The sequence below is a fragment of the Sceloporus occidentalis genome, unplaced genomic scaffold (genome assembly GCF_023333645.1).
Source record: "Sceloporus occidentalis isolate IW3139 unplaced genomic scaffold, rSceOcc1.0.p SCAF_26, whole genome shotgun sequence".
Taxonomy (NCBI): domain Eukaryota; kingdom Metazoa; phylum Chordata; class Lepidosauria; order Squamata; family Phrynosomatidae; genus Sceloporus; species Sceloporus occidentalis.
Window position 1 is genome coordinate 7,025,970 of NW_028317006.1, and position 288,358 is coordinate 7,314,327.

Below are 288,358 nucleotides of genomic sequence, written 5' to 3' on the forward strand. Positions count from 1 at the left end.
TGGTCATGCCACTCCTCCCCCCAGTGCCACCTATTCCTGCCTCTAGCAATACCCCCATACCCCTAATTTGAACACCTGGGGTATGTAACTTAATACAATCATTATTTTCATATTCAATATGACTGTTTTACTTTTAAAGGTGGATTTTAGGCCAGGAGCAGAATGTCCAAGAGGTGGCAGTCCTTCTGTTGCATAAAACTCAACCAATCAACACCCAAAGGGGCAGTTAACATCTTCAGGACAGGACTTTTTTTCAAATATGGTACCCTTTATGACAATGGATGTTTTAACGTCAGATTCTAGTATTTGTCCTGAGTTTAGAAATACCCAATGTTTTTATGTTTTTTGCAAAAATTCTTTTTCTCAGATCTGGTCATCCTGAGCCCATGTCATATTTGGGACATCTTTGAAGCCAGCCAATTCAAACCATATATTCTGAAAAATAGACACCCCAGGTTATTTCAAACGGTGGTATTTTAACACGTTCCATGCACTAATTCTACCACCAGCCTTTGTCAAACATTGTGGTAGTATTTTTTTGTTTCCACACACATTGTACTTCAGGTATGAATTTACAGCTCCTGGTATATGTCACTTCCAAACAACACCCCAATATGTGGTCAGTGATACTACCCATGCATAGGTTTGTTGGGTTGTTTGGGGGCTAAAAGGCCACATTTGGGAGGTGCCTATTTTTCAATTTGGAATTTTAACATCTTCATACAAGTAGTACCCTTTGTACCTAAGGGAGAACATTAGGTCCCAAACAATCTTGCCATTGGTTCCCAGGACTGCAGGGGGTAGAGGTTAGATTGAGAGACAGTGTCCCCCCAGACATCATCTCCCACATAAAGCTGCACAAACTAAAAGGGAGTAAATCCCGTAACATGGATATTGATGACAGGAATTGCAGTAAAGCAAGCCTACTTTTGGCAGGACCAGAGGTATCTGTGAACTGACCAATGTCAGAATCTGACACTAAGTCGCTGGTGTCAAAATGTAACCACATCTTATGTGTTCCTACCCTGCATTATGGTGTGTACTGTGACCTACATAGGCCATGTGTGCAGTCTACATGTATGGGGAACTATTTGGGGAGAAAGTGTAAGTTATTTATTCCCACCTTACTACAAATATAGCAAAACTACAAAAATTGTCCTGGCTTCCCACAGGGAAAAATGTGTCCTAGCACTAGGGCAGGTGGGAATTGGCAAACATTTACCTGCAAGACACTAAACTTTATTGTAAACGTAGAGTGACATCTAGTGGATACATTTAAAATTACACTCATTTCCTCCCACTCCAGGAGCTGCTGGCCTTGTTCCCAAAACATAAGCTACATCTCATTAATTTAAATTTTTGAGGTATAATGTATTAAAAAGGTGGCATCATAGGGGATAGGGATTTATAGTTTCGATTGGTTGTTTTCTGTGGTCAACGTATTTCACCTTATTTTCTTATTTTGTCTCCTTTCTACTGTGTTTCCACCGTGGATTACATTGCAAATAATTATTTCAACTATTCAATTCAATTATTCTTTCTGTATTTAATTTAATATGTTAAGCCTTGTCATAAGCCCATATGTATATATTCATTTTTGCTGTTATTTTGTGTCCATACTTTTATACTTTTAACCAGTTTCATTCTTGTGTATCAGGTTCTCCATTATTTTTAGATTATAATGTCTAATGACCAAGGCCCTGTCTCTGTTTGCTAATATTTTCTACTGTCTGTTTGTCTCAGCAAAATATGTGTGTGCTATATAAATAAAACATGATAATAGGTAAGAATTGGAACTTTGTTCTTTTGCTGTTTTTTCAGTTGGGCCCTAATTTATGGTAGCTATAAAAAAAAACAGAAAATGAATATTTCACAGATAGTATTAGCTCCCATAAAGGTGCTTTCACTTATGACATACCCGATGTATCTATTTATTCTTCCCACTTAAGGGCTTCAGTAATATAGGGGATTGCTTTAGGAAACTTTAAACTAGAATTTTGATATAAAAAGAATGGATCATGAAACCACTAATACCATAGACCAATATTATCATACCAATGCCCCATCACAAAGATCCACTTGGATCCTCTTGGATCCTTTATTACTTGGATTATTTTTAATTTATGACTCTCCTTCCATCCTTCTTATTTGGCTTGTATTATAAGAAATGTCTGCATACCTTTGCACCATCTTAAAGCATACCTTACCATTAAGACCTTTTGTATGGTGCCCCATACTAGTAACAAGACCTTTCTCTGAATGTACACCATTAACAGCCTTCTGTCTTCTGTCATTCAGCCATCCCCTTATCCATTTTACTCTTTTAGCATTCCAACCAAAACACAACAATTTATTGATCTACAAGAGACTTCGTCAAATGCCTTTTCTGAAATATAGCTATACCTACTGCTTCTCCCTGCTCTATTTTTTTAGTCCCCAGCCAAAGAAATAATTTACTTTGACAAGATCTCCCTGCAGTAAATTTGTGTTGTTTTTGATTTTACAAACAAATTACATCCAGATATTTAATAATTTTCTAGTTTTTCTATTCCCAACCTCCTGACAGACTTACTGGTCTGTAGTTGGCTGATTCGTCCTATCTAGCTCTTGTGAAGAAGTACTACAATTGCCAGCTTCCAATCTCCTGGAACTACTCCTGTCAATAATGACTGGCTAAATAATTATGTTAATGGGTGTGCCTGAAAACGCTGAAGCTCTTCTAATAACTTTGATTGTACAAAAATACGCTCCCACCCATTCGCTCGGGTACCCCCACCCTACACAGTAGAGACCGAAGCACAGAAGGTGAAGTCTGACACTCTTCGTACGTGGAAGACCTGAGCTCGCCCGCTGAATACATTTTGTGGGTGGTGAGGGCATTGCTGCGGTAACAGCAGCTGCCATTACACAGGTGTATCTGTGATCTTTCTAGTATAGTTAACATGTGTGACTGATGTTGGTAAAAATGGGTGAATTTACACTTCTCGTTTTTTAATTAAAGATTAAAATAATAGATAAAACATTTGCACAAAACAAAAAAGTAGGCTGTTGGTAGCCACGCTTAATATACAGAAAGAGGTGGAGCCATAACCAAATGGGTGGAACCAAAAGAGGAAGGGGTGGGGTTTACAGTGGAACAGGTATTTCCTGGGCAGGAAAAGGTGGGGCAAATTAAGATTAGGGGCGTGTGAGATTGGTCAGATTTAGGGCTTCTTCATTTGTTAACTTCCTATTTCACATCAACTGTACAGTTTGCACATCACATCGCTACTGATGACAGATCAAAAGCCTCGACTTCACTGCCTATGGATGAATTTGTGCAAATGTATTTGAGACACTTCAGCTTTAACTTTGTAACATGCCTGAATGAGGCAAAATTTGCTATAATGATAGAATACTTCCTAGGAAAGAATTGGGCATTCAGCTATACTAGCACTTATGTTTTAAACCCCTTCATGACAAAGCCTGTACATGTACGGGCTCACAATGGATTGTTGTTAATGGGTTTAAGGACAACCCATTGTCCTTAAGGGGTTAACGTTGCCTTCAGTTGCAAAACAGTTGAATTTAGTTTTGCATTCATTCCCTTGTAGTGTCTGTGAAATAGGTTATATCATGTTAAAAAATATCTGCCTGAAAGGAAAATGCTTTCAGTGTTCGTAAAAGCTTACATTCCTGGTATGCATCATTTATGACCGCTCCCTTTTGCTCATGTAATTGCTCAGGTAAAGAGAAGGGGGCATTGATGTCATCTGACCTTTAGGAAAATTAAAAATAATTAAGTGGAAAGCCTATTTTCTTTTTCTTACCTTTTGGAGGACATGTTATTTTTATGTTGCGTGACAATAATTCTTGCTTTGCCTAGAGATACGGTATTTCGACTTCAGGTGTGGAAAGAAAGTATATATATATTTTTTTTTTGTATGTCGAATGTATTTTGGGCCTGAGTAAATGGAAAATTCTACCTTTAATGTCTGTCCCAAGAACAGGGCCCTCTTAAACATCACCTATATGATATCATATCTGCAAACCTCTGTTGTTAGGCTTCACATATATATTGTATGCATTAGGGCAAATAATGCTATAATAGATTAGTGTGGCATTGCACGGGCAAATGCTAGCAAGTCACAATTATGAAGACTGCAGCAGAGGATAATGCATTTGGGCGCAATGAAAAAAAAGGGCTACTGCGTCTAACTCACACAGTGTTGAGGTAGAAGTTTCCTATGGAGGACTGTGCCAGCTTAATGTCATTAATGAGTGACTGACTCCCTGATATGCAACACAAAAACCCTCAATATATGCAACAATATCTATCTATCTATCTATCAATCTTGGTCAATGAACCTGAGGTTGTAGTAGTAGACAAGGACCAGAACACTGCAGTGACAGCAACATCAGGAAAAAGGAGTATGAGAAGTTGGGGAATTGCCAGGGCCTGAAAGACGAACTAGAGAGGATGTGGAAAGTGAAAACCAAAGTAGTACCAAAAGACAGTTGTTGTGATAGATGTAGCAGTGCCAAGTGACAGCAACATCAGGAAGAAGGGGTATGACAAGTTGGGGAATAACCAGGGCCTGAAAGAAGAACTAGAGGGGATGTGAAGAGTGAAGGCTGAAGTGGTCCCAGTGGTCATTGAAGCACTCGGGGCTGTGACTCATAAACTGTGAGAGTGGCCTCAACAGATTCCAGGAAGACATCAGAACACGCTGCCCAGAACAGTCCAGTATATATATAATCTTGGGATAGGTGTGTTAATCCAGTAGTGTAAATTGGAATGCTGCAGTATAAATATACCTTTTTATTGAACTAACATTCTCTTTTATCAACCAAGTATAAACCTCCCTCCAAGTCAAAAGCAATACTAACCACTAGGTTAATATTAGGTTGGGTGGACTTACAACCACTAATAACAGAAGATACAATGTTAAAATAAATATTCCCTACACCACCTATCCTGACAACCACCCAACCAAAAACAAAAAAAAATGTGGGGTATGTTGCAGAACATTAATTTGATCATTGTTAAACATGGGCGCCTAAATTGTAGAAGAAATTCCAAGAAATTTGCAAAATTGATTTTTTTACATAATATGATTCACAATTATTATTTTTCCATGTTTCTATGGTTTCAATATAAAAATAATAACTGCACCCCTTTACCCAGAGGGACATCTTTATTGAAGACCTCAATATAAAACTACTGAAGGGAAACTTCAAAAAACAAGCCAGAAAAACACTAAGCACACCGGATTAAATATGGACATAGGATTCCTGTCACCCCCAAACTTCATGACATTTCAATGATTGTATTATACTTATTTTATATATTTTTTACTTTTTATTATTATATTTATGCGTTCTCTTCATTTAACAACCCTCACTTTGTTTATCTAAAGATGTATGTGTGGGTTTCTTAACAATGCCATTATTACCCTCACTCCCTCTACCCCTCCAAATTCTTCTCACACTGGCTAAACTAATTCATGACCACCTTAAACTGCTATGACCTATACCCATACCTGGGAGCTCTCAGGGTTTGGCCTGGAGACTCCTGGTGAAGCGCTGCTTCTCCAGGTCACTGTAGGGAAACTCCAGGTTGCGGCAAGCCACACTCACCGCCTACTTCCCCTTCCAATTCCTCTTATTGTTATCATCTTTTTATATATTAAGCATCAATTAGTAAACACATATATAACAAATATACATTAATACATTGAGCCTCATCAGCCCATGAACTTGCCATCTAATCATATGGTACTTTTATTCAACGTTCCAGTTAGGAATGGTCTGCTTTTGAGGGCCATGCTCGAGAACGTACAATGTAAAGGATAGGGTATTAGTCTATATTATTGTTTTAATTTAATTTTATATATATATATATATATATTCTGCACTTTATAAACGTTGTGATAGTATTAGTTATTATTAGACAGTTGCTTTGGTAACTGATAATGTACAGAATATTGTATATTGAACATGTTTAAATGTATAATATAATTTGTAAACAATTAAGGACAGTTAAGCATTCCTCATGTGACAATATTAAAAATAGAAATGCTGAACGATATTTACAAATTAGTAAAGCGATTTTCAGTAAATATAAAAATCCATAGGTTCCACCGAGATTTGAACTCGGATCGCTGGATTCAGAGTCCAGAGTGCTAACCATTACACCATGGAACCTCATACATGCAGATTCTCCCCACACCGATGTACCTCCACACATCTTGTATTCCTTATTTAGATTCCTATGTATAGATTAAGAAATTCCCTTAAATCATAGAACACCAACCACGTACGAAACAAACCGCCATTTTGCTACTCAACTTTATAAAAAAAATTATATTGTGCAACTGACATGTGTATATTGACAAATATCTATGTACCGTTCCGTACATGTACAAAACTAAACAGCAAGTATTTTCCCTGTCGTCTCGCTTTTATACTTTATTTTCGAGTACTATTATGTGCACATACATGTCTCCCCGTTGTCAAGGATACCAGGAAGTGACGTGTATGACATTTCCGGGTCGGGTTGGGCGGAAGAGCTGTTCATGTTCCAGGGAGGGGTTCTGGCAGAGCCGGGCTTCCTAGAGATTTGACGGTTGCCGCCGATACCTGGAGATCTTTAACACTCACAGAAGCTGCCAACATGGGCACCAGGGACGACGAGTATGACTATTTGTTCAAAGGTAACAGCGAATGGCGCGTGTAGGTCGGCGCCATAAAGCGGGGACGGCGAATGAGGTTTACGTTTGAGGGCCGTACATCTTGTAGGGCAGTTTTTCCGCTTCTGCGACGCCTGGGCACTTATATACTCCTATAGGACGCGATTTTATATGCCGGAGCGAGGATTTTTAGAGAAGGAGAAAGCGGGTGCTCCCTGGGGCTTTATATTCTGTGTGAAGAGTCTTTGTGTATTTATAATATAAGGGGCAAATGTTCCAAAATGGAGGAATTTGTGTGTTATAGAATCCCCACTAGATGGTCGCCACTCTCGCCCAAGAAGGGGAGCACAGACTTCCATTAGCGAGGAGTAGAGAGGGGTGTTGGATGATGGGGTAACCGGTTAGTTGGGAGGATCAAAGGGGTTATTGGTTTGGGGTAACCTGCCAGTTGGGGGGATCAAAGAGGTTATTGGTTTGAGGTAACCCGCTAGTTGGGAGGATCAAAGGGGTTATTGGTTGGGGTCGTTTAGGAAGAGTAAGGGCAGCTCTTGGGGGGGGGGGGATTATCTGATGAGCTGGAAAAAGGGGGAGTTGGTGTTAGGGGTAACTTTTGGCATAATAGATGGGTCACAGCTGGGGAGCTTCTATTGATAAGATGTTAGAGACCGACATAGATGTTAAAGCTTGCACCCACTTAAGTTCAGTTAAAAAATGTATGATCTTTACTCAATTCCCCATGGCTACCAAATGTTTCTGTATAAATATGATTTATTTCAGACGCTTGCCGGTGTTGTCTACCCCCTTTCAGAGTACTTTTGTTCACATGCGTGGCTTTACAGGTCTTGTTTCTGAGTCACCTGATTACACAGGTTTCTTTTTGCAACTTAATGGTAACGCGTCGGTGATTGCGATATCCAGTATCTATGTGGCAACTCCGCATGAGGACGACGTGTTCATTTTGTTGGAGGCCTTAGGGGAAACAGTAACTCTTCCTGTGCTGGTATGACCAGGAAGAGTTAAACATTGTTCATAGCATGCGGAATAGGAGTGAGACTTTCACCCTGCAAGCTGTGCTTTGTTCAGGTTCAGTGGCTGGATCGCTGCTTGACCTCTCTGGAGTTAGGAATGCGGAATGGGGTGTGTTTAGGAAAACTTCAGCCTCCCACTCCAGCTTTTGTGTTTATCTTCAGGAAAAGCCTCCAGTCTTTCCAGATGCCCACCAATCTCTCAGAGATAACTTTGGGGGCTGGTTGAAATATCTCCATTATCCTCATCTTTGTACAGCTCATCTGGGTGGGATTTCGACAGCAGTTGTACCTTTTGATCTATTATCAGCACATTAGAGTTCCAAGTGATTAACGTGTCTGTGTTCCAGAGTTAATGCTGTTGTGTTAACGATGGCACACACAAACACATTTTTCCCTACATCTAAAGATTTTTGTTTATCCTTCAACAAATGATAATCTTTTGTGTGACAGCGGTGAGACTGTTAACAATAGTAGATATGGTCATAACCCTGCCTTCCCAACTACCTTAAAAGCAATTACCTGACACTCCAAAAAACAATGTGTTTCGGGCACCTGAAGCGCTCTGCTTGAAGGTGCCATGTGGCAAACCGAGGAGGTGGCAGATTTAGCTGCCTATGCTAAAGTTATTGGTTTTTTAATAAAGCTGATTACGTGCTTCTGGAAGTGGCTTTATGTGGCACTGTAGACCCTCTCAGCGAATCTTGGTCAGGAAGCTCTGCAATTTTGTGCCATGTGCACCATGAAGTCTTGTGTTTCTTAAAGCATGGCATGGACTGGGAGAAAGGGCAGAGCCTCCAGACGGAGGTTTGTTGAGAGGCCTGGAGCTCCATGTGGTGCCACCGCCAAGGCTTCCATCTGGTAAAATATTCCTTGTCCATTCATAAGACAGGCATAATAAACCATGAGGTTTGCTCTGCATTGTTAGTTTTTTTTGTGCTTATATTAAACAGTCACAGATCTGGTTTAAGGAGCCGGCTATATTGTTTTCTTTTAAACAAAGTGCTTTGCAGCCATGACTGCTTGCTCCTTGGTTTTGTCAAAACCTGCATAACTTTACATGTATTCTTCTCTCGTGTTTTTTTTATTTTAATGCCGGCACTGCTGCAGGATGCTCCTGCAAGTATTTACTTATATCCCTTGGTAGAGGTGATCAATACGATGTCTGGTTTAGTAAATTGTTTAGATGATGTAGTGCATACAGGCCATTTGTGACCCCTTGTAGCTACTGGTTATGTCGCTTTTACCGTAACTGGCCAAGCATACTGAAGTTAGTGTGGTTTTCTTGGGATGGTCTGGCGTGTTTTTCCTTTTGTAAAGAGTGCATAATTGTATTTGTCCTTAGTCAGCTGTGACCCTCCCGTACATTGAAAAGGTCTGAGTCGCCACCCTACGCCTTTGTGTGTGGGTGTCATTGTATTATGACTTTGGTGATTCATATAACACACCCTCTGAAATCAGTAAGGCTGCGTCCCGAGAGGATAGTGCATTGCATCACAGTCACTGGCACTCATCTGGGGCAATAGGAAAGCTAAACGTTAGGTTTGGAGATGGGGGGTACCTTCATTATCTCCCTTAGGCCTTGGAGGTGGCCAGATAACTATCTAAGTGATGATGGATTCTTCCTACTTGTCCATTTCCTCTTGCTGCTTCCTGCTTACCTTTTGTCCATAAAATGGCTGCTTAAAACATATCTATTTTATATAGTACCTATGGCATCCTTCATTTTTAAAATGAAGGCTGACATGTTAAAGAATTTGAAATAGATATTTTAAAGGGGTTCCTGACCAATGCGAAGTATGCAGAAGCCCTCTCTTTTTAGATCATGTTGCCACGGCAGTTGTGTTGCACTATGGATTTCCATTAAATCCATATAAATCATGTGATCATCTGTGTATATGTGCCAGATCTTGTGTGTAACTCTGTGGGCGCAGCCCTTCCTGCTCTGAATAAATTGTGATTTATTTTTTTTTAAATTTAGGTGACAGTAGTGGTTGTGTTGGCAGCGGTAATGGGATGTATGTAAATGTTTGGAAACATGACAGAACGGCTTTAAACAGCCCACCTTTTTTGCCATGCAAGCTAATTATTTCCAACTCTGGAATTTTGCATAATGGGCACCAAGCATTGTAAGCCTCCCTTGTGTATTCATGCGTGTCGAGCTTTCCACACGTCACATACACTGATCATTGACTGGATCTTGGTAATGTAACCCAGAACAGTGGGCTATACTAGACGAGCCCCGGGGTCTAACGGCTCGTCTCAGATAACACGGCTCTAGGGTTTCTTCACCTGCTTGTTCCAGCCTGTCTGAGTTTCTGGTGCCTACCTTCAACATTGTCGTCTTGTGTTTTCTCTTTTCTTTGTTTCTGTCCTACAGAGCTCGCCTTAAAGCTTTGTATACAGTCTGATCCCACGGCTTTGGTCTATGACCTTTTAATCATTTTGGTGGGGAAGCCTGCTGTAGGCCAAATTGTAGTCCCCGCTATCTTGGTTGTGTGCGGCTTGTGAAGTGATTTCCCCCCCATTTACATTCTGGGATGTAACTTACATGTTCTAAGATATGGAATGTGGCAGAGCTTCTAGAATTAACTTTTCCGCGCGCTTATGGCTTTGCTAGCAATTGTCTTGATAAATGTGGAGTATAATTTCTGTTGTGAAAGAAGCCTTGCAGGATACAAATCATCTCCTGAGCAATGAAGTAATGAAACGTGAGGCTGGTTACTTGGTTATGTTGCATAGTTTAATAGGTGATTTGAGATCTTTAGTACTTCTGCTGTCACCATGGTACTCTTGTGGCCGGCTGAACAAAGGGTTAAATAGCTATGTTATGGGGATTGTATGCAATTAATCTGGTGCTAGGCCTCTCCTTCAACAAAAAAGCACTGAATCGGGACGCTGTTCTTAATGTTTAGGAATTGTCCCAAGTCAAGGAGACCAGTATAACAGGTGCACCCAGATGTACGCACGGCTACTCAACCTCGTTCTTCCTCAGATAGGATGATCAAACAAGCCAGGGGACCCGGGAAAGGGTTTGTTTTATTGTATTTGATGCCTTGTTTGGCTAAAATAATCTGTCACATGATTACTTCCTTAATGTACTTTTTAATGCAAAGTAACTGTTACTCTTGGTTGTATGGCTGTAGGATACCTATACTTACTCAGGTCTGGGTAGTTTTTGAAATTCTTTTGAGCGTTTTATGCTTATTTTGCTACAATTGATGTGCATGTAAAAAAACAAAACAAACCTATAGATATTTTGTTTCAAGCTTTAACAATATTTCCCCCCTTCCCCCACCTCAATTGAAGTATGCTTGACTTGTCTCCTATTGCCTTGTAAATGGAAGCTTGCTTTGTAGGAAGTGTTTAAAAAGTACACCTGTCATTACAGAAATGTCTTTCAAAGATACATCCCCGCTATACTGTCGCCTGCACGGTGAAATCCAAAGTACCTACTCTGGAATGCCGTGTTTAACCTGAATCTAGAATCCTGATACGGGAAACGCATGTGGCCATATATTGGCCCAAAAGAACATGGAGTTTTCAGTCAAACGATGATACCTTCTGTTGGGCCACCACAGAAAAATAAGCTTTCTTTACCTCAGATGTCTCTGCTTCAGGTGGAAAATCTACCTTTGAGGTCTTTATGGAGTCCCAAAGATATCCTCTTTGACTGAAGGCTGTCTAATCCTTGGAATCTCGGTTTTCCTTCCAACTTCTGGTCTTTCATCTATTATAGTGTCCTCCATGCTCCAGGAATATCCGGTGCCACACAACATGCTTGCATGCCTATAACTTTTCATTCCATAGGGCACTGCACATATTGCACAGAGCCATATAGGACCCTTATCATACATGCATTGGCATTGTGGCTGTACCTATTATTGATTAATAGTTGGGATTTCATTGCATTTACCTCTCAAGTCACTTCTGTGCAATGAATTTTCCAAAAAAACTGTGTTTACAAAAATTTATGAAAGCTGACAAGTTCTAAATTCTAACATTGATTAAACAAAGCAAGCAGATTCCAGTGATTTGGGGTTGTAGGCACATACTACAATATTTCTGGCAAGCTCTCATTCTGATGCACACACCTATTGTTATTTCCTGGCTTATGTTATGTTTGCTCCCTGCAGTGGTGCTGATCGGAGACTCTGGGGTGGGGAAAAGTAACCTCCTGTCTCGATTCACTCGCAATGAGTTCAACTTGGAAAGCAAAAGCACAATTGGTGTGGAATTTGCCACAAGGAGCATCCAGGTGGATGGGAAAACCATCAAAGCTCAGATCTGGGACACTGCAGGACAGGAGCGATACCGGGCTATTACCTCTGCGTAAGTAATCCAAGGCACCACATTGTGCGCTCGTGACCAGGTCATCTGTTATGCATCGTTAAGAGTCCCTTGATTTTATTTTCAGCTGAAATTTTGGCTTTAGGATAATCTTTTAAGACATTATGGCATGTAACGTTTGACACTTTTTTTACATTATTCAAGGATCTGTGTTATTTGAATTGTCTAGAGAAAAGAAAACCTATGCAAATAGGTGATATGCCGAGTCACTTTCCAGGGGGCGCCTTGTGCTTCCATCAGTTTCTCACTCCACCACCATCATACCGTTGCGTTCCTATCATCATGTCTACTTGTTTGCCTCTCCAGGTATTACAGAGGAGCTGTGGGTGCGCTGCTAGTTTATGACATTGCCAAGCATCTAACCTACGAGAATGTCGAAAGATGGTTGAAGGAGCTGAGGGACCATGCAGACAATAACATTGTCATCATGTTGGTTGGAAACAAGAGTGACTTGCGCCATCTGAGAGCCGTGCCTACCGACGAAGCCCGGGCGTTTGCAGGTTATTATTGCACTCACATTCTGCAATGGCTGCCAATTTTTATTTAATTAAAAATAATAAATTGCGGATTATACAAATAGCGATGAGAGCTGTAGTAGCATTTTTTCCAAATAGATGTCCTTTTTTGCTCCCAGTGATATTTTTTTTAAATCTATTTATTATATAAATATTATGTAAAAATGGCACTTCAATGTGCAAAGTATTTGGTCTTGGGACTGTGACAAATGTACAAATGAAATAGAAATTTGCTAAATGTGTGGTAGAAAAATTGTGTATAGCGTGGGGACAAATTTTTAGTAATTAATGTTGTGTTCAGTTGCTCTACTTTGTGTTGATGCATTGATCTTGCTCACTTGTTTCCCACTTTTGCACACAGAAAAGAATGGTTTATCCTTCATTGAGACATCAGCTTTGGACTCCACCAACGTGGAAGCAGCTTTCCAGACCATCCTAACAGGTGAGATCCGTAGCAAATACCTGTTCTTCCTCATTCATCAATTAAAAGGAAGCTGAGTAATTAACCTTTTAAATTGTGCATTCAAAATAAATGTGGTATGAAATGGCACATGTATTACACAATTACATGCTAATACCGTAGCTTTTATAAGTTTGTAGCTCCCATTTCAGAATACTTCCCTATAATGTTTTCAAATGTACAGTAAAAGTGAAGTGTGCATTTACATACTTTTTATTTGAAAATCCCTGCAAAGTGCAAATGAAATGAGTAACCTTGATTTATTTTACGTTTTTTCATGCTTTGTAGAAGCAAGAGCTGATTGATATAAAGGTGTTCAATCATAAGTTTCATTGTGCAAATAAATATCCCAGCACATTCTGTTTCGGTCTACTTAATGAGCAGCCAGGGGTGATTCAGTGGGTCTTTGAGCTTGTAAACTTTTGGCTTCTGAAGCAAAATTTTGCTGCCTCGGACTTCATTTTATCGGTCCTTTTGAGAGCTGGGCCTTTTGTAGCTGTGCGCTGTGGTGCAGGAAGGGTTACATATGAAAACCCATCAAGGTCACGAGATACGAGCAGAGGAATGTATTCAGTGAGGTGATACGATTACTTAGTGCTTGCCATGGGTGAAAGCTTGATATCGGCATTGTGTCGACCTTCAGGATTCCCAAACAAAGCGTGTTTTTAAGATCTCCTATGAGCACAGGTGGATCTGTCATAACCTTTGTTCCAGGTTAAGTGAGGTACTGTAATCCGATCAGCCAAGAAAGACCTGTCCTTCTATTATCATGTGTACTCGGCAGTCTAAATGATGGTGCAGCCTCTTTTACCAATCATTTGAGTCAGATTTGAATACTGAAATTAAGTCAGTTAGGAGCCAACCTTGTTCCCTGGAGTTTTTCTAGCCTTGGCTAGTACACTGAAGGTTCTTCAGTTTGTGGCTGTGTGATCGCTGGTGATTTTCAGACTTTGGTGCTATGATTTATGTAGTATTTTGCTGTGTCCAGGGTCCTGCAAGTGGTTCTTTGCTATGTTTTCACATGTTTTTCTTTTTTTTAACTGTTTGTTCTCCTTTTCAGAGATTTATCGCATTGTGTCTCAGAAGCAGATGTCTGACAGACGTGAGAATGACATGTCTCCCAGTAACAATGTTGTCCCGATCCATGTTCCACCCACCACTGAAAATAAACCAAAGATGCAATGCTGTCAGAACATATAATGGCTGCTACCTGCCCTGTGCCAGGCTTTGTATACCTGTGACCAGCTCTAGAGGTTATAGGCGTCATACCTAGATCCAACTCTAGAACTGCCAGGCTCTGTATATTCCCCATGTCCTGCACTGGACTCTTTGGATTTTTGTTTTGTTAATATATATATTTTTTTTTTTTTTTGAGTGTATGTGTGTAAGAACTTTAATTTTACTATTCCATCTGGATTTTTATGTCTTAAATTCCTATGATTTGCAAGTTTCTGTATTAAGGAAATGATCTAATTCTTTTTTCCTTAACCCCGAACCTCCGCAGGTTAGAGCCCCCTTTCTCCTTTCCTCCTCTCTATGGCAGAATGTTTCCAGATCTCTCTCCCCTCTGTTTAGAAACGTCTGTATAATATATGAAATAAAAGCATGTTGCCTGCTGCAGGCATCTTCTCCTGACACCTTTTGTGTCTTGTTGTTGGGAAATTAGTCAATTAAATGTAGCATATACTGAAATCACAGAAAAGCTCCACTGTTACATGTAAACGAACGCATAGCAGAACGAGCATGTGATGTCACTTGTGTACGTAGATTGTCAACAGATTTGCATTACAACATTTGTCAATTCTTGGGCGCCTTGAACTGTCTCTGCTTGCAGCGATGTCGCACAAAGCAAGAAGTTGTTAAGGAGGACAAATTAAAAACTTGTTGTGAGAGGCAAAACCATTTTATGTGTTGCTTGCTTCATTTTGTCTTTGCAAAGACAGCAAACAGTATTTGGGAGAACCGTTCATTAATGATTGAAACTATCGTGTTCTATATCCTCATCGTACCAGCCTGGGCTTTTTACCATTTGAGCTGCAAATGTAGGACGTTCCATGTCAGCCTGTGGTGGCCCAGCTGCCTATGTTGGTGATCTTTGGGTTTCTAAGATAATGTAATCTTTGCTATGTTGAGACTTGAAAATGATAGGAAATTAAGGAACACTTGAAAGCCATTTAAATGCAGTTTCCAGCATCCTGGAAGTATATTGTTGATCAGTGTTTTCCTCAATTTTATAACCAAAAACAAACTAGCCAAAGCCCTAGCAGATGTATAGCCTAAGATAAACTGTGTTTTTATTTAGTTCTAGATTGTGTATGCATGTACTTATACCCACAATTTGTCACTAGGCAAGCGTAGCATTTTCACATAAATCTTACCAAGATGAAGTTGCTGTTTAATGGACATCTAAATCATTTTGTATAATGTTTCCTAATATATGACTAAATAACAGACCAAAGTATTTTCACCCTTTGTTGCTTATGCAAGCTCTTGAGTGCATTTCATTTGTAGCTGGCTTTATGTTCAGTAGAGTGGACTTTTGAAAGCCTTAAATGTTGCTGATCCATATGGATTTTAAACAGCATGGAATATTACGATATACCATATAAGACACGTTTAGTGCTGGAATGAGCTAGGTATTTTGTCTTATGGAAGCAAATGTGTGGGAATGAATGTTCTACTGGGGGGGGGGTATTCTACATCAATATTTGTAAAAGCATTTTTTTCAGGGATTTTCTTTTGAAATTTTTGCAATAGTTTAAAAACCAACTGCACTGAAATAAATTTACAGCAGCGAGTAAAATGTTAATACCAAACTCCTCTTTAGCAGGGCTAGATTTATTTAGGGACTTAAACACAAATGCATCAACTCAAAAAGTTAGTCTAATACACTAGGAATGGCACGTGTGTTCGTGAAACGGGTTAGGCGGAACTTGGCTGATGTATAGCTTTTACAGCTTTGGTCTTTAGGTCGGTCTAAGCAACTTTGTATTGTCCAATTAGAGCTATACCTGTAGCCCGTCTTTACAGGTTAGGTGTAACTGCCACACATTCCCAGGCTAAGGTAGCGTTCAGCTTTCTGTTCATTCTTCCGGAATCATGAATGGTTTGTATATAGAGTCGCTCTCCTGGTTTATTTGCATTCAGACCTCAAAAGCAGCCAGAAGAGACAAGTTGGTGATGAAAAAGTATATGAAAAGCAATCTAGATATCCTGAGATGGATCGGTCAGCCTAGGCCCTAGGCTATGAGGAGCGTACATGACAGATATGCCATAGTCTGCCTACGGTAAACAGAACAGGTGCATATTTTATTATATGAGGGAGGTGATGTTGCAGCATATAAAGCGCAAATGGTATTTAGGACAAATTGTCATAAGTGAGCACTTGGTATTCTAAAATAAGTCCACAGCCTGTAGAGTTGGGATAATAAAGACGTCTATGAAGTGATGTTAGCTGGCAGAAGGGATTTATGAACCATTGATTTCAATTTTACCTGTCATCTAACAAACGTTACAATAATCAATATATGCGCAGCGTAAAGAAGTTTAGTGACCCATAAAGTACTTCTTGATTTGTGTATATAATACTCATTTTCGTGTTAATCATGTTACCTTGGTGTCCTTCATATGTACGAAAGACTACAGCTCAATCTCATGCCATGGCTGCTACTATTTATACAGAACGTGGGAAGGCGTATAGGAAGTGTTGCAACTTTCACATTATTATTTAGTACATTTATACACTGGGAAATATACCAATGAACAATATTTTTATGAAATATAAAAGTTGTTTATTAGAATTTAAACTGTGACCTCAGAGTCGTAATATATTCATGACTTGGGGACATCTATGGCACACCTCACCGCTAGTTTGGAAACATAACGTGTTCAAAGCACCCAAGAAAGGAAAGGTAGATGGAAATGTATTCCACTGGATTTATAAGTATCTTAAGTGCTGAATGAAATGTACTATGAAATGTACACAATGTACTATAAATACATCCAATACTGATTACTTTATCATAGTTTTCCTCTAAGCCATAGAGGAGTGGATGTTTAAGGGATCTATTTGCATTTATTACCATTGTCACTTAAAGTAGTTTGAAAACATTATGCTACAGAGCCGTATTTTTTTTTTAAACAGCAACATTTTAATGCATAGACAACTGCATAGTTAATATATGTACAAGTTTTAGCGGCTATGTTAGTCCAGTCAAGTAGACAAACACAGTGAGTGCTTATCATACTACCTCGCCATAAAAATAGCCTCGGTCATGTTAAAGGGGAACTCCAACCGAAAGCTTTTTACTTTACTAGTATTAGAAAAAAAAATTACCGAGGATATTGTTTGGTTTCCTTAAAAAAAAATAAAAAAAAAGTATATATATATATATATATATATATATATATATATAAAAAAAAAATACCCTTAGTTATTTACTAGACAAACACCCTGACTCCTTATCATGCTGCCTGGTGGTAAACAATAGAATGGCTTGGTCCTAATCACTAAGGCTATGGAGGAAAAGATCTTGTAGAAGCAGGACTTCATTAGCATTGCCATAAACAGTGAACTCAGTGAGTAAAAATCATCTAAAATATAACATGACAGACAACAATGGCTGCCTCTTGGTCTGCAGATAAAGGACATTTATTGGAGCAAATTGAAATATGTTTTTTGTCAGTGGTAACACATTATTGCATACACCACTGTGTTTTATGTTCAAGGAGAATTTTTTCCTTTATAAGTCATCCCTTTTTCATCAAGGACATCTAACCAAAGCCTACTTTTTGTCAACGCTACACTCCTTACTGAAAGAACATCATTTATCTATGGGGGATCCCACTTTGAAACCATCCTGCTCAAGGCCTGGTCCAGAAGTTTGCTCTGTGGGATGTTCCTGTCCAGTTCCCAGCTACAGATTCACATCGAAAGATTATCCCATTCATGTATTTCTAGACAAAGCTGAGACATTAAAAAAAAAAATTACTACATTCACAGAAGAAAAGGAAAAGCAGGTTGAGTGAAAGTCAATTTATTTTGTACATGGTAGCAATCTTTCGTACAATCAACAGACATTTCAACTCCCTGTGAGAAAGGAAAAAAAACGTATTGCTGTGCCGGGGTGAGAAATCCTTCACTGAGATTGCACTGTTAGATGTTTTAACTCCTGCGAGAGATAAAAGTTGTAGGTAGCTTTATTATGACCCTTTTCTATATAAAGGCTGGGGCTAATGATTAGGACTGGTGTGGATTCTTCCTCCTCCCCACGATGGTCAGCGCCGCAGACTCACTTAGAAGCTGATGCCAAGTTGTCTTTAGCCGACACACATCCGATTAAACGCTGCCAATTATACATGGAGCCAAAAGGTTTAAAATGCTTTGTTTACATCCATTTACTGACAACCTGTATAAAATGTAAGATTTTTTTCATGACGGGCCTTTGGCCTGGATTCCCTGTCAGGTAAAACTAGCCACCCAGTCTATCTGTGTTAGATAGAGCTTTTGTGTCTGGGATGGAAATACAACTGTGGCTTTTCCCATAATTGAGCATAAAATGCGAGACATTTGTAAAGAATCCTGTATCCGGCCTCCCTGTTGGGTGCTTCGTGCATCAGATCTCAGCGGTGATTTTCCAGCTGGCTCCCAGAAAGCAATAAAACAACGTCTGCGAGAGTGGCCATCATACTTTTTTCCAAGAAGCCACCGCTTAGAAGTTTATTTTGTGGTGATGCTTTATACAGAGCTATGTAATCATAGAAACATTCTTAGATTACACCCCATTTTCTTTTGGCCCAATACGGCATATTCAATATTGTAGAACCCAATGGGCTCAAGACTCCAAATCAACACCGCTCTCTATGTCCCCCGTGCCTATTTATCCCTCTATTCAATTTGCAGCATCTACCCTACTTCTGCCTCCTCTAGACATTGCTCTAACCTGTATCCTTCAACCTGGAACCTTGGACTAATAACTCCGACCGCCATGTCCATCCCTGTATTTGTCTAGTTCTTTCTCCATCACCCTTTTGCCGGTGCTGTTTGCTGTGGGGGTGCTGTGTGTCATACCAGCACATGGTTTGTGCTGACATTAGGTGGTATTGCTGGTCTCTTTCTGTTACTGGGACCAGCAGCTAGATACCAAAGATACTAAGTAGCCAGTGGGACGTTCGAGTGTATAGGTAGGGACATAGGGATAGCAAAGCCCTATAACAAATACGCATTTCAGTTAACATGTTAATATCTGAAACCCAGACATTAACACATTGGCAGACTATACTAGAAGCTTCTCCAACTAATATTTCCTGTCTTTGTGATGCTCATTTTGCACCCACTAAAGAGAACATGAATCATGCAGAAAATGCTTGTCTCATACGTGTGGATGTTTGCGAGAATTTTTATGAGATGGATGGATGTTGAATGCCAAAAGGACTATATCTGAATACTAAGATTTTCTGGCTGCTGTCAAAGTGCATCGGCACACAAAAATCTACTGCCTGTTTATAGTTGGTGAAGGGGTAAAAGTGACTATTTAAACAATGATGACATATTAAAGGACATAACATCACCGTAAGAACTATAGTTCAATGAGGAACTGCAGGTTATCTGGCCGGAACTTTCACAGGCATCAGATTCTGTCCTGCTTGTTGGCTTCCTGGTTGGGTGAGGCAACTTATTCAAATACTCATCTAAGGAAACATCTTCAGGCATGACAACGTAATTTAATAACTGCATATCCTGCCTAACCTGTCCTGCAGTGAAATGATATAGCAACATCAGTGGTAGCAACCAGGAAGCTGAGAGTTATTAAACGACATGTCCCATTCCCCCCCTGCAAGCCTAAATGCATTGTGTTTGAACAATAGCTGGAGGGTTACCTTTTGCCCCTGCTCTACACAACTCCTTCTCACAATGATGTTTGGGCCCAACAGCCCATTATCGATTTATACCCCAAACAATGATCAATTGACCATTAATGGGGTATTGGTTTATTAAGTTGAGATGTCTCATTGCACATGGCAACCAGATGGCTCTATTTTCCAGAGCTGTGTTATATCTTACATAGATTTTTCTATAAGCACCCGTGATTAAAGGCGCTATCTGGTTACCCTAGCATAAACTCCTGTTAGTTAAAGGTCCATCTCAGCGTGAAGGCAACGATAAAGGACATGTAGAACAAAATCACGGAATAAGATGAACAGTTTAATATGGTGGGAACTAGATCTGCTGACACAGCGTTTATAACCTTATAGCTCTATAAAACTGATGTGACAGTTTTCTCTTGTTTATAGGGATATATACTAGGACCTGTTGCTAATACCATACACGACCGTGACATTACATCATCAGATGGCTTTATAGGTGTGCAGGTGTGACTCCTTCCACTCCCAGTAAAATCACAGGCTGACACAGGTTGGATCGGGTGTTGGTAAGGGGGAGGGGAGGCTTCCATATAAACACACCTGCTTTTACAGGTGTTTCCTCCAGGAATGGGTGTGAGCGGCATTAAAACAAGCTACAAACTTTGTTACGGGCAACAAGTTCTTTGCATGGAGTGAGAGAATGAGGAATAAAGGCTGTGACCGAAATAAGTAAGGATTAACAGGTGCCTTTACACACCCGTGGTAACTGAAATATCCAATATCTTGCACTACAGCTCATGCGGTCTAACTCCCAGTATCCTTGGCCTACGTCTGACTAGCATCCTTGGAACTGTAGAGCACAGCAGCTGGATTACTCATGGATTGCTGGAATACATGGCCTCTGGCACTCCCATGACCCCAAGTCACCAGGAATAGGCGTCTTTTGACACTTAAGTAATTCTGGACTGCAACTCTCCACAAATTTAGCCAGCCAACAGTTTGGCACTCATGCAGGGAAATGCAGTCCTCGAGAACTAGTATGCCAGGTAGTCTAGCTTCTCTTTGTTATTAGTCTATGCCTAACTATTTTGTGTCTCAGCTGGCCGGAAACGGCCCAGGCAGCCAGATCTACGTTGTGGTTATTCGGTACAAATTATAAAGCAAGTGCAATATGTGAGTGCAGTAACCTGTCAGAAATAAACTCTTTTATTCTACAGAGCTGAGCTCTTCCGTGTTAAAACACAGTTGCATAGAAAACACACAGGAATTTGCAAGATTGTGCAAACAGAATTCCTTTGGGTATCAGTCATCCAGGACTTCCGGTAAGGTAAGGGAGCATTGATGCAGTTAGGAATTTCTGAAACAGACCCCTTAATAGCTTAAAGAAGAGTCCATATACTGCAACAAAATGATTAACTACAAATCTAGCCATTCTCCGTTAGCTGGACACCGTATAACGTTTAGCTGAAGGATCTCCCTGTGCATTCCTAAACAGGATAACAGGCATACTGTATTTCGAAACCTTTTCTAGTTCCAGGTACATTTTCTCCAGAAAGCTGTGTGTTAGCTCTGTGGTCCAGCTGGAGATGTAGTCTCACCCAGGCTAAAGGTCTGAATTTCCCAAAGTTACCACCAGGGCATGAGTGCATAACCCCAGTTGTGAGGGCCACAAAGTGCACACAATCTTTGCGTATCCCTGCCTGAGTATAGGTGTCTCAGTTGTGGCCTCCTTGTGACCCTTGAGTACTGGAGCTGTACACACCTGCTCTAGGTTTGTGTTCCTGCACAATGCATTAGGACAGGAGTACTTTCTTTGTATCATGCATCACCCCCAAACAGCTGAAATAGTTTATATACTTGGCAACGTTTATTTTGGGGATATTTAGTTGAGTGACCATCATCATGTGAACGTCTGAACTGCAAACACTTAAGAACATGGCTCTAATAGGTAGAGCTGCAATATTTAGGTTGAATAATTCCTGCCGTGAGACTATGGCGTGCTCAGAGATCATGGAATATATTGATAGGTTTTGTTTAAACTGACACCATGACTATTTCGATATACAGCTGACCATTTTTCACATCTTATTCTCATAAACAAAGTGGACTGGGGCCTTGAACTTATATACAGCTACTCATAGACAGCACTATATACAGCTATTTACATATAGTATCTGAGACCAAGTGTATGTGTATAACAACGCTTGATGTGATACACCAGGATACTACTGCCCGGAACACCATGTTGTCATGAGTGATCATTGGGAGCTGGTATACATGTATACACGTAGACAGTCACAAGTCCTATAGATACAGCCTATTGGTATAAAAAGAAGTCTCCTAATGACGTCATGCATGCATCTGGTGGTGCCAGCTCCCCTCCATGGGCATATTGCAGAATGAAAGAGTTCTTGCTCATAATTCTTTGCTTTCCTATGACTGCTTGTCCATTTGCTTTTCCCAGAAAGTCCCATGTGAGGGACTAAGTCGGACAGGCAGAAGGTCATAATGGCAGGGTATGTGGCTGTTCCGTGGCAAATCATATGGGTTCTGCATATAGTTGGGAATCTGGTGCTGGGCGTCCTGTAGCAGGCTTAGCGTTGGTTCTGTGGATCAGACAAGAGGGAAGAGTCAAGCTTAATAGTCTTCTTATAAAACCATAATAGTACATCCATTCATTCTCCCTATCTATTTCACTATATACCGTATATATATATATATATACATACAGTAGATCCAGCCCATCCCTCCTCCTGGTTTGCTTTGTGTGACTCCCCAAGGAAGTGGGATAAATCTGCTGAGGCTGTAGGTTCTCTGACCCTGGTAGCGTCTACTCAGCTGAATAATCAATAATGAGTCAGCCTTATACCTCACCAGAAACAGCACCTGTACTTTGATTCAGCTCAAGGTGCTAGCGCCCAGAATTAACATAAAGTCTTATAACTGGCTGTAGGATTAGCGGAGGCTGCGATGTGTCATGGGTGAGTGCTTTTACTTGGTAATAAAAAACCCAGTGATAATGCGGAAAATGAGCGGAAGCCTGGAAGGAAAAGGAGGGTGAAGGTACGAGGGATAGGATTACAATAAACAATGTTCTACTTCCTCCAGAAAATGCTGATTGCTTTTACAGCACGAATATGCTGTTCCATTAAAACAGAAACCCGGAAGTAACGTAACAACTCTCCTTTATTAATCAATGATAATATAGACCAACAACTGAAATAATTTCATAGGTTCAGTATGAAACATTCTTGGGGAAAAAACACCTATAACGATCAACCATAAAATTAGTGTGTGGCATTCAAACAGAACTTTGCCAAACTGGTCGGGGATGGGACATTTATTCTACTGAATATAAGCTTCCCCCTATTATAATGCATCCTGAATTAAGGAAGCTTGCATTCAGTAGAATGTGAGTGATCGAATAATGAGTCCGCAACATTCCTTCCCCAAAAGTAGACGTTTCATGTTAAATACTTGCATTTGTGAATGTTGGCTGGAAATGGTACAGTTTTGCTCCAGATTAATACAAAATCTAATTATTGTAACTAACAGCTAGAGCTATAAAGGATGAGATAACTATATTACTCAGTAGATATTAATCAAGTAACGTTACATTGAAATGTTTGAATTGAGACGAGGCAAAGTAAAAACTCTCAAAAAGAATTCAAAGAAGGGCAGACATTGTGGCGCTTCAATCACTATGGGCTGGCTGAGCGTGGTTGGAGCCTTTTAGTACTTGGAGAGCCAGAGGACGTCAGGATTGGCCTAAGAACAGAAGGCCTAGGTGCAAAGTAATTGGAGTAGTTTCTTTTAAATTAAATTTTCCAGTGAGGAAGCCAATACTGGATTGGATATACCACCAATCACTCCATTTCCAGACTAACCACTACTTTTACGGCACCAATGATTAAGCGCTCCTAAGCATGAAGTACATCTGACGTTTCACCTCCCTGTCTGGGGGTTCTCTCTCCCATTATGGTGGACATCTGCCTCTTATCTGCTGTACTGATCGAAGGATGGATCAATAAATAATTTATTTCTTCAGATCTGAATTTAGTGCTCTTGATTATTAACTACTACTTTTAAACTACAATATTAGATCTGGACACAGGAATCCAGAGGTTGGATGAGCACGGTCTGATGTCATTTTTTCTGTTTTTATTAGACTTAGCACACTTGCCATTACCTTTTTATAGCAACAACTGAGAGAAAAAAAAATCAAGAGATTCGGAAGGCACATTGTTCCCATAACTTAAAAATGGGAATTGTATATCCAATAAATAACTCTATTATATATAATATATTACATATAAACGTTATGGATCAAAAACACAACCCGACTGTGTATTATTGGAACTCAAATATATATACATTAAAGTCAGATTTTTTTTCTGTACTTGTAGATTCTATATAATACAGTAAGAAAATATTTTGTCTTACTGCATTGTATACGTATTATGAAGAACAAATCCATAGTTTCTTCTAAGGCAAAATTAACAAATAAAAATGCAAGAGGGATATGTTATATGACCTATGACACCTAATAGGAATTATTCTCAAATGGTTATTCAGTAAACTATATAACATCCGAGAAGGGCATTTAGAGACAGAAATGAAAGCCCACAAAATACCAGAAGATGACCGGCAGCAGGATTCCTTCATCAAACTATTACAAACTATTACAGATATTCAGGGAGTAGATTATATTTCAAGACTATTTCAAACTTCTGTATTAAAACTTCCTTTAATGAAAATATGGAGAACCTTAAAGATATCCAACTTTGTGAATTGTTACGCAAGGGGTGAAAAACCAGGAAGGAGATACCTTAAATTGGTGTCTAAAATATAGCTAGCAAGTCCACAGCAGGTTAATTTAAAAGATATGTCAGTAAATGAACAACTATAACTTCAAATCTCTAGATGAAAAACTTGTTTGAGCAGGGCCCTCCTCATCTGTTGTTCTGTAAGTCAAATTGTTATGTGATTAACTACTTCTTATGTCCTGTATACCCATTGTACAGTGCTATGGAAGATGAAAGTGCTATATAAAACAAATAAATAATAATAATAATCATAATAAGCTGGGAGAACAAGATAAGTTAGATGACCTAGATACTTTAGGAATTTTAGATCATGGATCTGATCAGATATGCAGAATTCCAAATCATACAACTAGGTCTACTCACACAAGACAATAGACAAATGTCCATCAGACTACTTGCTACTTTTTGAGTTCTACTTTATCATTTCTCATTTGGTCTTCATCACAACCAACCTATAACCAACAGTCCGGTGGCAGAAATAAAGATGGGAGCATTCTCTCCATCCTATGTTCTTTTCATTTACTCCCTATATGACTAGAATTACAACTCAATAGAACTCATCAGGATCCCTAAGCAGCTCAGTCCATGCCAAGTTCAGTGTTGAGTCTACAGGCAGCTGCAGAGTTCTTCAGTCAATAAACAGTTTTAGCAGAATTTGGTAGTCACTGTTTCGTCCAAGTTTGTTTTACCAAGTAATTTAAAGCCTCAATCTGCCCTACGGTAGCAGTAATATAATACTGGGAATTATTAAAGAGAAATTACTGAGATTCCCTCTTAGCCGAATTACATCTGGTCCACCTACCTCCATGTCAGGCTTGTTTCTAATTGCCAAAAGCACAATAAAATGATCAAAAAGCCAATGAATGCCACAGCAGGTGAGCAAAATGTAGTCAAACAGTGATAGAGAAAAGTAGGAGCTCCATAACTATAAATGAAGTAAAAATAAGTCACGGCCAGGTGTATATTTGTTGTAAGTGTGTCTTCATCCATATTATGGTTCAATTACACACACAACATATATAGATATATATACATAGATAGACATAGTGTGCATGTATACATATTAAATACACACACGCATTGTTACCAAACTTTAAGGGGGCAGGGGCAATTTAGAAAGGCAGATGAGAATATAAACCGGGAAGGTAAAACGCGTTTCCTCTTAAGGTGTTCTATCCGTGTGTAGAGGGTCCGCTACATGTATATGTATACATGTATATGCACGTACACGGCTGGCATGGTTTCTGGCACTTACCCACGTCATATATATTTTTGTTAGCTTTGGATGAGGGTGGTATATCTGAGTATGGGGCGTCTGTGTGGACAGGAGATGTCATTTCCACGTAGCTGTTCTCTGAGTGTTTGGTGGGCTGCACAGGGGGGTCTGTAATGGTTGCATAAGGGTTCTCAGTGCTGCTTAGTGAGCAGGTGCTGGAGCCGCACCCTGACTCTTTCACACAATCTGCAAGAAGCAACAAACACAAGTCAAAGAAATTGGGGGGCAGGCTAGGGCTCAGGAGGCAGCGGGGGGGGGGAGGCAGAAAGGGGAGGCTGAGGAAGAGGAGTAGGCTAGGAATCTATAACCCTTTCACTAGTGCGGGGATCACAGTAGAGAACTGACTTGTGTGTGAAACAGAGAAGCAGCAGGGGTTTTACAGACAAGGAATACTGTCTGGAAAATGAGACTGAATAAGAAGGGGGGAAGATCAGTGCACTCAGTGATGGAGGTCACTGTAGGTAGAATAGTAGGTGCCAAAGCAGGAACTGGTGCTAAGAAGTTGGTAAACTTCTGTGCGTCTCCTCTGAGATACCCGTCAATGAATGGCAGTTTATGACGGAGCAACTGACAGCGCATGAATTAGCAATGTGTGCAAGATGGAAGAGGAGCAGGAAAATGTAGAGAACAAGCCAGGATTTGAACAAATGAAGAAAGGTGCAGAGATTCCAGCGTTAGTAAATAGGAACAAGGTTTGTACAACCAAGCGATCTGAGTACCGCAACTGGTGGACCTGTTGCCTTACCGCCTTACCTTGTAGCATTTATCCAAATTCCTATCTAGAAAACAGAAACACTAATCCCAAAATGAGTTACAAGGTCCAGTTGCTTAGAGAAAGTCAGATATTGGCCTCTGGCAGTTGTCCACAAAATAAGAACCCACATAACGCTATGTATGAAGCAGTTCCAATGACTTCTAAATGGTATGATATCGGCCCACCGTATCCTCCCTTGATTTCACGGGGATGTAATCTACTGCAGGACTGCTTGAAAGTATATCTCTGGCTGAGGGTAATGGGAGATATTTTTTACACAGCTAGAGATCTACCTTTGGGAAGATCTACTGTAGATCACCTAAATGTAAACAACCCAGTTAATGACTTCAAAAAACAAAGATTTTCCTTTAGAGAGAATGAAAGCTTAAATGGGGAACTCCCACCATTTTTATTACTAAAATCAGATCAAGTAATACATAAATAAATAAATAAAACAGTTTTCAAAAAATATGCTGTTTTCTTTTTTAAAACATTTCTAGCTTTTGCATAATATAATTTCAAAGCAGCCACATACTAGCCATCTGTATGCATTCTAGTTGCTTTAGCCTAATCTACCAAACATCTACGATCAGCCTGCCAGACACTGTTTACGGTTTACGGAGGAGCGGACCTCATTAGTACTGCCATAAAGAACCCAAAAGTCACCCAAAATATCCCATCACTGGCAAAAATGGCAGCCTCCAGGTCTGCAGATAAAGGAAGTTTATTGGAACATTTGTTTGTCAACTTTAACCTACACTACTATATACAGCAATGGGTTTAATGCTCAAGCTGAATAATATTTTTTCCACGGGACGTTATCTTTAATTCTCTGGTAACAAACAGAAAGCACCCACTCGGAGTCAGGATGAGGAAGTTTAAAGGATAGTCAGAATAAAACGCTTCAACAATAAAATGGGGAAGCACCATTTCATTGATGAGTAGATAAAGAGCTCTTTTGTTTGCAAGTTCTGCCTTTAATGTGTGCAATGGGCAGATGTGTAAATAAGCTGAGCATGGGAGTCTAAAACATTTAAACAAACATTTTTACAAAGTATAGGAGGGAAGTTTATTTCAGAGGAGGAGAAATTGTATCTGCTGTCACATTGTATATTTCTAGTCCTCGATCATCTAACTCATTACCTGGGAACTTTTGGACTCCGACTACCCAGATCCTACCCTTGCAGGATGCGTCCAGGAATACCCGCTGATGTCAGTGAGTGGTCCCATTGACATCTTGGGCATTCCCCTGACATCATGGGACACAGGCCAGGGGGAAATGGGCGGGGAGCGGGGCGTCAGGACCCAGCTCCCACGACCTGGAGGATTCCGTTGTCAACCTGGAGAAGTGGCGCTTCTCCTGGAGTCTCTGGGAGAAACCCTGTGAGTTTCTAGGGATGCTCATTAATAAGGATCCTGGTATTGATGAACTCATTCACTAATACTGGTTGTCCTTAATGAGCGATGACCTAATCCAGTAAATTGTCCCTGCTTTTCCCTCTGGAATTATATCACATGATTGCTATGTCTTCCACGCTTTTTCTCTCTGTTATATAATATTAGCCACTACCTCTCATCCCTCTTAATGCCAATAGGTGCATTAATGCTAAATTCCAATACATAGAAATACTTTGAATATAAAACTTTATTAATGCTTTATTAAAGAAGACTAAGAGGTACGTATATTTCCTAGAAGGAGAAATCTTAGAACAAGAGGTCAAAATCTGAAAATAGAGGTCATACTTTGTTTAACCATTTGAATGCCAAAGGGATCATTTCATTATTCAACTTTCTGGCGCTCATTGGTTTGGGGAATCCTATACTGAAATCATGTGTAACGAGATTAGCCTTTTCCCGTTCTGTCCGCACAGATTCATTCACACTAGTCTACTTACACCCAGCTTTCCCTACATGAATCATGGAGTGATGCCTAGAAAGTAAGTGTCATCAACTCAGCAAACTGTGGACAATGTGAGGTTTGGTGAGATGAGCAGACGTCATTTGATGAGATTGTTTAAAACAGGGCAGCCACTAGACAGTACTCCTTCTGTTGTGGAGCTACAACTCCTATGATGCTCAACTAGTCTATGACTGAATGATAATCACTGGTGCATTATGGGAGCTGTAGTTCTATAGCCAGCTGAAACACTACCGCCTTCCCTACTGCTCACACCTCCTTGCCTCTCCTGCAGCTTTCTGTCCGTCTGCTTGCACAGTGTGCAGGCAGCCTTGGTTTCACCGCAGCGCCACGTGACATAACGTGACCCTGCTATTTTCCTGTCTCCCCATGCTAGTTCAAGATAGTTTAGAAAGGGCCCTTGTGACCTGGACTGGCGTGGTCCGGAACGGAAGGGCCTTTTCTGAACAATTATGAACCGGTATGAGGAGAGCTCTGCGGCATGCGGTTGTGACCTCTGTAGTTACGCCACTGCCAAAAGGTATTAACAGAGAGTGGGGATTAAATTGTTATGTTGAGTAGTTTGTGGAATCCCATCATCATTAGTCATTCTATTTATTCATGAATTATTTTGGCTACCATTAATTTATTCATGTGAAATTAAATTAACTGGGCTTGATATAACCCATGAAGTTAATGCAGTTTTATAATTTATTAGTAATTAGGACTAATTATTTACTGAATTGGAATAAATGTCATTATGATTGTGTATAGCTGCTATCCTTTTATACTGATATTTATTGTTTACAATGTTCAGGTAATTAAGGGTTAATCATTCATTTATAAATATGTTGATAGCACACATGAGAAAGAGCTGGATGTTTTGCCTACTTCTCAGGTGATCAGGCCGTTATAAATTAAGGTGTTTTCTTTGTCGTTGTGTATAATTAAGCCTTATAAAGTGAAACACGTGAGACTGCGTTCTTCTCATGCCGTAGTGCTTTTATTATACTAGCTTAGATTTTACCTTGGATTATGTTGGTGTCATTTTGGAAATTATCGCTCTACTACGAGGTGCGCGAGTATCAGCTCGTTCATTGAGTTTCATTGTAGCGGGTGGAGATACCGCTATCGCTGCACTCGGCAGACATGTGCTGTTCTCGTTCTCTGGACACTTTGTATCCGGAGATGCTGTGATTCTGCCTGCATAGTGTCTTTTTCCAAAGATGATACCCAAAGACAACCCAAAGCTGTTGCATTGAAATATTGTCTCTAACCAAATGTTTATGAGTTGAATACTTTGCAACAACATAATTAATTTTTTTAGTATGTTTATAAATAAAATGTTACCACAATAAAAGTGAATAAGAAGTTCCAGTGTTTTTAGATAAAGTATCATACAGGATGGATTTGCAATGTACCATGTGTAATTCAGTAACATGAGAGAATTGGTAAGGGGTCTGAATACTGCTCAACACCCCGTCATTATATAATAATACACCTACTGTATTAAAGATATACTGATAAAGTATAAAGTTATAAACAGGACAATGGGTTAGATAACATTAAGCAGCTTTTTCTGTAGAAGTAAATAATAATATTTTGTATGGTAGGGAGAGAGAATATGAAGCATATGCAGGTAATATATTAACTCTTCTAGTCTGAATTATAGGAGGACAGTAATGGGGGAGAGTCGCACAGAGCTGCACATTAGTGGGGGAGAGTTGCACAGAGTAATGTGTAGAGTAAGACATTTGGTCATCTAGCCAATTTTATAGTTCTCAGAATAGAAACTACATATCATATCGTAACTACTATTATTCTGAAATTGTGAAAGCATTTAGCCATATAACATGTTAATGGTTCCCACTAAATTAAATTCCAAACACTGCTGGCTTGGGGTAAAGCCGACGCCGTTCTACTTTGTGTTCTCATAGCTCCCCTACCTTTGAAGCCGTTTTCCATAATGTACGTGTTCTGTCGTCTGTCGTTTCCACAGGCACCTATATTTAGACAGTAAGAAGCAGCAGTCAGTACGGATGCATGAAGGTCTCAGAGCCAGAATGATACGGTGTATACATCACAGGGGTATAACTGAAAATTAATATTATTTGTATCAGGCCCTAGCCTGTACAGTTTGTTAAATAGAAAAAAATATGGAAAAGGATATAAATTTTTTTTAAATATTTCAGACATTAAGGAATTGCTGGTATGAAAAAAATCGGCAAATATGGGTCTGTGTTTTTTAATTTATTACGCTAGGCATGCGCCATTAAAAGTAGTAAGTGTTTTGAAAATATAGGGTGCTAGGTGGTCTTTAAACATAGTGATGCTTGGAGTATAACTCTAGCCCTGGGAAACACAGCGTGTTATAAACAAGATGAAATTAATGAACTATTTCATTCGTTCGGAGAGATGAACATCGCACGCAGAATCATATACCAGGGAACATACATTGTACTCTCTCCTGTATCTATGTATAAGGTCAATTACAACCTTGATGGTGGAATTAGGTTGGGAAAATAAGTCTTGACAAAGTTGAGAAAGTTAACTTTAAAGCAGTAATAGCTTTGGTAAGCCCACAAATGTGACAAACATACAAAATAGCTTACTAGAAATACTATATATATATATATACACCGTATTTGCTCGATTATAAGACGAGGTTTTTTTCAGAGCAAATGCTCTGAAAAATACCCCTCGTCTTCTAATCGGGGTCGTCTTATGAGACTAAGATCCAGATCCCCCGCACCGCTGCAGGGGACCTGGATCCTCCTGTCCCCCCCCCCCCCACACACTTACCGGTGCTTCCTGCTATATTGCCGGGGCAGCGGGTTGACGTCTACGCGATCCGCGTAGACAACGTCCGCTGCAGCCGGAAGGAGGTGTGGCTAGCAGCGGGGGTTGTCTGCGTCCGTCGCGGATACCTTCCCCGACTGTCAGAGATCAGAAACCCCCGCTGCCAACTCCACCTCCTTCCGGCTGCAGCAGAAGGAGACGTCAACCCGCTGCCCCGGCAATACAGCAGGAAATTGGAAGCACCGGTAAGTGTGTGGGGCACAGTGGCATATAGAGGGTTATAGAGGGTTTAAAGGCATATCATGGGCCACAGTGCCATATTGGTGTGGCAAGCCTGGGGGCAGATGTGCGGAACTGGGGGACAGGTTGGAAAATACAAGGAAATAAAAACAAAAAAAATATTTTTCTCAATCATAGCTTTTATTTTTAATTATGTAAAATAGTTTACATGAATTAACATTTACTGGTAAAACTTTTTTCCTTTAGGGTCGTCTTATATTTAGGCTTTTTCTTTTTTTCCTAAGTTAATATTCAGATTTTGGGGGGTTGTCTTATAATCAGGGTCGTCTTATAATCGAGCAAATACGGTATATAGAGTACTATACTATTTCATTTCATTTAGTTTACAATTTAAAAGGGTTCACCGACTATGTTGAATGTAACTCTTTAATTCAAAGTAATTACAAATATTATTAGAAATACAATATTATTTTTTGGTTTTGAATAATTAATGAGTTACATACCCCATTTATTTTAATGGGGGAGTGCTTATCACAAAGAGAGGGGACTGAGAGGTTGAAATGTTGTCTATAGCAAAAGGAAACACTTTGCTTCTGTGTTTACGTTTTTCGAGGAGATAAATAATAAATATGTTCGATTTTGTGTAATGTGCTAGGAGGTTTTGTTATGTCTAGGGCTTACACTGTAAGCTTATACTTACACTTATACTTATACACTTATACTTACACTGTAAGCTTATACTTACACTTATACTTATACACTTATACTTACACTGTAAGCTCTATGGGGCAGAGACCACCTTTTCTAATGTATTCCGATCACAATGTTGTAGACCACCGCGCCTTGCCAAATATAGCCAAATTTTGTGACATCATCATGCGGCACCATATGCAAATTTTTCACCAATAATATACCTCATATGCATAGGGTGCTTATTTTCTTCTTACAATTACTAGTTAGTTTACATCCAAACTTGATCAGTCAAGAGGAGGAGATGTTTTAAAGACATGGAACTTAATGTAGAAGTAATGCCAGGGTTGTGAATAGGTTGCGAGTTTATTTAATATGTGTAAACGTGGTTCTTAATTATGCTAAAAGCACAGATTAATTTGTGCGTGTAAATGTGCCTTTTAAAAATTATTTTAGCACATGGATATAGCGGTAATTTATTTGTAAATTAGCATTTTTTATTATTTTAACACATAGATTAATTAACACAGTGTGAGATAAAACTTCATGCTGCCATAGCACCGCCTCATACTACTTATTTTAATCCATATTATTTGGGCATCCCCTAGGTGAATTAATCAGCAAGACTAGATTTTCTTGCTTTTAATATTCAGTGACTAAAGAGGCGCTGCGGTGGCTGAGGAAACGTTTTTGTGCTCAAGAGCGCTCTCTAGTGATATGAAATTGGTTTTGTGTGTCTTAGTCATAGACATGTCCATATTGGATCTGCGATCTGTACCATCCATGAAGGGCTTTTATCACGTTCCCATAATATGTAATTGTTGGCTATACACTGTTCAATGTTCACTTGGATGAGCCAAAATCTTTCCTATCCTGATGAGATCTGAAAATACTGAAAACTGCATGTAGGTAGAACCCCATACTATGCTCCCATAGTATGCTCCCCATATAACCACGAGTAAGGAGCCAACAGTGACATACCTTGAGTCTTAGTGTGTGTGTGCAGAGACTTATCCTGGCTGGGCACAGCTATAGGGCTTACCGAGGCCAACAAACCTGCTACGCTCACCTGCTTGGCTGCCGTCCACCATGCTGCGCACTGGGACATGGCATCATATCTCTCCATATGCATTTGCACCCCCACCCCCTTGGCTATATCCCTGAACATTATATACTCCAGCGCCGGCTAGGCAAATGTGTCACGTGGGCACTTGTTTACACCCCTGTGCTCATGCAGGGCAAGCATTACAACCAGTGGCACCAAATGTTGGACCACGGATGAGGAGGGCTGTCCCTGCAGCAGGAGTGCAGCTTCTGTGTCACGTAAGAGGATTTTTCTCTTTTGTTTGGGAATGCATATGAAGGTACTTCCTGTAGAGGGGGGGCTGGGGACATTTCGCTGTCCCTTTAATATACACCAGAAGCATTTTAAAACCTCCCACCAGGGGTTCAAAAGGAAGGGTGCTTTGTTTTGCCAACATTCATTGGCTTCCTATTTTTGCTTTTTTGACCCCGATTGGATGCTTCAATAATCTCTCGCTCTGGGCATCCTATCTTGTATCAAAGCATGTTTATATATGCTTATAGATTTTATATATGCTATGTATCTCTTATGTTAGAATAAGATCAAACAGCTGTCAGTAGGTTGAAACTTCAGGCTCGTATATTCCAACTCTATGCTGTGCAGTAAAGCTGTGTCTGAGTGAGCCCATGTAACTATAGGTAAGGAGGCCAAAAGAGAATATTTGTGTGATTAAACTCACAACAAACTGAACCAATACACAATACAACAAATGGAATTTAAAAATTACATCACTGCGGATACATTTTTGTCATTCTATTGTTCTAGATCCCCAAATTATATCTGTGCATATACATTACACATACTGCGTATGAGTGAGTATCCTCAAACAAAATGTACACAGATGACAGTAAATACAATGTTGAATCCATTTCCCTATAACATTTATTTATTTTGTGAGGAATACGGTATTGGCCCGGATATAGGCCGCACCCTAAAAGTTAGGTGCTTTTTTAAAGAAAAAAAATTCTTAGTAAAAAAAACCCACTTACATATGCTGCCACTCTGCCCCCGCGAGATATGCTGCCACTCTGCCCTCCCCAGACATGCTGCCACTCTGCCCTCCCCAGATATGCTGCCACTCTGCCCCCCCGAGATATGTTGCCACTCTATCCCCCCCTGAGATATGCACTCTGCCCCCGAGATGTGCCCCCCCCGAGATATGCTGCCACTCTACCCCCCCCTGGGATATGCTGCCACTCTGCCCCCAAGAGGCCCCCCCCCTAGACTTACCAGTGCAGACTCCCCGGGGTCTTGCAGGGCCGGCGGGGGACAGCTACGCAGTACGCGTACTCAACTTCCGGTGCTGGCACTTCCGCCGTGGGAAGTGCTGGCAAGGGAGATTGTTAAAGCACATCGTGCAGATGTGCCGGCAGCGGAGGTTGTTTATGCTCGCATCGCCGCTGCCGGTGAACGTCTGCGCGATGCGCTTAGACAATCTCCCGTGCCGGAACTCCCCCCGTGGGAAGTGCTGGCAGGGGAGGCTGTCCGAGCGTATCGGAGAGTAGGATGCAGGTCCCCTGCACCGCTGCGGGGGATCTGTATCCTAACCCCGCTGCATGTCCCGGGCGTCGGGCGCTAGACCCCGAATATAGGCCGCACCCCCACTTTAAAGACTTAAAGTGGGGGGAAAAAGTGCGGCCTATATTCGAGCCAGTAATTTCCAGTGGCACGTACTGTACCTGAGAGTGAATAATCCGTGCTGGTCATGCGCATGGCTGGTGTGTAGGACACGTTGGGCATGTCATGGTCTTTGTCCTTCTGCCTCTGACGGTACCATAGGAAGAGTCCAAGCAGAGTCATGATGATCAGTAGTAATATTATGACACCAATGATTGCTCCAGCTGAGTGTCTCTCAGAGCCGTGTGCAGGGCTGATTTTAGTGTAAGGGTTTAATTCCTCCATCATGAGAGCGGCTATTAAAAGTGGAACATAAGAGGAAAAACAATTTTCACTTGGCAATCACACAAATCTTTCATCTGACAATACAGGTCAAATAATCAACACTGGTTACAGACAACTTGGAAACATGGTTAAAGTTGAAGCTGGACTGTTTCTGCAGAAGAGGTTCTTTTCAGAGCAAAGGGTCCCCCCAAAGACAATATCTTATGGTATAAATCAGACCATTTTAGTCTACTGTGAACCTTTTTAAAGGATCTCAGCAAGTGGGTAACGTTCACATCACTAGCCCTACTGAGAGATCAAAAAGACTGGATGCCCACAGATCGGCCGCCATTATCCCAGTCTCCTGGCAGATATGGTAGTTATCTAGTTTTGTTACCATTTCTGCAGGTCCTACCATATGCACTTCTGTGCCTTATTTTCATTATTGTGCATGTAGTGCTACGATTTCTGTGAGTCTATAATTGGAAGTAAGTAAAATGTAAAAATGTTATTTTATCACCAAATTGTCCATCTCTGAGGAATGTGTTTGCTGTAGATAAAAGGAAAGACCTATTATTAACGCTTCTCAGATTTATTACGTAAAGCGGTCAACTCCGGAGGGTCTGGATCTGTATTTGCCTTTAAAACCTCTTGGCTAATAAAAACTAACTTGCAGTCAATACATTACTTTAATCAACCTTAGAGGATATTTTCAAGAATGTATTTTTGAGGCAAATTCTTAGCGATGTGGAATATGTTTCAATTAGTTTAAATGCATGGCCAAACATTTAATTCCGAATCCCGCTGTTTATCTGAATGCCGATGGCATACAGATATAAGCTGTAAAAATAATATTTAGCATATGCATTTTCCAGAAGTTTGACGTAGCTTTTTGAGTTAATTTCCATCATAGGTGCGCTTAAAAATACTCAGTAAGCTCTAAAGCTCACACGTCACTCTCCTTTCTCCCAACGTTCAAACGCTGAAGAATTGCACATCCTTAGTGCTCACCCTGGTCACAGCGGATGCCCTTGAATCCAGGGTTACAATAACAGGTCCCGGTTACATGGTCACAGGTGGCATTATTCAAACACTCGCAAAGTTGACGGCAGCCGTATCCGAATGTCCCTGGAGGGCACTCTGAGGGATCGACATAAATGTTAGATCGCATTGCATGGCAGTAGGAACACACAAGATACATAGACGATATCCCGAGGCTTGCATCTCATTAGACCTCTGCTCTCTCCTGTTATAGAAACATTGGACTCTGTTTGAGAAGGGTCTGAAAGGGTTAAGCGTGGGTGGAGGACGCAGGAGAAACACGTGAACCAACAAACACTTTTAAAAATAGCCCGACCTGCTGTTATCAATGGTATTATGTTTAGAGGGGGTATATTTGAAATGACTAAAAAATAGTTTTATTTTATAGAACAATGCATTTTATTTTGAAAGTGTGCACACCTTCCTGACAATACACATTTTTATTAGGACCCGATTAGGAGAAAATAAAATAACAGACGGCAGGGGTGCACTGAACGAACAGCCAGGGATATGCAGTTAGCTGCCAAAAATTCTAAATCCGGCGATCAAAGAGGTTTTAAGCTCTGAATGCAGGTAGAAGAGAGCAGCGTAGGAGGGCTACTGGACATTATCCATTGGCACAGTCCTTTAACTCCCGGTGGATGCTGAAAAGTAGCCGTAACGCCGGTTACACATATAGAGGAAACACAGACTGGAAAGTAACGCCCAACCACACTGACTTTACAGAATTGTTCTAGGGGTTCAAATATATGATTGCAAAGGGTTTCATCTACAAACCTCCCTGCCGGCCAGAGGACTTACTTTGCTCACAGTGCTTCCCTGTGAATCCGGTTCTACATGTGCACTGCCCGGTGATATGGTCACAGTCTGCTCCATTGTGGCACTGGCAGACGTTGGCACAGTCCTTTCCATAAAAAGCTGACGGGCACCCTGAGAATCAGATCAAGATCACCACAACTCACTAACGGTACTGCCACGGTACAAACTCAAACGAATGAAAGAAAGAAACTCGGCGCAGGATCTGATAGTGGCAATGACCCTCGTCGGACTCATTCACTTGTGTTCTAACCATTATACTCTCACATGTCCCCGGGCACCTCAGAGCAGACTGGCAAAAAAAAACGTCTGAGACTGGAGATTAGGCAGACGATATTTCGTTCTTGTAACTGGCCTGGGAAAAGGTCTGGGAACTAGTTATTCACAGGCGATATTTTTTTTTCATCAGCTCCCACCAGCCCTCGAAAAACAGAATGAGAAATGAGTGGCCAGAGCAAAGAGCAAGGTGCATTTATATGACCTTTACAAGAAAAATCAATATATCTATCCGCACTGAATGGTGGCGAGAGGAGGAGATGGCTTCCATCTCAATTATATACGCCTCCAAAAGATTACAATCCAAATGGAGAAACAAATATTACTCGATAATGCATAAAACAGAATTAATAAAAGGCCAGTTTGATTTGATTTAATGATTTTATAAAACAAAGCAGTTTAGCCAATCTCACTTTGTTGCTTGTAAAATAAAAGGGCTTGCTTATCAGCTAATCCAGAAATTTAAAACTATGATATTAGCTGGGGGAAGATCGAAGTTTCCTACAGCACAAGAGGCTTCCGTTTGTTTGCAGAATAGGATTAACATAGTTAATAGTGTAAAAGCTCACAGATCTTCTTGCTTGTCATGTATTCCCCAGGGGAAAACTTCAACAGAAATTAGATTTTCTAAAATACATAAAACAAGATTAAGAAGTCTTAAGGCAGGAAAAGGCAACTTCGTGCAACCCATCTGCTGGGGTATACATCTCCCATGATCCTCAGCCATCCACTGATCACCCTAGGAGTTGTAGTAGCTCCTGGAGTGCAGGAAGGGGAATATACCGGGTTTACATTAATCCAATTACTAAAGCGGTGCTCAGTCGCAGCTCCTGTGATGCGTACGGGTACAATTTGGATCGATAAAAATTAATAATGCATGATGATACCATTTGACTATTTTAAGACATTATGACCTGGTTGTACAATCCCAGAGTCAATTCAGATCTGTAGTATAAACAATGACTGTTGTGTTAAATGAGACACTTTACTTCTGGAGAAATTCACCTACTCCACATGGAAAAATCCAAAATCTAGTGGGATAAAGATCTACCCCATAGCTTTGGGACAAACACAAAAAAAACTGCATAGATTGCAAGCTCCTAGGTACATTCCTAGTATCAGTGAGTATGCAATGCTCAGCTTCGTGAAACAGTTTACGTGACACCTGACCTCCTGGTCCTGTTATTTGTGTGATTCCTATGGAATCTGCTGTAACACAAGCAACCTTGTGATAAAAACAAGCTTCTGCGCCTCATCTCCCGACAAAATAAAATCCTGATCTTGTTTTAGATTTATTTTCTCTGAGGTTCCTTAGTGAGCTTCTGGTTTGTAGTGGGCTGTATGGAAAATCCTAAAATGTGCATGTATGCAAGAGGTTAACACAGGGGTTCTCAAACTGCGGCCCTCCAGCTGCTGCAGGACTACATCTCCCATACTCCTCAGCCAGCCCCTTAGTTGAAGGAGCATTATGGGAGATGTAGTCCTGCAGCAGCTGGAGGGCCGCAGTTTGAGAACCCCTGGGTTAACACATTACCACCGAGCTCATCGGCTCCGTGTGCCGTGTTTACCGTGAAATGTTTATACACCAGGAGAGGGCAGTAAATCACACCGAGTCTATAACGCACACGGAATAAGCTGTAACCAAGAATAGCGCATTTACAAGCCAACATCTGGATTCCAACTCCCAGCATACTCAGCCAGCCACCATACCGTGAGGCATAGACCTAAGTATGGGTAGTGCAGGAGGTTGATGAGATTGGGAGACACAAGCCCCTTTGTATTTCTATTCTGTTTGATTCTGTAGTTAAACGTCCAATTGGCCTTTTTTAATATAAATTCAGAAGTCGATGTAACATATCATGGGCACATATACAGGATCTGTAGCACCTATAAAGTTATCTAAATATATCCTTCTGTGGCAACTTTTCTATAAACACTTAAATAATCACTAATACTTTACTAATTTTGCAGCAGCTGGTTCTTTTTATTATCTGATCGTTATGAAATTGTGATACGTTTATCTCTGCTAAACCTTTGTAGAAATTCCCCATTACATCTGTAGGAAGGCATTGAAAGGAACGTTAAATTCTGTCTGATAAAGAAAATACATCTGATGGTTATCAGTAACAAAGGATCTAATGATAGGGATATGTGCCGATGGCTTGTCTGTTCCGGGAACTAGTGGCTACTCACGTCCCAGGATGCCTTCACACCTGTTTTTGGAAACATATTATTTCTCAATGAACCTTGTAATTAGTTCAGGCCGTGCAATATTGTCGCCAAAAATGTAATAGGCAGACACTTGTCCACAAGGGACAAGGTGGGGACTGCCAACTTTCTAACGGGGGTCGGGGTCGGTTTGCCCGATCCGGTCCTGTCCAACATACCAAGAGAGGCTGCAAAGAATAAGCACAGAAAGGGAAGCATCAAATGGCAAATGCTGTCTAAAGTGCGCACACCTCAGTAGCTATACATAGAATCTGTACTAAAACACACAAAATAATAAATGAAATCATCAAGTCAGAGGAGCCGGTAGGGCAACCACCTTCTTGTCCTCTCTTTCCCTGTTGATGCCATTTGTGTTCCTCCCTCTTATATCCAACATTTGATGGCTGCTGGAACAAAGAAGGACTCTGAGGATAGCATCAGTGGTCAGGCACCTGTCCGAAGAAATGACGTCCCACCAAAAAGCTATGGTTTTACAGACAGACGACTAGAACAGGTTCCCGCTCACTTACTCTGAGTGCAGTAGAGCCCTGTCCAGCCGGGCGTGCATTTACACTCGCCATCATACGCGCTGCACTCCGCTTCATTGTGACAATTACACGTGTGGATACAATCCGGGCCCCAGAGGCCTGGAGGACATTCTGCAAATAACACAAATAATAATTAACTCTGTGAAACTCCATCTCATAACTACTAACGTTGCTAATTGGTAAAAGGTCACTTGTTTTCGGTGTGCTGGGAGTCCCTTCTAGAGGCATGGCTAGACTTGGTGACCTATCCTTAGATGTTTAGGTAACTAAGTAGGTCATCTAAAAATGAATCATGTATTTGACGAATACAATATAAAGAATAAACACATTTCAGTATCAAAACATGTAATGAATTAATATTATCAGATAAAACATATATGTGATATATGTTTTACATTGCAGTCTGACAGCCAGAAATCGAACTCTCCACTGACCACATCATTTGATGAACCCACCCGTATATACCGTATTGGCTCGAATATAGGCCGCACTTTTTCCCCCCACTTTAAGTCTTTAAAGTGGGGGTGCGGCCTATATTCGGGGTCTAGCGCCCGACGCCCGGGACATGCAGTGGGGTTAGGATACAGATCCCCCGCAGCGGTGCAGGGGACCTGCATCCTACTCTCCGATACGCTCGGACAGCCTCCCCTGCCAGCACTTTCCACGGGGGGGGGGGGGGGGGCGTGCCGGCACGGGAGGTTGTCTAAGTGCATCGGTGACCGGTGACCGTCCGCACGATGCGTTTTACCTCTGCCCCCAAGACTTACCAGAGCAGACTCCCGGGTGTCTTGCGGGGCCGGCGGGGGACATCTACGCAATACGCGCATTCAACTTCCGGTGCCGGCACATCCGCTGAGTGCCGGCACCGGAAGTTGTATACGCATATTGCGTAGATGTCCCCCGCCGGCCCCGCAAGACACCCGGGAGTCTGCTCTGGTAAGTCGGGGGGGCAGAGTGGCAGCATATCTCGGGGGGGGGGGGGGGGGGGGACAGTGGCAGCATATCTCGGGGGGGGGAGGAGGAGGACAGTAGCAGCATATCTCGGGGGGGGGGGGGAGGACAGTGGCAGCATATCTCGGGGGGGGGGCAGGCAGCATGTTTTTTTGGTGCTTTTTTAAAGAAAAAAAACTTTTTCTTTAAAAAAGCACCAAACTTTTAGGGTGCGGCCTATATCCGAGCCAATACGGTATATATGTGGGTCCATCTGGACATATTTGGTGTTGTTACAATAATTAGTGTGATATAACAATTACAAATCATCGTATTGTATGTTCTATAGGTTTTAATTGGCACTTACCATCAGAGCAGTCGCTGCCAATCCAGCCTGGGTAACACTGGCATGTTCCATCTATAGGGTTGCAGGTTGCATTGTTGCTACACGTACACATCTCTGTGCAGCTCCTTCCATATCTACCACTGGGGCAAACTGAGAGGTGGGGCAGATATAAAGCACGTTAACGAGTACAGTTCTCTTTATATTAAATATATAATATATCTAGAAAATTACACTAGGTATTCTTAGAAAATTAGTATAAATGTATATATTTTTTTTTACTTATGCTGCCTTATTATAAAGAGAATGTAAAATACCTGAAGTGATACAGACATTAAGACCGAGGAATAATAGATTTGCCTACGTTAGGAAGGGACATTCCTGCCCCACAGAGATTTGGGAATGAACGTTGTTCCATTTACCTACCGTCTCTTCAGTGAAGTAAGTATAGTTCATCTACAATTATCAAAAGTGTCAGATATGCATTTGTTTTAATTTGTTAGACATGAATCTTATACTCATTTAAATTCACTAATTAAATCGACTAAAAGTTCTCCAATCCAGGAGACCTATTCTGGGTGAATTCTGATGGTAAAGACAGGGCTCCATACAAAGCCATTATTAGAAGACAAGAAACAACTATGTATCACTAACAAATAAAATCCAGAAATTGCTACAAAAACAAAAGAAATAGCCGGCGGCAGAATGAAACTCTTCACTGTCATAAAGTGGTGTCGTTTACCCATACTCTCTCTAATTCCATTTTCGAAAGGCTTTAAAACATCAGTTTTTTTAGGAAGGCTATAATAGATTGCATGGAAGGAGTTATTTCAGCAATGAGGAATGGGAGGGGGCAGAAATGTATTATCAGAAAACAGAATCCCACAAGAAAACATCAGAAAAATGCCACTGTGATAAAGCCTTATCTTTGCACAGAGCGTCCAATCACACAGACACATAATCCGCTCACTATGTGACAGCGACATCATCACCCCCCCACACTGCGCACGGCTGAATCGTAGACACCTGGACCCCCACCATATTTATCTGATAAGAACCCCTCCCCTCTGAAAAGCTGTTTTTTCTATTTTGATTTTGGCTTCCAAGGAAACAGGGTTCTGGGTAATGAAGAAGCGTCTGGTAGCGGCGATAAAGCTCCAATATAGTATCGCCCGTATCGCTCAGGGTGCCGTATCTGGATTCCGATACGCCCAGGAAAGGCACAACTACTGGGGTGACACCTTGTCCTTGAGAAGTCCAGAGTAAAGGCAATCTTTGGGTCAAAAAACACCTAAACATTTAAATGTCACATTGCACCTTTAACCATTTGTGTGCATAAAGTTAAATCAGTTTAACCTTTCTTTCATAGGATGCTGAGAAGCACATGTTAGAAAAAAAAGGAGAAAAAAAAAGTCCAAGGTCCCCTACATATTTGGTATATTATAAATTGAATGTAATAATAATAACAAATGAAAAAGGACCTCTGAATAAATTATTATCCACAATGCAAGAGATGTCTGTGAGATTCTTAACTGGTAAAAAAACAGGAACAAAAGTGCTCCTCTTAAGTTAAGTAAGAGAAGGACTGAAGAATCCTGCTGGCAATAAGCCCAGGTAAGTGAATCTACAGTAAATCTCCTACTAAATTTTGCAACATTGTAACAAGTCGAGCAATAACATTTTCATGTGACTTTTACCAATAAAAGATTGACAGAAGATTGATAGACGTAGAATAAAGAGTTTGCAATGCTGCCAAAGAATAAAAGGTAGTTATTCAATAACAATTGCAATGTTGTTACAAGATAAAAGGTGATTCATTAATAAAGCTTGCGATATTGGCATCTGTTTAATGAACTATGCCAATTAAAGGGTTAAAGTGTCTCAGAGTGAACAGATTGTAAACATGTATTTCTGACCAAATTAAGAGGTTTCCCGGAAAGGGACTATTCTGCTATAGGAGGTCAGATAATGAGTGTGACCAGTAGCTGAATTGCGTTGATCTGTCTAATTTAACTAATGCACCAATTAACTGAAAAACAAAGAAGGTAAACATTGGAAACATAATGAAATAATATGAGATAAGAAAATCATTTTGTGTAGAAGAACACAGATAGGTAATGTTTTTCATTTTGGCTTCTGGCTTTTCGTTAATGAACAGATGATGATTTACCTGCTGAATTCTAGAATACTAATATGTCCAATCCTTCGCTCATAGTATCTTAGGTTTTAGTAAGTTTGATGCTGTGATTGTGGTGCTGAAGACATTATTGTTATAGATGCTTGCTGTTAATCCAGAGTCTATATACCCTATCAGAGGTTAGGATTGTTAGAGTTCACAGAGCTCACCTTGGTTGCAGAGCGGCCCGTAAAATCCTGGCAAGCAATCGCAGTGGCCTGTGACGTGGTGACACGGCCCATTACAATGAACGCACTGGGGGCATATCTGGCTGCAGCCATGTCCATAAAATCCAGGAGAACAAACTGAAAAAGACAGACAAGGAGTCAGCCTAAAATGCGGGAAACAACGCTGCTCATGTACGATACCTTGTCACAACCGGTTCCGGATCAGCATAGGGTCACCACACTGACATGTTTTCCAGTAAACTCAACTGTAAATGTTGTGGCAAGGTTATGGAGTCTGTCTACATAAGTGGCAGATTGGAACGCTCATTATTCCCAGCATGAGGAGGTTAATTGCTGGAGGTCAGCAAGGTGGAGCCAATTAACCTGCACTCAGGTGCTTAAAGGGCGGCCGTTAGAGGCATTAGGTGTCTGGAAACAGGGAGAGAGGCAGTCAAGCCAGAGGCCCTCAGACTTTATCAAAAGGATTGGGTTTTGGATTATTTACACTATGAAGTGCAATACTGTGGACTATCCAAAGCTGCAATAAACCACATCTTGCTTTTATTCTGCTGGTGTTCGGAGTTTCTTGTTTTGATCGGGCTGTCCTGCCACAAGTGGTGTCAGAAGTGGGATATTGCTGTTTGAACCCTTTATCAACATGGAGGATGTTTTAAAGGCCCTCCTGCATGCTACTACAGTGCAACAGGAAACCAACCGGCTGATAACTGCTCAGATGGGAGCTATGATGGAAGCACAGCTTTATGCAGGCACCCTGTTTTAGTAGCCCCGGATTTTAAGGAACATTTCTTTTTGCAAACCGATGCTTCTGATGTGGGCCTGGGGGCAGTATTATCTCAGATGATAGGAGAGGAAGAACATCCTGTGTTGTTTTTAAGTCGTAAGTTGTTGCCAAGGGAGCAGAAGTATGCAAATGTAGAGAAGGAATGTTTGGCCATTAAGTGGGCAACTGAAACATTGAAATATTATTTGTTGGGCAAATCTTTCACCCTCATCACCGACCATGCTCCACTACAGTGGATGCAGAACAACAAAGACAAGAATACTAAAGTCACACGTTGGTTCCTCTCTTTGCAACAGTTTAAATTTGTTGTGAAGCATAGGGCTGGGCTATTGCATGCCAATGCAGATGCATTGTCTAGGGTGCACAGTTTCTTGTCGAAGGCCGCTTCACACACCTGTGTTAAGCTGAGGGGGAGGGTATGTGGCAAGGTTATGGAGTCTGTCTACATAAGTGGCAGATTGGAACGCTCATTATTCCCAGCATGAGGAGGTTAATTGCTGGAGGTCAGCAAGGTGGAGCAAATTAACCTGCACTCAGGTGCTTAAAGGGCGGCCGTTAGAGGCATTAGGTGTCTGGAAACAGGGAGAGAGGCAGTCAAGCCAGAGGCCCTCAGACTTTATAAAAAGGATTTCTTTTTGTTTTGGATTATTTACACTATGAAGTGCAATACTGTGAACTATCCAAAGCTGCAATAAACCACATCTTGCTTTTATTCTGCTGGTGTTCGGAGTTTCTTGTTTTGATCGGGCCGTCCTGCCACAATGTATACATGCCACATGCCCTAGAGCAGCACTTTACTGGTCAGAAACATGTGAGATGTATGTCCGGGGAAAAATGGCGGATGGGGTCATTCTATTATTTCCAGGCAGTGTATAAGCAATAGGCTAACTGTAAAGACACAAAGCCAGAGAATGTGCCAAAGGGACCCAGACAATGTCGGTGGAGCTACTGCTGCCAGTTACACCTATGGGTTCTGTGATAATATTATGTTTCAGTATGCATTAGCAGAGCTGCACATCGTATAATCGTATGGACAGGACCAGTTACAACAGCAGGACAATGTTCTTAGAAGTAAATGTGACAGGCAGCAGTCCGCAGACCCTATGTTCTGTGTGTAAGGCAGAGGTAGGCGCAGATACAGTTCATCAGATGCATCACTGATCAACACTGACATCTACAGGGACCTCTGTGCTCACAACAGCTCTGCACTCGGTCTCCACCATGAGATACGTTATAACAAGAAGTCTAATTGTACTTTCCCTGGGTATCTGCTTATCAGTCATTTTCAAGCACTGGAAATGGGTCATTCATAAAAAAGTCATGTTTGACAAAGAGGACTCCTTCAGTCTCACTATAACTTTATATTTTGTTGGTTAACGCAGATCGCCCTGGCCCACGTTTTCTACTAGGAGTCTGACTGCTTCGGAGAAACAAGAACGTAAGCATTGCTTATACTTTGACTTTCTTACTTCTTTGGCACAAGGCTCCCCGATACCCTGGAGCACACTCGCAGCTCCCATCTTCTGGTGAGCATGATCCTCCGTTCTCGCAGTGACACGTCATTGAGCAGTTAGGTCCCCAACGTCCCTGCGCGCACACATTGTCACAGTGAACACCTGCAGACAGAGCAGCAAAGACACTGTCACAGTGGACATCGGCTAAAAGACAAAAGCCCTGTCAACAGATCTGGTAATATCACGCCATGGTGGACACCCACAAAGTCCAATGCTTTGGTTTGGACAAGCCGTGTTGAACAAACGGGCATATACAAAAATGGGCAGAAAAGACAGAAAAGTCATCATGTAAAAAAACACTGTTTTACCTATACATAATTGCATATCTTCTACCTGACTAATGGAACTAGTTAAAGTCACTGAACCTCAGCATGTATATTCATATTGTGTTAATAGGACAGAGAATGGTAAAACATTTACACTGGCTTTACCTGCACCCTCCTCTCTGAACAGATCCCCTACCCCATCATCTCCCTACACCCCCCCCCCCCCCGGTTTGCAGCATTTCCTAGCGTTATCTCGCAGGTCCACACTCCTCCGCATAATGGGATAAACACAAGGGGAGAGACCTCAGGCAGAGTGGATTAACGTGTTACTCGGGAGATGCGCGTCCCCCCCCACACCCCCATCGGAGCAGAACAGGTACCGCATTGTAATTACTGAGGCTTCAATCTGTTCGGCACCTGAAAGTTTAAGGATTACTGGGAGTGAGTGGAAATCATTACACAGACTCAGAGACTTCTTCCCCTGACTTGCGTTACTTGCTGATTTTGTGTAAATTGTCAGTGTCAATGCAGAAATATTGCAGAGCCAGGAAATTTATGGCAAACTAGCGCAGACCCCTTAATTATTAATCTGCTGACTGTCCCCACAAGAAGCGTACCTTTACCCCATCTCGGAATCACATTCCCTTCCACATCAATACAGAAGATTTAGTATTGGAGCTGCGCGCAATATGTAGATAGGTGGACAGAAAAGCAATAGAGCGCCGCGTCCCCCCGCCGAGATATTTACAATTTATTGGTGTGCTAATTAAAATAATTAACTGGGGACAAAAATCTAGTTTATAACGACCACGGCGTATGGCATAGCCATGATTGCCCACTTTCGGTGTAAGGCATGGAGGCTGAAAACTTAATATTTCAAAGTTCTCTCGCCCCGGAGAGGATTCCTTAGCATGGAGTTTCCTTATCAGCTTTCAACAAATGAAGTATTGTAAAAAAAAAAAAAAATTTAAAAAATGAAAGAAAATATTCTAGAGACTTATCTTGCGTCGATAGAGCAGGAACCAAAAAACGAACGTCCAAACACATAGGGGGATAATCCGAGGGTAGCCTTAATCCTGCAGTGCCTTGCTACCTTATCTAGCCCAGAACAATTCTGCATATTCTTATACTGCTGTTTCTCAGCAACCTTGTATTAACTATATTATCTCGTAGTACCCAGGCCGTCCAAAAATGTTTAATCAGAGCCCTCCAGCTGTTGCCGGATGCTAAATTCCACCAGCCTCAGGCTGAGGATGATGTGAGCTGCAGTCAAGTGCTGACGGGGTTGGGGATGCCTGAGAGCCTTCATTAGTACGTTTTATCATTTATCAGGGTGCAATCTGATCACGGAAGTAGAGGTCACTATCGTGACCTTGCAGAAACTGGACTTCAGCTGCTTTAGACTGTAAATTCAGAATTCTTATGAGCGGGTTGCGCGGGAAGTTTTCTCGAGCATTCTGCACTTTACACATCACTAGGACTACACAGTCAAAGGAAGAAAAGACAGATGGGAGCAGAGATTATGAAGACATTTAGAACAAGAGCGGGGCAGACAGACAGGTCTATAGAAATGCGCGGCAGATGCACAGACACATACACCTGGTATAATTAGCTGCTATCTCCCATCCCCAGAGACTCCCACTGACAGCTTCATTGTAGAGAAGGTGTCGAGTCTTTGCACTGACGCCGCACTAGTTCATCAGCGCAGTAAAGGAAGAAGCGGTGTCTTTAAACTCGCACGCCGGACCCGGAGGGAGATGGGACTATCTGTGTGTTCCCGTATTAATGGTGCTGGAGGGCAGGCGGGGGGCAGCTTTGCATGTGAGTGACAGCACTGATGTGACCAAACTCTTCTATCTGTGCGGCTCGCAGGCGGCTTATCGGAGATGGGTGCAGCATTGCTTCATCTCTCTGTCACTCCGCACCAGCCACGCAAGGCTGAGAGTGACAGCGTGTTTGTGTAGAATCCACAAACCTTCTCTGCTCCATAGTGGAACCTCAGCATGTATGTATAGGATTTTCAATCCCCTACAGCTAAATTAGCACCGTCACACTTAGTGATATATTTTTACAGTGCCTGTGTAGGGCTCTTTCTATCCATACCATAATTATTTAGCAATGATAACATCTCTGTCTGTCATTTTAGCCTGCATGAAAATATTGCATATTCTAGCTAGCGTATAATATAGCTGTAAGTGTATTTTTAGATATACATCATAGTTTACGTACATTATTCATATTGAGACCTGCCAAATTCTCAGCTCATAAGCAAAATCTGGGAATTTCCTGCTGCAACTGTTTCATTTTGCATGGCTGGCTGGCTGAGTGTGATGAGACTCACTGGCTCGTGCACACTTTTCTGTAAGGCACGGCCGATGACTTGTGCAGATGCACTATAAGGTATGAGACCTGGACAAGATTCCTTCAGATGCCTCAAATACAGACACGCAACGTAATAAGGCAGCGAGATATGGCCAGCAGAATACTAGCTTGTGTCTTGTATTAGCGGTGGCAACAAGAATAATAATAGAATGGCTTATTGTTATTATGTAGTCCTGTTTGGTTCTGGGGACACAATTACTAATACAAAAATCAAGAAACCATAATTAAATGATGTATGTCATGCATTACAATACATAAAGTGCACTGCTTATAAAAATAGGTTTTAGGATCTCTGAAACGAAGAAGGAAAAAGACCCATACAATGCACTAGATGATTCAATCTCTAGAGAATACAGAAAAGAAAAGCAACATCGTGAATATATACAGTGCGCAAAACGTTTTTGAAAATATGGAATATTCTTCGACCAGGAGCGTCTACCAAAAGAATTGGAATCCCATTAAGAAAGGCGGGTAGGTTTTGTTCCCAAAGGCGTCTGGCTTTTCAGGAAGATGGTAAAGCGGGCAGATTGGGTGACCCAGTTGGTTGTAACCTGTTCTAGCTGTATCTGGAGTGACAGGTGTAGCCGTGCTACCTGCTGCCATATGCTTTATATACTTTTATAGTCCCCGTCCCTCTGGAGGTCAGTAATCTCCGCTCGCACCAGCCTTGCTGCCTCTGGCTCTCACACCAATCAGCGCGGAGCAGACGGAGAGCTGTGTGTTTGTTAAGCTGATAATATCTATTTAATTTACTGCACAATACAGCTCAGCCCCTGGCTGTGTGCTTTTCTCTGATTGTATGGAAGAAAATACACAGCCACGCGGGGGACAAAGTCAAGCAACGGCCCGCAGTGCGTATTTTGCACTAACCAAGAGACGATGCACAAATCCGGCTTCAAACTCTTAGCACCTAGCGGTCAAATTCATTTAGTTTAGCGATCCAAAGACCCAAACTTCAGACACCACTGGAATGCAAATTGCTCTGCACAATGCTCTGCAGCCGGCTTGCCACGCGCCTGCTGGCTGTGATACGCACTGTATTAAACACACCTCTGTATAACACATATCCTGTTCTGCCACCTGTTGGAAATTAAAAGAACTTTTTTCACCAGTAATTGGATATTCCACAACATTTTTTTTTTTTAAATGGTCCCCACACCTAAGAAGTCATTAAATATTAGAAAAAGTTCTCAAGTGTTTTAATGTGATATTATTCACAACTATCTGTGACGGTTTAAAAGGAGATCAAATGACCTTGGAACAAGAGGTCAAAGGTGTGTTAAAATGAAAATGTATTAAAAAATATCTTAAAAACTACTAAACCATTTTAAGTGTTGTTCACGTTGAGTAGTGTATGTTCTTGATCTATATATGTGACATATCTACTTGTGTTCTTTTCTGCTTGCTTCATATAAATATTCTATTTTTATTTTAATACATTTAAATGTCTGTAACATGTTACATGTGGTTCAGAGAGATATTAATTTGTCTGCCGGCTGGTCATTTACTTTGTGACCCCTGGGTTGTACCTGTCCACCCGGCAAGACAGCGACATTGACCGCTGACTGTGTCGCATCCGTCCGCATGGCTGCAATCGCATTGTTCTGCGCAGTCCAGACCATATGTGCCAGCCTGGGAGAGAAGAGAAAAGACCAAAGTAGAGCCATATGTTGTAGCTCAGTCGCAGGAGAAGCAGTCTATGCTAAATACAGATGGAATGGATTCTATTTCATAAACAGGTTAGGGATATATTTTCAGAAAAATACATCTAATAGAACATTCATAATTTTCATAGAAAATGAGCAATATTCTCTTTTTCTACAATAGCAATAATTGGCGGTTTGAAAAATTGGCAGAGACACAATTTCTTGTGCATACATACTGCAACACAGCATCCGCTAATACTCCAGCGGTGGTCTGCGTTTATTTAATCCATTCATGACGAGGGCACTTCACATCCTAAAGACACCTAAAACTTTGATTCAGATTATAACAGGACACACCCTGTCCCATTTGCAAATACATGGAAGGATTCTGCAGAATCCCCCCACATGTGTCTGCCCCCCCCCCCCCGCTTAATGCTGTGCAAATCTCCCCGCAGGTGATTTACTCGCCTCCAGTCAGCTCAAGCGCGGGCTTGGTGAACGCTCTGTGAGGGGGTTCTGTTCAGACCCCCATTTGTATGTGTGGAAAGCGATCCCATTGATTTCAACTCAATCACTTTCCTGCCACTGATTGGCTGCTTCAAACAACCAATCAGTGGAAAGGATACTCTGCCATGGAGAAAAAGGGCAGCAGCAGGGCTGCATCTTCTATGCAAGGTAAGTGCTTTAATATGTCTTTTTCCCTTCTTGAAGCCTTTCTTCATCATAACAAACGACCTGCTTACTACAAATTCATGCGGACCACTACAACTCTGGCCTCCGACAGTTATAAATCCCCCCACACTTTACTTTAAACCTCTATTACTCCTTTTCCTTGCGTGATAGGCATGATATTACTAATGCTGCATTCATTTGCAAAAGCTGAGCAGCCAGAACTAGAAATAGGAAACATTTTTAGGATATGGTTGTATTTTAGACGGCAGTCTTCTAATATTTTAACACTCCGCCACCCCTTTTTTTTAACCATCTGCATGTCATCTGACTCATATTTTCTAAGAACGGAAACCTCCTCCATCACCCGATGTAAACTCAGTTCTTCCCCACCCTCGCCATGTCTAACACATTATTGTTCAAAAGTAAAGTTCTTGAACTGTGAGTAGATAACCATGAGCTATGCCAAGGTTTTAGTTTTAGAGAAGTGAAAATGTTGACAGTGATCGCTCCATTCCACAGTACATACCGGGCACGGCTGGTCACAGATATCCCCCATCCAGCCTGCGGCACAGGTACATCTCCCATCCACAGGACTGCAGGAGGCATCATTCAGACAGGTACAGGTTTGATTGCAATCCAGACCCCAAATTCCACTAGGGCATGGGATGGAACAGTCTATCCCCAGCCAACCTGGAAAGAGTGATCAAATATATACGTAGAAATATTTACAAATATAAATCGTTATTAATAATAATATAGGATCGTAATAACTGCTATTTAGCTGTAAATGTGTAAATATTTCATATACGCTGCTCCCCCCCCCCTTTTTTGCTTTAATAAACTGTCTGTAAATCTGTGCATAACATACACATGAGCGCACGCTACCTTTTCTAAATTTTAAGAGCACTGGAAATAAACCAGAAAGAGATACATAGGAAAGAAGCCACGCTCGGTGATAAGTGAAGTGTCATGGTTTGGGGTTGACTACACAATTACTTGCTAATCACAGCAGTCTGCTGCAGGGTGTGCATTGTCAGTGTCAGGCAGGAACTGTATATTCCAGGGATGTTTACGTTTCTTCCCATTCACTCATGTGGGAGGACAATACAATGTAAAATACCAAGGGCTTTTTAAGTCACTACATTTAGATGACAGCTGAATGATTAATCAGTGTCCCAGATCCCAACCCCATCCACACGTCAAAGAAGATTTTCTTTGTCCAGCGTTACCTTCTCTGCACACGCAAGACCCATCGACAGGGGAGCAGAGGGCCGCGTTCTTGCAGTTACACTGTGACAAGCAATTAGCTCCAAATGTTCCCGATGGACAGGATGCTGAACAATCATTTCCCTGAAAAAGAGCAAAATAATGGATTATACAGGAATCCTTATACAAGTTGCTGGCTTTCATTCTGTTTTTCGCACACCTGTGCTCAAGGCACCGCATCTGGCTAGCTTTTAACACTACCCGTGTCTCTGGGCATTCAGTAGTTATCATAGATCCGCACGGCTTGTAAGGATAACTTGAAGATGACATTTATAAATCACAACTCTTTATTTACATGCTCCATTCGTCACTTTATTCAATTCAAAAGATTCATCTTAAAATATATGTCAACACAAATATTTCCCCTAATTAAATTCCAAGAAATTGGTCATCTTAGATTTATCACACAGTTTGGGTGTTACATAAGGTCTTTCCATTATGGGGCTTTGGTCTAATATTGTTGTATCATTTCCCATCTTGACTATTGCAACACTCTTTTGGTTCCCATTCCTTGAACAACACTATTCTTCTGCGTCCCCACTCTGTGAAGCCCACCACTGGCTCCCTCTTACCTTAAGATTTGGATTTAAATCTTGGACTAACATATAAGGCCCTCCATAACACTGCTCCTCCATTCATTTATCCCATCATAACAAAATACTCCCCTACTTTACGTTCTTCCCATGGGCTAAGGCTCTCCTCCTCACTTATCACCTCTTTCTTTTCCCATCTACAAGATTTCACTCGGGCTGCGCCAAACCTCTGGAATCTACTCCCAAGGAACCTTCAGCATTCACCCTCCCTCCCAACATTCAAGAAACATCTAAAAACCCACTTCTTCAGAGAAGCATACCAGCTAGAGCTTACCTGCCACCAATACTACCCCACACTACCTCTTATGTTTCTCCTCCCCCCACTCCCTTTAGATTCTTACCAGGCCCCTCTCTACCTAATGTATCGGTTTGTCTTAGTCTGTCCATTCTTGTCTTGTCATATACCCTGAATAAATGTACTGTAAGGAGCGCTGAGTAAATTGTTGGCGCTATATAACAAAAAAATAATCATAGTATATTTATTTCTGACACTGATATATCACCACGGGGATGATTTTCAAATCATACATAATAATAATACTGGGTTCTGAATGCACTTCTTGTAAGACAGGGGTTAACGCCATGAAAATATGGGCAGCCGAGTGAAGGTGGAATCATTCCAGGTGTGGAGCTCGCAAAATATGCTGGACTTCCCAATTATAGACACCAGAAGCGGAGGAGGGAGATCACTGTGTTCCCCTGATTACTCATGCAGACGCAGTAATTAACATTTTGAACCTGATTAGGAGGGTGACCTGAGAGATGAGGGTTCTGAAGAGATATAATGGCCTTCTGTCAGCAAAATAACAGAGACTACGAGAATCTCCGCAATAATGCAGCATCAAATGCAGATGCTGGTCCAGGAAGTGGAAGAGCTTTCAGCCGTGGAAACCTTCTTCATTTCTCCTGACCCTTCAGTGTTTAATTCTCAAAGCTGAATTATATCTTCAATAGCCACTATGCTAATATTAACAAATGATCTGTTAGATTGCTCACTTAATCCTTTGACGGTCTCACAATACGATCGTGTTTAAATGGCTAGAAGAGGGTCTTTTCCATTTGTACTTTTTATTTCCGCTCCACCGCTTTACAAATTCTGAATGGTTCTTACCTGCGTAGGGCAAGGTCATCATTAAAGTGCTTTTAAGTGTAAGCAAACAATTTACTAAAGAAATAGCTGGACTAAGAATAGCTCAAGATAAACAACTCCACCAGGTCCTACACTAGCCCAGACCAAAGAGGGTCTCAATTAACTCAATGGACATAAGCTGCTCTACAGACTTAATCCACTTGAAATTAATGGAGAATTGTGGCAGCCAATGAAATTGAGGAGCTGCTCAGCAAAGGGTGAATTTACCCCGCAAATGAACCTCGATTCCTGGTCTTATCGACAGACCCTATGGAGTAGTTAATACTATTACAGGCCATAAGGTTTTGTTAATGGGAAGGAACCCAGCACTGAACGTCCTGTCTTCTGTATTCTATCAGAGGCAACGTGACCGCACTGTATCTACTCCCTGGTAAAGAGGGCAGAGGTTAAAGGCATTAACATCACTCATTTAAAGTTTGTTTTATAAGCCTCCTCAGGCTGTGTTTTGGTTCCCAAAGGCTTCATCTCTATGCTCTGCATGACTACCCTGTTATTTTTCATTAACTGCCAAGAACATTTCTTAATTCAGCAGTGTTGCGGGTGGTTTATTAAACTGAGTGTTTAACGGCACGGCGTGAAAGACGGAGGCCAATCGACCACTGAACTGTGATGTAAACAGCCACGGCCCTGGGGAGACAGCTTTACTAACCTGAGGACTACACCTACACCTAGACCACAGTGCTGTGTACACGTCAACAGAACTGCAGTGCAATCGCATCACACGTCCAACTTTAAAACTGATAGAACTATAACGGCATGGAATCAAACTAACATAGTAATATGTTCTTTTCTCTTGCCAACACTTGTTCTTTTGCATTTCAATTTCCAGCTTTTCCTATGATAATTTGGTAAAATATCCCTTGCGTTGAGGCATTTGATGTTACTCTAGTAAAACACATGGGATGGCTAACACATTTTAGCTCACCTGACAAAGCACTTTCAGCACAGTGGGTCTAAGATATTAACTCTGAATCGGCAAAACGGCTCAATGCGCTCCAAAAACAATACATTATGTAGATTCAAAGTGGGGTTTAGATGCGCTAATTCCAAGTCTGCGTGTTCTAAAGTACTGTGTAGAACGCATTAACTGACAATTAGTAATATCGCTCTTCTAGATTTTAAGCTTGTTTCCGCAGGGGCCTCCATACCATTTGAATTGTTATATTATGCAGTAAATAATAATAATCTTCACCAATCTTGATGGTTTACTCCTACTGGAAAATAGCAAAATAGAGCATCGCTTTCTGCCTGCTCTAGTTTCATAGACCTGTTGTCAGATGTCAAGCTAGAGACAATGTAATGTTTCTGTCCTGAGCTCTGCTTAAGTACTGATGGACAAAGCTTCCAATTTTGTCTATATTACCCTTTCCCCATACTGACCCCACTCTATTAAAAACTGCTTGAAATGCCATCAGCAAACTTTCTGCCTCTTTTACTCCGTTGACAAATCAGACTTCCTGACATGACTTCACACGGCCACTCGTTCAGCGGTAAATACGTCAGAAAATGATCCAACTCAATTCTTTCACTGATTACTGCATCCTTTTCTTTTAAAAAGCTCATTAGACTTGGGAATGCTGCCAGATTCTTAATCTGGAGAGCCTCTAAGGTCTGCATCCTTGCACATGCCCCCCACTTTTCCACGTGGTTCCTGTAATTTTAAGTTTGTGTTAAAATCTGCATGAAGGCAAGGGGCAAACAAGTAACAGACAAGTTGACACAGATAAGCTGTTTGAGGCACTGACAGACTGAGGGCACATATAGCGCAAACAGACTCTTTGGGGATTAGAATGGCACAATAAGCTGCTTGGGGCAAAATAACTCACAAGCTGTTTGGGGCAAAGGTGGCACTCACAAGCTGTTTAGGGCAAAGGTGGCAAAGTAGGACATGTTGCTTGGTGAAGTTGGGGAAGCACCAGGTCCCTGTGGTTTCTAATTACAACCCTGGTTGTGACGACCCAAAGAATGGCTGCTGTGGGCCCCTAGGGTAAGCCTGGGTCCTGGCCAGCCGTCCCTTTTACCCTTGCAGGCGTAAGCTCACCAAATGCTCACAGATGTCTTCAAATGACACAGAAAGCATGTGAATCCTATATTTGAGCTCAAACTCTTACCTAATTGTCCTAAAAATGGACTACACTGTCAACCCAGCATATTAGTCTGCCAAAAATCAGCCTTCTTTCCCCAAAAACAATGCAAATCAGAAAAATGAGGGGTTAATTTTAAGCTGTGTGAAAGGATGTCCTTGCAGCCACAGATAGTCTTGTGATCTCACTGCCTCCTTCAGTCCCCCCCTTTAATGATGCAGTATATATGAGATCACAGCTTTCCCAAGGTTGGCTAATTACTCCCTACGGAGATCATTACCAAAATCCAACTCAGGGCAACATGGTAGCCAAGCTCAGCACTGGCAGCAGTATGCCTGGCTCTGTGAAATGACCACTGATTGCAAGAGAGAGAGAGCTATAAACCAATTAATTCTTAGAAGGGCCGCCACCTAATTAAACTTCAATTTTGAATATAAAATCTGTTCAAATGCTATGTTAACATTCAAACATTCTATACGGTGATTTGGTCAAGCCAGTCTCCACTTGGATTTTATGGATTAAAGCAGGAGTTTGTGAGTGACTGCAGCACGCTCACCATTTTCACGATGCAATATGAAGGGCTGGGATAACCCGTATAATGTATTGTTCAATCAGTAAGGTGACATTGACGAAATTTCACTGACATTTTTCAGTATGCAGGATCACCTCAGCTGTTTGTACAGGAGAAACTCGTTGGGGGTGGCCCTTCACAATGTATAGTGATATCAAGGAGCTGGAGCATAGAATCTTCTGCAAACAAACCTGCATCGAGTACTAACTTTACATGTCTTCCTGAAAAATACAGGGTTACATATAAAAAAAACCCAGAGAGGATCCAGAAACTATGAGGGTCAATAAGAGACCATGGACCAATGCCACATACAGCCACTTTATGACATATGGCTGTTTTTAACATGCTATATTTATTTAATGAAATATTTCAGGCTTTGGCTATTCACATAAGCCTCCAAGTATTCTGTTGAAACCATCAGCTTTATAGTATTACATAAAGGTTTAAAAAGCCATTAATTAAGAGCCCAATAAGGGAAGGAGAAGGTCAACTTCATGCCGTCATATATCATCCTGACTACAGAAAAGTCAGGAATTATTTAATAGATATATGTGGTCCTGTATTTACAATGTCGTACTAAGAATGTTATGTTTTATATACACATACATGCTACCATTCAAATGTTTAGGGTCACTTAGAAATGTCTTTGTTTTTAAAAAAGAAAAGCACATTTTGGTCATTAAAATAACATGAAATGGATCATAAATCCAGTGTAGATGTTGCTAGAGTTGTGAATGGATATAGTAGCTGGAAATTTAATGGAACATCTTCATGGGTGTACAGAGGCCCTTTATCACTCCCATCACTCCTGTGTTCCAATGGTGTTCGCTAACAGCTAGAAATTTCCTTGCTTTCCATGAAAACCGCTAATGGACTTCAAATGTTTGAACGGTAGTTACAGTAGTTACAGGTGATGGCATCTATTTATGTGCCATCTATTTTGGTTTCTTTCTACTGCCAGAAATAGCAGCTGGGTGGCAGAGGTTGCCTGAGGGCCGGCACAGCATGGTGGGAATTCTAATCCACACCATCTGGATGGCCGTACCTGCTCTATGACCTGGTTGGGTAATATAGTGTTGATCAGAATATATCAGTATTTCACATTCAGGTGTCTTGCACGGGCCACACTCTAAAGAATTCATCAGAACCGGCTTTTATAAATGATCCAGCGGAGATCAGTGTGTGATTCAGAAACGCTCAACCTGTGTAAAGCTAAATCTGCATCTTATTGATCTTTTTTCGTGTGGATAAAGCAGGTTTTGACCTGTCTGACAGATGAAAACGTTCCAATAAGTTTGTTATGTTTGCTGCACTTTTAGCTATTTATGGTATATCGGGTAAGCGTGTGTGGTGAGTAGGCTGTAGAGTAAAATGGGAGATATCCACCATAGTTCCTATGAAACCATTAAGACATTGATAGTCAACTTGCATCTCTTAAGAAATTGAACCAAAATTCCCAAAATGCTCAAGAAACAACACAAGAATTAGGAACAGCTGGGGATTTTTGGGGTAAATACTGTTGCCTGTGCATGTAGTAACGACACTATATCAGCTAATCATTGTGGGAGCTAAAGCTCGACTACATATGCTGCTGTTTGCCAATACCAGGGCTAAAGAGAAAGAAAAGTTCCCATTTTAATATTTTTGCTACAAAAAATTGGCCTAAAAACGAAGAGCTCTGAAATGTACCCCAAATTAGCCCATTTCACTTTGTGAGTCTTCTGGTCTACGTACCATAGTCTGGACGAGCAACTATACCGGGATGTATTTGTATATACATCCCCCTTCTGCGTGTCTTTGCCACCAGCTGATGTACAAACCCTGATTCCTAGATACTAACCTGGAGACGTCAGAGTTTAAACCTGGCTTGTACAGCTGCCAAAATACAAGGCTGCATTTACTCAGCACCAAAAGACGCTGGCTTAGAAACGCATACAAATGAGACGGTGAATTGAAATGCCACTTGAGGACGGCTTGAAACAAATGAAGTGATATTTCCAGCGTTATTGGTATAAAGTTACCGCAGAAACACTTTCTGTACACATTATTGCTTACAGCAACATTAGTATAACAATGGGCATATGTGCTACTGAGACACCTGAATATGTTTTGAGCATAAAAATGTAAAAAATAGTGTAAGTATTGTCCAAGACGAGAGAAGAGGTGTAAAGCTATTTTAAAAATGGCTCCCCGTGTTCTCATGGTCTAGAATTCCCATGATCCTCTGTCATTGTGAAAGTGCAATAATAGCCACGAATCAGCCAACTGCATTCCACAGAGTTAGAACATGATTATTCATTAAATTTGATATAAAACCCCTGCTGTTTGTATCCAGACACGGTAGTACTGAAAGAGTTAAAATCTGGTCATACATATGAGATACCCTATTAAAGGGGGTCTTACCATGTTTTGGAGGAGTGCACACCTGCAACAGTTTTCAGATATCTCTGGGGGACAGCATATTACTTTTATAGTATGCTCCCTATAGCAAATAAGCTTCACAATCACAAGGGCCTATGCTTTCATCCATGCTTCAAAAAAAGCCAGGCTCCAAGGCTGCTCCGGCCTCAGATGAACACGTCTAGGTCCGAAATATGTCACCGAACCCACCTCCAGCATGTACCTGCTTACTAATAGACAACAGTGTCCCCACGTAGAGTGACCTATCAATATATGTAATAATCCAACACTGTCAATTAATCGTGCCCTCATGTAAATCCACAGAAACAGTTTTAGTTCATTTTATTATATGGAGTGTGGTCAGGTACCATCTTCGCTGAATGGTGTATTTATAATGTATAATGGACACGGAACAGTTAAGGGGACTGCTCAGCAGAGCAAATCTTTTACTTCTCTCATGTGGCACCTGTAGCAGTGACCCTGCCAGCTCCAGCGGGTATACCTAATGATGATACACACACATACTCGCAGAACACGCTGCTGGGCAGGAATCTGAGCACACATCAGCGGACCACTGCCCACATGCTACTGCCGGACCCGAAGGGGGTCACACACAATAAACAGCAGCCATCCATCAGACGCTTACACATCACTAGATCCTACACTACCAGGCAGAGTCCTTACTCACAAAGGAGACACAAGTATCGACATATTATATTCTATTGGGTTATAGTATACAGCGCTATACATATGGGGGCAAAGCATCAATTATTTTTGCATAGAAGAGGCAGGATGGGGCTACAATTGAAGAAGAGAAAAAAGCTGTTACTCTTCCTTGCAGTGATGCAGCCCTTGATGAGCGCTAGTAATAATGTTACTATATTAAAATGTGCGTGTGGTTATGACCACTAAACACCAGCGCTATCACATATGATTTCCCTTTTGGGGTAAATTTGCCAGCCTGTCGCTTGGGTGCTGCTTAACAATATGACTTATTGAATTCATACATTTAGAGAGAGATCAGTAGAATCTGACATTCTCATCGTATCTGTTAATGATCAGTACTTTCTATTTCTTTGCAACCACTGATAAAATATAGTTTATGGATAACTAGGGAGCTATGAATTGCAAACTCAGCCATATAAGCATGTTCATTTCAATTGAGAAGAGGTCCTAAACTCAGAGTAACATTGAGAATGTACACTACTGCACTTGTAACAGTATTTAAAGATATATATATACGATCAAACAACATTTTGATCATTTATTCTCTTAAATTTTAGCAAACTGGAGCAAAGCCATGTTTTGCCCTCTTGTGTGCATCTTTTGGTTCTTGGAACAAGTCCTGCCAGCTTGTTATGTTAAAGCATTTCCTTAATGAGCTTGGAAGCTCTGATGTTTGCATTTCATTATATCCATAGTTTTGATCCCGACATAAGAACCAGATAAAATTAAGGAAAACAAGGAAATTGGGATATAGATACATCTACACATCACTTTTGGATTACGTTTTATATGTCGAGCTAACACTCTGTACACCCAACTGATCCACTTAGTAGAAGTTGGTTTTAATTGATTTCAGTGTAACCTTTTTAACCAATTAAGGTTCAGACATGACATTTAACCAAGCTCAATGTGTTCAATCAAGCTCCATTCCCATTGAATTCAATATGGTACCCGCTCTGCAGTCTAACTCAAGGGGACTTGCTACAAATGAGTTCCTGCCCTATTAAACTGGCTGTGGCAGCAGTAATCTCCAAAAAATCTCTCCAAGGGACTTCCTTGGGTTAGCACAATCATTAAAGGGGGTAAACTCCAACCAACTTGGTGCTTACGATTGCAAAGAGATAAATATAAGCCCGATAGGCTGTCATTTATTTTACTTTACATTTTTAGTATGTGTATGTTATTACAAAGACCGTGACCCACACAATTACGTTATTCTAACACTCTGCATATGTTACTGTATAACAGAGTAACTACAGCTCTCTGCTCTGCATGCTGACGTCTACTAGTCAGCCCTGTTATATGACATTACATGATGTGTCATCGCATTATGTATTTATGTATGTGCCCTGAAGCCCTATGAGGTCATATAAACAGGTCCCTGCGTTACATGAATGCTAGATGAACATGTTCCATGAAAATAATGATGAACTATATATCCACAATGGGAGGGGATGCAGAAGGATCCAAAACCTACAGAATACTACTTCCCCGGGCAGCTGGATGGGGATATGTGTGGCCTTTGCCCAAATCCAATTAGGAAGGGTTGCAATGCAATGAGGATGCCAAGCATCTGCTGGTTGGGTGGGGGCAGCATGAGTGACGGGTCACAGGGATTAGCGGGCACCTGTACACATGACCTATTGGAAATAAATCAAGGAGATAAAAGCCTCATTAATGAGGCGCAGGGACATTGATTAGGGCCGGTTAAAGGCCACAGACATACTGACGGGAATCAGATGAAGCAGTTCATTTGGAAGGGAGGGGATAGCAATAAGAAGAGCAAGCAACAGGGAAATGCAGAGGAAAAGAGCATAGAACTGGAACCATGAATGCAGCAGGACATATGGAACAAAGCACTGCGTGTGGGGCTCAAATCCTACATTTTAAATCAACCCATGTAATTATGGTTATAGGCTGAAATATACAGTATATATATGTGAATTATGTGATAACTAATAACAGAACTCCAGGTTGGGTAGACAATACTTCTACTTCTGGAGACTTCTTTATTCATCAGGGACGGATTACTCATTGCTGCCCTGCGCGATGCATTTTTTATACGGAGAAAGACATCAGAATGATGTATGCAAGAGACAGATGTAAGTAACGGGCAGGATAAAGATGTCTGTGATAGAACACGGGACAGCAGAACGAGACAGGAGACTAATATTACTAACACAGCGCGGGACGGCAGATATGCAAGTAACAGAGGATGGCACAAGAAACTGATGTCGGTAATAGGGAATAGCACAGGAGACAAATGCTCGTAATAAGGAGTAGGACAGCAGAGAGATGCTAGAAGAAGGTAATCACACAGTACAGAGACAGAGATTACTATCCAGAGTGATTGTCCCACTAGATCTGGTCGTACGTCAGGTTGTGCCTGATCCTGTTCTACAAAAGGAGTTTCTGTGTTTGTGGTTGTACACGTGATACACATTTCACTAACCCCCTGATTTGATTCTACCTTTAGTTTTAAACAAATACAAGCACTACAGAGTCTTTTAAAAGACGTTTCTACTGCTATGGCAACAAAATATTTCAACCTATCAGTGCCCTATCCTTAGGTCACATGGCCATGGCTAGAATTTACACAGGGATGTTTCAAATCCTTTATTTTGTCTTAGAAATGTAATCTATTCAGTTGAGTAGACAGAAGAACACCTTTAACCCATGGAGTATGAATGTTATAGTTTTCTTTTCTCTCATGTAGTAAGTAAGTAATGTATGTTGGTGGTGTTATAAGTCTCTTGATTTAAACGTACGCATAAGGCCTGCCCTCTATTCTGTGTCTGGGTTAATGAAAGCGTTTCCATTAGTACCTATATATTTCCAAATGATACGCCCGTTCTTACAAGGGTCCTTCTCACTTTTTGAAGTCAAATTGTTATGTGATATATTGCTTGTTATGTCCTGTTTACTCTTTGTACATCGCTAAGGAATATGATGGTGCTATATAAAACAATCTTGGCAGGAACCATGTGACTTTCCACTCAGGAAATACGCGGGAATTCCAAATATCTTGTAGAGAGACATAGCCTTGCCATCTAACAATAATGTAAAGCAATGTCCTAAAATAATGTGAAATATTATAACAGTATATGCACAGGAATATCATATTATACCATTATATCTCACACGAGGCTCAATATAGCCGTGGCTATAAGTATTTCCCTCCTGGCTCATATAGGTTGTCCGTCAGGCTTCAGACATACAACACGCCATGACACGATGCAGCATGTTCATACTTTCTTTCATTCTTAAATGTTACTTATGCTGACACCAGTCCATACTCAATAGCCATACGAGACGTGATTGAAAGTTGCATCGCTAGAATAAAAAAAAAATGCCCCCCCCCCCGGTATGGTGGCTAAGGCTGATAGGCATTGTAGTCCATCAACAACTAGATGCCCTCCGTGGGCCAGCTATGTATGGCAGTATTGTGTGTGACAGATGTTAGGAGAAGTATAAATGTGCGTGGGGGTGATAGCCAGCACAGCCTGTCCCCGCTCCCGAGACTCTCTCGCAGTACGGTGGCATTTGAACTCTGTGGGCAGATATAATGTATTTTCTGCAGTTACAGCATTTTCCGAGCCAGCAGCTGAGCTTAGCAAATAAACACGAGTGTCCTGCACTCTGGACTTGTTACGATTTAAAAGAGGAGGGGGGCAGAGTCCTTACAAGAACTAATGAGGCTGCATTACGTGGGGGGTGCATAGAAACACACAGCTCATTTATTTTTAAGTGACAGTGTCTGCTGCATTGTGACTCAGGAAGCCAAGAGCTTACAATCTAAACTTATGTGAAGATACCGTTCTGTATAACAAATCTCCCCTTTAACCATTTACACTTATGGGAAGTCTACACTATATCAAACTGCATTATTAAGGGGTTAAAGGGCCCTCTGATCCCCTTGCTATACAAGGACACCATGGAAATTTTGTAGAGGGTACATTTACAGATAAATGAGAATATTTCAGAGAGCTCTATAGGAGGAGAAATTATTGAATGCTTACATGTTGCCCATCTAATTAGAGAATTCAGACCTTATCGTATTCATTTAAACCCTCACCAGGACATCTGCAGATTACTAAATTATGAAGTCAAAGCAGGTTAATTATCGAATGTCTTATCTCCACTCTGAAACCAACAGGAGAAAAAAGGATTAAAAATAAACTAAAAAAAAATGGTGATAGAAATATTTAAGAAATAAAGTCCTTCTTTACTAAAGTCTGATCATGGTCACACCGGACGCTTATGGAAGAAATATCCCAGACCAGTTGTAACTGGGAGGAAAAGCTAAGGGAACCACAGGGGTCATTTAACTCGGGACACTTAAAAACGCATCGTGTAGGACAGCAATGCTCCAAGAATGCCATGTAAGGTACAACTTCTATATGTATGCCTTGATAAGGGAGACCTAGCTAAAGGACCATGATCATTAGTGTATATAACTAAACTTTCAGCCAATGTTCGCATCCTTCCTTGTTCGCAAGCTACAACTCTCATGCCCCTCATCCAACCCATTGTGACCACCCCTTGTGGTCTGCATTGGTTGTGTTCGGTGTTGAAATATTGTTAAATTGAGATGTTCTGCATTTTCCGTTTTCTGCCGTATTATGCAGTGATTTTGATTACGCTGCTGGATACATGGAGGAAACAGCGTGCAGCGTGCAGAGAAAGCAGGTTCTGGTCCACAGAACATGCAGTCTAACAAAGAGCGTTTATAATAACCGCAAGTGGAAAGTATTAATATCAAAATAAGCATATATATATATATATACCCTCGCAATGTATTACTGCAACCCATCAAAGTACTCTTCCAATATTAACAAGACAATAATTGCTCTAAATGGGACTCAAATACACGTGGAGAAAAAAATCTACAACAAACAAATTGTGTAATAAAGTGAAATGAGCAATTTTTGTGTACTTATAACACAAGGAACGGTTTATAGGGCATAACTTTAAAGAACATGTCTTAGCCTATGGTGGGAGAGACAGGAGATAAATGGCGTCCTCACCGTGTAGCCAGGAGCACACAGGCATCTCCCCGTCATACTGTCACAGTCTGCCCCATTGTGACAGGAGCACAGCTGTTGGCAGTCCTCTCCATAGAAGCCTGGCCGGCAGGGCTCCTCGCAGTACAGGCCGCTCCAGCCGGCCCTGCAGGTGCACTCCCCAGACAGAGGGTGGCAGCTAACAGAAGAGAGAAGGAGAGAGACAAGTCAGCATGGAGCTGTGGGGTGTGCGGCAGAACTAATTAAAACAATATATCGTGGTGTCAACAACCGGCCACCCCACTCCCTGCGATTCATTCACCCGCTGTAACCCTGCAATTCATTCATCTGCTCCAACAGGAGAGGATCTATTATTTATACGCTTTAACACATGAAAATACTATTTTATAGGAAATAGCACAGCCAAAAGGCATATGAAAGTTCATATTTAAAAATGGCGAGCACAGAATAAACACTCTCTACAACAGCTATAACTCACGGCGAGAAGGAAGAGAAATAAATCCGACTGGTAATGCAACGACTTACTGAAAGAGTAGTGGATTTATGAAGCAACGTCCAGCTGTTCTGGGAACAATTTGAATGGCGTATGGGCTACAGGGAAAAAGTCTGACACCCAAATTTACACAGAAATTAAGCCTCCAACCAACGTGATCCTGGCAGGTATGAAATACCCCATCAGCTTACACAACTGAAACCTAAACACCATTCAAATATTTTTAATAATAAAAAAAATGGGTCGTTTGGCATGTGTATGTTTACAGAATTACACGAACCCTTTGAGTGCCAAAGGATTGAGCGATCAGCAGCTGAAGAGGTTAATGTATTGTGTAAGCAGTACAGCGGCAGCTCATACACAGTTTTAATCTGTATTTGCAATTGGTTTACAAAGTGTTCTGATGTCAACATATTGAGCCGCACTGACTTTGCCCCTGGCATCACCAGTTTATCACACTCTGCAGCAGGCAGACATACCCACGGGTGTTGGTGAGGTTACAGGGGCAGTTCTTGTTGCACTTCAAGCCATAAAGCCCCTCGGGGCATACGCGGTCCTCGCATAGGATGCCCTTGAAGCCGGGTTCACATAGACATGCCCCATTAATGTGATAACACTTGGCCCCGTTCTGACAGTCACATCGCTCCGCACACTGGGACCCATATGTACCAACTGGACACTCTTCCTGGCATCTGTAGGGCACAGAGAGCAGACTTGGGTAAACAGCAAGCATTAACTGAACAATGCGACCTAAGCAGAGACACATTCCTACTTAAACCACACATGCAGAACTTTCTTTCGCTCCGGCAGTGCCAACTACACAATTACATTGGCATTGCAGGCAGTTTGTTAATCCTTTAGACTGTAATAGATTAAAATCTTGCAAGAGCAGGGCCCTTTTCTGCTTCTGTACTAGTAATTCTGAATGTATGTTAACATTTTTTATCAATTTTAATATTATTGGTAATTTTTGCTCTACTCTACTCTAGGAGCGCCACAGAATCCGCTGGCACATATAAATAAAATGTAATGTAATGTAATGAAATCTAGAATAATAATGTGGGGAAAGGTGCAGTGTGCCAGCCTCCCTGCCAGGGGATTATGCATAAAAAGTGATTCTGGTGCAAAGCTCCTGCCTATGCTCAATAGGCCATTCCATCGGTTTCCATGGTGATAAGACCACTTTTGAAACATTGCACCAGAATCCCTTTTTATACAGAATCTACATAGAACTTAGACTTTGGGGTTTATTCCATGTAGCAAATCCAGGGTAACCATCATAATGTTCCAGCAGATGGGACCATTTATTTAATTACTATGGTGATAAGACTACATTTGAAATTTACACCAGAGTGTAATTCAGTGGAATCAAAGCAGATGTGTCTTTTTGAGACTTCTGTCCAAAAATTGAATACATTTAAAGGGGCATTCTAGCCACCATAGGTATTTGCCCCTTGATTTTAACTGAAGTTCATTCTACTGATTTGCTGCTTTAAGTAGGGACACAGAGGAGGCGAGGGGCTGCAGCTTCTACTAACGGTAAGATTATATATATATATATATATTTTTTATTTTTCTTTTCACTGAGCCCCTTTTAGTTTTTAGAAGTCTTGGAGAGATCAATATTTTAGGCAGAGTGTCTTGTGCCTTTAGAAATAAATCCTGCATTTCATTCATTTACATCTCTGCACTTTCTTAAAATGCCAGGATAGCTTTAACCTAAGGGCAGAATACATTGATTGGTATAGATAATATGCACACAGGGTCAAGACAAAAAAACATTCATTCTTCACACTTGTGTGACCTCCAGTACCCGAGTTTAATAATAGTTGTAGTCTATGTTTTATAGCAGAATGAGACTTCATTTGCTTTGTGTTAAAGCATTCCAGGCACTTTGCTTGGCACGCATCAGTGCCAGCCTATGAAACGTTCAATTACAGACAAGAAACAAGAAAAAATATTTTCATAGCTGAAAGAATGTCTCTGGTGGCTAAGGCAGCATAGACTCTTCAGGGATTCTCATGCTCCTTTTATTATTATTTCCTTCCAATTTTTAGACAAATTGTTATCATATGAGCATTAGGATGCATTTTTTTCCCCGATCTGTAATTACCGGTTTCTCTGTGTTTGTGCAGCTGATATGTTTGTCGGCCGAGGACCACATGCTGCCTGCCCTCTCCTCCTGCGCGCATCGTGCCTGAAACACCAGCCCAGCTCATTCAGTCGGCGCAGGGAATGTAACTGGCACAACTCACACCTGCTGGGATCTGGCACACATATACACAGTTGACTGGATCAGACACTGCCAGGTAAAATGGTTCTTCAATGTTCAATTTTTCTTTGCATTAACCCAGGTGAGCGCTGGGTTAATATCTCATATGCCGGCGTCCTACCTATTAAACCTGCGCACCACCTTGAAACTGCATGCTGTGGAGGCTGTACCAGCTGGGCACAGTCCTCTATAGTTGAAACTTACTACGTTCTTCCAGAGAGAAAGAAGTCCTTTGTAACCACCCCATTAAACATCTGTGCCCGGGGAGCCTGACTACCCAACAGGGTGTTCTTCCTCCAGTTTGGCCCTAAGGCCAGAATGCAGCTCTGCTGGCAGCACTTGACCAAGACGGCAAGCGTATGCATATTCATGTGGTCTGTGGAATGAAGTGCATTCTATACGGGTAATCGTGCCTCATATTTTTGGGGTCTTTAAAACCAGCCATTGATTTCCTGCCATCCTGTTTAAGTAACCACAAAATGCTTCTTCGGGACCTTTTTTGACCATCTTCATTGTTAACAGTTACACAGCTAGGCAGAAGAGAACAATGCTTTGTTGAAATAATTGACCTGGTACCGCCAGTGATAAGCTATATTAGTGTCAGACACCAGCAAGTGTCTGTGTTAGCAGGGTAGAAGGAGCCCAGAATGCAGGACTACTGGAGGTAACCGAAATAGTCCAGAGTAGTAGAGATAGGACGCAGTAGAAAACTCAGGTAGAGGCAGTACTCAAAATAGCATAGACAGGTAACAGGCCAGGGCCAGGTCCAGGCAGCAAAGTAGCGAAAACAGGTCACAGGCAAGGGTCAGGTCCAGGCAGCAAAGTAGCGAAAACAGGTCACAGGCAAGGGTCAGGTCCAGGCGGCGAAGTAGCGTAAACAGGTCACAGGCAAGGGTCAGGTCCAGGCGGCAAGGTAGCATAAACGGGTCACAGGCAAGGGTCAGGTAACAGATCAAATCAGGAGACAAATGGGTAAAGGAGCACAGTACAGGAGACGCTGTGTAGGGCACAGAGCGTCTCAGAATATCTGAGCGCCGACATAAGGGAGCTTGAGGGTTTTATTGAGATCCCAGACGTGGCGTCTGACGTCACGTCTGGATCTCCGCCCTCGGTTCCGCCCCCAACCATCTCTCTCCTGTGAGACGGCACCAGAGGTGCCGCCCCTCCAGGGGAAGCCTCTCTCTCCACTCCTCCCCCTCCCCCCTGCATACTGTTAGCAGGAGGAGAGGAACTTAGAGCGGCGTGCTGGAGCGCCGCCCCCTCCGTGGGGACCAGAGCAGCGTCGCCGGCGTGTTCCCCAGCTCCCCGCGTGGACGCGGGGAGTGAAGAACAGACTGCCCGAGCCGGCGACAGGGACCTGGAGCCTGTCACGAGCAGACGCGGTCTGCCACAGGAGGTAAGTCCCGGACCTTGAATGGCACGTACCGTACGCCGGGCGGTACGTGCCTTACAATTAGTAATATCTGCATTTGACCTAGAACCTCACACTTAGCATCTTTGTACCAAATGGTGTCAGGTAAGATGGTCAGAGGCCACAAGGCTGTACATCTGGGAGAAAGGGCTTAGAATGTGCCTCCTGAATACTTAGTACTTATCATAACAAAGGCTCTGCGGTATCTTCTGCCAGAGATATTAATAAAGGATGAGTACATTTTGGGGAGAAACAGACAATCAATACAGTATAATATCTAGAGTGTCCCTGTCCCCACTGCTTGTAGGAATATGACCCTTTCGTGAAAGGTCCGAGATCTAAACAAACTGATAAGAGTAAGGGGTCACTGTGGTGAAGCTTGTATAGCAGAGTTCCGTGCAGACTTTATGTTATCGGCCATTAAATTCTAGATTTCAATAAGATGAGGCCCAATTGTCCCACAGGAAATGTAGGGTCTTTTGAAACCTATTAATGGTTTAGCAATAATATTGGATGAAGGAATCCCATATTGTAGTGTGAGATCAGGTCCTGAAACATGCTCCCATCGACATACACACAGAGGCATGGTAGATGAGCTATGTGCCACACAGGTTGCCCCATTACCTCATGGGTATAATAGGAATACCTGGAAACCTTCAGGGTTTGACCCTCCAGTCTCGGGTTTTTTGCCCCAATCTCAGGGTGAGTAGGCAGATTCTTTGGTCTGAACCTGACCCCTTCCAATACTACGCTGCTGTGATCATACCTAAGACTCTCAATTAGTGCTTTTGTTACAGGTACGTCATAGTTGTATCTTTAATTAATGACAAGTCAAGGTTAAGCTAATTTCCGGGTATGATAAGAGCAGACTGGTGAAACACCTCTCGGCCTCCCAAAAATGTATACGATAACAGTTTCGGATTATCAGCTTCAGTTAACTGTGATACCTGATCACATCCATCCAGTGTAATAAAACCTTGAAGGTATAGATTTTATAAAGCCATGTATATTTTTAATTATATTTGTGTGCATTTACTGTACATACATACATTCACACACATATATATCTGTTACCCTAGAATGCCCATTCGTGGCACATTGCCACAGTTCTCATTGCAGGCTTGATATACATTGTTGCGCATGTGTTCTTCAAGCCGCTATGTATTCAGCTGACACACAAGTAGTTAAAGGGTTCATCAGCTCCAAGGATACAGAAACTGGAAATTAAATATTGACGACTCATGTCCTTTACATAATTAGCTCCCCCTCCCCCTCACAAACAAGTGATTCTGCTAACTTGTTTAGTTAGAGATCAAACCGCTCAGCCTGCTAATGAATTTTATACAAACACCCTATTAATGAACACAACGGATAATCACAGGAGGATGGAACCGCGTTCCCCTCACTGCGAGACGCACACGCAGAGCGCTGGATCAATCACACAGCTCACTAAGCAAGCACACCGCACTCCGTCCTGCGCCAGATTGTGGCTAGATACTGAGCGGCCATATTGTTAATGAATGATAACCTTCATATCCACCCCCATCCACCCTAACAATAGGCATTCCTGGGAAACAAATATATAAGTCTGGAAGGCAACTGGAAATGTTGTCTTCTGCAGAAGATGTTGACAGGAATAAGAGGCAATTACTGTTCTGAATCAGTTCAGGAGCCAGGCCTGAACTAGCCATTGGGCCAATGGTCAACAGCACTCCATACCGGCTGGATATGCCTGCACTCATGCTGCGTGGAAAACAACAACGTAACATAGGGTCTGTCATATTCAGCCGTCGGCCACGCTTGTGTGATTTGCCCAGGCCGCCCATTCATCCCCAGTCTGGCCCCGATATCACCCAAATACAACACAGCAATGAGATGATGTGGAATCTATGCAGTAAAGGGAGTGTTATTAGGAGATTTGCGGTTGCAACTCCTTGACTTCATTGTATATTATGGAGGCCCAACTCCAGTAAGCGCCTCCATATCATGTTCCATATAATGTACATGATATCAGTAAGATTCATCCAAATCATCATCAACCATTTAATGGCGCATCATGCAGAGACCGCTCAGGCCCTTTTGCTGGAGAATCCTGCCACTGTTGGCCCTTCATAGAGAAAGCACAACTCCATCTATCTATTACACTCTGCCAGGGACAGAACTTGAAATAACCTATAACATTTTATTTTCATTAGCATATTATAATGCTCCATAGAAATTGCAAAATAATTATACCGCTCGGCGCACTGGGCACTGCTGCTGAAGTTAAAGGAAGCGTTTCTGGATTTCTTCATCACGTGTCTTACATCTGCCCTGACTAGTAAAGAACAACTATCTGGCCAGTTACAGCCACAACCAAATATTGATTGCATGCTAACAGAGTCTAGTAGCATATTGGCCAAGACTAAGTTGGATAAGTCATGTAAAAATCCTTACATTACACCACATAGCATAAAAATGTATGTCTCTCATGTTTTAGTACCTTTTAGATACACAGATCTGTCTCTTAAGAACACACCACCTGTTCTTGGTTCGCAGTAATCTTTTTAAATCTATGTAATTTGATCAGAGATTTCTAGTGAAATTTTACTATGAGCCTTTTTTATAGATTGTCTGTTAAATAAGTCATGACAGTAAATTAGATCACATTTCTATTTTAGTGCAATACTGATTTTGCTTTTCTAGAGCTAATCGTTTTATCCATAGGTGCAAAGAACACTAATTGTGTTGAAATTACGCTTTGGGGTTTATACACTAAAAGGTGACTTGGTAGGAGAGCTGTGGTTTCAGCTCCTTCACTTCACTATACATTGCGAAGATCCAACCCCAATAAGCTTCTGCTGCAGAAGAGCTTGGGTTCCCTGTATAATGCATAGTTAAATTAGTGAGGTTTTCGCAGTGTCTGCCCTTATTATGCATTATGCATTACCCAGGGCCAGCTCAGGCCTTCTTGCTAGAGGCCAGTGATGGCCCTTCATAATGAGTAGTGAAGCAAGGGAGTGGAAACCAAACTCTCTACCTGGACTTGCATGTGAGCATCAAGCATGGAGGCCCTGGAATCCTGCAATGGAGACCAACTTTGAAAATCAGTTCATTAAGAAGGAAGTTTAAATGCTGGCCTTAGAATCATTATCTAATAGCCAAGTTATTTTTTTTTTTTTGTTTCCCCGCATTACAATTTGAAGCACTGGCATATAAAAAATACATAACAGAACTAGAAAGGGTTCACAGATGGCAGAACTAGTTAAAATAATGGAGAATCTCAGCTATTATGACATACGTTCCAAACTTGTTCATGGTAGAAAAGATGCCTTTTTGGGATACATAATTACCATTAATAAGTATATTATAGGACAATACAAAGAGCGGGTGGGGGATCTTACAGACAACATGGGGCATCCTCTATGGTTAGAGAAAAAGAGGTTTCTTGATAAACGGAAACTCTGGTGTCCCAGGCGGCCACCTGAACATTGAATGCATATGGCTCACAGAGTATTTATAGATGCATTCTTCTTTAGTGGCTGTCCCTTTTAAGACGTCTGGATAATGGGATATTTATTGTAGCAGTTGCAGCTGTCTTTGCAATTAGTGCTATCATATCCTACTGTCTCATGGTCTTGTTTTTTTTACACTTTTTAATAGTTATAACTTGGTTTAGAACCGTGATGTGACTCCAAAGAAGAGGTATTGGAAGAAAGAAAGGGGTTTCATTTGCATTTCCCCACCTATGACACTTGAATAAGTCAATCCTTTGCAGGTTCACTATAAGTTAAATCATTCGCAAAGCTTAACGTTCCATACAGACACATTCTAAGTGTTTCTCGTTAATGTATCAGGCTTTAGGTTACGCCACTCTTTTAATAAAGCACTCATGGGTCTATACGTTAATGCGCTCCGTTACTGGGATATGATCTGCAGCCCTGACAGTAACTGCCTGCTATTTTATCTTTACGATTATATCGTTACTCCATTATTGTGATAAAATTGCAGAATTATAGCAATTTGTGTATCAATAACGCTGCTGAAATTAAGTTGTGCCTCATGCTGACACTGCCCACAATATCAGTTTATTGAACTGCAATGTAAGCAAATTGTTGTTTTACTTTGATTTCCTGCCTTTTTCCTCCGATCGCCATTAATTTCTGACAGCAAGGAATCTTGATTAATTACACCGGTAACCTAGGCGACCGGGAAGCCTATATATAGTCACCAGGGGGAAGTACACAAAAACATAAGATCGGCTTCATTAACTTAGAATAATGTGCCGTTCCTCATGCTTACCAGTGTTCTTCTTCCAAGGACCTGAAAGATTGAGCTTTTATTTCGGGAAGCGATAAAATAAACCTTGTATAAGGAGGCATCAAATTGCTTTTTTAGCATGGACCATGGGTTCGAGCTGTTATATCAACTATGCAATAAATCACTTACGGTGGTAGGTAGAGTATGTGCCGCATAGGACTGACAAATACGAGTCCGCTTGTCAAGTATGGCCACTTCCACTGTGTAATGTCTACATTTATACCGTGGATAACAGAACTTGTACAACCGCATAGCCATTAGATTGGACGCCGGGCAAACGGCTTGCTGGGAGGTAGGAAACTGAGTGCTTTGGCCAGTGGTACGCTTTCAGAAGAAATACTACTTATTTGTGCTGTTCCTCGGTGGTTAGTGTATTATTGCAAACACTTTGGAAGGCAAAGCATATATTTTTTTTGCGGATGATAAAAGAATGTGAAACAGAGATTGCATTCCTAGGGGAATAATGAGCTGAATAATGATTGAAGGAAGTTTGAAGAACCGTCTAAAATACGGGATCTAAAATGTAATGCCAATAAATGCAAAAATTATGCATTTGGGTCATAAAAATCAACTTTATTGATGCCAACCGAAGAAGAAAGATACCCGAGTTGTTATCGCCAACCACTTAAAAGTAAGTAAATTTGATGGATGGAAGCTAGCGGTATATGTTGAATGTATAGAAAGAAGACGAGGTACACTAAATCGACTTTACCATCACAGACACATCAAGGGTTGAAAGAAGGCTCTAAGAATGCAAGAGTGCAAGCTCTCTAATAGTTATTAGTAAGCACCAGAGAATCTATATTACTAATAGCGTGAAACATGTCATATGGATGGTATTATATTGGATTAATATAGTTCAATCAGTAAGACTAGGAATGTTCCCATATTAACTATGCATTATGCAGGGCCACCTTAGTCCTTCTTGCAGAAGATGCTCTCCAAGGTCAACCCTTCATAAGGCATGATGAAGTGAGAGCGTTGAAATGTTCAACTCCATACTTAAGTAAGCGTTTAGTGGCTGTGTCTCTGTTCTTTACTGTGCTTTTAAGACAAGAACCTGGGCTGACTGTATTGAGTCTCCCTGCATTTAGTCCAGTAGTATGGAGCCTCCCTCCACAGGGGTATGAATGCAATCATAAGGCCGGTACGGCTATGCTGTCAAGATTATTTGCTGACAAGAACTATAGCAAAAAATATATATGGGCCAAAATAGATGTGCTTACCTCTCTCCCGTGTATCCTGCTGCACACTGACACCTTCCAGTCACTGGGTCGCATTGGCCACCATTGTGGCACTGGCACTCTTGGCTGCAGTTCATCCCGTATCTCCCAGATGGGCATGGCAGGGCACAGACAGAGCCCTGTGAAACGTAGATGAGATATAAAGTGCTGTTCTCTGATTGGCTGGGAAGATGAAATGCATTGGGCACATGGCACAAAAAGTATTCGTACCGTCCACCCGGCTGGACACGCGCAGTCTCCAGTTACATGATGGCAGACTCCCCCATTCTGGCAAGGGCAGCGCAGTTCACACAGAGCCCCATGGCTCCCAGGTGGGCAAAGCTCTTCACAGCTATAGGTGGTACAAAAACAACTTAAATTACACTTTACACACAGCATGTGTCCCTCCTTCCCCGTATAACCAGTGTCTGCAATTTATAGCATTTCTCTCCTCTTCTCTCATTATATTACCCTACTCATCCGAGAGCTACCTAATTATAAATAGAGGCAACGTTTTCAAATACTGCACTAGAGCGATACTGTATAGATTACCTATTGTTGAAAATATAATCAAATTTATGATATGATATAGCTTAAATTTTCCAAAAAAATAAACAAAAACTATGTTTGTCAACCCCAGATACTCACAAAGCTCCTGTGTATCCCGGGGCGCAGTGACACTCGCCGGTCCTGTGATCACATGTTGCACCATTCTGGCACTGGCACCTCAGCTGGCAGGCCTTACCATAGGTCCCTGGGTCGCACCAGTCCTCGCAGCGCCATCCTCTGTACCCATCCGAGCAAACGCAGGCACCAGTGATGGGATTACACAGCGCTTCATTTTGGCACTGGCAGCGGTTACTGCAGTGCGGCCCCCAGTGCTCACTGTCACAACCTGCAAGGAAACACGCAGAGCGAGGGTATGAAAACAGCGGGACTCTTCCAAAACCGCTAGGTTTACACAGCAGAATCATGGAGAGAATACTCCGACGTCCTGAAAGCTTTATATCTTTAACTAAAGACTTCTTCTCTTTGGCTGAAGCCCTGAAGAAGCCTGTAGTGGAAGCGTTCATGGTAGGATATTATGAGAGGTGTAGGAGCCAGAGTGATGGTTTACCTGTCATATATATTATATTAGTTTCAGTGACTTTTTCACTGCTTAAATAATTGCATCCATGAACATCTGACATAAAGTGATTATCACTGTAGCAACTGCCTCAACTTATTACCATGACAATAAGTCCACTTTTGAAACTTTGTTCTGGAATCACCTTTATAGATGGCTCCCACAGAATCGGAGGATAGACATAATCCGTTCTAGCAATCAAGTTATAATCGAACTTATAAACTAGAAAGAATAACTTGAAAAAACTAAACATAAACAATTAAAAAGGTGTCACTCTAACAAGATTTCCATCCTGGAAAAGATGGAGCTTTTGATAGTTTGGACAGACCTGTTGTACATCCCCAGTTTTGGAGGATTGAAGTTACTTTAGGGATGTCTAGGTACATGTACAGATTGAAGAATGAATTGAATAAATCCGATCTGGGAGGGGGTATCTCAGCACAAGCTATTTTTACAGATTAGGACGGAAAATGTAATTGCAGTAGGTATGAAGATGTATGTGTATGAAGTCCGCCTTACATTGTTACACCGTGAATGCGCTTATCCTCAATATCTGCCGGTGTATTGTTATTCTGCATGTCTGTTAGAACTGCACTCACACAATAGTAAAGTATACATTCCTGTATAATAAACTAGATAATAAAGCCAGAAGTTCCGCAGTCACAGTGGACCGGATGATCATTTGTTCCCCCTTCCTCTCACTCTCTGTGTGGTGAAACAGAGATATGGGGACCACCCACCCACAACCGAACAACTCCTACATGCTGCCTGGCAGCCCGGGGTACCACGGACACAGTGGACGGATGATAATGTATTCCCCCTTCCTCTCGCTCCCTCTGTGGTAAAGCATAGAGATAGGGGGACCATCCACCCACAAGAAAGCAACTCACACATGCCCTCTCTGACCATAGACCGAACCATTTGAAACCAGTGCAATGTCATATTGCATTACTCACTTAGTTACCCAAGTCTGTCTTATTATAGAAATCATACACGCCGAACCATCAGCGACCTGTAAAATGTGTTGTTTTTTATTATTCCCTATAAAACCATGTCTCCTGTCCTCTCTCCCACAGCAAAACAGCTGTAGAATAATAGTGAACCTGTCACTTAATGTAACCTCTTCTTAACATACAGAGTTTACATGGTCTGTCTTAACCAAATAAATGTTTGGCTCCTTAGCATTCCAGACGCCTTAGACTCCAAATCCCATTACGCACATCCAGCATTGGTGTGTCAGGGTTTGCCTATCCCTGTACCTGGAACTGACCGTGTATTACCTGTAGTCCACAGGAACAAGGGTTGTTTCTGTATGTTTCCAGCACTTAACTGGCATTATCATTATATCTATGGGAGCGCAGATTCCTACTAAGACACAAAAACTCTGCAGTCTAGTGAATGGGAGCAAATGGCAATGACTTGGGGGATTTATTTAAGTGCTTTCTCCCAAAGAAAAGAAAAAGGGAAAACTCAGACAAGAAACAGAAATGTGCATCTAATGTATGAATTTAATCGCATCTCAAACAGCTAGGACACATTTCCCGCAGCACAGGGGATAGCAATCAGTACGTGAACTGGTCAGAGCAAAGTACATCTGTAAAGAACAGATATAAACAGATATTTGTGCCTTCCAACTTAAAGAGAACAAGGCATGTATAGCTGAAAAATCAGCCACTGAAACGAGGACGCATGTGATGGTTCCATACTACACGACTGTATAGCAAGTGCAGCCCAGCAATATGTATAGCCATACAACGGCAGAATTCAGTATTACTCCTACATTGTGCTTGGCTGCCATAGACTGCCCTGCAGCATGGGTGGACATTACCAGAGTACATCTGCCAGCTTGCCAATCCTCACTTGGCGATTTGCAGATATATTATTGTATGTATTAAAAGTTTTCCTTGTTTCACGAGAATCATGAATTATGTTCCTATTCCTCACAAACAGTATATGAGCTGTTGAGACATAATATACATGAAGGTAGATTTGCAAGTCTGCTTTGGTCAGGGCACGCCGGGGGTCATACCTGCATCCACAATTTAGTTATTCATGCTACGTGGGCTGCTCTACGTAGTATAGATCACTGGCAGGGTTCAGATGACAGGCAAGGCTTGCATGAAAATGAACTTTTCTCTGACCCTAAAATGTATAAAGCTGAAAGTATTCTATCATTATGCTTACGGTCGCTCCTAGGATGTGGTATTGAATCCACATTATTTATTCAGCGCAAGGCATGCAGCGGCCGCATTACACAGCAATCAGCTTAAGTGTGAGTTGTGCGCCTCTGTTCTCGGTGCGATGAGCCATTGTGGATGTCCCATGCACAGTAGTTCAGAGCTTATTGGAAAGTTGAAGAGTTGCCCCTTAAAATAACCCAGGCATTAAGCTATCCCTGCTAAAAAAAATAAAAAATAAAAAGTCATGGGAACATGAGCAACTTTAGTATTTTTGGGGTAAAGACATTTATTGTTATGTAACAAAAAGAATAATTGTGCAAAAACAAGAATATCAATACTAATGACCACAAAATTATTTATAACAAAAATACAGTGACGTGTATGCAATATACTCCTTTCAACCTACAAGGCTCTCCTTAGACCAACGGGGGCCCTAAGTATCCACCTAATAATCTTATACAGTAGCTCCATCCCTGACTCAGTTTAGAGAAACGAAAAATAATCAGTGCTATTACGACTCTGCTGTTGATGTTATCAGGGAATATTGTAACAAGCCGGTAATAGGCATTATGTGTGGATATTACAACAGGGCTATAACAGATGTTATGAGCGGATATTAGAACAAGTGTATAAAAGGGAAAACACATGGATATTATAACGAGACTGCAATAGATATAAAGAGTATATGTTATAACAATTCTATAACAGGTATTATGAGTGGATGAAATAATTATACAGTACACATTATTAGGACATTTCAGAACGATTCGATAATAGCTTAATAAGCGCCTATTTCACATGCCTTATTATTATGATGATAGGAAGGTGCCTTTGTAATGGTTTAGGGGTCTGGCAGACCAAAGCTCCGCTGTGTTTTTCTGGGAGCTACTTGTGACTTGTTTGACGACAGAAGTTGGTAGGCAGAGATACCCACACAGGTATTAGTTTCTACTTCAAAAGGCTCTTAAAGGTGGGAGATAAGGGTTAATGTCCCCTTTACAGCAGGAATACAGTCCTTCAAATCCCCCAGACGCAGATTGTTGGAAGCTGCGTAGGAATAAGAAGCAAGGGTCAAAACCAAGGCTTGGTAATTCAAATCTCTTGCGTATGTGCTGCATGGAGAGCTATAGAAGTAGCTCATTGTATATAAAAATAAAAATAAAAGTATCCTTGACATTCATACTTCATATATTCAAATGTATCAAGCGCCAGTTAACTGTGTATAATTAGAAACTGCAGGGGAGCTCTAACATCTATTAAGAAAGGCAGGATAGAGATATAATGGCATATAATGGCAATGTAGCAGTATTCTCTATATTGCTGATATATATATATATATATATATATATATATATATATATATATATATATATATATATATATGTGTGTGACTACTATGTGTGTCTCTATTATTGATTGAGTATTATGAATACATGTAAACCCAATATGATAACAGATTATCAGGAGTTACATAATAACTAGACAAAGCGTTAAATGACAACAAATCAAGACAACTTCCAATATGGAAAATATTTTTTCTGCTTCAGCATAAAATCCAGTGCTGTGTATGTCATAATGTAGGTTATTGAAGGAAATCTGATTTTATCTCCTTTTCTTCCAATAAACGTCCTCTATCTGTAGACCTGGAGGCTGCCATTGCTATTAGTCATGCGATATTTTGGGTGACAAACACCACACTGAGATGATTCTTTATGGCAATGCTAATGAAGTCTGCCCCTCTACAGACTGCATTAGTCAGCGTGTCCAGCTGGATGATTAACTTGTTTCATGTGTGTCTAGTAGAATAAGCTAAGCAAACTGAGCTAAACCCCATACAAATGGCTAATATGCAGCTGACTGAAAACACAACAATGTGCAAAAAATAAAGGTTATAAGGAACACAATATTTTTGAAAACATATTTTTTTTAATTTGATATGAATAATGTTTTGTACTACGCCATGTCTGGCTGCTTGGTAGCTCATCCCTATTACTTTACTGCTATCTATGTAAGTTTCTTAATCACAACCAAACTTAAAATTCTAAAAAAAAAAACAAAACCTGGGTAAACTTAATTTTATGATGTAAAAAAATAAAAAAAAGAATCAACTCTGTACACCAATTCGTGTCAAGTAACAGCATGTGACACTATCTGCGATCACAGACACACAATGTCAGGACGATGTAACAGCGTCACTCCATCCCTTTGATTGTGATGACTTTTTTGGCATACATGTGGCAATCGATTTCCTATTTCTAATTAATAATTCTAATTATGATGCGCTAAATATACCCGACAGCAGCAAGCGGATTAATCAGAGGTTATTGATCAGCTGCAGAGTTTGTGATGTTATTGATTTGCTGAAGACAGAAGGAGAGCGGGAGCTGCTGAACGCAAGCGGATCAGTCTATGCTAGCCTTGGCAGACACCGGGGACTTTCTGAGCCGTTCCCACGTCTGCCAAATTCTATGTCTGATTCACGGGGAAAACCCGCAGAGTATCCCACACAATGCACCGCTTACAATGCTATATAATAGCCGTTTACAGAAACGTGCGCCATCAGCCACTGGCATCAAAATGGTTAAAGCTGCAAGATAAAGACACAAAAGCAGCATTTTAGTTCCTATTATCTGAAATTATACAATGAACCAATGTCTAATTATCAGGAAGCAGAATGGTTGCTTGACCATGGGGAAAAGTATACAGCATTTTCTTTAGTTTTTTCCCAAGGACCCTTGAGAATACCGGTTGTAGCGGGTGTAAAATTAAGCAGGACACATTTAAATAAAGCCATCAGGTGCCAAGAGACAGACCCGCGTCAATAAATGCTCCATTTGTTAGGTCTACTCCAGGGCGGCGACAAAGGAACACTATAAATTACCAAACTGGAAATGAAATTGCAGTATGGGATTTGACGCATCATAATTAATTATCCAGGGTTCATGGGGGAAGATTACTGTCAGTCCTCCTATAATTTCATTTACTGTAAGCAACATTTCAGAGTGAGTGTCATCTGTCTGAATACATCTAACTGTTTGAGTGCCCACTGCACTGTCAAGTAGCCAGTAGTTAGTGGTTATCGCTAAGTGCCATTAAAAAATCAAAATCCACGTTCAATACGAGAGGCGCCCCACAGTGCACGCTGCGCACAAAACGCATTAGGTGGAGGTCAGCTTTGTGACTTGAATTTCGAACATAGATTTTTTTTCCCGTTGCTTTCCTTAACACCACACGCTAAGCGTTACTTATCTAAGATTAGATCCACCTATTGTCCCATCAGTGTACTTCTGTGCTTATTGTTTCTTTGGACGCACGGGATCTTTTGGTGGACCACCTGGAAATACATCTCACAAGTGAGCCCTTTCATGATTGTTCCCCTTGCGGTTTCTGGTTGTAGCGGTCTTCTAGAATCCTTCCGTTATACCAGTAAGTTGCAGAAGGTAATGAATGGGGCTGCTTTACTGAAATGCCATGCAGTGCGGGGCAGGGGAAGGGTTAAATTCCTGCAGGGTTTTTCTTGGTGATGTTCTTGGCTCGCAATCCTCCTGTTCCTGCAGCTTCTGGCTCCAAGGTTTGTGCCCAGAGATTCTGCTAATTAATTATGTATAACTCGCTGGCCAGATCTAATGAGTAAGCAGCGAGGAGGCAGCGTCCATATATTGGTGGAAATGAAAAAGGGATGCTGTGTGTTGTGAGTGAGCCTCTCGTGGGGATCTGTGCGTGCGCCGCCGCATCCCCCTCATTCCCACGTGGCTGCTATAAGTCTTTGCACAGCAACATAATAACTTGCTAATCAATGTACGTAAGAAGGATGTTTAACTGTTTCTGTGGTATTCAACAAGGCATAAAAAGGTCACGTTAGGTGTGCTTTAGGTCATTTCATCTGTGTTAGAAGGTTCTAGTTGACACCCATGAGAATACTTGTGTAATGAATTCTGTTTGTGTTATCATTCTAATGGGTTCTGTGATGACTCCTCTGTTGATCATGGAGCAATCACTACTCAAATTCTTAACTGCTGCAATACAACCTCACACACCTCCGAAGAAAGCCCCATGAGGGCATTAGGCATCTGAACTGCTGGACCTTTGGGTGTCCTGAACCTAACAAGAGATCTCAGTGAGGCTTCCGCTTCACTCCGCGTGCCCCATACAGGACTGTCAACACAGGTAGCCGACACCAAATATTAGTATACATTTTAGAATTAATGTAGACCTCAAAATGTTTTCTGTCCAAAAGGTGGAGAACCTGCATGGCTACAATCAACATCCGTCATTATACAAGAATTAGAGAGTTTCTGCTTTTCATGATTGACAGCAAGCGTATCTAACCTATGGCACTCCAATGGCTGTAGATCTCAACTTTTATCCAGAAGGCATGCCTTGAGTCGTGGAGTTGGCTGCCTTTGCTTGGTTTCCGAGCCTCCATATTTTAAGGTCAGACAGTTGATGTCTGTAGACTGTGCTGGCCATGAATTAGTCTTGTCAGTCTTTGTAACCAGCTAATTAATTTGCCAAATGGTTGCTCAGGCTCCAATCCTACCAATGAGTCAAGCAGTTCTCTCAATCAATAAAAATTAGCGACATTTCCTTTTTCAGTCATACAACCTTGTAATGAGCGGCACTTGTCGTGGAAGCTTTATCAGCATATTTTGTTACCACCGCAGAGACTGGCGCTTGATTGGGACATTTCTCAAATGGAGTTTCTGATAAAAGTTCAGCTACCATCCAAAAAAAAACACCAACCCCCAGCTGACCACCGTGTTTCTGTAAACACATAGGAAGGAAGCTTGCACATAAATCTTAATAACAGATTATAATCACATTTATCCGACATCAAGGGTTATTTATACCACCCGCTTTGAGAATAAATTCTTCTGGATCTTGGGAGCCACTAGAGAGATCGTTAGGCTGAAAAGGAAGATGAAACAGCGTTTGCGTTCTGAAGACCAGGCTTTTAACATTTAAGAGGCTTCTCATAAAAGATATGGAAAAAAATTCAAATCTATGTCACGGAAGGCACAACCATTTTTAGAAATCAAAAGATATGTTAGAAAGGAAGAATGGAAGATGACTGTCAACGCGATGGTGACAGAGTGACCATTCTGACCTCAACCTGCTAATAAGGCAGCAATTACCAAGGAGGACTGGTTACCCCAAAAAAGATGTCGCTTATGGAGGGCAGTACATGGGCCACAGAATGGTTTGTGTGTCTGGGCACCGAACCACTTGCCTGGTAGTGTCTTGGTGGTGGCCTTAATACTATACAGTGGAATGTTCAAAGAATGGTGAAGATCACAAGAAATTGGTCCCTAAAAATATTCAGTTGTAATAAATAATATACCTTTTGAAAGTATCAAAAAATCCCACTTAATTTATTTTAGTAAATTAATTTGTTATTAAACAGAATACAGAACCATTTACTGGCATTTCAATTAGAGATGCAAGGATTCTGCAGCATCTATTGCACATTTTGTTTTATGTCATTCCAAAGCTCAACAGGTTTAGTCCACGTGGACGTATAAAGAGTCTGGTCTAATTTCATGGTTCCCAATATAATGATTTTCTGTTACTTTTTCCCTTTTTTCCCCATTTTCTACAATATATTTACAGAACTGGTATACCGTTAATTTTATTTGGAGCTGGAAAATTATTGAAATGTGGGAGTTTAGGATAATTTCTAGGCTATTTGGTAATGTCGTCTAAAATGCAAATTTTAAATTTATAGTCATCATTTCTTTTCAAATCATAAAGAGGAATGTTAGGAAGAAAGCACTCTTTTGGGACAGTAACGTCAGCTTTTTATGAGCTGTTTGAAGACAGCACTTAGAGAAGATATATATATATATATACACACACACATATATACATATACACACACACGTAATAGGAGACCAAAGAGGGAGTGACAGACAGAAAGAAACAGAAAGATCCAGACATAATGGCTGGATGGTGAAAGGAATGGCATAAAGATGCAGAAAGTGTCAGCATGATCAAAGCAAAACAAAATGTAGGGGTTTATTCACTAAGGACTGAGCTACCAGCCTAAATATAAGCAAGTCACAAGAATCAACTCAATGTGAATACAACAGGTACAGAAATGCCCCATGAAGTGAATTTAGAAGGGACACAACGAAAACAACACTGCAACAACTTTCCCTGTGTAAGTCTTAGTTTAATTCATGCAGTTCGTGAATATTTGAGTTTTAGCTGCCACGTAAGGTGTCTGCAACTCAGATTTAAGGGACCAATCCTTGTTCCAACCACAAAGTGCTGCCAAACATTGTGGTAGCCACCTGAAAAGCGCTACCAAACATTGTGCAAGCCATGTGAAAAGTGCCACCAAACACTGTGCCAGCCACGTAAAAAATCTAAACCAAAGATTGTGCCAGTCACATTAAGTGCCATGCTGTCCAGGTAAATGCTACCACCAAGCCAGACACACGATAAGTGCCACCCAACATTAAATATACAGTGCCCAGCAAACAAATGAACAATATGACCACCGGCCTGTATGCTTTGTATAGCTTGTTACAGTTCTTTAGCACACATACATCGCACTGGGTTTCACACTTGCCTCTAAAAAAGTGTGTTTTTAGCTAAGGTTTTGCTAAATGTATAAGCAAGCAATACCTAATTATAGCACTAAATAATCAGTCAAGACCTTTGTATAGAACTGTGTAATTAATTCTCTCGTTGCTTGTTTAGCACACAGCACAATTGGACCACGACTCCTATCCACAGCCAAAAGCGATGGAAGCTGCCATTCCCCAGCCATTATATAACAAAATAATTGCACTCTTGTTTATCAATGATCAATGCCCCGTTGTCCTCTCACGCCTACTGCAGGTGGGATGGAGACCATTTCCATTGTTTTATTTAATTAGCGCCGGGGTTATCTTCCAACGCTTCCAAACTCAATCTATAGGAAATCGGTAGTTTTAAATGCCAACAGAGGTGCTGTAAGCCCATAGCCAGGAGATGCGATGATTTGAATTTCTTAAATATAGGCAGCTGTTCCTACCAGAGGTGCAATACAGTAAGCGTCGACTTCTTAATACATTAAAGAGGCTTTTCCCATATTATACACTGCGATTATACGATGCAATTTATCGTGAGCCCAAAGTCTGGTTCCAGGGCCTGCATCACTCACATGTACGAAGCAAGGTTAGGGGCCTTCTAAAAATACCCAGGGCTCTACTGCTTGTGTATGCAGAAAGTGTGCCGCCCCAACCAGGGTGAACCCACCGCCCCTCCTTCCTGGCAGACCCACTGCCAGAAGATGGATTAACTGTCGCTACAAATTGACTCGCTGCAGCCTCCCGACTCCTCCTGAATCATGTCACTGTCACACGGGGAATGGGACGATGGAAGGGGACATTGTGGGGGAGGGTGATCAGAACTCGAGCGGGGAGCTAAGGAGAGAGGACACAGAGTGTGAGCGGAGCGTAAGGAACAGTGAAAGGTGAGTGCAAGACAGCAGAAAAGTGTGAGCGAGAGTGCATAACAGAGCATACAAGAAGAGCAAAGAGAACGTGGGCAGGCAATGTACCCCATTGTGATGTCTAACATGATATCAGGGGTACATACCTCTCTGTGCACCCCAATACTGTCACATCATTCATATCGCAATACAAAGGCATACATGTTTAGGACCACAGTGTAGGACCACAAATATTCTGCTATTGGTTCACTCTCTGAAGAATTTTGGGAGCTCAAACTACCCCACCACCATCAATCTTCCGTGTGCTTCTCATTTGAAATCACCATAGACGACCTTAACCGAGACACCTCAATAACGGACTAAATGCTCCTCCGTGCAAAGACAAAAACTGCTAAATGAATACCTCTCAACAGCTCACAATCATTTGTATCTCCAGTAGTCTGGAGTGGACGGTCTCTTCACAGTTTGTGATACCCTCCTGTCAACCAACAAGAACATATTTCTACTTTGTCATCTTATTAAAAAGTTCCTACTTTAAAAAAAAGCCACAAGTCTCATGGACACCACCAAGTAATATTAAGTATCTTATCACAACTTGCCATGATATTTGCAGAACACAAAAAAAAAAAAAACACCTCCCAAGATGTGACATCATATCGAATAGACCCTTTCATTTGGGAAATGCGATTTGCACATGCTGAAAACACACTGATCAAGAGAATACACGGCAGAGCCTTGTGGACTGTGGTGGGAAGGAGTTAATGTACAAGTAGCAGTAAAATGAGTTGCTAGGTGTAAGGACAAATGGAAGCAGACAGTAAGTGTTTCCATTTGTTGGATCTCAGACTTTGCTCTGCTTAGAATTCAAAATGCTGAGTGACTCCCAACACAGAAAATGAACCGTCTCTAGAACAGACGGCGGATCCAGAGACTAATGATCCACAGGCAGAATAGTGATGTCCCTACCAGAAACTTTCAACGGTCAGGGTGCTCTCCAAGGTGCTGAAGAGATTTACAGGCAAAGGGCAAAGCAAGAAGCATGCCAGAGCTTCTCACATAGATATGGAGTCTAAGAGCAATCGTACATCAAAAAGTAACAGAGTAACATGTAATATAAAAGAGGAGAGTAGAAAAAGATACAGTTAAAAGGAAAAGAGGAGGAAGAATGATAGCGAGAAAAGTAACAGGTAAAAAAGTAAAAGAGCCACGCTATCAATATACAGTTATTGTACATTCAAAGTATTAAAGAAACCCCTATGCCAAATTAATATAATGGTGTTTTATAAGCCACAAATTGTATTTTTTATACTTTTGTTTTATCTGCTATCCCTTCCAGGTTCACTGCAAAATCTATCAGGCAATGGAGCGTTCAAGCAAACCAGAAAGAACTTGCTGCTGCACAGATCTACCTGATTCTTTACATCTGATGGTAGCCAATTCAGACCTAGTTAGCCACTAGAGATTGGACAAATGAATCCCCACTTTTCCATTGACCAATAGCAAGCTTAGTATGGATAGTTCATAATATGACTTGCTAATTACAACAGTGCTTTAGATTTGTGAAATAAATACAAAACTACTATTTTAGAAAGTGAATAATCTGCCAAAACCAATAACAAAAGGGCAAAAGGAAAAGAGGACCTGAGACTGATTTGCATAGACATATGGTAAGTCCACGATGAATAGAAATCTGGGCCAGAGTTCAATTCATTTGGAAGCTTTACAGGGGTAAAGAGCAGGTCAGTGGCCCTAGTGGTACTTTTATATAGTCACCGTGTAGACTTTGTAGGAGTCGATCATAACTTGACCTGCTTTTACCACATAGCCTTCTAGGTTTTAGAGAAACTCCAGACACAGAATTGTTCTTTAAGTGAAACAGGCATGGTTTGTTGGAACAAGTACATTAAACCTAAATAAAATAAATGAGATCTGTGATTGAGTCTAGTGATATATTTGGCTAGTTGCCTATCCATGGGTTGAAGGCTTGTTTGGTAACAAAGAACTTACATACAACATGTTCTTTTAGCAAAATGTTCTCTCTCTCTCTTACCTCTGTGAAGTGGAGGGGCATTAAGCTAACCTACCCTTCATTACTAGATGTAGGGAGCCCCCAAACTAAAAACCCTACTCTCCACATGTCCCACCCCAGGGACCCAAAATGTACACATTAAAGTATAATATTACAGCATCTCTCGTTGATTACTCAGGGTAGATATCCTGCAGAACATAGGAAGGAGTACATACACCCTCCATTACTATTCCATGAACTCTGCCATACTCACGTTTGATAAGAATGAGCCAAACGTCAAACGATTTATAAAGTCAAAAGCTCTTCTTCATGCGAAACTCCATTAGCGACAACACAGAAATAAACCTGGTGCTTAAACTGACCCTGACCGTAGCCCCCTAGTACCTGAACCTGCTTTTGAAAGCACAAAGGCTTTTCTGCTCCAGAATAGATTCCCTTTAATCTTCTCTTGTAAAAAAACAAAAAACAACAGTTTATGTTTGTTGAGGTCAATTGAATCAGAGGAGCTTGAAAGACATTTTATGTTTATTTTGTGAAGCAGATTTTGAGCAATCGAATGAGTTGTTAAAAATAACCCAAGAGGACGGGTGAAATTAGACACAGTACACAGAATCAGTTAAAATTAACAACACAGGGAAACGTAGACATGTCAGAGTAATCAATCACAATGATTTGATTAAGAAGCATCCTTCCTGTATCGCCCCAAAATGTAAAGAACCCTGTTTGGACCAGCGCTTTGTCAAGCAGTGCCCTGATGCAGCTGTCATCTCCCCCACTGACAGATACGGATTTCAGGTACATGTCAAAAGGCTCAGAGACCTGGAATCAAGTTCCCCATGTGACTGATGAGGCAGATAATAATAATAATTACAACTCATTAGTCCTTGATGCCTCGATGACAGTGACGAGACAAAACTCTGACAAGAAGTCAAAGAACTGATTATATCTTGATTGTGAGATGGCAACAATTGAAGCCCTCCCTGTACAGATGCTGCTTGGGCCCCTTCCAACCTTAATTATCTAACAATCATCACAAATGAATGGGATGCTCATTAATTACAAGAGTCATTTCCTGCAAAGAATCAGCAAGGATCGCTTACCCACCTGGGATCGCGAGTCTCAGGGAATGCATTAGACAATGATACCTTAGCATGTCATACACTGTGACCTCCTCGCTGCACATCAACTGGCTGTGCGGACTATCTTCCCAATGTCAAAGCCACAGCTTATCCGGGACAGGGTCGTTATAACGCGGTCGGTAAACCGGCTGGGGATTAATAAAATGGACTCAGACACTGCTGGGTTCCTACACAATGTTAGATCATCAGGACAAGTTGGGGCAGCGCCGGGTTACAATAAAACGTTTGGCAAACTGACTACAGGATAGGTACAAGCGGCAATGGGTTTCCCTCACTGACGGGTGGAACGGCCTTACAGCTGAAGTGGTAGAGGTTAATAAAGTGAGAGAATTTAAATATGCATGGGGCAGGCGTAATCCTACCCTGAATACAAAAACAAATGAATGATTACGAATTTTAGGTTTTCCAGCAGGAAGAAAATAGACAGTCTAGCTAGGCTCTTCTCTGCCGTCACATGTCAGGTAAAGCCCCGGCTGCAGATTATCAGGACAGGTTCAGCCATGTGAATCATTAATAGTCCCCCTTTCAGCCTTTGAGATATGCTAATCTATTTTACATTTGACTGCTGTTTAAACACATACTGTATTATTCTACCTAGGTTTTCTATTATGCTGTGATGTGATACCTTGCTGTGGATGTGGCTCAGCGCACACAGTTTGGACACTTAGTAGGCACACACGCATAAATGGAGCGTTTATACAAATCCGCAGAGGTTAGTAACAATAAAATGTTATCACTTTACTAAAGGGGATAACCTTTACTGTTCTGGTTATTCTGAATTAGGTAACTGGGGCCCTCTAGATATATCTCATCAATGATGATGATGATGGGAAATGCAGTCTGGAGGGCTGTGGCTGTCAAGGGCCAGTGTATTCAGACACCCACCAAATCTTTTTTATTACTAGTGGAACATTTGTTATTTTTGCTGTTAATATTGTTCATAATATAATGTTTGTAAGCAGCTGCATCTTCTACCTCTGACTGATGACAGATAACAGACTTCATTAGCATTGCCATAAAGAATCAACTCAGTGTGGCGTTCGAGCACCGAGCATCATCCATAATACCGCATGGCTAAAAATAATGGCAGCCTCCAGGTCTGCAGATAAAGGAAGTTTAATGGGACAAAATGACAAACACAGATTTTTGTCAAATCTAACCTACATTATTGCATATAGCATTGTGTTTTATGCTTAAGAAGAAAAATACTTTCCCAATGGGATTTCTCCTTGAGCCTGATGCTGGCCTTCGGCTAGCTGCCTTTCAATGTCTATCCTGTCAGACATCCGTCGTATACAATTCATGCAGGTGTGAAGCCGATAACTCAATTAGCTATTGTAAGCTGTAACTCTTTGACATGGGTCAGCCATAAATTAGATGACAGCTCTCATTCTTCCGCTGCCAGGCAGTTACACCTCCCTCCATATCCTGCCTTGCAGAGCCTTCACATAATAACCACATGGAAGATTTTTAGTGACAATTACGGCATACCATGACCTTGTGCCGCTACTGAAAGAACAAGGAAATTCCACCAATTAGTCTGAATACATTAATACCAGCTATCTCCTTCCAGGAAGGCCAGGGGTTGGTGAGTTCCGAAGCACTTAGGATCGGACTGAATGCCGCTCTGTCCTTATGTGACAATCATCATATTCAGTTGTGTCCCCATGTAACAGAGTTTCTACCCCTAGGGGGTTAAACGTAAGCAGAACCTTAACGCTTGTTCCCCTACTTAAAAAGCAATCATACTGGTACAAATAAAAGTAGGCACTTTGTCTCACCTCCAAATGTAACCAAAAATCACACAGCCCGATATCACTCAGTTCTGTATCTGGATAAATAATACATTAGAGAACCTCCGTTCAAAGACAAGGGGAGGTCAGCCATTACTACGTGGATGAGATGCCGAGCGTGTCTCTCCGAAAGAGCTGACTGGAAAGGGGAGGGTTCAACAAGGTTAAGAAATATCACCAAGTAGGGGGCAGAAAGTTCTGATCGTTAACTTCTAAAGCAATGTGTACATGCCAAAACATAGAATATATTACACAATAAATACCATCAAAAGCACAATGTGTTTAGACTGTACGGCTGTTGAGAAAGAATTTGGAGACGGTTCTTTGGGGATTGAACAAGGTTTTTCAAATGTGGGTAACCTGATGACGGACTGACCCCTCACTGTTCAGTAGCCTGGTTAGAGGGGGCAGAGGGTTCCATCCCTACATAATTTAGGAGATAATGAGAACGGGGGATCAAAGAAAGGGGAGAGATAGAAGAAAGGGAGGGACAAAAATAGAGACATAAGGAGAAAGGGTGGGGATAGGGGGAAAGGGTGAGGTAAAGAGAAAGGGGAGAAAATGGAGAGATAAAGAAAAAGGAGTAGATAAAAAGAAGGAGAGTGAAGGAAAAGGGGAAGAGAGAAAGAGAAGGTGAAAGAAAGTAAGAGGGCGGGGAGATAAAATAAGACAAAGATAATGAGAGATAATGAGAAAGAGGAGCCATAATGAGATAGTGGAGAAATTATGAGAAAGGGGAGTGTGTGTGTTTGGATGTTAGGACAAGTATGTCTAAGGGAAAACAAGTATGTGGATGCAATCAGGATGCTGAGACAAGTCCTATGTGTGCAATCTGGGTGCTGGGCCAAGCCCTGTGTGTGCAATCTGTCTGTCTTTAAAAAGGAGAAGGGTTAGAACAAGAGGTCAGAGGTTTAGAAGTAATATAATGAAGGTAGATAAGTACAACAGTCAACCAGCAGAGCTGGCATAGACTGATACGGTGACGGAATTTATTCATATGCATAGGAGAAGCATAAAGCTATCCTGAATCTAAGACAACACCAAGGGATGATTAAGGTCAGAGTCTCTACATCAGAAAAAGCGGGCAAACTAAGTTGGTTCCGCTGTCAAATTCTATGTTTCTAAACGTTCTATAGGAACAAAGCCTTGCTCTCATCGCAGTAAATACCCTAAAGGTGCCAGCTGATCCATGCAGTACATACAGACGGTTCTTCATGGTTATAGAATACATAAAGGAAAAGGGTATCTTGATGTCTACCAACTACTGATGGTGCCCACAATTTTCCGTCAGAGGAACGTGTGCTCAAACAACATTATTATAAAGCCCCAGAAGTCCTGCCATAGGCCAGTGGTTCTCGTACATTTCCAGTGAACCTTAAAACACAGCACATGCTTTGTAAAACACATTTTATGCGGTTTAGTATGAGTGTGTGACTCCGAGCTGGAGCGGCCTGCGTGTCCGTGTAACGCTACAGGTTTCTTATAAATGCACATTGTCCATGTCAGTCCGAACCCCTGGCAGTGTTTAACAGATTTATACCTCCAGTGCTGACATGTTTGTCTTCCTTTTTTATCCGGCTATAAGTGATGCCGTTCTGCTGCTATAATTCTTATTTACTGGACTGGTCGGCCGCTGGCCATCACAGAGAAATAGATTTTGAGAATTTATTTCACCCCAAGCTTCAGTGAGAGAGGGCGAGAGCAAGCGACAATTTATTAGCACTTTGTTCACATTCCTCATCTCAGCACTCAGTGCCGCTATACCTCGTGAGCTGCGTTTGGTAGTAGGAGACCCAGTCACCACAGCCAAGGGTGATACGGAGCAATAGAAGCAGTTCTACGGGGACTTATATACAGTTATGAAGAGCACTAAGAAGAATCGGCGGGAAGTGGTAGGGATATTAGGAGAAATAGGTGCAATTATAGGGATGTTTCTTTGGAGCAGGAGTAGCCAACAAGTAGCCCAGCAGCCGTTGTGGATGTTAAGCAGATCATGCATTATAGGAGTTAAAGAGACACTTGAGTGTCTCATTAGGTTCCCTCGAATGTTCTCTGAGCCAGAGCTGGAGCTGTGGTAAGTACTGTATGTTGTATGGTAGGACAAGTGCTGGCATGAACACATCTCCGGCAAGACAAATAGTGCGAGGGCAGGGGACGGGACAAATGCATAGGGGGGGGGGGTTCTGTAGAACCCCACAATGAAATTGCAAGGGGGGCACCATGAAAATGTACATATGCATTAAAGAGAATATGATGGTTCAAGTATCCCTTTAAAGGGGGTACTTAGGCAGTAGGAATTATTATAGTATAGGGTTACTATTCCTTGTTCTGTTTTCACTGAAATCGCCCAACATCCTAGGTTTTCATAAAAAAATTATATGCAGGCAACCAAACAATTGCAGGCCAATTCAGTTTAAAGGAGCGGGTCTAAGACCGCAAGGGTATAGAAAGAAAGATCAATTAAATGGCCCCAGCTACCCAAAAAAGATGTGTAAGACATAGGAGCATTCCCAATAAAGTGAAGCAGCGTGTGTAAAAATGTTCTAAGCCAACAAATGTGTTTACTGTAAGAGGTCAAGCAGATGTGTTGCCTGCGTTTTCTGCATATATTTTGTATATATTCTGAAAAGTGAATGAATGGTTTTGTTCTAAAAAACAGAGGAGGAGAAAAGGCTAGAGGAAAAATATGCAGCCAGACGCGGAAGAGGAACATGAAAGACATTTTCACAAAAGAAGAATGAAGACAGACAAGAAAGTGACACGGGCAATCTGCGGGCAAGCCTCCTGCATCCAGCAATAACAAAAGGCAACTCCAGCTAAACCCTTCTACTCCCCAACTGCCCCGCAAATGTCAAAGCCATTAGACCGTGCCACAGAGTCACTGGAAGGGGTATATCGCATATACACCAGTCGTTTAATACACACCAGCAAACTCTGTAGCCAGTACAGCAGTAGCCATGAGATACGTGCTCATGAACCACAACTCTCATAACTCTCAGCTACTTTGTGCTAAAATGGCTGATCGTGGGAGCTCAGCAGCTGTAGAACTACCTGTTGGCTACCTCGGGCTGCCATTTTTCCAGGCCATGTCTAATTGTTACATGCTGCCGACGACTACATGTAAAGCGCTTTCCTGCGTTATGGAAGGTGTTTAAATTTGATTAAGAAATTGATTGCATTCTGGGGGTTTATAGATCCCACAAATTGCAGGGTGGCATTATGGGCAGTGGCCAGCAACACAGAATATTTATGGGGTGTTAGAGATGTGCGGAGGTATCATAATTCAATATGTATATCCTGGAGGAAAGAAGAGAGAGGGGATGTGATAGAAACATTTTAACAAAGTACGAGAGGGAAGTTTATATATATATATATATATATATATATATGGATAAATGATACAAGAGACCATAATCTAAAACTAGAGGGTCAGAGGTTTAGATGTAATATAAGGATTTTTTCTTGAATTCAAGAAAAACTCTATGTTTCTATGTAGAAATTAAATGTGTTTTGGAAAAGATGACCGACATGACAACCTTATAACTACTGCTATAGTAAAAAGGCGCAGGGATTAAGATAAGCATTTAACTCACCATCAGCATGACCTTGAATGGAAACTGTAGAAATACTCGGCATCACTGTGCGATGCAGCATGAATGCTGTCGTTCTATACAGCACACTAATCCTGGAAGGATACTCAGCATCACTATAGATCATCATATATCTATGGTGGGGGGAGCCTGGAGAAGTGCAAAGGTATGCCGTGTGATAATGCACATTTATTATATGGACCATATGGAAAAACCCAGCACTAATGTAAACAGAAACAAGACGGACAACGCAGAAAGGCATAATCGCACGCACACATTTGCAGCGCGCGTCACACTTAAATGAAACGCACAGAGAGATTGCCGAAATATATTCTGATTAATGCTACTAATTAGAAGGGAAACAAACAAGGCAGGATCCGGGGCTGCGGCTTTTTGCTCGCAAGACGAGAAATGAAATTATTCCAAAATGCATAGGGACAGATAATGACACAGGAGGAGGCAGAGGGAGGGGGACGTGGCGTCGGGGAGACACACGGCTCCGTCTGCCCAAACATACCCTAAAATAAAAGGAGGACGCCAGGACCTGGTGCGCTGTATGCGGTTTAACCTTTTCACTGCCAGGACGATGCCAGGACGAAAGTGGCTCTTTCTAAATGATACAGATCCATCATCCAAGCCACAGCTTCCAGCCTGGAAGGGACGGCACTTCTCTGTGCCTGTAATAGTAAGAATCTACAGACTGCCATGACCGAAGGCTCCGATTGTCTCCTTGTTGCAGAATTTAAATATTTATGCGTATCTTGTGTTTTAAACATGCCCTCATACTCAACTACTTCTTATGTAACTTAACAGACTAAGCAAATCTCCATCTCCCACTGACTTTGCAATTGGGATCGCATAAAAATTTAAAGGGACAACTCAGCTACCATCTGCATTAAACTGAACGCTAAACTTCCATAGAATAATACAGTTTTTTTCCTCGCCAGGGAGAAGTCTTAACCTTTCCACGTCCAAGCCTTGGTTGGAAACTACATAATCTACTTGCTATAAACTTAGTCCATCTCTCTGAGTTGGTTCCCTGTAAATGATCTCTCTAACCTTACTGAAAATGGTAAAAAGTCATAATTTTGTTATTTAAAAAAAAATTGTTGCATTGCCTTTACAATGCCCCCCTCCGCCGACATGCCTCACTTGTTTTATTAACAGAGAGCCAGCCGATCGATCAAGTAATAGGTATCTTGCCTCTGGGTAAACATATTGAGGTCAGTGTGTCATTCATAGAATAAAATGCAGACGGTATACAATATTAAGGTCTGGTGAAAATTATTTACTCTCTAGATTTTCACTTCTAGGACCTGATGTTTTATACAAAAGGTGGTATTTGGCGTCCGTACATCCCATGCATTGTGTACGTCTGTGGTTTTGGCAAACATCGTTTCCATGCATAGATGGAATAGGATCAACGGACAACCTTTACCTGCTATAAGCAATATACGGTATTTTTTCTGAATTTTATATACATTGGGAAGCCTTGCTCTATTAAAGCAGTCAAATATTTTGGCTACATTAATTATAGCATTATGACGCTGGGCATACAATAGTTTTTATTTAGAAATGGAAGAGATTTGCATTACGGCAACAGGTTTCTATTAAACCATGCCTCCCAACAGTCCTGATTTCTAGGCCCGGGTAGCTGCCCTGCCGTCAGCAACATGTAGAAATTAGATGTCGCCAATACTGCCAACCCAACTAACTAGAAAATCTGTTATCTCTAGAATCAGCAATCATTAAATGATTTACAGGATATATATATATATATATTATTGATCCTCATGCCTCCTTGTGCTGATAGATGAAGATAATACGATAGGCACAGGTGCTTTTTCATCTTTTTTTAACTTTGCTTGTAACAGAATACCTATCCAAGAATGGCTGCATGTGATCTGTTATACTAAGGAATCACAGGACAAGTTCAATCTGCATGTCACAGTTCCAATAATATGCACAATATATATTTTTAAATAATTTTAATTTAAGTGTTTAACTGTAAATTTGTATTTTGTTGTCTTTGTTATTTTTTTTATGTTTGTTCTGTCGTGTATCGTTGCCTGTTTCCCTACATGTGATGTTACTGGTTTCCTTGTTAGGTCATGAGGGGAAATGTATAAATGTTAAAAAAAGAAAAACTTAAAATAAAGATATATTTAAAAAATTATATTTTTTTGCGTAAGAAAAGGCTTTGTTACTTATCAATCCCAACCGGTTTTCTCTTGTAGACAGTACAGTTGCCAGCAATGTCTAATATACACGGATCTTCACTTTGTTTTCACAAAGAGGGAAAAATAGCCTTGGGCTTGTAAATCTTAGAATGTGGCTTAAAGCGTAGGTGGTCAAAAATTAGCAACCTGATGGATTTTACTCAATCAACACTTATTCCTCTACCATTGGATATAGAACTAATTTGCTTTGGGGACTGAGGACAAAGGACGCATGTAGCTTCAAAAATAACCTCAAATATATTTCTTGATGAACAGGACAAGGTGAAATTTACAAACTGGGCTGTCTAAAGAAAGTTAGTCACTATGCTCTCCCGCGTTGGGCTGCATAGCACATGGGATGACGGAATTATGACCCTAAGCGGTGGATATGCTATGTGGAAAGTGAGGTCATAGTGTTCTAACGCTTCACGCTTTCTATGAACTTAAAAGCATCATTACTGAAGGATAAAAAGAGACACTAACTAATAAAATGTGATAAACATGTAGAAATTGTAGCTTAGTTACAGAGAGACTAAAGATATCACATCATGAAAGGGACACTGCATCCATCATATACACTTTAATGCATGTGAGGGCTAAGAAAGTCGCTTTAACTTTACAGTGTCCACCTTGTGAATGTGTATTCATAGAAAGTGTCCATTAATTTTAATGGGCACAGTTTCCTGCCACGGATTGGCTGCTTGTACCAGCCAATCAGTGTCAAGAAATGTTGGTTTGCATTGTATGGAAGTGCAAGAAGGTGATCCCATGCATCGCCACAACATTAATTAAGCACATTGACTATTTCTATGGAGATTTGCTTAGATCTTTTTTTTAGTGGCATGGTTCATCCAACATCCAGGGGAGAATGCATTAGAAGTATAAGAACGTGTGCCCCGAATGCCCGTGCATGCGCATGATATGTGCATGAACAAGAAATTCAGCAATCCTTTCTTGCCAGTCGATGGATGGCCAATAAAGTAAAAAGCCAGCTTTTGTAAGTTACGTTCCGCTAATTCCACTGAATTAAAGGCAATGTCTCAGGAAAAAATAGGGTATCACTGCCCCTTTAACTTAACATTGGCATTTGAGTCTATTAAGGGCAAAGGATGCGGCTATATAAAATAATAATGAACTATTTAAGAAAAAACAAATCTTTTTTATAGATCGCGTGTACAGTTTATAGGGAACAAGACGATGGGTTTGAGATAGCTTTTAAAATATAACAAGAGATTGTATATCAGGAATCCAGAATTCGGTAAAAAAAAAAGGCAGCAGAACCAAACAATTAACTGCTCCGATTGATACAATCTCTTCCCGAGCAGGATGATTTGTAACAGTTCATAGATCCAGGAGGAGTACAGATTGGGGGAAAAACAGTTTAATGAAACAAACAGATTCTAGGTTGTAAAAAACAAAACAAAAAAAAAAAACACGCTTAAAGAGACAGCAATGGTTAATTTAAATTCATCTTATACAGAATCCCACGACTGGAGAAATTCACAGATTTTTACATAAAAATTACAGGACAAGCTATTTGTGTTTGTTTTATTGAACCCTTTTAGCAGATATTAATCACAATTCAGCTTTGATTTCAAAGGTTATCGTGCAGGAGGGCACTTGGTCACCTGGTGGGAGAGGGCAGACATTAAACATACTGGTTTGATACATTGGGGGCTTATGTGTAAAGGGCAATTCCAGTGCAACCTGGTTAATGTTAATCAATACGCAGACATTTTCATTGGTTGCTATGGTGACTGCACTAGATTAGTTCTTTACACAACTATAGTGGGTTAAAGGCCACACAGATAAATAGAGTATACCCACTCCTTTCCCCTCTAAAGTCTACTGGGGGCTAACATGGGAGATAATCAGATATGGCATGTTCACATGACCCAAGTGCCCCTATCTTGGAGAGTCAGTCCCAAGATCCTGCTTTCCCTCGCTCCTAGAAGCTCACAGACCTTGCTGTGTATCAGAGTATCACAGGGCTCCCCAGGGATACATAATGTATAAATGATTTGCTTTACTCTATTTCTGAATGGCTTACGGTAGATCTGTCATCCTATAAAACATATACGTGTGTCACATGATAAAATTTACAGTTTAGAAGAAAGATAATCTACAACAAAGACTCGGGAAACACTTAAAAGTCCAGAGCCACACGCTCCGGGCTGCCAGCAGTTACATACTGAGGGTCCATTAAACATCAAAAAAGAAGAGAAGCATTCAAATGCAACCTCATCTGCAAGTGGCCGCTAAAGTGTATCCTTTATAAAAGATAATAAATGTGTATATTATATATTATATATATATGTAATATTTATTATACTTTAGCACCCACTTGCAGACGAGGTGGCATTTGAATGTTTCTCTTTTTTTATATGCTATTTTAGGGTTTGGAGGCCCATTAAGTGAGTGCAGCTTGTTGTATATATATATTTCGCTTCCCTTCTTGGTTATCCCAGCAGTTAGAAATCATATTTTATGACATAAGCACAGTGACATCAGTCGTCGCGTGCCACAAGGAGGGCTTTCACACAGAACTTTACTCACTCTGAGCCACTTCCTTGGACCTCCATAAGATAAACTAGTGCCTGTTTTTTGTATACATTAGTCTGCAACTTTTTAATCAGGAAATGTAACAAATTAACACGCATTAGCTTAGTGAGAGAATATAGTTTTGGCATATTTAGTCTTTTATGGGTCAGAAAAAGATGCAAAGTCACACCAGCTTGTGGGATCTCAGAGGTCTCTTCCTCACACAATTATTAATAGCTTTCTGAGTCCCAACCTTAATCATTGTGTATCCTGCTGACTGGTCCGAGAGGAAACCCCTCGTTCAACGCAAGTGACCCCGCCATCGTTATGGTTTGGTGAACTCTGGTTTACTTTGACAAACAAAATGGTGGAGCCGCTCATGGGGTCTTTGAGGAGTGCGAATAGCTGTTCCAGTGAAGTCTCCTCATACAGCCATAGCAGCTGTTCAATATTTATAACTTAAGCTAGAAAAGACAAAACAAGCAATATATAATATAAAGACGTATACATTTACTGAGGAAGTATTTTTACAGCAACTTACGCCTCATTCTTCCGCTCTCCGATGTACGCTACATAACAGGTAGTAGTTTGACGCAATTTTTCCAGAAGAGAAGGTAACAGAATTAAGCCAAGAATGTCCCGTAAATCCGAGGATTTACACACAGGATCAAGGTGTCAATATTGACAAGCCTTTTCCTTTGCATCTCAACATTTCTGTGTTTGAAAGGGTTAATGCGAGCAGTACTGCCCCTCTGGGGGCACTCCAAAATGAGAACATTTAGGGTGTCATTTATTACAGTTAAACAGAAACGTATTTCATTTAGCAATTGGCTCCGCGCCCTCCACCATCCCTCCTTTCTCTTTTTTTCTTTGCAGATGAAAACTCATAAATGAAATATGTTGGCCGCCTGCCCAGCAAGGAAATATAAAGGAATGAATAATGTTTCTATCTCAATCACAGTCATTGCTTTTAATATTCCTAATTACTTGAAAAAGCTGCGTATTCAGTCCAGGAGAAAGGTCTTTTCTTCTGCTGTCTCTTTTTCACTTTGTACTCAGGGGGATCAGGAGAAATTTAAAGCGTCGTCCCCTCCTGCCCTACGGGGGGGGGGGTGTTTTTGGAAAACAGAACAGACAGAGCTCTTTGCTCTCTGTGTTAATGGGGCAATATTAACTAAGTTTAGTGAGCATTGCCACTGCGTAAGGGAGAGTTAATATGGTTATCCTAAAGTAGGTGAGTTACAAACTCAGTCAAGGGGAGGCAGAGGATTAGATGTAATGAAAGCAAATATTACTTTACTGAGAGGGTGGTAGATAGAGGGAAATGCTCCCCAGCAAAAGTGGTCGATGTTAAGGGAATTTAGACATGCATAGGGTAAGCATAAAGCCATCCTAAATCTAAGATGAGACGGCGAGTGGATTATGGTCTGAATCTTTACGTCAGGAGAAGTTGGCAGACTAGATTGACTAAATGGTTCTTATTTGCACCCCCTTCATGACAAAGCCGTACATGTACGGACTCACAATGCATTGTTTTTAATAGGTTTAAGGACAACCCATTGTCCTTAAGGGGTTAAATTCTATGTCCAAAATGGCCATATAAAAACTTAAATGACATATGGTATTTTCTACAAGTAAATAGGTAAATGTCCTGCTCGAATCACATTTATTTACATTTATTTACCTAAATACAAGCTAAGGATAAAGAAACAGGACGGTCACATTCACAGAACATGTTTACATAGGGAACAGAGACTAGAGTGACTAGAGTGATTATAAGGAAAGGGATAAGGATGAAGGAAGCAGTAATGTGGATGCTGAGAGGGTGAGTAAGAATCACAGCTGTGACGGCTGATATATCGAAGTTGTGTCACACCAGTCAAAAGTTAAAGGCCACCTGCAGCACCTGCGGTGCATGAGATAGCACCAGCTATACCTTATTACACAGCACAGTGACCTCTGGACAAGACGAGGCGCCTAATTCTAGGCCACAGGTTGTAGTTCAGTGTAAATGCAGGTGCTACCAAAGTAGCTGCTCCTGGAGTGATCTCAACAATCTGTAACACATTAGTCCTTTCTGAGTGTCAGCTCTTGCGCGACTCTGTACTCACCACTCGAGCAGTCTGCACCACCCCAGCCGGGCTCACAGTGACAGGTATCCGGGGACACGCAGCGGCCGTGAACACACTCCTCGGTACACAGCGCTGCAAGGAGAGAGGGCAGAGCATTACACACACCGGGCTGATACATTGATGTAGACAGGGACATTTCAGTGCACAGTGGTTAATGTTACTCAATGAGCAGAACTGTTCCATTGGTTGCTATGGTGACTGCACCAGAATAGCCCTTACACAATCCCTCAAACTATAGTGGGTTAAGGGGCACGCGGATAAAAACAGATTACATGAACACTCAAAGGTCTGAGCTGTAGAGGAATAAAATGTTGTAGAGAAAAACGCCACTTTCACATTTGTCTGTCAGACGTTTAACATGGCAATGGAGGCTGAGAAAAGTCATTTTAGTTCATCAGGTTCACATTTTCTGTTAGCTGCTGTTGTTGCCTTTTTGCCATTTAAAGGGTTAAGGTCAGGCATTGCTCTCCTTCCTTGGTTTGGTACTGTGGCAGATGACATTTAGGAAACTCTAAGCAGCCCACACACCGGTCCACTGTATTATCATTAAAGCTGAAGTTCCACGGTCAAATAGTTTTTGAGCATTGAATATCTGTGCTGTATATGGTAGTTTGGCAATGAAAAAGTTTGATCTAATTTTGTTCCAATAAACCTACTTTATCTGTAGATAATGAGTGTAGGCACTTACGTGATACAGTACTGTGCAAGAGTTTTAGGAAGGTGTGAAAAATGCTGTAAAGTAAGACTGCTTTCAAAAATAGACATGTTAATAGTTTATTTCTACCATTTAACAAATCACAAAATGAGAAAATCTAAGTCAAATCAATATTTGGTGGGACCACCCTTTGCCTTCAAAACAGCATCAGTTCTTCTAGGCACACTTGTACAAAATCAGGAATTTCATAAGCATTTAAATGTATTGTTAAACAATCAATGGTCAGTTTAATATGTAGGTTAAAATGAATCACAATCATAAATAAACCAGGAGAGGAACAGCCAAACTGGCAAAAGTGATACACCATGGCAAGACTGAGCACAGGAACAACACACAGGGTAGTTACGCTGCATCAGCAGAAATGGGTTTGCAGATGTTCTGTCCAAAGTGTTTTGAAGAAGCACAACAAAATGTCATGTTGAGGACCGTAGACGCAATGGTCAGCTGCACATGAAAGCACAACATGCATCCCTTCGCAATCGGAAGATGTCAAGCCGTGCCATCAGCTTAGCATTGGCAGAAAATGGTGCAACCCTGGTACACCCATCTACTGTCTGGGGAAGTCTAGTAAGAAGTGGAAGTGATGTTTGGCCCCCACAGAGCCCTGATCTCAACATCAATATGTCTATTTTTAAAAGTATTCTTACTTTACAGCATGTTTTCACACCTGCCTAAAACTTTTGCACAGTACTATATATCTGCGTGATTTTTAAGGCAATGTCAGCTAAGCCCTATTTTAGCTCAATAGACTCCTGTGAGTCAGAGGGTCACTCTGGGTTATTAAAGGGGCCGTTCAGCCATCATTTGCACTTTAATAGCTGTGTGGTCCCTTTTAAATTGTCGTGATGTCCCCCCTCCATATGTATATGCCCCCCCCCCACATCTTTTCTGTGCAGGAGATGTGTTCGGCCAAAAACTTCTCCATGCACGTGATGTACTAACCTCCAGTCAGCTCCAGCACTGGCTCAGCGAACACTGCAGGGATATACTCAGACCCCTGTGTGCCTGCGCAGAAAGTGCTCCTACTGATTTCAATGGGAGTGCACCGACTGGCTACTACAAGGCTATGGGTCAGTGTGTTTGGCTAGTAAATTCGAATAAGACATATGTAAAAAAACCAACACAATATATTTTAAAACTCTTTAGATACCAGATAATGAATAAGGCATACAAAAGCAAGGCACGCGTGAAACGGAATGCATCACGACATTTGGTAAGAAGTTTCTTACCTCTTTTGGGACACAAGAAAAAGTTGAAGCAAATCGTTCGGTCCCTCTTCCCATTTTCAAAAATGGCAAATTGACGCTCCAGCCGTCATACACACTTGGGTGCATATACTTGTAACATGGTCCCTTTAAATGTTTGTGGTGTTGCTTTTGCAAATGCATGGGGGGGGGATCTACAGAATCCCCCCATATCCATACTGCCCCTTCTCCCCAGATATTTTGCATGCAGGAGATGTGTTTGGCCGACTACATCTCTCTCCACATGGCAAGAAATGTCAGGAAGAGGGCAGCTGCAGCAACAGGACTGCAGCTTCTAGTTTTATTTTGAAAAATTTTGAAAAATACCGTATTTGCTCTGATTATAAGACGACCCCCCAAAATCTAAATATTAATTTAGGAAAAAAACAAAAAGCCTGAATATAAGACTATCCTATAGGAAAAAAAAGTTTTACTAGTAAATATTAATTAATGTAAACAATTTTTTCATATTTAATAAAAGCTATGATTGAGAAAAATATATAATTTATTTCCTTTTATTTGCCAACCTGCCCCCCCAGTTATGCACATCTGCCCCCAGGGTTGCCACTCTGCCCCCAGAAATGCCTTATACCCCCTATTTGCCACTCTGCCCCATGATGTGCCTTTTAACCCTCTATATGCCACTCTGCCTCCAGAAATGTCTTATACCCTCCTATATGCAACTCTGCCCCATGATATGCCTTTTAACCCCGCTATATGCCAGAGTGGCATATAGGGGGTTAAAAGGCATTTCTGGAGGTATATGTATATATAACTGCTAACAGCAATCACACTCCTATCAAGCCAAGGCAGCCAGTACATGCTGGAACCTGGGGATGATAGGAGTGTGAGTACAGCCTCCCTATGCCATGCTACCACCACCACCCCCCTTACACATCCATGCTATCACACACACACACACTCATTCACAAACATTTAAATACTCATTCATTCCATTAATCACACATACTTCACACATTAATCACAAAAACCCTCCCCCACCCCCTTACCTGAACTGCAGATCTCTCACTCGCAGACTTCTGCAGGGGCCCTGCTGTGCGAGCAACTTCTCTGGCCCCGCCCCCAGAGGAAGGAGGGGGAGGCAGAGTTATGTGACACTCTGCTAGCTTCCTGTTCTCCTGCTGCTAGAAGAAGAGACGCTGCTCGCGACCAAAGCATCGTTAAGCAGCCTGGCCCCAGCGGACATTTTTTTGAGGTCTGATTAGAAGACGACCTCGACTATAAGACGAGGGGTATTTTTCAGAGCATTTGCTCTGAAAAAAACCTCGTCTTATAATCAAGCAAATACGGTATATATTAAAGTACCCATAGATTTTAAAGCATTCTTCTTCAAACAACTGTTATGCATCAATGAATCATTTCAGTAAAGCACCCTGGCTTTGTTCCAAGCGGATAGAACATTACAATCAATGCTAACGCTCATTGACGGCACATACTACGGGGTGAGAACTCATCTGTTTAACATGACACATCTATGGTGGAAAAAAACAAAACAGATCATTATGTTTTTCTGCTTGTGTCATAATATTGAATGAGAGAACAAGAACATATGTTTCAATAAAGCGCATTGGCACTTTGTCAGTTGATACGTTTCATGGGTCAGCACAGTAAATAATGTTATAAACTCGTGTAATTATGTTAAAAGGTTAAACTAAACAACGTATATGTATTTGGAACCATTTAGAATTAAGCTGTTCATGTGCATTTTTGGGGTACTTTCATTGAAAGCAGATCACCGGAAACTAAAAAAATAGATACTAGTTTTGCCACGATCTGCCAGATTCCAGTAAATTACTTTTTCAAAAACATTCTATAATACATGCTATAAATGTTAACAAATGAAATCCCTTATTCTTAGTACTGAATGAATGATCGTAATTTAAATGTCTCTCTAAGGCCGTTTGAAATGTTAGGAGGTATTTCTAACTTTCTCATCTTCTTTCATGTGTTAATCGGAATAAGGACAGTAATGACACTAACCCCAATTACTCTATTCCCTCTTTTATTAAACTCCATCATGTGTATTATTAGACAACAGGAACTTGATAAAATATTTTCTGGTGGATTTCACCACATTCGACTTGGCAAATGAGCACAAATATATCTAATTGTACTTTTATATTTAATATACCGTAATACACTGAGTCCTTGGCCCAAATGAAACCTCCTACTATCCGAATTAAAAAAACAGTGACGATCCATAGTCAGCAAAATCTACTTATCGCTGCATTCAATGGATTTCAGTGGCTAATGATCGTCACCGGCATTTCTGCTGTACTACGGCTTGACCGGCCCTGCGGTGAATGGGGAGCATCGGCTATGCAGCTGTGAACCGAATAACCCTGAGTCTGGGTGATCCGAAATACAAGAGAATACAACGTATATACAGGATGCATTATTTATAAACATGGAGTCTATGGAGCATATACTCTATTATACTGTATCAAGGGCTAAAGCTATAATTGTAACTGCTGCAAATGGAATATTAAACATCTGCCACCAATCTATTATCTGCTAAATAACACAGGGTAAAAAAGTAATATATATATATACATAAAAATATGTATATATATATATATATATATATATATATATATAGATTTATATACATAATGGCCTTCCGCTGCATGCAGACAGGTAGAAATAAGCACATTTCCATCTGCAGCTATAAAGAATCACACTGAGTACAACTATTGATTTTTCTTTTACTGTTCAAAACCACTCACGACTTCTTTTATTTAAATAATAAAAGGGGGAATTTTGACCGGCTCTTAATGTGACCAGCCAAATAGTGACTGGTTTCAAGGGGGTCATCGGGGTGTGCAGATAGGATCTCAGTGTGGGGGGGGAGGGAATGAGCTGCCTTTTGATCAGTAGGACCATTAGTGTGAATACACACAGAGGAGAGAACACAGAACTGCAGTAAAAGAGCTAGCGCTATGTGCGTTGGGAGATCCATGTCATTCTGCGTATGGTACATATGCTTACAACCCGCTAGTCGTATAATATGGAGACGTGCTGATCTCTGTACAATGCCAATAATCACGAGCTTCTATGCACAACGCGAATGTGCAGGTTACACAGCACTCAATGCGGGCACATTCAGTACTCTAAGCGAACAACAATACAGCCCCGTGTATGCCGTAAAAGCTATTTATTAAGAGATGACTCTCCTAACCATCGTCTATGTCCCGGGCAAAGGAGAACAAAGTGTCAACGGATGGGTGAAGTTTAATATATTTAAACATGACAATCCAGGCTGAAAACGAGGGCATCCGAGGTCACAAGAGGTCATCCTGACAGTGACATCATAAGTGTACGCGCTGCACATGTGTGATGTCACTGGATCATGCAATTGTGTACAGTGAAGGCTTTGACAACTCTCTAGGCATTGTAGCCCTTCTGCTTCGGCTGGTACTGCAGAACAGCCAGAGAGGCAACTAAGATGAAAGGTTCCTGCTTAGGATTCATTTTGTCCGTTGTGTAAAAGCACTTTCGTCCCACCACCACAAACCCACCCATCCTACCAAACGCTATCCATGCTATCTCACTTTGGAGAGTGCAGATGTGATAGGGTCTTGCAGGCTGTCTATGTCTTTCTCGGGGTCTCCCCACTACTAAGCCACTATATTTACATCGGTCTCTGTCCAGCCAAGGCTTACGCTTATTTTCATTCATCAAGGCAAAAACTGCTGGCCTCTGCATAGAGCCTTCCACAACGGCACAAATAAATGCGCACGGAATTAAAAGAGATAATATAAAATACTGGGAACTGCTTAATGAACAATGATCTGTGTCGCATTTCTCTAGAGGCGGTCATTCCTCTCCCAGTGACATAAATCCATTTGCAATAATTAGAAAGAAAGAAGTGGTGCATAGGAAGCGAATTAAAATATATATTGGCCAAGTCTTATTTAAATCATCTACGGGGGAAAGAAACGGGGCTGCTGTTCATCTGGGCAAAGAACGGCGGGTACTAAGATCTGTTCTTCAGCACTCGCTACTACAGACCCCTGCACCCCAGTTTTCCAGAGAGTCGCAAAATTTGATTATTCCCTGTAGCCAGAGATGCAAACGAGACCAAGATTGTCTTGTCTGGGCACAGATTCACAAAATTGGGACAGAGAGTGATGGGAGTTTTAGTCCACCAACACATGGAGGGCAGTGCTGATAACTCTCCCCTGGGGAGACCGGCATTAATCACACCAATAAAAACCACTGTCTCACCATTCCTGTATTATTATTTATTGATTTATATAGCGCCATCATATTCTGCAGCGCTGCACAGGACATCCTGACTCACGGAAATGATAACTTTGGAGTACCAATATAAATGAACAGGGAAGCAGAATAGAGATTGCAGGCAAGCAATGGAGCTGCTCTTACCAGGTTGCAGACTGCACTGGACTCAAATGATAGTTTCTTAGTGCATTATGGGGGATAAAATCAGCATGAAAACGGTTAATCAGTCCTTGGTCTAACCTTAGATTCAAGATACTCATATGGCTATACCATGCCTGTTTAACTTTCTTTACTCCATCACTTGTGCCGGGAGGCTGTTCCACTCATCTACTACCCTCTCAGTCAAATAAAACTTACATTACATCTAAGAAAAACCCAATAGTGACTACTGCAGCTTAACGTCCAGATATCCCTGTACAACGTCTAGCCAAAAGATAGAGGATAAATATTAAAGAGAAAACAGGATACAGGGCCGGATTTAAGAGAAGTGCCGCTCAATCAGCTTCTGCCCTGGCGTCCGCGACAGATTTGTAGATACAAAGCCCTGGCTCACAGAGCTTGCAATCTAATCATGCCAGCTCCTACCTCACTATACTTAGCTATCCTACCTCACAAGTGCCCAGCTGGCAGCGCCCCTGCTAATCCTAAACCGATCCCGGCCACGGAGACCTGCAAGCCAGCGCATTACCAACCACCGAGGGCTAAAGGATTAACAATACCCGCACAAAACCCAACTTTTAACCACTTCCGAGGGCGTCACATTTAGCATTAGCCTCCCAGCACCTCTTATTTGTATCTCTATGTGAATGTTTGACAGTAAGCCGCTGTGAGAATTGTGCAGGTGTGTGGGAGATGCGAGTGCTTACTTCCCCACATGCGCAAGCACCCTGAAAGGAGAGAACGGGCTGCACTTTATAACCCCCCCCCCGATCTGGATGTCTGCCACTTCAAAGACCGCAGGGAGACTCTGCCTGTGGATGCATTATATGGCTCTATTGTAGAGAAACAAGATTTAGAGGAAGGCTGTGCACAAAAGCACATACTCCCCTCCAACAAAACAGCCTTACATTTAGTAAATGAGCCACTTTCTGCCTCTGACACGCGCTTACAGGGAATTCTTCACTTAATGGAGCTCAAGGGGGAGACAAACAAAGGACCTGCTGAGTATCTTGATTGTGTTTTCAGAGCAGTGAGTGAATCTAGCGAGCTGATTCATACAAGACCTGCACAAAAGCGGGGTCTTTAATGTAGGTTTCGAAGCATGGCCCGCTGTTAGGAAGAAAGCCGGGGGGGGGGACACGACGCTCTAAACCTTCTGTGCAGAGAAGGGGCCACGAAAAAAAACAAACAACCAATAATCCACAAACGCTCCCCGCCCCAAGCAAACTTCTCATCACAGATACGGGTGACGCGATCACTCGGAGAGAAGTTAGTAAGTTGTGTCTTCGATGACGCTGTTGGACCAAAATGCTGAGGGTCCTGGAGCTGGGGCAAAAAGCTTAACACCCCAAAAACATGTGACCCTTTAAAAGCATTACAAGCAACATTTCCAAAGAGATTCTTAAAGGGGTCCCTAGATTAATAAAAGTGATAGACTTTATATATATATATATATATATATATATATATATAGAAACTAATGAGTTCCATGGTTGGGTTCTTTGTTTAAAGTCACGTTATAGTTCTGTTCATGCCTGGGAACTTTCTAAATGAGCCAACCCCGGGACTGATGAAATATTAACCCGTCACTGTCTCATCATGAATGCTCTCTGCGTTAACCAAATGGCTCTGATATCAGTCCTCATGGGAACCTTGACTTGTCATTATTTAAATATACACTTGAGTCACCTGCATTCAAGCAGGGCTACCAACCATAAAAGGACCCATTGAGAGTCTTATATATAATCACAGCGGTGTAGAATAGAAGGACTTTTTAACCTGAGAAAATATTTATACTCTGCTTCCTGATATCGCAATCGATATTTTAGTGATAGATGGGTAATGAGTTATACCTCCCTCTGGCACTAAAAGGGTTACATAACTGAGCGCTTCATAAAAACTTTACAGAACAACAGCCTTGAAAAACCCGGAAAAGTTTGAACGACGCAGCCATCATCTATCTCTTCTATGTCTTGGATCCTGAATGCTGGTTATTTCCTACAGGACTGTGATATGGAACAAAACTTACAAAAATTAGGCAGCGTGTCAATGAATATGAGTTAAACAAGTTAACTTTAGTTGCGAACATCGGTTATTTCTAGCAGTAACCCCGCGGTGGAAAAAGTAATAAAAGAGAGAACCAGCAGTGTGTTATATATAAGAGACACCGTACAAATCCTGCTCTAGTTAAAAAAAAAAATAGCCAGTCCAAGATAAAAAAATAAATAAAAAAGCTAATTAGTAATCCAGCAACCTGGAAGTGCACATATATTGTGCTTGAGACTATTTCTTCATTTACCATGAAACAGAAACACATAGAAAGATAGTAAAAAGGGGTTTTACTTTGAAGGAATACCATACACTCCTCTAGGACACCGGATTTTCCTTCACGGGTTATTATACTGAATGTGTATCTCACAGGAGGCACGACAGAAGAATTACACACAGTTGTAATATTTTTTTTTAGCTGTAGCGTAAGGAAGATATACTTTACTGAGAGCGTGCTAGATAACCGGAACAGCCTCTCAACAGAAGTGGTAATGGCTAATACAGTGAGAGAATTTAAACATGCATGGCATAAAACAATTGGGAATGAAGACGAGACCAAGAACTGATTAATGGTTGAGTCTTCACTTTAGCAAAAATGGGCAGACTAGACGGGGTCAATGGGTCTTTATTTGACGTCAAGTTCTTTATTTCTGTGATTTTTATTTGGCAGTAGTACCTTTCTTTCTCTATTAAACAAATCACATCTCTCATTTAGGGCCCAGTATATGGAGTTTAATGCCCTCCGAACAAATATTTATCCAACAGTACTGTTGAAAGAGGTAGCATAATATTCTCTCTTCTCTAAAGGGATTAGTACACATTACTGTAACTCATGATATTTCACTTTGGATACGTGGAATTTTTAGCAGCTGCTATTTTTACGCCTATCTTCATAAATTCAGCTCCAAGTACTTTAAGAGCACATTAAGTGCTCTATGCACCATGTCTCAAAGTGATCTACCAAGGAGATCCAGAAAGATACATTACCCTAGAATAAGACCCACACGACTGTATCTCTTCCAGCTGAGAGCGGAACACCTCTGCTTCCTTTCACGTTTAAGACTTTAACAACGTCACAGAAACCAAGGGTCTTTAATGGGGAGCGCTGGCCATCATGATCAGGTCCTTCAGGAGCAATCCTTTGAAGAACCCAGGCAGAAGTACTCAGGAGCATTAATAGTAACACTTTTGGGAAGTATTAGAGTAGGTTATATTGGGGACTTGACATCAGCTAGGCAGCTACTTGTATTGTGTGAAGCCAAACAAGTAATCATTTTATAGTAGGCATCAGAACAAATTAACTACCGTATTTGCTCGATTATAAGACGAGGTTTTTTTCAGAGCAAATGCTCTGAAAAATCGAGTCTTATAATCGAGGTCGTCTTCTAATCAGACCTCAAAAAAATGTCCGCTGGGACCAGGCTGCTTACCGGGCTTTAGTCGCAAGCAGCAGGAGAACAGGAAGCTAGCAGAGTGTCACATAATTCTGCCTCCCCCCTCCTTCCTCTGGGGGCGGGACCAGAGAAGTTGCTCGCACAGCCGGGCCCCTGCAGAAGTCTTCGAGTGAGGTAAGGGGTGGGGGAGGGTTTTTGAGCAAGTATGTGTGAATGCAATGAATGAGTATTTAAATGTTTGTGAATGAGTGTGTGTGTGTGTGATAGCATGGATGTGTAAGGGGGGTGGTGGTGGTAGCATGTCATAGGGAGGCTGTACTCACACTCCTATCATCCCCAGGTTCCAGCATGTACTGGCTGCCTTGGCTTGATAGGAGTGTGATTGCTGTTAGCAGTTATATATATATAGATATATATATATATATATATAGATATATATATATATATATATACCTCCAGAAATGCATTTTAACCCCCTATATGCCACTCTGCCCCATGATATGCTTTTTAACCCCCTATATTCCACTCTGGCATATAGGGGGTTAAAAGGCATATCATGGGGCAGAGTGGCATATAGGAGGGTATAAGACATTTCTGGAGGCAGAGTGGCATATAGAAGGTTAAAAGGCACATCATGGGGCAGAGTGGCAAATAGGGGTATAAGGCATTTCTGGGGGCAGAGTGGCAACCCTGGGGCAGATGTGCATAACTGGGGGGGGGGCAGGTTGGCAAATAAAAGGAAATAAAAAATATTTATTTTTTTTCTCAATCATAGCTTGTATTAAATATAAAAACATTTTTTACATGAATTAATATTTACTAGCAAAATGTTTTTTCCTATAGGGTAGTCTTATATTCAGGCTTTTTGTTTTTTTCCTAAATTAATATTTAGATTTTGGGGGGTCGTCTTATAATCAGGGTCGTCTTATAATCGAGCAAATACGGTAATTGTGACAAAGCCCTGTTATGGCTCACAATCGGAGAGATGGTTGAGGGGAGAGGAGGGCAAGGCCCACCAATGTCACTTTGCGCAATTATAAGCACAGTCCTCTGGGGCAATAAGACGCAGGAACACTAGATCGCAGCAAGCTGTGTTTTATTTAGAAGTGCACAAATTAAACACCCTAAAACAAAATCATGAAAAAAGCCTAGCTCCCAATTTGAGCCCTGTCTGCCTTATACTTTGCTGGCTCAACTACTCACTGACTTCCCCACCAGACCCAGCGAAGCCAGGTTATGGAAAACCTGCCCCAGACAAAATGCACAGGTCCACGCAGATAATGTCACACTGGGCTCAGGGGTTTGTCTCCAGGGACTCTCCTTGCCCTGGGAGCACAGAGGAACCTCCTCTCCCCTCCTCTCCGATTGTGAGCCTTCCAAGACTTTAAATGCCCACTTCCTGCACATAATGGAGGCTTCGTCGAGGTCCTGGACCGGACTTTGAAAATCTAGTATGGACTTCCAGTCTGTCACAACCCTGGAGTTGGAGCCTGCCCTACTCTTCAAATTCTCCACCTCAGGGACCCATACACACAATTTACACGTCATTTATGCATAGAATCTGGACAAAACATCTCCCTGGGGCTGCACAGTGTTACAAAATGAACAGAGATATAAGGTATAAGAATCACCTCTCCTCTCCTGGGGAAGGAGATCGAGGGGCAGCTGCTCCTCCCATATTATCCTATGGGGATCCGCAAACCAGTCAGAGAAGCTCCTACCTTTCCCGTGTTATTGGAAGGGGATTGGCACAGGCAGCCCGATGCCGATCCCGGGCCGCCTCTTCTCCTGCTGGGGACCTGTGCTCACCTCCTGTATCCTGCCTCCGCTCTGTTACACGATTTTGTCTTAAGAATCATAATTTTACACAGCTGATAATGACAAAGTGGGGTTTACATCTGCTTAATAACCCCTACTTATATTTCTTGAAACAGGTTTTGTTAGGATGCATATTCAGAATTTCAAAGCTTGGTAATGATTACAGCCCTGCTGTGTTCAGCAACATGGCTTATTGTTGCAACAGAAATATTCATGGTAGTCATGACTGCAATTTTGAGTATGGTTTATTTAAAGAATTAGTGAAGGCACACTATGGCTTGGACTGTTTTAGATTGGGATAGTCTATTTATTATTTGACGAAGCCATGGCTGGCCAAAAGGCAAGCAAACAGCTGCTGCTGAAATACCTCTCCCATGTCCACCAGCAAGAGAGAACTTGGCTGAGAATACTGGAAAATGGTTCTGCTTTAGGTAACTAACTGGGTAATTCTTGGGGCAGACAAGTATTTCGGGAATTGTTTTGTAAAGTATATTTAAGTAGGTCAGCTAGCAACCAATGAGGCTCCCATTCATCAGAATACTATTTCACGTCAACTTAGATCTCCATCCTGTGTCCATCAGGATGGGGGTTTAAACTACAATAAAATGACTTCTGGGTTTGTAGAGAAGTCATTTGTCTTTAACACTTTGGAGAAGCATGGAGCCCACCCCACATGGAGCTTTCCACATCCATCCATTCCCTATCCTGAGGGATAGAGGGAGTTAGCTTATTAAAGATAAACTTTAAACTCTACCTCCTTGGCATTCAAGAAAAAATATCTTATTCTGAACAGTCAAGGTAAGGGTCAACTTCTTAGTGAATAGATCTCATGAAAATATAACATAATAATTTATAATGCAGTGATAATGGCAATCAGTATGTGCCAATTAGAAGAAGAGAATCCTACTATAAATTCCTGGACATTTAGTAGAATATCCGAATGTAACAGTCTCCATGGGAACAAGCTCTAATTTTCTCATGATATACATATACAATAAAATATATGAATCAGAAACAAAGAGATGTATAGACTGATACATACGGACACAGAAGTCTCCACTCTCATAGTATCCGGGGCAGCACTGAGATCGACGTCGGTACATGGTCCTTAGTCCTCTCCGATATGCTGTCTTGTAGCTTATTCTGGTAGAAGGAAAGAGGATAAAATATGAATCCTTTAAAATACTACACCTCATTAGATTTGTGTTTCAGCTACTTGACTTTGTTATACATTAAGAAGGCCCATCCTCAATAAGCTTCTTCTGCAGGAAGAGTTTGGCAGGCCCCGTGAATGTATAGTCAAGTAAGCAAGATTTCTCATCAACCACTCGATTATGCAGTATACAGGGCACGCTATGCCCTTCACAAATGGTGAAGTGATGTACACTACCGTTCAAAAGTTTGGGGTTACTTAGAAATTTCCTGGTGTTTTAAAGAATGTTGTCCATTAAAAGAACATAAAATCCACCACAGACGTAAACGTTATAAATGACTACTGTAGCTGGAAACAACTGTAATGGAATATCTTCATAGGCGTACAGAAGCCGTTTATCACTCCCATCGCTCCTGTGTTCCAATGGCACGTTGTGTTCGCTAATCCGAGCTTAAATTTAAATTGATCATTATAAAGCCCTTTTTGCAATTATGTTAAACAGCTATAAGTTACCTAATTTTCCATGAAAACCGTTAAATGACCCCAAACTTTTGAACGGTAGTGTACTTAAAAGCCCAACTCTCCTGCCAACCCTCCCTTTAAGGATCTCCTAAGACACCCACCAAACTGACACAGGCTTCCAAAGCAAAATAAAACTCCTAATAAGCTAAATATCAAATGGATCAAATGCCCATAAACCCACATACAACAAAACACACACCTATGCTTAACGAAATAAAAATAATGCTTAGCATTGGTATTGATTAGCAAATACAAAACAGAGCAATAAATGTTTAGCTCATACATCTACTGCCCACAAGGACAAAATTGTGTTTTGGGTGCAGCATTGTTCAGCGAGCACATTCATTTTCTGATCACAAAATTTTGAAAAAAACGTAATTTACTGAAGAGACATCTCATGTCTATTCCTAACACAAGTGACGGATTTACTGCGGTCATCACCAAGCTGGTGTCACATCGTGATAAATCTATGTCACAGTTGGGTTGGAGTGTCACAGGCACCATGTTCTTCTACAATAAAAAGCCAAACATTATGCCCTAAAATGCTGTCATAGGCACAGTTTTTATTGCAAGCATTATGGGTACGGTAGCCTCCTGTAAAGCAACAGGTACTTCTAATGGGTCAATTCACTAAAAGGAGGGCTGGAAGAAGAGTTTGCATGAGAGATGTGGTTTCAACTCACTCACTTTACTATTCATTATGAAGGGCCAGCACTGACAGGTTTCTCCAACTAGAAGGGCTGAACTGGCCCTGTGTAAAGCATAATTTATTAGCTGATGAGAGGACCCTCACTAATTTAACCGTACATTATGGAGGGCCACCCAAGCTCTTCCTACAGCAGAAGCTTATTGGGAATGGGTCTTCATAATGAATAGTGAAGTCAAGAAGTTGAAATCAAAACTCTTTTGCTAACTTTCCTGACAGTTCTCTGTTTAGTGAATAGACCCCTAAGTGCCTGGCTGACGTAAGAGGTAATTGACAAACTGCATTTGAATCTCTTAAAATCTCATAAAAACATAAAGATTCTAGAAAATCCACTATACCTGTGCCTCGTGCATTTGAACCAGTTTAGAATGTCTGTGCATCGAGTGTAGTATATCTGATCAAAGGGGTGGGCATAGGACTCCTGCACTGTGACGGCATAACTGAAAGAGATGAGAAAGAGAACTGGTCAATAAATGTCGGTGACGGCAAACAATAATAATCATTGTAATAAAGCTACCAAACTAGCTCATGAGTGCATTCATAATGGGACAAAAACACATTATTGGACATGCATAACATGGAGCATCAAGCAACATTTGCTTAGTGAATAACAAAGATTTCACTTTGTTTTGCAATTGAATTGTTCACGTTATCGGTCACATTAAAGGTGGAAAAAGTTCTGACGTGATTTATCTTTGTCTCATTCTTTAACATCACAAGAACCTGGCGTTTTAACAGGGGTGTGTAGACTTTTTATATCCACTGTATATATAACAAAATTATTGATTTTTCTACTAATTTTCTGAATCCGTTGTTTTGTGTCTTAAATAAACAGGTGTAAGATGCAAATATCTCATTCGACGTCCAGCCTCCTGCCCACCACCCCGGATCGTGTTCGTTTTCTCCCTGCACTGCGCTTTGAGGCTGCACTTCTCCAGGATTAACTCCCTGGGCTCCCACATCTTATCTCCTACAAGACTTGCGTGGCTTTTTTCCAGCGGTTTGTTCTCTGCACAGTAAAATATCAGACATTATTTTGGCATCAAGGACAACCCGATGACATTCAGAAATCTAAGTCATTTTATATTTCTCGATACAACTAAAGTGTGCCCCTCCATCCTAACCCCTAAGCCCTCTCGGTGAGAGATATTACTAGCTAAGTGAGGAAGTCGTCCTGGTCAGTGGAACCAATCAATTCTGGTATTTCATTTTCGTTTCTCCTCGATTGGGTGCCTGCCACACTGCCTCTGCTCTCCCCAAGATCAATACCTTCCATTTGTGATTGGAATAAAAGTTACAAGACACAAAATACCCCCCAACTCATTCTAGCAGCCGAGACACCCTCCTTCCAATACAACTGGATCCTTGAGCACGGACTAACATGGAAACCTGAAGGTCATCTGTCCATCCTCTTAGAAGCTTCACATCCAAGGGTACAAATGAAATGGCAGTAAATTAAAAATGATAATAGGGTAAAGAATGTTTTTAAGTATCATTTTGCTGGACACTCTTCAGGTTAAATTGCAGACGTGTTTTGCTTGTAAGCACAATTTTGTTTTTTTGGGGGGGGGGGTAACAAAAACGTTAGGTCTACAAGAATAATATAGGAAAGAGGCAAAGTTCCAGAGAACCTGCTAACCTTATTGAGGGTTTATTTTCCCATGGTTGTATCTTGCTGAAGATTTAAAATGTGTTTTTGCTCTGCCTGGATTTACAAGCTTTCTGAGTCCTTTTCCCACCAACCTGCAGATAGCCCTCCCCTCCCTGTGTGTGGCCCCAAGGCATTGGCCCTGGGCTCTCATATGAAGGGCAAGGTCTCCAGGGCAGTACTCTTCTTCATCTAAAAGGTAACACATTTAAAGACTCCAATGTAGTTGTGCCATGGAGTTATATTATGTAACATATTAATGCTCTCATGGAAAACATAAGTCAGAATGTATAAAAGCAATGTGGTAAACAATAGTGCAATTTCCATAGAAACCAATGGAAAATGTGTGCCTCTCCCTGAACACCCTAATAATTGAACTGAACCGATTTGAAAGATGTAAAGACAACATATAGATGAGTTTTTATACTTTAATGATTAACGCAAACATCTACTCTGTTTCAGAGCACATAGAAGCTTTCAAACAGGCACCATAAAACAATGACATCAGAGGAGACTCTGACAGCTTCCTGTGCTTTATGTTTATACTATTGCAATAAATAACAAGGCGAGATGTAAACGTAAATCCCACCAAGAAAGTAAATAGCTTTTATTGTGATTGCTATTAAAACAATAGCAGATAATAATACTTAATTATTAAGATTGAGAATCCAAGCATAGCCACTGAAACCATAAGGAGAAGAATCCTATCTTACTGGGGTAAATCGCCATTAATTCACACGTAATTCTTTCAACCTCCAGGCTATTAAAAAAAAGTATGGACAATAATAACAGCTAAAGGTCTGTGTGTCACACGAGACGCAGGGAACACAGCGTGGAGAGCGATATTTTGCATTTGACCTGGGTAGGGACAACGCTTCTGGCCAAATCAAAGCTACAATGAATCACTCAATTAAACTAAAACTAAATTACTGCGAAAAGGGACAACAGATGCCAGAAAACTCTTGATTAGTGAATGTTTTAAAGGAAGTGGATTTGTGGTATTGCATCATAGTCAATAAAAAAAAGGAAGAGCTAATGAGATAAGGCTATAGCAAGAAAAGCCCAGTAAGCGGGGGTCTGGAGGCTAGAGGACATCACTAGAACGTAGTGTAGATATCGGTGATCGGTACTGTGGTTTTCCTCATAACGCACCAAAAAAAAAAAAAAAAGAATTTGTATAACTTCATACATAAGGGTTAACAAAATTTTTAATTCCAACTTGTGCTTCACAACTTTTAACTAGTATGTTTTATGGAACTATAATATGCCTGACGAAGAGCCCTAGATAGTCTTAAAAGCTTGCAATCCACTATACGTCAGTTATCCCATAAAGGTATCATCATTACTAAATGTGCTTTCTCTCTTTCTATGGCTAACACAGTAAGACTTTATTCTTGTTATACTAAATGACCCATCGAGTGCTATGTTGGCAACTGTGTTATTTACACTATAAGGTAAGGTCATTCAAGGTAATTTATTGGTTTCATTTATGTCAAGTTCCGCCTCAGTAAAAGAGAAATATAACAAACTATTAACAAAGATATTACTATTATATACTAGTTCACTACTGCAGTCCTCGGACGTTCTACAGAGCGAAAAAAATCACAATTCATGTGCCCAGCAACGCGTGAACGCTAGGCGCTAAGCAAAAAATATGATCCTCTCCATCATCCATAGTGTCACTGACCCTCTCCTATGGGAAGATAAAGGCATCGCCCAAGAGAAGAAGGCCTTTGGAGGGCAGCAATGGAGTTTAGAATTTTTTTGGAATCCAGTCTGATTTTTTTAGGAACCAGGATTCACCATGGTTCACTTACAAATATACATGTAGGCAACCAAAATAAAATGTAGGGACTATGTCTAGTTGGCTCCTGTGAATGGTCAAGTCCTGATAAATGTCATTATTATTCTAGATAAAATAATGTTATTTCTATTTTTGTTATAAGCGGCTTTGGGAAGATGTGCAATAACGGTCAGTTTCGTATTGAATGTGATGTCCCCACAGCGCCATTAATATAGCCAACATGATCTCCTAGGTTGGAAGTCCAGTGATGTCAGGCTTTCTATTTAAAGTTATCCACTCAGAGCAACAGGGAATGTTTAAGTGAGTGTTTCTATTTTCCGACGTCACTTAATAGCCGTACTCATTTACAAAACAGTTCCTTGGGATCAGTAAATAAGACGTGATTTAATATTGCAGTGACAGTCAAATTTAGTAACATTGATTGATATAGGATCTCAGGCTTGGTAAAAGATGCCCCAAGGTCTGCATAAAAATGATCTAAACATGATTAATACTCTCCGGTAAGATTAAGCCTCCACTGTCCATGGTCCTGAAAAGCTTCTAAAATGTTCTTCACAATTCCGCTGTTCCTCTGTAGGTGTCTCGAAACACCTCTTGTGAAGTGGAGAACATGACTCTGGAGAAGACCTTCGGAAACAGTGTCATCTTACTGGTTTTCTATTGTGGTCGCTGATCAGAAATATCTCTTAAAGAAAATGGAACGCAGCAGCTCTTAAAGGGAAACACTCACGGTGTTTAAATAGAACCACATCCATTCCTACAAACGACCTATTGTGCTTTTTATTTGGCAATCGGACTAATTGATTTTGGGGAGATTTCATTTCAACATTAAGCTCATGGAAGCTGACATTGGTAGCAGCTTGTGGCAAGGCCAGCATTATCTGATCAATTTCCTGGCCTGACATTCACCTCCCCTTTCCACACATACAGAGCTGCTTGAATTTATCAACAGCAATCAGAAATGAATGTCTTATATTTGTTCATTTTAATGTTATTTTTTAACTTGTATTCTCCCTGCAATAATGCTACAAAATCTGCGCGTAAATAACATAAATTGTAAAAATACTAATAAATGGATGTGAGAAAGATGTAATGACAAAAAAATATACAAAACTGATGCTCTGTTTGCAATTATGTACGATATATCACCTTCAAAAATGGTTATTTCTGTCTCATTAGAACAGCTATAGTGAAATGACAAAGACCCATATATCAGTGAGATACGTATGGATTCGACAAATCATACAATTATTCATATATATATACCTGGATTGGGAAAGAATGATCCCATAGGACTCTCAAGTCCCAAGTAACTGCTGTCTATCAAGCTAAAGAAAGCATGTGGCAATTTACGTGGCAGATGGTGGGTGTGTGGGAGGCATATCTGTACTTAAACCCCCCCGATGAGGGTCCCTGCACCTGCAACCACAGCAGGATCACTCGTAATTTTATCTTTCAGCCAACAGGTGTCTTGGAGACTAGAAGCACCATTCTCTACTTCTGGGTCAGAATCAAACGTGAAAGAAAGTCAACCACAGGACGGGCTGAGTTCTGTATAACGCATAATAAACGTGTGAGAGGATATCCAGGGAATCTCACTAATTTAACTACGTCGTATACACAGGACGAGCTTGGTCCTTCTTGCAGACTCGCTGCGCTTAAGTTTTCTTAACGAACAGTTAACATTAATTGAGCGCATCCAGACACGCGGGGTTCTTCGCTCCGGAGTCTCTGGAGCAGATGGTTCGGAACCATGGAGAGCGGCGTATTGAAAAGGCGACACGAGCTTTTTCCAAGAGACATATAAACGGCAATTTCTGCTTCGGGCCATCTCTCTAACTGTTGTTTTATCACAACTCTTAGGACTCTCAGGAGAGATACCTGGTGGTTATCTCTGTACCTAGGGCACTTTACCAAGCAACTTGTATCGCTTACTTTTCCAAATCCACAAAATGTGTTATAATGTTAAATTGCTTCAGGTTAAAATTATAATATCCTAATATTTGTCTGTCAAGGACAAAGCCAGAACTGAATGCAGACAGAAGGGGTTAATAAATTATAACATGCAAAATTTTGATTCAGCTTGATATGACATTCACTCATTCCAAAATGATGTTTTATACTCGTAGTCTAAATAATTGAACTAAAATGATTTAACAGGCTCTACAAAGGTAAATTAAATGACATATGTAAATTAACATCGCTTCTTAAATAAGTGAGTTACATGATTTCCCAAATCTCACAGGACAGGCAACTTTTTCCCCAAAAAAATCTGTTTATATTTTGATGGACATTGTTTTTAATGAAGGTCATGACATGGCTCTTTCCTCTAGTTACCTTTCCCAGTGGCTGCAGACATTGGGGTCCTCAGGATTTAACAGGACGGCGGTTCCCAGCACGAGACACAAAACAAACACCTTGACCGTCCATCGAAGAGCCGCACAGAGCTTCATCCTGAAGTCTGCAAAAGAGAAAATGATTACACATTGAGATAGACAAAAGAAATAGGATCAGGGGTTATAGCCAGAAGATGACATTGATGGTGTGTGTAGCATAAAAGCATCTGCCATAAGAATTAATGTACAACGTAGACTTATTGTATTTGTAATAATAATATTAATTATTAGTATTATTATATATATTATATATATCTATATGTATCTATCTATCTATCTATCTATATATATATATAAATAGATAAATTATATATACAGTGTATTTTATTAGTAAAGGTATCCTTTAGGTATAAGAACAGGGCTGTTAAGTGAAATTAGGAAGCTGATAAACGAAGGAGTCGGGTTTAGCATATCCGGCATTAAACATTCCTGATGCTTCGGGTTCGTAATGAAAGGCAATCCGCCTGATTAAAACCTTAGCTACCGCCTGACACACAGATTGTGGCACCAGGACCTACTCAAACATGGATTTACCATAGCACTAAAATCAATGGCTGTTAGTCTAAAAGGTTCAGCTTATTGGCAAACGGTAACAAGTCATCTTGGCATAAAGGGTGGACATCACCTATATTTATGTAAATGTCATTTGTCAGAATGTTTCTGAGCATAAGAAAGGCTTAACTCTGTAACTGCCAAACAATCCCTTGTGTCCTACCAACCACTGATTGGTGCCACTTTAACTATTCAATAATTCCTCTTTGCTGGAATCCCAAAAGGTCAAGAAATCAGGAGATTTTCCTTATTTCCACATTTACTACATAAATTAAATACAAAGGTGTAATGCTTGGTTATTTTTATTATCTTCAGCCACCAGAGCTTTCCAATTATATAATTCTGATCTTATATTAATATAAAAAATCATGTATCAATGATGTAAACATCAACATTAAATTATGTAGATCTACAGAAAAACAAAGTTCTTCTCCAAGCAACAAAGATGTAAAGATGTAAAACGTAATTGCCAACTGTAGTATTCAGGCATCTGAATGTCAATAGCATTAGAGAACCACTTAACCAGCTACTATGATGCAATAATATTTATTTTTATTCTGACCATAACATTTTTCTTGAGAAAATGTTCTGGGTCGAATCTCTTAAGACTTTGTTTATGGACCTGAGAGTCGTCAGCCTTCCTCAAACACGTAAGCCACGTATGCATCCTGACATTTGCGTCCTGACATTTATATATGCCTTACTGTTTATGATGGGCGTCTGTGGTCCCCTTTTACATTTGGGGGGATTTCCTGCAGAATCCCCCCCAAAGACGTTTGCCTCTTTCCCTATCCCCCCAGCTAAATGTCCTGCATGAGATGCGTTCAGCCAAACACATCTCCCTGCATGTGATGCTCCACTCAGCTCCAGCTCTGGCTCTGCTGAACACAGCAGGATTAATGCGGGGTTGGTCAGGGTTTAGACCCCACGTGTAAAGACTGATTTCTTGCAACTGATTGGCTGATTAAGTCAATCAGTGGGAAGAAATTTAGGATAAACGAAAAACAAGCCCAATTCTGCTGCATGGCAATAATTTCTGTGTCTGGTAAGTGTTATATTGATTTCATTTTGAAAAAAATGTATATTAATTTACTCACAGAGTATCTTAATATGCATTTTCTATAGTACAGTGTTAGGACAGCAAACTGGACAGTAAACTGTTGGACCAGACTTTGTTCCTTCACATTTTTCTTAGGAAAGAGAACCCCAAACTTAGTTTAGACCCAACTGGTCCTGACCAGTTTTCAGATAAAAAACACACAAAGCCCAACTTGGTCCCTACTGATTTCCATCTGATGGGAAAACCAGAGAATTCAACTAGTTTAAACCCAACTGGCCCTGTACACAGAAAAGGTTTATATGCATAAAGACAACTGTTTTTACGACGCTAGTCTACCCTACATCTACAGGGCATAACCTGGATGTCTGGACACCTTTAAGGCTTGCAATGGTGTATTATACTAGTCACTAAGGTATGTACAAATACAACTTCTGTTAGGTTAAAGGGTCTTAACTTTATCACACTTATGAACAATATGTGGAAAAACAGGCAAAAAAGGCTTGAGTTCACTGTTTTGAAGTGTCACACAAAATGAAAGCTCAACCAAAAATCTTCTTCATGATGTAGGTCTCTAAAATACACATATGGGAAGAGATTTTCCATTAGATGTTTTATGATTTTATGTTATCACATTTATGTAACTGACCTGATTCTACTAAGGAGGTGCAACGGTAAAATACTTTTTGTCTTGTATCCAATGTGTGCATTGGGTCTCTAAAAGGAACAGAAATTGGAGAGCTTTCTGAAGCCATGAAGCCAGAGGCTCTTCGTAGGCTGTATTGCCATCATGACCCTCCATATCTTACACAATAGACTAGGTCCTTCAGGGAACATTTCAGAAGCTTGTAAGAAGAAAATGCCCTTTGGGCCATCAACACGGTCCGCTTGATACAAATGCTTCATCCTTTAGAATTCGGAACAGTTGAAACTTCAGGCATGCTGCTATTGTCATGTAATGTCTTAAGAGTGGAACGAATTGTATCCCTTCAGGCTCCTTGAAATCTTTATTACCAAATATCTCAAACCTTTAAGCAGAGAAATCCTTATTTGTAAGAGTAAACTCTGTAGCACGTGAACACAGAAGGAGGATATTAAAGTTCTAGGTAGTTTGCATACAAGATTTTAAAGACCCTAAAATGTGTGCTGAAAATTGTATTTCTAAGGCAATAGTGTAACCATGGTGCTAGGATACACTTTTCCTAAATAAAATAAGGGTCCCCCACCTCAGGTAAATGTCCATGAGCTGTCTTTCATTGGATATTTTCACGTGCTAATCGTAGACACGGTTTCTAATATCCTATCATGAAGAAGCAATTGGTCAATAATTCTAATGTCTCAGTTATGTCAGATTAATGTTCCAATATAGCTCGTAGGAGATAACATCTACTGTCATATCTCAGTACCCTCAGTATTTGGCAGCACAAACCATACTAGGGGCCAGGAGTAAACATCTATTCCACCGGAAGCCCATATCTACCAAACAACCAAGGGCTCCACTCAGCTATGGGCTGCTGACTTTCTCACAACTTGAGGTCATTGTTCAAATGGAAGTAACTGGGGGCTCATCTCAGACCTAATGTTGGGTGATTTCTCCAATCCAAGGGGATGAATATACATCTAATGGGACCTTGTATCGATTTGATTATGGGTGTAAGATTAAATATTAATAGGTCTCCAATAGATGGCCATGATACGGTACCATGTGAGTGCAAACAATGCCTAGTCCAGAACCCATTTGCAATCTCAGCTTTCCTTACATTTAAACCACTTGCCTAAGGAGAAACAGGGTGTAGAAGAAAATACTCAACGAAAACTGGAAATTGCAGTGTCAAAAATTAATTGGATGTAGATACACAGAAAGAATGCCTTGCAGAAGAATCTAACAGGATGTTTTCTCTTAAATCACATCCACACAATACAATTCTACAGCAGAAGCTCACTGGGGTTTGAACCTTCATAATGGATGGTATCGTCAAGGAGCGAAAAAACACCACGGGAAACACACTTCTTCCAAAGCAATTTGTGAAACGTAGATATTTCATTATCAGTGATAAGATTTTCTCCAATTATCTGCCCACTAAGATGTTTCAACTTTTTTATAATATTTTTTAAGTGGGAAAAACTGAATTTCCCAAAGGGACCTAACCTCAAATTCTAGGGTTCTTTGCTCTCATTCTTCCACCCCTGGATGGGAAAAAGCCAAAAAAAACCAAAACCTGCTGTCACTTACAGGCTGATCAAAGCGTACTCGGTGATTCCGGGGCTTAATGGATTAGCCTCTGATTCAGTCATTTTTTTAACAGCTGCATTTTTTATACTAATGGGATAAACGAATGATAATTGCATTAATTACCTTTCATTGCCCCAGTTTCCTAAGCTCCACTAACACCTCTTACATGTTAAACTGATTTTAACCTCTTTGGCGTGAGAACTATTAGAGAGTCACAGTAACAAGGAAATGTTACATTCAGCTTACTCAACATGCCAGCAACTCGAGAAAAGTATATTTAATAAAAAATGAAAGCTTCTGCTGTTTCTTGGGGAAACTCAATGTCATTTTAACCTCCGGGGGTTTCTGCCAGGCACGCCTCTTGCACAGTGCTAAGTATAACTTCCAGACCATATCAGATGCAGAACATAACCATCTTATTGAAACAAATGACCCAGCAGGTGAGAGTCTTGAAGATATTTTCCAAGCCATCAAATCGATAACACAATTAACATATTATATTTCTGCTTCCAAATCTCTCCAGACTTTGCTATGCCCTTGATTAGATTAAGCTGGCTGCTTGCTAATGACATGTAATGTTAATTAAGAGAATTACATGATAGGTTTCCCCATGGATGGTAATGTAATGAGGTTGGTGCAGAGCCGAGACGTGGGAAGAGAGATACACAGGATTTGAAACAGACCAACAGACACATGGCTTGTGTGTTGCGAGCAGGAGATGCGTGCTGGTGGAATTAGGGTTGGAATTAGGGTTGGAACACAATATTGGTAATAAGAGACCAATTAGGGTCAGCGGACTACAGAAAAGGAAATGCACAGCTTTCTGTACCATACTCTATGAACATTGGCTAGATTAAGAACAGGAGAACCTAGTCCATGGTGACCACATGTTCCCATTGATGACTATAACTGGAACTCTGCAGATTCTATATACTGATTCTAGATTTTCAGATAGTTTCCCCGGACTGGATCTGAACAATCAAACTGTGCGGTCAATGTGGCTCAGGCATGAGGTTTGTCTCTGGACCACACAATTTCATTTCCATCTATGCAGATATTGATCTTGACCACACAATGGTAACTTTACCCGCGCTCTCACAGCATGCATTTCCATTAGGAAATAAAGGTGACTAGATTTCCCTTCTAGCCAAGTATGAATTTACTAAAATGTATACTGAAGGCTGCCTTAAAATCACAGCAGGTCTTGCAGACTAGTCACCTCTAGCAGTATGACGCACAGGGGATGGAAGGTACTGAGACATCAAGCCACAGATGTCAGAGGAACGGGGGGAATATCTTGGCATTTAAAAATAATAGAAATATGGGTGGATTACTCTAGAGTATACAAGCCTTTACGGCTGCACGAGCTCTTGGGATTCATCTATTCGGCTTTTAGAAGCTTAGATTGTCCACACAGTACGTCTGTCACCCAGCCCAGCCAAGAAACCAAGAACACTGATCCCACTATCCTATCCTCATTTTGTATATGAAAAGGAATTGTATCAGTTTTCATAAGACATTAAAAGGTTTTACGGTAGTTACAGTCTTGGGTCGATTTAGCATTTATTACTGACATGAAACAACCATTGATATAACTGACAAATACACTATATCGTTTGATATATAACTGCTCTTAACTTATTAGGGTTTGGTTGTCCTGTTGCTTACCATGCACAGCGTGAATGGAGTCATAGTCAATAGCAACTGATGTCACACGTTTACACTCTCAGAAGGTAAAATGTATTATTGTATGACTGTTATAGGGGTACCACTAGACGTGTATATTCTGAATTTGGCAAATTCTGCACTTCGTACAAAGTCAGGAAACGAGGCCAGACCCCAAGGAAGTGGATGAAAACAAAGCAAAAAGCTGAGAATTTTCATCTGACATTTGGGGTCCTTTCACTCACACTCTCTCAGACTCTCATTCACTCTCTCTCATGCTCTCTAAATGTTTCCCTACATTCTCTGCCAACCACTTCCAAATCTTCTTGATTTGCACACATTTTCGGTTCATTTTTGGCCCATTGGCACATGTCTAGGAACCACTCCTTTCTCTGGATCTAACAGGGGAAGGCAAAGTCTACCTACAAGGGCACTGGTATAAGTCATTCATGCACACGCAGCAACATATTGGTGCCTTTGCTCGGGCTCCCAGAGAAGCTGCATAATGGGAGTTGTAGTTGATAGCAGCTACAGTGCCTTTGAGTTTCCCTGACCCGCGTCCTTTGCTAATCCCGTTACTGTCTGGGAACCCAGAGACGAGATGCAGGCAGCAGTTTATGGGGCCATTAATGCCTGTTAATCTAGGACTGATCAGCTTCTTCTGTTTATAGGATCCTGTGGGAGATGCTCATTACCCTCTAATCAGCTTCAAACTAACGAATATATTAGAACCCGCCATACAAGCAAACACTCGTATAATTCAATAAACAGCCTGAATTCAAGCCAGTACACTGAGCTCGACAACCCAATAAACATCCTGACGTCCAAGAAGAGGTTAAACCTGTCAGAGAAACGCGTGGCACTGCAGCACCAGAAGACACTTTGTCCTTGCACGCGTGTCCTGTCACTAACACAAGGAGATCAATAGATTTATAAGATTCAGTACAGTGAGTAACAAGAATCAGCAAGAGCCCCGCTCCGGAGGGAGGTGCTGACGGCTGCCTCGGGTCACTGAAACCCGACACACAGCGCTATACAGTACAATGGGGTTTAAATGTACCTTCTTTAAAATATATGGGGTGGCGTCTCATCATTTGCTCCATAGCTGACCTGTGTGGTGTTTTACCCCTGTGATTTAACCCCTAACTGGCAACTCAAAGTCAGGACTGTCTAAAAGTCATTGATGCTCAATAACGGTGCATTTTCCTAAGTACATAGGTGCACATCTGCCCCCTATAGGAGAAGTGCGAGCATCACAAATTTGCCCCAGGATATGCAAAGCCTTAGTTAAGTGTACTAAACTATTAATGTATAGTTCGCCTAGCTCTAAAAATGAGACATACATCTTAAAGGTTGCCGTGCCGGAGTGAAATTTACCCTGGAGTGTAGCTGCTAAGCAAGCAAAACTTACTTTACTGACAAGGTGGCAGATAAGTGGAACGGTCTCCCAGCAGTGGTAGAGGAAGTTAAATATGCATGGAATAGGCACATAACTATCCTGCTGTGAAAAAACACAGGGCAGATTAACTGTGCCAAATGGTTCTTATCTGTCATCAAATTCTATGTTTCTAAAACCAAGGAAGAAGGGCAACCCTCGAGATGTTACTTGTGCACTGGTGCACTGCTATAAACCCTTTCACTGCCAGAGGGGTTAACAAAAGAAGTGCTTCTATGTGGATGGTCTGCCCCAACTTCGGTCTCCTTACTGGATGCCCTATTGCCTGTTGGCGGGGGACTCACCCACCCGCAAGACAGGGGCAGATGTTGCAATGCATGGCTTAATGAATCCTGGCACGGACACAGCTATAAACCTCCACTAACTAGTAAATGTTTTTGTCGTAGTAAAAGGACACCGACAAAGCATTCATCGGGTGAAACAGAGCATGATGACAGCTAATAGTGTGACCCACCCTGTCTGGCCTTTTGCTACCTGCTGTAAATCCTCGCACCCAATTAGATCCATGCCTGTCCTATATATCCAAGATTAAGCTTTATTACCGTCACGTGCGCCATATTCATCTGCTACATTAGCCACACAGAACCTATCATTTGCATAATAAAATTCAAGGTATTTTATTTGGATTTAAGCAGTTTAACACAAATTGCAGCCAGTGATTAATGGACCAGGGGATGTCAGCAAACACGCAGAATAAAGAGAGCCGGCGCTGTACGTGGCGACACGGGCTGGGATGATACTACGGCCTCATCTCCAGCACAGTAAAAGCGCTCAACCATATAACACCAACTCGATTATTTGAAACGTGTTTTTAACAACAATATCATTCATCGGGTATTTTCCACCATTTGATCGAAAGCACTGAACAAATTCTAGGAACCCGGTTTTTTTTTTACGATTTTCTGCTTAGTGCCTTATATGTATTATTTTAATATCTAATTTGTGTCCAGCTTTGATATTTTTTTTCATGCATGTAGAATAAACATATGGTTCCAAAGTTTATTTAGAGTCAGAGGCTATAAGCCCCTTTAGATCTGTGTGTTTTTTGTATTTTTTTTATAATTCAGGCAGATAATATTACATTACCAATCACTCTGTAAGGTTTTAATTTTTAACGTCATTAGACGATATTTTTGTTAGAAACCGGTTTTCTGATGACACAGTAAGTGTTCACATAATGACGATTTAAGCTGGAGTTTAGGTGCATTGCCTCCAATGAGTTGAATACGAAATTACTCCATTTATAAATGTATTCACCCAGGCTCTTTAAAAAACAACAGCCTTCAGTTTACAACATCATTCGATGGGGAGAGATGAAAAACGGTTTGTCTTTTAATACCCGCTCATGTTTAATACCCTTAAATAACCATAATTTATTTTACCCATACAACCACTTTATTTGGTTCATCTTCCAGAAGGTTTGGAGCCTTAGCCCATTATTCACCAGGGGTTCGCGTGGAATTTTGCATACCTCTCTATTTAATAGCTATTTTCTTTGTTACAGAATGATTGAGATGAAAGTAAAACCAAGAAAACTTCATTAGGAGAAATCAATTAGAAGAGGCCTGGGAGCAGCAGGAGCCACGTAGCTGGATCCATCATTTCAGCATGAAGCCCAGGTATATTTACCTCTAAGTACCTCTATCTAGGAGGCCATAGCAGTCCAGTCTACTTAAACCAGGTCTGCAGGGTTAGGTTAGGGGTCCCATTTGTCGGCATGTCTGCCTCTTATGGGTAATAGTAAGATGTAGCTCATGGCCAATAATAAGCCTATGGAAGCAAAGGCAAAGCTGCTATTTTATTCCATAAAGATGACAAGGCCAGCTAGTCAGGCCAACGAAAAAATACCTTAGGGCTCTGCTATAAGAGGTTGCCATCCCTGGGAACTCTCCTGGTCTGGCCTGAAGAACTCCAGAAGAAGCATACATGAACACACAAACTTACTCTAACTCCAGAAACCTATATATACATATATTCTCCTGATCCTCCGCTACAACTACCACACACACTAATGCTAAATATAAAACCCACACTTATGTTAACCACACACTAACATACACTTACACACTCTAACACCATACAATAACAAACACACATATGCTAACACCATATGCTCACAAACATTAATGTTGTACAGTAACACACACTAACATCATATGCTCATACATAGGTATGCCAACATCATACACCAATATACACACACTCTAACCATTATATACTGACGTACTCATTCACACAAATGCTATACAGTAACACACATACAATACCATATGGTCACACACGCTAACAATTGTATTCATAATTGCATTTGCTTTTGAGACATTTAATGAACACTCACCCTCCAAGTGATTTTCTAAATGTTAACCAGCAAATCGGGTGTGCATGTATCCTTGTGGACTGGAATTCAGCAGCTTTGTACATCAGGATAGGGCCAAAATGTTGTTGTTTCAAGGGGATAGTCCTCTGACTGAGATCTGTGTCTCTGAAATTGTCAACTGAAATTCTCTTAAGTCTAATCGTTAATTGTGTTTCAAAACCAAATCCCATTAAACATTATTCCTATAGTTAATGACATCATAACTATTCCCATGAGGTCATTTATTTTAATCAAAGCAAGAAATCAGCGCATACCCAGCAAATACCATTCATAAAATCTATCTAAGGCATACATATATATTGGAGATTCAGTCACCCTATATGCCCATACATACTCAGGCAGGTACTACGTCAAAGTTCCTTAAGGTTGGCGAGTCCTATGTAATTATGGCTATATTGCTTCAAAATGAGCCGAATCAGTGGGACTGCATTGCATTTGAACCCAATGAGATTCTCATGCAATTTAAAGCCGTCTCTTAATTTATTTTAATGAATATCACCCTTTTGGAATAAGAACAGTTTTCATTATTAGAGTATTGTTGATCAGACAAAACAAGAGCGTTTCCGAGGGCCCTTCCTTATTATTGGTCCATTTCTTTGTTATTTTACCAAATACACAGTATAATTTCTGTTCCTTTGCCCCAGATTTGATGAAATCATGTCATATTAACCATAGAAATTTAGGCAAAAGGTATCCAACTACCAGTATGTTAAAATTGTTGATTCATCTTATTTACTATCTACCCAGATTATAAGGAGACATCTGCCCACAATACTGATCTTAACTTGCTAACTCTTGTACCCCTTTGCGCAGAATATATACCGTCAATTTTAAATGTTTAATGACAACTTAACAAAAATGTCCTCATCGCAAACAAGTTGAAGGTGGTTCAATTACAAATTACGGTAATCTTGAGTTTTGTTATCAAACATTGACCTTGGCGTCATGGAATAAGCAGTCACCATTTGAAAGTAGAAATAATAAATGGAGGTCTCAGTCAGGTAGTTCTAATTAATAAATAGCTAAATCCATAGTAATCTATAGTCACAAGTCACCTGAGCCAAGTGCCATATCTCAGAAGTCAAATCAGAACTACATGTCACACAATGAATACTTCCCTAGTGTCCCGTTTTAAGAGAGACAGTCCCAATTTTCCTGCACTCTCCTGCCCTGCAAAAACAGGCAATGAGGACCTTGCGATTCTCAGGAATATGGCGTAAGCGCACACAGATCACAAAAGTCACAACCAAGCACTGCTTACCGCCTGGAAACAGGCATGAGCCCGAAAAAACAATATTTTCAACTTGGCAAACCTTGCATTAAAAAAAATATAAAAAATGATTTATGAGTAATTTAGATGAATGCATCCTGCGATCTGTCAAACCTTTATATATTATTTAGATACGCTGGAAGACATGATATGAACAGGTAATAACAGTTAAAACCAAACAGACCCGCACAAGAATACATGTCGAGCGATCTAACGCCAAATAAAGCAAGCGAATTACTGCTAATGATTACAATGCACAGTATGCTCAGCCACTTGCGGGCTTTCTGGATGTTGTATTGCACAGTCCTGATGTTGATGGGCTGTTTTTGAAAGACCTAGGGGATGCCTGGTTTCTTTTCCTTGCATGCTTAGCCCAAATGTCAGATATTTAGCAGGGGTAACCCACAGGATGGTCTGAAGATGTTAATGTCAACTCCTATGAGGCTCAGCCAGCCATAGGCACACATAGCCACCTTATGCATGCTTTCAGCAGGTAAGACGCATGATTCTAGCAGCGTGTAGCATGGTATAGGGGTACATCAAGGGTTAAATGATACGCTATACGAATGTTTTAAGGAATAGATAGATGTGCTGCATTCCTTATCTTTAAATTATAAGTTCCTTAAGTCCGATGACAAAACTATTACACTTTCTTTATATATTGTATTGTATAAAGTGAAAAAGCAAATAGCAAGAAAAAATATTGGGCTAAGTGAAAACTAAAGTTGGGACCGGCTTTATTACGTATAGAATGCAGTGCTTGCATTGGCTTTATAGAGAATACATATTCCGTGTTAGTATTAGCTTTACAAAATAAATAAAAATACTGTGTTTTATCAGCTTTGTAAAGAAAAGCATTTCTACATACATTTCACACACAGCAACTTTCACAAATTATACACTTCCTATATCATTTTTACTTCACCTACATCAGAACATGGGAATAATATTCTGTGAATTCTGAAGTCATGAAAAAACCTATTGATTAAAAAACACAAATTTTGATAGGAACCGGAATAAACGTGGAAAAAGTCAGTAGCTGTGCAGGCGATGGCCAAATCTATCTTGTACAAGCTTACGTGAAAGTGCCCAATTTTTTTTTTATTCCAAAAAAAGTCTGTTAAAATATATATATATATATATATATATATATTTGCCTTAATTAGTTTCCCATACATTTTCCATGCCTACAGTGGGACACGATTTTTTTATCCAAATATTCACAGTATATGAGAGATTCTTTTAATATTATAATAATAATTATAATAATATTAATATTATTTTCCTAGGAGGAAACTGCTCAGTTTGGATCTAGATGTGGTAACTGGGTTTTTACATCTAGTTCCTGTGAACCAACTCAGAAGACGCCATAATTCTGTCATCCAAACATCCTATTGACCACCAGGACCACCGTCTTGAAAGACCCCATCAAATTCTGTACAGGAAACACCCATGGCTTGCAGTCTAGACTCAAACAATTCTTATCGTTACAGGTTAGACTACAAGCACTGAGGCTCATATGCTGTGTTGCCTCCAATTGAAGCTTTAGCTTTGTCCAGCAGCTAACAATCTAACGGGAACTGGACTCTTTCCCGCAGCTTATATAACCAGCCGTGTATGATGAGCCTTCTCTCCTTACTCATAAGTCTGTATCTATTTGTGGATGTACCCGTGGATCACACCTCTGGAATCGTCTGCGTAAGTTGTCAGCTGTGTAACAATGAAAGTATCTGGAAAGCTGTCAAAGAGCTAAAGGAGATGTGCAAAGCGACGTACTAATAACCCCGGGGTGAATCCCATATTATTAAGAGATTTATATCTTCCCTCTTTCTCCTACCTTGATTTCTTCTGTCTTCTGTTTAATCTCACAGAATCTGTAATTAAACCTTAATTTTAGAATTTTATCTTTGTAATAAAAACCAATAATTAGAATGTTAAATATTTAAGTAGATCTTTAGCTTTCCCTAGATCGGCGAAAATACATAAAGGTAACAACCTAATTGGGGAGGGGGGGTTCTTTTTACGTGGTGGGACATAGTACTGACCAGCTTAATCAGTGGAATCATTTAAAATCACACACAATAATAAACTGGTACAAAAGGAGAAGAGGGCTTTGGTCTTGTGAGCTTTTTTGGGCTCTGTGGCAGTTTTTCAAAATCGCAGCGTGTTGACACTCTGGCGTTTTTTGCAAGGAAATCTTGGCGTTTTTCTCCAATAGAAGTCTACGGGAGAGAAAAAACGCCATGAAAAAGCCATGTGGGTTTATTGCCTTGGCGTTTTTTATGGCGTTTTTTTCCACAGTTATAATGCAGAAGATGGACCCAGTATCTGTGTGTCCTACGAGGGGGCAGATACTTGCCATTTATCCTAACCCCTTTTAGCTGGGTGACAATTCCAACGTGTAAAGGCTGGAAAAACTGCCTAAGGTCAAAAAAGCAATTTCCACAGAAACTGGCTAAAACGCCAGAAAAAACTCCAGAAAAAAACGCCAAAACGCAGGAGAATGCAGTGGCAGTTATCTTGGCGTTTTTCATCGAGAAAATAACGCAGGACAAAAACCCAAGTGGAAACCTAGCCTAAAGGAGACCCTAAAAACCTGCACCTATAGTGGGTCTTGGGGATCGTACCTATAGTGGGTCTTGGGGATCGTACCTATAGTGGGTCTTGGGGATCGTACCCATAGTGGGTCTTGGGGATCGTACCCATAGTGGGTCTTGGGGATCGTACCCATAGTGGGTCTTGGGGATCGTACCCATAGTGGGTCTTGGGGATCGTACCCATAGTGGGTCTTGGGGATCGTACCTATAGTGGGTCTTGGGGATCGTACCCATAGTGGGTCTTGGGGATCGTACCCATAGTGGGTCTTGGGGATCGTACCCATAGTGGGTCTTGGGGATCAATGATTCTACTAAACACAGAAGCAAAAAAAACTTTCAATGGATGTTGGATCATTGCTGGAATTCAGTTACTAGCGGGCTGCATGTTAAACAGCTCGGAATGTAATGTTGTACTTGCCACAGAAGACCCTGGAATGTAAGTTATCCTATACAGAGCATATATACCATATCGAGCAAAAATCACTTATCGTCTCTACGGGATAGAATGGAAACCGGTGCGATCGCTCTTAATAGAGTGAGATGTATCCAGCTTAACACACCTCAGTACATCTCACCCATAGCGAGTCACAGGGAGTGACACAAGTGTTTTATTTGTCTTCTGAATCAATTACAGGGGATCACAGACAGACAGAATGTGATGGATGTGTATCCTTTCCAACCATACAAACCACGCAACTATGTCGCTGGGATTCCTCACTTCATGCCCACTCCATCTTCTCAGAATAAATGACAACCATCGGGGCTTCCAAATGAATCACAGTGGTGGCAGGTTCCTGTATGTATATGGTGGGTTGAGCTGCGTGCAACTGAACGTCAAGTAGTCCCTACAGGTCCATCACTAAACAGGTCTGAAACTTTTTAAAAAAACCTTTTACAGGGCCCTGTGTGATAGTTATTGGTCTTGTTTTATAATGTGCCAGCTATAATTCTCTATATTTTATATTATAAACTTCTTCTGCTGGGAGGCTATCCGTTGCATCCACAACTTCATCAACCCAGAGCGTCCATCATAATGCTCCAGAAAGTGGTTTGCTTCTCTATTGCCCTGTTTTGAGGACAAATCTAAAAAAATATGCTGCTCGGTTTCAATTAACCCATTCATTACTAAAAAAATGTGCCTTAATGTGACACTTAAAATAAGAGTTAATGTGCATGGAACAATTTACATTTAAAATGCTAATTATCTGGACCCGGTTCCAACAGCCAAGACAGATAAAGCACTTAACCCGTAGGGCCGTATCTGTTAAAAGCAACTCTGGGGCAAACTGTCCTCTGGTGGGGCAATCACCGCAAAACCAATTGAATGTTACAACCGACTGCCCCACATTTAGCGCTTTGCACGAGAATTGATCCGTTTAAACACGCCTCATAGACTCTGACATATGGCTAGGTGTTAACCCTGTGCATTCCATCTTGCTGTCTTGACGGCCGCTGACGGTTTCATTGCCTACTCTCGGACAGTCCTTGGCTGAGTTGTGAAGCAGTTCTTCGTTTTGGAACAGAACCCATTATTACCAATTAACCTCCCATGAACCGCACGTCACCAGCTGAATCGAGAAAATAATTATTCATTCCCGCTAATGGGGAGGGTAAATTCGGTCGCCGTGTGAAGAATCGACAGGGTGGGGAGAGGAGGAGAGAGTTTGCCTTTTCAAAGGTGACCTCTCCTTAAAGTTAAAGCTTTGCGCTATTTAAGGGAGAAATATTCCAAAAAAAGATGCTTTCCGATATTTCTAGAGGCCGCACGTTCCTGGCTCCATTTGCTTTGGCTGTTTTAATTGAATCTTCATTTATTCCCCCACCAAGTTAAACACTGGCAGTTTAAAAAGGCAGCGTCTAAACAGAGGGTGGCAATAGGAATTATCGGCTAACTCTTTAGGACAGACAAAAGTAAGAACTGCTATCATCCATAAAGGCTGCGTTCCCGGACAATGAATATTCATGGGCAGACGCTACAGAAGCTTCAGCTATTGTTGGCCTATAATGGACGTCATTAGTCAGATCTACTTAATATGGAGTTACAGTCCAAGTGCAAAAGGTGCCTTACTTCTAACGGGCAAACGGCACCATCCCTATGCCAAATAGGCCCGAGGCATAAACATGGGAAGGCCTCGAGCTTGAACCCCAGAGGGCATCGTTCCTCTTCATGCCACACCTGGCGCTCTCTCTCCACCGGTGGAGCGGACACAGTGTGCTGGCCCAGGCTGCCAGCTGCTTCTAGGCTACAAGAGCAATAGGGATCCTCCATTAAGATCAGCCCGTGACGTGACAATTATTGAAAAATATTCTGTTATAGAGGTTTATAGAGATGGGAACGAGGGGAGGCCGATCGCCGCCCTGCATTTCACCCAAGGAGTTAATACCCTCTGCCTGCGCGCACATCGCCACACACACCGCCTGCTTCATTTATCGTAACGTTTGAGGTCTCGTCCTGCCTGCAAACCGCGTACTCCAGGTTTTTGCCGTGCTCGGCTTATCAATGAGGGCGTTTTAAATAGTCAAAAACGTTTCTCCTCCTCTCTCTCGTCTTATCGCTGGCAGAGGCCAAAGGGAAGAGACGCTTGTGACAGGACATTCTTCTTAGCACAGAACAAATGGGATCAGCAATGCTAAGTGACACCACTTTGCCTCGCTCTGTAACTACCGACCCAGCTGGGAGAGCCTGTCCCCTTGGGAGAGGAGGATCCATTGTGATTGATCGGTACCCCCATTCGCTGCCCGAAGGAGACGGAACACTTTGCGTCGCACAATCCATCGCGGGCACCCGGGGCACTGATATCAGAGGCAGCCCAAACAAGTTTGGCAAAGGGGAGGTTAATCATAATAGAAACCTAATTAGCATAATTTATTCTATTAATGATAATAGAAAGTATATTAGCATAATTTATTCTATTAATAATAGAGAGTATATTAGCATCATTTATTCTATTTAGCAACAAGTACTGGGATTGTAGATTCGGAATCCTCATTCCGTATAAATTAATCTAGCACGGGAAGCGAGCCTCGTCGTACGCTGCCACTCAATGCTGGGGCTCTTTAATAATTAAGGTAGTACAGAATTCGCAATACATGGTAAGACTTTCACTCCCGTTTCCTGCGTCTACATTTAATGTTTATTGCTTCTTGGCGTTCACGCTCCAGAATGAAACTTTGAGGTACACAGCAACAAACAGCAATGGCTATCATCAGTAATTTGGGCCTCTATAGGAGCGCTGCAGTCATTTCCAAGCAATGCTACGGGCTAATTATCAGAACATGCCCTATGTAAATGCATGCGCGGGACGCTTCAACAGCTAGAAACTATTTATTGATCTGATGATAATACATGTCATTACTTTACAAATAAAAAAGAACACGTGCTGAACGCACGCACATGCACACACGCACACGCACACACGCACACACGCACACACATGAACCGAAGACATCAATGCTTTGGAGCCTATGCTGAAGTTCCATTTATTCCTCATTTTCTATCATTAAGGACACGTGCAAAAGAGCTGATTCACCTTGGATAAGTGTTTGTTGTGTTTATACCTTGCACACAAATCCGTGGACCATAGCTGCCAACACTCCCTATTTGGTTGGGACTTTGCCGAGAACGTGAATTATGTCCTAATGAATGTGTCCCAGCCACCGCCATGGTTTTTGGCAACTATCATAGGCATCTTGATGGACATTTGACAGCATATAAGAACCATCTGGCTCATCTGTCCATGCCCTCTGTAAAAAAGCATGGTGATCATTCTTAATTTAGGGCTTTTGTACTTTTCTGGCTGGTATTATCACGCTTCCCAACATGTCAGCAATATGGAAATATATATATATATATGAGTTGCGCATGGACACTTTTGACCTGGCTAGTGCTTGCACACATATGACCACTTAGTATGTATTTACCGATATAGCCACATAACTAGAGACATATTAACAAAATATGAGAACAATGATAAATGACCGATAAATAATATAATTAGCAGATATATATAGAAAGCTACAAAGAGATATTAAATTGTCACTCTATGGGGGAGGGGCGATATATTTAATGATGAGCAAGAAAATATTACCAAAAAGTAATGTAACCAGAGGGTATAATTTATACAGTTTAAATCTATGCAACAATTTTACTTTTTTTTCAATAATTATCCATATAATCCCAAATAAATCCTGCTGTGGAAACAACTTTACACCTGTCTCAAAAATGCTAAAACTGTTCTTCCCGGTTCACCATCAATAAACAAAAGGATTTCCTTAGGAAGATACTTAAGATCGTTTGAAAACTTTCTGCAAAATAAATAAAAAGGGGGGAAAAAACTCTTAATCCCGTGGTGAGAACAGTGAGACTAATGACTGGTTTTCCCTTTAGGTAATTTATGTGCTGCTTTTTTTTATTATTATTTTTTTTTTGGTGTGTTTTTATTTATTTAATTTTTTCAATATTTTTGTATTGCTTTCTAGCTTGGAGCCCCAAATCAAACCCCAACGTTTGGCACAGAATGGGTTAAAGACATTCAGGAGCACGCGGCATAATGTTTTCCAGGAGACCGTCTAATGCGATGTACAGAATGCGATTTTATAAATCTTTATCTGGCATTTCCAGCACTCTGAACAATCCAGACAGAGCCTTGAGACAGAGATCCTTCACAAAATAAGAAAAAGAATCACTTCATTTAGGAAAATGCGAACGGCAAAGACAAACAAGGCAACTCTCACGATCTACATTCAAACACCTATTACCCACCAGCGTGTGTGATCATTTTTAACCTTTGTGGTGCCTTGTGGCGCGTTTTGCCCCATTGACATTCACCGTTTACAGGTTTGTGTGATCATTAATTAAAAATAAATAGAATTTGGGCACTTCTCAATTTCACGCTCTAAAGTGGACACATAAATGCAGAGAGATTTAAAGGGATATACATTTTGTATAAATACAGGCACTCTATGGGATGTGCGCCAGTATTTAAAAGCAATATAATGTAGCATAGTAGGAACAACACCCCAAGTTAACACCGTGCATCCCAAAGGCACTTTAAATATAATCATTCTGTTCCTGGCCATATAAATTATGTATATATATATATATATATATATATATATATATATATTTATAGTGCTGGAAGGGGGTTAGCAAAGGATCTGACTGCAGACCCCGCATGCTACCCACTAGCCCCTATACTGCATTGAACATTTGCCCCAGTTGTGGTGCGTTTCAGACACAATCCATTAGTGTTCATCAGAATGATCATTTCCCCCACATTAGAGAGTTAGATGGTAGGGGGTTCACGTTCCAGATAAGTGTGGACAGATACCGCATACAATCAGCAATTGCCTGCAATACCCGGTCCATTTAACACTAAGGATTACAACCCAAGTTTTTTGTGCTTTTACCTAAAATATCTCAAAGTGCTTCACAATCACAGACAAGGACATCGCACTAAAGGCAAACCTCTGGAAAGGCCAAATTTCTCCAGCAGCTTTCAGGGTTGGCTCCATGTACAATGCAGAGCTAATCACTGAGGCCATTAAAAAGAAAAATACTTCATATATCCAAACAAGAACGTAAAGGGTTTCAAATCTGTTAATAGAGTAAAGGGCATTCACACAGTTCTAGGCGACACCTGCCTTCCACAATCATGTCACTTCCCTATAGTCAGTGGCCCAAACCAGTTGCCACTTAACAGCAATATTACAATGATATTAATAATCAGGACAGCCATCCACTTCCCACTGGGGCGAAACAATCTAGATTGTGGCACATGCCAATGTGTCCTTCAAGCACTAAAGCAGGGTGCCAATGCTGAGACCATGCGAAGGGGCAGCCATACTCACCCCTGCTATATACTGCACTCCTCTGTATGAAGTCCCCAAGCGAGTGCTGGACCTTCTGCTGTAGCATATAGGGACCGGGTCTGCATAGAATGGGCCCCTACACTTTAACCCCCTGCGAGCCAGAGGATGCAGCAGGGCACTGCTGGGTATATCAGTCTATATATGCAAGCAGCACATAAAGTCACAAGAGGAGTGATCAGGTCTGATCGCCTCGCGAACCAATGCAAGCAGCAACTTAAGTAATAAGAGGGATGCTATGGGCTCCTTTCATAGCATGTTATTGCCCCATGGGGTAGCAGCAGTCCTGACTGCCCCCTTTCAGCTTGTCGCTCACAGTGGAATCCCACTTGAAGGTGCTGGTTACCCCCGACGCGCTTCCATACCCCCAACCCAATGCACAGACCCCCTGCCCCTCTCTTACCTCCTTCCAAGAACTCCCAAACAGCGGGGCTGGCGATCACAGAGGTCTCCTGTCTCCGGCTCTCCTGTCACTCATTGTGTAGAGGATGAGCACCGACACCCGTCCCCTCTTGCCCCCCTCCCCTCCCCAGCCCCGGGCTGCTCCCCACGTGTCCCCGGCTATGCCGCTGCTGGTCCGGGCGGGGGGCGGCGGGGGGCACGTCCCCTCCCCTAGGTGATGACTCAATCAGAGTCCGCGGGCTGCTCGGAGACTGCGAGGTCCTCGGCTGCTCGGCTCGCAATGCGCAGCCCGGATCATTGATCACAGGTCAGGCTGCTGAATAAGCTATTAAGTACACGGCGCGCACAGGACGCCGCCGCCGCTCCGCCGCTAGGACAAGCCAACGCTGCCAGTAACCCTTTGGCGGCCGAGGTGCCTAAGGAGGGGGGCTAAATCCGAAATAAGAATACCCTGGTAGGTAGGGAGAGGGTCTGCTATATACGAATGATCGCATATATATTATATACATATAGTTATACATATAGTTATACACTAGCTGGCCTGCTATACATCTAGCGAATTAGCAATCGTATATCACCCACGGAAAAATCCATTATAGCGCAGGGTTCGCAATATAGAGTGATTCCAACAGATCGCTCCCGATCGCTCCGCAGCCAGCACTTGGCCCCTGAATTGTCCCGTATAATCACATTTCTTTAATGGAGCGTTTACCTTATACACGGTTTCCTCTTAACCGTTTAATCCGTCCAGTCGGGCTGCTCCGTTATAAAGTGAAGCTGACATGTGGCACCGGACAGGATGCACGGACCTGGCACCTTCTCCGAGATGCAGACTATTGAGGCTTCTGTTAGTCTCCCATCTGCAGTAGCGCTGATCATTATGGACCTCTTGGAGGAGACCTGGGACAGTTAACTTTTCCTGTTCTATGAGTTATGAACTCCAACTCCCATCATTATCTTAGCATGATGCAAAAAGTAGCCTCAGGTGCAGCACTGTTTCATTTTGCCTAACTGGGGCAAGAGGTGCATTGGCCCTCGGTGCCAGGCTTCACAACTGGAATTCATCTGCATTCCATTGAAAAAAGCAATGGAGCCCACGGAAAAGAACCCACGACCAGCCCGTCCAATTCATATAGCGCAGTGGGCATGTCCGGAGCAGACCTTGGAACTCTAGGCAACAAAGGGTTAATCGGATCCATTGTTAGAATCTACCCTGCATTAACCCCTTGATATAAATTATACCCCAGTGCCTCTTAACCAGTACTGGTGTTTTCACTGACACTGCAGTATAGGCAGTGTTTGCCTCTACTCTTTATTAACCCCTAAATTATTTTTATCTTTTATTTATATGGTGCCAACAGTTTACGCAGCACTTAATACAATACATATATTCACAGGGTATGACAAGACGGGAATTGACAGACTAAGACAAACTGATAGGTGGAGAGGAAGCAAGTTTACAATCTATAAATACACTGATTTCACGCCATTGCACTCTACTGCACACACTAACACCGCCGTGTCAGATGCCTGTCCTCCGTTCGTTTTTGCTGCATCTTTCTGTATCTTTCTCTAACAAACAACTTACCATGAAATTCCAAGAACTCTGAATAGCAAATTATTGGGCAAAATGAGTGGCCCTCCTTATTTTTTTACTTTGTTTTTGGTTGTTTTCCCAGCGGCTAACGGTCTAGGACTACTTATGTATCTGCATATCTGCGCACACATAACCGTAGTCTACCCTTAAAGTGGATCTCCCACCAAATGTTTTATTACGAGTATCGGATGTTCAATATTATTGTGATGTTTTTGCATACTGTTATCATACCTGGAAACTCTCCTGTTTCTCCTGTGAAGGGGAGGGGCAATGCAAACTCCCTGCCAATTCCCCTCCTACTGCCATCCAATGGAATGCTTTCTAGGGCTAACCCCACCCTTGCCGACAAGTAACCCCATCTCTCACATGGCAAGCCACACCCCTCACATGAAGCCACTCCCTTAAAAGAGGTAGAGCTCCTGTAGCCTACAGTGAGATGTTCCCAGCATTAGCCATTTTTATGTATTCTAGCTCTTGTTTTATTACACAAACCTACTACGCAAACACCCTTATTCCTTATCATACTGCTTTGTGCTGAGTTGTAGAATGCCTCAGTCCTAATTACCAATCCGGACACTTTTACCACTGAACGTCAATAAAGGAACAGACTTTATTAGCATTGCCATAAAGAATCTGTTAAATATGATGATTGTGCAGAGAAAGTCATACAAAATATCACATGACTAGAAATACTGGCAGCCTCCAGGTCTGCAGATAAAGGAAGTTTATTGGAACAAAATGAGAGAAAATCTCTTTTTGTTGACAATCCTAACCTACATTTCTGTATATAGCGCTGGATTTTATACTATATTTTGTACTCAAAAACAATGTCCCCTGACATCCCGGGGGTGGTAAATAAATATTAATGATCCATTGAGGGGTCAAAGTAAACACACTTTATGAGAAAGAATTTTATGCAAAGTAATGTTATTTTTAAAATATTTTAGTAGATGAGCACTGACACAAAAGGGTTAATGAGTAATAAGAAAAAAATTTCGGTCATTATCCGACACATTAGCAATAAGGGGATGTAAATAAATAACGGTATGATGTTGACCAGTTATTAAACAGATTTGGACAGAAAATGGGGAGAAGTTTTTCCATAAAGAGGTTAAAGAGATATAAATAGTTAATGATGTTGACCAAGTAATTACTTGGATAAACATGCTCTGATATGAAATGGTTAATAACGCGTAGCCGGTTCTGTGATAAAGTAATTACTAATGTAAACAGGACCTGTCTGGGAGCAGATAGCGGAGCATCCAGAGTGGTTATTTGAGTACACAGACATCACAATGGGTTAAGAGGATAGTTCCGGAATAAATCTGTTAACAGAAATGTTATTGGAAAAGGTTAATAGAGGACAACGGGGTCTGAGCTGCCACATTGGACTATTTCTGTACCCCCCAAACCGGTTCGCCATCAAGGAGTGCAGACTTTAGTACTTAGTGCCTATCAACTTTTATGTGCATTCTTTACCTGCAATAACAAAACCTGTTGAAGAAAGGTCTATATATTGCTCGATGAAATTCACACCAATTTAGGCAGCCAATCACTAGCAGCAAAGGACTCCCATTGATATAATTTTTAGCAGGTTCTGCGCATGTGTGCAGGGTTCTTACTAGTGACTTTTTTGTGGATCTGCATATTCACATTTCTGATTGGTGATGATTGGTTCAGGAAGCCTAAGTGTCGGAGAAGACATTGTGAATGTTTTAACTAAATGTCTCCAAAAAAGGATAGTTTAAAGACAGTTTTACCTGTGCTAATTGTTGCAAGTCCCTGGAGTTTCCCATTAAACCAGCCAGTTTCCAGACTGTAGCACAGAGATAGGGATCCAGTACAGGAACAAATTTGTCCCCACGAGGCTGCAGTCTGTAGAAGTCTTGGGTTCCTCCTCTCCTGGTCATCATGTACTCCCATCGGTCCAGACTTTCAGCATCTCTCCAGATGAGTACAGATCGATTAGTGTACCAACACGCTAAATGGCCAAAGTAGGACAATGGTCTGTGGCTATAGGAGCAGGGTCGCTTTGCAATGTAACCACAGTTAAGGACTTATGGACCAGTAGAACTTTGTGATACGCTCATACGCAGCAGACATTCTCATCTTCAAAGAAGGGTAGCATCAGGGGAAGAAAGTTGGACAGAATATTTGCCTCCCAAGCAGGTAGTGTCACCTAAGCAGGGAGTCAGTGTCTGACTTCCTGACCCTCTCTAATTAAAGACATGCACTTAGAAGCCCTATTAGTGAGGCATAGAGGTAACGTTCTCGCCGCGAGTTTGCAGTCTACAGTAAGAAAACTCTGACGTGCTGAATCCGAGATGTAAAGGACAGAACACAGCAGAAGTCAGTTAATGTAGCTACTTGCTTGAATTATTTTCTTCGAGCTTTTTTCAGTAAATTATTTAAAAGGACTGTCTTACGTTTGTGTAACATGCTTGTTCAATTAAAAATAAATCCTTGCAACAGCCAATTTAAGATTTGTTTTGTTTTCCCAAAAGAAATTCTCCTGTTCTGGCTTATTCCAAAACATGATTTTCCATAAAATGTCATTATTTGTTTCTGTTTTTGAACTGTATCCTAAAATTTCTATAGTCCTACCTCAAGACAAGCAAAAGAGCTAGATGACCGGTCACTTGGTCTGTAGAGAAGGCCAGGGGGTTGGCTTGCAAGGGATCAACCAAAACCTTATTAAGCCTGTCTTACTGGTGATGGATGATGTGGGACTGGGATACAATGTTATATTTTCCTGCCTCCCGTTAGGCTATGTACAGAAAGATAAATAGAATCTAAAAAGGTTCTATGAATTTTAAGGTGTGCTATCCATGGGGTTACTAGGGATCAGGCCTTCACATTCCGGTGCCAAGAATAATGAAAACACAGTAGGGCTTAGTATATGTATATATATATTTAATTTTATTTATTTTTTGTCAGAGGGTTGATGAAGAAGGGTAGGTTAAAATGGAAAAAAGAAGTATAATTTTGACAAGAGAAAGATGGTACATGATGAGAAAAGTTAATTGAAAATTCTGTTGACCTATGGCAGAGCGATACTGGCCATTGGGCAAATATTCAGTGAGCCTGTGCCCGATAGCGCTTCCCAAATATCTTTAGTACCAGTGGAGTGGCAGATCCCATGGTTTAGTATGCAGGCACCTGCTGGATAAACAACCCCTGCCTTGGTCTTAAATTGCCTAGTCCCTGGGCTATGGTAAGCTACTACAAGTTTGTAGATTCATTTTTGACTACTTGTTTAAATAAAAATATGCAATTTAACTTAAACACGTCCATTAGTCAATTACATGCTTGACTGCCATTTAAAAATGATCATACTGCTAAGAATTAGTATGTGGGCATGGTGTGAATTTTTTTCTAAACCAATATGAAACTGACTATTCCACATTATCATTACATGATGCGGATGCCCAATGTCTTTCTAAATGAGTTTACCTTGAGACAGTTTAAACATTAACCCCTTAATAATCTATCATAAAGTTTCTTGCTTATGACATGCTAATGGTGGTAATCAAATGGTTTCTTTAATGGTCCTTAAAAAACACAACTCGTCAGGATGTAAAGATATTTTTACATTAAGGCAACTATATTCAATCAGGGTTATACCAGTGATAAGGGCACACGTTGAGATGCTCACTTATTATATGTGAGCATTTTAAGACTGAGTGGACTTCAGCCTGCGTGACCATTCAGTCTGAGATTGTTATAAAATCCCTGAGACTTCCTGGGTAACCCCTGGACAGAGACTACGAGACTGAATCTCTAGCCAATGTTAAAGTTTGCCTCCTTAATCCCGGGCCCGGACACACCTTGTGTGTCGGTAGCAATGGAAGGGCAATTGGCGGTGTACATGAGTGGTGAGGCTCCCTTGGCTCTTTTGGCTTCTGGCCTTTTGGCTAGTTCCCTAACCTGTATTGGATTGTAAATTGGTGTTGCATTACTGATCCCATATTGACCTCTGGTGTTCCCTCCTGTCTTCTGGTTTCTGAATTGGCCTCTAGTGCAAGTGCTTGGCCTCGTGTTTCTCCAGGCTTGACCCCTGGCACTCCCCTAGACTTCCTGGACCATCCTTTCTTGCTCTCCCATTTACCATCTGTGTGGACCATTCTGCACCTGAATCCTATTTCCCTGTAAGTCCTTCAACTCAATTACGTGCAGTTATATTACTATTATAAGGACCATATAAAATGAGGTGCAGTTTTTTCAGAGAAATAATAACACACAACTTGCACACGCCTAGTAATAAATAATTACAGAATTCATTAGCAGCAGATGTCATTAGTGCCAGTGTCAAATGAAGCATTTGGTGCCCCAAGGACCTTTCCCCACTGCAGAGACCTGCGTTTCTCCAATCTTCTGGGCTACTGGACATATCTGCACATGTAATAATCTGCATGTATCATGTTGGGGATGTACATGTGAAATTAGGTTTACATGCATGTGTAAAATCAGATGAGCACAGGTAATATAAGGACTTAGCCTATAGTAACAGGGCAACACGTGTAATATTAGGGCTAGAAATTGTATAATATCTGAATGCATATTATTACAACCCACACTACTGGTCTAGATGTGTTACTAAATCTACAAATGATTCACTAAGCAATTTATCCATGTAACATAGTATTTACACACCATGGCCCAATACTATGTAATAACGTCCGATAATATGTGGACTTTCTCCAGAACACCGTAACTATGAGTAGTTATAATGTTTGCAGCATCTCCAAAGCAATGTCCCACTATAACCTACATGCCGCCATTCGGTAACTAACGTACGAGTATGGGTCTGGGTGATCGTTTAGTTCTATAATCTTATTCTGGCTTATAGGAAGGGTGTATATAATTCTTACAATTTGAGTTACATTTAAAACTTCTCTTTTCCTCTAGAAAAAAAGTCTTGTTTTATTAGGGTCCAACCCCAATGATGGCCCTGTGGTTGTAAAACTTTCAATTTTATTGCTCATAAAAATGCTGTTTTAAGTACAGGGGTTTTTCTTTTCTCGCTGGCCAGTACCGTATCACCCCTCAGTCTTACAGAACTGTAACTCCCTTCTAATTAGCCGCAGAGGCTCATCAGAAATCATCTGAGAGTTTGTTCTTGGCTGAGAAACAGAGCATGCTGTGTAGGAAACCAGGCCAGAGTCTGGAAACCCCGGAAGACGGAGAAAAACATGGAAAGAGGGATAGAAAGGGAAATAAAACCGAGTGCAAAGAAAGAGATATGGAAGAATAGGGGGTGGGTGGATAGATGGAGACAAACTAATAAAGATGATAAGAACATACATAAGTAGATAGGCGCATTGGTTTGGATCAGTTTGTAAAGGATCAGTCCCAATACTGACGGCGGTTTTTAAAGTTGAACTGTCTGATTCAATGTTTTCTAAAAATGGTTGGGATTACAAAGGGGGTTTCTATTAACAACATAGATATGAGACAGAGAGGAATGTGAATTTTGGAAGGATATGCCGGTATATAAAATATAGAGGTTTTTAGCTTTAAGGTAGAATGAGGGAGGAGATTTTTTTTTTAGAAAAAAAAAATATATAGGTTAAATTAGTTAAAAAAAAATTAGTAAAAAAATATATATAGCTTAAATTAGTATATTTTTATATATTATGGATACTTCCCTAATGATGTGTTCAGTACATTATTGATACAAAATGTTAGATTATACATATATAAATGGTATAGATAGGAAAGGATACAAAGAATGTATCATTGGTGCAGTGACCGAACATGTAAAAGCAGAGTCACGGTGGAACAAACGTGGTAAAAATGTACGAAATACTCTTGGTCATTAGTGGGTTAAACAAATCTTTTTATTTCATTATGATGTGGTATGTATATAGGATGTATATTGGTCAGTTCCCCAGTGGGACAATGAACTGGTACAGATTATATACAGTATATAAAAGCTATAAAACGGGGAGAAAAATACATTATGCTATAACATGCCACCTCCTCACCCAATTTGCATTGTTTCGATTCTATTACCAGATTCCTGTATCTTTCCTTCTAACAAACGAACGGAAACAATTTTCGTTCTGCAGATGAACGCACAGAAAAGAATAGTGATGTAATAGAAGGTAGGTAACCGCAGCTTGGAGCTCTGAGCACCTGTTTTATACTACAGTCCCTGTGCTGTAACGCAAGGCCTTCAAATCGTTATTTTTACGATATATTTAAATTGGTTTGAAGGAAATTGCACTTCCCACCTACCGGTTAGCGTCAGGTGTGGGCTTTCAATGTAAAATGATTACCTTTATCTTACAAAGAGATTAAGTTAGAGAACAGAGAGGGCGGTAGAATTATGGAATGCCGCACAGCAGAAGTTGAATTGTAGCAAGAAGTACAAATCTATTTGCCATCGTTGATATAGGTAGGAAAAACTGATTCCTGCTGGTTTTAGACTGTAATTCCCATTAATCTAAAGCAGCCAGTTGCTGGATAAGCATGATGAGATGTTGCACAAACAAATCAATGGACTACACTTAATTCATTGCAAAGCCATGGATAGGTAATGCGACTCGGGGTTCTGCAATAAAGCAATATTCCTCTTATCTACAGTATGTAATACTTACCAACATTCAGGTGTCCCTTTCCCAGGACACCCGAGGACCCATGATGTCATCTGCATACTTGTCCTATGCCCTACAAGAGGACATCAGAGTGCATATGACATCACATGCAGCTTTGCCCATCTTGAGACTGTTTTAACAAATGTGGCCACTGTTTCTGCAGGTTCAGCTTAAGAAGCAAGTAGCTTTCTGTCCTTGTTATTTTGGCAGCAATCTGAATGTCTCCACCACTTCATTACATGTGCAAGGCACCATGAATTGGGACAGCAGGAGCATAGCCATTTATTGCTGAGGATTCTGGATTTTTTTTGCAGCTGTGGAATCTATAAAGGCCAAGTAGCCTTTTCTGTTATGGTGTAATATAACAACACGTAAATCACTTGGTTTTGATGTTGTTGTCCAACTACATCAATCCAAACCTAGGGAAGTTGTATTTTACTTACAGGATGGTACATAAAATGGAACAGCCACCCAGCAGAAATGGTAAAGATGTATACAGTAATGGAATTTAATCATGTATAGGATACCCTGAATATAAGACAAGAGCAAGAAAATGACCAGACTAGATGGGCCATATGGTTATTACATGCCCTCCGATTCTATGTGCCCCTTGGACATTTTACCATTGAGATCTCGGATAGAATTTGGGCAACAATGATGCAACCCCTGACATCAGCCGCATAAAATTGTAGCCACAGCACACAGCAGATTTCTACATCGAAATAGTCTCACCGCATCATTGGGGTCTATACTGTGAATCAGCATTCAATGTTCTGCCATGATTTATGGGCTGTTAACAGGATTAGGGTTACAGGTGCTGAGGTCAGAGAAACCCGCACAGGCTGTGTGAGGGGTCAGCATTGCGTGTGCATTGTCTGACTCAGCATCTTCCGGGGACGCGGTCACTCCGTTCTACTGTCATACATTGAAAGACGTGGAAAAAGGGCAGAAAATCCATTGTTATGGAGGGGAGATTAAATCATCACTCAGTTACTGATCTGTAAGCATTTCTCTGGTATAAAAAGGCAGCACCACATGCTACATGCATTTTATTTGCAAGCAAAGGGATAGATTGCTAGCTCTTAATCAGATTAAAGAGTGGTAATTTTTTTTTTTATTGATTTTTTATTTTTTTTACATACAAAAAGGCTGACAAATCAGACCTGGAAAATAAAAGCAAGTGTGTCCTATCTGGAGGTTTCCCTAAAACAAAAACAAAAATTCTATATGAAATGAAAATTGTGTGATTTCACATCATTGACCCAGTATCATATCTCCCAACATTTCAAATGGCTAAAGAGGGACACTTTGGGGATGTGCTTAGAAGCACAGATGGGGAGAGGACTTTACAAATACTTTTTATGTGATTATGGGACTTATAGATAGCTACTTAACGTGTTTAATATAATTGAATTTGTAAACATTTTCTGATGTGTATGTACACATATCTTAGGGCTGTAGAACACACACGATCCAGAAAACATTATGAGATCTTAGAAAAGAATGACATCAGGGGAGGAAATCCAGACTCCGTAAAAGGAACTGTCCAGATTCCAGATCATCCAGATTTGTAGGAGTAACAAACTTGTTTATTTGCACAGATGGATGTGTGTTTCAAGGATAAGACAGGGGATATGTAATAACAGACAATGTTATGAAATATTAATCGTGTTTGTAGGCTCAGGACTGAAATTAACAAATTGTAAATGGTTAGTATAACAATAAACAGGATTGCCCGTGTACCCAGTTGAGCCCTGGCAGGCCGAAAGGTCTTAACATTTTGAAAAGGGCTCCCAGTGGTGCTGGTGCTGCTTAGGCTGGTCATTAATCCATGGAATGAAAGTTTACAGGAAGTAGAAGTTTGTTAGCTGCCCTGGAAACTCTAGCATTCAGGGGTTATACTGGGATACTGCTTTATACAGTAACGTAGTTTATTTCATTTTGTCCCATTAAGCAGTCTTTATCTGCAGACCTGGAGGGCGCCATTGTTCTCAGTCATGTGACATTTTGGGTGACTTTCATGCTCAAACACCTTACTAAGATGATTCTTTGTGACAATGCCAATAAAGTCCAGCTTACTCAATACAAATTATTTCCTGCCTAGATTTTCATTGGTTAGTGTCCACCTGGTGATTATGATTAAGCAATTCTATTGTTTACAGCAAAGCAGTATCATAAGTCAAGGTATTTGTCTAATAGATTGGGCTAAGATTACAGTGTCACAACGCATGCCCAGCACAAATATGCAGCTGTATGTAACCATAATGGAAAAGCAAATAAATGAGTTGAAAAGAAGATAAATAGGATAACAGAAGAACGAAAAAAACGGCAATAGTGTAGAATGCCAAACACAGTGGTTAATATATTGTGTGTGTGTATGATAATGTACTCACAGACAAACATCCTTTACTTCCATGGTATCTTAAAAAATAAATAATGAATGTACACCTATGGCACAGTAACTTCACAATATCAATATAAAGGAAAAGTCCAGAAAAATAAAAGGAATGATTGCACATAGATCATATGTGCAAAAAATGCTGTGAAGAGATAAATAAATGAAGATGTGCAACACTGAACCCGGGCTTCCTCAGAAGGAGAAAAAAACCACAGCGATTAAACATCCCTAAGTAGTTTTTCTTCAGTGTTGGCAATACCATACCCGGGAACTTCCCGTGGTAGTGTTCCTGGAGCTTTCCTCTCCTTGAGTAGTGGCTTCATGGAGGAGCTAGTCATGCATTGGGCAAGCCATGGCCAAAAATAAAGAAGTTACTGAACCATAGACCTGGTATAATTGTACACTATGTTGTAGATAGGACCCAAAATGTGGAAGGTGAGCCGTGGACAGGTTGTTGTTACAGGGTTATAACAAAGCAGATCAAGTCAGCAAAACTACAAGAGTAGCGATAATTGTAGTCAACATACAAGCCATGGCCAGCATAAAAACAATCAAAGCCAGTGCATAGTACCATGAATTAGGCAGCCGGGAGTAACATAATCAATTATGAAGTAATGATATTACCAATCATTCCTCAACCCCATCAGTTGGACACACGAGCATGTGTGCAAAGTGCATGCTTGTGAACCCAGCAAGCACACACTGCAGCATACACGCAGACACACTAATACTCAGGAAAGCAGTACAGGCCAGCAGTAGGAGGTGAAGCAGGGCATGGCCAAGTATCTATGCCATGACCAGTGTTTTCAGGTAGGTGTTACAACCGGAAAAACATGGTTTCAACCAGAGGGGTCAAACCTAGAGAGTTCCTATGTATAAATATCTTGTCTTGTCTGAAATGGGCACAACCAACAGAAATCTTAATTGTATTAATTGATCAATAACTAAAGTATCCCTAAATATAATTGCAGTTGAAGAAGGATGCGTGCCTTTTATTGCTTAGTAAACAAAAAAAACATAAAAAAATCAAATTGTTACAATTATGATGGGGTAGTATGTAATAATTGCATACACGTGTGCACATTCTACATATGGGGCCCTACAACGGAGATTTGCCATGGGCCTCATTAGACTAAAAGACAGCCTTATTCTTAAAGAGTTAAAGATAATCTTCTTTGACCCTTACGAGTTAGATTGTCAGCACGCTCCCATATTTTACTTTATTCCAAATACCCATACTCTCTTCTAATTCTAGACTCAACAATTAATGCTGCTCCATTAATCACTACTAATTAACTTTATTGATTGTTAGTGCGTGGGGAACACACTAAGGGGTCCCAGTGCAGCAGGGGACGGATTGTACTGTGATGGGAAAATACGACAGCCCACATCAGCATTAAATACGAGTTTTAGGGTTGTGTGTCAAAGCTGCAGAGCGAATAAAAGAGAGCAGGGGATTATACCTATGGGAATTGAGCGAAACGTAATTATCTCAAACTAGCAACCTTCTTCTATTTTATTTAAATTATTTTTGTAGGCTATCTAAAGCCGTAGCAATCTGATGGAGGGCCGATAGACTTTAATCTCTGCTTGCTCTCTGATTGTCGTGTATGATTTATGTGTCCCTTATTTCTTTTTTGTTTGGAAAAGCAAAAAAATATGCGTGGCCATTCTGGTCCTCAGATTTTGCTGTTACCACAATAGTTGGGTCATATATAAGAGAGGCAGAATGGGTTCACATGTGTATGGGACAGCTTTACTTTTTGTGTAGTGTCATCCAGCTGTATGCCCCAGATGGCAGATCCACACAACACCATCTAAATTGGACTCATCAGCGAGGTTTACCAAAAAGGGGGAATTGGAAGGGTGGGGGTCTTCAGATCTGACTTTTTTCTGGCCAAGAAGAGGGGAAAAAGTAGGGTCATCCCATTTAAAACCCCTTTGCAATATGGTTGCCCCAACTATGAAATAACTGAGCGTCTTTTAGGGCAGAGGTCAGCAATCATGACCCCCACACCGTATAACTATAAAGTAAAAGACATCCCTATTTGTCTACGTTCAACATATGGATCTTCTCAGTTTACTTTTACATTGAAACCTTTACTCAATCCCAGCTAGTAAATATTACTAACTAAACCATACTTAGTTAGTTTATTTAATCCATACATCCATATTTTGCATGGGTTCCTCTTAACACTTATCCCACCCGCTCGTCTCTCCCATTGAAACGACTGCCTGCTTCTCTTATCCACCCAGCCGGCTTCCACCTCCTTTGCTTTTTCTCTTATTGGGTTTTGGGGGGGGGGGGCAGAGGATATGATTAACCAGATCTGAAGAGAAGCCAGTGAAAGTTGACAGATGAGATGCCGTTTTTAAGTCCTGCAGTTCAATTAAGCTAAAAGCCTTTCCCTTTCCGATGCTCTGCAGTCCTTGCAGAGTAAAATCTGTTTGCAGAAGGACTAATGCAGAATTTCCCCCTGATGTTTAACAGCATCTTCATAATCGCAATGATTTAGAAGGTCTCACTGGCAGTGTTACTGAGCTTTAATTAGAACAGATAATATCAGGACCCGGTCCCCGCTCAGACCCATCTGAGAAGCTCTAACACATTTTTAGAATGTTCTTTGCACATCCCGCTTGTTTCCAAACTCGTGCCAAGTCCCGCTCTGGCTGGAGAGATATTTTAGTATACAAATGTTTATTCCTCGGAGCACTTCCAATAACCTCTGGTGGCCTATTACATAGTAATCACTGGTCATGTACTGTGTAGATATACTGACTGCTAATATATACTGCCAGATACTGAATGTGAATACAAGGTATAGATAAATACATATTAAACACTGGTTATATACTGCGCATATATATATACTTACTGATAATATCCACTACTCCTAGAAATCGTTAATGCAAAATACATATTAATCATTGCTAAGGTACTATGAATATTGAACACATACAGTCATTACATTGAATGTTAATATGCAGTATAAATATATATATATATATATACATATATATATATATACATATATATATATAGCTAATGGATAATTTGTTTATGGGCAGCCACACCATTTTTCAGGAATCAGTGATGCAAATCTAGTTTTATTAAATGTTATTTATCAACACATTTCCTCTTTTTTATACGTAAATATTAGGGCTCATGAACACTGTGTTACACTCATACCCATCAGGTATACTGAAATAATGGACACTGGCTGAGAAAAAGGAGCAGATGGACTTGGGTCCCAGAGAGGAAAGGCCATCTTTAAACATAATGGGGCCCACTGCAAGACCCCTCAGACTAATCCACACATTGCAGAAACCTCCACATTGGACCCCCCAACGCGTGACGTTTCCCCCCACATTAGACCGCAAATGCGTAACGTTCTCCCCCACGTTAGACCTCCCAACGCGCAATGTTCTCCAAGCCGTTGTTAAAGCAGAATGGTAGTAAGTAAATCATGTATCAGGTGATGTGCTCCACCAAAGACATATCCGGCTGAGCAAATATCAGAGGCTAGGAGAGGGGCAAATGAACATGGTGGGATTCTGCAAAATCTCTATCCATACCCCTTAACGCATTGTTTTATAACGCCTCTTATTACAACCATGCAGTTGCCAACATTAGCAAGTCAATACGATATAATCTTTGTGATGGACAATTACATGGTTAATATTTAGAGAGTCATCTTATTTATAAAGTTCGGAGGTAAGGTGAAATCGGAGTCCACGTAAAATTAACTCCAATGTGCATTATAACTCTTTATTACAGTTCATAATGTCCCTTCAATATCACTTTTATATGCTAATACTAAAAAACCTAAATGTAATTATAATAGTATTATCATGATGGTGCGTAGGTGTCCATGAGCTCTAACCTGTTACACTTCGCTGGACATATTCTTTTTCCTCTATAGCATCAAGAAAAGGTAAGTAATATGCAGAAGTAATGGAGAAAAACACATTACTTATTTTTTTAATGCTTCTTGAGTCTTTTCCGAGCAAAATACAAAAAAAGGAAAGCTTATTGATAATCTGTAGTATTTCTATACGGACTGTTAAAATCTGTAGGCATGCTGCCTTGGACCTATGGTTTCATGGTTTTTCTAGTAATTATGGGTTTCTATAACGCAAAAAGATTTACTGAGGCCATAAATTGCTTGTACGTTGTTTTAATGTACAGCCTATGTAATACTAATTATTGCTAATGGAAAATACATGCGAGGTAAATTTTAACCTACCTTCTGCCGTCACTCATATGCCATGTTTAGCTTTGTAAATTTGTTGGGACTGGAAATAATGTGTATTCCGATTTAATTGCCCCAGGCTGTCTTCACTCCAATGACACCAGTGGAGGGCTGTTACCTTTCAGCCCGACGGGCAAGTTCGGAGTATAGGATGCACATTATAGGAGATCAGAAATGATATAACCATATAACATGAGTAAAGTCCTGTAGATATCCTAATCTGTGTGAAGAAGTACAAATATACCAAGTGATTTATGGCACAATTCTTTCAAAGAGAGCCGCCTTTTCCCTGGATGACCCCCTAACCCTATAAAGACTGAGTTGAGTCTGAGTTGAAGTATACCAAGGGTCTCAAACAGGTGGCGTGATAAGCTATGGATCACTAACTACCTAGACTGGGTAGCTCTTAGCAGTTTGCTCTCATAAGGGGTGAAGGATAGAATCTAAAAATAAAATAAAAATAAATGTAATGTATAATTATTCCTTAAAATAAATGCATTTAAAAAATAAACTATCAATGCCTGCCTTTGCACCACATAACATTGGATATATTATATTGGCCAGTGTACAGTAGGTTACCTGGAGAAGGGAACTCTGAGCTCTCTAAGATGAATCACAAAGCTCCAAAGGCTCTAAATTACTTCTTTGTGCTCTAAGTCACCCAATCTAAGTTGTGCTCCATTCCTTTTTGCCGCGCACTTGCTGGTCATAGATGAATCTTTAATCTTGAATCAGAATGGCGAGCGATTCAAAGGTTTCTGCGTGTCACCATGATCAGGTAGATCAGAAGACAGATCCGCTACACAGAGGAAAGTATACTACAGTTATACGGAGTCCCGAAACATAAAGTGCTTCTCTTGTTGATTTCGATGACCACATTTAGCAGGGTTATTCTAGAAAACAATGATATCCAGTACGGTGGGAGGAAGGTCAAGGTCTGGAGCAACAATTCATAACCAACATTTTTTTTAGTGGAAGACACATTAAGGTTCAGTGGGTAGAGAAAGGTAGGCAAACATAATAACACCACAAATCATCATCATTTCTTGCACATTTAAGGAAGCAGGGACCCTGTAAGAAGTTAGGATAAGTGGGGAACATATGCTTTAACCAGAGGGGCCAAGCAATATGGATAATACCAGAACATCATCAGACTTAGATGTCTACGCTGATAATCGGTACCTGCTCACCATTAGCAATCCCTTTTCTTCTTTCTTGCGCTTCACTTTATTATTTTTTATTTTTTTTGCTCTGCTGTTAATTGAATGAATTAAGTTTTATTTCTCGTCTAGTTTGGGTGCCAAGAACTTCAGAGCTGTGGCATCATGAAAGTTTTATCAATAAGAATAGGCTAATCCAGCCGAATGTGGACAAATGAACCTTTAAATAGTGAATGGTTTCCTCTTGTGGTCTCATTTAGCGCTCACTGCCCGTTTGCTGTATTTTCAAACTGCATGAAATAAATCAGCTTGAAAGAGGACACACGTGTAGGGAGGTTGGGAGGGGGATCTGAAAGCATCGTCTGTGTGAAGTGTTCCTAATTGCATTTATTAATCTGCTTTTTTCCCTTCTTAATTAAGTTGCTTTCAATTATTTTCTATCCTTCCCGTGCTGGTGGGAGCTGCTGCAGTTGGCGTGATTTCACACACGGATGTTATGGAAGGCAATTTAGACTTTAGATATTCCTTTCTTTCAAGGTGGAAAAACATGACCCCCAAAAAGCCAACTAACTCTTCTACCCACATTATCCTCTGTGGGTAACTCTGTTACCAACAACCCCAAAGTTCAATAAAAAACATCAGGGCATTTGGGTATTAGCTGATAACGAAACTACAGATAAACCAAGAATGATCACCTTGTTGCCCACGAAACAATGAATTTCTCTTGAGTTATCTCTTCTTAGATTCCATTCTACAAATCAACGGATAACAACAAAATTGCCCTTATGGTAACCAGGTGTCTGCTTTTAAGGGACCCCAGATTAAAGATTTCATTCCAGGTTATACATTTGTTCCCGGATATGTCAACTGAAAGATAATTTACCTAAAAGGTAATATATATTTCACAAATAAACTGGTATGTTGCTTCTAATGTCAAAAAATACATGTACCACACTCAACATAATTATATAAATGTAATCAAACCCTTGAATGATGTTTCAATGATAATGAAATGTGCATATTTAAGCAAAGTTAGGATAAGTATTATGTACATGGATTTTTTTCTGAGCTGAAAAAGGATCCCTTAAGACATGATAACAAACCATGGCCTCAGGTTCTCGCACCAAAGGCAAGGACTACTGGCAGCATGTACAACCGTATTATGCTTGCTGTGGCCCCGGGCAGCCATGTGCTTGTCCTGGGGCGCTAAGTAGCAGTCTAGACTACCTTGCGGGCAATCTGCCTAATGTTAGCTATAGAAGGACCCCCGCTCTGACATTTAGGCAATTGGTGGCATTGGTGGTTGTGATATGCATGTAACCCAATCTTCCTCGTTCACCTTGTCCTAACCTAAAGCGAACATCTGTGTGAGGGTCCCTGGAGGTTTCTATCGGCCGCGTCACATGGATTCCCATGCCCACGTTATACGGCTCGGGAAACCTCGGACCAAGACAAGAAAGTGCAGAATCAGGGGACATGCTCAGAAAAAAAAAACACGTTTGATCTCAGCTGGGTTTTCAGTTCTTTTGCTTGAAATTGCAAGCTTAGAGGAAAAAAAAATTAGTGTATGATGCATAAATTTGGTTCTTTTGCTCAATTATAGTATCACTTTTGAAGATCTAACAGATCGTTCCTACTGTGATTGCCAATGGACCCGAGCAGGACAGGGATTAATAATCAGCCAAGCTAGCATCTCTCAAAATCATATTATGGTTTGGTTGTTTGCTAAAAGCATTTACGTACGGTATGTTTTCCAGCGGTTACTTAGTTAGCTGAAATTCATTTCTCTAGCTTGTGAGCTGGATTTCCATAGAGCTGACAATGACTAATGTATAAATTCCATTTCATTTTTCAGCTGGCCATTTTTTTTTACTGTTTCTGTTAAAAACTAGAACTACTACAAAAACTCACAGTTAATACACGCTACACCCCTCTACTTAATAATACTTTGGTTGTGTTTTATACTCAAAATATACTAAAATGGAATGATGTATGTAAAATTTAAATGTATTTTGTTACATGTTATACCAAATTTTCGAAAAAGTTTCAAAAACCTCTGGCATTATGTATGTGTTGAAAAAGAAATTTATTTTTTTGGTATACCCAAAGTTTGAGTTGTTTGGCGAAGAAGGTTTTGTATAGCACATGGTAGAGAGAAAGCAAGTAGTCTTTTCTACACTTCTATGAAGTTAAATAAAAGTCCCTGTTCTAGGTGCCAGCTTCAGTGGGATGGTATAGGTATAATGTCCCCTCGAGCTCATCAGCCTAATCAATCTCCAATTACTATGCAAATGGATCAGGGACCTCTGACATTCTCTTCTTTCAGGATATTTAATTAAGGACATTAGTAATGACACAGAAGGGCGAATAGAGGAACCTTGTGAAATCATTATCTAAAATTCCCACAAGCCTCCTCTCCTTATAGGGATTTAGATTGTCAGAATCTCTATAATCCTCTATTTCCTTTTGGGTAATATAGATTCCTACATGTAGATAAAGAAAGTACATGCATACCTCCCAGCAGTCCTGGTTTTCTTCAGGCAGTTACTAGTTGCCCCACTTAGGGCCTGCACAAGACATAATGCCGCCTGGGGCGAAGTATAAATGCGAAGTATAAAAAAACGCTTGGGGCTGCAAAATGCCGCCTCTTCAAAAGTGCCGCCTGGAGCAATTGCCCCACTCTGCTCCATTGTAGGGCCGGCCCTGGCCCCACTGTCTCACTTTTGAAAGCAGTGGAGTGCAAGGACTGGTTGGGGAGGTATTCTGCTCTCCCCTGAACAACCTAGAAAGATTGATAATTCCATGGAGGTCATGTGTCTCAATTTGGACACCTGAAATGGTGGGGGTTCCATCAAATGATGTCTCCTCTTCATGGCCATCACCCTTAACATACAACTCAAAAGATACATTACCCAGGTTAAAAGATAACACAGCAAAACTAATTTATTGAAGCTATTACAGATTTTCTTTTTCTTTGTAAATCAGTGTAATTGAAACCTTACATTAAACTTGTACATTAAAAAGTAAGTACACAAGTAGAACACAAAAGTGGAAGTGTCCATTGAGCAGTCAGCCTAATAATACCATGCTTGATACCATGGTCACCTTTGCAATTTGAGAAAAAATTAAAGGGACAGCATGCTGCTTGTTGACCTATTATCACATCAGATGGCCAGCCTGGGGAGAAAAAAGTCTGATCCCTGCCAACATGCTGGGTTCAGTACATGTGACTCCACACATGTGAGACTCCACACATGTGACTTCACACGCAGTCCCCCACACTCAAAACCCCTGCTTACATGGACTACGAAATTCGGCCTGGCCCGCAGGGGAAAAACTGTGTCCCAGCCCTTGGTACTCAGAATTCGCTTTGTGGAATAAAATCTGTGTGGCAGATCTAAGATTAGGTAATCAATTTCCTGCCCTGAAATCCTCTAGTTTGTTCTCACTTCACCCTTAATAAGGCTGTCTAAACCAATCAACGGCAATCAGCAGCTTAACAATAGGAAGAGATAACTTGATGAGAAGAAATAATCATGCAGAGCAGAGCCCGTGAACATTTTAGATAGCTGGTGGGTTTCTAATGCATATATTTCCATTGCTTTAAATACTGTTACATGGTCTCATACTGGATAAGGAAAAGCATGTAAGTTTTGGTGTCTCTGTATAATGCTAGTGTAACCCGTAGTCTATATGGCTGTGCAAATGTTTTTTTTGTCTTTCACTGAAGACACATGTTCATCACTATTCTACTGGATGGGACTTTTCTGTGCAATGGTTAAATAACTCCATGGGTTAAACAGTCTACGAAAGTCAACCTCCAGGAGCTGAGAGCATTTTCCCTAGCTAAAAATGACATGGATACTGCATAGCTGCCAACTGTCCCAGTATAGATGGGATAGTTCATGCAAGAGGCCTTGCACATGCTCAGTGTGGAGGCGACCTGGGCATAACATGTGTGGAACATAACATGATCATATGGGACGTTGGAACCTTCATGTTTGGAACTAAACAATAGGTTATGATGGCTACTTGCTTCAGCCCAGGACAAAGTAGGGGGTTGCCTTGTTCCAAAGCAAAGAATACCCATTTTGAATAAATGGCGAGGTTTATTATATGTGTGCCCAGCGTTTATTATATGGGCACAGTGCCAAAGGTTTTATGGAATCTTAATCCTTCTCTATAACATAACATATACTGTTGTATTTGAGGTCTCAGCACGCTGCCAAAATCAAAGTAGCTCCAATAATGTTTTTACTTTAAAAAAGAACTTGAATTCTGTGTGATATGTTTTGCAGTATTCATGATTTGCTTGGACGTCGTGTTCTTTCCTCCCCTATTCACCACACCAACCCCGAAAAAGCACGAGAAAAAAAAAAAAATCAATGAAGAGTTGGGATGGTGCGCACAGTAACTGATAATTACTTAGGAAATCCAGAGCCATTCTGATTAATTTCACTGCAGAAGAGAGGTCAGGCTTCGCAATGCCAACAGCCCAAAATACTGCTCAAACTCTCAGGAAACCAGCTTGCTCTTTTTTTAAAGGAACAACATATGTCAAAACAATGCCTGGAGCTAGACAAATTCAGCTTTATAAAATGTGTAGCGTCTGCTGCTACCAGTAGTTTGACGCATCAGGTTGAACTCTTCTGATTTATTTTAAGACAATTACACCAGATTCGGTTGCCTGGAGAAGACATCTTATTTTTCTGGCAGACAGGAAAAAATAAGTTGGATAGGTTTTTGTAGTAACATTCCTTTTGATGAATTGTCTACAAAATCTTGTACAGCAATACCAATGGCCTTACACTTTCAATGTCACTATGCAAGCAGTGTTGGTTAAGTGGGGCATTCATGGAAGAACTTGGTACTAAATGGCATTTCTGGGAGACATTATATAATACCCAAATCCTGCCATTTTGCTGATGTCTGCACCCCAAAAAGGCTTCCATATAACTTTCTATATCATATGTGTGGTGTGGTTGCTTGTGGGTGAAACACACATTCCTATGTATTCCTAATCCTTGGGTGTTACAACCTCCTCGGAGTCGGATCATGCACCCTAAGAGTCCACATAGGGACGATCTGTAAAGTTGGAAGCTCTAGCCACGCTGAACCTTTATACTGTGTAAAGAATAATCTTTGGAGGTCTCTGCTGCATTTGTTAAGGGGTTTCTACAGACCTTGATCTTTGGGGCTCCAACCCAGGACTTTCCCCACAAGGAAAGCGGTTGCCAAGCAGAATTGTGCAACACAGGGGAATACTTGAATTCAACGGACGACAACCGGCTGGAACAAATTCTGGGCAATGAAGCAAAATCATAACTTGCGTCACTGATCCTTGGAAAGAGAAGTGTTCTGAATTATCAGCAAACTTGATCGTTGGAAGTCAGCTCAAGATTTTCTTCATTTTAATGAATTGAGATTCTGTTGATGGAGCCCAAACTGGCAACAAGTTTGGAGTGTCAGTGCAAGACTAAATGTTTTTTCACATTTAACTCAAGAGGGTGTTAAGCTCTGAGGTTCCCCACTTGACAGTGTTTAGAGAAGGGCTATTATAATTATATTATATTATTAATGTGGTCAGGAAGGAATCCAGGAATGTGTGGTCCAAAACATGAAAGTGACAAAGGAAGAAGAAGCATTGATTTTTTGACTTGTGTATGTAAAGAAAGCAAAGCTATGAAACAGAGAGGACCTATCCTTCTGCTTTGGTTGACTTGAGGTTCACTAGCCACAAATAACAATGAAACATTCTAATAGAAGGCAATGTTAAGGTGAAAGAAGTAATAAAGAGGAACCTATACGGACCACTGCAGCTCAGGTTCATTTGGGTTTGGCACATGCAAGGGAAGAAAATAAAAAAAGTAATGATGAAGATGGATTTTTTTTGTCTAAGCCAAAAACTGGAGAAATGCAAAACAATATAAGAATAAGTAAAATATTTTACTTGTGGTATTCTGATAAAATAATAGGACATATAGGGGTGATAGGTGTAACACAAGTAATGGCAGGTTATTTAATGCACTTAATCAACAAAGTTGCTGACCAGCACCAACACTGCCCAACTTGTGCAAGAGGGAGCAATAGAAGTAAGTTTGCATGTTTTAGTCATTTAGTTACATATAAATACATTTTGGCAGAGGTGTATTTACCTAAGACAGCGTCCTAGGTCTGACCCAGTGCAGCACCCCCAGCCACCCACTCTGTGGCTGCCACCTTCACCACGGAGCACCAGGACACGATCCCTCATATCCCTGCGCTCTGTGTCTATGGAGTCTATACCTACTCACCACAGTCCTCCTTAGTGTTAATAGGTTGGTTACCATGTTAATAATACAGATTATGCTTTAATACATACATAACGTTGTGGTCTGTATATTTCATTACATTTCTTTACTTAGTTTCATGCCTCCACAATTTTAGTATATTAAAGGCGTTTTAGATGGTACAGTACAACTTGAGTAATACACAATAGCATACAATAGCATATATTTTTGGATACTTACTCTTTGTAGTGGTATCTCCTTGTTATTTCTCACCATGATCTTTCTTCTGATACCTTATTATAAAGAACACCAAGTACACTAGCAGTTTGAGGAGGCCAAGTATTGCTTGATGAATGGAGCAGTATATTCAAGTACTTGCAAGTCTGCATAGATAGATTTCTCTAACCTTTACAATTAACTCACTGCGAACGAAGACTGTACATGGATATATTAAGACTTTGAATTAGACACCATGACCGAGAGTAAGTCATTCCAACAATATTGCAGAAAAAAACATCATACCGTATGAAAGCCAGCCATGTATGTGAAAATGGAAACTCCACCATTTAAAGCCTGGTTTAAGCTACTGAACAATCCAATCTTCTGCCAACTAAATATTCTTAAATATATTTGTATTGTAAAACAGCATGTAACTGTAAATAAGTAATTGCATTTACTCTCCCTTTACTGTTTGGGCATAATTTCTGCAACATTGCAATATATGATGATAAATGTTTCCAGGACGCACAAAACGAGACATTTACTGGTAAATACTAAACAAATGAATACATTAGATTCATTAATCCTTAATATCCTTAATATAACCCCACTCATTTGGCTTCCCTGTGGCACTTGTTACATAATTACAAACTTTGTGATGCTGGTCCTGTTACAGGGTCACCGTACCCAAGGCTGGGTCCCCCTGTTTGAGGGCTGAGGAATCACCAGTCAGTCCCTCATACGGATAGCACTCAGCTATCCACGGATCATCCAGACCACCATTCGTAGTAAACCAAGAAGAACTCTCTTTATTACAAACACACAGAATTTATATACAATCTCAATGCAATGTGTACCGAACCCAACCCCCAATCCCATCAGCCACATCCCATCACAAATCCCATCAGTATACAGGGGATGTATCAGGTGAGGGGATTACAGAATACAATGGGTTCCCCCACCTGTGTTATCCCCCCTGTAGTGCGGGTGCCGTCTGGGCAGACAGGGCTGTGCTGGCTGATTAAGAGCCCCAGCCAGATTACAGGATTGTTCCTTTGAAGGCTGGAGCTGAAGCCACATCAGTCTCTGGGCCGGTTACACAATAAAACGTCTTATAAAATATTACCGGGTCACAGTATATGGAACTGGACACAAAAGTGCTCCGTGACCCAGCTAAACTTCATATGACACAAGAGCCAGCTAGCCTGGCCCTGTCACAGATCTCCCCCTTGACCAACGGTCCGGCAGACCAGGCAGATCCACACGGGTCTGCTGCAGGCTGTCCGAGTGGACAAAGTTCAAAGGTGCAGGCCTTAGTTCATGGCCCCCTTTGTCAGAAGCATCCATAGAAGGTGGGCCAGGGCCCTGGTTGCCCAAAAAGATAGTCAGTAGTCCTCTGTGAATTGGAGGGCGCTCCCAGCTCAGCCGGGGGCACATGGCTATCCCCCTCACCGGGGTAACAGGGGCACGTGGAGACTCTTGCTCCCTAGTCTTAGGAACTGAGTCTGGGGCAGCTGCCAGGCCAGGGCGGTTGCATGGAAGGAAAACCCTGCTGATCGGGCCGGGGGCACTCGGGGAACCAGGGAAACACGTAGAGGTAGTAAGCGAGGCCTCTACCGGGACACTGGAGTGACCTAGGGGACACTCTGGGACAGGAACAGGTGCCCTTACAGGGTTATTGGGCGAGCTAAGCAGCTCTGCGGGGTACTCAGGGGACCCAGGGGAATACTCCGGGGCAGGGACAGGTGCCAATACTGGACCACCGGGAGGGTTAAGCAGACCCTCGATCTTCCTCTCTGGGACAGGTGCCTCTGCCTGGGCACGGAGAGAGTCAGAGGAACACTCTGGGACAGTGACCTGGGCTTCTACCAGGACACTTGGGGAACCAGGGATCACTTCGGAAAACACAGGGATAGGAACCAGGGCCTGCGCCAGGCTACTGAGAGGACCCAGGGAACTCGGCAGCCCCTCTGGCATCCTCGCTAGGTTAGGGAACGGTGCCTCTACCGGGTCACCCGGGACTTCATAGGGAACCTCTGAGGCAGTGACCCGGGCTTCTTCCAGGACACTCGGGAAATCAGGGGGACAATCTGGGGCCCTGGCTTCTACGGGCATAGATAAGGGTTTGGTGAGGGGGATTGTGCCACTTACTCGGGCGGTGGGGACAGTCATCTCTTCTGCTGGGGTAGAGCAGCCAGGGTTGTTGGTGAGGACTTGGGTCGGAGCTTTTGGCTTCCTCCTCCGCTTCTTTTTGCTGGCGAGGACCTCGGTTCTTCTCGCCAGGGCAGGGGCCGAGGAGTAGGTGAAGAGGACCTCGGTCCCACTCCCGCAAGTTGTAGTACCATGCTCCCAGTCTCCTTGGAACTCCTGGAGCTCCACTCTCCACAGCAATTCTTTATAGTCCCTCTCGAGCTGCCATTCCTCTTGGACCAGGCAATCCATAACAGCCTCCAGCTCGGGGGGAATAGCATAAACCAGGACTTCTGCACGGTTGTCCCAGATTGTATCCCTGCGGTACTGGCAGGGGCTTCCGAAGGACGAGTCAAATTGGAAGCCATCATATATCAGTCCTGGGTCGACGGGGCTATACAGCATCAGAGGGTCGCTGTGGTCTTCACCTGCTAACTGCTGGGAGAATCCCTGGTAGTGGCTCTGGAGGTGGAGCTCTGCATATATGAGACCTCTCAATTCTTCTTCCCACTCCGGCAACGGGTTCTCCCCCAGGAGTGGAACTCGTAGATCCCACATTGTCCAGTACTGTGCCCAGTATGATTCGAAGTGGGGATGGGAGAAATCATCCCTCGAGTCTGCGGGCGCAGACTCTAACTGCCATTGCTGGTGTTCCAGCTCACACACCTCGGCTGTAACCCGGTCTGTCTCACCCTCTGGTTCTCGGAAGGGTTGGATATCCTGGTATGATATTTTGGTGTTCTGTTCCCCTAGTCTGGGAGATACAGACCCACTCTGGCTCAGTTCCTGGTGACACATTTTAATCACCGCCGTCACTTGCTCCGATGTAGCCCCTCCTGGGTACAGGGATAAGTGCCATAGAATGTTCTTTTGTAGAGCACTCAGTCCGAGGCTCTCCTCTGGGGCATCCTGGTGCCGGTCCATCTCTCTGCAGTCCGCAATCAGAGTAGCCTTTCCTTTGCTACAAACCTCCAGGAGCTCTCTTGGTGTCTCTCATCTGCAATCCCAGTTGGTGGTTTGGATTTCACCCAAGTCGTGGGATTCATCCCACCGCTGCCACCAATGTTACAGGGTCACCGTACCCAAGGCTGGGTCCCCCTGTTTGAGGGCTGAGGAATCACCAGTCAGTCCCTCGTACGGATAGCACTCAGCTATCCGCGGATCATCCAGACCACCATTCGTAGTAAACCAAGAAGAACTCTCTTTATTACAAACACACAGAATTTATATACAATCTCAATGCAATGTGTACCGAACCCAACCCCCACTCCCATCAGCCACATCCCATCACAAATCCCATCAGTATACAGGGGATGTATCAGGTGAGGGGATTACAGAATACAATGAGTTCCCCCACCTGTGTTATCCCCCCTGTAGTGCGGGTGCCGTCTGGGCAGACAGGGCTGTGTTGGCTGATTAAGAGCCCCAGCCAGATTACAGGATTGTTCCTTTGAAGGCTGGAGCTGAAGCCACATCAGTCTCTGGGCCGGTTACACAATAAAACGTCTTATAAAATATTACCGGGTCACAGTATATGGAACTGGACACAAAGTGCTCCGTGACCCAGCTAAACTTCATATGACACATGAGCCAGCTAGCCTGGCCCTGTCACAGGTCCAGCCTAGAGTGACCACATTTTATTTCTGCCATTCAGGGACACACTATGAAGCGTGTGTTTGTATATATATATATATATATATATATATATACATATATATAGTATTGCTTCAGACCTGATGAAGAGAGGATAACTCTCGAAAGCTTGTCTTTTAAATATTATGTTAGTCCAATAAAAAGGTATCTCCACATACTCTGCAATACTCTGATTTTTTGACATTGTGTATATATATATATGTTAAACATGCATTTTTAACTACATAATATGTACTTATCTCTTTGAAGTAAAGACTATGATTGAAATATGATTTCAAAATAATACCTGAACTGGCAGTTTCTTTAATATAAGCCCCTGCTGCTGATATATATTACTATTAGCCCCTGCTGCCCATATATATATATATTCATATAACCAAAACCTCTCATTTATATTATGTTTATATATTTGTTGCCAACTTTATTAGGGTGAGAAGCGCAGACAGTATTTTGTTATATATATATATATATATATATATATATATATATAATATCCTGCTGCCAATATATATATATATATAAATATTACCCCCTGCTGGCAATATATATAAATATATATATATATAAATATTAGCCTCCCTTCTCACTATCTACCCCCTCTCCTTTCCTTCTCACTATCTACCCCCTCTCCTCCCCTTCTCATAATCTTCTCTCCCCCCTTTGTAGTTCACTTACCTTTCAGAAGTCCTGCGGTGGGAGAGCAAGGCCTCTGTCTCCCTGCTCTGCCGCGGCACGCGCTTCTTCACTTCTGAGCGCCGGGATATGTCATCATATTTCAGTGCTCAGTATAACATGCCGGCACCGCGACCGAGCTAGAGGCCTTGGGGAGGAGACTGAGGGGCACCGAGCGGTCAAAAAAAAAAAGACGGCGTTTCAATTCCAGGACAAAGCATTGTCCCGGATTGATGCTGCCCGGGACTTTAAGTTCCATTGCGTTGCATTGCTAGTCCAGCCGTAGGCCAAAGTTAGCTCCGCACTTAGAGGGATTGCAGTTCTCCAATGGAGGGTAAAATGTTTACATGTTTGGCCCTAAACTCCTGACACAAGCACATTTCATGATGTAGGAGGCTTCATTGAGAAAATGCCGTTAATTCCTGCTAGCGACATTGCTGCTAAAAGTCTAGAATTTGCCTGGACAGGCATGGTAGCCAGGCTTAAGTGTCATGCCTTTTGGCATAGGCAGGTATGCACAATGGTGAATTTGGTCACTGCATATAGAAATAAAGAGTATAGAGTGACACGTCACCCATTTATTTTGGGCAGACTCACTCATGACATGATGAGAGTTGGAGTGTCCCATTGTGGGGACTTGGCGCTTATGTAAGCAGGCCTACTTTTCTTTGCTTGAGGCCAAAGGAAGTTGCCAAGACTGTTCAGGTGCCTTCTGAGGAAGGTAGAAGTATGAATTCCTGAAATAGAGGGCAGCCTATAGAAGGGTACGCATATGTGAATTTACATGCTCAGTTTGGATTGCTCAATAGAGAAAGAGAAGCTCCTGGAATTTGCTTGCACCCGTGAATTGGTGAAGCTGTGCTGCAGTAAATATCCAATTATGGTTTTGTCTGAGAACATATTCACATCTATGACAACAAATCAGCTGTTGTCAGTATTGAGTTTAAATTTCATCCTTTGCTGCATTCAGACAAGCAGCAAAAACATAAACTACTCCAAGACACAACCTTCCATGAGATCAATAACCAAATGAGAAGAGTTTGAACTAGACGGGAAAGCTGTCATAGACATACAAATGGAGCTACAAGCGTCTTCTTCCTACTGTGCTCAGAATATTTTTTTAGCCCAATTATTGAACAAGAGCTACTTACATTCTGAATCTCAAAGGTTTAAACGAAGTCTCAGACACACCTCAGAAATCCCTAGACTTCAAAGACAGGAATAAGTAACTCTACCCCTATCAAAAGTTAGAATCTTACCTCGACACAAACAAGGGGTAATGCTTCTGTATCATTAAAGCAGATTAAGAAGCTTCCTAAGGTCCCCAGTGGCCTAAGGGACCCCCTTACAGGTTGATTGGTAGACATCTATAGAAAAGCGATCCAAAAGTAATATGTATGAATTTTTGTGGTCACAAATATTGTGTAATTATTCTTTTCATTACCTTGTTGAAGATTGTACCTAACTAATGTTTTGGTTTTAAGTCCCTATAAACCTAGAGTTACTATCAATCACAAATACTTTTGTTTTGTGCAAAACCTCTTAATTGAAGAGCCAGTGGACAAACAAGTCCATAGTCTCTGTCTTCTAGGGTCCCACTCCATCACAAAGAATCTTCAAGGACCTTGCTCCACCACTAACCTTTTTTTAGCCCAAGGTACCCCGTGCTTTCAGTTCCTTGATGAAAATTGTGAACAAGGTGCTCCAAAGTGTAGAACCACAGTGGGTACCAGGTCCTCAATCTTCACCTTCCTAGACCGAAGTCCAAGGAGGGCCAAATCTTCTAAGGTCCCCCAAAGAGAGGGCCACTGAAGTCTTCAAGATTCCGAAGACCTCCCCAAATGGAGACTCTGGTGCTAAAGTACAATTACAGTATATTCCAGGTATAACTAGTGTCACACGGAGAGGTTTCCCAGGCTTCTGAAACACATATTTGTTGTTCTTTTGCTGTAAGGTTGCTGCATTGGCAAGACCTACAAAATATTTATTTTCGATCAACATTGTCTCCTCCAAGAGAGTGTGCCATTTAACAACCCTGACCTTGTAGAGGGATTGTATAGTAAAGTATCAATCTTTGCAGACGATACTAAGCTAAGTAACGTGGTTAACACAATAGAGGACAGTGCACGATTACAAATGGATCTGCATAGGTTGGAGGCTTGGGCTGGGATGTGGCAGATGAGGTTCAACACAGATAAATGTAAGGTTATGCACATGGGGAAGAAAGATCCAGGCTGGGAATATGTATTAAATGGGAAAACACTGGGGACGACTGACATGGAAAAGGACTTAGGAGTTTTAGTTAACAGTAAATTTACCTGTAGCGACCAGTGTCAGGCAGCTGCTGCTAAGGCAAATAAAATCATGGGGTGCATCAAAAGGGGCATAGATGCCCACGACAAGGAAATAATTCTACCACTGTACAAGTCACTAGTCAGACCACACATGGAATACTGTGTACAGTACTGGGCACCAGTGTACAAGAAAGATATAGTGGAGCTGGAGAGGGTTCAAAGACGGGCAACCAGAGTAATAAGGGGAATAGGAGGACTACAGTACCCAGAAAGATTATCAGAATTAGGGTTATTTAGTTTGGAAAAAAGACGGCTTAGGGGGGCCTTAATAACTATGTATAAATATATAAGGGGGCAGTACAGAGATCACTCCAGGACTGTATCTATAACAAGGGGACATCCTCTACGGTTGGAGGAAAGAAGGACAGTAAGAGCGGTGAGATTATGGAACTCTCTGCCAGAGGAAGTGGTTATGGTAAACTCAATAAAAGAGTTCAAAAGGAGCCTGGACGTGTTTCTTGAAAGCAATAATATTACAAGTTATGGATATTAGATTAATAGGGACAGAACGTTGATCCAGGGATTTATTCTGATGAGGGTTTTTTGCCTTCCTCTGGATCAACACAGTAGGGACACAATATGTATATAGGTTGAACTTGATGGACTTTGGTCTTTTTTCAACCTTATGAACTATGTTACTATGTTACTATGACTGATACCATTACAAAACTGCATGGTGAAAGGGAACAGCAATCAATATTCGTCATTAACCCTGTCCCCAATTTCTGTGACCTTTTGCAAACTACATCTACCACTCAGGTGGCGCAGCACAGGTAGCGGGACAGAAAGTGACAGCTGTTTTGTTAGACAGCAGACAGGTCCAGGTAAGCAGTGTATCAACAAATCTGATTGTCAGCAACAAGATCAATACTGATAAACATGAGATGCATGTAACTAGAAGTGTTACCTCCAGCCCTCCTGTCATAATCTGGGGTTAAAATAAGTATTTTTTACAACATACATATGTAAAATATTTAGGGTAATATAATTATTATTGTTATTATTAAACATGTATGAACAAATCCCTTTGTCATTTGTATACAGTCCTTGTGTCTCTTGCATTGTCAGACCTGCAATGGTATGCAAGCATCTTCCTGGCTCCGCAGTGGTTAAGCTCCTAAGATTGTGCAGGGCTTTGCTGTTGATAACATGACTTTGCGGTAACTCAAAAGATTTCCACATTAGAAGGCTTAGTGGCATATCCTCATCAGGGTACATCATTTTGTGAATGACCATCCAGGTGACAGATCAGGGACCCCCTGTCCCACTGTTGTCCCATACTGGCCCTTCCTAAGCTTTGCTTAGTAGTAAAGTTGTGCCAGCAGAAGACCTCATGGCTGAGCACTCCTGCTATGTAGGGATGGAAAGTGAGTTGTGCTGGGTGCACGTGGCCAAAACTGGTCCTGCTTACAGATGAATACTACTCACATTAATGAATGACCTTTCCAACATGTTGTGCTAGAAACCCAAGAATGTACTTAGTAGGAGAGGAGCCCTAGAACTGGTCCATGCCCCTACCAAAAAAATATATCCCAAGTAACGCATTTCTATTTAGGTAGAAGGAACAGTAGTAGTTGTTTATGACATGTTTTCTTTTCTTCTCTGTGATGTATTCCTTCTCTCCTTACTCTATACTAAAACATGACCACACATTTGGCCATGCAACAGCTCCAGATGCCTCCTCTCAAGGACAGTTGAGGATATACCTTGGCAAAAGGTGGCACCTACAGTAGATATAATAAGTCTAGCAAAAATACATATAGCTCTGGCAATACCTGGAAAAACAACAAAAATTTTGGCATTGAGATATTTCTCATAAACCAAAATAGTTACATTTTATTAACCAGTGTTTTTCCTTCTTAAACCATTGCATGTATTGTCACTTAACAACAGTTGTAGGCCACTTTGTATGTATCTAAATGGTCACACAATTAGGGCATGATGACTTGGTATATGATAGCTGCAATTAGCTCGAATTTGCTGGCACATTACATAGTACATAGTACATAGTTATATAGGCTGAAAAAAGACATGCGTCCATCAAGTTCAGCCTTTCCTATATCTGTTAATTTGTTGCTGTTGATCCAAAAGAAGGCTTTTGGTCAGTGTCTTGACTATCCGAACTGCTGGCACCTTCAGATGCTCAATGCCAGATATGAGCATTGCACACTAATAAAGAAAACCGAAATGGGGGTTTAGGTGTGAGAAGTCCCATAACAGCATGATAGTGTCCATGTATTGTGGGCTGATCTATGCAAGAGAACGTCACAGCAAAAGGGAACCGTGGAGTATCAATAAAAAATCTTGCTTGTAGGTACACAAACTTTGATTTTTACCTCTAGTCTAAATTACAAAAGTACTTAATACATTAGTGCATGTAATAATAAAAATTTAGTGCATGTATATGCAATACGAGGTTTTCTTCAATGTCTTTCTGTTTTACAACGCCGATACTGATACCGCGTTCACCCTGCATAAAAACAGATTTGTTCAGATAGCACTTTGTCAAATAAGTTAATCACGTTCACCGCCACTGAAACGGCCATTCTAATTAGAATTTCATCAGTAAAAAAGGGAGCACACACATTACTTAGTGGGAATTAAAAGTAATAATATATAAATAATAACATGTATATCACTAAAATGTTTTTGTCCCTTGACCAATATATAATGGATTTTGAAATACATGAGATTGGAATGAGGCGTACATGATGATTCGTGTCTCATTGACAATCTTTTCATTTCTAATGAAAAAGTCACAATTACATTATACTTCTGCAAGTCAAGTGACACTCAGTGACTCTCAGGCTGCTCTGTGCGGCACTCAAACTCTGGGATTTACATTAAAGTCAATTCTTTGTCCATTGCGTCCTGGGGTCTGATGTGAACATGTTACAGTAAAGTGGCGGTTGGGGAGACAATGTCCGCTCCATCTCCGCTCCCAGAATGGAGAGAGAGAACATGCCTTCCTGTTCTTAATATAAGACTGCAGAGTTACTGCATGAAGTAGGGAGGGTCCAAATTATGTGTATAATACACACAGAGTGAGCTTTTCTTCTCTCTGTATGACAAATACATATGCGGGTTGAATAGGGACAGCCACCCCCACATCTTATGGGCAAAATTGATTTAACTCATGACGGACTGAATTGGAACACAAGATTTCCATATTTAAATATTGAGAATCATAATTTTTTTGTTGTTGATTTTTTTCTTTTATTTTTTATTAAAATATGAATTTGCGTAAAATTTACTCCACAACGTAGTCCATTCTCTTGGCGCTTGCGTCTAAAGGAGGTGTATAGAAAGATAATTTATCAATATTTTATATCCATATATATTTTACTGAAATATAGCTTAATATATTTTATTTCTCCCATCCAAATTATCCAAATTGATAAATCAGATAATAAAACATATATATTCAATAAAACATTCAGTGGGTGGGGACTTGATGGGCAAAGAAGAAGCCATGTAATTGCATATAAATCAATAAGCTAAGATACTTTTGCTATGTCATTTAATCTTCAATTGGCATTTCAGGGGTGAAGGAATATCCAGGATTGCACTTTATATTCAATCTGCAATGTATGTATATTCTTTTTACCTACTGTCTAACTATCAAGGGGTTTACGTATATAAAAATAAAATGACAAAAGGGGAGCAATAAGCAGAATCCTTTGATTGGTCGTTATGGTGACTGCACGATAATTATTATTTTATTCGTTTGCTCATTCTAGTCATTGAGTGTGCTTACCCACATTAGACTATACATTAATGGTATCCTAAGCTGACCCCCTTGCCGACATGATATAGTGCATACAGCATGTGATTTTTCATTTCATTTTCATTTGAGAATCCTATTTAGAACTCTGTTTAATTACGTACAGCGTGCCAGCATACTTGAATTACTATTGCAATATGTACAGTACTGAATACTTTGCTGGCCCCTGGATCTGAGCGGGTTACGAGACAGAATCAATATCCTTCCAGTATGGCAGCGCTCAGCACCCTGTATCTCAATGATATGCCAAGTCCCAGTCAGTATGCGCAGAGCAGGGAGGGGTGGGAATGGGGTGCAGCCGTTTCAAGGGTTTGGGTTTCATGGCTGCTATCTTACCCAGTGTAATCACATAAAAAATAGTGATTTAGTTCCCAAACTGGAAGAGGCATCATTGTAAACAAAGAAGTACCAAAACACTAATCTTAATAAGACAAATGGATATAGAAGTATTAGCCCAAGAGAAAATGTAGTCTTTAGTTGAAGTTGAAACCTCTTATTGGGCCAATTAAGAAAAAGATGAAGTTTCATTTGAAGAAGAAACCTTTGAGATTCTGGAAGATTATGCTGGCCCAATAAATAGTATCGCAAGTTTTGCAAATAGTTCTCGCAAGGTAACCAGCCCATCCCAAGAAATGGTCATGATTCTAGTTGTCCCTTTAATGGTGAAACCTAAACATATATCTATATGGTCTATTGGATGAAGCAGTATATGGGAAACATATGGTAGCATTGGTTCAATGAGGTTAAAAACCATAGATTTAACAGCATTTCACAGGAAACCTCTACTACATTGGCTGCGGAAGACAACTCCCAACATGCTTAGTAGGCTTCCAGGTGCATTAACCGTAGTGTCAGAGGTTGCCAATCTCTCAGTGGGAATTATGCCTGTTAATAAAACGGATTATTAAATTCAGAATTATCTGAAGTCTGCATATATAGTTTTTACTCTTTCAGTTGTAGATAAGAACAATCTCAGCTTTGCTTTCTGCTGTGCATTTTACATCAGTAGCGGCAGCCATGGCACAGTAACCCCCTCCTCCCAGGATGGTGACATTTGGGTCCTTTGTGGCAGCTGCTCCCACCGAGCACCATAAATGCAGAATTGATCCCTTCCATCTTATTCCATCTTATTCCCCTTTGTACACTGGGAACAAAAGACGCACTATATCTGTATGGAGGAGCTCTGTGCTGCCTGAAGCCCTGCAGAGCTCCTTCTAAGTGAGCAGGAAGAGCGTCACATGGCTGAGTGCCACCAGTAAAGAACACTCCGCAGGGCTGTACAGAGTAAACATTAGAATTCCATCAGATCGGATCTGCCTGCCTATGCTTCTGATTTCAGGTATTACTGCTGCAGCGTCAAACGGGTGTCAACTTTTTTGGATAACGACATTTTTGAAAAAGGATTGAAGGTTGTTTGTTACCATCCTGTACAGTTCTTCGGCAAGAAAGAGATTTTCATTTTGTCGCCTTTCTCCTCATCTTTATTTAGTGTGTGATGGTGATATTAAATTAACCCGTTTGAATTTTTGTTTCATGAATTTTAAGGTGTTTTCCCATAAATTTAATTTGAATGGACATGTGCCTTGGAGAATACAATGTGTGTGCGTCTGTGTGTGCAAGAGTTGTGCACCTTCACAACCAGGGCTGGACTGTGGATAAAAAGGCAGTCCTGGCACTTTAAGGCTGGTGGCTGCCTAATGGTGTAAGCGCGGCAGAAGGCTGCACATTCTTTTTTTATGATCTCATAGTGTGCGATTGGGCATATCCAGCTGGTGGCAGTACACCACATGGCCCGATCTGCCGGCGGAGCGGCGTTTGCCCCTTGTGTCAGATGGCCAGTCCAGGCCTGTTCACAACTGGTCTAACCAAGCTGAGTCTAGTTTGTAGTGGGAGGTTAAAAAAGGCAAGATTTAGGTCAAGGCTGGACACTGGCCTTGGTTTCACCGCGGTTTCACTAATTCTCCCCGAAACAAAAATCGAATGACCATAATTCTTTGTATTTGTATTTAAAACAAAACATTTTAAGTAACCACTTTCCAAACTATTGTATATATATATATATTATATTATATATATTTAGCATTTAGAAAATATTCTAAAAAATTATAAACTGTCCTCTGAATTTCTGGAAGATACAATGAAATTTAAAGGGCCCATCTGAATTTTTCAACAAACATTTTCATATGAAAATATCCATCAAAACATCCTTATTTTGCATAACTAAGAAAATGCTGCACTGGAATATTGGTGATTAGTAAATCTGATCTGGTGATTTTCAGCTTCTCATTAACTGTATTGGAATAAATGCCAGCATTATTTGATAATGCGTGAGTTTACAGATACAGCTTATTTCCACACAAAAAAATGATTTTGCTTCCAGGAAACTGCAAGTTTCCCACATACGAAAGAACAATTTTTGGCATGGGAAATTTTTTAAAGGGGTCGTACAGGTTGCTAGAAATGTTTTAAACTATGAACATTCTGACATTGGAATTTATTACCTTCCAGTCTAGAGATAATACATTTCTGATAAAATTATATGAAAACATAACAAAACATATTTTGCATTAAAGAAATATTGGACATGCTTGGTGGATACATTAATTTTCTTTGTATACAAGGTAATGTGTCTTGTTTCTCAAGTGCTAAAATACGCAAGACCATTGTGCATTTCTAATAAGACCATAAGGCAGAGCTATAACTAGGGCTTCAGGTTCCTGGGGCAGTGTCAGGTGTTCTGTCCCATGATGACATCACACGTGTGCTTCTGGAAGTAGAGGGGATCAGGAAGGTGCCATTGCTGCCAGGTGGCTCAAGTGCAACCCTCATCTTATGGCGCCTGGGTCATCTTCTACTCTTGCCCTATAGAAGTTCTGGCACTGCTTTCTGGTCTCTTCTGTTCTCTGGCTACAGATTTGGTATGTTTACCTACATGTTTGCCAATACACTTTACGGCATTTTAGTGTTTAGTAGCATACTGGTAAGGGATAGGCAAGGTTTGTGAAGGTCCATAGAACATCATTACATTTTCCACCACAATCCCTGTAAATGTTCACCATGAGCAATGTTGGTGTCTACCCCTGATTTCCATGAGAAGTAGAAGAAATGTTACAAGGTATTTATGAATAGTCCTGAGAAGAACATTTGACTTCTCGCACAACTTCGTTACAGTGTGGATGAGAATGGAATATGAAGGAGTAATTGGGGAAATTGAGATCTGTACCATACTGAAAATACAGTATATTCTTTTTATGTTAAAAAAAGGGAAAAAAATAGCGTTGGGTGTTCTGCTGATGTTAGAACTTGGTGCCTATGCATTCAGCCCAAACATAGCTAATATTATTCCATCATGCCAAAGACAAAATCAATCCCACTCTGAGGGAGAACATTGAATATAAATCCCAACTGCTTGCCGAGCTGCGTCATGAAGTGGATGAAAATGCTATCTGATTTATTAAACCCTCACTTGATTCCCAGAATAACGAGTTGTGTTTACACAACTAGACCCTTAAGCCACATGATATATTGTTTCTCAAGAGTGCTGGAGTAGACAGTGATCTTGTTACTCACCAAAATGCTTTACTTAGCAAAAAATTAATTTCTTTGGGGAAGAAAAAGTTAAAATCTCTCTAGCAACACAATATTCATAGATGAAAATTTACAGAAACTGCATCTCTCTGACGTGTGGCAGTAGAGATCAGATGAACCAGAAAACTTTATTTTTTACCAGATTCTAATGGAATATGAGGGGGTTTTTTTTAATAAAATGTAGATTCTAGTTGTGTATTTGTGTGAAGTTGACGTGCTGTGGATCTCTCCAGGTTTAACAACCTCCTTGCTGGTATATCTGATAATTTTGTAGAATTTCCCTTCATTTGGTGAATCTGTAATTTTTCTGTAGCTAACTACTACACCAGTCTATGATTGTCCATGAAATCTATGTAAAAGCTCAGGAGAGGTAAAGCCATAGTTTTCAACGGAACAAAATGCAGGCTCTGACCCCCTTGCTCTTTTTAGATCGCCTTTGGCAGTAATAGATTACATGGATTACATCTGAGCTTGTCCGGTCATCGATAGGATTTATATATATATATATATATATATATATATACAGTATATATATATATATATATAGTTCAGTCTTATACATACTATATATATATATATATATATATATATATATATTGCTACTGCGGTGTCTGGGAGTATTTAGTGTGCTTTTGATCCTTTGAGTTTCAAATGTCAATGAATGTCAATTCATCCTTGACTTACGCTCTGTGCATTTAGCCACATGCACATTATTTGTGTTTTGTAACTTTTCATATATATAGGGAGGTTACTTATTATTTTTTTTTACTTTATGAATTAAAAGTATTGTTTTATGATACTACTTATTTCAGGGTTTTGTTTCCTGTATGTTTTCCTTGAATCGGTACATGGAAGAGGTCATTTTATTTAGTCATCGTACGCTTACCACGGAGTCAGGATTAACTGTAATGCAGTCAAGCTTTTATTAAGTCAGAAAGCACATGTAGAATCAGCTCCTGCTATATTGGTGCACGGTGAGGACAAATAAACCCACAGAGCTAAATGAAACGGCCTAATTATCGGTGTGAGACGGAAGTGCCGTACCTGGCCGGGGTTCATGCACTAGCCAGAGATTCCCAGGGACACACAGTCTGGACCTGACTCCTACATTGTCTACTCTGACTTAATGAGATCTCAGCATTCCAGTAGAGGTGTACGGGTAAATCACAATAATTCCTGCATGAATACAGGTGATCTACCAAGTATTTTTACTACTTGACAAGAAATGGTTTACATAAGGGTTATTGGTAAAATAACATTTTTTGCAACCACTAGCAAGATTCTGCAACAGAACAGAGTCCCAGTATCCTTTGATTTATAAGATTCCCAGGTCTGGGACAGTAGGTCTTTTAGGGTCCTGTGATCAACAATGATCTCTATCTTATTAATTTAGACAGGCAACTTTACAGTATACATTTAATGTGTGGGTAGAATGCAGCAAATCGCCATCCCAAACTTTCACCGTGGGCACCATACGCTGTCCATATGTTACTTTGTGCCTTGGGCAGGGCTTTTATTTAGTGGGCATGGGGAAGCCCCTCTATAAAGAGCTCATATAACAGATTACAACTATATTATAGTCCCCATGTGACAGCTACAATCAGTATATAAAATCAGTAAAATCGAATCATCCCACGGCACTATTCCATACATTCAAACAGCTTTTATATTGTAAACACGCCAATAAAATAACTAAAAAGAAAGGGCAGCAAAGGCAATCTTTAAACATATTATTTAATTATATTTTTTAATACCTTCATCCAAAAATAAACGATAAGCTGTACCATTACGTCGGAAATCTTATTGTCAGTGTTACATATTATCAGTAGTAACTTATTGTTAATTCTAACTCTCCCTATTGCAATAGCACTACAGAATCTGCGGGCGCTCTATAAATACAACGTAAAATGTATGCACATAATGTCAATGCATAGGGAGTCAGGCGTGTTTCTACGTTATAGGCTCGTAAGATGCATGTAATGTATAACACTTTCACGCCATCTAGTGAGGATATTTATAATATAACGGGCGATGCACACAACTTGCCCATGCTCGTGCCTCTTACTTAAATAAGCACATTCTATTTTTTTATTGACATTATGCTTATCTGTATTAAGCCATAAATCACACAGGCAGATTATTTCTATTTCTTTTTGCTACTGCTTCTTCTTCTGCTGCTTTGATGTGACAATTTACCATCCACAAATCCGTTGATAAGGTATGACATTATGTTTATAATATTTAATTACTTTGCTGGGGCTGCTGATCAGGCGCACACAAGGCTTCCATTCATAAAGAAAGTTTCATGCAACCATGTGATTGTGTGAGACTTCCGGAGCAGGGAGGGTGAATGATGTGAGGGGAAATTAATCATGGTGTCCCATGCCATCATGGTAGGTTTTCTAATGTGTCTTCATGATGGCATGGAACATCATAAAGGTTTAAGGAGTTAATATGCATTCTTCTTTGATGGGGATATATGGGACATTAGAGTGTCCCTTTAAGTAGAGCTGGACATAGCAATGTCACCCACCTATAAAGGGTGTGAAATATGGTGACCACTTCAATGTTTTCCAGGACCCTGCACTATGGAGAATGTCTAAACCTATGAAAGATAATTACTGGTATGCCACTCAAACACTGCAGGGCAACGCTTTATGCTTATTGGCACTGTGTGAAAATGTTGTCTCCTGAAAAGCTGGGTTGGTGTGGTCACCCAAGAGTAAACTCGCCAGGCACCCATCTTGGTCATAATGGCCAACTGTCAAAATAATTGGTTAAGGAAGTGGAGTCTTCACTACACTTCCCAAGAGGGAGTTTGTAGGGTTGAACATTCTACTACCTGATATCAATATGCCTTACCAAAGAGCTTCTCATCCAAGAGGGGCTAAACTGGCCCTGTATAATGCATAGGTAATATGGGAGACTCAATGTAACCTTCCTGATTTAGTTATGCATTATGTTCGTATCCAGGAACCCTCCAGGTTTGACTGGATGTCTCCGGGTGAAGCCCTTCTTCCCCAACTCTCTGGGTCTTTTCTCTGGCCAGAGGTGCCCACTGCTGTCCCACTAAAAGGTAGCATGGGGTTAGCCTCATCCCTCACAAAGCCGCCTCCCAGAGGAGGGCGAGCTCCAGGTACCCTATTCTGGGAAGTTCCTAAGGGCGACTGATCATGCAAGTTCACCTCAGCAGTGGACGGTAACTTGGGATTGCTCTGCATAACACATAGTGACATCATGGAGGTGACATCATGGAGCGAACACGTACCAGGAAAGTCCCTTTTTGATCTGTAGAGCCTCATGGAGCGTATCAGTCTCACGGGCACTGAATCTGCTTCAAAACAAGCAACAAAACACAACAGACTGTCCTGGGGGGATATAGGCATCCATACATTGTTTAGTATAACATTTTATTTACAGGCAGTGATAGATGGCAGGGCTTAAATGGGACACTTAGTCAATATAAAATGTTAACAACAGTATTTTGAAATCAAGAATGAATAATTCCGTGTTACTTTACAGCTAATTAACGTCACTTCCTATATGGAAGATTCTAAAAGCATGATGGCAGAAAACATCTTATACAGCATTTTCTGGGTCATGTGACCACCTATTTCCTAGCTCAGTATAAACAGAGCGCGCGCTAGAACAGAAAGCCACATTGATTACGTTGTGGGCGTGTCCCAGTGGTTGCGAGCGTATCGCAGTACTCCGTAGCTGGGCGTGGCACTACCATGTTATTGGGCGTGCCGAATTATCAGTGGGCGAGTCTTCCGTTCTTTGCCGCGCTCTCTCTACAGCTTTGTGAGATACTCCTTAGCCCCGTAGGCTGATACGGGAGATACCGTGGTTCAGGCCTGGTGTAGGCCGCAGCCATGTTGAAAACCGAGAGAATCCTGCACCTGAAGGTCCAGCGGTGCCGGACTGTGCGAGCGGTGCGGGAGCATTACCTACGGGAAGACGTGAGCTGCGGGAGCCCGCTCTGTACGACTTGTGTCAGGGGTCAGTACGCAGGGAGGTGCCAGGCTGAACACACAGGCTGTGGGAGTGCTTTACTGTGCGGGGTATCCCGTGCCGCGCCATATTATTATACTTACTGTATCCGTGCCAACGGTGTGATCAGCCACACAAGTGTGCCTGGGCTGTACACTGGGTTTAGCTAATGCTCGGACTGCCGCTTGTTTACACATATACAGTGCCGTGCTGTGGGTGACCGTTATGTGGGAATTAATTTATTACCCCCTGTACCGGATTAATAAATTTGGAAAATCATGATATGTACTTTTCCTGACAAAATTCCTTCTGCATCTGTCACATTTCTAATTTTAATGGCTCACAACCTGGCACCCAGATCGGGGTCACATGACGTCTGTCTGCTCCTGCCATATAGGTGTTGTGATTAGCCTAGATGTCAGGACTGTCCTGGGTGATGCGGCCCCACTTGCAGCTACGTGACCTACAAAATAATGATATGATGTGGAAGCTTTCTTTATTGGAAACTTTGAGTTGGTCCAGCCTTTCAGGACTGTCCTGAACAAATCATGACAGTTGGCAAATCTGTATAGTTTATTCATAGCATTCTGTAAAGTTAAGGGATGATTGTGAGCTCGGTGTAGCCCCCCCCCCATCCTTACCTGTGGTTTCCACGGTGATGCCGGAAGTCTACACATTGTAACTCTTCATTTATGAGCAGAGTGACAAGCGCAGAGTATACAATGACATTTCTAGCTGTAACATAATTCCAAAGGGTTTCTAACAATCAATTAGCATTAAACTTGGATTAGGGAATACAACGTGCCATTGGAACACAGGAGTGATGGGAGTGATAAAGGTCCTCTATACACCTATGAAAATATTCCCTTAAAAATCAGCAACAATAGTAATTTATAACATTCTCAGCGTCTGCGCTGGATTTCTGATTCTTTTCATGAATTTTATTGGACAAATTTTGCTTTTCTGAAAAAATGGAAATTTCTAAGTGACCCCAAACCTTTGAATAGTAGTGTGTGTGTGTGTGTGTGTGTGTATAATAAATATACGGTATATTATAATTGCTGCCCGGTTGTCATGTGTCTCAACAATCCAGACTTCCAAATAATGCAGATGAGCAATAAAACAAAAATGCAATCAAGACTTTTCCAGTATGTGACAAACCACACACACTTTTTGTGAGCCCGAGAATCGCCGATCTGCATATATTTTCGTATGGGTCATTTTTGTGTATAAGTATTTCTGATTGTAGTTCGGTTTGCAGTAACTCCGGTATCGAGTCTGCCGTTCGGGATGAGCTTTCCCTGCGGAGTCTTGGGCTGTAACACAAGGAGCTGCTGCTGTTTGGAAAGTGCTGAAAAGGATTTAAAATAAATAAATAAAAAAGCACGCATCAACTCACTATGCGTATATTTACTAAACTGGCTCACGGACTTCGTTCAGAGTTTTTTTTGTATTTTTTTTCAAATCATCATAGGTTGCGTGGTTTCTTGAATATCTTAACTATAGCACTTTCTCTACTTTTTAGTGTAACTACAGCAAAACTCAGAAAATTGGTCCACTCCCTCTGGACTCGGCATTATAAGTATTTAAGAAACTATACACTTTATATTATTTGTGTATTTAAATTACCTTCTGCTATTCCTCTGATGTTGGTGATTGCTGAGAAATCCAGGACTTTACTTTTCAGTACTTCGTGCCGTGTGCTTTTCTGTTGTAGATGGGAAGCTGTTGTCTGAGGAGCTGACGCACTATCTGGTTCCAGACTGCCAGATCCTGCAGGATTATCAAGAGGTTCTTGAGTTTCCAGAACTGAGAGGCATCATCTTTCTGCAAACGGCGTGCCAATCTGTGCAGTTTCAGCGAGGACGCAGGTAGTGTTTCAGGTCGTCCAGAGAGAACAAAGCGTTACCGCGAAGCATTACGTGGTCCAAAAGGGAGTTGGTAGAGTGTCGGGTAATCAATCAGAAGCAATATGTAATCTTCTGTTTGCTGAGTTGTGTACCTTTTGGTACTTAGTGCTTTGTGGTGAGCCAGAAATTTAGTTCTAATCGCTTTTTGGTTACCTTCATCCTGGACCATATAGTTACTTTATGGATTGCTCCTTCCGTTCATTTAGAGTGCGATAAGTCAATACTCAAATGGATACTGTATATTGAACTATAACGGACCACTCTGATCTAACGTTACTCCACGGATTATAACAGCAGCCCTTGGCACATTTAATGTACTGTCTGTCTACAGCTGTCTCCGCTTATTTGTCGGGTTTGTCTAGGTCTCTTGGGTCTCGGTACTTTTTGTCATGTAATGTGACTGCTTTCATGTCCTGTTCATCCATTTAATGCAGTCTTTCAAATGCCTCTTTCACCCTTCCTCTAGTAATGCGTTGTAAGTCGCACACGTTTCGGAAACAGCCTGTGTACAGCCGGGGACCTACAAACTCTCTTAACTTCCGTGATGTACTCCCCTGACAGGGCTTTATCCAAAGTGGCCGTATGAATGATAAATCTGCACTTTATCTCTGCAGCAAATTTGATTTGCGGAATGATTTCTGTTCGGAGATGGCATCGCAGAGCCCCATTTCTCTCCCTTATTATGAAGTTTAATGGATAGCACGCAGTCTGAGAGCCGCGCTCCGAGAAGCCTTAAGTGTTTAATGATTATTGAGCTGCCGTTTTACTGACTTTGGTGTCGCGTTTTGAGTTGTTGAATCTGGAAATAGTTTTCAATGTCAGGTGTGATAAGAGTCCTGGCACATGTAGTGCCTGCTCCTTGTGTGCTTTTCTGGTTAATTCTTTTCGTTTCATTATATTGGAGGATGTAAGGCTAAGTGTAAGTTATGTCGCCAAAGTAGTGTGTTCATGGGGCAGCCTCCCAGTAAAGGTCAAGTAAAGTGATTTAAGGCAATTCATCAAACTATTTGGGATAGTTATCAATTTCCATGGCTTCTTACTGGTGTGTGGCGCATGTACACACCCGCCATATGCACATTAATACATATGATAGCTGAGAAGTCTCTTTTAAAGTTATGTGGTGTCATGGTTAAATATGTATTTGGGGGGGGGGGTCTGCAGAATGCGTCCATATCCATTCGCTTCCCCACAACTACTTTCTGCGGAGGAGATGTCTTCAACCCACAGGGTTTACTTACTGCCAGTCACCTCTACAAATGTTGAGCACTTTCCTGCCACTGATTGACGGCTCCAAGAATCGTTGGACCAGAGAGTACTCCCTAAGTTAAGGGCTTTTATTACCACTAGTTTTTAAAACCATTAAAAAAAATGCATATTACTATACTCCTAGTTTATGCATTCCTTGGTAAGGTAGTCAGGGATATTAAACTGTTCCTTTTAATAAAAGACATATCACTTTGTTTAAAATAGGGCTGCAACAACTTATCGATAATAATCGATAATGAAAATCGTCAACGATTTTCATTATCGATTGGTTGAATGGATTTTTATCGATTTAAAAAGTTTTTTTTCCAGAGCAAATGCTCTGAAAAACTCCTGTCCTATAATCCGACCTCAAACCGAGATCGCATTATAACGCTTGAATCCAGATCCCCCGCAGCGCTGCAGGGGACCTGGATTCCCCTCTCTGTCAGCCGGTGGGTGTCCATGCGATGCGCACAAACAACCTCCGCCTCTCCCCTCCACTTCCACTGGGGCTTCTACGATGCAGCGCCAGCATCACATGACCTTCATCGTAGGTCCATCATAGAAGCCCCAGCGGAAGTGGAGGGGAGTAACCGAGGCTGTCTGTGCACGTTGTGCAGACCCCCACCGGCTGACAGAGAGGAGAGTCCAGGTCTCCTACAGAGGATCATCCTCTCTGTCAGCTGGTGGGGGTCTGCGCGATGCGCACTGACAACCTCTGCTACTCCCCTTCACTTCACTGAAAGTGCCAGCCTCTCCCCTCCCGACCGTGGGGGGGGGGTGGCAGAGTGGTGTATGGGGGAGGAGGCAGAGTGGCGTATGGGTGTGTAATGCATTACAGGGAGGCAGAGAGGCATATCTGGGGGAGTTAGTTGTGTAAGGGGGTATAATGAATTTCAGAGTGGCATATCTTGGGGAGGCAGAGTGGTGAATCAGGGAGTATAATGAATTATATAAAAAAAAATATATATATATATTATATAAAAATGTAGGGCATTTATGGGGGGCGGAGTGGCATATAGGGAGTTATAAGGCATATCGGGGGCACAGTGGCATATCTCTGGCATATCTGGGGGCAGAGTGGCAGGCTGGGGGTCAGATGTGTATAACTGGGGGGCAGTTTGTCAAAAGAAAATATAAACAAGAGGCTTTGTTCCCATAGTTTTTATTAAATATGAAAAAATAGTTAACATATGAATTAATATTTACTAATAACTTTGTATTAAAACCTAATTTGAGAAACACTGTGTTTGGATTCTTGTAGCTTTTATTATTATGTCAGTAAAATAAGAAGGTGAATAGAGAGAGGCCATTGTGATGAAGAGATGGAAGTGTACATTTTAAGTTTTTTATTCTGCTGTTTGTTCATTAAATTATTTTAAATAAAAGAAAACATTTTTTATCCGATTAATCGAAAAAATAATCAGCCAACTAATCGATTATTAAAATAATCGTTAGTTGCAGCCCTAGTTTAAAAGTATAATTAAGAATGGGGTGACACGGTTCAAGAACTTTAAGCAAGTCACAAAGTAAGGCATTCACTGCCAGGAGAGGTGGTGCTATAAAATACAATGGATGCTTCAAAAAGAGCCCGGAATTTCTTTATTTATTTTAAGCTGAACATTCAGGTCTGTAAATGATAGAATATAACATTAATAATTTAGAGCCTCTTGATCCAAGGAGATGTTTGATTGTCTTTTGGAATCAAGAAGAAATTTGAAAAATAGTTATTTTTAAAAAAAAAAATTTATTTATTTTGACTTCTTTTGGATCAAAAGCAGGAAGGATAGGTAGAACATTTTTAAACCTAAATTACTATGTTTTTATGGCATAGGGCACAGGATGAAAAGTGGCTGTCTGTTTGCTTTTCAGACAGTATAACAGGCTGCGTTCCATGATCCGTGATCCCCGCCATGACTGCATTCTCTTCCCAAATGAATTCCAGCTTCATGCCTACCTTCCCCGGGAGGAAGGGGAATCCGCAGAGGCCTGGCAGACAAGGTATATGTCGTGTGTGTGTGTATAATATATATATCTCATACAAAAATGGCCAATGCAGTCTCACTGTGTGCTTCGGCTGCCTGTGGAAGAGTTGTTGGGACTTGCTGGGCTAATCCCAGAATGACAATATTAATATAGAATTACAGCATATACAGGGCCGGCCCAAGACTTAATGCTGCCTGGGGCGAAGTTTAAAATTCCGCCCCCCCGGCAATTTGTACTTACCGTTAAACAGTCCTGCGGTGAGTCTTCCTGCTCTGCCACGGTGCCGGCTTGTAATACTGAGCACCGGAAATTGACATCACTTCCGGCGCTCAGCATTACAAGCCGGCACCGAGACCGAGCTAGAGGGCTCGCAGAGGAGAGAGAGGGGCGCCGAGCGGGTAAGCGAAAACCACTCGGCGCCCCTCTCTCTCTCCTCCGCTTCAAAAAAAAAACAAAAACGCTTGGGGCGGCAAAGTGCCGCCCCTTCAAAAGTGCCGCCAAGGGGAAGTGCCCCACTCGGCTCCATTGTAGGGCCGGCCCTGAGCATATACCAGACTATATATGTTATTGTTACCAGTATGGTGATTTTAGATGTTCTTTATGTGTGATTTATATACTTTGTATATCTGCAGGTGTGTTTATAACTCCTGCGTGTGGTACCACCAGCACTGCCACGGCATGGTCCCTGTTGTGATGGTGACTGAGGATGAGGAGGTTGTCAAGAAGTACAGTAATGAGACTGCAGGGGTATATGTGATCTCATTTAAGGTCAGTGTGCATTACTTTTGAATGAGAGATTATGTCATAGAGGGATATATTCACTAATATTGGAGTTTACAGGGAATTTCATACAACTTTGAAATGCATTATAACCAGCCGACCCCATTAAACATCTCCTACATAAAGGGCCTAGCTGGTCCTGCCTGATGTATAGACAATGTGAAAAGACTGTGAGTCACTTATTACTATTCAGTACGCAGGTCTCGTATAGCCCTTGCAGGATGAGCTCACTGGGGTTGGTAAAGTTAGGGATTTGATGTTGGCTCCTAGTTTAGCGAAAGCACATTGTAAAGATCGCATGTTAGTTATTTGCGGCATAGGGTCAGCAGCCCCCCAGCTCCCCAGTGGTCAGGTCCCCTTTAACTTGTAAACGTAAATAAAGTTTGTGTCTCTGTTGCATCGGTTCCTTTGTATTTTACCAGATGGGACTGTTTTGGATGCTTTCCAATAAAGCCTTTCTTCAATTGTTGAACTGCTCCAAATTATGTGAATATAAATGTACGTGCACGGAGAGAGAAATAAGACACACGACACACTCTGGGTCAGGTCCAAAATCACTCTGCTTTATTTTGTTTGTATTATAGATTATATAGTGTCCGGAAAGAGGGACGTCAGGTTACGTAAAGCTTATTAATTGGTTAATCCTGAAACTATGCGGAAATAGGTAGAAAACCGTTAGAAGCAAATGTTAGATACTTTCCTGCAACTAGATATAGCCGGATGGCACTTGTGGTTAGTAAAACATAGATAATTGAATACACTGCTACTTGCGTCTCCCACGTATCTGCGTGAGGTGAGACCCTTTATATTGGTCGAGGCCAGCTTATATTCATTAAAGCAATAAGCGTTTCTTGCTGATATATTCTGGTTCCATAACAGTACTACTGCCAGAGATGGTCTATGATTCAATTGGAAATAGCCGAGAAGCCGTCTTCTCCAATGTTTCCTCAATAATCCATTTTATAGCTTGTCTTTGGTGGTAAATCTGCAATATTTCCCCTAAAAGAAGTAATGCAATCTAGGAAGAACTTACTAAAGCTGGTTGAAAGTCAAGTGATAAGACAGCATGCATTTAGCAGCGATTGGAGCCAAGCTGTAACGTGCCGTTCTATGCATGGAATACTACGCTGGGCCATATTCGCAATGAAGTATTTGTAATATAAATCAATGTTAAGCTTTCTCCTTTATAGTTAGTTTCATTTCATGATTTCAACCAAATAATGTCCATGCCAATAAACTCTGCCTACAGTCAGATGAAAGATTGACTTCTCAAAGGTATAAAATAAATATCTAAAAGACTTAACAAATACTATAGCACCAAAAATAAATGTGCTGATCCTGCATGGGCTCAGTTGCAGTGGATCTACATCTAAGGCTGGTAGAATAAAAACGTATGAAATAGTATGTTTTGAGCTTCACAACCGATGGAACGTTATAAAAGTGGCTGTTCCTCTTTAACACAAGTAGCTGTTCTGTGTCCTGTGCAGAATTACCTGGAAACGTTCTGGCCGGATTTGAAAAGTGCGCTGGAACTGTGCGAGTCTCTTCGACAGTCTCGGTGTGAACGAGAGGCGGAGGGCCGGGAAAAAAATGGCAAGGAGTATCCAGAGCATCTCCCCGTGGAAGTGCTGGAAGCTGGGATCAAATCTGGAAGATTCAAGCGGGTAGATGTGCTAATTACACGGTGTGCCTGATAAGACGGGAGAGCCGCACTAGTCTTCTTACCAGCGTGTGTTTTCCTTGCAGGGTGTCCTCAGTGTGAACAAGCACCGCTCTCAGCTGGAAGCATTTGTGCGACTTCAGGGCTTCAGCTGCAAAAGCACAGGTGAGAAAGGGATGGAAACCAGCTTTTTAGCTTCAAATCCTCCTCCTCAAAAAGTTGGAAATGGCCTCATTCCACAGGTGCCAAGAAGAAACAAAAGCTCATAAATAAGTGTCTGTCCCCTTTTGTTCTGCCTACAACTTCTTTTTAGATATTAAAAACGCCTCTGGATACACAGAATTTGATAAGTCTGTTATGATTGCTCTAAAATGCCTGTAAGGAAATTGTAGCCATTTTTAAATGTATCTTTCTTTCTTTTTTTATTGAACTCCCTCTACACCAGACCTGGGCAAAGCACGGCCCGCGGGCCACATCCGGCCCGCTGAATAGCTCGGACCGGCCCGCAAAGAGTGTCCTGGTGACTCACCAATGAGTCCGGTGTCCCCCCCCCCGCCCCGGTCACTTACCTTAAACTCCTGTGTTGGAAGCGTTTGTCTCGGGTGCCGGCGCTTTACGCTGGGCGCCGGCATATGACGTCAGACGCCGGCGATCAGCAGTGAAGCGCCGGCACCCGAGACAAACGCCTCACGCTTCCAACACAGGAGTTTAAGGTAAGTGACCGGGGCGGGGGGGGAGATCCTGAGAAGGGGGGGTTAGGGAGTTAGAGGGGAGATACTGAGAAGGGGGGTTAGGGAGGGAGGTCTTACTGTGTGTGTCTTACTGTGTTTGTGTGTGTGTGTGTATCTTACTGTGTCTGTGTGTGTCTTACTGTGTCTGTGTGTGTCTTACTGTGTCTGTGTGTGTCTCACTGTGTCTGTGTGTGTCTTACTGTGTCTGTGTGTGTCTCACTGTGTCTGTGTGTGTCTTACTGTGTCTGTGTGTGTCTTACTGTGTCTGTGTGTGTCTCACTGTGTCTGTGTGTGTCTCACTGTGTCTGTGTGTGTCTCACTGTGTCTGTGTGTGTCTTACTGTGTCTGTGTGTGTCTTACTGTGTCTGTGTGTGTCTTACTGTGTCTGTGTGTGTCTCACTGTGTCTGTGTGTGTCTTACTGTGTCTGTGTGTGTCTTACTGTGTCTGTGTGTGTCTTACTGTGTCTGTGTGTGTCTTACTGTGTCTGTGTGTGTCTCACTGTGTCTGTGTGTGTCTCACTGTGTCTGTGTGTGTCTTACTGTGTCTGTGTGTGTCTTACTGTGTCTGTGTGTGTCTTACTGCGTGTGTCTTACTGTGTTCATAGCTTATTCAGTTATTGTAATAAATATTTTAGCCCATTTTTTAGCTCAAAATATTTTTTCCTTTTTTTTCTCCTCTAAAATCTAGGTGCGTCTTATCAGCAGGTGCGTCTTATAGAGCGAAAAATACGGTATGCACTCCGAAGCCTTGTTCATTTTGTTCACTTCTGTGCTGTGCTAATAGTTATTCAGGCCTTACTTATTCAAGCACCTCTACCAATGACGTAGGCTTGAATAACTTTATTAAACAGCACATAAGTTAACAAAATGGACAAGGCTTCGGAGTTTGTAGTTTGTAGAGGTCTGGCCCTCTAAAACCATTCCAATTTCTCATGTGGCCCCATGGGAAAATTAATTGCCCACCCCTGCTCTACACCATTGCTGGTTAATGGTAACGTGTAATTTGCTCTGATTGTTAGGATAACAGCCACATATATCGCCCAACCTCTTGCTTTATGTTCTCCACAGACCTGCAGAGTGATGTCCTCATCCATGGCACCAAGTGTCGGAACCGAGCAGTCCATGGGGATGTGGTGGCAGTGGAGCTTCTTCCAAAATCTGAGTGGAAGGGAAGAATTGGTGCACTGTGTGAGAATGAAGGGGATGACAGAGCAGGAGATTCCCAGAGTGAGGTTATGCCAACAGGTGAGGGAAGAGCTTTAGAAAAACTGAGTATATGGCAACAGAGCCAGATAAAGGGTAGTGGAGCTAATTTTAAATAGCGGCTTCTGATGTCCGTATGTCTCATTCATCCAAGTGTTGTCTGTCTTCTTGTCCTAAGGTCGTGTAGTGGGAGTGCTGCAGCGTAACTGGAGGGATTATGTGGTGACTTTTCCTACCTATGAGGAGACTCAGAAGCAAAGCAAAAATGTTCAAAAAATCCTGGTAACTCCTTGGGACTACAGAATACCTAAAATCCGTATCGGCACACAGCAAGCCAGCGTCTTGCAGGTACGTGAGTCAATAATATTCTGATGGCTTAACCTCTTTAGGACATACTGTTACGTCCTAGCCCTTCGTGCCTGACAACGTAATAGTGCATCCTATGGTTTCTCTGCTGGTACGTGGGAGATCACATAATTGCATCATATTACTGGAAAATGCCCAAGCTTCCATTCAGGCATTCTCTGCCAGTCTAACCTAAGGGTCTTTCCAGACTGTGATCAGTAATGCAGGGCAATTGAGTCCTGCTTGCTAATTATGTGAATACTAGCAATAGCTATCAAAGTATAAAGAGGGAAAAAGTGTTTCTTATAAAAAAATGAAAATATGTGGTACCATTCCGTTCTAAGAAAGATCCCTTGGGTCTTTAAAGTCCTCAAAGGGATCTCCGGTCAAAAAAGTGTAAAAAGTAATGTTTGATATGAGCCCTAGCTGTCCTTAAAAAAAAAAAGTATAGCATATAAGATAAAGTGGCAATGAATAGAGGGGGGTAAACCCTTCTGTCACAAAGGGGTTAAGATGCAAAACTGCTTTGGAAGTTCGTTACAGAGGCAGTGGAGCTCGGTATACTGTATTTAAGGTTCTAAAACCAATTCTGCATTATAAAACCATAGATCACCTACAGAGTTCCCCCGATAAATCTGCAATTAAATGTTAAATGCACTAAGATTTTTTTTTTTGTAAGTAGCTGTGGGTTTTTGCTATTTTGGCATGAACTACCGGTGGCTTTCGTTTGCCATGCCTTGTCATAGTTCTCTACCATTAATGTAGTGACATCTTTAATAAGCATGCCTTCAACATGAAAGAATAGTATACAATCTATATTCAAAGGGCAATTTCAATAATCAAGTCTGTAATTTGCCAGCCTTATGTCACACGGTAAATAACACTGAGAAAAGTGTGTAGTGAACCGGAGGTTCTATGTGATTTAGCTTAACGCGCTGCTATGTCGCATATTACACCTGCGATATACACAGCATCTCACGCCTCGTATTCCTGGGATTTACTGTACAATCGGTTTCACAAGAGGGTCTTGTGCATGATATGTTTAATATGTGGTATGATGCTTGATGCTTTTGAGTTTCATCATGGGAAAGTGGCCCTTTTAAAGAGAAAGTTAAGTCAATCTTCAATTCTATCACATGGGGGAAATTCTTTATCATGTAGAAACTGCATCACATGGTGTTAGGCAAAACATTTATTCATTGATTTAAAACAAAACTCATCTGCAATATTTTCAAAAAAGAAAAGAGTTGAGCGCTGTGTAATGTATCGGACCCTGACAGACAGCAGACTTCCACACAATAATCTATTTTCCCTGCTCACACCGGCCCTAATCTCCAAACACTTTTCACCAAAAAGTGCAAATGAAGCAAGATAAAAGAAAGCAGGTAACATTTTGTATACGAAGAGCATTAGTGTGCATAGAACGTGGAGTCTTTGTCCTCATGTGATGTCTCCGCTTTTCAGGATTATAGGGTGGTGGTGAGGATCGACTCCTGGGAATCCACGTCTCTCTACCCCAACGGACACTTTGTGAGGGTCCTTGGACGCATTGGAGACATAGAGGCTGAAATTGCAGCTATACTGGTTGAGAACAGCATTAGCGTTAACCCTTTTTCTGAAGCTCAGGTCTGTTTTTCTCATTAAATGGTTTCCCTTAATGACTGAACCTGTGTGTCCTGTATCTGATTAAAATAGAACGTGTCCTTCCCACCGCTACGTGGCCAAGGGTTACTTTCCAACTCATAGCAAGATAATCGGTCTGACTGTGTCACTTTTTATTTCTTTTGTCCTCTAGCTTGCAGAGATGCCCACTAATACTCCTGACAGCCCATGGACAGTTGAAAAGGATGAAGATGGGCGCTTGGACCTGCGCAAGACTCATTTGGTGCTCAGTATTGACCCGGTGGGCTGTGAGGATGTGGATGACGCTCTGTCCATACGGGCTCTACCCTCCGGGTGCTTGGAGCTTGGCGTGCACATTGCTGATGTCACACACTTTGTACGGCCCAATTCTTACACGGACATGGAAGCCCGGGCCAGGTAACTAATGTTTGCACTGGTGCGCTTCTTCATACGTAACATCATTAAATTCGGGAATTCCACAGAATTTAATTATTAAAGATATCTTAATCTGCTGGAGCTTTTCAGGAATCATAGGTCATTTTCACGGACTGCTCATTTATTTTTCTATTTTGAATGGGCGTTTATATAGCCTGCAATTGTGACAATTGAGAATAATTAACAGCAAGTCAACACATACATAAAGAAGCAAAGTATTACCTGTTCCCAGCTGTAAGATGTCTGTTTTGAGTATTCAGTTTGATGTTTTTCTGATTCCTTACGGTAACAGTTTGTGATTTGTATTGTTGCCGACCGCTACCAGGGGATCTACAGCAGCAATACTAGACTGCTACAAAATTAATACAACTATTGATGTAACCATTTGCAGCACTTCTGTCGACTGTTTTACAATTTAAATCTTTTTATTATTATATAATTTCCTATCCGTCCCTCTGCATGTCTACTTTAATTGCGTGTTAATAACCACTGGTTTTTAATTTATGAACTGTTGGGGCTTTTTAGCAGTTCCAGTCATAGATGTAAACTCTTTGGGTATGTTTTCCTATGCTGTCTTTTTAGATTTATATATTTTTTTTAAATTGCATTCACCTAATGCAAGAAAGTAAAGTATGTTCATCCTCCAAGACTTAATCTCGGATAGCTAAGAATCACAAGTTATTCTTGTGCAGACACTAACAAGTCTCAATAGTGTTTATATATAATTTTTTTTACATGTTCACCCCAGGGTTTATTCACTAAAGGGGTAGTTGTGTCTATTCTACTAGTTGCACATAAGTTATGAACCTGCAGGGGTTTTACAGAAATAGGATCTTTTCTTCCCACACAGAGCTACCACTTACTACCTGGCCGATAGACGCTATGACATGCTGCCCCCCATCTTGAGTGCTGATCTCTGCTCTCTTCTTGGAGGTGTTGACAGGTAATCCTAAATCCAGTTTTCTTTAAGTAAGCAACTGTCCAGGTTTACTGATGGTATGTCTTTGCATCTCAATTGATTATCCATTTTCACCGAGACTACATTGAAACCAGCCAATTACGTACTCGGTTTGTTCCGTCTAGAATTGTCCAGAAGCTTTGTGAAAGGGTTGACTCTCTCTTTACCCACGCTTTTAGATACGCAGTGAGTGTAATGTGGGAGCTGGATGGGAGAACCTTGGATATCCGGAAAGTGTGGTACGGCAGAACCATCATCCGCTCATCCTATAAGCTCAGTTATGAAGTGGCTCAGCAGCTACTGGATGGAGACCTTGAGCCCCTAAATACTGACCCTGAGCTTCAGCCACTCTCGGAGGACCCCAGTAGACTGGAACAGCTGTTGTGGGCAGTTGGCAAACTGACAGAGGTGGCACGAGCTGTCAGATCGCAGAGAGACTTGAGTGGAGCGCTGGAGTTAGAAGGAGTGGAGGTACGGGTCCAGCTTGGGGAGGAGCACAGCATTGATGACCTGGTCCCTAAACAACCCCTTCAGGTGCATGAAACAATTGCAGAGTGCATGATCCTGGCCAATCACTGGGTGGCCAAAAAAATCTGTGAAAGCTACCCTCAGCAGGCTCTTCTACGTCTGCATCCACCTCCGCGCCAAGAGTTCTTTCAGGAGCTGAAGGCGTGTGCGCAAGCACAAGGGTTTTCCATTGATACAAGGTGAGATTTTGGAACATCTGTGTTACCAAAGGTATTTTGGTAGTAAGTTAACTCACGCAAAGCTGTCCACTACAAACATTTACGTGTTGGCTTTGCCCGGCCTTTAAGACCAAGTAAGTTTGTACAGGTCAGATGACACCACTGTCTGTCCTCTATACAGATCAAACAAGGCTTTGGCTGATTCTCTGGACAAAGCAAATAACCCCTCTGACCCAATTGTTAATCGTTTGCTGCGATCAATGGCAACCCAAGCCATGTCCAACGCCCAGTACTTCTCCACAGGCTCGTACGCAGAGGAAGAGTTCTATCATTATGGTGAGTTCCTCAGAAGAGCATGAATGCTGCATCACGGTAACGCTGGGTCTAGCTGTATTATTGGAAGCCCATAGGTAGGCAAATAATTGACCATTACCAGCTAAAGCAAGTTAACTCCGTTGGCCAGGAGTTAAAATTTGGTTAGAATTCCCACCCCATACTTTCCAACACCCCTCTACTGTCTGTGTCTTGGGCTTTAGCTATTTACATGTCCTCGAGTCCCATGTCACAGATGTTTTGTTTTTGGAGGTGTGGGCTTTCTGTGTTGGCTTGTTATATACTTCCGTTTATACACAGGTTTGGCTCTGGACAAGTACACACATTTCACATCCCCAATCCGTCGGTATGCTGATATCGTGGTACACAGACTGCTTCTGGCTTCCATCAACAAAGGGCCAAATGATAACTTATTTGGCAACCGAGACCTTGAGGAGCTGTGTGGTCACATCAATGCTCGCAATCGGGTGAGTAGTGGGCAAAGAAGGATTGTGTCATGTCAAATGTGACCTTGGTCTACATGGTTCATTGTAAATGTGATGACGGTGCTTCTCCTATAGTAATCTTTGTAAAAAAAAAAAGCTTAGCTACTTGAATAAAAAGCTCAAGCACTGGTGAAAGGCTACATAGATGACACAATGGCTCAATATTTTATTTTTTTCTTTTCAAACTTTTCACAACAGGCAGCCCAGAATTGCCAGAAACAATCAACTGAACTCTTCCAGTGCATGTTCTTTAAAGACAAAGACCCAGATTCTGACCCGCGATGCACCTGTGATGCCATTGTATATGCCATCCGCACCAACGGACTGCTGCTTTTCATACCCAGGTTTGATGACCTCTTTATGGACTTGCTGTTTTAACATCTGAACTGTTTTTTGGATGATCTTCCTTTTATATTAAACCTTAAAAGAGATCAGTTGGGAAATGTTCTATGCAGAGCTGCTTATAGCAAACAGGTAGGGGTCTCCCTGCGGCTCTAGATTTAACCCCTTAAATCAGTGAATGCAAATGCTAGAAAAAAACGGCAATCGTGTGCACACAACATGCAAAGACACCACAAAACGGCTGATTTATGCTTGATAATTAATGCTATTGACAAACTGTGGAGTTTAATATAGTGTATGTCATTATTATGTGTGTGTGTGTGTGTGTGTATAGATATGGCATTAAAGGTGCTGCTTACCTGAAGAATACAGAGGGACTAGTGCTGTCCTGCAGTGAAGATGGCTGCCACTGGACATCTGGCTCCATACACAGACTACCAGACAGAATAATTGTCACTGAACAAGCAGGAAAGTCAACCTCCTTCTGCCTCTTTGATCACGTGACTGTGAGTATTGGGTCATGTGACTTCTGAATCTCTATACTGAGCCAGACATTGACGGTAGTGCAGCATGACCCGTGTCACTATACACTAAGCCAGAGTGGCCTGCCTGTGTCAACACTGCCCCCCTTCAGCCTGCCTGTCCCCTTTTTGCCCCTAAACACTTGCTCACTCATTCATTCCCCTGCACCAGCTTACCTCTTTTGCAGATTTCACCGGTCGGCGGCCGTGCAGATGTCTATGCATCCCGAAGCCTGCCTAACATGGGCCCGCAGCTTACTGCTGTGGTGCCCGCGCACTGTGTGAGGAAACTTTTCCCGCGCAGGGGAAGCAGGAACCTGGACGGGAAAATAGTTTCTCCTCAGCAGTAAGCTGCCGGCGCACATTAGGTGGCCGTCGGGCTAACATGCAACCCCCTGATGAGTGCACCGCCTTGGGTACACTACTGGCTATAGATTTAACAAATTAATTTAGGTATCCTGAATGCTGTGCTGGTGACGGCCCTGCTTAAAATCTATCTGGAGCTGGCTGCACACATACGTCACTGCGACATGTATAACGGATATTTTTAATTTTACCAGTTCCTTTGCTCTTTAAATGTTTCCGCTCTTCTCAGACTTTTGCAGCCATTTGTAATCCAAATATCTGGCTCTCAGCATTAGTCAGGAGATACTTGAGATCACTTAATCGCTCTCCGTGAGGATGCAGCAGGATTTAACATTTGCTTCAAAGTGATGCGATAAGCAAATCTTATCTGCATTTACCTTTTAAATCGGAGCAGTGTAGTGGAAAAGTAATCTTTCATGTTGATATTATGTGCCTTTTCCCATCTTGCAGGCTAATTATATTTGACATTATCTGCTCAAGACAACGCATACATAATATGCAATATATATAATGTATATACCGTATTGGCTCGGATATAGGCCGCACCCTAAAAGTTTGGTGCTTTTTTAAAGAAAAAGTTTTGTAATAGATCTGCTGCCACTCTGTGTCCCCCCCCCCCATGATATGCTGCCACTCTCAGCGGATGTGCCGGCACCGGAAGTTGTATACGCGTATTGCGTAGATGTCCCCCGCCGGCCCCGCAAGACACCCGGGAGTCTGCTCTGGTAAGTCTTGGGGGCAGAGGTAAAACGCATCGTGCGGACGTTCACCGGCTGCGGCAAAGCGCATAAACAACCTCCGCTGCCGCCACGTCTGCGCAATGTGCTTTAACAATCTCCCTTGCCGGGACTCTCCTCGTGGGAATTCCCGGTAAGGGAGATTAACACACATCGTGCAGACGTGCCGACAGCGGAGGCTGTTTACGCGCGCGTCGCAGCAGCCGGTGAATGTCTGCGCGATGCGGTTAGACGATCTCCCTTGCCGGGACTCCTTCCCCCCCGTGGAAAGTGCTGGCAGGGGAGGCTGTCTGAGCATATCGGAGAGTAGGATACGGGTCCCCTGCACTGCTGCGGGGGATCTGTATCCTAACCCTGCTGCCTGCCCGGCGCCCGGAACTGCATGTCCCGGGCGTCGGGCGCTAGACCCCGAATATAGGCCGCACCCCCACTTTAAAGACTTAAAGTGGGGGAAAAAGTGCGGCCTATATTCGAGCCAATACGGTATATATGTGTATATATATGTATGTATGTATAATGTGTAGATAATCTCTTTCAGGCATGATAACCTAGACCCGCAAGCTATTGAATGGCTTTTAAGTACTGGAGTTGGGAACTAAAGGTTCTTTCCGCGGTTTTTGTTTGGTTTTGGTTTTTTTTTTTACAGTGTATAGCTATTAACAGAAAAAAATGCCTTACATCTTATGGAAGGGTTTAATTTGTTTCTTGGCTCAGTGAATGAACAAACTGTTCTTTAACTCTGTAACCAACAGACATATGTATTGATCTTCAATATAAATGTAAGCATTTTTGTTTACCAGTAGCTTAATAATAATTAATATAGCGTGAGACTTAATAACACTTACATGCGGGATGCATGGGTCTCGATGAAGCGGAACTAGAACAACCATTTCTGCAGTTCTAACGCTTGTTTTCTGGGCTCTCTAGTTACCAGATAACCCGATAATGTATTACTGTGATGCACATAAACGATTTCACATTAGAGGCCATGTTTTCAAATGTGTTAATCGCATCATCAGTTTTTCTTTTTTTTTTACTGTGCAGAGGTGGTTGTTTTACTTGAATTTAAATGAATTGCTACCGGTAGTTAAATGAAAAGGACATAGGGGGGAAAGTTGTTGCATTTTACCAAGGGTGAAAATGTCACCGGGACCATTAACCGTGTTACAGCAGCCTTGTTGCATCCTCTTTCACCAGGTGCGGATCCATATTCAGACCTCCCGTTTCCACTCAGACACCATCCGGCTGGAGATAACCAGCAACAAGCCGCATAAATCCCCGGAGGACCAGCCCTGTGTCTCCAACTCGCACTTTGTGAAAACAGACTTGGTAAGGGAGGTTACACAAACCGCGATGGAGGCTCAGCTGGCCGAGCTGGAGGCTGCGGCAGCCCAGAAGGCAGAGGATCGGCACCAGGAATACCGTCAAACGCGGGGGATCAGCCTATATACTTTGTTGGAAGAGCTGAGAGACTTGGCGCTGCTTGATGTGTCAGGGGCTTAAAGGAGTAGGAGCAGAAAGATATGGAGCTTGGTGTTTGGGTACCTCAGTTACACATACTGCATCGTAAGGGGAGGCATTTTAATTTGGACTCTTGAGGCTACCTCCCCGGCAATGTAAAGTAGGGGCTTCGTATTTCCAGAGGTTTTAGACTGCTACTTTTAGAAGCATTTTTTAAAGTGTTCAGATTTTTATGATAAATTATTCTTTAGCTGTGAACAGGTAAATATATTATTGTCGATTGCTTTGTCTTAAAGTATATTTTTCTTTATTAAACCAGCCCATTACAGGGACCATTTACTGTCTCATGCAGCTGTACCAGCAAGGAATACATTATTATGCATTCCTTCTTAGCATAAAGAAAGGGAATGAAGCTACCTCCTTCCAGTGCAATCTCCAGAGCTCCAGCACACTATCCCATTTCCACTCAGAATTTGATGCTGCTTTAGAAGCCCCCGATCGCCGACTCAAAGAATGCTCCCATTGCAATAAATGTGCACACACATGATCAGGTTGGAAACAGTCCAAATCCATGGGGGATTCTAATGGATCTATCTGTGCATTTGCAATGGACCCAGTAGTAGCACAGCTGCCTTATCTCTACTATTAGAGGCAATGTCTGCAGCATGGGTTCCATTTAAAATCATTTCTGTGTCATTCCTGGCAGTATACAGAGTAGACCCTCCTCTTTACCCTCGGTGTTTTTTTCTCTGTAGGTGAAGTCATCCTGTTTCCTTTAGCTCATGGGAAAGCTTTGTTATCATATAGGAAGCAGGGCAGCTGTTTTTACCCACCTGGGCCAGGTTTATGTCCAGAGCAGAGGATGGGATCTTTGCACCAAAACTTTTCACCTTGGATGCCTCGACCAAAGACCTTCTTCGTTTACAGATATGCATCATTTTCAGGAGAGATTTCATAGTGTCTGAGGAGTTACACTAATGTCTTGTGCATTAATAGAATTGTTTTATTTAGCACGTCCTTACGCTATGTTTTGATGTCAAGCAAACGAGCTTTTGATGGAGAAAACACACTTTTCTGCCTGTGGAGCTGGAAGGTTGGAGGAGCTTGTATTTATTGGATTATGTTTGTTAATGAGAATTCCTAAAACACAGATTATCACTTATACAAGTATTAACAGCGTTGACACGACTGCGGGATGCTGGCAGCTCACAGAGGTGCATGTACTGCAAAGATTACGTTCTACCTCTGCAGCTTGAACAGACCTTTGCGTCGTCCCAGATGTTTGCTGTAATAAACGTATAAACTATCACGTATTACAAAGGATTGACCCTGAATAATTCATTCTTAAACCAGGCTAGATTCTAGAAACTAGTCTATATTAGTGATACATTATACAGGGCAGACTAGATCCTTCCTGTAGGACAAGATTGTAATACATAGCGAAGAGTTGAAGTGTTCATTTTCTTCCAGAGAATAACTGAGTGAATATGGATCTGCTCTTTCCAAAAACGTTTCCATACGGGCATAAAAATGGCAGCTAACCCATAATTACATTTTCTGTAAAACACTATTTTAAAATGTATTAAATGTCAAGTGTTCTTGTAACGTACAGAAAACGTAACTTGTCTTATGAGTTATACATAAGCCTTTCTGCTGGTAACTGAAGGATGGACTTCACTTTTATCGAAGTGGTTGTAAAGAGAAGCACCAATTCATCAGTAGTGAGGCTTTCAGGCATTACAGATGCACCGGTATGTTACAATAAAAGTAGTAGTGCCTTTACACAATCCAGGTTAACAAACCAATACATTATGGAACTGAACTACAACCAAATAACGAAGTGTCATCCCCCAGCCCTGAGCAATATATTCCTTTCCGGATATTAGATTGGAGTTTTACTTTTGTGAAATAAAATAGTTTATTGGTTTAACACAAAAATGTACACACGCACACAGACAATTATTTGCGTTAACAATTAACCGTCTGCATCTTTCACTTGAGCTAGTGCGTCGCTGGCTGGATCACGCTGTGGCTCAGTGACCAAAGTTGTCTCTGCAGGGCCGGCTGTACACTCTTCCTTTATAAGGGGTGATGTGGTTTCTACTACTTTATCAACTGTTTCCAGCAAATCTGCATCAAAATCCTCTGGAATTTCATCAGCAGGTGCTGTCTGAGATGGGATGGGGAGAGAAGCAGGATCTGAAAGGGAGACTGCAAAAATTGGACGAGTCATAATAGGGCAGACACTGCAATTAAACTCACTTGTTAATCCCCACCCTCAGCGCAGCATAAAAATATGTCTGTTAGACAGCTACATAAAGCTCACTACTAAAGGTATACATTAAAGGGACACTTCAGTGTCTGAGGAGCCCCCTAAATAAAAAAAATCATTCCTGGAAAAATTTACTTTACCTTATGGAGAAGCCACAGCTTCTCAGACCCTCTGGGTCATAGATTGTCAGTTATTTGAGAAATGTTCCGTGCACTAGGATCCCCGCAAATGCATAAGGAGCAATTCTGAATCCTCATCCTTTACAGCTGGAACATTCCCCAACGGGATTTCAACCCCTCCACTTCACTATGCATTTATGGAGGTTCAACCCAAGTGCGCTTCTGCAGCTGGAAGAGCTTGGCTGGCCTTGTATACTCGGCTCAGTGAGACCTTTAATGGAGAAGCTTGTTAACGTTGGTCCTTCATAGAGAAGTGGGGGAGTTGAAAGCACAATGCTGCTACCAGCCTTAGTGAGTAAAGCCCAAAGACTTGAGGAAAAGTTCTTCTACCATTCCATTTGGTATGGGACCAATGTAATCTGGATCCTTTAAACCCATATAAAGGAAATTCAAAAGACTACCTTGACTGTCCGTTTGAGTCTGCATCTTAGCCTTCCTCCTCTCCAAAGCCAAGAGTCTGTTTCTCTCAATTCTTTGTCGGGTCTCCTCGTTTAAGTCAACCACGCTGGTCTGCGATGCAGATGGGGGAGAGGAAACCCGGGGTGCAGTAATGTCTTCAGATGATAAATCCAGAATATCTTCCTCCATTTGTACTACAACTAGTTTGACAAGAATATCTATAAGAACACAGCTTCACTGCACAGCTACACAAAGCTTGAACCTTTAGAAAACATCTGTCTGGAACCATCGCACAGGAAGCCCAATATCTGGACAGGTCCTGTCGGCAGGAACCACTTCTATGTTTGTGGCAGCCTTATAGTCACATTAAATTACTGGTTAATGCAACCCACACGGTATGCCACATAAGATGAATCAAACAAGACGTAACACAACCGGTCAGTTAATCAATCGGGCAAGTCGCGCAGGTAGAACATGGGCACAAGGAGATTTTATGCAATGGTTAACATACAGGCAATATAAATCTACTGCATTACTTGGCCAACAACATACAGCATACATTGTCACCACTCGCTGGTTTATACTTATGCCTTGAAGCATTTGGGAAGCAACCCTCCCAGAGTCGAATACCTTCTTCACTCGTGAAATCGTCATGTAAAATAGGCATGTCCATCCGAATTCTCTTTAAACACGTCTAGAGAAAAAAGTTAAGTGAACAGAAAATGGTGCTTTATTAAAAATACTTTTAAACTGATTTCATCTGCAGACCTGTAGGCTGCCATTGTTGTCACTCATGATATTTCGCGTTTCTTTACCTGGCCAAATCATCGCACCGAGATGATTCTTTATGGCAATGCTGCAAAATCTGCTCTTACATAGATTTTGATTAGTCAGAATGGGTGATCAACAAGCCATTGCACGGTTTAGTACAGGCGGTACGGTAATGAGTCGGGGTGTTTGTCTAGTAGATTGGGAAGAAAATACAAATGGCTAATACAGACATACCCTGGGAATACGGCAGGTTGGGGACCAGACCACCGCCATAAAGCGAAAACCGCCATAATGCGAAACAAGACTCCCCCCCACCCCCCACTTGCCAGCACGTATAAAAGCCTAAAACAAAAATGCCTTAAGAGCAAGCACCCAAAATAAATAAAATATACATTTACATAGTTACATAGGCTGAAAAAAGACATGCGTCCATCAAGTTCAGCCTTTCCTATATCTGTTAATTTGTTGCTGTTGATCCAAAAGAAGGCAAAAAAAAAAAAAAACCCGGTTTCGCTCTTTCCAATTTTGCACTAACCAGGGAAAAAAAATTCCTTCTTGACCCCAAAATGGCAGTCAGATTTCTCTTTGGATCAATAAGCTGTTTCCCCATAATTAAAGATTATATCCCTGAACATTATGTTTTTCCAGGTATCCATCCAGTTGCAGTTTAAACGTCTGTACAGACTCCGATAAAACTACCTCTGCAGGCAGAGAATTCCACATCCTTATTGTCCTTACTGTAAAAAACCCTTTCCTCTGCTTTAGTCTAAATCTCCTTTCTTCCAATCTGAACACGTGACCACGTGTCCTATGCATAGTCCTGTTTATGAACAGATTTCCACACAATGGTTTGAGATAACGAGAGCTGTAGTTGTAAAGAGGGGATAGGTACCCTGCAGTATGTTAAGGACTGAAACCAGTGACCTCACCTGCACTTCCTTCTTGTTCCCCAAACTTTCCAGCCGGCTGAGAAAGTCTTCAAACTGAAGCTTAGGGAACAGCCTGTGTGCCCAATTCTCCATCTGTCTGAGCAGAATCTTGAGATCCTCTGCCTTCAAAGACATAGAAAGGGGGGGGGGGGGGTGCAAAAATGAACTTGTTGTACATTGTGTGATGTTACACACGCAGACAGCAAAGTTCACCGAGTTGTTTAACATGGACCAGTGCATCTTTACTGTTACCTCGTCAATCACTACAATACACACTTGTACTCACCTCATGACCTTTGCCTTTAAATTTGGTCCCATCAAACAAGTGTCGCAAAGCAGGAAGGCCACGCTGTGAGGTCAGCCTTCAAAAGGATAAGGAAGATAAATGGAGTTAGATTTAGAACACCCAAGTTTGGACCCTAAAACTAACTAGGTGAAAAAAGTATGACATGGTTTAAGTGGACTAAAAAAAAAAGTCTAGTAGGGATCCACAGAATACTATATGTCCATAATTATTAGTGGGGATATTACTGACAACTGCTGGGTGCCCTGTTCTCTGTATACAAACAATTCAAGAATGATTCTGTATGCAGAGCAGGCTTCCCCACAAGCCAGTTTGCCCTTTACAGGGGACTTGATTAAGACTGAGGTACTTTGACTCTTCTGGTTGCATCTTGTGCATAGTAAGCTAATAATGGAAACAGAGGCTGCAATCAAATAAACAGCATCTGCTTTGAAATATCAGTTTACGTCAAGCCTGTACATAATCTCTACATCTCTTTCCATACATGAAGGCGTAGGAGGATACCTACCTCTGGGCATCAAGTTTAGGTTGGGGTCTTTTAACCGCCTTCCTTGCTGGTTTCAGAGCTTCCTCTTTCTGTGTCTGACCAACATTCTGTGTCCAGTCATCTAACGAAATAAAGCAGAGCGATAAATCCTATCTACTGTGAGCCTTAATCAAACACGCTGTTTGACAAATGTGCCTTTATTAGTTATGCGGATTAAATATTATATTTATATTTATAAGCGTCAGGGGCATAATGCATTTTTCTTCTAATTAATAGAGCTGCAACTAACGACTATTTTAATAATCGATTAGTTGGCCAATTAATCGGATAAAAAAAAATGCAAATTTTTCTTTTATTTAAAATAATGTAATGAACAAACAACAGAATAAAAAAACGTAAAATTTACACTTTCATCTCTTTATCACAATGGCCTCTCTCTATTCACCTTCTTATTTTACTAACATAATAATAAAAGCTACAAGAACCCAAACACTGTGTTTCTCAAACTAGGTTTTAATACTTAGTTATTAGTAAATATTAATTCATATGTTAACAATTTTTTCATATTCAATAAAAACTATGAGAACAAAGCCTCTTTTTATCTTTTATTTGCCAAACTGCCCCCCACTTATGCACATCTGACCCTCAGCTTGCCACTCTGGCCCCAGATTTGCCTTATACCTACTATATGCCATAGATTCCACTGTGCCCCCGATTTGCCTTATACCCCCTGATATGCCCAATATCGATATGCCTTATACCCCCTATATGCCACTGTGCGCCCCTGATATGCCACTCTGCCCCCCCTTAAATGCCCTACACCACCCTGAAATTCATTATACCCCCATACACCCTCTGCCACCCTGAAGTTCATTATACCGCCATACACCACTATAACTCACCCATACACCACTCTGCCCCCCTCCCATGCCCACACACCACTCTGCCGCCCCCCCCATGCCCATACACCACTCTGCCCCCCTCCCATGCCCATACACCACTCTGCCGCCCCCCCCCCCCCATGCCCATACACCACTCTGCCCCCCCCATACTCTCTGGTTATTTCAGATTATGAGCAGTAGCAGTACTGAGCATAGTATTTATCTGTCCACTACAGGGAGTGAAATTGCGCTTTCAATTGAATTTGAAAAGACAAAATAGGCAGAGATTAAAAGTTTTTAACTTGTGTGCACCCAATATCCTGCACATCGGTGCGAATCTCTGCACCTGACCATCTTTGACTAACACCTGACAGGTACACATTTCAGCCATCATGGAGCGCACTTGCTTCGGCACTCCTAGCCCGCACACAAACAGCAAAATAACATTCACGCTGTTTGTACTTGGCTAGGCGCTCTTATGCGGCAGATCTGTACTTTCTGTCTATGGGTTCGCGTCATGCCAGTCCGACAGCTGTAAGACCTACAAGGTGACGGGCTCGGTACTCGCTGGGGAAGGGCTGGTATGTTTAATTATGGCAGAGTTTGCTGCCATACGAGAGAGGAGGGAATTAGGAGACCCAACGGATCCAGATAGCCGCTTCCTCTGGGAAAAGCCGGCAGTTTGTACAGTTCGTAGTACTTGGGATCCTGTTATTGGCTTGTGGGGTACTAGTTAGTATCCCAGGACTTGTGGTACCAGCCTGCAAGCCAGCATCCAACACACACAAAACCCCTAAAGTCTGTAATACTCACTTACTGAAGATAATCGCACTCACACTAATTGGCCTGTGTTACTGCCTGGCTATCTGTGTGAGCAAAAGCCGTTCGGCCGGTGACTCCGAGGAGGACCCAGAAGACTCCAGAAATCGTCCAGTTCGTGTAACCATGGGTTTATGTTCCCGCCACCCCCACCACCATACTTTGCAGGAGGACATGATAGGTCAATGAGCGAGGACCCTCCTTCCTACTACAGCATCCCTTTCGGAAGGGGCAACCATGAATAAAGCGGACGCGACGGGGAAAATGAATACAACGTTCCACGGCTGTGCTGACCGACCGTACAATACATCGACGAGTGTTTCCTTTTGGAGCCACCACCAAGATACGAGGACATATACCCTACTCAGCCGGATCCTGAAGAGAGTTCATCATCATCATCGTATTACTCTGTTTCAGAATCATCGGTGTCGAGTGACTATGGCACCAGAACCATAAACGTGGAAAGTCTGAACTATTGGGGGAGTTTCTAACATTTCGACTCAGTACAGTGTTTAAGCTGGAAGCATCACATCTAACAATATCCAGGTCAGCAGATAAAGGACTGAAATCAGACCGGGTTTTTTTTGTCAGTGCCAGCACCGTACATAACACCTGTTGAAATGCCCCCCCCCCCATGAGACTTCCCCTTTAAATAACAGATAAATAAAATGACATCTTTTCATGGTTCCCTCTCAAACAGTATCTGCGTGTGTTTGTGTGCGTCTTGGATATACTGTGTGCACGAGGTCACATTATCATATGGAATCTAGAATATAAATCTCTTACATGTAAAATCAATGTGTTATATATGGCTTGGAACCACCTCCAAGATACAAGATATATCCTACCCAGCGTGATCATCTTCATATTACTCAGGGTGCTATGAGCTCGCACCAGGACCATAAATGTGGAAAGTCAGCGGTTTTAAGTAGGTTTGTGGTAGGATAGATTAGCCATATCTGCACTGGGTTTATTCCATTTTCAAAAATAGGAAAATGGGTGGAGCAAATTGGCCACTTGGCCCCGCCCCTTTCTTCCTCCCTGCAGTCACTGCCGATCGACCCCGCCCCTTTCTTTCTCCAGCAGTGATTGCAGGGAGGGACTGGTAAGTAGGAACTGCTGCTGTGAGTCACAAACTGATTATAAAACCCCTCGTTTTATAATCGATAAAAATCGATTCAACTAATCAATAATGAAATTCATTGGCAACGATTTTCTTTAGCGATTTATTATTATCGATTAGTTGGTGCAGCCCTACTAATTAGACTGGGTGATTTTACTAGCTTTGCTAAAGTTATATCTAGATGACAAACTTATAAAACAGCTTACCTAGGGAAACACTCAAACACTTAGAATTCCCTCAGATAAACGTATCCAAAATATGTGGCTGTGCATACATATAGGTAATCCTGCATAAAATATGCAAGGGGATACACACATAATAAGGGGTTAAGTGCCAAAAATACGTGAAAGAAACAAAATATACGTAGATAATAGACAAGCATGATACCATTCTCACAGTCCTTTTAAGGGCTACAACACTACTACCCTTTTTTTGGACAATAACAAAAATAAAAATTCTTACATGCGTTTTTTTGGGGGAGTGCCTGCACCTACCCAGTAACTTATTCCTTTGTGCTAGCACTACTGGAATTTGCTGGCACTCTATAAATAAAATGTAATTTAACTAGCTGAGCAACTTTAAGGATAGGGCAACACCTCTATTACCATTTATATTTAATTTTATTACTAGAAACTTCCTTCATCAGCAGACCTGGAGGCCGCCATTGTTGTCAACTGTGATGTACTGGGTGACCTTCGCTACTCAAACACCTCACTGAGCTGATTCTTTATGGCCATGAAGACCTGCTTAATTTTTTCCTCTATAGACTTTTATTGGTTAAGATGCCTGGCTGGATGATTACCAGCATTAACAGTATGAGCAACAGGGCTAAGATAACAAAATATTGTATTCCCAAGCTCATAAAAGTCAGTCCTGCACACCTTTAAACATCTCAGTAGCCTTTGCTATGGACACTACAAGCTTTGTTCAAGCGCATCTGTGTTTCCTAAGACCACAGGTTTTTCGTTTTTGGGTTTTTTGAAATATAATTTACATTTAACTACCTCCATTGGCCAGATCCGCATCACCGTTTTCTGCATCAGGAGAGCGGGGAGGCGGCAGAGGAGGGAATGCCTCATCCTCTGTGTGCTCATAATCTGGGAGGTCGAAAAGGTCATTTTCAAGGGGATCAATCATCTTCGCAGAAAAACCTGGAGAAGCAAATGTAGTTTGTTTTATTGAAATCATTTCAGCAGAGCTCCAACAAAATGCATTGCTTTCTGACATACCCTAATTACAAGTGTTCACAATTAAAACCATGTTAATGACTACTGAACCCTCAGTGATAGAAATAAGAGCATTCTAGTGAAGAAAAAAAAACAAAAACCTTTCCGTGCCACTTTGATGAAGCTATGAACCTGCGCAGGCACATGTGTTACATAAACCTGATATTGATACAGTAATGCCCATTCCCTCTCTAGCTCCACGGGATTGATTGCGAACACAGGAAGGAGGCTCACATGGAAGGGAAAATGGGTCAGAGCGAGATAAAGTTACCTACAGGTAACAGACCTCCTGCCTGCAACTAGCGTAATGAAGACATGCATTAGAGGAACATGTAACGTCTATCCCGTGATTTATTTCATACTCAAACCCATACGCTTGCCGGCCTACAAGTCATTTATAGATCGTCAGATTATTCGGCTAATTACAAAGCTTCTAAAATGATCATAGCAACTTTGTGCTCTGTACCAACAATAATACATTACTGAATAAAAACAGGATTTTGGAATAAACAGGACGAGGACTTTTATTTGGTTTCATAACAATTATCTCATAATAATAACCTGTAACAAAATTATTGGCCCAAACCCAAAGTTTAAACAACCTTATAAATAAATAAAAAGCCAACCGCCCTAAAGCTAGAAGGCCAACCAACTAATAACCAGTTCACCCCCTGCCTAGAGGATAACTTTAACGCTAATAAAAGTACACGACAAGTGAAAACATTATATATATATATATATATATATATATATTTATTTTCTTTTTTGTTGGGTGTCCAGTTAACAGCTCCTCCATCATGCCCGCAGCTCTCCTGCTCGTGGAACGAGGGACTGCTAACTGCACCTTCTATGGCAAAACAAGTAATATCAATGAAAACGTGAAAACAATGTGTTTTGGATGACTAAAGCGGCTCAGTCTTAGCTGTGAGATGCTTAATCGGAGGATCAAAACACAGCTGGATGCAGAATGCCCATCGAGCTGCTTGACTTGTTTACATAAAAAGACAAGCTGTGAGTTTTACCGATGACAAGCCGTAATCATCAAGCAGCTGCTACCGAGAGGCCTAAACTACCATAAACATGGCTGTGTCATCTTTACACACTATGTTTACATGGGTATAAGTGGAAGCACAGCTGCATCATTGAGTGTGGATGGGTCACAAAAACGTTAGGACTTCAGATGAGTCACAGAAGAGGTCAGATACCCTGCTAGACAGATGTAGCAAATTTCATTTTCTGGGTTTCGTTCTCTCCATCACAGAACAGCGAACACAATCTTTAAAAGGCTAGAATCGGGAGATAAAGGGCAGCAGATATCATGTAGAAATATTGGGGTTTTGTGCAGATTTAAAAGCACACTAAAAGATGACATTTTGTTAATTTTAATAAAATATCAGGTTTAAGGTTTGCCTACCTTAACAACCTTACCTTAAACACACCATATCCTAAGACACAGAAACCCCATTATGCTGATTAGCATGTCCCCACAGAAAGGTATACGATACACAGAAACACACTGAAGGATATGCATAAAAAGCGATAACAGTTTAATAGTGCGTGTGCGTGTATGTATATATATATATATATATATATCTCGCAGGGTCGTTTATACAACCCCCCCCCCTCCGTATGACTACATTGCTAAATGTATGCGAGCCCACAAATAAGCGCTCTGTTCTTGCGCCGGGTCACACTCTATCCTCACCCACCCAAGAAGTTCTGTTTACATACCTGCCCAACACGTGATGCCGCCAAATATTTCAGCGCCAGCTCCACACAGCAACGCGCGCCTTCCGCAGTCTCCGCCGTAGTACTGAGGGAGGCGCTAACACACATTTCGCGCCAATCGTTGCTAAGTTAACAAAGCGGAGAGGAATTACTTTTTTCCTCCACTTGGTTAAACTTTATTGTTCAATGTTCAGTAACAAAGTATGTATGGACTGTGAAATTGCTCTCGCTCGCGTTTGTCCTGTAACACTCGACAGCGATCACTCGCGATTCGTTATCCCATCATTTAGCGGGAATTGGCCTTTAGCAGCACCCTTAGAAAACCCAAAACCTTTGACTGTGGGCCTGTCTATAGATGCCTATTGTCCATATAACTCATTTTAGTAAGACACTGGAATGTTAAAAATATTTAAAATAATTCCTTCGTTGTCACACTTGAGGTCTAAACATTACCATCAGCCCTTAAATAGTTTTTAAATAACTGTTCCAATTTCAAACATCCATTGGTTGTATTATATTAAATAGTAGTAATAACCCCTTAAACACCAGGGTTATTTTACAATTTTCTTTTTAAATGTATATATATATATATATATATATATATATATATACACACTTATACTATCACTTAAAATTAAAAATAAAACACATTTTCACAGCTTAACTTATAAAAACATAAATACATAGCCAGTGCAAATGAAACAATTATCATTTGCCCTGGTTTTGGAAACACTTCCATTTATACCATATATTACATTTAAATATGAATGATGCGCGTCACTGTTTCCAAACTAGATTTTTTTTTTTTAAATGGCATAAGTTTGTAGTTGGGCCCCAATAGCACAATTTTGAAAGTTGACATCCCAAAATATTTTATTTGCGGAATTTGAACACTTTTTATTTACCATTTTAGCCACAATGTGTGCCAAAGATTGCAGTACAATGTAGGGTTTTTCCATTTTAACAAACACATTATCATACCTGGAAACTCTCCAGGACAACTTCCAGAGAAACAGCCCAATCCTCCGGGTCGTGAGAGCAGAGAGAGTCCTGACACACCCCTCTCCCTGCTCATTCACCCCTTTAAATTGGGGTGTTTACCACAATGTTAGCGAGAACGCCCACTTATCCTGGCTGGAACGCCCCCGACATCAGCGGGACCCCCCACTGATACACTGGGTATTTATCAACACCACCCCCAAGTACCGCACACGCATTGGTAAGGCTTGTTTCTCAGACGTTGTGGGGTCAAAAATGGAACATGCACATTATATTTTTCAAACTTGCAATCACTTTGCTAGGTCCATGTCTCATTTGAGACACAGTAGAGTTCCCACATTTCAATTGAACCCCATAAAAATTTATTTATTTTCCAAAACTAGACCGTGCAGGGAATCTGATTGGGGCATATTGCCCTGTCCCATGCAGCTGATTCCACACCAGCACCTTTCAAAGTTGATGTAACAAAAAAAAAGCATTTTCACAAACACTTTGCAGTTTCAACTTTTATTCTGAGTAGATTTGTGAAATAACAAAAAAGGTCTTGATTTGTATTCAGCAACACCCCTTGAGCACAGCAATATCCCATTTTTCTCTGATGTTGTGGAGACAAAATTGGAACATGCGCATTTTGGTTTTCAAACTTGGACTTTTGACAAAACACTTTACCAGGCCCATGCCTCATTTGAGATACAGTAGACTTCCCATTAACCATATAAAACGTTGTATTCCCTAAAAGTACACCCCTTGAGGATTTTAAGAACACCCCCACTTACCTTTCTAGATGGCCCACAGTATCATATTTACACATTTGAATAAGGATGGTGCACCACATGCTTTTTGGGGGTAAAACTACCCCAAAACACCCCTTAAAAGAGCATCATCTCCCACTTCTTCTGAGCACATAGATACCACATAAATGTGTAAGTCAGTTTTGCACAGTCAAAGAGGTTTCATTTTTTTTTTACAGTTGGACCAAGAAGGCATATATAATGCTTTTGGGGGCAAAACTACCCCTAAACAACAAAATAACCCCTTAAAATAGAAAGCCAGAGGACCTCAAAGACACATCCTGCTTACCACAAATCTAACAAGAACCAAGACATTGAGGTAAGTACAACTAGGAGTTATTTGAGGGGTTAGAGAATAGCGTGACGGGTAGCACCAAGGTCCTGTTGGTGGATAGTGAAAGTGTTAGGTATGGTTAGGTTGCAGTTACTGTATAGTGTTAGTGATAGGAATGATAACATTAAGTCACTTGCAATTGACCAGTGACACTGATCAGTGACCTAAAGTCACTTATGGGATGGGGACATCGAGTTATAATGATCAGATTACTCCTAACCAATAATCTGATCATCAGCCCACTCCTGACTGGCTCTGCAGAAGTTTTAACTGACAGCGATTGACCACTGGGACAAGTCTGGGGACGCATTGGTAAGTCTGGGTGGGGGGGCAGAGTGGCATATAGGGGGTATAAGGCATATCTGGGGGCCAGAGTGGCATATAGGGGGGTATAAGGCATTTCTGGGGGTCAGAGTGGCATATAGGGTAGTCTTATATTCAGGCTTTTTCTTTTTTTTTCAACATTAATATTCAAATTTTGGGGGGTCGTCTTATAATCAAGCAATATAGTACATAACAAACTGTGTCGGAAGAAGGAACCTCAGTGTTATCAAAGTTTGTGTTAAATACTCTCAACCATTAGAAGTATAATTTATTTTTACTCAACTTTTGTGATTTCTGATGCCTGTTGTTCCTCTATGCAACTGGAAGGGTAGCATCAAGCAGCCAATCAGTGGAAAGTACTGTCAGAACCATGAATGATGTGAGAAGCTGCAGCTCTGGAGCAGCTGATTCTCCCTAATATATATATATATATATAGAGAGAGAGAGTATATATAATAAACCTTTACAGTACAGTACATGCATATAGGTATATATATATATACAGTATATATAATAAACCATTAAAAAACTCATATTAACGTACACAGTGATATGCATTCTTATTTGGTGAGGCTGCATGGGGCTTTAAACTGTCCATTTAATTGGTGCACACTGCAAACATTTCTGGTAGCATGAGTTTGCAAGGAGAGTCTATTTTGGTACATAAAATAAATATGCCACAAAGCAAGTGCTACACGTAAGATAAATTAGATTGTGACTTAACTAATCTATTTGATAACCACATTAAAATCTACTACATAGTAGATGAACAAATCAATAGCAATTATCCAAATTAAAATCTCAGGTCATTTTCCATGACTTGAATTAAAGATGGAGGTCATGGTTTGAGAAGGAGAATAATACGAATGCTCATGAACATACAGCCAAGTTTTTAACTTGGATAAAATTCTCAATTTAATAAAGTTCATTAAGGCTGCATGTTCTAAAGTCATTAATTTAATTACCCAACATATTGGTTAAGAAAATTATTTTTTTTCACAAAAAAAAAGGACGAAATGGCCCAGATCAGCCTTATATAATGCTAACGGCATTGGACCTGGACTGCACCGCTCGTCGGAAGGGCCATTTCTAAACTATTTTGAACCTGCACGGGGAGAAAGGAATGTAAACGCAGAGGTAAAACTGAGGCTGCCCGCACACTGTGCAAGCAGCTGGATAGCACGCTGCAAGAGCGGTAAGCTAGGGCAGGGGTCGTTTTTTTAAATGTGAGCATGTATGTGTAATTGTGCGTGTGTGCATGGATGTGTAATTATATGTGTGTGTGTGAGCATGGATGTGCAATTGTGTGTGTTTGAGCATGGATGTGTAATTATGTGTGTGTGAGAGCATGGATGTGTAATTGTGTGTGTGTGAGAGCATGGATGTGTAATTGTGTGTGTGTGAGCAGGAATGTGTAATTGTGTGTAAGCATTGATGTGTAAGAAGGATGATATGGAGTGTGTGTTGGAATGAATGTGTACATGTGTGTTAGTGAGTATGATTAGGTGTGTGAGTGTAAGTGTGTTTACATATGCGTGCCAGAGTGTATGTTGAAAGGGGGGGGGCGCAAAGAAGGCACAGACAAGTCATTTGAGAGCAATGATGGCACAGACCAGCTGTCTCATCTAGTAAATGTTAATTTCATGTATTGTCATCATCTAAGCAATGCTATAAGAATCAACACTGGACATCTGGTGGGGATCGACTACTAGGTACCCCACGCTCCTGAGTGGGGTGTACCTGGTAGCTGCTCCTCTCCAGATGTCCAGTGTTTTGTCATTACGCTCAGCCCCGTGCAGAATGATTCTGATAGTATTGCTTTTCCACAGCAGCAGTTATTGCTAATAATCTCCATGGTGTATCTGAGGAACGTCATATTAGCTGACTGAATTTGCAGGGGTGTAACATAGTCCCCTCGTGGAAGGGGGACCCAGGTCACTGCCAATACTGATTCCTGAGTGAACGAAATATCACATGGAGTGCAGGCACCGGACACAATAGTTTTTGCACATAATCTAGTTCCTAATTGACATGGCAGAGACATGTTCTGTGAGTCGTTGTACAACATAAATTGTGCATAAACACAGCAAAAAGAGCCACAGCCATTTTCCAGGACACATGTACATTTTACATATTGCTGACCTGCTCATGTAAAGTCAGCCCTGTAGTATGTGTGATGTATAGGCTCATAGAAGGAAATTTACTAAGCTATATGTCTTGAATTTGGTTAATGTGGTTACCCTAAATGAATAAAATTTGGGTGGGGCAGTACTTATGTTATAATTTGTGCCACTAATACTTCCGCAAATAAAAAAACAAACCATATAAATAGTGTTCAAATTATTTATTAATGTTAAAGACATGCTTATGAGTGGGCTTTGTAGTTGGTGGAGGTGCATCTAGACATGGGGTTAAAGGGTGTAAAAAGCCTAATCTTAATGCTTTCATTATAGCAATGCTCAACTCAGAGCATGATCAGAGGGATCGCTGTAAACCCAATGAGGAAATATTTTAAGACATCTTCTAAAACTAGATGTACTGATAAACACTTGATATGTACGGATCACCAGGGACAGGAAGAAATGCAGATAAACGTCTGCTCCATGACCTCATCTTGTGAATAGATGCCTGCGAAACATGATCTCCTAATGGATTACATGTGAAGTCTAGGGTTACATGTTATTTCCAAGCCGATTGTCTATTCTCTGAGGCATGAGATGTAAAAAGACTATATTAGTACATTTTTATTTTTACTATTACTGTATCTTTATTTAATTCCCTTCTGTTGCTGACATTTATTATGCTGCGAGGGCTTTTATTAAGTACGGTATTCCAGGACCTCTTGTGGTCACTGCATTAAAATGACACTGCTTATAATTTTTCCTGCTACAAGGCAGCCAAGCTATGAATTTTGGTAATTCTGTTTGGTTTCATAGGATGATAAAATATATATATGAATATAATCACATTGGTGCAAGATGGAGTGTTTAAACAAAGGTTATACCACTTTAGGGCCAACAAACATGATCTAGAGTCACATCAGAACTCCAGAGGTCCCTTCTTTAGATGGAATCAGAATCCAAGAATAGGAATCAGAGGTCTGAAGGGACCTATCTTAAAGAATACTCCAGAAGGAGCCAACGGCACAGCATTGTCTACATCAAGTGCTCCATATGTGATGAGGTGAAGGATAGAGGGACCACACTGGCAATTGTTTTTCATAGGCCACATGTTCATTCCACATAATGCTGACCAACAAATGTAATGTGCTCCACTGTTGGTTATAACATATATAATTCCCTTTGTACATCAACATACTACTGAGTTGCACTTTACATGTGCTGGAGAGCAGTATGTCAAATCTATATGTGTCGTAAAAATGGCTCATGGGAGATATAGAGCAGATCTTCTACCCCCTTTTGGTTCAGTTTACTGTTCTGATGTGGGGATAGAGGCTAGGTGTATAAGCAGAAAAAAAGAGAGGCACAAGGCAAGAAACGAAGATATCACATCACTGACAACAACGGCAGCCTCTGGGTCTGCGGAAAAGGATGTTTATTGGAACAAAATGAGATAACGCTAGTTTTTTGTCAATGCTAACCTACATTACAGCACACAGCACCGTATTTTATTCCATGGGACTTCCTCTCCAACAGTGTTTGCATCTGTGACATATAATGCTAAATTATTGCAAGTATCTAATGGTTTATTTATGCAATTTAGCTCTTTCACACATTACAGTCAGTTGTTTCCCTCTTCAACTGTGTTTCTTGCCCAGTGGTTATAGACCCCCTCCACCCTTCTCCAAAGTAGATTCAGGTTGCACCTTAGTGAACTAGACTAAACACAGTTTGATTGTGGGACATAGCCAGACTATACAAGATTGGACAAGAGTATATAGAACATGATAAGATATCCAAGAACACACCAAATGACCCTGATATAGTACAGACTACGTACTGGATTGTTAAAGTAATTCACGGCCATATAAACTGCTATTAAGTGGATAGTTTCCAGATCAATGTGAAGGTTAAAGAACACTTTAAGAAACAAGGCCACCTTTGTATATTCTATAGTACTATATACTATATACTATATATAGTATATATACCACAGGGTTGAGGCTAGGGTTAGTGGCGCCAAGGTGCAGTAATTCCCCCATCACTAAAACACATGCTCATACTCCGATAGAAATTTGTTGTAACCATACACTTACACATACATTCATACATACACACACTATCTCCCTCCTATCCCTCGCACTACCAACCATAGGCTTACCCCTGGCACTCTAACGTCATAAGCTGACACACACTCATGCTAATACCATACACTAACACCCACACACATGCTGACACAAAATATTTACACGCATACTCATGATAACATCATACACGCACTCTAAGATCTTGTGCTGACGCACACACTCATACTAACAGAATACACTCACACATGTAAACACCATATGTTCACACACATATGCCAACACCAGTACATGTGTAATTTATGTATCACCATACAGTAACACTCTCACTCTAAAACCTTACGAAGACCATACAAAGGGCACCATCTTGCACAGATAATCCGACGTGAGCCGATAATAAAGACAAAGTGGGAAGTTAAGAGGGAGGGGAGGAGAAATATAAATAGGGAGATATGGAATGCTATAAGCGTGGGGGAATCAAGAGAGAGAGCTGTAAGGATCCAGAGAGCTGTGATGGAGTGAGAGAGATGGAGAGCTGGAGGAGAGTGTGCGTAGCATGTTTTCTTGTTTCTGTATGGTGTTGAGTGTGTGTTAGTGTGTGATGAGTGTGTGTCAGCATATGGTGGTAAGGTGTGTGTATATGTTAGTGTAGTTTATGATGTTAGCTTGAGTAACTGGTGTCAGCATGTGTGGGGGTGTCAGTGTGTAGTATTAGCATGAGTGCATGGCAGCAAATAGCGTTAGTGTGTCAGGTGTGAGCTTGGAGTTAATGGTACTTGGCGCAAGAGAAAAGGGAGGGTGAGCATTTGTGGGTTAGTGTATCATGTTAAAGTGAGTGTGGGGTTGTTAAATATGGCATTATAGTATGTGTGATAGTGTATGGGCGTTAGAGTGAATGTGTATGTGTTAGTGTATGGTGTTAGAGTGACGGGGTGCGTGTTAGCGTGGGGGTGTTACAGTGTATGTGTTAGGAAGCCAACCTTGGGGGGGGCAGGACACTTCAGAGACAAGGTCTCTGGGGAACTCCTGCAGATGGCCCATGACATTAACGGAGAGCTCTGATACAAGCAGAGAAGCCACAAGAACACTAGTAAGTTGTAAAGCAGCTGTGTGAGGGTATATGGGGCCTAGAGATTACTTCTACTGCTTTTATTTTAGCTGACTTAATTTTAACATACAACTAGCCTGGTTGGTGGGAAGAACCCATGAGAAAAAGCTGAACAACCATATTCTCAGCACTTCCTGTCATGGCAGTTACGTGATGTTGTCACCAATGGGGGCCCCTATAAAAATCAACTTGCCCTGGATGCCACTGAGGATGGTCCTGGTTGGAACTCTCAGGCTGTGTGTGCCGTGCCCTCCTTCTCTCTCCCTGCCACCTCCTGTTTCCCTCTGAAGGTGAACATTATATTGCATCTTCAGCTGTACCCTTTTTTTTGTAACCATGATGGTCTTCGGGTATTTGTAATAATTCTAATTTGTTGCTGTAATATATGGTGTGTGTGCATATATATATATATATATATATATATATATATATCTTTTGTTTATATATATATATATATATATATATATATATATATATATATATATATATATATACGCCGACTAGGTCTGATTCTATTGCGTATAGTGAAACTTGTTGTTATCTAGCTAAAATATATTTGGAAGGGGCATGAAATATTTGATATAGGGCTGGCCCAAACTGTGAACCACGAGCCATATCCAATCTACTCTACACTGATGCACAAACCTGGTACACAACTCACCAGAATACATAAAGTCTTGTATAATTAAGGGAAACATCTATTCAGTATTTGAGTTCCTCCTGAAAGATAGCCCTGAGTATTGCTACATAGGAGTGCCAAAGCCCTGCCCCCTATATTCACCCCTGCAACAAGAACGCTTGAGCGCAAGTCACAGGCACGGATTAGCCATGACACAGCCATCGGTGGGAGTTCATTCCATCCACTCTGTTGCAATATCCATGTTAAACCACAGGAGGGCGCCCATACCACCACATACAGTTCTCGCCCCCGTGAGATATGTGACGTATTTCCGTGACTCCTTCTGTCTATCCGTCGGCTCCTCCCATTGGCTGCCGAACGCAAGGAAACAATGTAAGGCGAAGCCCCGCCCCCGGATGCAGAGGGCTGCAGAGTGACAGTCTAGGGACAGGCAGTGAATCAGTGGCGCCCGCTGGGACTCTGAGCCGGTACGGGAGAGATTCAAGCCCAGATTACTCGTGACAGCACCCGGCCTGCCCTCCTCTACCCAGCAACATGCCTAAAAAGAAGCCCACGCCCATCACGCTGAACCCCCCACCCGACGGGACTGCTGTGAACGGGACCCCAACTGCAGAGTAAGTGAGACGGGGAGGGTCTGGGAGAGCGTGCAGCACTGGGCCGCTGTCATAATATATATATATATATATATATATATAATGTGTGTACACACACTTCATGTCCTGTTGCATTTCCTGCCTTTCGGGTTAATACCCCTGGAACCCCGACAGGGTAAGGAGGGGCGCCAGCTGCCGCAAAAGGGGCTCGGTATATCGCCTTATATACGCACACTGTCAGCCTGCTATTATATACCAGCCTCTGCTTCCTCTTATGCATCCACTCTGACTCTAGGCCAGGGACCGCATGTAACGCCGACCCCTTCTAGGGCTGCAAAGGGGATACGGGGCCACATTATTAGTAATAATTTATTACCCCATTGATGGGGAGGGGCATTACATTGCACAGTCAATGAAATCGGGGTATGATGTCACAGCACAATCCTGTATTCAAGGGGGATTTAAATGTATTAGAGGGAACTTTAAAAATACAGAGGAGCATTGATCCCCTGGACGTTAGATCTGCTTAGTAAATTATAAAGTCACTACTGCCCTTTAATTTTCTTTTTCGTGAAGAGGAGAGCTGCAGTAATGGAGGGCTGCAGCAGCAGTCACAGATTTGAAGACATAGTTTTTTGCTTTTCTCAGGTGGTGCAGGGTAAAGTAGGTGTTAACATGTCCTGATGACACTTTAAAATGAAATCTACCCCTTGGTGTGACATTTCTGGTCCCCGAGCTTCTGCTGTGCAATGTTCGGAACTCTCCACTGCCTTAGTAACTTCTGTAAATCTTGATTTTTATCTCAAGGGGAACTTGATGCCATTTTAATGCATAATAACCGGTGAGACACCTTTGTGTGTGTGTGTGTGTATATATAGATATATATACCGTATTGGCTTGAATATAGGCGGCACTTTTTCCTCCCACTTTAAGTCTTTAAAGTGGGGGTGCGGCCTTTATTCGGGGTCTAGCGCCCGACGCCCGGGACATGCAGTTCCGGGCGCCGGGCAGGCAGCGGGGATAGGATACAGATCCCCCGCAGCGGTGCAGGGGACCCGTATCCTACTCTCTGATACGCTCAGACAGCCTCCCCTGCCAGCACATCCGCTGAGTCCCGGCACCGGAAGTTGTATACGCGTATTGCGTAGATGTCCCCCGTAAGACACCCGGGAGTCTGCTCTGGTAAGTCGGGGGGGGCAGAGTGGCAGCATATCTCGGGGGGGGGGGGGGGAGGACAGTGGCAGCATATCCCGGGGGGGGACAGAGTGGCAGCATATCTTGGGTGGGGGATAGTGGCAGCATATCCCGGGGGGGGGGACAGAGTGGCAGCATATCTTGGGTGGGGGATAGTGGCAGCATATCTCAGGGGGGGAAGACAGAGTGGCAGCATGTCTATTAAAAAAAAAATTTCTTTAAAAAAAGCACCAAACTTTTAGGGTGCGGCCTATACACGGGGGCGGCCTATATCCGAGCCAATACGGTATATATTATCTTTTATTTATGTAGCGCCAACAATTTATGCAGCGCTTAATACAATACATATATTCAAGGAGTATGACAAGACGAGAATTGACTACGACAAACTGATACGTTAGGTGGAGAGAGCCCTGCTCACAAGCTTACAATCTTGAGTTATTTATATATATATATTTGTATATGTTGTTATACAGTGCCCAGCCGAATGGGATATAACGGATGTTCCCTCGTGTCTGGGCGTGCCTGGCTTGTAAGGTGTAGGTTTGAGAAGCTCTGGGAAATGATAGGAATGTGTGATTGCCTCTCCCCTGCTCATAAGAACTGTCAGGCCTGGAAATGTTGGTGCATGCTGAGCAGAACCGTTGTGCAGCCAAGGCTTCCATTTCCAGAAGCCTGGCACCGATGGTGCGATATGTTGCTTGTGATAGAGCCTGCTGTCCCAATCCCGCTGCTGTGTGCCTGGAAATGGCCAGTGGCTGATTTTAAGATACAGGTTTACACAGGACTGCTGAGTCCAGGGAGATTTCTGGTAGCTTTTTTGACTTGAACCTGAATTAGGGAGACCCCTGAAGTATGTGCTCGGTGTTGGGGAGACCCCTGAAGTATGTCTGTTTTATGTCTGCAGCTGTATGAGCTGCTTTTGTTTGCAAAAGTGAGCATATGTCGAAACCTGTATCCTGGTCAGATACTTGTAGAATCTTGTCTACTCAACGCAGTGTTGTAACGCATGTCTAAGACTTGATAAGGAAAGTGGATATAGCTGTATTAGGCCGAGATAATGGAGTCTTTAGTTGATACTTTTTTTATTAGGCCAACTTTAAAAAGATGTAAAGTTTGATAAGCCTTGAACACCCCAGACGCCTGTTCTGAACTTTACGTATTCTCAGTCCCCGAATGGCCATTTTCTGCACACACCGCAGCTATGCCAAAGTATATGCTTATCTGTTGTTCCTTCGCTGCCAAGCCCATTTAATACGCCCTGCAGGCATGGTGTCTCAGCACAGCACGCACGCACGCACGCACACACCTGTATCAGCGAGAGTGTTAACCTACACACACACACACGACTGTATCAGCGAATGTGTTAACCAAGAAATGCTTATGCTCCAAGGTGTATAGAAGTGTCAGGTGTTCAGCTGGGCGCTTTCTTTATAGTCCTCCACTGAGACACCAGAAACAATGTAGCAAAATGTTTGTTGCGGTTTGCGGGCTGTGTGATTGATACTTAATTGCATTAATAAAAACCAGTGCTGAAAAATTAAAAGATTAGGAGGTAATTGGTAATATGGACAAAAAAGGCAAATCTAGTTTAGCTGAGAACGGATTGCCCTTCACGGACTCCTCGTTCAGAAGAGTCTCAAATATTAGTTAACTAGAGTCATCAGATCAGACCAATTCCTCCTGCAGACCAAATATTAGGCAAGTTTCCTCTGCATGAAGAACCAAGAGACGATGAAGGAAGCTGAAGCAGTTAATGAAGCTTTTACAATGTATTGTTTCGGTCACAAGTTCTTCTATAACCTTTTGTCAATCTGTTTGCTGGTCCAAGGGTAAGAATTCTGCTCCCTGGTCCCAAAGCAGGTTTGCACAATTCAGGTGATCTCTAATTAACCAGCCTTTAATTAATCTAATGAAGACCCATCTCAGAGGCAGTATTCTATTAACCCATGATATCTTTAAAGGGGGGGTCTGGTTTGGTAGCTGCGAGCCTTCGTGCTGTGCATATTTATTGTGTTGTCTAAATATACCTGATTTATACAGCACATCAACCATTACAGCAGACAGGTGGTGGGTGGGGGCTCAGTGTGAGTAGGGGGGGGACTGTTGTAAGAATTGTACTTCTTGTTATTTCTGGTTGCTTAGGAACAGAGCTGTTTCTAAAGAGCTGAATATATAAAAAATACCACCCTCTAATCATGTAACTACCCCAACCCACATCGCCGATTAACACTGTATGGTCTAAGCACGCACAAAATAAAATCTGAGCCTATTCGATAAAGAAAACCATTTCAATGTAAGTAAAGTTTTCAGATAAAAAACAATATATGGATTAGAAACACAATTTCCATTTATGCCAACTGAGCATCCATCTCAAATCCCAGTTACCAGAAATTGGATTATTCCCCTCATTTAGTTATTTAATTCTCTTTGGTATCTCTGGCATGGGTGAGGTTAGGGGAGACTCCTTCAGGACAAAAGGCTATTTGATATGGTAGTTCAGACATATTTTGCCACAATAGCTGCAAAACTGCCCAGCCCATGGAAGCGAATGTGTTCATATGTCCTATTTCTTTTCATGTTGGTTAATAATACTATAGGTTGCCTCTCCCATATTTCCATAATGTCCCTTTATCGAGCTGCTATTTCTGTAAGGCATCCTTGGAACGCTTCCTAGAAGGGTACAGTGTAAAGTGTTCTTTTTGGGTTTTATTGCTTCCTATATGAACGTCTGTATCTGAGTGCTGTTTGTGCCCGATCACAAGCTGCGCGTGGCATGGGTGGTCTGCACATATGTGAGATGCATGCTGTGGTATTATATAAATACAACCAGGGCATGGTGGAGATCATGCTATGCACAGGGTTATATGCATGTGTACAGATGGAGAAGCGTGTGAAGTCAGGGCCAGCTGTTCTAAATGTAACTGGCACCTGCTCCTCCCTGGTATCATCTGGGCACTGCAACTATACTTATTCAGCGTAACGTTGTAACACGTCGGCGAATGCACATGTCATCTTTCAGATCATTTCAGACACAGATGAGAATCATCAGGCCTGTGTACTTGGTTAGGAATGTGGATGTAGTGCATTTGGATGCAACGTGTGTTTCAGGGCGATAGCAGTAAGGTAAGCGCTTCCTCTTCTAAGGAGTCTTCTGGTCAAACAGCTCAGCGGAGCTCTGTACCACCTGTCCAAGAAATAGTCTTCTTACAAATATGTGGCTAATCTTCTCTCGCATTCCTTAGACTGTGTGTCTGGCTTAGCACAGCGCCAGAGGATGATAGGGTTACCTAGTGGGATCACACATCAGGACTTTTGTATCAGGATCATACAAAAGGCTGGCACGTTGTGGCCCCTGTCTGTAATTACACCTCACAGACGGTTAGATTGTGCAGCGGGGTCAAGCAGAGCCTGGTGTAAGCGGTACACTGTTATTATAGCCGTCTAGCCATTCCTATACTACAAGGCATCCAGTAATGTACTGTCAATGGAAATTGTAGCTGAGCAGCTGGAGTATCACTATTGCACAGCAATAATATATAAGTAAAGTTATAAAATGTGAACCTTTTAAGTCTCTTATTTATATAGTCATAGGATTAAAATCATATCGGCCCTGCATCTTCAGTGGCTTTCACAGGCTAATTGCACAGGAATATGTCTTCTGATGCCATAGTAGATCAAACCGAACACAAAGGTTTGCTGCCCCCTCCTGACTTTATTTATGTCTGGTTTATGTAGAGGCACTTTCTCTGGTACATGAAACCGTGATGCAATCTCCTAAAACTGTATTACTGACCTATAAGTGCTACAAAATGTTGTCCGGTGCTTGTCCTGCTTTTCTTCTGCACTTTTTATCCATATCTTTTTCAACTCTTAGGACAAACCTTGAAGCACTTCAGAAGAAGTTGGAGGAGCTGGAGCTGGATGAACAGCAGAGGAAGCGGCTGGAAGCTTTTCTCACGCAGAAACAGAAAGTTGGAGAGCTGAAGGATGATGACTTTGAGAAAGTATCAGAACTTGGAGCCGGCAATGGTGGGGTTGTCTTCAAGGTCTCCCACCGACCGTCCAGCTTGATCATGGCTAGGAAGGTGAGACACTGACCTTCTTTCTGCCACTTAAGAGCAGGGAGTCGGGGAGAGGAGTATGGAAGCCATGTACATCTCGGTCAATGCAGGGTAAAGCACAAAGGGGCAGAGTGCTGCCCTAGCATTATAACCCAGCATAACTGCTACACTGGGTTATGTGAGGGAATGATTTTCATAGGACGAGGAGAAATGTGATGAGTCTGTCCCTCATCAAAGCTCACAGTATATGAGACATAATTACTTGTAGTATGTTGGGTGCCCTAGGAAATACTCGTCTGTTTTAAAAACCTTTCTTAATGTGGCAAAGCTGTTTTAATTTCAAGTGCTTACTGATCTTATAACTCCCATACACTGACAGCTGTGGATTTCTATCACTTCCAGAATACATGAAATGTGCACTCCTGGAGATGGAGGTTAATAGATAAATATGAATACAACTGTTTTATGGGGTTCTAGAGGGAAGTATGGCAGCCACTCATCTTCACAAATATGGTCAGTTGTCAACTATGCGGTACCGTCAAGAGCTGGGTTCCAGCACACAAAGTAGGATGGACACTGGGTGACAGTGATCTTCCTACTCTGTTTCATGTTGTCTGTTCCATAGGCTACAGAGCTGGAGAATGTTAGCACTTGGTAATAAAGTTAACAATAATAAATATATATGTTGGTGCATTGTACTGTAGAACAGAGCAGTCAGACTAATACTATTTCTCCCCCCACAACAGCTGATTCATCTGGAGATTAAGCCCGCAATCCGAAACCAGATCATCAGGGAGCTGCAGGTCCTGCATGAGTGCAACTCCCCCTATATTGTGGGGTTCTATGGTGCATTTTACAGCGATGGAGAGATCAGCATCTGCATGGAACACATGGTGAGAGATCTTTATGGTTAAAGCAGACCCCCATCCGTATGTGCACATCCCTGTTAAAATATTGGTACTTGGTGTGCTTTATTATATGTCACACCGACTTATGGTAACAGCTAGGTTGCAGTGTAAATTTACTAACATAATACGAATTGATTGGGGTCTAATAGGCTACACATTGGTTACCAAGTATAGTTTAAGGACTGGATAGTCATCCAACAAACTCTTAGCAAACTGACATTTAATCAGTTCAGCACGGCATCCTATCAAGACGGCCAAGAAAGAACATATAGCCCTATTGGTCCAAGAGATGACTGTCTTTATTGGAAATTCATTCCTTATTGGGACTGCAGAGGTCTCTTTATCTAATTCTATGTTGGCCCGATAAAAGAAATCAACTTTCACTAAAGGCTCCATAGGAAAGTCCAGAAAGGTGGGGCTGCCATACAGAGATAAATCGCTCTGTCAAACCACAGGGTAATCTGCAGGTGGTGAGGGCACATGTAATGTGACCAGTCCATGAGTGGCCCATACATCCTTGTAATGCTTGCCTAAGTAATCTTCTGAACTTCTCGTATTAATTCTTATTTGTGTCTCCTCAGGATGGAGGGTCACTTGACCAGGTGTTAAAGAAAGCAGGGAAAATACCAGAAAAAATATTGGGAAAAGTCAGCATTGCTGTAAGTATTAGAGATGTGTGTCAAGTCCAAATGTGTGCTTATTTTCAAAATAAACTGTATGGAGGGTTTGTTCTTATGTGGATGTATTTGCTTTGAGTGCTGATGCTGTCATATTGGGGTGTTATACTGACCCCTTGCTGTAGTACTAGATATTCCTTCATTATCAACAAGGTTGCTGAACCTCACAAACACAAGAAGGTTCTTGCGAATATATAATATTGCAGCCACCTGTATGACAGAACAAAATGTGCAGAAAGCTATCATTCTCAGCAAAAATGTCCCATAGCAAAAATGTTCACATAAGATTGCAGAGTAGTATATGTCTGAGGTCCCCCCCGCGGAGGCTTTTTCATGGGTGATCTCTTGGTATCGGATAAAACGTAGCGAGAGTTTCATGGCTCTGTCACCTCATAGTGCACGGGTTGCTGGTACTTATTGGGAGCCTCTCCTTTGATTTTTGATTGGGCACTTACAGGTATTTAGGGGGCCGCGTATTTTGATATAATTGCTTCCTTTCTCTTAATCGTGCCTCTATGTTCTGTAGGTGATAAAAGGCCTGACCTATCTACGAGAGAAACACAAGATTATGCACAGAGGTGAGTGGAGTGGCAATGATTCTTTGAGGGTGTGACTTGCTGCTGAAAGGGTTAAAAGCAGAGACCATTAATATTCTCAGAGCTGAGGGAGTGTGTGTGTCCACTGGTTATCAACCTGTGACTGTCATAGGGTTTATCACATGTACCTTCTTACCCTGCTACCCTGCACAAGCTTCAAGCACACAATGAAAGAGTTAACAGACATGTTTTAATTCCCTCATGGCAGAAGGTTTTCTCGGAGTACCCGTCTCCCTAGTAACTGGGGCATATTGTTGGAAGAGAATTAACTCCCGTCATGTCCTGATGGAGAGTGCAATGGGACTGCTGCAAACCTTAGAAATAAAAAGCCTCATGGCTTACCTGTCCTTTCACGGACAGATGGGTTCTTATCTGCCGTAGAAATCTGTGTTTCACCTTACGTTTCTTTGTTGCAGATGTAAAGCCATCTAATATCCTGGTGAATTCGAGAGGAGAAATCAAGCTTTGCGACTTTGGAGTCAGCGGGCAACTCATCGACTCAATGGCAAATTCCTTCGTTGGGACGAGATCTTATATGTCTGTGAGTGATCTTGTGTCCACCGAATTTCAAGTACATTAACCTTATAGCACCTGTGCCCTTGGTTGACATGTTTCTCATTCAGTGTGCATGTAAAGTCACTCTTAAGTGTTGGATGCCCAGTAGCGGGCTCTTAATGAGCTATGGCACCAATGTCCGTATCGTGGGAATAGCATTACAGCAGAGGACCAAGGGTTGGCCGTTTCTTGGAGTATGTGCTGTCGCTGTGTGAGATCCCAAATTCCCAGGATAAAAGGAGAAGGCCACCCCCCATGTGTGAGCAGCGTCTGTAATGACCATACATACAGGTGTATCCATGTTTATTGGGCAGTTGGTGTAAGCCCCGGTTACATGGCCAACAAAACTCAATAAACCTGTTAAATTACCTTTCCAGTGCATCTGTGCATTACATAATTTCTTGTGGTATTGCCACAATATGTGTTTACAAAATATATATTATCCCTACGCTCCTCATCACGTGTGTGCACATTGTGTGTCATGCAGCAGATGGAGTTGTCAGCATGTCCTCCCACGTTGTGCGGCATGCGTGTGTAATAACAGCTCTCGGTACACTCGGTGGGAGAAGATGTCTCTGTCTCCCAGTGAAAGTCTTAACTACTGCGGTTAACCATCTGAGTGCTGATGTGATGCACAGTGATCAATATGTTCCACTGCACACTGTAGTTTATATAGAGGACATTAGGACAAATCATTTGAAGACATGTCTCGCTGTAATGCAACAAGAAAATGTAAGCACCGTATTCTGTGTGATGGCTTTTTTAATGGCTGGCTTGTATGAACCTTTTGTTTTCCGTGTTGTTTCAGCCCGAGCGATTACAAGGAACACACTATTCAGTTCAGTCTGATATCTGGAGCATGGGTCTGTCGCTGGTTGAGATGGCCATCGGTCGGTATCCAATCCCCCCTCCGGATGCTAAGGAGCTGGAGGGGATCTTCGGCTGCTCAATGGAAGGGGACCCTATGTCTTCAGAGTTGTCCCCTCGCCCACGACCTCCAGGACGTCCCATCAGCTGTAAGTGCTGCCCAAAATGTCCCAAGACATTTGTTCCTCGTTGTTCTCAGTAAATGGTGTGTGGTTGTAAACGGTTTCCCCCTTCCTAACTACTCTGCTGTACGCCACGAAAACACCCCGTGCAGCATCCCTTCTTAGTACACTGTGGCTTTGCTTATTAATTGCATATTATATAATTGGCAATTAACTGATGTTTTAGAACAGTTTTTAGACCCTCAATGTAGGCTGTACTGTAAGGCTAATGTATGAACTGTACCTGCCGGTGAAACAAAATTTTAGTCATAGCTTTCAATAATGACAAAATGCGTATTATATACATAAAGATAACAGTTTTGGGACAAAACAATGCATTTTTAGTTTGGGTTATTAATCTACCTGTAGCTCATCCCCGTTTGTTCGGTCACAATCATAAAATGAAATCTTTGCCTGTATTACAAACCTCCAGACACAGCTATTGCTAGGTTACTTGTGCCATCACAGTAATCCATCTGCTGGCTGAGAGTGTTGGTATCGATAATCCATCTGCTGGCTGCCTGTCTCTGCTGTACATGTTAATGATAGCTCTCTGTTATTGAATCATTCTGGGCCACTTGGGGTAGTGGTATAGCTCTGTCATTAAATTACCCTAAGGTAACACTAAGCCAGACTACAATTATTTTCTTATTATGTTGCTGAGGCTTCTCTACGTAATACGCTGTAAGGTCATTAAGTATTAGTAAACCTAATAACATTTACAGGTTGAAATAAGCAATATATAGGTGTGTGTGTGTGTGTATGTATGTGTATATATAAATAAAAAGTTGGGTCTGCGGAATGCAGACTTTTCCATCAGACAACCACAGGAGGAGATTAACAGAGGTCTGGGGGTGCCAATGGCAACATTGTGTTTTTATCAATTCTAACCTATACTGTTTTTTTATATCTTGTCATGATTTTATCTTTTAATGCTGTACATTAAATAGCTCAGAATATTCTGTCCGTCAGGCTGTGTTATTAAAAAGACAATCTACTCCCCCAAACGGCGTCGCCAAATCATGAATCCTCTTCAAATACTTAGTGTGTTAAATTTTTAATACATCTTTTACTTTGTGCATGAAATAGAATGTAAATGGCACTGCTGCACAAGAATGCTCTGTTAGTCCGTCCTAAGCAGGAGATCTGTGCATCTCCTGGAAGAGAAAGGAGATAAGTGTAGGGAGCCATCCCAATAACATAGATTTATATTTACCGTATATTTTTGAGGAATCCCTCTAAAAAAAAAAACACAATAAAAAAATTCTAAGGCCCCAGTCGGCGATAATTTAATTAAAGTGCACACAAAAGTTGGCATGTACCTTTTGTACTCTTAGTTTTCTATCTGCAGTATATAAAATTATTTTGATTTTGGATTCATTTAGCATGAAGCTGGCTTTACTTCTAGTGGTTCATGGGCAGATACACCCCTCCGATTCTCAGTACTCTGATGGCAAGCATTATTTTAAAACCCGTTCCAAATCATGTGAACAGCCAGATGGCTGCACTTGGGTCTGGTCATGTTACAGGAAAATGCCCATGGGCATAACGAATAAACCAACATAATCGGCATCCACAGGGGGTTCCCCTAATGGGAAATTCACCCTTTGGCTGAGTTATGTGCCGCTTTATACGAACGAAACATGCAGTCTCCGTCCAACAAATCCGTCTCCTCCATAACAAATACTCCGGCACCGCTATATTCAGAGGTTTGTAATAAAGTACATTCAGTTGATTAATTTCTATTGTATAAAGAATCTCATTGCCTTTTTTTCTATTTTCAGCTTATGGACCAGACAGCCGGCCACCAATGGCTATTTTTGAGCTGCTGGATTATATTGTGAATGAGGTAAGTTTTGATATCTATAGGTGTATATAGATCTCTGATATACATGTACATTTCCTGTGCCTGGTGATTATACTAAACATACTTGTGGTCTGGCCATACTACTCTGTATTTTTCATGGACCCTGGTCTCCTGACAAGTCACAAGTCTTAGCCATATTGTAATAACGAAAAAACTTAACACAAATAATGACGTGGGGAGATCCATGCTCCCTGTATCTCAGGCACCCGGTCTCACACAAGCAGCATTTTACCATTTTCTATAAGTGAGCAGGTGTCTGCATGGATTTGTTCAAGCCTAAATTTTGTTACTTGTTTACACCTATATCCTTGTGGACTAAAACTTTTTTTTTTTTCCCTTGATGTCCCTCTTTCTTTGTCCAGCCTCCTCCCAAGCTGCCAAGTGGGGTGTTTGGAGCAGAGTTCCAGGACTTTGTGAGCAATTGGTAAGTTTCATTAGTTTGTGACTTATCATTAGTTTGCCATCATATTACAAACTAATTGCAGCTGTGAAAGTACTAGTGCCAGCTGCTTCAATGCTCCAGATTAATCATTTATTTGTGAATTCCCAAAAGCTGCAATACTGCTCCAAATTCAAAAATCTTTTTCTTTTTACAATTCTTCTCCAAATGGACAAGATGCCTGAAAGCAAATGGGTATCAGTGAAGCCATCATTTTGGTCCGTTGTGCCTTTCCCCTTGCTGTCCTAGTAGGGAGATATGAGCAACCTAATGCCATCATATGTAGGACTAGTATATACATATTGAGTATTATTATTATTATTATCCTTTATTTATATAGCGCCAACAGTTTACGCAGCGCTTAATACAATACATAAATTCAAGGTATATGACAAGAATTGACAGACTAAGACAAACCGATACATTTGGTGGGGAGAGCCCGGCTCGCAAGCTTACAATCTAGAGGGAAATGGGGTGACAAACATAAGGCATAGAGAGAGGGTGAGAGGTATTGTGGTGGTTGTATCGATGACAAGGAAGTTCTAGCAGCTAAGATGGTGCGGCTTCTCTGAAGAAGTGGGTTTTTAGATGTTTCTTGAATGTAGGGAGGGAGGGAGAATGCTGAAGGTTCCTTGGGAGAAGATTCCAGAGATATGGGGCAGCTCGAGTGAAATCTTGTAGACGGGGAGAGGTGATGAGTGAGGAGGAGAGCCTTAGCCCATGGGAGGAACGTAGGGATCGAGTAGGAGAGTATTTGCTAATGAGGTCAGAAATGTACGGAGGAGCAGTATTATGGATGGCCTTATATGTCAGTACCAGGATCTTAAATTTAATTCTAAAGGTAATTGGGAGCCAGTGGAGGGTTTCACAGAGGGGGGAAGCAGAAGAGGAGCGAGGGAGGGCTTGGTATATTCTGGAAGGTGCAGTGAGGTGAGAGAAGGATGCCTACACCACCACCCTTTCTGCCATCAGGCCTAGGAGTGTGGCTGAAGTGTAGTCCTCCGAAGGAGAGTGCAGCAGAAGCAGTAGTGTCCATGGGAGGGGATCCAGGTTTCAGTAAGAGCTAGGAGGTTAAAAGCATGGGATAGAAAAAGGTCATGTATACAAGCAAGTTTGTTGCATACCGAGCGGGCATTCCATAGGGCACAGTTAAAGACGGGAGGTAGCTTATGGTTGGAGATGATAGGAATAAGATTGGTTAGGTTGCGCATGTTGATTGAGTTTGCTGGTTTAGAGTGATAGGAATAGGGAAGACTATGTGGGGGACAGGAGTAGTAGAGCAAATATAGGTAGGTTTCACATATAAAGGTTTAGTGTAGAGGTACTGGGATAGCTTTGACGGCAGACAGATGGGGAGGGATAGGATTTGGAATGCTTTAATGGGGAGTAGTGGGTAGCAAAGGGATCTACAGTTTAGTGCCCTCTACTGGCGTGATCCAATAGAGCTGGTACTTCACTGTCTATATATTAGAACACAACTGGGGAGGGCGGGCGAAAAACCCCAGTTGATTGTGGGGAACATGAAGTATTGCAGGTTGTGAGGGAAAAATGCTGCAACTCCCAGTAAGGGCATTCCTAGGCCATAAAGCATAGATAGACAGAAAAAAGGGTAATAGACAATTCAGGCACAGAAACAGGAAAATGATAATAATACAGAAAACAATAACAGATAATAAAGGAGATCTCTTGGTCCACTCTGTATACCTTGTAGCAAAGTATGCAGGTTTGATTGGGCTTCAGTTGATTGTGGGGAACATGAAGGGTGGTATTGCAGGTTGTGAGGGCCCTGGTTTTCAGGGGGTGCTATTTATTCCCTATATTATTTTGATGTTTTAAGCAACATTTAATAAAATGTAGTATTTTAGGGCTTTCAGTTCATTGGATTTAATTATTACTTTGACATATGGGAAAGGGGGATATTGCCTGCGTTACTTAACTGGCAGCTTCCTACTGGAATCAGACATGCCATGCTGTGCACACCTCGTATAGTTACTAATTACCGTATTGTGGTACATCTTCATTGTATGCCAATCTATAACATTTGAGGCTTATGATATATGTGGTAATAGAACAAGCTGAAATGTGTTACAATGTTTCTGGATACTTAGTCTCATTTATTGGTAATTGTGAGATGTATTATTCCCTGCAGTGGTCAGCGTTGACTAATAGTTTTTGTTTTTCCAGCTTGGTGAAGAATCCGGCTGATCGAGCCGATCTGAAACAGCTCATGGTAAGGTCCATGTATATTCTGTCATGTATTATGATGTGAATACATGCTCAGGACTTTGGAAGCAAATCGATGGAATCCTCTTGGTGTTCTTAGACCGTTTACTTTTAGTAATAGGCTAGTATAATGTAGTAGTATTAATATTAAGTCCAACAGGTGTATAGATTTTAGGGGATTTGGAATGCATTAAAACATTACACCAGACGAAACGTATCGAGGCATCTGGTTTTTAGAGCTTTTATTCTAAAGGAAGCAGGGCTCTGCTCACACAAACCTTTAGGTTTTAGCTTAAGCTGTTTGAGGAGTTACTTGCGTGTGACCCATAGGCCTCGTAAAACAGATTCGAAAGAGGAATAAAAGTGAGATTTATTAATATGAGAAGTTTGTACCATAGTAGCGCAACTGTATCAAAGCAGAAGGTATGTACGTTTGCGGTAGATCAGAGCTTGTTTGAGATTATATATGAATAAAGTATCGTAGTTCTTGATTAGCGTTACTTTTTAAGGTTACATTTTACACTAGAGGCTATTTGCTAACTGGTATTTACTGTTGTCGCATGCTAGGTTCACCCATTCATTAAGACATCGGAGCTGGAGGAAGTGGACTTCGCTGGCTGGCTGTGTTCCACCATGGGTCTCAAGCAGCCCAGCACCCCAACCCATGCTGCTGGGGTGTGAGCGAGAGGGAGAGATGATGTCATTTTGGGCAAGGCAGAGAGCCACCATACCCCACTCCTGCTGCCCTGCGGGGTGGGATCTCTGCAGAATGTGCCAAAAATAATGTTTTTCATTCTCTTCAACTCCTTCATTAAATAAGGGACCTACAGGATTTCTGGCCAACAACCCAGATGTGCCCTAGAGTCCTGTGGGCCCCACCTGCAGTAAGATCCCTGCTTTTATCCCATGATGCTTTGTGGTACTTGTAATGCTTTCAGTACATGATACAGAAGAGCGCCTAGTTTGTGTGTGGCAGGTAATAGAAGTGTCCATTTTCTTTTACCAACAAAGGATTTAATGGGTCAGTCCCACGTTGGACCAAACTGAACTGACGGTTATGTTCTGTAAGTAAAAAAAAATAAAAAATAAAAAAAAATTAACCTGTCTGTGAATCCAGCTGACAAGGCATTGCCAGTTAAGCAAGATATAAATGTAAAAAAACCCACAGCCTGTTTAACAATCATTTTAGCAGATATGTTGATTTTTGAAAAGGAAGACTCATCAATGCCTTTTATTTTTTTCATATCCCTAATTAAACTATTTAACCTCAAATAGTTCATATTGGTCTCGCATGAGACTGCCATTAAGGCTGCGAGCAATTCCCAATGCGGCAGTTTGTATCCTATGCTGTCTGGAGATCTGAACCGTGGCTGTCTCACAGGCAGCGTCCAAAGCCATAACCCCAGATCCACCAGTTTTAGGAACCTGCTTTTTATGGTGAATTGATTTAATTCCTTCCTGCCGGAGCAGTAAGCTTGTTATTTCATTTACTTTAAAGGAAAGACCACTAGATGTCTCCCTGAAGAAAAATAGAAAATATTTTCAGGACATTCTTAATATAATAGTGGAGTCTAAACTAGACACAGCAATACACTTATAAAGAGACACTAATATGACGAAAAAAATGTGCATTTAAAGGTTTCTTTTTAGGAGATTGTAAAAAAACAAACAAAAAAACCCCCCCTTTATTTTATCTTATTCTTTGCTGCTTGCTTTACTGCTGATCGTGTAACCCATGTTTGCTTCCCATCCGCTATAATCGTGGCATAATCTTATTTTGTGGCAGTGCTTCTTAATAGGGTTTCCACAAAGCTCAGTAACCATGAGGTTTTCTTCAGTGTTTTTACTTTTAAAAACTGAAGGAAGAAATAAAAATCCTGATAGTGGTCCTTTAAGCGGTAAGGAAATGTATAAATGGTGACTAGGCTCTGATACTCTATAGCTGTGGACAATGGCACCCATAATGCCCTGTCAGCTACAGTAGCTGAGCATCATGAGAGTTGAAGTCCATAATAACCGCTGTCAAAGTTTTAGACCAGCACGGCGTTTATGCAGGTTGCTCCGGCAGAGGAGATGCATATATCCAGCGGTCCTCTTGCTTTCTCCTGCCTGTGCTTGTCCAGTTTCTCCCATATTTATTTTAGATTTGAATGTGACGTGTTGTGTGAGCTTCGAATCCTTTTGCTCTGCTGGGCTCCTTATCACCAGGTCATTAGTCAAGAACGTTTCATATCGTCCTCTTTCCCATTTAAAGAGGGGGGCTCATCCCAGCATGGGATTCTTTACTGTGAGAAGCCTCTGCCTTCAGTCTGTAAACATTGTATCTTTTCAGTCCTCAGATGTATTATCTTTGATTCTAATAAATATTATATGAAGAAGACTGTGTGGTCTTTTTTGAAAAAATTTTGAACCTGTAGTCAGACTCATAGAAGATGAGTAAAAAATAAAGTTGCTGTAAATCGGATCATTAAACTGATGGGAATGTGTCTGAATTACTGAATTTTTACTTCACCCAGTAGAGGGTGCTGACTTTGTACCCCTTCACTCCCCACCAGGCACAGTTGCCTTTCTTCTGTGCAACCCCTTCCTATACCACCCACAATCACTCCCCACTACTAACCCCACACTGATTTTTCACCTACAACTTTCTTCCTCTCCCCTGACAACCTGTACCCTCGGCCCCATCACATCTTGTAAAGCCTCTCTCCCAATTTTTAACCTTTTACGCATGCTCTTATTTGGATCACACACATAACTACTGCCCTATCACTTTTTCTTTAACCCTTTAAGATGCTTGAAAGGATGTAAGCAGTTACCTAACTTCCTCTCCTCTAATTGCCTCCTAGCCCCTCTATAGTCTGGTTTTAGACCCCTTCACTCTAGTAAACGGCTCTAACTAAAGTCTCCAATGACTTGCTCTCTGCCAAAGTAAAAGGTCGCTTCTCCCTTCTGATACCCCTGAATTTCTCTGCTGCTTTTGATACTGTCAAAAGATGTGGATCTCTTCTGTATCTCCAACTCACTTGGCTTCCAGTGTCATGCAGATGACAATCAAATCCACATGCCTTCTCCTGACCGCTTTCATTCTCTCATATACATATTGCTTGTCTGCTATTTCATCATGGATGTCACAACACTACTGGAAACAAGCTGAATTCATGAACTTTTCCTTCTTCCATCTCTTACCCAGTACCTCAATTCTCTATCCCCATTAGCAACTGTTTCTCCTACTGTTTCTAATGAAGTTCTAGCTACAGAGATGGTACGCTTCATTAACTGGCCACTTACAACCCTTCACACCATTCTCTCCCCTTTCTCCATACCTAGTGTTTCTCCTCACCCTGTTCCCTCTAGATTGTAAGCTTGTGAGCACAGCCCTCTCTACTTTAATATATTCGCTTCTCTTAGTCAACTCTAGTTTTGCCTTTTGAAAATAATGTATTGTAAGAAGCATGGAATAAATTATTGGTGCTATATAAACAAAAGATCATTTACAAAATAGAAGGAAATTTGTGAACGTAGAACAAACCGATGGGAACAAATGCCTGTCTCGCGGATGCCCTTCGTTCACCAAAATGGCTAGTTTTACTGGTAGAAAACGTTACTTTATAGATGGCTGCAGTCTGCTTTTGGTACTGGATGTGCAGTGCATATGGGTTCGGTTTGGACTCTGCTGGCATCCATACATCAGAGGCATGTTTTCCTGCTGAAAAGCCTAAATGCTCCCGTGCTTTTAAGTAACACTGAACATTTTCCACTGTGTTGGGAAAAATGGTAAATTCAGGATTTTCTTTCTTTCTGAGATATATCATACTCTATGCAGATACGCTTTGCTTTTGCAGGGTGTTTCCGTAATCACCTAAAGAATGGCTTGTGTGGCTGTCTTACCTCAGAACCCCTGTTGCTATGTAAAGGTTAACCTTGTGACAGAATGTTTAATCCCTACATATGTTTTGCCTTTAATCTGACAACTATTGCTTAATGTGTTTTAGTCACCTCCTGACCCCTTGTGTGTAACTTTATTGGGGCAACTATTCCAAAGAGGGATCCCCATTTAGTTAGAGGACATGGTGGTGGTGGTGGGGGCACAGGTCACTTTCCATCAAGTGCCAATTCAAGGATTACAGGAGAAACCCACAGACAGCGCTCCAGTCAATAACTTATTATACTGCTGTGCATGCTGTATTCTTGTGTTCTATCCAGATGTTACCTGTGACTACCCCTCCAAACATTCACTCGCTCTCGTACTGGTCCTCAACCCCTCATCTCCTGTGCATTCCATATACTATTTCTACCGCTAACATGAATTCAAATCTGAGCATACTCCTATTCTTGGTAACTCTTCTCCCACTCCATTCATCTTCCCATTATACGGGATGACCTGCTCTGTTCCTGTAACTTGTTTGGTAAAAGTTACCCCCAAAAGTTCTACAACCTCCCAGTCACAAAATACTGTTGGTACTTGCTCTAGCAAATAAGTCTAACCCTGGTCCCCCTGCTGATTTAGGTCCTAGTCTAAAAATGGCTTCTCCTTTCCATCCGCAGCCTTCTCCCCAAACTGGAAGCGCTGCACGCTTGGCGTTTATATTCCAAACCCAAATCATTGTGCTCTCAGAATCATGGTTAACAGCAAAAATGCCCCCAATGCATTATCCGACATAACCCAACTCCTCAGGAAAACCGTAGCTCAAAACCAAAAAAGTGAACTGCTGTTTGCTGGAGATTTTAATTTTGATTGGCTGAATTCCCAAAAAACACTATTTAAGGTTTTGGAGTGAACTCAATTAATAGGCAAAGCCTGAACCACACGCTGCTGGATTGGATTCTTTCCTCTCATCCTGATAGAATAGCCTAGTGTAGTGCGTGCGCAAAATAAGGGCCATCAAATCCTCTCACAAGGTTATGATCACCAGGTCTTTAATCTTTCTAAACGATCTCAAGAATCTCCCGCGGCACAGACTAAGCCTTATCCCAGATCTACACTGTTCAATGAAATACTTTCAGTCCAAGTTTTTGCTGCGATACATATCAGTAAAATGTGGGAAAAAGGGACGCATCTCCCTTGGGATACAATAACCTCGCTCAAATGTACCAGTTTAGAGACTCATTGCGGGCAAAGTTCAAGAGTACTGGCTTTGTAAACGATCACCGTGCTTAAAATCAATGGCGAACAGAACTGGTTTCATACATGCCCATACTGACATAAGTATATAGGTGTGTGCACATATACGGTACTTATATACACACTTTTAAAATGTCTAAAATAACCAATACAATATGTGAAGTGATGCCATACAGTTTTGGCCATGCATAAATGATATTACTCAGGATACTTAATGTTGTGTTTTTAAAGGGAATATCCACATTAAAAATAGGTGAGACAGAAGAGCCACTTACTGCTTCGGACACACTGAAAAACACGCAGACGCTTTATTTACATTTGTAAACAGCAAATCCATTGTTTGGACACAGGTATTCCTTTAATCTCTGAAAATCACCAGTCTGTCGTCCCATAAAATGTCAATAAAGGCTCCTCTTCTGGACTGGCGATAATAGAAAATAACCCCCTGGTCCATTGCTACAAGTTGGTAATAATGTGCTTTAGGTTCAGAGAGAAAACATGAAACTAAGAGGAAAAATAAAGATCATTATTTGGTAAAGTGGATCGGGTCATCTGCAAGCTAGCAACCAAAGTAAATTCTTAAATATGGTGTCGCAAGCCAGCGTTTCATGGTCCAGAACAATATGCGTGGTTAAAGCCATACTGAAACATCACCAGTTACTACTCGTTATTTGTGCCGGGCCAAACGCAGCACTTACTGCTAAAGAAGCTCTCCGAGGCTGACACTACATGAAACGCAGACACGTCGGTGAAAAGAGATGTTTCCTCTCGTCTGTTCTGATGACCTCTGTCCGGAGACGGGGACTAATTGGTACAGCTTTTTAACCATTATATTCACAGCTATGAGAGAACAATTCAGTGCAATCGCAACCATCATCGGTCATAACGACTGCTAAAAACAATCTCGCAAATATGCAAGACTTTCTATTAAGACAAATAAAAATAGCAGGCGTAAAACCTTTCATTGTATTTAAGCCTCTGTATGTGATCTAAGCCTGCCAAGTGCGGCAAGATGTTCCCTTTAACTTGGGATGGATGCTTATTAAAGAAACGCACCATGCAACACCCCTCACCTACACTAACCCCACAGTCCTCTCTATATCTGACCTCGGTCCTGCCATTAAACCACTGAGGCTGATGAATTTCCGGTCTCACTTTTAATAATAGTCTAGAGTATACCCACAGCACCTGTCTGTTACTTGTAGCCTCCCTGGGATCTATGAGAAAATCACCTATCGATAATGGGTAGGCAGACATCTTTGTTGTAGGGTTAAGAGTCCGACTCCTCTTCTTCTTCCTCCTCCATTTCTTCCTGGTCCTGGGTATATTCCATAGTGCTCAGCTGCAGCTCTGTCTGATTTATGACAGCTTCGTTATCCATGTGCATTTCCCCCTGTTAACCATACATGGATGGAGATTGAGTTATCGTTGTGGACCTAAAGTAATGGTGATCCTTGTAACAGTAGGCTATTTATTCATACGCAAATGATTGTTAGAGAAAACAAACTGGAGCGGCCTAATAAAGGGATAAATTAAAAACTGAACTTTTATTAATTCCATATAAAATAGCCTAATAAGTGACTCCAAGAAGCATCATAATGCATACAGGTTTGCACATGTCGGCCCCAACACTGATCAGGATAACAACACGCAAGCAACAGACACAAAGTACCTACACAAGTTGTATACAAATCAGACACTCTTAGCAGTTACACATCTTTATTGCCCCAGTTTAGCGAAGCCGCTTACCTCCTCCGCTGCCTCAGATGAGGACTTCTGGTCCTCCTCCGCTCCGCAGTTTATCATGGACTGAAGAGCAAGTTCCTCAACCTGGGAGAGTAATTATCAGGATCAACTTGGTATGTAGACAATAAACAATAAGCTATATGTGCGATAACACAATCACATTTATAAGTATTCCATCCCTTTACTCACCATACCAGTAAACTACGGCTACCTACAGATCCTACACCTTCAGTACTTATCTCCCAACACTCCAAGTGGCCAGAGGTTAGAGGGGGCAGGATTGCAATGTGACTTTATCATGTCACTATATCAAGCAATACACGAGAATAAGAGCTACACCACCAGCCGCCAATGCCACACGGCCAATGCTAGCTGCCAATGCTACACCGCCAGTGCCAGATGCCAATGCTACCCCACCAGCCATCAATGCTACCCCACCAGCTGCCAGCCGCCAATGCTACCCCACCAGCCATCAATGCTACCCCACCAGCTGCCAGCCGCCAATGCTACCCCACCAGCTGCTCATGCTTAAAGACTTATGCCAGCTGCTAATACTACAATACTAATGTCAACAAGATCCATGCAACCTCTATTTTATTGGTACACGGGTATACACTGCCGCCTAACGCACAATCTATTATTACATCTCATTGTATATTATACTTGATATCAGTGACCTTTAACCCCCTGGCATTTTGCACTCTGACCTTTAGCCTGTTCAGCTGGTCATGGAGGGACGCTTTTATCTTAAGCAGAGTCTCCTCCTCTTTCTTCAGCTCCTGCAGGCGGCTGAGCATCTTTCTCCCGTATCGGGTCACAGCCTTGGGCGCCTCATCACGCAACGATCCGGCAAACCCCACGCAGGATACCTGTCTATGCGACCAAGCACGGCGTAATCACGCTGCGTAGGATCCTGCGTGCGGCACTTCCTCTTTCCCTCACCGGAAGCCACGGCGGCCATATTTAGTGTGGGAAGGGCGCGTTTACTACAAAGAGTGTAGACAAGAATGATTTGGAAAGTTTAAAGCAAACGCTTACAACGCCAGAAAAATGGCGTGCGTACATTCCTCATTATAACCCCTGGCTTCTGTTACGTTAAATAAATTGAATATTTTAGGGCTGCTCGCTATGCAGAGAACTGAGGAATCAGACATTACAAGGAGCGAACGAGTCCCTGCAGAATATATGTTAAAAGGGAAGTCCCGTGAGGAATAATCTTTGCTATACACAGTGATATGAGATACACATCCAAAAAACATCCATAATTATTATCATCGATCATATGATGAAGCTGCTGCTTTACGGCAATGCTAATTAAGTCTGTACTTCATTTGAAGAAGACATTTATTAGGCAGGATATGTGTCTATAAATATATATATTATATATTTATATATACACACACCAGACTAATATTATCATGAGTAAATCCACAACACCCCCCTAATGGTGACACTCTGCAGGACGATGTTTAGATGTTTTACCTTTGTATATAGAGCGCTGTACTGTATTTTTTCTCTCTTCTCTGCTATGCACATTGGACTTCTTATAGGAGTCTTCCCTCTGTTTGGTTCCAAAACATGTTGTTCTAGTTCATTGCGCTATGGTAACCTATATGTGGTATTCCTGAAATCAGGACACCTGAATAGATACATTTTGAGGTGATTTTTCATCATTTTACTAATTTTGCAAGTTTTTACAAAATTTCTCATCCTAAATTTTCCACTAATCATCTAACTACGGTATCAAAAGAAAGCTCTATCTCTCCTTGAAAAAATAATATATAGTTTACATGGGCACACTATTCACAGGAAAAGAGAACAATCGCTGAACTGGCATACCGCAAAAATAGCAAAATTGCTCCGGGACTTGAGGTACCCAAAACCCCCGGTACTGAAAGGGTTAAGTAAGGTTGGAATATATTTTTTCCCCGACCCCTATTTAGTCATAATAGGGGTAATAGTCAGTTTTTCTAGAGCTACAGCTGAAAAGACAGTCAAGGTGAAAATTCTTCATACTCTCTCCCAGGTTATTCGGTACCCTCGAGTAAAACACTTTATACCCCAAATGTTGTGCACGGATATTTTTCATATGTAAGAATACGGTCCTCTCGGTCTGAGCTACTGCTGGCTTTATCATCAGTTATTAAATCCGATACTGTTAGAACGCTGAAATGCTAAACTCAAGAGTCGGTTTAAATCACTAAAAAAATGAATTATGCAGGTGTTCTATTATTGCATGTTTTTATTTTTTGGTGCAAACAAGTTTATTTTAACTTAAATATCCTTTTAACATGTCTTAAAGGCTTTTAGGCATTGTATACAGTGCCTGATGTCACATGGCGATTGAGATATACTGTATAAACATTAAAAATGCCATCACCGAGCTTTACAGCTATTTGAAATGTCATCCCTAAGACGTACCCCGTATCAAATATGCTGATCGTTGTAAAAGACAGTCTAGGTTCCATTCTTTAATGCATACAATAAAAAAACAAAACTAGAGCACATGCAGGAAGTGTACCCAAGTACATTTCCTGGTCTTAGAGGAATTTGTGGTACCAGTTGGACTTGTGCTGCTTTAAGAGATTTAACTATATTGAAATATACATAACTAGGAATGGAGTCAGAAATATTGTAATTATGAAACCAAGACCAGAAATATCACACCCATGATCATCCTGCAGGTTTCAGGGCATTACTTTTAATGTGATTGAACAAGTGTGGCCAATATCCCAACAGCCCACAGTGCAACATACAGTCCAAGGAGCACTTGAAATTAAAGTACCATGGGGTTCAAAGTACAGTGCTATATACAGTAATGTAGGTTAGCATTTAAATAAACTTACTTTATCTGTAGACCTGGAGGCTGCCATTGTTGCTCATCATGTAACATTTTGGATGACTTTCCCTGCCCAAACACCACACCGAGCTGATTCTTTATGGCAATGCTAATGAAGTCCGTTCCTCTGCAGACACTAGCCAGTGCGGTTATTCTATTGTTCACAACAGGCAATAAGATAAGGAGCCGGTGCTTATCTAGACTAGGCTATAAGAGCTAAACCGACAACATGCCCATATGCAAAAAAATAGACCGAGCTGCTTTTCTTTTTGCACCCTTTGTGACTGAGGCCGTTGTAACATTTCTGTGGTGCTCTTGTTTAGCTGTAGTTTAATTTAGTGAACCCACACAAGTTTCTTAACAAGGGCTTTTAGATACTATTATTTTGATCATATCTAGACATGCACACAAGCAATTCCTTGGAACTAAATTTTGTTTTTGCCACCAACACCTTTTGGACTTACCTTTCATTAAATTAAAAAAAAAAAAAGTTCCCACAGCCCCCAGGGTAAGGACTGTCAAATAGGTGCATGAATTTGTCAGGTTGTTTGGTGTTAGAAGGCCACATTTTGGACAGGGGCAATTAAGTTTCAGCATTTGGTCAGCCTGCCCAATGTCTTCTTTCAGTTATCTTTGAAACTTGTGAAGTGAGACGTACCAAGTATGTTCCGTGGGAAGACTTCTTGATTCAGTAACTTCTAAGTTTGATTGCACAATATACAAACGCACTAGGACTTCATTTCTCTACTTCTAAAGTCACGCTATGCACCACTAAGAAAACCCTGAATCATACTGCAAAGGCTATGTGTTTCAGCCAACTTTAAAACATTAAAGAAAACCAGTAAACGGGTAATTTTAAACAGATTTTATTCAGAGTAAATTCAAAGTGCCATCCAGCACTGAACCGCAGTGGATACATTGGATTACTTGGCTGGTTTCTCCTCCTTTACAGGCTTCTTCTTGATTGGTTTCTTAACCTTGACCTGTTTTGTCTCTTTAGCCTTTATCTGGTAAAAAAAATAAATTATGAAGTGACCATTACCATAAAACATTCACTGCCTCAACATTCTAACCATCAATGACCTTTAAGTGTAGAATACACAAAAATAATCACATGGTCAAAATACAAATAGCATTAAAGGGTGGCCGGGCATAAGACTTATGAACAAAATCCTAAAGGTAATCAGAACATTTTGCAGGTCTAAAAGCATCAAGCATTTTACTTTATAGTAATGGTAAGGCTACCCTTTAGGTACACAACTGTCATTAGGTATGAGTTTAAGTGCTATGACAAAGTAGCAGAAAAAGGAAACATTTCTTACATTTGCAGCCTGGCGCAGGATGGCATTACGTTTAGCTGTCTTGGCATATGGGTTCAGTCTCATCATGATCCTCAAGTTCTTCAGTGGGTTCTTCTTAAGCTCTCTGCGCTTCACCTTTTTGCTGTAGAGAATAAACATTCCATCAAGGTTTGGGAGCCAAGCTGCCACGATGCACATAACCCACATGTTATGTAAATGAAGTCAGAACTTCCACTCAAGTCATATGATTTCATAAACACGGACCAATGAAGTGGAAATCATCATTTTATCCAGATAGAGTTCTTTGGTGGCGAACCTCTCGTTACATGCAAGAGAATCAGAATTGTTGCTACCAGCTTATCTTTATAGAGTTAAAGCACATTTGTCCTCACTGGGAAACACTATGTTTAAGTAGAAAGGGCAAAGTCTGTTATGCAGAATACTGGCCATTTTAAGAGGATTGGACATGCATGAAAACGGAGTGAATAAATTAATCTACCCAGAATGTCACAACCAGACATTTAAGGAAACAAAATACATACATTGGTGCACGCAGTGCTTTCTGGATTTCCTGACTCTTCAGGATTCTGCCCAGATCTGTGTTTGTCATCTTGTGCATAGGAAGGCTTAGAGGGAAGGAAAAGAAATCAGACCATTAACTACTTTGCTGTAGAAAGGCTCTTTAGAGAAGTACAATTAAAATCACTCAGGTTATAAAAATTTTATATAAGAAACACAGCTTGGCCTTAGATCAGAACTTCCACAGTAATCATGGTGTTTCAGAAACACGGACCAGAAGTGGAAATCATCATACACTAACCAAAGTCAGACCATTTGCAGTTTGTGTTGTACTCTTCATTTAGTATGAGTTACATGTTTAAGCTTAAGAAGCAACATGCATTATCTATAAAACGGAACACTAGATGCAGGCAACTGTTGCAACCAGTATCTTGTATCCAGAATACAGCAACACTCTACAAGAGAAAAGCGTTGAATACCTTGTTTAATGAACCTACAGGAATGTAAGACACCTACTTGTAATCTGCCTTTAGAGTGGCTGCTTTGCGCCATGTGCCATAAAGGTCATCCAGTTTGCGGAAAGCACCTTCTGTCCAGATGCAGAATCTTCCAACATGACCACCAGGAGCCAGCCTCAGAACGTTCAGTTTACTTACATTCAGAAGAGTGATTCCTGTGAGAAAATACACAATCTGTTTAAGGTACACAATGCAGTCAGCACTCCTAGAAGTTTGTACAGTGTAATACCCTTAAGAGTTTAAAGGTTGTCACCTGTTTGCAACATTACCATTATGTACCAATATCCATTTTATACAGATCTATAGTCAAAAAGGCAGCAGATTCCTTGCATGCATAAACGAGTCTCCTGCAGGGTCAGAACTTCCACATAAATCACATGTTTCAGAAACACGGACCAATGAAGTGGGAAATCATCATTCCTTTATAAGCTTTTGCCACCTCAAACAGCTTCAGTACCTGGGATATTTCTGAAGGCTTTGATAATGCCATTGTCTTCGTTATAGATGATGCAAGGCCCTCTACGCTGGATGCGACGTCTGTTCCTCATCTTACCCTTGCCAGCACGCATGCGCTGAGATGCATACACCTGCAAACAAAAGCTTGCATTATTGTAAATGTAAAACAGGTTAACAGGCAGCAGGACATTAAGATAACTTGCTCAGAAATTAATTACTCATCAGCCATCCACACTAGCATAAAGACAGAAGGCAACTGTCGCTTAGTGTTGAGTAAGGCGCAAATTACAACATCATGGCAAGCAACACAAACTAAATGAACAGTTCCAACAGCAATAAGCAAAGGCAACACTTTCCCCTAGAAAAATTCTTAACGTACTTAACCAAGGGTTCAACAAACTGAGTTTAGTGCCAATGTCAGTATGTCTACTGTATTGCTTAGGTATGCATTTTAGATACCTATAGTGTTAGTGAGTGCGTATGTTGGATAGTGTGTGTGGTGTTAACAGGTATGTTCATGTTTCAGTATGGCATTAGCGTGAGCATATGCACGCATTTAGTGTTAGTGTATGATTTTGTGCATGTATGTGAATGTAGAATGTAAGTGTGTTACCGCTTGTAAGCATGTGTCCATTACTCTACAGTTTGTGTGGAAGCGAGTGCCTGGCATGCTCAATATTTTATTTGCATGAACATGGTTTAATATGAGAACTTGACATAATGTACACTAGTTATAAATGCGTTAAGGGGTATTTTACACCGTAAAGACTCAAGCTTGTATGTTTAACCATTAAACATACAAAATTGAGTCTTTACGGTGTAAAAACACCCCTTGTTATGAATGTTAACAGCAGTACGAAGTGGTACAGCACAAAAAAAAAAAAGCAGAGTTTTATGTCCTATTGCCCCAATAAACATCCTTTAACTGCAGGCCAGGGGGTAAAATATGGAAAGAAAAAAAAAAAACCACTGGCTCCAGAATGTTTTGGCTAGCTCCTAGAACCAAACCTGTCGACCCCGACTTCCTACGAGCACATGCATTCTCACCGTCTCCACGATTCCTCATGAAGATACCTGTAAAACCAAATCAAAAGACCTGCTCACCTTCTTTATGTCATTCCAAGCTTTCAGCTTCTTTAGTAGCAGGACTGCTTCCTTTGTTTTTTTGTAGTTTTCAACTTTGTCCTCAACAACAAGGGGTACTTCTGGGATCTCCTCAATACGGTGGCCTGAATATCGCAGAGACTTGTTTTTAAATCTCAAATTACAAGCTTGCATATAATCAAAAAGCCACAGTGTACTAGGATTTCAGCACATGTGGCTTGTGTCCCAATCTAATCAGTCCTTATTCACGCGCACAAGACAAGTATTAAGATATTTGCCAGTCAGAACTTCCATTAAGATCATGTGTTTCAGAAACACGGACCAGAAGTGGAACTCATCATGTAGCATCCCCATGCCTTTCCAACAGTCTCACCTTTAGACATAACTAGAGCAGGAAGACCAGAAGCTGCCACAGCAGAGCAGATAGCATAACGCTTCTGGGTTGTATTGACTCTACGATGCCAGCGCCTCCAGGTCTTGGTTGGAGCAAACATACGCCCTCCACGACACATCTATTGCTGACGTTAAGGAAATTGAACTTCATACGCATATTCTAAAGGTTGACTAAAATTAAACTCTTGCTCAGAACTTTGTTTTTTCTGCAGCCACTCACACCAGCATAGTGACAGCAGGCAACTGTCGCATAGTGTGGAGTAAGACGCAAATTACAACATCACTGCAATCAACAGTACATGCTACAAACACAGCCAGCTGAAGGATACATTTCCGAAAGCACCCTGGCCAGAGCGGTGAGTTCCACCTCCGCGGACACGGGGAATACGAGCAACAGCCCGTCCAGTACCCCATGATTCAGCACTAGTCTGATGACCTGAAAGAAAAAAAAAAAAAATAGGTTAGGAAATTCATTAAAAATAAAAAAGTCTATGAAGCTTTCCTCTATCCATAGTTTTTTGGGGGGTTTTTTAGCTGTGATTTTTGATACATGAAAGCAATATAGGACTTTGGATCCCAGGAAAAGATGTTGAGAACTACAGTTAACCATGTAGTTAACAGTGGCATAAAATACCAGACCAGTAGAGAGGTTTCATGGTTTTAGAAGTTGCCTTACACAATGTCAAACCAGAGGTCTATAAACAGACATCCCACTAAGAGATCAGAACTTCCACTAATATCATTAGTTTCAGAAACACGGACCAATGAAGTGGAACTCATCCTCTCTCATCTGTTACCAGGTTCTGTGAAAAGGATAGCAGCAGAATGAAAGCCTGCTATCACCCACTTCATCTATATGCATTCAGTGTTAAAATATCAATACCAACTCTGCAGCGGTCATCAACACACAGAATACTAAGCATGCAAAGTGATAACATACCAGCAAGCTTGCTCACAGCATAGGGCTGCCTGTTATTCTTGCGCAGATTGGTGTGGACAAAGTTGACAATATCTGGGCGAATTGGTGCCCTGAATACTGCAGGCAGAGTGACATTTTTGCCAGAAGATTCCCCCTTTTCGGAGTACACAGATATCAAAGGACGAGCGCAGGCCTAAAAGAAAAAGAACGGCCCGTTATAATAAACATGGTCTTAATATAGGCTAAAGTCCTACTTCAGATTTTCAGGACACTCAGCCTTTTTTATTCGTCAGCCCGCAGCATCAGAATTTTGACAGCAGGCAACCGTCTCTGAATACCGGGTAAGACGCAAATTACACCATCATTGCTGTCCGTAACACACAAAGCAAAGTACAGATGTACCAGAATACTATTTAAACATATAAAGATAGTACAAATAACTAGACTGGGTACTGCTTCTATAAATGAAGAACCACAGTTATGTTTTCCTAAAGGAGGCTCGTGTAACAAGAAGCCCAATAGTAATTAGTGGCCCACTGTCTCCTGCACCAACTAACTCATGGGCAAGACCTGCAATAGCAATCTATACACACATATAAAGTAGTGTTTAATGCCTAGAGACACCACAAGTTTACTTTTTCTGGGGTCTGCTGTGACTTAAACTATCCTTGGAAGACTAATACGTTAAAACATGAGGGAAGTGAATCTTTCTAACAGGGTGGTCTATATTCACAATGCCTCTCACACACCCGTGGTAACGAGGTGAGGGATCCCGACTATAGCCTCCCTTCACTCAGTTACCGGACTGGGGCCCGCTGTATAAAGGACGGGCTACCCAAGTATTTCCCGCCTATGAATACTTTAAAGCACTTCTGCCAACTTAACACAAGCACAAGAAGCACGTAGTCGTTGATAGTGGCCGCATATTAAACGACCGCATATAAGATATCTCAGTTGCGAGGCTGTTGGGCCTATGGCAACAGGAGGCCAGGCCTCCGACATGCGTGACCAGCGTGGCTCGGTCCCCGGGTGACAGGCAGATCCCAGCCTGGAGCATACGTCACGGTGTACCGGGGACGCGTAACCCTCACTCCGTTCCTCACAAGCTCGCGCTCTCGGGAATAACTCTTCGTTCCATTCCCTTTTCCCATCCTCACCATGCTGACCGCCGGCTCCTCGCTGCTTCTTGATGGCGGCCACGGAGAGAAAAGGAAGGAGAAGGCGGAGTGCGCCGCTATATGACTCCGCCTGAAAGAGGGGTGGAGAGAAGCTTTCTAATTAAAAAATCAGCTAGAAACAAAAAATGAAGAGGGAAAAAATAAAAATTAAAACCACTGATCATGGAAAGGTAAAATACATTATTAAAGTAACAGAAAGATACATGTAAAAGCTCAGTGGAACGCTGGGAACTACTTCTTATGCGGATGGATATTAATGTTCCTACGCCGGATCTGAAGATGACGTGTGAGGAGGAGAAATTACTTAACAAAACTTAATTAAATTGTGACCATCCAAACTTTCAATGAAGTAAATAGAATTCCTAAACTCATATCGTGATCATTTATATAATTTTAAGGTGTTAGAACATTTTAGCGTTATTAGAAGTACTTCCGGTGTCGTGACCCCGATGACAGACCCGACCCGCGCAATTCAATTGCTGAGGGGTTTTGTTTTTGAACTGTCAAGATGTGGTCCGAGAGGCACCGAGCAGCCGTGGAATTACAACGATTTCTTAGCAGGTCGGTGGAGAATAAACCGGACACACACACACACACACACACACACACACACACACACACACACACACACACACACACACACACACACACACACACACACACACACACACACACACACACACACACACACACACACACACACACACACACACACACACACACACACACAGAGTCTGCTCCCGTTATAAAGGACCATGGAAACCAGCTAGCGAGGTTATTGACAAACACCTGAGCATCGTCTGACAGTATATCCCGACTACCTCTTTACATGACTCTGACCCACACATTGTAAACGAAATCTGTTCTGGGGTTCCACTAGGAACGTATTTATGATTGTTTGTGGTACCCTCGTATTGCGCTATGGCTTAGTATAATTTTTGCTTAAAGAATTCAAGAATGGATGTGCCCCCTACAAAGTATATAAATTCAGATTCCTGAGTGCCGCTGAAATAATCAGTATATACATATTATAAGGAACCCATACCCACCCAGCACATAGTATTTAAAAGCACCTACAGAAGGGATAAACATTGGGGATTCCGTTGCATTATACGACCATATATTGCTTCGCCCGCCACTATGTCAAAGTACCCCACGTTTGTTGAGTCCCATCTAGTCCCATTAACATGCTGCTAATCAGCAGGGCTGCAGTTTGCGTTGTGTGATTACTTACTGTAATCTGATAATGCAGCTGCCCCCCTGAGTGTCCCTTTAATGCAAAGAAAGACCTAAATCTGGCATATCTAATACAATAATCGCCTAATGCTCTACTGCAGACTTGTCAACAACATCGTTATTATTTATTTTATTTACACAGCGCTTCTTACAATACATACATTCAGAGGGTATGACAAAAGACAAACGGATCCATTAGGTAGAGAGGACCCTGCTCACAAGCTTACAATCTATTTGTAATATACTTAATAACTGAATGAGACGTGTTTTATTGCATCCAGTATTTTCTCTAATTCTTTTTCTCCCGCAGGATAAGTGACGATGTGAAAAAAGGAAACACTGTAGGACCTTCTCCTTTCGAGGTAAAAGCATCCACTTCTGGCTTTTCAGATACTCAGAATATCTGCGGGTTTCCATTGGTTTTTTTTTGTAGCAATTAGTGCAAGTGATTTTGTTTTGGGGAACAACTACATTTCAAGATGCTGCAATAGTAACACATTTTAAAAATATATTTTTTTTCTGTTAAGGATGATCTTCAAGTTCAAGTGTTCAGTGCTGGTCAGTGCAAATCATTAGAAGATTTCTGGAGCGGAACTGGAATGTTTTTTGTCTTGGAGAAAAAAGTAAGATTCCGAAATTCCAAAATATAATGTGCCTATTTTTTAGGTAGCTGACGTGAAATGTCGTCCTTTGTAGCCTTTCAGATTAGAAGACAATGTGATGGATGAGTCCAAGATGAACGACAGTCACACTTCTGATGGGTCACTTCCAGAAAGTTCTCAGCCTATGCCTGTTCCTACCATGAGAGCAAGGTATATATTTCTCCACACCTTGTAGCATATAAATGAAAGTTAAAGCAAATAAGAAAAATGACATTACTGTGTAATAGTTATCTCATGGGAAATTTGCTTCATACGCAGTTGTGCTTTAAACGTTGTCAAATATGGAAAAACTGAGTTTCGCACCCATGTAGACATTTTTTTTCTTTAAAAAAAATGCACTTGTGTTTCATAGAGTGTAAGCAGGATATATTGGCTAGTATGTTCCCTGCATGGCTAGCTATATGGCTGATTTGAATGTGATACAAGGTGAGATGTGGTTTGAGGTTTTTACAGCAGGAAAAATGGGCTGTTATGTGTTTCTATGTAAGCAAAAGTATTATGGATGATAGAATACATGGATAATTTGATGCTATATTTTTGTAATCATGTCTGAAATGTGTGTTTTTGTAAATACGCATAATCGTATCTGCAGTCAAACTTATTTCTATATTTTAAGTCAACCCCACCAATTCATTTTTGCAGCCAGTGAAAAGTAAGGAAAAAGCATGACTTCTGGGAATCGCAAAGTGATCAGAGATTAGTACATAAAACCCTTGTAATAGCTTGAAAACAATCACTCACTACAGATATGTGCGTCTGTAGCCGTTGCTAGTCGGTGACAAGCAACTGTGTCTCCATTTCTATGTGCTGTCTAAGGAATATTACAACATGCTCTAAGCTTCAGGTTAAGTTTATTTAAATGACTTTTGAAACTCTCTCCAGGCAGTTGCTTTCTAGCTACACAATGGCACAAAATCCCAACATGGCCCAGTTGAGGGATGGGAAGTCAGTGGAGATTCTTCCTCCGTTATGGGTGCGGTGCGACAGCTCAGATGCCGAAGGAACATGCTGGCTGGGAGCCGAGCCTATTAAAGCCAACCGGAATGAGATCACGGGGATGAGTTTCCGCATGGTGACCTGTGCAGGTGAGTGATAAATCTAATGTGCCCATGGCCTGTGTATTATTTTTTATCATTAAGTTTCAATTATAGCTTTGTTACAGTTTTAAATCAATCATATTTCCATTATATATAAGTGGGAAAAAATCACTAGGTAAAAAGTTTAAAATGAACACTACTGTGTACGATGTGTATAATAATGTCTGCATAATCCATGTTCATTGACTAATTGGCCAGCGTTCAAATAAGTCTTCATGTCATCTTGTTAATGAGTCAGTCAGATATCTTTAGTCAAGTACTTTACTAAATAGTTCACCCTGTCTGGAGAAACATGACAGGAGATTCCCATTTATTATGTTTGTATGTGCACTGTGTTTGTGTTTTGGATTTATATTTTCTATAACTTTATGCAGTTCTCTTTTAGCTGCAGTAAGCCGGTAGTATTTAGTTCTAATATACCTTTTGTATGTGAATTATCACTTAGTGTAGGGATTCTGATTGCACAGCGGCTTTATTTTACACGGCGCCGTTAAGCATCCATTGGTGTTTTCCTTCAATGCTCAGAGGGGAAACTCAAATTTCAAATGCCTCATATTTTTGTTTCCTTAGGCCCCACCACTGATAAAACCTCCTTTCCTAACCTAGAGATGCTCAGGAAAACCCACAGAGAGAGGCACCATTCTTCAGCTGTGAGTCGCCTGCACTCCTACTGCATCTACATCCATTGAGTTGCCTCTGATGCTATAAGGGTTACTTTAAAAACAAAAAATTGAAAACTCTATCATTTATTTGCAAATAATGAAACTAGTAAGCTTAACAGTCACTGAAATAGTACCACAGACTGAAAATTCCAAACACAGCCAATAAAAATGTATGAGAGACATGTGTTCACGCATGTATTTTCTTCTGGTTAAGTGGGTTTATATTTATTGAACCAGTAGGGTGGGAAGGTATGCTCTGTCATAGTGTATCATATATAGGTGTACAGCGTTAGTCATAGAAAGAAAGAAAAGCATATTTGATAAAGATGATACCTTTTGGCTAACTGACGTATAATAGATTGCAAGTGTTCTTCTAAAAGCATATGATATATTAGTAGTATTTCATATTGAGAATAAAATAATGATGATGATCTTTGGGGTTGGGTGTTGTTTTCTGTCTCTACCACAGTGCTTTACATTTTATTAAGCTCCAGTGACTAACACACTAAAGATTCAAAGTCTGGGTTAGTAATTAAATCAATTTAAGTTTGGGGATCTTAGCATGTACTGTGACTTGTGCCTGAAGCCGTGTACAGTTGGGTAGTTGAAGTTCTCAGTCAAATTGTACTTTTAGTGTAAATGTTGTTTTTTTGCTTGTTTTTTTTTTTTACAGATGCAGACAAGGGGGTTTGCTCAATATGATCTGTTTGGAACTAACGCAATAGAAAACTCTGTTATAGAATCCCAAAGCAGTATCATGGTTGATTTTGTCTGGAATGGAGTGGACAGCATCCTGCAGATACCCCCACTGACATCCGCAGCCACACTGGTATGGCCTACACCCCCTTCCCCCCTTTTAGATGTATACCTCTATTTAAGGCCTAGTCCAAAAAGTTCTGAACACTATTAGAGCACTATTCAGGATTTTTTCCTGCACTTACGTATATAAAACATATTATTAGATATAGTATTTGAATGCAAACAAGGATATTTAAAAAGGTTTTACTTGGTGGGCTTATGTCTAGTTTTAGACGGTGTATTTATGGAACTATACTAGTACACTCAAGAGATCATTTTGTAAAACATCACTTTTATTGACCTAATAAATCATCACTAAACAAACACATACGCATTAAAACATTTCTTTGAGAGTATATATTTTTCTTTTATATATCCCCTTCTCTTGTTCAGTATTTTTCCTAAGAACCACCAACAATACTGGGTTATCCTAATTCAATCCATATTTGCTGTGGGTGATCAGCCGTAGCTTGACCGAGAATAACTGACATGGATAGAATGAATCTCCGAAATACACTAGCTGACCGAAAGTATTTGGGCACCAGACCATCACACTTATATGAGCACCTGTTTTTGGACATCCCATTTCAAAATGACCCCCCCGCTATATTAGCCTTCACTCTAATGGGAAGGCTTTGCACAAGATTTTCAAGTGTTTCTCTGGGAATTTGTGCCCGTTCATTCAAAAGCGCTTTTATGAGGTCAATCACTGATGGCGTTCACGGGGTGCACAGCGTTCCAATTCATCCCAAAAGTGTTCAATAGGGTATCCACTTACTTTTTCGTCATATATTGAAAGTTAGGAAACTGTAATTTCCCTTATTTAGTGCGAAGGGAAACACTAAGCTAAGCCCCTCAATCAATTTTGAACCTTATTTGATGGTATATGTCGTGACTACTATTAGATCTGTTTATGCCTTTTAGAGAAATAAATTGTCCTGCTGTTAATTTTATGTTTAGCAGGTTATATACCAGATGTGAGAAGAACAACAAGTCATACTCCGTTCAATACTGTTCAGGCCTCCTGTCCACACACATGCACATTCAGCAGAATATATGCTAATCTTATTTGATTCATTGTGTGCAATGTTTTATACTTCTCAGAATGTTAAAGTAGAATCGGGTGACCTCCGGAGCCCTGTGTATCCTGTATATAAAGAGTTGGACTTTCTGCTCGTAAGTCTCTGCACATTATATTTTTCGGTGACTTGATTGGAACTCCCACCAACAGAATGATGTCTCTTATTAAATTGAGTGTTCCTTTAGTTTTTCCATCACAAACACAAAAAAAACGGTAAATGTTTTGAGCTAGCAGCTGTCAGTAAATGGAAAATATATGTAATTCCAAATCATGCACACATATCTTGATCAATTCAGTTACTTGATATGTCAGTCTAATTATGCAATGATAGTTGGGATATGCAGCTATATAATAAACAATATACACATATATATATATATATAATTTATTTTTTTCCTCATCATTCTTTGGCCAAGCGATTAAGCAATTTGTAGCCCATGTAATTATGCTGTTCATGGATATTGCAGGATGCTTATATATGATAATTTGTTTTATTTTCTAATCTCCAAAATGTTTTGGATTACATGCAAAGTAGTCCATAAATAGTGAGGACAGGGTGATCTCTTTTTTTTCCTCCGGCAGGTGTTAGCAGAAGGTTTAAAGACGGGGGTAACAGAATGGCCGGAGACAACCGAGGCCAAATCAGCTGTAGAATTAGTCCAGGAACTTCTAAATGGTAACGTCGTGTTTTACCTTTTCATTGTTATGTACACTTTTAGCACGTAAAGCACTGTTAATAGCGCTTTTTCAGTGCAATGAAATGATACTCGTTATTAAAACTCATTTTCTCTACGTTTCCTTTTTGGCAGAGCTGAAAAATAAACTGGATGGGGTTAATAATTCAGCATCCAAGAAAGAACCAGAAGTGAGTGTGTATGTCGTAGCATAAGTGTTTCTTTTATGCAAGATGAAAATGCAGTTTCATATAGAACTTAAGGGGTCAGCATCTGCTTTGACAAGGTCCACACAAAGATTTTTCTTTCTGCATGTTGCAGGTAATACTCCTGGGTAATATTGGTCATTAATATGGGTTATTAAACAGAGCAACTACATTGAGTGATGCATATGCCGATCGAAAGATTTACTTATGTTGCTTGAGGGCGCATAAAATAATAATAAAAAAAAGAAACCTAAATAAAAATTGATAGAAAGCTAGCCAATAACAAGTGGGCCCGAAGGGGAATAGTTTCATGCCGTGGTCTACTGCTTGTAGACTACAGAGGTTTTGTTCCTGAGGCTTGAACGGGGTAACCAAGCTGCTTCAATAAAACGGTTTTCTAGTGATTTTCCCCAGCTTATGTGTAATGTTTATGAAAGTCTCAGGGCACGCATTACAGATGTGGATACCTCATTTCTTTTGAAATGTATTGCCCCTAAACCTGTCTCCTTTATTGTCATTTTTTTATACCCTTCGAGGACCACAATACATGTGTTATTTATAAAGGTGGTATAATACTGAGTATCATACTTGGTGGGGGGAGGGGGCTCGTTAAAGAGAATAACCAGCATTTGTACATTCTGTTGTAGATTCGGGTTAAATTTTGTTGTTTTGGTGTTTATTTAACCAGATTTCTTGCCAAAAAAACAGTCATGTACTGTATGTGGTGTGATAATGTTATTCACAGATCTGTATTTTGATGTCACTGTTGTATTCCTGAAAATGACTATAAATTATGTATTTTTTGTTTAATTACAAAATCATACATTAATGTGGTTTTGAGCATTTGATTCCCCTGTTTTTTTCCATCAGTAACATTATGTGGGGTTTTTCACTAGGACATCAAAAAGTTTAATTTGTTGTGATGTTAACTCATTTCCTGGTGGGTATGCTGAGACCATACTTGGTTGATTATATTTTGCATGTAAAAACTTTTTTTTTTTTTACGATTATCTTCATATCAGCCATAGTCATAAAGCAAGTAGTAGACTCTCAGCAATACTCGCTTTAATCCAAAATAACATGGATTTTACTGAACAGTTATCTGTTTAGCTCAATAATTTCAACCATAATAATCTTTAAATGGCTCACTTCTAGTAAATATAACCTATAGTAAAACTATTATGTATAGTCAGCTTGTTCCCCAATTAAATATAATAAACAAAGTGGTTGAAGTCAGTAGTTATCTTTTACCATAATGTGCATTAGATCCAGAATCATATTGGTGTTATGTTCCTCATTATGTATGTAACTCTTTTAATAGAAATGTATAAGGATTCCAAAGCCCCCCTTGCCCTATTGAGTGTTATTGAGCGGAATAGACTTTGAAACCCATTGGCGCAGCCTGATTCAGGCTCGTGGCAAGTTAGTTAGCTGCCTTGCCATTGAGATGTGCAGGTTCGGTCAGGATCCACGTCTGATGAAGGGGGGTAAATCTAACAAGATTCATAAAATGTAGTCCAAATGTTAGGGGCTGTCCATGGCACCTGGCTCCTGGGATTTCTTCATCTGTGGATTGAGAGGGGCTAACAATTTTTCTTCCCTTTGTCTAGAAAGTTAAAAGCGACGCTGCAGCAGTGGACAGCTCCATCCAGTCCTTTATCGCAGAACGCGGGGATCTGGACTTCGCAGAAATGTTGTGGTGCAAGATGAGAAAAAGTAGGTGTCATCTGCTCAGCCTGCCACGATTCAAATGTCTGCTTGGAAACATCAGACTTGTTCATTAATTGCAACTGTACTTCACATAATTGGTACCCTAAATTGCTTTAAGATTTATATAGTCTTAGACTCTCTGTACTTTATATCACAACCATAAATGACATCTCATTGAGTTGTAGTAACATTCTGCCCACTTCTTATTATTGAGGTGATATTACATTGTTAATATTTTTGAATGGGTATTCTAGGGACCGATTTATGTAATAGTGAAAAAGTAAAATATTTCCAAATATGTACTTATCTGTCATTTTGTCATTAAATTGTATTTTTTTTCTGAGATTTTTGCACTTGGTTTCCATTTAGAACTTCTTTGAAGTAAAGTAACCCACAGGGATCAGTAAACGCTTTGCTTCACCGGCCCTTGGCATAGCATTCTACAGGATTAATTTCAATTCACTTATTTAGTGTCCTGGCAGTTTCTGTCCATCTACTGGCCCAGGCTCCGGGAGCTGATGTTCGCAATATAGTATAACCTGCTTTAATCTTATACTGTTGTTTTGCATGCATCAGTTTAGATGAGATGCCTCGGCCCCCAAACACCAAAAAGGTTGTCACTTTTTTTCTATCCTGAATCCAGCCACTTATAGGACAAGTGCCTATGGGGGCACATACATGAACAGCACTATTTAAATTAAACATTCCTTATCTCACTTGGCTGACATAAATGCATAATTGAAGCAAACACAATTTGCTTTTTTGATCCGTATTTGTTTCTTTCCCGAAGGTGTTTCTTCATACCAGGATGTGGTGAACTGTTTCTCGCTTGTCATCCAGTCCCTGAGGCATGGGGAGGCGCACCCCTGGGTAAGAATTGCCGTCCACCAAGGGGGAAGAACAAAATGTATTGAACTAGTATCTTTCCAGATAATTCGTCCGGGGCAGTTGAGGGTTATGTGTGGAATGGTCTTTTCAGAAAGTACCCCCATTCATTTTAAAATGACGTTTTCCTCTTCATCGAGGAATAACTTAAGGTTCCTTGTAATTTTCCCCCTAACAAATGTATGAGCTTTGCAATTGTTTGTATCCACAATTATATTCAGAACTAGTTTCTTTCTGTAGACTGAGAGATCTTAAAGGCAATTCCACTTATCTACCACCTTCTCAGTAAATTAAAGCTTCCTTACAAGACTATTTTTACTACTCTAATCAAACATTTTGAAAGTACAAGCAAAATATGTTTCTAAACCAAGTTCTGATCAGATCAGATATGTGTGTTGTTGAGTCTTTTGTCTTGTTTTAGATCCATCGTGGGAGTAGCAGCACATTGAGCAAACTCATCCAGCAGTCGTACACCGGAAACATGCAGAATATCTCCCTTTCGGGTCTAACACCCATCAGGATGCTGCTAGAGATTGGCTTGGACAAAATGAAGAAAGATTACATCAACTGCTTCATAGGTCGGCGACGTCTTATTAACCAACATCACAACATTATCAAAACTCAGACACTAAATACGTAGTGGATACAATAAAGCACCACCCTGCTCTGTTACAACAGGAATAATTCACAGATGGGGAGAGAGCCTCACAAATGTGTCTGTACATCATTTTTAGTTGTCCTCTGTTTCAGTTGTTTGTAGTGTAAACAGATGTTTTCTCCTTGCAGGTCAGGACCTCGCTACTTTCAATTACCTGGTAAGATGAGCAAAAACCATCATGTTCTGCATGTCTGCTTGGAGTATTGCCAAAGAATAACGGCTCAGCTTTATTCATTTCCATGCAGTGAGATAATTGCAGTGGGCACAATTGTTTATTTGATGTTGTTCGTAGTTCATTTCTTCCATCCAGGAGATTCATATTTCGATTAAAAGCATTAGAGCATATAGTAAAATATGGGACCAGTAGATAGGCTTAAAAGTTAAGCGTCACCGTCACTTTTGGGAAGATGCCTTTTCGTAATCCAAATGGCAGGTTTACATACTATTTGAAGGAAATAGTGGTTTCCTTAGTCAGCTTCTACCCGTCAGCGTCTCAGACTGTGGTCTCCTTTTCAGGATTACTTTATTACCTCTGAAGTGGATCTACAGGAGCAGGTTCATAGGGTGAAAAAACTGCACCACATGCTGGAGTTGGTTGTCATATGCAATGCCTTCCTGAGCCTGGGACATGAAAACCTCTTTCCACTCACACAGTAAGTAAGCGCACCGTACCACGCATCTGGATTTTGGAACTAGTAGCAGTAAATGAGCCGTGAGCACCTTGTAATAAAGTGCAGCAGACTAAAACCTGGTGTGAAATGCACCACCCCAGCCGTAGGTGTAATAGCAGGCTGACGGGAAACGGCTCATTGAACAGGCCTCATTGAGTGGTTTGTGCTCGAATGTCTGTACACGTCTCCTTGTTTACTATAGTTCTAGGAAAGAGATGCAACATAAATCTGTTCATGCTTTTATTTGGTGATCAGGTCCTGTTTAAAGTACTACAAAGAAAACCCTTGGAACGAGCAACATGTTTTCCAACTTCCAATTCGTCCAAGCATCATAAGCCACTTTTACCAGACGTGAGTCCTCCTCTGCCATGTTACTATATATATATATATATATATATATATATATATATATATATATATATATATATATATATATATATATAATTTGCCAGGTGGAAAATTATTAGTGTGCTGCTTAGCACTTATAAATGACCATTTCACAACCTACATTCTTACTGAAGCCTAGTGGAATTTTATTTGGATTTGAGGTGGGTTTTTTTTAACAGTGCCCTAAAAAAAAATGATCCCTTTGAAAAGGGTGTGCAATAATTCTATTTGAGTCTTGGGATCTCTGTTAAATTATTAACACTTAATGGTATAGAGTGATCCATATGTTATAACTGTAGATAACTTGTTTTTTTAAATTAGCTGGTAATGTGCATGCCTTTCCAGTATAGGTTAAAAACTGTCTTCTTTGTGTGTCGCTACAGATCCCACCCTCAGATCTGGAGAGTCGAGGTGCTCAGCGGGCATGGTCAGAAGGAACTGAAAACTATCTGGCAACTCAGTTCCAGGCCTCCTGTAGATCACATTTTCTTTGACATCCCAGGTATCCCAAAAAAGAAGGTGGTTTTTTTATGTGGCACTTTGTGGCTCATGTACATAGTTTATTGTGAAATGAGTGCAGAGAAAATGTAGACATGTACACCTAAAAGAAGTATTTTATTCTGATAGAAAATGAAATGAACTGTTGAGAGAGATATATATATATATAATTGCTGTGTAACATTTGTTGGCTGTGGGGTTTATTCACAAAATGTTGAGTTTGCCGTTGAGATGTGACCCTTTCACTGTGCATTATGAAGGGCTAATCCCAGATGGTTTTTTGTAAGGAAAACTGAGCTGGTCCTTCACCATTCTTGAGGTGACCTGCAAACAATTTCTCCCCACGTAAACTATGTATTACGTCGGACCAGCACGACCCTATTCGCAGTTGAAGCTCCTAATAATAAAAGATCATATAATGCCAATGTTTTAACTACATCCAACTCTCCGGGAGACTCTGTTTAGGGAATAAACCCTGGTGTACTATGAACTACCACAGGAAATAAAAAATAATGACGTCCTCTCCGCACGAATTGAATTGGATGCCAAACAAAAGTGTTTGGTACAAGCATTAGCTGTATAAAAAAAATTTCTAGTGTGTTTTCTCATCTGTTTGTCCATTTTTACAGATGTGCCAATAGACATGACAATGAGCGGGGAGAGCGAAGAGATTTTGTATTATCGCACGCAGGTCAGCTGTAGCCAAGTGCACTTCCTCTGAGAGCATCCTGCGCAGGTATTGGCATCTATGCAGAGTGTCTGAGTATAATACTGTCTGCCTTCTACAGTCCTTAAGGTCAAATATTTTATGGATTTGTAAGACTTGTTTTGGACATGTCTTAAAGATAGGTTTTCATTTATATTTCAAGTAGAACGGCAATTTTCAAATGATTTATTATAACCCTAAATGGTAACCACATGCTTCTTATGGTTTATAAAATAGGTTGCATTTTTACATTGATAATCAACAGAACAGAACCACCTGTATGTTTTCTCCATAAAGGTTTGTTTGTTTAGTGCTGCAGAAAATGGTAAGGACTGGTCCCCAAAGCATCACATTATGGCAAATAGTTTAAAATGCCAAATGATGTGTTCAAAATGTTACATTTTAACAATGCATTTCAAGGCATGTTTTTATTAGGGCTTTAGAGTTTGGAAAGGAAGCAAATAAGGAAAAAAAAAACTTGTACAGATAATCAATGTCAGGGTGTCGTGTGTAATAACTGAAAGGCTTTTCAAGCCCAACATGGTAAACTGCACCGAATTTTATTGCATGATTTTATTTGAAAGAGCGGTCTTCAAAAAAATCTTACAGATCCATAATAAAAATAACGTGAAAGTAGGCAGTCCTTCTTTGTTTGTAATAAGAGTTAAGGTGAATTTCTGCAAAACCACTCAGAAACTGTGTTCTACAAACACTTTTTCCCTGAAAGCTTTCATCTTTTTAAATTCCAAAGAATCTGTACCTTAAATCAGAAACGTTCCTTATTACTATTTATGCTCATTTGCATTCTAATCAACCTATACTCAATGTAAGAATCTCCCTTTCAACTGATTTGGGGAATGGGGAACATAGAATTCGACAACAGATAAGAAACCTTCTGCCCATCTAGTCTGCTAAACATTTCCATGAGTTAAGGAAAATCATTCAATATTTTAGCAACTCCCAAATCTTTAAATAGTTCCAAAGCACTGCGGCCGCTTGTCTGGAACTGCACACAAACAACGTGCAGCAGCTCTTAGCCTTAAACAAGAGCTCCTACAGCAGAGTACCCACAAAAACCTCTAATAGAACGTCCCGTTTAATAAGCGGTATTCTTTAAATTATTTATGACAGTTGAAAATTCTCTCTCTTTCTTGGGTAAATACATTAATACATTAATTCTTCTCAACGTTCCACAGCAAATTGACATCATGTTTATAAAGTTGTTGTCTGTACTCCATGTTTTTTGGTGGCATTTGCAGAACATCTGTGTAGGAACAGAAGAACGCTGTAGAAATCCTGGCTTTGGGCGGACGTTGACTGTATCTCTCGCTGCTCGGTTCTCTGTACCGCAAGCAACGTTCTAGCTTTGTCTCCGGAGAAGAATCATCAGCAGCACTGCACTGATGAGGATGCAGAGCGTGCAGACAGTTGGGACCACAATCTCCGTCACCATTTCCATGTGAGATACCAGGGGGTCTATAATTAGGAGGAAATATATGTATGTTTATTTGGTGATGTATAGATTTTTCCTTCATTACAGCAGCTTTTGGTGAATGATGGCATTACAGAAAGTCTTTCATTTTGCCTTCATGTAACAGGGTGCTCAGATATTTTCTATTGGGAAAACAACAGATTAAAGTAGCCGGAGCTTAGAATAGGAACATTACTTTTATTGATATTGCATAAAAACAGGACAGCCCAACCTGTCCATGAGTGCCTCCTAAAGTTTTTCATAATGTATACTACATTATCAGCATTTTTCCTGTTCTGTGACTTGACCATCCTAATTTCTTCTATTTAGTATGTAAACTTGTCCTCACATGCATTATAAAAATGTATGATAGAGCTGATGTTTGCATTTAGGTGTAAGGGACTGAAACGCTGGCCATATTTGCCAGAGCAATAAGAGCCTGTCCTTTTATCTCATGTTGGGTTGTTTTCAAGATAATATTGCTTGTAAATCCATGTGTAGGATTAGACCGAATATTTTAATCTATGGACATGTCTTTAAAAAGCAAGGTTATCACAGAACAAATTATGAAGACTGTCCACACACATTATATAAATATCTGTAAATAACCAAAGACAAGCCGCAGAGTCCTCGTTTACTTCTACTTTACCCTGCTGTCAATACATCAGCAATATATGAAGACAGAATGTGTACAGGACATTACCGTTCATTGTTAACACTGTGTTAATAGGCAATGCATATATACAAATAACAAAATCAGATGACATATTAACTGGGAGTAAACACATTTATGCTCTCTAGAAAACGTCTTACCATGAATAAGCCGCAGAATATTTGCAGCCGTATTCCTCTGTTCTTCTGATATTTTTATTTTTTTTAAAGAAGAAAACAGACAAAAAAGTGGGGGGTATATGAAAATCAGAGGCAATGGGAGAGAACCGAAAGTCCTGAGATTTCTAAGACTAAAAACTTCATGGATACTCAACCCAACTCCTAATGGCTAGCGAGCCCACAGGCATTTATATCACAACAACCTATTCCCATCCTTTCCCACCATATCCCTTTTTCATTCATAGTTTAGATTCTCTTAAACCGTGGCACTGATTTATTCCTTCTCACCCCTTTTGCATTGTGTACACTGTAAATAAAAAGAATAATACATAATACCATTCATGTAGTATGCTCCAAATTCTTTACAGAATGTTCATATCAGAAAAAAAGACTCAAAAGACCACTTTTGTGAGGATCTGTGTCTGAAATACATGCAGATGCCATACAGCCCCGTTCTGAGTAGTCAGTAATACTTATTTTATAATATTTATTATTTAATTGTGATTTATGAAGACCATGATCTAAACTTGGGAGTAAAGTTTCATACAATTTAAATTGGGTTTATTTTCTTACCAGATCATCTAACCCTTTTTGTTTGACAAGGACTAAGTAATTCAATGGCTTTCCATCCCAGTCCCAAACCACTTCCAGCAGTGCAATGCTTCATGATCTCACACAGTGCTGGTGTATTAGTCAAGGGTTTATTCAATGGTGAGCTATAGGTGAGATGAACTATCTATCAGGAATGGTCAGTCCCAGGACATCCTTCTTCCTCCTGCACTGCTGTGTGGATCTTGGGGACCAGGGTGAGGAGCACAGAGAAGTCCCTGGTAATAAAGAGGTAAGGAATAACTAGGAATAGTCCCAGTTGACCTTGTCATGGTTATCTGTTAATGATGTTAATATAAATTATGTACCCCCGTTTACTTCTACTTCTCGAAGGTTAACTATGTTTTACAAATTAGTGCTTTTGTGTTATTTAAACCATTTTACTGTTTGAGGATACAGCGGCCAAACACAATGAAGGACTTGGGCTTGCAGGTAAAATTAATATTTTTGTATAGGAACACTCATAAAAGTAATCTGAATAATATATAATTAAAAAGTGTCTGGAACAAGGGAACGGGGGTTATTTGCTAAAGTATGAGATTACAGGTTTATTTTCACTGATTTTATTATCCTTCAGAATTATACCAGGGTAGGCTTTTTATAATGCATAGTCAATGCAGCAAAATAATGGACGCAAATCAATGTTTAGTGTATAAGGCCCAGTGAGTCGCCATGCACAAACTAATTCATAGAGAGACAATGTTTGCATTTACAGTAAAAAGGTATACGGTGAGGGTCATTTACGAAGATACTGAAAGCACGCTGTAGGTGCAGTGGTAGATTCCTTTGCACACATCCTTACATATATTCATATATATTATGACATATTTATGCAAGATGTGCCTCTTATATTGTTAATCTTGTTAAGATTTCATTCTTCCACTTAAAACAGACAAAGCTATGCTATTACATAATATCCAGGATAATCCATTGCTTTTTTTAAATACACATTTGATTCTTTTTGTGTTTGTATAATGTCAGTTCTTAAGTGTACTAATTTCAAGTTTCCAGTTTGTAGTATTTAAAGACCTTAAGAGATCCACATACTGACCCATGTGAGTGGCGATTTAACTGATTTAACTTAGTTCAATAAAACAAATGAGGAAATATACTATACAGTGTCCAGTGTTCCTACAGCTGTCGCCATTAAGTCCTTATACTTCGTCATGAAGGGGCCAAACCTTTGCCACTTCTGCCTGAGCATTATCTTTCGGGGTTAGTCTTGTGGCTGAAAAGGGCAAACAAAGAAAAATAGTTCACTATTAGACCCTCCAATATCAGCGATGGGGGAGAATAAAAAAAAATTTTGAATGGAAGACTCGGTTCATGCCCCTGTATATAAATATACATATACAAGGATATAAATGCTTGTGTCTGTGAGTGTATTTTTCATCATTTGCCCTGCACATCATAGGTTAGTTACACTACAAATCCCGAAAGTCGTGCCGGGCTATTTACCTGCTGCCAGGAGCTGATTGGTTGTAGAGCAGGTCTCGGTAGAAATGCGGTGCCATTTTTCCACCTGACAAAATAAAGTGCATGTACGATCTCTTCTAAAGTTCCGCTATAGAAGCTTCTATACAGTCATTAATCATTAATACAATAAGGATCTGGCACCTCGCCAGCTTTTACACTAAACTCATGTATTAACACTAATGATGACATTCAGTTTTGCCATCAGCTTAATTGGAGGTATTTTGTTTTTTTTAAACCTCAAAGATGGAGATTTGTGTCTTGAGATGTTTATATGGAGATGACTTAATGAGTTCTTGCCACCTTGATTTCGAGGGAACACTCCTGACCTCTACATTTGAACGGTGAATTATACCAAGGCCGTTTGGACCTTGTACGATTAAAAGTCCCGTAGAAGTACATAGCGAGCATCGCTCTGCGGCTCTGTGATCTAGAACCAAGTTTTAGGTATCTAACAAGAAAGCTATAGATACCAAGTCAAAAAGTATCACTGTCACTGTGCCGTGCATTCTCTGACCTACTCTACATATGTGCAAAATAACGATATGTAAGCCACGTGTGATATAATAACTATAAGCATAAACTCACCTCTCTGGCATTAGGGAAGCCGTTGGCACTAATGATTCTCTTGTAGAACTGAACGGATGCCTTCGGATAGCGAGGTTTGTTTTTGCTTTTGAATTCAACATAATAAAGTCCAAATCTTTCTGAGAAACCTTCATCCCACTCAAACTTATCCATCAGAGACCAGGCAGTGTAGCTCTGAATATTAACGCCATCCTTTATAGCTGTCACAGGGAGAAATATAATTAGCCTTAAATAAGAAAAACGCTACTTGTGTTTTCTCATGGATCCCCAAAAGCCCTTACTGGAGAACCATGTCCAAGAAACCACGGTCCGTAGCGTGCGAGTATCTCTGCCATAACTGGTGTAGAATTAAACGCATTTAATTGTGAAGAAAATATTTGACCTGGAAGATTTCTTTGGGATTTTTCGTATTTTTAAGAATTTCCTGAAAGCTGTAAATATAATTTTTAGATAGGGTGAGATGTAATATGAAAAAGAAAAGTGAAGCACTGGTATTCAAAGAAAGGATCATCAGTCTGAAATTACTTAAAGGAGCGCTCCAGTCCTTTCTTCACATTGAAAGCATTTTGGATGGACTCCAGGGCGTTTTACTGAATGCCGATCGGCACAGGAATTCTTTAGCTATTAGAAAAGAAGGGTTTGTCCCTTTAACGCTTTCCCAGCCGCCCCTAATAAGTGAAGGAGTTATTTGTTATGTGCACTTCTTGCGCATGCTCAGTAGCGCCCCCTCTGTAGTGTTCAGATAGCATACATATGATTAGCAGCTGGTACACTGACACTACAACGGTATCACAAAAGGTATCACTGGAATATTCTCTTCCTATGGGGTCTATTTCTGCTTATTGACTTCATTATACATTATGAAGAGCCAACCTCGGTGAGCTTCTGCTGCAAGAAGAGCTTGCCTGGCCCTGTATAATGTATAGTTAAATCAGTGTTATTCACTAGATCGGCCATTTGCTGGAAAAACTTGCCAATGCCGGTACCGTAACTCTCCTGACGACTCTCCCATTAATGAAAAAAACCCCATATCTGCTGCAGCCAGGTTTGCATCATTTACTTAAGAGAAAATGTCCTCGCTTGTTTCAGTTACAAATATACAAATACAAAAACCTTTGGATAAATCTAACCAGATTGGATCAATCAATCTTATGGACGAAAAGAATAGTTTCCACTACAACACGCATCTTTCTGACATATTGCTGACCAGCTCAAGGTAAAGTGTCTTGCGGTCCGTGGGATGTATAAACTCATGGAGGGGAATTACTCGGTGATACATCCTACATACAGCAGGGCAGCACTTTACATGGGCTAATAACAATTCTGTGTATCCTGGAAAATTTCACAACTGCTAAAAAGTGCATGCACTAATAACATTTTGGGGACTTGAGTGTCCCTTTTAAAATGTATTTCTCTTTTCTGTGGCTTTTTAAGCATTTTGATTAAGCCAGTGGTGCAAAAGCAGTTACCCTTCCATTCTGCGCCGGTTGGGGCTCTTGTGTCCCGAGGACACAGTCGGCTGCAGTGACTAGTGTTACGAGAGAGTAATACGTCTTTCTCTGAACTTTATGCATATTACGGTTGGCCATTTCCACCGGACCCCTGGAGAGTAAGACCCAGAGCAATGTGAGAACTTTCCTTTTGCTGACTAGAGTATTAGAACACAGCCGTCAAAACAGTGTGTTTAATGAGAAGCGGCTCTGCTACGGACCGCTTATAGAGTGGTTCCAGTTGAAAGAAATACCGTGCTACGTTCTCATTTTTCTAATGCACATTCCAGGTTCAGCGGGCAGCTGTGTAAGTTAACAAGCACTACTATCGCCCTCGTACTCTACTTGGATCCAATAGAGTTGGCGCCTGTGTGCGTGACGAGTGATGTCCACTCACCTTTTAACATCTCATTGATATAACCTTTTAGATATTGTATCCTCCATTCATCACACAGCTGGGCACAATGCATTTTCTCAGACACGCCGTTCTCTGTCACCAACACTAGTGGGTTTCCATACTGGGTCTACCAAAAGGACGGTTATCACTTGTTAAGCAAAACATTTGTAGGTCTTCTGTCTCACTACCAGTACGGTTAATTAAAGCTTACATCAGGAACAAAAATATTTGCAATGTCCTTAAGTTCATATTCAGACCAAATTTAAGTGTTAGGCTTCCGTCCATAAAAGGGGCAGTGTTTGTTTCCATAAGTAAGGCAAACAATGTATAGTGAAGTCAACAAAGAAGCATATCATTTAAAGCTCTCCCTTTAGTGAATAGAACCCAGAGGTATAATTTATGTAGCTCACAGTTTGTATTATACCTACAAATGTATGTTTTTTCTCTTTTTTGTTATGTTTATAGCTAATTATGCAATGTTTTACATATTTTACCCCCCTTGCATGCTAACAGTGCCTGCAGGTATTTAATGATTCTTAGTTGGTTAATTCAATTAACCTGGTTTTATCTCCTTTTCCAGTAAACTTGCTTTATCTTTAGACCTGGAGGTCATCAGCCATGTGACATTTTGGTATTGTTACCACACTGAGCTGAGTCTTTTTGGCAATGCTAATGAAATCTGTACTTCCATAGACATTTATTAGTCAGAATACGAGGCTGGGTGATTAAGGCAGAGCCATTCTATTGTCTAACGCAGGAAATGTGATAAAGAGTTAGGATATTAGTCTAGTTGATTGGGCTGCGGGGGATCTGGATCTTAGTCGTCTCATAGTCAGACCTATTTGAGGTCTGATTATAAGACGACCCCGATTATAAGACGAGGGGTATTTTTCAGAGCATTTGCTCTGAAAAAAACCTCGTCTTATAATCGAGCAAATACGGTAATAGTTAACATGCAGCCGCCTGAAAGCATATTGTGCAAAACTAGAACTGTTTAAAAACTGTTTTGCAAAATTATTCTTAATCTGATACTAGAAATAAAAAGTGGTGGGAGATTCCCTTTAATCCTCATGCATGTTTTTTTGAGAGAAACAATGTGCTTGTATGATACTGAGAGGCAATGCAACAGCATATTCATTGTCTGTAGTACAGATGCCCCTATGCTAGTTACCTTCACAAAATTGAGAAGCCTACGGAAGCCCCATGGCACAGAATACAACCACTTAGACTCTGGCTCGGGCCACTTGGGGTCTACCAGCTCCGTTAGGTCTCGGTCAGTGAAGTAACTGGGACCTTGGGTGGATGGAAAATTCCTGTTTGTGATGTATCTTGTGGTGAAGTGGCCAACTCCGAGGAAGTCACTGGTACCCTTGATGTAACTCTTCTCCTGTGAGCTGAAGGTTGGAAGTCTCGACATGCCCAAACCCTGTTGAGCGCTCTTTTGACCTGAAAGAGAAAAAAAAAACTTACTTTAAAATCATATTGGCTAATAACCAAATCTAATATGAAGTGACAGCTGTGCTGCATTTTAAGCAGTGCATTTTCATTTGGAGAAAGAAATAGTTTTTATCTATGACCTTTTCGTTTAACAAGTAGACAGCAACCCAGCTCAACCATGAGTCCAGTGTCCACATTCATGGTGAAGCCGTTTGTGTGCAGTTTCTCACTTGCCTATGTATTCTTTCATGATCTGTGGGTAGTCTCCGTTGTAAATAGGATTAGCAAACCATCCAAAATTGAACTGGACAAATCTCTCAGCGGCTTCAATGTCCTTCTGGCTGGAGATGTCCACAGGTTCTCCCCACTCAGTGGTTAGTGAAATACCCACCATACCTGGAGGGGAAAATTGTAATGTCTTAGTAGGTGAACTGTTGAAACTATAACAGAAAAAATACATGATTCACTATAATTTCTAAATCCCATATAACAAGAATAGAATGACATATATGATATAAGATATATTTTCTGTTATTAAGGTGAGGCTGGTCTAGGTGATATTTAACTAGCCCACTGGGTGAGCTTCCAGAGTCTAGGGACCAAGGTGCTTTGGGTGGCACCTCTATGTATTGTGCATGTGCATGGGACATGGCAGGTCTGGTGTGTGAGTGATCTGCTGCTGGTGCGAGCCCCTATAAAGCAATTAGGGGGGAGGGAGACCAAACTGGTACCTTGTCTACGGTGCCATGGAGTGTTGATTAGGCTTCCATTACATCCTTGAGCTGTGCATGACGATTGGAGCATTACAGGAAAACCATGGAAGCCTCTCTCTAGTCTAGATCTACAATATGGCCGACTACACAGGGCAAGTCATAACAGGCAACTTTACCATGAGAAATGAATTAAAAGATGACATTCCTTGTGTTCATCTCTTTGCTAGCTGTGCTGTGTACAGCGGCAGACATTTTTATGTTTTGGTTTTTTTTTTTGCTCCTCATCATAATACAGAGCCACTGGCCTGCAAGTACAGAGAAACTGTGAATGACGCGAACTTCCCGTGCAAATCATGGGATCCAGATGTTCAAAATCAGGTGTTCTTGTTTGCCTTTGTTTTCCAAATTGCTCAATAAAAAAGACAATATGTGAATCAGCTATACATTTTATTACTCTCGAATGCTAAGTGAGGAAAAATAGGACACTAAGCTAGACGTGTTAGGTCATAAATCTTTGGCATATTCTCTCTCTGGTGTTATGGGAAAGATTTATATCTTTTAAGCCCATTGGAGGGGTTTTGCTAATAACTTCTGTATGTGGTCAATAACAGCATCAATGTACTGAAGGTGCAGAAATATACATTGGTGTGTAGGTCCTACCTTTCTGCTTGCTACGCCAATGCTTGTTGTATGTGTGCCACACCTTGGCATGAGCCTGTAACACACGTATAGAAAAGTCAAAACAGTACATTGATGTATATGTTGGATCAGTTAGATACCTGTTTATACAGTGTTAGAAGTAATTATTAGATTATCAAAATAAATGTAGCTGTTAAGTTGTTCTAAAAAATTCCTACCTTGATAAGATGATGGGCGACCTTATATGCACCCGTGCCTCTCAGCTTCAAGCCCGGTGCATGCTCTCCAGTCTCAAACCCTTCCACAGCCACTGACTGGAATACAAAGGTGGGTAAGCAGTGTCTGTTTTCCAGTGCAGCAGACTTTATGATGACTGTTTGCCCCAACATCACACATGTGAAAGCAGGTGGTAGGGATAAGCCCTAACACAGTTTAAAGTTACTAATATAACCTAGAAAATGAGAGCCATGGCACACACTGTGCAAACGGCTCCCAAGGACTACGAAATGGAGCCAGATGGGAACCAATATCCCAAAGTGTGCTAACAATACTAAATGTGGAAGCCAGAATTGTAGTTTTGTAAAAATTATCGAAATAACTATTTTTGGTATGGGGGGGGCAGCAAGACATCTGCCTGCTTGACTTGAAAAATATGGGCTAAGATCTTATGCTTCCTTCTCGCAATTTTGAATACGTGCCAAGAGGTCATGATAAGTCTGATTTATCCAGGATTACTAAAGGCAATTCATCCGATCTGCCCTTTGTTGGCTCTTATTAAAGCACATTTCACTGAGTACAAACGAATAGAATTAGAACGCAACTTTACATTCCCCGCAGAGAAGAATGGCCTGGGCAGGGACAGTAAGTTCATTTAGTCCTCAATCTCGGTTCCGTTGGCAGTAAATGTAACTCACCCAGGGATTGTTGAACGTGATCCAGTGTTTCACTCTGTCTCCGAACCGCTCAAAGGACAGGTTGGCGTAATCGTTAAAGTATGTGACCATGCTGATATTTTGCCAGCCATTAAATTTCTCCTGCAGGTTCTAAAAAAGCCATAATTCAGAAAGATTACATGGGGAGATCTTTTTAAAGATATAAAGGGAAAACTCTCTAATTGGGTATGTCTCTGATACTTGTAATACTGGAACAATTAGTACTGGTTTATTATTTGGTAACTGAGCTGGATGTAGATTAGGATGAAACCTTTAACCATTTATCATAAAGAGCCAACCCTAGCAAGTTTCTCATGCAAGAAGACCATAATGACCCCTTCATAATGCATGACGAGATATGAATAATTTTTTTTAACGGAACTAACATAAAATTCACTGTTTAGTTCATAATCTAATGTTTCATGTATGCCATTATCTCGGCAGCATAGAAACCGTCAGAAATTGTTAACCGTCTGTGACCTGCAGGCAGTAGGCAAAGTGTAAAAAATTGGGTAAAATCCCGGAGATGTGCGTGGGGAGAAATGTACAGTTATTAGGGTATTTGGAGATAAGAGAAGAGATTTAGGGTATCAGAGCTCTGCAAGTGAGGGACAGAAGGTTCCATTTGGAGGCAGATGAAGAGCGATGGGTTCTGTCAAAGGCGCCCAGTATGGATGGGAGCAGCGGAAGATGTGAGAGGGTGAGGCCACTATTAAGGTATTGCAACATTCTGGATAGGATATCACAAAGAAATCAATTGGTATTTTAGCTGTCATAAGAACATAATATTATTTAACATATATAAACTCTTACAGGTTTCTTACAGAATATTTTGTAGACTCACATGTGGCAGGTCCCAGTGATACAGTGTGACCACAGGGGTTATGTTCTTTTCCAAAAGGCCATTAATTAAATCGTTGTAATATTTAATCCCTTTCTCATTTACATTTTCAGCTGTGGAAACATGAAGTTTTAGGTCATTGCAAGCATGATGTTTAAATGTGATGACTTACAAAATAATACTCTAAAACATTTTTATTAGATATGTTTTTCCTTGTTCCAATATCCAGATATTTAGCCCTTCTTGGTCCATCTGCTACCAACCTACTCCTCATCATTGCCAGTTTCAATGTATTACTTGACCCCTCTTTGTACGCTTTCTAGAATCCTGCAGAATCAGTTGGCAATTTGTAAATTACATAAATACATTTCTTTATTCAAGTTCCATAAGATAATCTGTCATTATCTTTTACATAAAGTGCTCAGGGTCATAGGTCATTAAGCATCCTGCGCTACTGAAATACCGACCGGTTGGCAACCCTAACTCTCACCAGCGTAGACCTCATTTTATGGGGCACCACATGGTCACAGTGATCACAAAGTGTCCCACTCCTCATGGTGCCTCTTGCAGGATCCCTATAGCTAGCCCTGGTTGGGATGTATGGCTTGAGAACTAAGTTTGAGGTCAACTGCTACTATTATATATGCATTTTTTGGACTACCCCAGTGTTGGTGTCAAAGTGAACGAACTGTAAGACTTGATCTATACATTCAGATGCCATTCTTATGCATGCAGATCTTTTAATTGTGCATAGTACCTGCAGTCCTGTAGTAAATAGGCACATGTATTAGAGCACATGATTGTATTATGGGGTATAAAAAACTTGAAAAAGACCTCATTTAGAGGTTGAAACGTTAAATAAATAAGTCTCAATAAATCTGCCTGACGTTGGAACTCTTCAGTGCCTGGAGCCTTGATTTACCTACTGTATTATGGGGTAGTCTAGTCCAGTCTAGTTGTAGCATTACGTCAGTTCTGTAATTGGGAATCTATACATGGTGAAATATTTATTGCAGTAAAGGCAGAAAGATGATTATTCACAATCTTACCACGAACCCCAGTAGGAATAATACGAGGCCACGATATAGATAGACGGTAATGGGAAACCTTTAACTCCTTCAACAGCTCTGTATCGTCCTGAAACACAGGGATATATGAGACTAGGACAGAAAGAAGACATAACAGGGCATCTAGACGTATATAATGAGCTTGCCAGCTTCTATTCGCTGATCTCACCTTCACTTTGTAGTAGCCATCACAGGAGGAATCAGCTGTGTGGTTCATAAATACTTTCCCTTTCTTGTGGGTGAACACGTCCCAGATACTCTGTCCTTTCCCGTCTGTGTCCCAGGCTCCTTCAGTCTGGTATGCTGAGCTTCCCACACCCCACATGAATGCTGGGCCAGAGAGGGGCAACGTGAGTTTGATATATATTCTTGAGCTTTATGACACTTTCTGCATGTTGAAATGTGAATACTAAATGGGAGATATATCAGGCTAATATAGCATGCTAACGTATAAATAGCAGAGCAGCACTCCAATATTTCTGCTGCTTGAACCGGGCTCCACCAGCACCCCAAAATATCACAAATAAAGTCGCTCAGCACTCCAGTAGTTCAGTGGGGTATATTTAATTCAGCAACACGGGCAACGTTACGACCTTACGGTCTTTATCGAGCCGTTTTGCCGCCGTCATATTTCTTACCAGGACAAAATAATTTCTGTTAATTTATATATCCCACGTATTGAACGGGGCACTTAACGTATGCTAGTCAGCAATATATATGAAAATTATATGTGCCCTGGAAAAAATGGCTGTATATCGCAAGACAAGTACTGTCCAACATGTACATGGGATGTGCAGACCCTTTAGTTTATGGGTATAAACTGTAAACTTTTGAGGCCAGCGTCATGAGAAATGTTATTCCAAAACCAATGGGGACATAGGTGCAGCTTCCCTTTACAGGAGATTCATATATCTGTATTATTGTTAGATTAATGATGAAGTGCATTAAAGTAGAGCTTTTAAGGACCATTGAAAGCCGCCATGGCAATGTTCTAGGGTAGGGCATGGCTTATGAAATGCCAAGACTCTTGGCAAGAATTTGCTCGCTGCATTTCAAGCGTGGTAATTTAGGTATTCATAACTGTAAATACAATATTTAATGGAAAATCCACTTTAAAATAAATACTTTAATTCTGCCATAAGGTTTCATATTCATGCTAAAAGCTATGATTTTGGCTAAACAACAGGTCAAAAATATGTCTCTGAAAGCAATCTTAATGCAGAACAGCAACCTAACATTACAGACTGAAACATAAAACAGGATTAAAAAAACATAAATAGAAAAAATAAAGGGCTATAGTATCAAAACTAGAAACTAAGAAACGCCTGAACATGGCGTTCTGTCTCAATTACCCCATTCAGTTATCCAGATGGAACCACAATGTTCAGTTATTTTGCCAGGAAGAACACACCGGCATCAAACATGTTTGAGTTATTGACTGGCTACAAGGTATGGAGTTCAAAAATGACTACAGTAATAAGTTGCATTTTATAAAAGATGGCTTGTAGCTGACCTGTATTTGCATAAAGTGTTCATGTGATAGAGAAATGGGTTACTTTATTCCAGGCAGATCATTGTAAATTTGGGATAAAGTAGGGGAGTAATGCCCAGGACACCAGGCACAGAGGGGCCACAGCAGTCTATATAGGGGTTTGTATATTCACGGCACCCTCTTCCCATACTGTTAATGGTTGTGAGATGTGGAAGACATAAGAAAGAAATTATTCCCTGTATACAAACAATATGTAGACTATGAGGGACACAGTTCATACAATAATGCCTATATTGTTGTAAGATGCCATATTCTGGTTTTGTGCCTCCAAGTATATACCTCTAAAAGGTGGATGTAAAATAACAGGCAACATGAGAGCAAAGATAATGCGTCATCTTCTGGATCGGGAGAATTAATAAAACATCGAGAGTTTCGGGTGAGAGTGTCCCGACTTATCTAGTTTATGATGCAAATGTTTAATAAACCCATGGTCTGTCTCCTGCCTGATTGTTTCAATGTAAATGGTGCAAATAATATGGCATAACACACACGTGCATACACATGGAACGTAATGCTCGGCTATGGATGCTGGGTTGACTGGGCTTCGCGTGTTACTTACTCGGTGGGAATGTTCCATAATAAAATGATCCTCGGTCCGTCTGCGTCCACTGGAAATCACTTTCTCCCCAGGCGCACAATACCAGGGGAAGCACCTGGAGCATCCAAATGATGCAGGCCATCATTCTGTAAGTGTAATAAAGGGTTCTTCTGTTAATAAGAGATCAGGAGAGGTGTACCCATTATCCACATGTAATACGTTGCTCAGGATCAGCATCCTGTTGTTAGGGCACCATCAAATTAGGCATCAAAGTTTAATTTATACTTATTTTGGATAGTTAAGAACATAAGTATAGGAAACAGAGCTGTGTAGCCCACTAAACACCTTAAAACAAGTTTTCTCTTCTCCAGGACCAGCAGTGAAAGCAGTGGCTTAAAGTTTTATGTACGTATATTGTAATTTAGAAATGCAGGATACTAAGTGAGTTAAATAGATGAGAAAGGCAGATGGGTTACAGTCTAACCACCCAACACAAGTCTTATTCACTGATGGTGGCACTGGGTACCGTTTGGAAACACAAAGTGTTTTCAGTTCTGTACTGCTGATATTTATATCAGTAATCCAGCTCTCTGTTCCTCTGATCTGCCCCTACCTCGGTGACGTCCGTTACATTCCATACAGAATATTAAACCTCCTCCCAGCTGTGAACGTACAGTCTGAAACAAAGAAGAGACGTCAGCGGATTTCTAAGATTTGGGGGATCACGGCTAGCATGGGACAAGTAAATCCTCGCTGACTTTAATACACCTATGTTTCAGCAGCTGAGAAAACGTTTGCGGAATGCATCCATATTATAAGCGTAAGAGGATTTAATGTGGCTTGAAGGCTCAACCTCATAGAAGCCAGAACCCCACAGGGGTTGCTAACATATTGCAGATCCGTGTGCTGCTCATTGACGTAACACAAAATGTTGAGGCCCCTGCAAGCTGTGTTGTGCCCTATTCATACAGGTATCTTGTTTCAATATAAGTGGCTCTGCCTTGGAGCACGCTGTTGCGCATGTGTTAAATTGGTACTGATGTATGGTTATTTTAGGGAGCATATAAAAACAAGGTTTGTAGTAACATATGTCAGTGGTTTGATAACAAACATTTTGTGCACGCCTGGCAATAAATCACTATAGGACTCATCCACAGTATATGTGATTAGTGACAGCTTCAAAGGGACCACTTGTGAACAAAGAGGATTTGGGGTCCCTCTATGACCTGGAAGCCTCTGCCACAGGTGCTACAGGGTCCATTAGTACACCCCTCTTGCTTCTAACCATTCTAATACCAAAAGGCATAATGAAGAAATATAATTCCATACAAATTACTGGAACAGAGTAAACTATTAATTATTTTAGAAGAAAATTAAACTATATCATGTCATATGTTATCTACAATAAACCAATTATATAAATGTCCCAACTTTACTTCTTTGTGTATTAATATCCTTAATTCTACATATCTACTAATGATACATTTACAATGTATATAAAAGTGACAGAATGCAAAAAATAATAGTGACAAAATTATGTTATATATTAAAATTAATATTAGAAAATTCTATACATATTCAATTATTAGAACCAGAAAAAAAATCATCCTATTGACACCTGTGCCTAAATATAAAGGAAATCAAATTTTCTTTTAATATTGTTTAAGCATACAATGTCTAAAATGATGTAGATTTTTATATGTAAAGTTATTGTGTATTACCAGCCATCCTATATTATCAGCCATCCTATATTGGTGTAGATAAAACAGAAGCGTTCAGAGGCTGGAAATTAATCGGAAACCTCACTTTGTATTAAATTAGTGCTAACATTTTTGCAGAAATAATAAAAAGGGAGCATAAGCAGGAAAAAAATAATGTTTTATAAACTGCCACATCTGGCACTAATTTATAGGTATTATGCTGCAATTTTTTCAAAACAATGTGCTTCAGGTTTAAAAACAAATTCTGGCATCTTTATATTCTGCAAACAGGTCCAGTGGTAGAAGTAAGAAGGTAGGATACACCTACAGTTTGAATGAGCTCTGCTATTTAAATACCACCCCAAGTATTACTTTCTAATGTACCACTATATAAATCCCACCTGCACTGTCTATGGCCAGTGTGACGTTCTGATATAAGAGATAATAACACTAAAGATTCTGTACTAGAATTCTAGGTTCTATACTTTTTTAGGTACTTAGGTAAAGGAATTACAAGTAGGTTCTTTTTCCACAAAGAACAGAATGAGATGCCAAAGAGCGTGGTTTTGACAAAACGTTCTATCAAGCGTGTTTCATGTGATTTCCTTGATTTTCCTTGTTATTTCTCTGCTTGTGCTGTTGTATGTTTCACTATATCTCAGGCTGTTAGGTGAGAGTCAGCAGTACCAAGATCCAGCTTACCTATGATGCTCTCTGATATCGTCCTGCAGTCTTCCCAATAGACTCAGATGGAATTATCAGCCCCCAAACACAAATGGTGTCACTGTTACCCAGTGTGATGACAAATCGAGAGAAGCATCGCGTCCTACAGATCTCCAAATACAGCAAAACTACTAACAAAACAGAACTATCCAGGCAGGGGAAAATTAGCTGAGACCCACAGAACACAGAGAAAAGCCAGCTGGATGGGAGGATTTGGATAGTGCAAAGTATTGCAGGGAACTCATACCCTAGACACAGGAGAAGCTCTTTAGAGGCCATAAATCTGCGACTCCGGGGAGGCTACATCTTCATGACACAGAATATGATCATGAGATTTAATAATTAATTGTAAATAAGACAACACGTAGAATGCACCAGGAAATGCATCGGTTAATTTTGAGGTATTTGATAAAAGCTGGGAGAGTAGGTGTCCATGTGTACAGAAAATAAATTTATTGTTTAGCTGCTATTAAATTTCCCTTTTAGATAAATCTATAGTCAAAACTAGTATCATTTATAGGGGCAACACAGTAAAAAAAGATAATAAAGTGTTGAGCAAGAAAATAAGCGTTAAACTTATAAGGTGGCAACGCTAGCCGCGGCGTCCAATGCCCCATCTTGTGATCGCAACTTCCATTGCCTTCTTTGCTTACGTGCCAGACTTGCACGAGTCAAGGAAGTAGCAAGAACACATCCATGACTAACCATGGCCCTCCCAGCCAAATTCCCCAACCACACCAGAAATCAGGAATAAAGCTGGGAGTGAAGCTGTGTGTTTAGTGTTGCAAAGCCTGAGTGGAATGGACAGGCTGTCTGAAGGTGTGGGGGACGCGCTGCACCCACCCAGGCTCTATAATTAAAACTTTCCTGTTGTACAGCTTGTGTTGTTGGAAACAGACTCAATTAGGGGCCCTCGGAAGCTGGAGCGATGTCCTTCTGCCCTCTGAGAATAAAACTAATGAGTCTTGTGCTGGCAAATTCGCCAACGCTAACTACTTCCTCGACAGAGAACTGCAACCCTACATAATTCAGCACAATATTCATATACTTAGCACTATGAAGCATACAGTGTGACTGCAGGCAACAGGTGGCCGCTATATGTAGTGATTTGAACAGGGAGTGTGTATAACGGAAAGTCGGACACAATTTTGCAGACATTTAAACAGAATGAGAGTGGAAACAATGATTATAAACCTCACAAACTGGATTACTACAGACCAATTTAGGCCAGCCAATCAAGTTGAATGAGCTGAACATATTTTGAGTATAACTAAAGCAAAAGATGATTCCAGTTGTGTTAATTGATTAAAAAAATCTGATATAGAATGTATTAGATTAGTAGATTAGGTCCTATCTGATATTGTAGAGATGAGGGAATTCTTGCAGGTAGGCCATGACACCGAGGAAACCGACAGTGAGGGGCGAGATACACTATACCTCTCACTGTAAGCAGAACAGGGTACGAAAGAAAGACAGGGGTCCTAGAAGATCCTAGGTCTGCAGTGAAATGAAAAGCTGTTTCTTGGACAAGCCGGGAGTAGTGGTCAGAATTACAATAACTGTGGACAGTAGCCTTAAGGACTAGGCAGACAGGAGCGTAGTCTCAGACAAGTTGGGGTCAGTAGTCAAGGGCACGATCATGAGGGTCAGGAGTAAGTCAGAAAGTAATAGATACAAGGAGTAGGTACAACGGGCCAGGGGAGAAGTATCAGGACACTGAGTTGGAATACCAGGAAGAGAACAACAACTCAGCAAATAACATGGGCGTCCAAAGTCTTTACCTAATTAATGGTGTGTGCAAGGTAATTGTGTAGTGGTGCCTTTATGAGAAACCTCCTTTGCGTGTGTACATGTGCATACCCGCTAACTCACCAGAAACAGCAGTTGTCTAGATGATCCCCACCATAGGAAAATCCCTGTAGGAGTGCAATGGCACGTCCCATAGGTGTGCAATGGCACGTCCCATAGGTGTGCAATGGCAGGTCCTATGGGTGTGCAATGGCAGGTCCTGTGGGTGTGCAATGGCAGGTCCTATGGGTGTGCAATGGCAGGTCCTGTGGGTGGGCAATGGCAAGTCCTGTGCGTGTGCAAAAGCAGATTCTGTAGGTGTGCAAAGGAAGGACATGTCGGTGTGCAATGGCAAGTCCCTGCTTGGTGGCTACAAAGCACCACTGAACAGGCACTTGACACGGCAATGGAGGTGACACCAGCTGGCATGGGATGCGCTGCTCTATGGAGGAGAGGGACACACCGGTTGGGTAAGTAGCTTGTCTAACGGTCTCAGGCTATGTCTATGGATCATTTTAAAGGGAATATGACGAGAGGGTGATAAGGTCAGGACAAAATGTGGTTATTGTGCCACAAGCATTTCAACTGATATAATTTCAACTCAAAAACTGGGGACTTCCTGCATCTCCAGGTCACTCTTCTCTTTCTCCGGACTGGAGAGCGATGTTTAACCACGCCTACTCGCTACTCACTTCCACAACACATTTAAAGATCTCCGGGGATAGCCCTTTATGCACTGATATAATGTTGCATTATGCAGGGCCAGCTCAGTCCTTTTTTCAGGAAACACTCACTGGAGTTAACCCTTTATAATGCATAGGCAGCATAGGGAGCTGAAAAGTTCATAAATAAATCCCTCTCCAATCAGCATCTCCAAAACAATTGCACGGACTGAAAAGTTATAAAAAGTTTTGATACATTTTTTTAGTTATGTGAAAACATGTGTAGTATCTACTTATAGGACAAGGGATTGAGTAAACCTTCCTACAACCCTGCTGGATAAAAGGGACCAGTGGACCCATGCAAAAAGGGTTGAAGCCTTCACACGCTTGTACACTCCTTGCTTCCTACAGTAAATGCTTTTATTTTATGTTTCCTCAACCATGGCCAAGAGAAAGCATTTTTTCACTACCACTGCAGCTGTGTTTATTATAGGCACTGTGGTGGCACCTGGCCTTTATAATGCCACTGAAACGTACCGTAACCTGAGGGTTCAAATTGCTTTAGACATAAAACCAAATTAGCAGTTTATGCTCAAATATTATTCACGGTCTTTGTCCCATACACATGTCTTTACCGATTGGTTGACGTTACCTGTTCAATTACTGCTTTATTCTATGAGGTTTATGTACTAAACTATGTAAAGTCCTTCTTAACAAGTCTTCTCTATTTCTTAAGAAATAACTAGATGTTCTCATCTGTTAATGCTTCACGTCATTATGCATACTGTCCAGCAGGGAGCGCTGTGCACCAAGGAGCCACACAATTAAAAAGTTTTTTGTTCCTGCCTGAATTTAATCATAATCAAAATTTGGATGGGGCTGTAGTGGGGAGGGGAAGTAAACAACTCAGCTAAAATGACATTTAAACTCCATAGGCCTAATGCTGCTGAAATGCATTACCAGAATTCTGTAGCAATCCTTAGAATCCTTTTTGTCTGGCTTCATTACCCATACCTTCATTATTTCTAAATATTTGTATACCATACAAGGTTGCTTTAAAGCCCTCCTTTATTATCTAGTAGCAGTATGTTTATAGAGATTTCATAAACAGCGGTGATATTTTCTAAGCAGTAAACTAAACACTCAGTAGTTTCTCTTCCATGAAAAAGATGTATTCTTAATTTGAAAGATGGCGAATAGGATTGCTTGTAGCTATGGTGTGTTTGCATTTGGCTGGTACTTTGTTGTTTCTTCACTTGCTTGGTTGCATGAGCATAGAGATTTGCTGTCTGTTTGGGAGCTGCTTGTTTGTTTTCTGCACCTGGCTGAGAAGGTTTTAGGACTGACGTGTGAAGAAGCAGTTACATGGAGTAGTACATCTTTTAATGCTTGCTAGGTTAGTATCTACTCAGTGGCCGTCAACAATGTAAGGATAAGACAGAAGCAGCAAACGTCTCTGTTTTTTTATGTCACTACAAGCATACCCCCGCAAGGAAGGACATAGTTACAGCACAAGCATTCCCCCACGCTTGCTTTGTGAGAACAGACACATAACAACATGTCTTTTCAGCGTCTTTTGTGCGATTCACATTTTGAGATAGAAATTACCTATTGCAGGGCAGTAGATGCTCTGGACCCCATTGTGTACGTTAATGTGATGTATGCCTGTATTTTATATCTTACTGATTGTGCCCTATTTCTTCTATTTCAGACTTTACTATAGAGAATGGAACATTACTGCCCTTCCATTAGTGATACTTCCATGAGGGACGTGGCCTTCTAGTAAATGAGACTGGTTTTCATTGCGTGACATGGCTTTTCAGTGAGTGAGAGTGTCTTCTCACTGAACGATATCACCAACCAACAAGCGAGACTGCCTTTCACTGTCTCCACCATCCAGGGGATGAGAATGCCTTCTCAATGCTTGAGGCTTCCACTTACTGTCATATTTTCAATGAGTGTCTGAGGCTTTGGAGTTTTTTCTTTGAGTTTGTCAGCTTTTCATTTTGACCAGTTCCTACCTGTTATTATCTTAATTTACAGTGAAGGATGGAACACAGGCAATGATATTGCAAAGCTGATCCCTGTGACATATACTGCATCATGACTCACATTTTGGTGAATCAGTATATTCATTTAGTACATTTGAATGTGCCAAGTGTACTTGATCTGTTGTCAAAATCTGTGTTCCTGTTATAAAGATTGCAAGAGGTTTGAAAAAACATGCTAAAAATGGCAAAGAAGTCAGTCTGGTACAATGTAGGGGTTAAATACCAATTCATAACTCATTACACAACCCGTGATGTGTTGTGTTCCACTTAGAAAAAAATATTAAAGAATTATTTCTGGGAAGGGTTGGGCATTGAGCCGTACTAGGAATGATGTATCTGATGCTTCATTTACTTATAAAAGTCAAGCATCAGATACATCACTTATAAAAGTGAAGCAGCGCCTTTATTAAGTTATTAATAAATAAATTAATAAAATATGTTACTTTCCCACATTCCCACCTCACAAGGAACAAGCACATTAAACAGCGCCTGTGTAGTCATCTCTCCCTATTAAATAAACCAATGATGGGAACTTCAGAAGGAGAGAAGTCAGAAGGTTGCTTACCTTAAGACAAGTAAATGATTTCCTTATATCACTTACATTATTAAAAGTGTTGGAAAGTAAAACGGGAAATCAACTCAAGAGCTTATTAGCCAGATTTATATTACTATTTGTGATAGAATTTTAAAACATATAAGATTTTTTGTTTTACTCAACTACATAGTTTCCAACCAACCCCTTTCAAAGCCCCGCCATAACAGCTCTTTCTCTTCCAAACCCTCTTCATGGTATTCCCCTCTCCTAGCCATTTCTGTGCCAACTACCCCTATTTGGAACCCCTGGTAAGGGATAATTGGTGAAAGCATACACAAACAGTATTTCTCCCAAAACATGGTGTCTTTCCCCTTTGTGTTGTGAGTATGTGACTGTGAGTGCATTTAACATAGAATTGCTGCCTGTCTAGTCTGCCCATTTGTCCTGCTGTTAAAACTCAGTCTCTGTCCTTGGTCTTGTCTGAGGTTCAGGCAGGCCTGGAATGGACATCTGGCACACCAGGCAAATGCCCCATCGGCCACTGAGCTACACTGCTCCATACTCATCAGATCTGCCACTCCAGCGTGTGGCTGCTGGATTGATACTCCTGGCCACATGCTACATGAGCATAAAAACTGTAACATGTGGCTGCTCAAATCCAGCCGTCACCACACTTATCAGATGGCCACCGGCTTTAAAGTGCCAGGGCCAACTCGTCATCACCAGTCCGGAGCTGCATTTAGGATAGCTTTTTGTCTGTCTAATTTAAGTTCTGTCACTGTATTAGCCTCCACCATTCATGCACATACACCGAACAGTTGCATTGAAATTGGAGTAAAGTAAAATGGACAATTCAGAGAATGTGGGTTTTTTTCTTCTTAGAGTTTGTACAGCGGTCAGCATGGTCAGTGAGGAGCCCTACTGTGCGGGGCATGAGATCACCGCTCTGGTACAACCACCTCTGCCAAATGACAGAAATTCCTGCAGTTTCCTATGGAACTGAGCGTCTCATTCAAGACTGGAGATTACCTCATCCCAAGCATTGCACCTGGGAGAGGAGGTGAACAGGCCAAAAATAAAAAGGGGGAGGGGGGTGTAAGCAGTGGAAAGTACCCTGCCAAACTTCACAAAGCTACTGCCACAAGTAAGAGAGGATAAGTGGTCTAGTATTTGTAAATTAACATGGAAAAGCTATGTCACCGGATCTGAAATCATGAGCAAATTGTGACATTGATTTATATACTTTTTCACTGTCAAATAGTTTAATCTGTGCAGTGAAATTCATAGAACACCAGTTTCCTCTACGAATGCCCCCTGTAAAAAAGGACAGGTTTTTTTTGCGCTTTATTAGTTCCATCTAAGGAGCTCAGCGACCTAACCGTTCTCTTACTTTTCCAGTCATATATTTAGTGGTTTGTAATAAACTACACGATAGCAAATAGGAAACACTTCCCAAATCTGGCTTTGAATTGGATGGCATTCTAAGTTTTTTTTATTATTATGGTAATTTTGTGTTTTTGGAAATTTAACAGAAAAAAAATATATATATATAAACAATACTGCTGATATCATCCAATGTAGCCATGGTAGGTTTTTAACCATTTGCCTTCCAAAGATGAATGAAGCACTGTTATGCGAGCTAATCCCACTTTGGCAGTGAATGGGTAGAGCATGGTGATGAGGTTCTGCAGAAACCCAAGTCATGTTATTTTGATCGGAGGAACAATGCAGACATTCAGTGATGGGGCATGGTTACAGGAGCAGAATCAGCATCTTCTGAACATCTCAAACATCAAAGGACAGAAAGGTCTTCTGAGCCAAACCTCACCCCTCCTTCTACCCTCTTTCCCCCTACAGGAGCTCCTCTGCTTTCTGTCACAGCCACAGGCAGTTCCAGCTCCATCCATTTCTGATTATTTCTTTTGGTTATTTAACCTGCCTGGAATGCAGCCCTGTGAAATCGCATTAACTCTGCTTCCCTTCAGAGGTTTCTGGTCCTGGCAACTGCTTGTTCTGTGCTGGAATCTGTAAAGACTTGCACTGGGCTACTGCCCATAGAACCTGACGGAGGAAATGTCTGCGGCTGTCTTACATTTGGGTTCTAATTATCAGGGGGGAGGCCGCATCACCCGTCTCTATAATCTTCTGGACACCGTCTTTGGCAGAAAATATCCACCATTTTTTCACAATTAGTGAAAATTCTACAATATACTAGTACATCAAATCTAAATTAAATGTTTGGGTAACTAAATAAGTCATATTTTCCAACCCTATGGGACATCCATAGAGGTGTTTCTCAGACCTAGGGCTACTTCTTATAGGGGGTAGCTCAGGGTATAATTTAAATATCTGATAGCATTTGTCTGTAAATGCTTATGCTATGATGTTGAACATCGGAAACAGTTTGGTACTTCTTGGAAAGTGGTTGTGAAATCCATAGGACTGACTTGTCCAAAGGACAGCTGCCTAGAGTTAAGCCATCAACAGTGGTTAACAACTGCCCCCCCTTGCCCTAAAGGTCACAGTTACTCGGTTAGGGGTATACAGTGCCCTGTGACAAAACACTGACAGCCCTTCATTGCAAACACAATGAACTAGATTGAATTTATGAAACATTATAAACTCACCCAACCATCTAGTCTGTTCTACTGGTTTGCACAGCACAGAATGACCACATGTCCACTTTATAGGGGGACAAAATGATTGATAAGAACACACCAGCTACAGAAGTCACCTTGCCCTAGAGACCTAGAAGACACACGGGGTCCAAAGCAGTGGCCTGTATGAAGGTCTCCATAAAACTAAAGATTGTCTTGGACATCAAAGAGAAAAAGTAATACAAAGATGTGTACACCAGCTCTCGGTTTTGAAATCCTATGGCGGAGCATTGCCTTTGTACCTAGGGGATTGGTTTTGCAAGGATGGGCCAGGGGTCGGCACCAACATTGCTCACAGTGGACATTTACTGAGGTCTGCGGTGGACAATTTAATGATGTTCTATGAAGCTTCACAAACCTCATCACGGACACTTTCCCTTCCCTGGATGGACCTAAGGATTCTCAGAAAAACATTTTCTGTTCTCCGCTGCCTATTATCCCCTCTGGCTATAACCTCTGGTAAATGTGATAATACAACACAAATATTTCATCGTTTCATTAAATAACTGAAACATATAGTCCACGTAGATGTTTGTATGCATGTATAAGGTCTTCACATGCACTACCCTATTAATGCAGATTCTACTGTCACTATTGGAATGCGAGCTCTGAGGACCAGGAGAATGTATAAGGAAGCCCAATTTCATTTATAGAGAGGTGTGAGTCACTCACATTACCCTCTGCCCAGTGCCCTCGGTGGCCAAATGCTTGGCACAGACGGCGGTACTGGCAGCTTTGGCAAAAATAAACTGGAATAGGAAGATTGATTTTTCACTTAGAACATTTCGCTCATTTTTGCATTACTAGAGGACTGAGATACGCTATTCTTAAACTGCATGTGACCGATATTAATAATAAAAAGGGGCAAGTAACGGGTTTTTTAGATGGGGGATAAAACCTTAATTCTTGCTGTTTGTCTCTCACATTTAAGGCAGCCGCCATATTCCAGCACTTGAAGTGATAACGGAGTAAGAGAGCCGTTTGCGTGTGTGGGATCTGTCTCCCTCCGGCAGTGAAGGGGTTAGGAGGCTGGCGCCTGTTTGCCCCTTCAGAGGGCCGGAGGAATTCCCGAGACCGAGCGCGCGGTTATCAGTGTGTGGGAGCAGCCTGGAGACATGGGCCTGAGATTAGGCAGCAGGGCCTCCCCTGCTAGTGTGAGAACGGAGCCAAAACTGCAACGACCCCCAACCCCTCCCGTCCGTCCCACCCATCTGGGGCCGGTCTTATTAATTTCAGCAGCTCGGGAAACAAACGGGTCAGGTCTCCCTACTCTATCATAGTTACCCCCGATACACACTATGGAGCCCCTGCGGTAACAAGAGCACAGCATATAAAACATAGTAACATTAACGATTAGAAGCACACAGCTGAAGACGGAAGCGATGAATTCTCCCCACAGGACGCGCGCTTTATTTGCACGACCTCGTAAACGGGGCTCCATTTTCCCATCTGGAATGTAAACTCTGCGGGACAGGATTACCTATATCAGACTCAGTGTTGCTAAGTCTTAGATAAACCCCCTCGGGGTTCACACGTACTCATTACAGTAAGTCCCCAAACGGCTGGATGAGCATCATGAGTCGCAGTCTGCAGATAATGTCAGTGGTTAGTGGGCCTGTAGTTATCACATTCCATTTAAGAACGAAAGGATTGCGCTCTTACATTCGCGTTCGCGGAATAATTGGTTCTGCACGCGGGTTAGCACGAAAAATATTGACATTCTATACAGAATGATGCCGCCGTTTGATTGACACTAGCTCTTCCTTTTAACTCCGAGCCAATCGCGGGAAGGGGCGTGGCCGCACAATGCACTCAGCCAATTACAGCAGGGGAAGCCTGAACTTTTGCCACCATGGACAAGTAAACACTGTGAGAAGGCGTGGCCAGCCTCCCTGACTCCAGGGCGCCGATAGGATTGACTCCTTCAACGCCGTGATCGGAATGACATTTAGCGTGAGCTGATGCTTCGCACTGTGCCATCCCGACTTGATTAAAGTGGCCGCTAGCCACCGACTTGCGTTCACTTGTACTGACAGACGCTTCCTGCCACTGTAATCCGTGAAAAGGGCTCGTCAGCCCTGTGCAATGCTTTAAGATTAATAAAACTGGGTTACTCTTGCTAATTGAAATATGCGTGCAGAACATGAAATCAGCTGCTCTGGATGCCATAAATGACATGTTTGGGGTAAGAGCTACAGACTCACACAGCTCATCTCTGCTTGTAATAAAACGCTATCACCAAGTGCCAGCGGTCAGTGCCTAACTTCACCAGATGTGATGCCACTCGATGTCCTGGGGGTGCAAATGGGCTACGCTCATTACCAAAAACACACAATTACCCGCTGACTCCTCTCTTGTCAGTGATGCCCATCAATGATAAGACACCATAGGCAAACAGGTGTAAAGAAACCTCTCCCTGACTGTTACAACAGGGGTGGGGGCTGTCTCACCCTGGGCTGCCACACTGCCTATTTTCATACATTTATTATTATTATTATTATCTTATATTATTATAGAGAGCCCTGCTCCCAAGCTTACAATCTTAAGATTTCTCATGTTGCTGGTCAGCAGTGCTGCCTGGAAGTATGTGGAATAAATAAAGCAGGACTCACACCGTATTGTTTTCGTTAATAGTATAATGTTAAAAGAGGTGGGCAGGGATGTGGCCACTCGATCGCCTTACCTGCAATGCAGCATAGCTTTGCCCAAAATGTCTTGGTATGTCCCCTTCAGCAACCCGACACATTTTGGACAATGCTATGCTTCCAACTTTGTGGGAACAGTCTGAGGAAGGCCCTTCTCTATTCCGCCATGACTGTGGCCCAGTGCACAAAGCAAGCTCCTTAAAGACATGGTTGTATGAATTTGATGTGAAAGAACTTGACCGGCTGCACAGGGTTCTGACCTCAACCCCATCGAACACCTTTTGGATGAACTGCAATGGAGATTGTGAGCCAGGCCTTCTCATCCAACATCAGTGCCTGATCTCACAAATGCGTTACTGGATGAATGGTCAAAAATTCCCACAGAAGCAATCCAAAATCTTGTGGAAAGTCTTCCCAGAAGAGTAGAATCTGTTATAACTGCAAAGATGGGACCAACTACATATTAATGTCTATGTATTTAGAATGCAATGTCATCAAAGTGTTCCTGTTGGTGTAATGGTCAGGTGTCCCAATACTTTTGTCCATATAGTGTATATATATATATATATATATATATATATATATATATATATATATATACATATACCTGACATCTGCCTGTCATA

At 41.2% G+C, this 288,358-nt stretch overlaps 9 protein-coding genes and 10 non-coding genes across 22 annotated transcripts; 4 read left to right on the top strand and 15 right to left on the bottom strand.

Annotated features, from left to right (window-relative positions):
- Window positions 1-6,114: 6,114 nt before the first annotated feature.
- TRNAQ-CUG (transfer RNA glutamine (anticodon CUG)) lies at window positions 6,115-6,186 on the bottom strand. The gene has a single exon. It is a non-coding gene; the product is annotated as a tRNA-Gln (tRNA).
- Window positions 6,187-6,655: 469 nt separating this feature from the next.
- On the top strand, window positions 6,656-14,221 carry LOC149300071 (ras-related protein Rab-11A). Its single transcript, XM_089485791.1, has 5 exons — window positions 6,656-6,695; window positions 11,833-12,028; window positions 12,353-12,546; window positions 12,923-13,003; window positions 14,082-14,221. The coding sequence occupies exons 1-5, from the start codon at window positions 6,656-6,658 to the stop codon at window positions 14,219-14,221; spliced, it is 651 nt and encodes a 216-aa protein (XP_089341917.1).
- Window positions 14,222-22,318: 8,097 nt separating this feature from the next.
- Window positions 22,319-120,713, bottom strand: LOC149300072 (multiple epidermal growth factor-like domains protein 10). The gene is made up of 22 exons (XM_089485538.1): window positions 120,634-120,713; window positions 115,183-115,284; window positions 113,506-113,606; window positions 100,801-100,893; window positions 75,280-75,526; window positions 74,863-74,983; window positions 74,635-74,771; window positions 65,906-66,118; window positions 64,937-65,111; window positions 52,349-52,469; window positions 51,646-51,809; window positions 50,331-50,433; window positions 46,109-46,255; window positions 43,841-43,975; window positions 41,519-41,647; window positions 40,204-40,332; window positions 37,175-37,303; window positions 36,344-36,472; window positions 35,131-35,364; window positions 30,585-30,641; window positions 25,967-26,173; window positions 22,319-22,491 (listed from the first exon to the last, which is right to left on the bottom strand). Exons 3-22 carry the CDS (start codon window positions 113,564-113,566, stop codon window positions 22,319-22,321), a joined length of 2,904 nt encoding a protein of 967 aa, XP_089341664.1. The 5' UTR covers window positions 113,567-113,606; window positions 115,183-115,284; window positions 120,634-120,713.
- Window positions 120,714-180,780: 60,067 nt separating this feature from the next.
- Window positions 180,781-198,747, top strand: LOC149300073 (DIS3-like exonuclease 1). The gene is made up of 17 exons (XM_089485703.1): window positions 180,781-180,907; window positions 182,616-182,769; window positions 185,926-186,054; window positions 186,672-186,807; window positions 188,307-188,483; window positions 188,566-188,644; window positions 190,279-190,455; window positions 190,592-190,761; window positions 192,223-192,384; window positions 192,554-192,798; window positions 193,667-193,759; window positions 193,954-194,481; window positions 194,642-194,796; window positions 195,094-195,260; window positions 195,477-195,622; window positions 195,955-196,126; window positions 198,442-198,747. Exons 1-17 carry the CDS (start codon window positions 180,781-180,783, stop codon window positions 198,745-198,747), a joined length of 3,123 nt encoding a protein of 1,040 aa, XP_089341829.1.
- Window positions 198,748-200,680: 1,933 nt separating this feature from the next.
- On the bottom strand, window positions 200,681-208,006 carry LOC149300074 (TIMELESS-interacting protein-like). Its single transcript, XM_089485539.1, has 7 exons — window positions 207,874-208,006; window positions 204,068-204,167; window positions 203,542-203,617; window positions 203,256-203,378; window positions 202,186-202,249; window positions 201,558-201,755; window positions 200,681-200,904 (listed from the first exon to the last, which is right to left on the bottom strand). Exons 1-7 carry the CDS (start codon window positions 208,004-208,006, stop codon window positions 200,681-200,683), a joined length of 918 nt encoding a protein of 305 aa, XP_089341665.1.
- On the bottom strand, window positions 201,830-201,959 carry LOC149300075 (small Cajal body-specific RNA 14). Its single transcript, XR_016272341.1, has one exon.
- A 10,751-nt stretch (window positions 208,007-218,757) lies between the features above and the next one.
- LOC149300076 (dual specificity mitogen-activated protein kinase kinase 1) lies at window positions 218,758-233,048 on the top strand. The gene is made up of 11 exons (XM_089485683.1): window positions 218,758-218,837; window positions 223,888-224,098; window positions 224,821-224,967; window positions 225,564-225,641; window positions 226,186-226,237; window positions 226,672-226,796; window positions 227,619-227,826; window positions 229,623-229,687; window positions 230,068-230,129; window positions 232,329-232,374; window positions 232,935-233,048. Exons 1-11 carry the CDS (start codon window positions 218,758-218,760, stop codon window positions 233,046-233,048), a joined length of 1,188 nt encoding a protein of 395 aa, XP_089341809.1.
- Window positions 233,049-238,759: 5,711 nt separating this feature from the next.
- SNAPC5 (small nuclear RNA activating complex polypeptide 5) lies at window positions 238,760-240,032 on the bottom strand. Of its 2 annotated transcripts, XM_089485774.1 has the most exons (3): window positions 239,943-240,032; window positions 239,239-239,319; window positions 238,760-238,882 (listed from the first exon to the last, which is right to left on the bottom strand). In XM_089485774.1, exons 1-3 carry the CDS (start codon window positions 240,030-240,032, stop codon window positions 238,760-238,762), a joined length of 294 nt encoding a protein of 97 aa, XP_089341900.1. The 2 variants fall into 2 exon arrangements, with proteins under 2 accessions (XP_089341900.1, XP_089341901.1); XM_089485775.1 differs by lacking the exon at window positions 239,239-239,319.
- Window positions 240,033-242,997: 2,965 nt separating this feature from the next.
- Window positions 242,998-248,474, bottom strand: LOC149300078 (large ribosomal subunit protein uL4A). The gene is made up of 10 exons (XM_089485540.1): window positions 248,442-248,474; window positions 247,306-247,477; window positions 246,695-246,801; window positions 246,346-246,484; window positions 245,973-246,097; window positions 244,870-244,999; window positions 244,411-244,567; window positions 243,918-244,001; window positions 243,397-243,517; window positions 242,998-243,081 (listed from the first exon to the last, which is right to left on the bottom strand). The coding sequence occupies exons 1-10, from the start codon at window positions 248,442-248,444 to the stop codon at window positions 242,998-243,000; spliced, it is 1,122 nt and encodes a 373-aa protein (XP_089341666.1). The 5' UTR covers window positions 248,445-248,474.
- On the bottom strand, window positions 243,594-243,665 carry LOC149300079 (small nucleolar RNA SNORD18). Its single transcript, XR_016272334.1, has one exon. It is a non-coding gene; the product is annotated as a small nucleolar RNA SNORD18 (small nucleolar RNA).
- LOC149300080 (small nucleolar RNA SNORD18) lies at window positions 244,123-244,192 on the bottom strand. The gene has a single exon (XR_016272335.1). It is a non-coding gene; the product is annotated as a small nucleolar RNA SNORD18 (small nucleolar RNA).
- On the bottom strand, window positions 244,764-244,835 carry LOC149300081 (small nucleolar RNA SNORD18). The gene has a single exon (XR_016272333.1). It is a non-coding gene; the product is annotated as a small nucleolar RNA SNORD18 (small nucleolar RNA).
- Window positions 245,069-245,169, bottom strand: LOC149300082 (small nucleolar RNA SNORD16). The gene has a single exon (XR_016272336.1). It is a non-coding gene; the product is annotated as a small nucleolar RNA SNORD16 (small nucleolar RNA).
- LOC149300083 (small nucleolar RNA SNORD18) lies at window positions 246,250-246,318 on the bottom strand. The gene has a single exon (XR_016272332.1). It is a non-coding gene; the product is annotated as a small nucleolar RNA SNORD18 (small nucleolar RNA).
- On the bottom strand, window positions 246,552-246,653 carry LOC149300084 (small nucleolar RNA SNORD16). The gene has a single exon (XR_016272337.1). It is a non-coding gene; the product is annotated as a small nucleolar RNA SNORD16 (small nucleolar RNA).
- LOC149300085 (small nucleolar RNA SNORD18) lies at window positions 247,083-247,153 on the bottom strand. The gene has a single exon (XR_016272331.1). It is a non-coding gene; the product is annotated as a small nucleolar RNA SNORD18 (small nucleolar RNA).
- On the bottom strand, window positions 247,554-247,653 carry LOC149300086 (small nucleolar RNA SNORD16). The gene has a single exon (XR_016272338.1). It is a non-coding gene; the product is annotated as a small nucleolar RNA SNORD16 (small nucleolar RNA).
- Window positions 248,475-251,249: 2,775 nt separating the features above from the next.
- ZWILCH (zwilch kinetochore protein) lies at window positions 251,250-260,408 on the top strand. The gene is made up of 14 exons (XM_089485541.1): window positions 251,250-251,445; window positions 252,028-252,107; window positions 252,793-252,948; window positions 254,022-254,093; window positions 254,581-254,674; window positions 254,808-254,869; window positions 256,489-256,594; window positions 257,379-257,458; window positions 257,895-258,051; window positions 258,260-258,288; window positions 258,648-258,784; window positions 259,058-259,153; window positions 259,573-259,691; window positions 260,317-260,408. Exons 1-14 carry the CDS (start codon window positions 251,265-251,267, stop codon window positions 260,406-260,408), a joined length of 1,461 nt encoding a protein of 486 aa, XP_089341667.1. The 5' UTR covers window positions 251,250-251,264.
- A 1,345-nt stretch (window positions 260,409-261,753) lies between these two features.
- Window positions 261,754-271,045, bottom strand: LCTL (lactase like). 3 transcript variants are annotated; one of them, XM_089485747.1, is made up of 9 exons: window positions 270,952-271,045; window positions 270,260-270,351; window positions 270,063-270,117; window positions 268,924-269,085; window positions 268,424-268,698; window positions 267,253-267,379; window positions 265,366-265,565; window positions 264,763-264,826; window positions 261,754-261,869 (listed from the first exon to the last, which is right to left on the bottom strand). In XM_089485747.1, the coding sequence occupies exons 1-9, from the start codon at window positions 271,043-271,045 to the stop codon at window positions 261,754-261,756; spliced, it is 1,185 nt and encodes a 394-aa protein (XP_089341873.1). The 3 variants fall into 3 exon arrangements, with proteins under 3 accessions (XP_089341873.1, XP_089341874.1, XP_089341875.1); XM_089485748.1 differs by lacking the exons at window positions 264,763-264,826; window positions 265,366-265,565; XM_089485749.1 differs by lacking the exons at window positions 264,763-264,826; window positions 265,366-265,565; window positions 270,260-270,351 and having other exon boundaries at window positions 270,956-271,045.
- Between the last annotated feature and the right edge of the window lie 17,313 nt (window positions 271,046-288,358).

Excerpts from the sequence above, each read along its gene's own strand:
- LOC149300071 (XM_089485791.1), top strand. The coding sequence starts at position 6,656 with ATGGGCACCAGGGACGACGAGTATGACTATTTGTTCAAAG. Across the intron at positions 6,696-11,832 it reads GTATGACTATTTGTTCAAAG|TGGTGCTGATCGGAGACTCT; the intron begins GTAACAGCGAAT and ends TGCTCCCTGCAG. Across the intron at positions 12,547-12,922 it reads CGAAGCCCGGGCGTTTGCAG|AAAAGAATGGTTTATCCTTC; the intron begins GTTATTATTGCA and ends TTTTGCACACAG.
- LOC149300072 (XM_089485538.1), bottom strand. The coding sequence starts at position 113,566 with ATGTACCGACGTCGATCTCAGTGCTGCCCCGGATACTATGAGAGTGGA. Across the intron at positions 100,894-113,505 it reads GAGTGGAGACTTCTGTGTCC|CGCTGTGTACCGAGGAGTGT; the intron begins GTATGTATCAGT and ends CTCTCCTTGCAG. Across the intron at positions 50,434-51,645 it reads TCTGTGACCAGCCGTGCCCG|GCTGGCACATATGGTCTGGA; the intron begins GTATGTACTGTG and ends CTTCTCTCCCAG.
- LOC149300073 (XM_089485703.1), top strand. The coding sequence starts at position 180,781 with ATGTTGAAAACCGAGAGAATCCTGCACCTGAAGGTCCAGCGGTGCCGG. Across the intron at positions 180,908-182,615 it reads CTGTACGACTTGTGTCAGGG|ATGGGAAGCTGTTGTCTGAG; the intron begins GTCAGTACGCAG and ends TTTCTGTTGTAG. Across the intron at positions 194,482-194,641 it reads GGGTTTTCCATTGATACAAG|ATCAAACAAGGCTTTGGCTG; the intron begins GTGAGATTTTGG and ends TCCTCTATACAG.
- LOC149300074 (XM_089485539.1), bottom strand. The coding sequence starts at position 208,006 with ATGATTGATCCCCTTGAAAATGACCTTTTCGACCTCCCAGATTATGAG. Across the intron at positions 202,250-203,255 it reads GGAACAAGAAGGAAGTGCAG|ACGTGTTTAAAGAGAATTCG; the intron begins GTGAGGTCACTG and ends TTTTTTCTCTAG. Across the intron at positions 200,905-201,557 it reads GACTCAAACGGACAGTCAAG|ATCCTGCTTCTCTCCCCATC; the intron begins GTAGTCTTTTGA and ends TCTCCCTTTCAG.
- LOC149300076 (XM_089485683.1), top strand. The coding sequence starts at position 218,758 with ATGCCTAAAAAGAAGCCCACGCCCATCACGCTGAACCCCCCACCCGAC. Across the intron at positions 225,642-226,185 it reads TGGGAAAAGTCAGCATTGCT|GTGATAAAAGGCCTGACCTA; the intron begins GTAAGTATTAGA and ends TATGTTCTGTAG. Across the intron at positions 226,797-227,618 it reads GGACGAGATCTTATATGTCT|CCCGAGCGATTACAAGGAAC; the intron begins GTGAGTGATCTT and ends GTGTTGTTTCAG.
- SNAPC5 (XM_089485774.1), bottom strand. The coding sequence starts at position 240,032 with ATGCTCAGCCGCCTGCAGGAGCTGAAGAAAGAGGAGGAGACTCTGCTT. Across the intron at positions 239,320-239,942 it reads ACCAGCTGAACAGGCTAAAG|GTTGAGGAACTTGCTCTTCA; the intron begins GTCAGAGTGCAA and ends TTACTCTCCCAG. Across the intron at positions 238,883-239,238 it reads CATCTGAGGCAGCGGAGGAG|GGGGAAATGCACATGGATAA; the intron begins GTAAGCGGCTTC and ends TATGGTTAACAG.
- LOC149300078 (XM_089485540.1), bottom strand. Across the intron at positions 246,802-247,305 it reads TGCTGTGAGCAAGCTTGCTG|GTCATCAGACTAGTGCTGAA; the intron begins GTATGTTATCAC and ends TTTTTCTTTCAG. Across the intron at positions 246,098-246,345 it reads TGCTCTAGTTATGTCTAAAG|GCCACCGTATTGAGGAGATC; the intron begins GTGAGACTGTTG and ends TGCGATATTCAG.
- ZWILCH (XM_089485541.1), top strand. The coding sequence starts at position 251,265 with ATGGCACAAAATCCCAACATGGCCCAGTTGAGGGATGGGAAGTCAGTG. Across the intron at positions 258,052-258,259 it reads TTACATCAACTGCTTCATAG|GTCAGGACCTCGCTACTTTC; the intron begins GTCGGCGACGTC and ends TTCTCCTTGCAG. Across the intron at positions 258,289-258,647 it reads TCGCTACTTTCAATTACCTG|GATTACTTTATTACCTCTGA; the intron begins GTAAGATGAGCA and ends TCTCCTTTTCAG.
- LCTL (XM_089485747.1), bottom strand. The coding sequence starts at position 271,045 with ATGGTCACATACTTTAACGATTACGCCAACCTGTCCTTTGAGCGGTTC. Across the intron at positions 269,086-270,062 it reads TTGGCGTAGCAAGCAGAAAG|GTATGGTGGGTATTTCACTA; the intron begins GTAGGACCTACA and ends TTTCCCCTCCAG. Across the intron at positions 267,380-268,423 it reads GGCTTCTCAATTTTGTGAAG|ACCCAGTATGGAAACCCACT; the intron begins GTAACTAGCATA and ends TCCTTTTGGTAG.